Source organism: Aulonocara sp. 'chitande type north' Nkhata Bay, linkage group LG11 (assembly GCF_057382095.1).
Source record: "Aulonocara sp. 'chitande type north' Nkhata Bay isolate Kocher_YH1m ecotype deep benthic linkage group LG11, A_spYH_male_GT1.1, whole genome shotgun sequence".
Lineage (NCBI taxonomy): Eukaryota > Metazoa > Chordata > Actinopteri > Cichliformes > Cichlidae > Aulonocara > Aulonocara sp. 'chitande type north' Nkhata Bay.
The window spans coordinates 25,409,439-25,691,136 of record NC_141354.1 but is presented as its reverse complement, the minus strand read 5'-3'; the positions used below and the strand labels follow the sequence as shown (position 1 = coordinate 25,691,136).

Genomic DNA, 281,698 nt, shown 5'->3' with positions numbered 1-281,698 from the left:
AAACACACAAGCAGAGAAATCTGAGAGAAAGGCTCCTTTTAAGGTAACGCCTAGTTTGAGAAAAGATAAAATTAACCTGCTTTTATACAAATGCACATACACGCAATGAAGAAACAGCTTACACTCATGAACACGTGAAGATTTTCCAGCAAGGTTAAAGAAAAATTAACATACTTAAATGATGAAGTCTATACATTACTGACAAAGAAACCCTCTGGGTTGCAGGACAACAATTTAACTAAAAAAAAAAAAAGGAACACTGGTCTAACCAACCAGGCAAGACACAACAAATTTAGTGGTTAAAAGATTCAAATTGTGACATGTTTTCTGTTGATTGATTAATAAAAGTGATTACTGAATGAAAGAAAGTTCCTTTTTTGGGCTTTTAAACATGATCTTAAGAATTTTAACATATACCGGTGTTGTCCTGTCAACTTGGTGGGTTAGGAGTTGATTATATCGGGAGACAAAAAACAAAAAAAAGGGGGAGAGAAGGCTGACACAGGGCCTGGCCCCATTGTCTCCCCTCTGAATAACACAGCCAACACAACAACATTTTCCTGTTCGTTTGTTTTTGTTTTTTGTTTGTTTTTGTTTTGTTTTGTTTTTGTTTTTTCTATACATATTTAATTACAGGCTGCTTTGCCGGCCCTGAAAGCCGAGGCTGACTGGACTCCTGCTCTCCCCCATACGTGACACTGACCAAATGCTGCAACAGCTGGACCCACAACAACGACCTGAGAATGTCAACAGACCTGCAGGAATGTGATCTCATGCAGCCGAGACGGAGAGCACTAAACCTAAGGCCCGTTTCACTACACGGGGGAAAATTCCCAGACTGCGTCAGCTGACAGAGCTGTGACGAGACGCCCGCCAAGCCCGAATGAAAAGTAAGGCCGAGCGAAAGAATGCTGACCTTGATAACTTTGCATTCACACTGTGCAGGACAGTGATGGACCAACACGGATGATCGGGTGGCGAAAAAGGGCGTGACCGAGACAAGAGGAGTAACTGAGGACAGAAGGCACCTCAGAATGGACAAAAACACAGAAGAAGATGCAGGTTTCACCTGCGGTGAACATCGACACTGGAGAAAGGACTGCCCCAATTGGGGTCAGAACCAGGACGGACTGAATTTTGAGCAGCAGCAGCAGCAATGGTCGCAAACAAACTGAAAAGGAGGGGGGCAGGACCCCAGGGCACGCTTCAGGCCGTGGTTTACCCAGAACACCAGAACAGGAAAGTGATGAACACACATACATACACACACACACATACACACACACACACACACGGGAATGCTGATTCACTGAGAAGTGATGCACACACATACACATGCACACGCTTGTGCAATGAAGAGTGATCCACACGCACACACACACACACGCTGATGCAATGAAGAATGCTTTGCTTATGCTGATATGCAAAATGCTGCACACAAACATCCCAATGCATAATTTTTATGAGGAGCCATTGATTACCATTAAATACTTAGAATGTGTTATATGTCACCCAGAGGGCATTTATGTAGATTTTAGGAATAAGGTCTAAAAAAGTTTGGTTATGAAAACAATGTCTGTGCGTGATGTCTGTTTATGGCTCAAGGCCTTGACTGAATTCTTTGCTGTGCTTCACACAGCCCTGATGAGGAACAGTGGCACAGAGTGAAAATGATGAATTAATAGTGTAAGTTTTAGGTCGGAGTACGGCATTTTCTGTGATTGAGTTTTAATTCAAGGAGGAACAAAAGGTGTTACGGCACCTGAGGTTCTCATTCCCACACAATATTGTCCCGGCAGGAAGCAAAATGTTCCTGTGAATTTCTGGTTGATTGTTTGGTTTTGTTTAGCGCTAGCTTGATTTTATCAGTGAGCTTTGGCTTGTGTTCTTTCTCGTAAGCGAGAGAGGGATAGTTTTATGCTTGGACATGTCTGCAACGGGCCCTAGTTTGTGTTATTTTAGTAGTATTTTGTTGGTTATGTCTGTTTTCGTTTTTGTTACAGTGCACTGGAGAAAAAACATCTGAGAGGTGTGATCCACCGGTGGTGATATGTTGATATTTTGTGAGTTCATGATTTAACAATCAGCTCTTTAAACAAGGCCTGAAAAATTGAAATTTAAAGCGCTATAAAATATTATTACTGTAAACAGTTGCAAAGTGTGCTTCTCCATGATTGTAATTGGCTTGGGAGAAATTCACTTATAGGGAACACTGATCTAAAAGGATTGCACCGAGTCAATCCGGCCCAAAAAACAACAAGGAATTGTTTTCCTTTAAAATGATGACGTCATCTTGCTGGTGATGGAGGCTCGAATAGGTTGCGCGGGAGACTCCATTATCAGCAACATCTGGTATGAATGTGTATGGAGGTATGCATGTGAATGGACTGTGATGGACTGACGACTAAAAGTTTTGACTGACTTGATACTGAGACAATGACTGCACCAACTTTAGGATTAGTAAATGCCAATAAACAATTCATAAACAATTCACCCAGCCGACAAGAGAAGGGTGGATGCTTCGCTTTGTTTTGTTTTGTTTTTTCAGGAGCAGGAGGATATGAGAGACTGGAGGAGGAGACTCTAGCTTCACATAAGTATGAACTGCAGACTTAACACTGTGGTTGCTGATTTTGAGTTACCGATGTTTGCATTAAGAAAACTGTGCTATATTAGCTGTGTTTTGAGTAAGGTATCATGTTATATTATTGGGAATGCCAAATGCTACAGTGGAGAAGACTTTTGATACCACTCATGACTGGAATATGTTATTATTAACCATAGCAGGCCACTGTAAAAAGTCAATTAAATTTTATAGAGGAAAATCGCCAAAATTGAACAATACCTATGAATGACTGGCCACATTCAGAATAGAGATATGCAATAATAAACATTGGTCCACGTGATTTAGGTTCTCACTTGAAATAGTAAGTTATTAAATGTAGAATATAATTGACAGGGACATTTGATAGGATGTGGTACTGAAAAAGAACAAGAGCAAAGTAAATAAAGAAAATATTGTGTTTAGTTTGGATAAATTCAAATTAAAATGTACCATTACACTCAGAGGATCAATATGAAATAAAACATATGCAAAATTTGTAGGAAGTACATGACTGATAACTGTTCTGTCCTGAGCGTTTGTTTCTAGAGCACCCACTTGACCACACCAACAGTTTCTCGCCACCGAGGAGGGGTACTTGCAAAAAGAATAAAATAAAAATCTGAGTTTAACAAAACATTTTAAATGTAAATATCAAGCTTACCTTTCTTTTTCCATGAAATGTGCTTGTGGGCACGCCAGCCATTTTGAAAAGGTGGGCAAAACAATTGGCAAGGCCACACCCCCACACATGTGATATAATTTTAAAGGTACTGTTGCCCTCTCTAAGAAACATCAGGACTTAGAGGAGTGGCAAGTAGAGTATGCGAGCTACAAGCAAAAACTAAAATGTGTACTACAGTGTGCAAAAATGAAATACTGGGTCATCAGGGGGTCATGAGGGACATTTATAAAACTAAAAGTCCCACTAACCTTAAAGTGCACTTGAAAAGCCCACACAAGAAGGCTAACCTAGCTTACCTAGAAGACCTCATCAGGGGGAGCACACTCCCCCTCCTTGAAGAGCTCACCCACTCAACCCGCATCCCCAGAAAACAGCTAACCCCAGATAAGGCAGCGTGATGTATCCCGAGATAACAGGACTGGGACATCTAAATAAAGGTGTGAAACAATCGCCTTCAAAAGGTTATCAATTCACTTGAACCAAAATTAGGACCACTCGGTGCGGCAAGAGTTAATAGTTATTAGTCTCAACACCCAAGGATAACCAGAAGAGCATGACTGATATGATGGAACTGGGATTTTGTTACACTTAATTTTTGCAAAACACGAATAAAACTAAATTGAAACTAAGGATTTTCAGAAAATAAAAACTACACTAAACTAGCAAAGAATTGGTAAAAACTAATTACAACTGGTAAAAATTGAAAATCTGGAGTCGAAACTAAATAAAAATAACAACTAATGGAAATGGCGAAAAGTTTAAAACCCTGGTGCAGAGATTGGCAAATCTGACCAGGAAACGTTATAAAATGGATTGTCAGGATAGTCAGCGTTAAAGCCACTTTTGACAGTCCATACTAGGATGGCATTGGACATCTTCGGGGCGGAAGAGGGTTGGTGTGACCAAGGTGTGGTTTGGCTTGTTGTATGTACATTTCAAAATGTTACAGCTCTGGATGGACCAGTTACCAGGGCATGGAAGGATGACAGACTTTATTACATGAGGAGAAGGGACATTTTCGGGATCGAAGATCCTCAGGGATGACAAGGCTGGAGCAACGGTACTCGAGAGAAGAATTTCTGATACTTTCTGAGATATGATGTCACCAACCTTCTCTTTTAAGTGTCTAGCTCCGGTGAATTGACACATGGGAGTGTGTCAAAAAAGGGGGAAGTGGAAGTTGAGTTTGAACATCAAACAATGGTGATATGAAAATTTCTATGAGTTTATTTTTGTGTTTAATAAATTAGCTATGTTAAAACTTAAGCTTATAATGTGTTAGACTTAGAAAGGGTTCACTAATTTTTGATTTCTTTTACACACACATAGATTATGATTAGAATAAGTCCTGAACATAATATTTTAAACCAAATTTGAATCATTAGAAGAACAATGGATAACAATATTAGATTATCAAGGCTAGGGAGAGAGGTGTTTTGGTTTTCTGTCTCTTGCAGAGAAAGGAACAGACACCAGACGGGGACCCGGAGATGTGAGGACCCTTCACAGCAGGGACAGATGTAGGGACTGCCGAGACAGCAACTGGGGTCAAGTGTCATGACGTTTGGGCTCCTGGAGAAGATGGATCCCACAAACACAGCAATAACCATGAAGGGGTTGGCGAAAACCAGGAACACCAGACCAACGAGGTTCAAGAGGCTCTTGGCAAAAAGGGGGACACGCCGGTGACCCCAAAATACACAGATCTTTGTTTGAAATCGGGGCAGAATAATCCCCAGAACTGTGCAATGACTAAAGGGTGGTCTAACCCCGGAGGTCGAAGAAAGAAGCTGAGAATCACCCAACTGGAAGACACTGGTAGCTGCAGCAATAAAAATAAAGGTTAAAAGCTCCTTAGACAGAGGTTCTAGTCTAAGTACATTTGAAAGGTATAAGGGGGCATTAAAATGGGAGTGGAAAACTGGAGCACCAAAATAAAGCTGTGGGAGAATTGGGGAGTGATGGGAGTGTCATCTGTAACTGCTGTTATGGTTGTAAATCTAACTTTGCTTGCATCTGAACTGCGTGAACACAGAGGTCATCCCACATATGGTCCACCCGTTAAAGGGGGACAGAGGGCCTCAGGATCAAGAAAACTTGGACCTTGCGACCCTGGAGTGCATGTTGTAAGTGATCTCTTTCAGAGATCAAAAGGGGGAATTATTAGATTATTCTGTTATTATATGTTACCTTATATATGTAATCAAAGTAGTTGAATTAGAATACTGCTGTAGATCACATTATACCCTTTAATATAGAGTGTGTGAGCTGTATGTAGTTTAGTTCTCATTATACTTTTGAGTTAACAGAACATATTCACATATTAGTTCATTAGATAAATGTGCATCACTCTGTATCCTTGATCTGCTGGGAATGTGTTACACTGTTTTCTTGACATGCTTAATTGTTGAATCATGAAGAGAAGGTTGTAAGCAGGAGACTCTGTGTCTAAAGACAGGGGAGATAGATAGACCACATTCCACACCCCCACCTTACAGAAAGCAGAGAAACAACTGCCGAGGTCATAACTTAGGCGCTGTAACAGAGAAAAAATGTGATGTTTTGGCTTTTACGACTAGCTGGGGGCCACTAGAGACTATAAAAAGCTGAGCAACCCGTCACCATTTTGAGACATGTGCCTGACCCTCTGGTAGCATCTCTCCCGTCCGGACGTTGTAATGCTCTTACTGTTGAATTGTATGGAAATAAATGATTGTTGATTGAGCATTGATACACCGAGTATTGTCCTTCCTTCAGCCCAAAGATTCAAAGAATTGGGAGATTTCCTCCTTTGGCCAGCCTATTACCCCAGCAGGGTACCTGATCACGGGCAGGGCGTACGTGTTGATGGCCCAGATCTTGTTCTTACCATTCAGCTGACTCCTCAGGACTTGCCTGACCCTCTGCAGGTCAGGTGGTTGCAGCTTTTCTAGTGGCCTCTTCATGGTTCCCATTCGCCTGCGGGATCCCCAAGTACTTGTAACTGTCCTCTATGTCTGCAATGTTGCCTTCTGGTAGTTCAATCCCCTCAGTTCTGACTACCTTCCCTCTCTTTGTTACCATCCGACTACACTTCTCCAGTCCGAACGACATTCCAATGTCATTGCTGTATAGCCTGGTAGTGTGGATCAGTGAATCGATGTCTCGTTCACTCTTGGCATACAGCTTGATGTCATCCATGTACAGGAGGTGGCTGACAACTGCTCCGTTCCGTAGTCGGTATCCGTAGCCAGTCTTGTTAATGATCTCACTGAGGGGGTTCAGGCCTATGCAGAACAGCAGTGGGGACAGAGCATCTCCTTGGTAGATCCCGCACTTGATGGTGACTTGTGCTATGGGCTTGGAGTTGGCCTCTAGCGTTGTACGCCACATCCCCATTGAGTTCCTGATGAAGGCTCTTAGGGTCCCATTGATCTTGTACAATTCTAGGCATTCCAGTATCCAGCTGTGGGGCATTGAGTCATATGCCTTCTTGTAATCAATCCAGGCAGTGCACAGGTTGGTCAGTCTGGTCTTGCAGTCTCGGCTGACTGTTCTGTCTACCAGTAGCTGGTGTTATGCGCCTCTGGTATTCTTGCCAATTCCTTTCTGTGTCCCGCTCATGTATTGACCCATGTGCCTGTTCATCTTAGCCGATATGATGCCTGACAGGAGCTTCCATGTAGTACTGAGGCAGGTTATTGGTCGGTAGTTGGAGGGGACCGGTCCCTTCTTGGGGTCCTTGGGGATCAGGACCGTCCGGCCTTCGTTAACTAGCAGCTGGTTCATTTGTGCTGCCAGACGCTTGTGGAGTGCAGTCAGCTTCTTCAGCCAGTAGGCGTGAACCATGTCGGGCCCTGGTGCTGTCCAACTCTTCATACTGGAGACCCTTTCTTGGATATCTGCCACTGTGATGGTTACTGGACCCTGTTCAGGGAGGTCGCTGTGGTCTGCCCTCAGATCCTCTAGCCACTGAGCATTGCCGTTATGGGTTGCATCCTTCTCCCATATGCTCTTCCAGTATTGCTCCGTCTCCAGCCTTGGTGGTGCTGTTCTCTTATTGTTCCCTTGCCACTGAGAGTACACCTTTGCTGGTTCTGTGGAGAACAGCTGGTTTATTCTCCTGCCTTCTATCTCTCTGGTGTACCTCCTCAAGCGGCTGGCCAAGGCTGTGAGTCTTTGCTTGGCAGTTTCCAAGGCCTCAGGTATGGACAGCTTGCTGTATTTCTTAGGCACCTTATTTGTCGCACCTTTCTGCAACTCCGTTAGTTGGCTAACCTCCCTCTGTGCTACTTTGATCTTGCCCTCTAGCCTCCTTCTCCATGGAGGGTACTGCCCCTTGTGGCTGTTCAACTTGTAGCCAAGCATCTCACTGATCACTGCTGCCGTATTGTAGATCAGCTTGTTAGTGTCGGTAATCGTGGTTGTAGGTATTGCCCGTAGTGCTGCATTAACATCATCTAGCAGACCTTCTGAGGGTACTTCACGTAATCTTGGTAACCGGCTACGGGGGATCCAGGTTTCAAGCTTGGCCATGATCCTATTTTTCAGGTCAGTTCCTCTCGCACTCAACGATCCTTCTCCTATCGCACTCTCCTATCGCTATGTACCCAATCTCGGGTGGGGGTGATGATATCGCCCCCCTGACCTGGCGTCCTGACTCCTCCTTGCCGTAGCATTTGTGTTGTACCTCGTCAATCTCTAGCTGTGAGAGCAGTCCCTTCTTTCGAATGTTGGAACACTGAGCTACTAATTGTTTTGGGTATCGAAGAATCCATAGGTCCCTCATCCTATTCATGTAGCCCCTTCCGCCGGGGTTACTTGCGTAGTAGCATTCCAACAACGCCCTGTTTTCGTCTCTTGCCCACCGATGCCTTCTTGTTCCAGTAGCCCACTTTTCGTCAGGGTGCCCTGGTTCCTCAACACCTGACGCGGACCTTGTTGATCCGGGCGACGTCCGAGCCGGCATGCCTTCATATTTATCTGTCTCGCTCATGTCTGCGGTAGGCTTGCTTAGCATAGGGGGTCTAGCCTTAGGACCCTTACTGGATACAGACGCCCCAGGCAGGAATCGAACTTGCGATCCTCTGTTCCAAAGGCGTGTAGTCTAACCACTACGCTAGAGATATATATATATATATAAATATATATATAAAAATAAAATGTTCAGAAATTTATAGACCTAACTGACCATTTACAACAGGACTTCTGTATGTCTCAGGGGAGATCTGCCCTGGCCACATATGTATCGAGTCTTGCACAGAGTATAAGTGTTGAGTATTTTAGAGTAGCATAAAAACTGGGACCAAAAATGACCTCATGAAGGCCTCCTGAGAGCGATTAGTGGTTTTATTGAAGCCTTCTTACAGTAAACAAGTTGTCATGACTGAAGTGGTCCATGTGCTTTTGCTTTTATTAATTGTAAACAGTCTAAAAACAATAATTTCTCTACACAAACCTGTAACTGGCTTTAATTTCCCCGATTCATAAACCTTTCACTGCCATGTCTGTTTTAGCTCAGCGCTGGGATTAAAAAAAAAAAAATAGCACTGCACTTCTTCTCTGCATGGCATTGTGCTAACAGGACCTCACTCCTGTAACATGATACTCCCTCTCCATTTTGAGAATACCACTGGGATTACCACTGTGTATATGGACACACAGCAGCCTCAAGTGCATGTGATGAAAGAGACGAGGCACTGGAAGAGTCTCTAAACCATTTATTATGTTTCCTTACAGCTTTCCTACCCTTATTCCCATCAGCTGTGACACACAATGTGATGAACATAACTGACACTTTACTTTTGGCAGGACAACCAATGAGAGAATGGATCACGCACAACTAGAGGGAGGTAAAAGCCACAGAAAAAAACAAAAACAAAAAAAACCCCAATCATAATTACACAAGAGACGCCAGTAAAAAGACAGAGTTGATCGACATGAGCTGTCACACAGTTTTACACAGAAAAAAAGTTCATGAACTTTTACTTAAAGTGTGGACTGCCCGTCCACCTCAAGGTGTAATCGTCAGCCTTTACAGCTTGAGCACTGAGTTGCTTCTAGTTTGCACAGACTGTTCTCAGTGGACTTGACTGTTATCAGTGCAGTACAGTGTGTGTCAGCCTGTCCCTTTTCTTTGTGACAGAATACAACCCCCCGCCCCCCCAAAAAAAGGAAACTGAGGGAATGACATCATCACAAATGCTTTGAATGAAAAAAAAAAAAAAAAAAAAAAAAAAAGGGGAAAAGGACTAAGTGCTGAGAACGAGGGATGAAGAACTGGACCGTCTGGAGTTGGACTCTAATCCAGTCGCATTGCAACTGCCCGCATTTTATGCCTTAGCGTTGATGATGTCGATGAACTCTGGCTTCAGGGAGGCTCCGCCTACGAGGAAACCATCAACATCCTTCTGGGAGGCAAGTTCTTTGCAGGTAGCACCGGTGACAGAACCTGAGGAGAAGAAATGACGCTTGAGAAGAGATCGATGTGGGACTCAAAGCAAAACAGCTACCCAGCACAGCACTGACCTCCGTAGATGATCCTCACAGAGTTGGCAACGGCCTCAGAGACGTTGGTCTTCAGCCACTGCCTCAGTTTCTCATGAACTTCCTGTGCCTGAGATATTACACAGGTGACATTGTGTTGCAGGCTGTAAGCACAGCAAGTTAAATATTCAGTGATTTCTAATATTTACCTGCTGTGGGGAGGCGGTTTTCCCAGTGCCAATGGCCCACACAGGCTCGTAGGCGAGCACGACCTTGCTCCAGTCCTTTACATTGTCTGTGAAAGAGACGTGTGATAAGATTTATATTTCACAAGAGTTCGGATATCCACCACACTCTTGCTTGCACAAGCATGTACAAGAATGTCTGTTACAACATTTGAACTCATGTTGGCATAAAACCTGTGAGCTGCTTACCTGCGATGACCTTGGTCTGAGCAAAGACGACCTTCTCAGTGATGCCTCCCTCCCTCTCATCCAGCTTCTCGCCGATGCAGGCGATCACGCCAAGGCCGTTCTCCAGAGCATGAGCAGTCTTCTGACCAATCAGCTAACAACAAAGGAGACAATGATGAATATTTAACGTTTTTTAAAAATCTAAATGACTGCCATTAAAAAGAAATAATAATAAAAAAAAAAAAAGTCTATCCATGTTACCTCATCATTCTCTCCAAAGACGTGGCGCCTCTCGGAGTGTCCCAAGATCACCCAGTTCACACCGCAGTCCTTGATCATCGCAGGGCTGGAAGACGAGATTATCACACAGTGAACATAAATCAGAATTCCACAAATTCCATTGTAATGAACGTTTTCTCCCTCCCTGCCTGAGTGTGACACAGTTTGTATATACAAGAGATGGAAACAGCCACCTTGATGTCACATTCAGAAGACTCAACTTTAGCATTTTTGGCTGTAGCCATCTTGGACTTTGTGGTTCTGAAATCAGGGAGAGGCCACACGCTCCTATTGTAGTCACTTGTCAATTTCAAAGTAGGCCCGTCCTAAACTGCACCCTGTTTCATCATCCAATTCCATGTCAATGTGGCTATAATTTACAAAAGTGAGATAAGACTTAAAATTAGTGAACAAGACCAATAATTCATTAGGAAAATGTTTGAGGTCCCAAAGGAAGCATCACTTTCTCAGACTTCAGGAAGAGTCGCCCTCTGCTGCCCATTAGAAAAACTGCAATCTGTCTTGTTTGGCTTTACCAGTCTAGGCCCCACCCGCTCCTTGTAAAGAAACATTGTGATTGGTTGAATAAGTGCAGTTTTACCAAAGTATAACCATCAAGTGCTTTTAGTCGGCATTTTGACTGTATAAGTATATACACATATATATGTATACACTCATACACATAAGCAGTTTATTTTTATATGTTTTGTTTATTTCTGACGTCATGTTTGGAACTACAGGAGCACACCGTTACAACAGTGTCTGTGCCTGGTGTCCTAGTGCTGAGAGGCTTGTGTCATCAGGCAGGACTCTTTGCTCTTAGCTATTTCTCTCGTAGGTTTCTCATAAAGAGAAGCCCCCATGTACTTGTTAAATATAAAACAACTGATAGGGGCAGGATGTAAAGTTAGTTTTGATGAATGGACAAATATTAGACTTAATGAAAATATTGTCTGACAGCAACCCTGTAGGAAGTGTGGATAAGAAACTTTGATGTTAATTTGTAGGAGGTAACTCTCAGAACATTATTCTAGATTGATTTGATTGTCCTCACCTTGACACGTGCTCTACTGTTAAATGAATCAACCCAGTTAAGAGTGAAAAAGAGGTGGGGGGGGTCACTTTGGCAACACTCTGGGATTCCCCTAAAATCACCCCTGGATTAATTTATTTATATAGCAACAAAGCACAGCAACAGTTGGCTTAAAGTGCTTTAAATTTTAAGGTAGGGACACTAGAACTCCTTGTAAGATTCCTAACTGTATTTTGAGAGTGTGAAATCAGGAATTAGGAAAAATAACCTGAATTAAATACCTGATCTCCCCAGTGAAGGCACCCTTGGGAACTTTGTAGCAGTTCTGAGCGGCCACACCGAACTTGGAGTCCAGTTTGGACCTGACAAAGTCCAAGTAGATCGATGGAGCGCCGCACACCACCTCTGTTAAAGGAGGAAAAAGAAAAACACTTAGGTTACAGTTAGTTAATCCAGTTACTCTTAAAACCCAATATTAGAATATTTATGACCACCTGACATCCATCAAGCAGAGTTTGAAACCTCCTTGTGGTACCTCAGAGAGGCAGTGGCTATTAATGGGCCTTTTGTGATGAGGAAAAGGCACAGAAAAAAGCAACAGTGGTAATTAGACTATCAAAGCATCCTCAGTGATTAGTTTGACGTGTTTTTATATATGCGCGTCTACAGTTCAGCTAATCTGAGCCATGCCAAACACAAGAACACATTTTTTTTCCACACAGCACTACTGCAACTAAGAGGCTGAACTGAATCCATCTTTAAAAATCAATAATCTGAGAGCTTAATGGGCCAGTGAGCAAAATTCAAAGTGAATGACTGGGAACTAAAAAAATAAATAAAATAAAAACCACAGGAAGCACTGGTTCAATATGAGGTACAGTCTGCAGCAGTCAAGAAGAGTACAGTAAAGTTAAGACACTGACATTCACATTGTAACTATATCTTTGGGGTTATGGAGTCTATATTAAACACTGCCCGTTATTATTAGTTTGGCAAAGGTCAGTCAGGTCTCCCTGCAGTAAAGGTCTGAGTTCAGCCTCCAAAAGGTCACCTGCCATGGCTGCATTCAGCAGAGGTCAGAGACAACCCATGCACCCCAGTTCAAAGGGTCAAACAGAAGATCCAGAGTTTATCCAATATATCCAATATCCAACAGGTCGGTCTGAGGATGAAACAGGTGAACTCTGACTTTAGAGGCAAAAGCACGGGGGAAAAAAACTCGTCTTCATTTTCACTTCAGCTCTAAAAATGGGGTGGATTCATTAAAGGGAGCAAGGTCCAAGGATAGTCTGAGCAGACTTCAGTCCTGAGCACTCAGGCCTGTGAGTGCACACAGCATTGCAGTTGCATAACAAACACACAGGAGGAGATAAAAGGGCCTGTGACAGCAGACACAGGCTGTCTTCAGAGTGTCATACACTTAAATAAGGGAAATATAAGCAGAGCTCAGTGTCTTAATGAAACAGCAGCTGCTGCCTCTGTCTGGTTCATCTGCAGGAAGCAGACAGCAACAGGGCAATGTCTTCTGCTGCATTCAGGGCAAGTTGGGAAAAAACTGACTACACACTCACACGAGTGAAGAGCTGAAATAAAATGAGTGCATCCGTTTTTTTACTTGTTTTTGACTTTTGCGCTGTTTAAAGCTTAAGCTGCTGAATAACTCGGCTCAATATGCTGACGAAAGAGCAACCCCATTAACGACCAGCCTGACTTGAATGCACCCCGCACATCCACAGCAGAGGCAGATCTGCTCTGATGGTCTACGTGCCGCTGCAAACGCACACCCACCACGACATGAATGGAAAAAGCCATCCGAGCTTCCCTCGCCTGAGCTCCGGCACGTCTGCCAGCCGCTGGTCACGATTTAGCTCTGTTTAAAACGACCTCACGCTAATCCCGACTTTATTAAACACGGCCTGAAACAGACAGAACCTCCGGCGCCAACGCTGTCATAGATTTTTTTTATATTTTGAATGAAACTGACATTTTGACCGCGGAGGATCATTCAGCTGTGATACGAATACACAGAGATAGGCTTAAAATAACTGAAAATATGGAGACAAGTGGCCAAAAATACTGAACCCCATTCAAGAAGGGTGATGGTGTCAGAAGAAGCCACATACCGACATTTGAGTCCACCTTGCCTCCGTTCATGGTCTGGATGAGCTCCCCGAGGCTTTTCTTGTCGCCGTTCATCTTCCAGTTTCCACCAACGAAGAATTTTCTGGTCATGTTTGCGATTTTGGGGGGACGTTAGCCAAAGAGTGAACCGGTACTGAAAGTCCACTGGGGTCCTTCTAGTCTGGGGTAAGAGAGCGGACGTTAATGAGCAGCTCGGGGTATTTATTAGCGTGAAGGTCTAACCCCTCCTCCCCCTCAGCGCCATTGGTTCACGCTGGTACGCCCGTAAAACGCGTTTCTGCCTCATTTTGAGGAAGAGGAGAATGTCATGCTGCGTTCAAGTGCCGTGCGGGAAAAGTAGCTTTTCCCTGGATGAACCCGTTAGTGAGGACAACAGATATGAAGTGAAGCAATCGACAGCCTTGTGTTATTTTCACTCCTTCTAATTAAAGAAAAGATGTTATTTTTTCTTATTTATTTTTTCATGTTTTTCTGAGTTAGTTTCCAGAGTGTGTTCGTTTTTATTCCTTAAATAGTTTTAATGTTAGCTCTTCTTAAGTATATGTATTTAGGGCTGTGCAGGAATATCGGGAAACGATGCACCTTACCAATATGTAACACAACTACAGCTAACAAAAATATAAATAAACAGTTGCAAAAAAACATGTAGGGATTTTCTGTTTATCTACTCGTTTAAGATACTCGTTAACAACAGAGGAAGTTCATGGATGTAGTGAATGAGGACATGCACAAGGTTAGTGTGATGTAGGGTGGGTGGTCGAAATACGGTGAGATGAATGCAGATGGTACGCTTTAGCGACATCTAAAGGGAGCATCCGAAAGAGGCAGTTATTACATTTAAGTAGTCTTGTTTCGATCAAATTTCAGCATTGATATGAATAGTATTAGCCTTTATTTCACCTGAATCCTCTAAATGATCAGACCTACGGTACCTTATTTTTTCCAATCATAAGTATCTCGCTTCTGTTACTCAGTCATGACGGTCAACCATTTGATTGGCTGTGACGACACCAATCCCGCCCACCCACTCATTGACGGCTTGTTCAAAAAACGTTGTGATTGGTGAACACTCGGGCCAGTTTTAAAGTATTTGCATATCCGGCATGCACTGCGCTAAAAATGCCCTTTTTATACTTTTAAAGTATACCTTTCAAAGGGTTTCAGTTGATACATTGGCTGTACATGTATTTAAATATATTATAAATGAATATTTTTAAATATTTCCATTATTTCTGACATCGTATTTTGCACCTACAGAATCACACCGTAACAACAGTGTCTGTGCCTGGTGTTCTAGTACCGATAGGTCTCGATGTCGTATCAGGAATCTTTGCTCTTAGATATTTGTCTAGTAGGTTTCTCATAAAGAGAAGCCCTCACTCACGTGTGTAAAAGAAGCTCTATAAGTCTATTCATGGGTAAGTAGAAGAACTCGTACCTCATGTAGAGCCTATTTTACTCTCATACTTCAATTTGTGTTACACTTATAAGATACAGACGGGCTCAAGCAGCGTTGTCCAGCAAATAGTATTAATAAAATAACACACAAAAATATGCAACATAAGGTAAACATATGCGTTCTTCGGTAGCTCTGGTGGAATAAAATCTATATTGTGAGCCTCTTAGCTCTTGAACTCTTATCTGACTTCTCTCGTAAAACTACGTGATTTTTAAGACTGTTTAATGTCACTGTTTAAAATCTCCTTTGTGTACGAGTGATCTGTGCCTGTGAGTAGTAACCGCCCGCCTTTTGATTGGCCATAGTGACACAAGTCCCACCCACTTCGAGAAGACTTCGTGATTGGTGAAAGTCACTGGCGCTTTATACCACCATAACAACAGTGTCTGTGCCTGGCGTCCTAGTACCAATAGATTTCAACTCAGCGACAGGAATCTTTGCTCTTTGATATTTGTCTAGCAGGTTTCTCATAAAGAGAAGCCCTCTTACGTGTTTAAAGAAAGCTAAATTGACATCTGATCTTTCATAAAAAGCAGCTTAAAGTTGTCTGTAGAGTTATTACTGAGTCCCATAACTAGTTTCTCTTTTAATTTCATTTCGGATTACACCTATTTTTTGCTGACAGCGTTGTCCAGCAAAAAATATCGATAAAATAACACGCTTCACTGAGAACTTAAAGTGAACATGCGTATTCTTCAGTAGCCCTGCAGGAATAAAATCTATAATGTGAGCCTAACTCTTATCTGACTGCTCTCGTAAAACTACGTGATCTGTTTAATGTCACTGTTTAATGTTGTAGGCCAGTGTTAAAGAGGCTTCAAAAACCAAAAAGAATTCCTCTGAAAATGATCAGGTCCAAGGTCCTGAAGCAACTATTCTAGTTACATTTTAGTGTGAGACTAAAATTACAGTAGTAATGAAATTACAACTCTTATAAAAGGTTATAAAAATGAGACAAGACACAGAAATAGTCTCTAAACCATTTTAAATTTATTTTGTTTCCTTACAGCTTTGGAACGCTTCACGAATTTGCGTGTCATCCTTGCGCAGGGGCCATGCTAATCTTCTCTGTATCGTATCCAATTTAGCGTACGCGCTTGCCGAAGCAAGCTTTCCACTCCTGTCCCTTTTCTTTGGGACAAAATATAACCAAGTAAAAAAAAAATAAATAAAAATAATAATAAAGGAGAAGAAGGGAATGACATCTTCACACAAATATTTTGAATGAAAAAGGGGAAGAGGCAAACACAGCGCGGACCCGACGACACACCAAAATCTGACTCTGACGCGTCGGGTCCGCGCTCTGTGTTTACGTTTGTATGCAGAATCCGTAAACCTGCTCCCAGTTACTGTTTTAGCTGTATGGTGTTTGACGACATGTTGTGAGGTTTAACCTGAGATGCTGGCGTTTCAGGCATAATAACGTTAATTTACAAATCGACACGGGATTTTAATGAATCAATATCACTTTATTCAATTTAGCATGGATTGTAATCAGAAAAGCGATAATCAAAACCCACCCCTAATCAAGAACTTGCAAAGTAAAAACATGATCAATGTAAGGTAGCCCTTTTGTTATTTACATTTAAAAAGAGGATTAGTGTTACTGTGCGCTGGCTGAGTCTGTTTCTTTTCTTAGAAATAGTTTCTCCTGCCCTGGAGAAAATCCACTTGCATGGAACAGAAGAGGCTGTGGAGTGCAGGAACTACACTGCAAGTTGGTAGATATGCAGGTATTCCTGGGTCCTGCAGACTATCACCTAAAAACAATAAACAAAATGATTTTCTAAACTGTAGCAATGTAATGTACGTATAGTGTCAAATACATTTTTGTAGTCTTCATCAGCTTTAATTCACATGGAAGTGTTCCTAAAGTCATATGCTGTAATGATATTTACATTATGAAAACATGATTTTGGACATTTCAAGTTTTTCACTTCGGCAGATAAAATGAATTGAGCAAAATCAACTCAAAATATTCCCACAGGCCAGAACGTCCTCTCTTCCTCGCTGGCTCCATATCTGTCAGTGGAATGATAACCTCGTCGCTATCTGTCACCATCAACACACTCCACGAATCCCGTGGATGATTCACTTCCTTATATCCGTTTGAATCAGGTACCGAAGCAGTTACGTGCGTAATGAAGCTTCGGACGTCACTGGTCACGTGACTTTTGCCAAACGAAGCAAGCCTCGACACAGTGCTTCTGAACCAGTGTGTTGTTTTTTTCGACACACGCTCCGGAGCGTCAGCTTCAAGCGGGCCATCACTAGTGTCAGTATAGTGTTGGCATCCTAACCTTTAACTGCCCCCTTCTTCTTCTTCTTCCTCTTCTTGGTTTATGTGCACCACCACCACCACTTACTGCACTGGAGTGCCATATGGCCATATGTTTGGAACACCGTGTCTCCAAGAAGACCTTCCAAAGTAAAAGCAATCTTCAGTTCCTTAATAATTCCCTTTCCTACCGATGAATCCACATTTACTTATAAAAAGTGTTATTTTATTAATATTTTTGTTAACCAACACGGTTTGAGCGAGGTCTGTATTCCAAAGTGCAACAAGCCTGACACTGTAGCAATACATTTTGCATATTCAGGTTCACTGCAGTGCATGCATAGTCTGATTTCCTGTTCACCGATAAACTGCACTCATTTCCTTCCACACCTACATGTTTTGTACACTGTAAAATCTTTGCAAACTGTGCTATAGTTCCCATCTAACATCTAATCTGCATGTTTACCTTATCTAACACTCATGAGTGCTGATAAACTATGATTAGCCTTATTCCTTTTGTTGCATTTCACATGTACAAGTCATTGGATTATATGATAAACACCTAAGGAGATATATATGAGTATATATATGAGGTACAATTGATAATACTGTATATTATGCAACCCTAGATGTTTCACATTTATATTTGAAACCCACCCAAAGCTCATAAAATGAGTCGCTCATTATTAGCTGTGCTCTCAGGACTCCCCCAAGAAATATATATATATCTGTAGTGTTTATTGACAATGTGACTGCTGATAAAATTAGCAGTAACACTGGTTCCTTCCTTGACTTAGCTGCTGTTTTTATATCTGAGCTTCAACTTCAAAAATAAAAAAAGCATTCCTCTGAAAATGGTCAGGTACAAGGCAAGTCTGAACCAGTCTGAGACTAAAATGAATACTGTTATGAAAGGATTTAAAAATGAGACAAGACACTGAAATAGTATTTAAATCATTTATATTTATTATGTTTCCTTACAGCTTTCCACCCCTATCCCATGTCTTTGTGACAAAATATATAATCAAATAAAAAATGTTTTTAAATAATAAAGGAAAAGGAGGGAATGTCATCATCACAAATACTTTAAATGAAAAAGGGAAAGAGGACTAAGTGCTGAGAGAGAGGGATGCAGAACTGAACCGTCTGAATGGAGTTGGACTCTAATCCAATCACACTGCAGTTGTCCACATTTTATGCCTTAGCGTTGATGATGTCAATGAACTCTGGCTTCAGGGAGCCTTTGCCCACAATGAAACCATCAATGTCCTTCTGGGCGGCAAGTTCTCTGCAGGTATCACCTCTCACTGAACCTGAGAAGAAGAAGCGATGTGTGAGAAGAGATCAACGTGGGACTCAAAGCAAAACAGCTACCCAGCACAGCACTGACCTCCGTAGATGATCCTTACAGAGTTGGCTACCGCCTCAGACACGTTGTTCTTCAGCCACTCCCTCACTTTGGCATGAATCTGCTGCACCTGATATATCACACAGGAGACATTATGTTAGAAACGGTAAACACAATATGTTAAATATTCAGTGATTTGTAATATTTACGTGTTGAGGAGAGGCAGCGTTCCCAGTGCCAATGGCCCACCCAGCCTCATAGGCCAGCACGACCTTGTTCCAGTCCTTTACGTTGTCTGTTAAAGAGACATGCGATCTTTATATTATTGTAGGGTCTTGACATTACAGTATAAAGTGCCTTTAGGCAACCGTTGTTGTGATTTGGTGGCAATAAAAATACATTTTATTTTGAATTTTATTGTGAACCAAATTGATAAAACTTGCCTATAACAATTCAACATTCCAGCTCTCATGTGCACATAAAAACCCAGTGACAGTGTGAGGAGCTGCATACCTGCGATGGCTTTCATCTGAGCAAAGATGACCTGATCTGTGATGCCTTTCTCCTTCTCTTCCCGCGTCTCTCCGATGCAGACGATCACACCGAGATCGTTCTCCTGAGCGTGAGCTACCTTCTGGCCAATGAACTAACAGCACAGGAGGCAATGAAACATGTTTTGTGTGTTTTACTTGTTTTGAGGAATTCAGTTCTTTACATTTGCAGGTGAAAAACTAAATGAACAGGATAAATTTATCTGTAGTTACCTCATTACTCTCTCCAAAGATGCGGCGCCTTTTAGAGTGTCCCAGGACCACCCAGTCCATACCACAGTCCTTGATCATTGCAGGGCTGGAAGACCAGAAGCATTCCCATGAAGATAAACTGATTATTTTCTTTTTTTCATTGATAAACAGTATTATGACCCAGTCATTAGTTGTATTTGACTGTGATGGATGGTTGTCCTAACTGTGTGAGGATAGTGATTTTCACAAGGTTGAGTTTCAAGGATAAGAGATTGAGCAAAACATGATAAAGTCCCACTTGGAAGTGGATTTGAACATGTTAGCCGTCACCATCGTGGTCATATATAAATGCATACAGTGTTGAATTGTGAGTCACAAGGTATTTAAGTCCTAACCCATACCTTGGTTGGCTGTAGGTAGAGCAGGTCATCTACTAATTGAAAGGTTGGTGTTTCAATCTGCTAATACCCCTGATATTAAGCCCAAGTTTCTCTCTGATGAATCAGAATGTGTGTGAATGTTCGATAGAAAGCACTCACATAGAAAAAGTGCTGCATGAGTGGGTGAATAAAGTGCTTTTAGTGCTCAGGTAGCGTAGAAGAGCACTATATAAGAACCAGTTTATTTACCGTTATTATATTTGTGTAAATGGAGCTAAAATGTATAAAAGGAAACATCATGCTGTGATGCTCTGCTTTTCCTAAGATCCAGAATTTGGATACAGACTTTTAGCACCCATAGCTAGCACCATGATACCAAATAACTCTTAAGCAGAATAAAGTGCACTGTGTACCTGATCTCTCCAGTGAAGCCACCACTGGGAACTATGTAGCAGTTCTGAGCAGCCACGCTGAACTTGGGATCCAGTTTGGACCTTGTTAGTTCCAGATAGATGGCTGGAGCAGCACACACCACCTCTATTTAAAGAGAGAGAGAGAGAAAACACAATACTTGGGTTACAGATATGTAGTCCATTTATTTATCAGGGCACAAACACAGTAAATATTAAAACTAAATATTACAATATTTACGACCGTGAACTAGCTGGAGTTTGACACTTCCTTTTGGTTCTTCAGAGAAACAGTGGTCATTAGTAATGTGGTTGTGATGGCTCAACATAAAGCTGCATCTCTTGACATCTGATTAGGAAAAGGCAGCCGAAGAAAAACGAAACTAAACTACGTCACTCTTGACGTTGGTCTGCAATAACTGTTTGTGTGCAGTTCGTCCCACAGTGTTGCTAAACGACCAGCTGCTGTATTTCACAGGGAGAGAAAAGAGAGAGAGCTAACTTCACTCAGAGATGGAGAAAGATTTAGGAAGACGGATGAATAGGAGAGGAAGAAGGTAAGGATTGTTCAGTTGCACTTGATAAAGTGCAGAATTAAAGCTTTCATGCGATGTCGTAATTTTAATCACATAGTTGATATTCCTGCAAAACAAACTAAGCTATGCTCACTCTGTTATTCAAATGTTGCGTGAAAATGCTGGGTAGTTTGTATGCTTACATCTTGTTGAATTCAGTTGTGTAAATCCACAAAGACCTGTAGGTCAGCTGATCACTGCGTGCATACTAAGAAAATCTACTGAATCTACTTGAGTACATTTCAGAGCCTGTACCTTTTCACTTTTACTTGACTAAAAAAGTTGCTTCTGTACTTCAACTTTTATTGGAGTATTTTTTAACATGGGTATACTGCTTCAGTTAAATCATTTAAGTCTTTAAATACTGACCAGTCAGTATATACCATGCATCCCTGTGACATGGAAGTGCCTTCTCCATACCAGACCTTGACTTCTCTTCTTATCAGTTTCCCTCCATTAGTATAGGCTTGTACACAGTGAAGAGGGACTGAAGCCTGTGCATTTGCTTTGGGGTGTATTGTTGTTTTTTAATGGCTTATAACATTGGAATATAATGAAAGTGCTTTTATAAGTAAAGTGGGAATTGTTATGTTAAGCATTTGACCTATAGACCCATTTGTGTTGACCTATGTATACAGGTTAAGTTTTATTTTGGCAGTGAAACATGTTTTTATGTCATATATGTCAAGTAATTGCTTCTTACTGCAACACTGGCATAATAGCCATTATTTCTGACCCTATGGTTGACCTTGATCATAAACCTGTCAACAAGGGCATGAATAATGAATATGGATGATAATGTCTGGGAAGATTTTTTTCACGCGCTACTGTCATATCTTAGATTTCATTCAAGTCAGTTAATAGTCAAATTTAAGTGAGTTTGTGAGTGTGAGAAGTTTCAGTAAAGGCTGTGATACAGGGATCCCATTTGCAACTAAACACTGACGATGATCACAGACAGGTTTCAATCTCACATAGAAAAAAATCAGATATGTTATTTTAGATGTTACGTGATAACACCATCACAAAACTGTCAGCGGCTGGTTTCATACTGGATCAGGAGTCTTTGCTTTTAGATGTTTGTTTAGAAGTTTGCTGTTCCATCATTATCATTATAAATTGTTATTAGTTTCCACCTTTGATGTGGTATTATTGAAAAAGTTCATTTCTGGTCTTCGGCTTTTCACACGACAATATTAAAAGTGAGTGCTTTTCCTTTTCTGCTTTTACACAAACACTTTTTCATTTAAAGCAAAGCTTTTAAATTCAGGCTACACAAAATGTCTCGTGTAGATGACTTAGTGACATCGAATCACAGAACTGGTTTTAATAAACAGGGATTTTTTCTTATTTTTAGCACATAAACACAACTTGTTATAGGTATGTAGCAGCTAAAGTATGTATTTCTGGTTATTGTTTTGACTCACATTTGTCACTATGGGCAACTTCAACAAACAGTAATTGCTTCACCTTAATTACCTGGTCACGCCTCAGGTGGCATGGAAAGAGAGAGGATGAGTAGTCCTCAGGTATTTTCTGTTGATCCTATTCTCATCACTCATGCATCACTGACTGATTGGAATGAAATGTTTGGTTTCTTTCCTGTTTGTTTGAATAAAATCATCATCCATCTAAGGAAGAATCCACTTTGTTGAATGAGTCACAGTAAAAAGCCCAACTTAGCCTCTCAGCGGCTTTTCTTAAAGGAAGTTTTCCTACAAGATGCTGCAGAAAACTGTATGTACAGATTGAAAACTTCCGAATATACACTCACTGGGAAGAGCTGGCCACAATTGTGCAAGGTGAAACAGCTGACAATGGATTGATGAAATATCGACCGTTACATGTTTGTGGAGGTGTGTTGTGCCATTGACTCAAGTTGCAGCTAATGATATTTCACAAGAATGCATAGTGCGAAACGCCCATGGACTAACGCTTAATAAATCATTTCCACGTAAAGCCTTGTAGCCTTTGATATCAATTGTTTCAAATATCTGATAAATAACCATAAGTAGTTTATCTTTGTTTCCTTGTATTGTGTTAATGATAAGATAGTACACACTTTTCTTTGAAAAAATAACCCAGTTTTAAAAGGTGAGTATATTTATAGCACAAAAACTTTTAGTGAACTCTGAAGAGCAAAACGAATGAATCAGTTGTTGGTTTCAATAACTGATTCATTCATTGTTGTTTAAAAACTTGTGGTCTGCTCATGAAAGAGCAACACCTTAACAACCAGCCTGACTTCAGTGTACTTTGCGTTTCCTCAGCAGACAGCTGCTGGCTGGACTGATGAAAAATTCTCCAGAGCTTTCCTCATCTTTCCTCACATTTTTAATGAGGTTTAAAATGACCTCAAAGTACTCCTGAACTTTTGCAGATGCTCCTGGCATTAAATGTGTCTGTGATTTTTTCCCCGTTGAACTAAAGAGTAATTTTGACCATGGAGTTGTGACATGAATACAAGGAGAAAAGCTTAAATTAACTGAAAATAGTGCAACAAGTGTCTAAATGGTGAACCTTCAAATGGAGAAATAATATCAGAAGACAAATACGTTTTCTGTGATTTTCATTTAAAAATGAAATAAAGGGTTGAATGGAAAAAAAAAAGAAAAAAAAGAAAAAAAAAGAAGACACATACCAACATTGGGGTCCAGCTTTGCAGTGTTCAGGGTCTGGATGAGCTCCCCGATGCTTTTCTTGCTGCCGTTCATCTTCCAGTTTCCACAAACAAAGAATTTTCTGGTCATGTTTGCAGGTCTTTGTGGATTTTTTTCTGAGGATTAAAACACTACAAAGCCAACAGGGGTCCTTCTCTTCTAGGGTAAGAGAGCAGCTCGGGGTATTTATTAATGCGAGAGATTTAACCCCTCCTCTTTCTCAGTGCCATTGGTTCATCCTGGCATGCCCATAAATGTAGTTGTACCTTATTTAGAGGAAGAGATGAGTTGTGTTATGATGTGCTCATGTGTCGTGTGGTAAATGGTCTTTTATAGCAAATGAGAGAGCATTTTCCATTTATTTTCACTTTTATTTCTAATAAATTCAGAGTTTCATTGTGAGACGGCATACGAATGGGTACCATGAGAGGAAGTGTGGCACTCTTTGAGGAAGTCAGGAGAGGTGAGGCAAGAGTGACAGATGACTTCAAGGTGAGGGTGGGCTTACATCACTGACCTTGCTCTGAGCCCCTTCTTGTTCGCACTGTTAATGGGTTGGTTGACACATGAGGTCAGGCAGGAGTCTCTGTGGACTGGCACATGTTCAATAATTGGTCAACAACCGTCTGAAGGGACAACTCCCTCTAGGTCTTGATGCATGCTGAATCATCCAGGTAAGGAAATCCCAAAGAGCTGATTCTGTTCACCTGGATTTAGTGTTTTCATAACATAACATAACATTTGCATAACGACTAAAACCAACATGACTAATATTGGGCCGAGAGGTCATGGTTAGTCAACCTCGCTGAAAACACTACGTTTAGATGAACAGAATAAACTTTTTGGGAACTTGAGTTTAAATACCTGGGAATCTCCAGCATTTGGTTTTAGAATTGAAGAAGCTTCTCGAATGCTAGGTGAAACATCTTCAAGACACTTAAAGAAGTCCACTCGGTTTTCTTTCCAAGCTCCTTAGATTCCCACGACCTGGATGACTGAGAACCTACACACACAAATTCTTTTTTATTGTTTTCTTCATCTTTCTTGATGATAATCCTCTTTGTTTTCTTTCAGCTGCTTTTTTTAGGGGTCACCAAAGTGAATCATCTGCCTCCATCTCTCCCTGCCTCCATCATCCTCTTCTGCCTGACCAACCCTCCTTCACTACTTCCATGGATCTTCTCCGTGGTCTTATTCTTTTTCTCCTGCACAGCAGCTCAGCGTCCAGTGTCCAATAAGATTGTCATCCAGCAGCTTTTGTCTTATTAATATGTTTCAGCCACTGAAAACCATACAAACACATCTACATGACATAATGCTCTGACTTTTCTTTAAAAGTTACATAGATTATATCAGTGCTTTGTCATGAAATGAGTGAATCTGTGCATTTGGTAGAGCTGGGCGACATGACCTCAGATCACTTTGATGATTAGTTGAACATTTTAACTTGATCGTTAATGGGGTTTTTTTTTCTTGCCCTTCTTACCCTGGTTTCAGAGTATTAGGACCATGTTAAAAAAGAAACATTGAAGTGTTTTATTCATTTTGAGAATAAAGTGTTGAGAAAAGGGTGAACTGTCTCAGTCCTCGGGGGTTTCTCGGTATGTGTTTCTCTGTACATTCTTGTAAAATACCATTAGCTGCAACCTCATTTTTTTATACAACACACCTCCATTTTTACTACACAGTAATGTAACCATCAACATTGCATCCATTCACTTCCGGCAATTTCACGTTGCACCATTGCAGCCAACTCTTCTGGGATTGAGTGTGTTTTTTCTTTCTTTCTTAATAGAGCCTTCACAGGCCTCGTATTTCTCACACAGCAGTTTATGTACAGAAAGAGAAAAATGAATCCCTTGGTACTAAAAACGATTCTGAAGCAAAATGTCTCAGACTCATCTACACAAGGTATTTTGTAGAGGGTGCAGCAGGTCGTGCACTAATTGGCAGTAGTTATTTCAACGTTATAGTCAAAATGAGAAATAAAAAACATTTTTTATCACTCAGCTGTTAAAGGCTAACGAGGCATTGTTGTTACCCTGCCAGGCAGGCGGGCAGACAGCATGGACACCAAAGTTCGTGACTTCAATAACTTGAGAATGAGGTGATTTTCAAACTGAAACCAAATCTCGGATGAGTTTGACCCCTGACCTTGGTCAAATTTTCTGAAAATCTTGTGAATACAGTAAATTGAGAAAGATTTCAGCTAGGATTTTCTAATTCATATCATAAGTGCATTTACTAAAAGTACTGGAAGAATTTGAATCTCAGTCACCTAAACCTCAAGATCAAGGTAAGAGATCAGGTTTTCTGAAAATCTCTTGAACATGATAACTTGAGAGATGTGGAACTTCAAATTCATACTGTAGGTACATTTACTAAAAAACCTCAAACAAATCTGATGCCAGTGACTTTGACCTCAAAGTCCGATTTTTTGGGGAAAAAAGTCAGAAATGTTGAAAAGATCAACTTCATTAGTTCAAGGGCGTCTCTCAGTATGCATTCTTGTGTTTTCTTGTGAAATATCATCAGTTGCAACCTGATTTTTCTGATACAGCATACCTCCACTGTAATGTGCACATGTGTAATAATCGACATTGCATCTGTTCATTGCCAACTTTGCACAACTGTGGCCTTTTCTTCCCAGTTTGTTGGGGTTTTTTTGACCTCCTGAACAGACAGAAGTTCTCATACATATAAAACTATGTTTATGTGCAGGAAGAGAAAAAAAAATCCCTCGCCACCAAAACCAATTCTGAAGTCCCATGACACTGACTCATCTATACAAATATTTTGTGGAGGGTGGGGCAGCTGTGTACTAATTGGCAGTAATCTAACTTGAAACAACAACTTTAATCTTAACATTTCCAATTTTTCTCAACATATTGGATCCTGGTTGATGTTATTTGGACTCAACATCCAAAAATTAATTTAGACTTTATTCTCAAATCAACAAAAAACCCCAACTTCATTCTTTAGGTTTAGGTTAGGAAAAGCATCCGGTTTAAAACTCAAATCAAACATCTGCAGCTTGTGGAAAGAAATCTGCTGATACTAGCCATCCTTCGGTGATTATTATACTCCAAGTGTTGAAACAGATTGCTGGTATTCCCTTTGCTTATTGAAACCATTTGTATACAACTTCTTTCTGTTTGATGACAATATGAAAACACACGCGCCAGCAATGAAGCCAGTTAAATATAAAAGTAATGAACAAACTCCTGATGCTATAATATGGAACTCTTTTTAACTCTTGCCTATAATTAACAAAATTATACATGAATATTACCTACTACTCTAAGATAAGGATAAGCAGAAGTGAAGGGATGGATGGATGGATATTATATTTTATGTGAAAAGGGACCGTCTACGATATTAACATAAATGTAGCCATTCAATGCATTGTACCAGAGTTGGCTTAAGCTAATTTGCATCTGTAGTCCCTTGGCAGGTCATGAAATAATATATCTCTTATATAAAAGACAAAAGATGTTTCGGTAATTGCATGGTGGAAATGATTTTTTGTTCCATGTGTTCTTGTGACATTGTTTTGCAATGATTTCCAGTTAGTATCATGTAGTGCTGTGTGACGGTCAGGTTGCTGACCCAAATGCAGAACTCAGGATGCAGAAGTGCAACGAAAGTAGCTTTAATGTCTGTTTAACAATTTCAAGTAATTCAAGTAAGTAATTCACTAAAAAAAGGCTAAGTAGGAAGAAATACACTTTTAGGGACTGAGACATAAAGGCCAACAGTGGACACTCGGTAGTACTGCAGGATGAGTGTTGTTTGTTTCACCTGTCTTGAGCCAAGATCATCCATGGAGGAAAAATGGAGCTATAAAGAGAAAGTACGAATTTTGGGGTCTTGTGATCCCGGCAGCTTTATTTAAATCCCTGAAAGTGATTACGTCTTTCCCAGAGCTCCTGTTCAGTGGCATATCTACATGTGTCCTCTAGAGAATCCCTCAACGTATACTGCTGCCAGGATGAAACCTTTAAAAGTATGGACAGTATGGACAATAATACCACCGTGTGGGAGGTTCGTCATGAAAGCAAAGATGAGTGCAACATAGCAAGCGTAAGCAAACTACCAAGTATAAATCTTCTGTTTTCTCAACCTGTAAGTTTACAGCGTAGGCCCAGAAAAGTTCCTATACTGTTAATTTGTCACATTATTGTTGTGTCATAGTAGTAGCTGACAGAGTTTTTTTTTTTTTACGATGTCAGGTAAATCATCCCTACAGTTTAAATGAGCTGCCACTGACAGCATTGCTATGGAGAAGCAGGGATTGGTAGCAACTGGTTTGTAAGGCAGGGTTAGGAGAGGTGTGCTCACATGTTGGTGCCATACTCTACACATTTTCTGGCAGTTGTAAATAAATGTAGATTCGTGCATCCAATAGAACGGCAACTATCTGGCATTTTGGTTAAGTATAACTCGAAGATGTTGAAATGATGGCTGGATGGCAAAGGACTGCAGTACTGTTTTTGACCTCCGAGAAGGCGTGTCCCAGTAGCTTAGATGTCACGTGAAAACTATGGATAAGCTGGGCCCTGGCCACCTTCACCCTACTGGGACCGATGCAGCGTGCTTAGCCATCTCCACTATTACCAACTTGGGCCATGGAGGGAGCTAGAAGATCAAACTAGTCAACTGCAAAGGAACAGCCTCCAGACTGTTGCTTCGAGCGGTCTTTGAAGAGGTTATTTTAGGGAAGCTAACCAGTCTCTAGCACAGCTATTTTGGAAGGAGTTTCACTCTGAGGGACACAGTGAGCCATTTCAGTTTGAGGCACATAATGAGGAGTTTCACTTTGAGGCACATGAGGAGCAGATTCAGATTCACATTGTGAAGAAGTTGAGACTGTGGTACACTATGAGCAGGTTCAGAGTGAGGCACTAAATCAGCCTCACTTTATGTTAAAGGAGCAACAAAACAACTCTGATTTCATAAGTTAAAAACAAGGATCAGTGTCTGAATCGGCAAGTTGGAAAACACAAAATTCAAATTCATTTGGGCCAACTTGGCAACATGAAACACAGTCTCTGACTTCATAGCAGGCTCATCAACATGAAACACACTCTGTCTGGCTCGGAAACAAAAAATCCAGCCTTCATTTTTTCCAGGCTTATATAAATAAAACATGGATTTCAAACTGGCCTGGAACAAAAGGTTCAGTCTTACTCACTTATTTGGCTGTAATGATTGATTTATCGATGCGTATATATTTTGTTAATGCTGAAACTTGCTTTAGCAACAATGCAATAAATGGAAAATAAATGACGTGGCAGTGCGTAAAATCTGAGCAAATGGTCCTATTTGTCCTCTCATCCACTGGTGTTAACAGCACTCTAGTCCAGTGTTGGCTGAAGCCCCCTCGTGGTCCATAGTGGGACTGCAGGTGGGCCCCAGTAATAACAGAAATTCAGTTTGAAATTACTCACAATTATGTACAGCTACATATCTAAGAAAATGTATTAAGTTATATAAAAAGAGACTTAAAACTATATTAGGAGGTGGTTAGCTTGTGATATTACTCATTAAGCTCAACTAAATTTACTGCTTTTGTATTAAAGTTTGGCAGGTGGGTCACATGTTGGCCTTAACTTTTAACATGTGACTTGTTAGCATATTTATTTTGTTTATGTTTTTCCATGATAATTTTGTTCAAATTACTGTCAATATTTATGGAGCATGTAAGGAGAGAGGTGCAACAGTAAGCCATCGGTAGAACACAGTGGGGGCTGTGTCATGGTTTGGGACTCAAAATTTATGGAATTACACACACACACACACACACACACACACACACACACACACACACACACACACACACACACACACACACACACACACACACACAAATACAGTCAGATTTTGAGCCACCATAAAATACTAGTGAAAAGCATCCATCCTCTCTCTGTCGCTCCCAGGTCCCTGACGAGTTTCTGTGTTCCTCCCATGCTTGCGTGGGTTTTCTCTGGGTAATCCAGTTTCCTTCACCAACATAATTAATTAACTAATTATGTTGGTAGAGAATAAATTTTAATTAATAATGATTAAAATAATTCTGCTCAGCGTATATCGGGGGATTCTGCACAGATTCGAGTGCAGAAATCGGTTGTTTATTCATGTTTTTCTACCTGAATTTGTTCCCTCTAGGCATGCGTACAGACAAATGAGGTTCTGGTTGTCTTAGGAGCTTTAATCTACCGATTACAGCCCCAACGGATGGCTTTAAGAGATTTGTGTGAATATCTCTGGATGTATATGAAGACATATTATACTGCTGTGTATTTTACATGTATGTTTATTATTCTGACATCGGTTTTGAAAGTTACAGGATGACACCATGACAAAAGTGCCTGTACCTAGTGTGCTAGTACCGATGGGGTCCGGGTTCATGTCAGAAATCTTTGCGCTTAGATATTTTCTAGAAGGTGTCTCATAAAGAGAAACCCCCCAATAACTGTAGAAAAACAGGGGCTTTAAAGCTGATATTACAAATTTAGATTCTAGAGTACTGCTTTCAATTTGCGTTACAGGCAAAGGTAAAACAGAAAATATCACATTTTCTGGATGAATAGCCAATCTGCCAAGCCCCACCTCCTAATAACGGCTTAGTATAGAAGCGTTGTGATTGGTGGGTAGTCAAGTCCCCTTCAAACTCATTTGTATTATACTTACATAGTTTATTTTTCATGGATTTCTAATGTTATTTATGGAGTACATTTTAATGTTGTTGTTGTTGTTGTTTTTTAAATGACTCCAATGCTCCAATAAGCAGAATAAATATGAAGCTCGATCCAGCAAAATAAAATGTTCCCCCCAAAAAGAAAAAAAAAAAAACACAAAATAAGAATTGAAAGAATGAGCTCAGTAAATAGTCAAAGTAGTTTAAAATAAAGGAGTAAAGTAAAGTAAAGAAAATACAATACAACATTATATTGTTCTTTCAGTTGGCCACATCCACTTCTGCCTCCTGTATTTTTTTGTTAGTGGTACTATACAAAAAACACACACCATAGCAGGTCTCACCACCAACACGTAAACTTTCCCTTTCAATCTTGCTGCTGTTACAAATCACTCCTGACATTCATCTCTGTGTTGAAAAACTGAATGAAAGGCTCCATGGTATCATGTTTTTGTCTAAATATAATTCTCTATTACAAGATACACTCATCTGTACAAGTTATCTTTTGCATGTTATGTCCTGATTGTATTCTGTGACCGTGGTGGGGAGATAACGTATTCCTATAAATTATTCCATGCTTGTTATTACTTTTTGTCAAATGCCACGTGAACATCTCCTGCACTCGGTATAGTTGTTTGACTTAAAATCTCAGAAAGACAGCTTGTTTGTGTAGATTGATTTATTTCAGATTTCCGTAACACTTGTCTGCACTTGAGACTGTTGAAATAAACAAAAAGGGGCATTTTTAATGTTTAACTAAGTAAACTCCAATATAAATTATAAGGCTAGTTAAAATGACTTTTTGATGTTCTTGTTCAGGGAGCATCTCTAAATGTTGTTTCTTTATTTGGCCACATGGGGGCACACTTACACCACCGTGTATCATCTGTTTTCTACAGTCAGGGCTTTTACCCACAGAGATTTAAAAAATGGGGCTGATACTGACCTACCAAGTTGTCACCAAACGTAATATGTTAAAAAAAAGAAAGAAGTTAAATAAATTCTGTTTTAATAATAAAAATATAACATTAGAGTACAGAGGCAGAGTACAGAGAGGAAGTCCTGAAGCTGGCAGCATGGTGTTCAGAAAACAACCTGGCACTGAACACTAAGAAAACCAAAGAGCTCGTTGTTGACTTCAGGAGACACAGCACCGACTTGGCCCCCTCTACATCAACGGGGAGTGTGTGGAGAGGGTCCACACTTTCCGGTTCCTTGGTGTCCTTATCTCTGCTGACATCTCCTGGACAGGAAACATCTCAGCGGTCATCAAGAAGGCCCAACAGCGGCTGCACTTCCTGAGAGTCCTCAGGAAGTACAAGCTGAACTCCAACCTGCTGCTGACCTTCTACTGCTCGTCCATTGAGAGCCTGCTAACCTACTGCATCACGGTATGGTACGGCAGCTGCACCAAAGCAGATAGAGTGAGGCTTCAGAGTGTGGTCAAGACAGCACAAAAGATCATCGGCTGCCCTCTCCCCTCCCTGATGGACATTTATTCCTCCCGCTGCCTCACCAAAGCAGCAAACATTATCAAGGACAGCTCCCACCCTGGCTTCAACATGTTCAGCCTGCTTCCCTCAGGGAAGCGCTACAGGTGCATCAGCACCAAAACCCACAGACTCAAAAACAGTTTCTTCCCCAAAGCGATAACCACCCTGAACTCACACATGCACAGATTGTGTTATCTGTGCATGTGTGAGTTCAGCCCCCACTTCCCACTTCCTCTAAGGACCACCACTGTGCACTGTGCAATACCAATTCTATGTGCAATAACTCAACTGTATATACAAAACACTATTTATTACATATTACTTACGTCTTGTATATTGTACATTATACATTATATATATATATATATGTATTTCCCTATGTTAATACTGTCCATATGTACATAGCGCTGCAGAACTGTACCCCCCCCCCCCCCCCCCCCAAAGCATGTTTACACTGAGTAGGAGATGCTCTGTATCTCATTGTACAACTGTATAGTGACAATAAAGACATTCTATTCTATTCTATTCTATTATCATAAATGTTTGTGCAGTTGTTCTTTTTGTTTATATTTTGTTTATACATCCACACTATATACATTAAACTAAAACAAATTCTTGCAGTAATAAAGCTAATAACATATGGAAATCTTAAAAAACATAAACAAAAACATAATTAAATGTATATTTATCTTACTTTACTATATTTTTCGTCTGATATTTTAGCTTTATTTTCTTATTTTTCGCAAATGCCCACCTTTTTTGATAAATTAAGTATATCTTCATTTAACAAACTCAGAAAGCAAACGAAAAAAAAAAAAGTTGACATCATAAAGGGGAGGTGAAGAGAGGAGGCGTTGAGGGATCCTTTAAAAAGTTGAGGTTTGCGTCCACACAGCTCTCCGAACTGTGGCGAAAAGACGTTTCCGCCCACAAGAAAGATGGCGGCCCCCTTGCTGGAGCAACTGTCGGAGTCTTTAGGTTCCCCGGAACCAGCGATTCGACTCATTTTATCTATTTTAATCGGTGAGTTTCTACCCACGATTCACTTACAGGTTGTTGTCGCGGTCAGAGGTCATCACACCAACCTGTACGTTAGGTGTGAGCTGCTCCTGTGGTGGTGTAACTGTTAAATAGTTTCAGCTAACATAACGCTCACTCAGCTGTGACACTATCCAGTTATCTGTCGGGCTGCTGGTGTTGGTAGCGAAAACATTAGCTTTATATTTAAATTTCAGGCTGCCCCTCAAACAGTAGCTTTATTTCCAGGAAGCACACACCCTCAGAATAGTTTCCTGCACAGCCTCACCACAAACGGCTAACATGTGGCTTTCAGCTGAACTACATTCATTTTCTACCTGTTGGGACTGCCTAACGGGAAGCTAGGATTGTGCAGCAAAATGCATTCTTCTGCCCTTTTTTTGGAGGTATGTGTGGCCTGCTCGTTGTTGTATGGGATTGGGGTTTTGGGGGCACCGAGGTCGACAATAATAGCTGCAGTGTTGTTGGGAGGGAGAAGCACAGGCTGCCAAAATATGCCCCCTTACTCCCCTTTTTCCACACAAAGCTGTGCAGAGAGGAGACACACTCTGAGGAGGGAGCTGAACACTGGAACAAGTGCTCAATTTCATTTGACAAGTCTAGCTTTACATTTGTTGGTTTAGTGCTTTGGGATTAACACATAGCACTACTTTAGAGCTGTCAGAGGTGTGTGTGTGTGCGCGCGTTCACGTGTAGTTGTCCTTGTGAGGACCAGTTGCAAACCTTGGAATTGTAAGGACATTTTAGCTGGTCTTCTTTTTTCCAACCTTTTACCTGTTTTGGGTTCAAACTTAAGACTATGTTGCTGAAGCTGTGCAGGGGAACGTGTGGGTCCTCACCAAAATAAGCCCTATGTGGGTGTGTGAATGGTGTGGGGGAGGATGCTCCACACTGTCCTTGCTGAACTTTGCTCCAACACATGGACACGTCTGTTTTCCCTCGCCTGACTCCAGCCCTGCTATAGACTGAAAGAAAGGGGCTATTCAGACGAGTCTTTGTTTGGAAACTTGTCACCTAACCTGTTGCACGATCCCCGGTCCTGAAGTTGCTTCATGTGCGTTGCATAGTAGTGTAGTTCACTAGTAACAGCTGCACACTACAACGGAAGTTGCCTCATCTGTTCCATTCTTGTGCATCCTTTTGTGTGTAGGTCAAGTAACTTATAATAAACTGCTGTGTAGGACATCACAAAAGTTAAAACTTTTCCTTAATGGGGCTTTTGGTTTCTACTTGAAGCATGTAGGATTTTGCATTCAAGGGATTCAACGGCTTTTCACCCGATTCTTCAGATTGCAAAAGTTTAAAAGGATAAAGCTGGTGCTATTACTTACTTTTCTACAAATACCCCTGGAAAAAACAATGTGTTAATCTGTCTTTCAGTGCTTTCTGACTTCCTTACCCCATCTGTGGCACTCGGCCCAAAGTTCTTTTTGGTCCTCCTGGAGTCTTTGGATTAAACAGATCAGTGGTGTGCAGTTTAATTTTTAAACTCTTAAGCCACCAGACACTGGAAGCCAATGTTTCTCTCACAGAGGTGTATAAAGTACAGCTTAGTATTAAACTGCTGCTGTTATCAGATGGTAGTAAACGTGTATGGCAGCAAGATGTTGCGTGTTCGGCTTAATAAAAGTATAACCAGAATGTAGGCTTGATATAAAAGAGCAACATTGTCACTGCTACGTTAAATTCCTGAAGCTTTGAGCTGAGCTAGCCAGGTCCTAAAACATACCCTGTTTGTCCTCCATGTTTGCCTTTAATAAGCACCATAAACACAAAGTGAATGCCGTGTTGTAGGGCAGAACAGGAACAAGGTTTGCATGTTCTCCTTGTACGTGTGTGCTTTTTCCTCGGGGTACTCTGGTTTCTCATAGGTGATTCTAAATTGATCATGTTGACCATACGTGTGTTTCTGAGAATGTGTGGTTGTCTGTCTCTTTGTTAGCTTTGCGATGGGCAAGTGATTGGTTTCATGTGCATCTCACCTTTTTGGCCTTTAACACCTGGGATAGGTTCCAGCTCCCACAGCCCTAAATTAGCCTGAGCAAATAGATGGATACAAATGATGCTTTAAAAAATTTAATTTTACCCCAGAGTTCTACAGTCAGACCGCTTCTTGCAGCCAGCAGTTGCCCCTTGGTAGCCAATTTAAGGCACTTTTGCCTTGGCTTCACTCTTCAGACACTGTTTACTGGAATATTTTTTTTTAATTGCTTGAGATTACATTTTGCAATAGTTGCCACAGCACCACAGAAGGACCAGCCAAAACAAATAGATGACCTCGTTCCTAAACGAGGGGCTTCCTCTGTAGCTTAGACATGGTTCGATTATGAAAAGTCAGACACAGAGCAGAAAACCGTACTTGAGTTGCTGCAACTTCTGCAGAAAATTGGTCCCCACCACAGACACTGACACAACAAACCTCTTCTACCACCTTAACAAAAACTGTGTATCGAGTACAAATAAGAAGCAAGAAGAGCCGTCAGGTCGTCTGGTGACCTGCCCGGGATATTCCCTGTGACAGGTGGGATAGGTTCCACGTCCCAGAATTAGACTAGTAATTAGTGAAATGAATATGTGGATATCCTGACTCGGTCTGAATAAGAACTTTGAGTTTATTTGTTTTTGTGGGTTTTATTTTCTGTTATTTTTTTTGCTATGAAAGTGGATGGATGGACTTGATCTTTGCGTCTCACAGATTACAGCTGACACAGATGGTGGTTTGCTGTTATTCATTATCCTTCAAATGCAGAGAAAAAGTTAACATGCAGAAATTTTTCAGTTTGTAGCCTTTTACATTTCAGATTTATATCATATAAATATCTTTACGTTTTTGTTACCTCACCTCAAAAGGGTTCACGCTATATAAAAGAATTGGTCTTTCGCCGTGGAGGTAATCTCTCTCCTTGAGATGCCTGACTTCTCACAACGTGGCACACAAACCCACCAGTGTTAGTTATGCGCTACCTCACGTCATGTGTTTAACCTAGAAGGTCGGTGCTAGCGCCAGGAGAGATTAAAAGTAGCCCACTCGGCTGATATGAAGAACCACACTCTAATTCCCATTAACATATTTTCCTGTTTCTCCTTGTGTATTCTGCAGGGTATCCCTTTGCTGTGGTGTACCGGTCGTTCTTGTTCAACCAGACTCCCACAGTTATCCATTTATTCCACACGTTCTCTGGATTGGCTCTAGCAGCATTCAACTTTGGTGAGATGAAGTGGCATGTCTCCAAAGACCTGATTTATCTTTTATGATTTGAAGTGAATTGCTCTCATGTATGTTTATCGTAAATGCATAAAAGGATCTATACATTTGCTGTTATTAACCAAAACGTGGTATCTGTGTCTCTTACATCTAACAGTCTGTTGATTGTGCTCTTTTTAGAGATTTGTTTTTAACCTGATTTTGAATTCTGTATTGTTAACATTCCTGTTGAATCGCTGACAGTGATCTTGTTCCTTTATTTTGGTTAAGCTTTTCTGTGTTTCTTTTTTGTGTAATTGTAACAAATAGCAGTCTGAGGATGAATCGAGCCAGAATTTCTAAGGTTAAGGCTCTCAACATGTTTTCAGGATGTTCAGAGTCAAGTTGTTTTATCTGTTAAGTCAATCATTGCTTTTTTTTAAATTTTTCCAACAAGAAAAAGGGCGAAATTATTCAGTTTTCTATCATCTAACACTAGAAAAAGTTTGGCACTGTGCCTGGGACGGGACTGGCGTGGTATTAAACAATGAGCAAATTATAAAAGTAGTTGCAGAGTAATCTGAATGTGAATTGAGTAGGAATATTATAACATTAAAAAATGTTTCTAATTTCGAAATTGAATGTTTGGAGTGATGCTACCCTTTTTAATTCATTTTACCGGTATTAGAGTTGTTACATTTACTTATGATTATTTTGATGGTATTATCATTTTCTCCATTACTTGCAAATCATAATTTGCAGCTGTCAGGTTTACTCTGAAATTGAACACATTTATTATTTCACACTGAGGAAAAAATCGGAGGTGTGGACATGTTGAAGTACGCCTTAAAATTGCAGCTGTCCAAATTTATGACTAAGAACGGAGACACTTTGACTTAAAAAAGAAAAAAGGAGAAGCTGGACTTGAACAGAAAGCACTTTTTCCTCATTTTCTTTTAAATGCAGTGCGGTTTGAATGCCTCTTTTAAAACCACACTGACGCTTTTATGGATTAGTCATCAAGTTTTGTCAAGTCACAGGGAAGTAAAACATCCCCCCCCTTCAGCTATGACAGTAGATTGATTTCCTGTATGTAACCAGCTTTGTTACCCGTGTGTAGCATATGATGCAGCGAGCTGCCACTTATTATTAAAACATACCTGGCAGTTGTTTTCTTGCTCCAATCAGTAGCAATAAAAAGCTTCTCAGAGCCCAAGGTGATCCACCAATTATTGGACAAGTAAAAATGCCAAAGCATCTCAAATGCTCGACGCAGTTATTTGATGTTCTTCTTTGCCTTCATAAAATAGTAAACTGAGTTAACATTTTTTAATATTTCAATATTTTTGGAATAAAACAAAAGATATTAATTTTTTTTAGGCTATCACATAATATACTACTTTTTATTCTGCATTTCTTTCTTTTAGAAACGGTTACATTTTCTTGTTTGTGTTTTTCAAAAATAAAAAATACAAAACTGAAAATAATCATTAGTTGCAGCCATTACATTATTATTAAAAGAAAACCAGCTCGTATTCAGTCTGATAACTAATAAACAACACGTTATTTCAGGCAAACAGAAAGCTCATCAGGACAAATGTCAAACTCATAACACTCAGTGTACCTTTTGTAGACCAGTTTTTTTGGCACATCCACTTTAAAAAGCATAAAGTTTATACCTCAACTACCACAATATTTATAAATAATTAATACTAAGAAATAATCCAGGCTGTAATTTCCTGTGGCAGCAGCAAGGTCTTCTGCACCCCCTCCTGTCCACCACAGTAGGCTGTTTGTACCCCCAGTGGGGCCTGCCCCTCAGTTTGAGGTCTGTTGCTGGTAGACCAAGAAACTGAGTGGCTTGTGCTTGCTGTTGGGAGAGTGGTCTGCTGGAGTAGTAAACAAACTGCCAACATTGATTTCTTTCTCTTTTCTTTATTTTGTTGTTGCTGCACTTGGATTTTACAGCAGGTCTGTTGCTTTACCTTTCTCCTCGAGTTCGTTTCAAGTCAGATGTTGTCATGTCATCGTCTTGTTGTCCTCTCTCTGTCTCTGCCAATTCTCAACTGTAGAAGAAGAACACTGTTGTCATGTCACACTTGACTACACTCTCCATTTCCCCCCACTCACCGTGTCCGTCTCTTTTTCTTTTTCCAGGCTCTCAGCTCTATCACTCCGTAGTATGCGTCCTTGTCCAATTTCTGATGCTGAGGCTCATGGGAAGGACGGTAACAGCCATCCTGTGCAGCTTTACCTTTCAAATGGTGAGGTTTTATTGGGTTTATCTCTGCACTGCTAGTTTTCTCGCAGGTACTAAATTGTGATTCAGGCTTACTTTGTAGCACCAGCCCCCTCCTTTATCCACAGGACGCTTTTAATGCAGTTTGTTCCACAAGTTTAAAATCTGATTTCTTTATCTGCATTTTCTGGTCTACTCTTTGTCTTGTTGATGTCTAACTACTGTTTGTTCCATTTATTGAAGTAGGTCTGTAATCTTACAACACATTCACACGCTTCCTGTAAGGAAGTGGCACTTTTTACATGCTTTATGATGCCCATAGTCTGACAAACTACGAGTACGTTCATAAAAAGAAACGTGCCAACTCTATTTTCAAACTTTAAGCAGCTTCCTGTGAGTCCTTTCTTTCCTCAGGTTTTCTGTAAATCTAAAAAAATAAAACAGCTGCTCACCCTATATCTGATACCTGAATGCCATCTTCCTACAGTTATACCTACTAGCGGGGTATTATTACACAGCCACAGAGGAGTATGACATCAAGTGGACTATGCCACACTGTGTCCTCACACTTAAACTTATCGGTGAGTTGATGTAGCCCAGTAATCGTTTTCCTTTTTTCCTGCTGATGTCATTACAACCTCCTGAAAGGCTGCACGCGGGGCCTTTACATGCTTTAAGCTGTTTTTAATCAAGTGCTGCTGACAGTAACGGTGCCTTTACCATAGTCTCATAGACAAATTTGTGTTTTTCTGATTGCAGGTTTGGCGTTTGATTACTATGATGGCGGGAAGGAACCAGTGAGTTATTGCTCTGTCTTGCTTTAGCTTAGAGGATTTCTTAACATTTATCTTTGTTAGACCATGTAACAGTCATTTCTGTATTGGGTTTTTTGTGGGGGAGGGTTTAATCTCTGCATCAGCAGAGTCACGTCTCTAAGTTCGTTTTTTTTGTTTTGTTTACACAAGCAGGGCTGTTTGCGTAAAAAGTTAATTATAGAAAATATTTAGTCATGTGAAAAAGACTTTTCATTGTATGCTGTGCAGTCCTGTGGAAAAAGTTCACCCCGTGATTCAGCAGCTTGTAGAACCACCTGTGGCAAAAATAATTTGAAATGATTGTTTTCTGTGTAACTTTATCAGACTCTCACATCGCTGTGGAGGAGCTTTTTGCTGCGCTCTCTTTTTGCAACATTATTATAGTTCATTGAGGTTTGCATGCATTTGTTTATGCTTCTGTAAAGTCCCACCACAGCATTTCACCACCACCACCCTAGCGATTGAGGTCTGGACTTTGGGCCATTGCAACACCTTGATTATTTTCTTTTTCAGTGTAGATTTGCTTTGCCTGGAAACATCGTCCTTGGGCTTCAGCCAAGCTTTAGCTGTCAGACACATGGCCTCACATTTGACTCTTTTTTTTTTTTTTTTTTTTTTTTTTTTTTAAATCTGAAATACACAGACGACTTCATGGCCGACTCACGGACTTAAAAGTGCCCATGTCACGTGGCTGCAAAAAAGCCCAAATCGTTACACCTCCATTACTGTGTTTAGTAGTTGGCATGAGGCTGACGTTCTGCTTGTTTTACCTGTGCGTCTTGTGGTTTGTTCAGCTCTGACTTTGCAAGCCTAACCTGTGCCATCATGTTCTTTTTAGAGAGAAGAGGCTTTCTCCTGGCTTTCTCTTTCCAGATAAGCCATACTTGTTCAGTCTCTTCATAACCGTAGTGATACGACCTTTACGTTTAAGTTTCCCTGAGCATCTCGCAGTCTGACTTTGGGGTGAATTTAGTGAGCTGTCCACCTCTGGGAAGACTATGTTCTCCAGAATACCAGCCTACCCAAAGTCTCACTTACTGATGGTCTGTTAAATAAAGTACATTTGATTATCACCACGTGGCAGCTACTTGCCCTCTTAATTCACTTACACGTAAGGGTGTACTTAGTTAAATAATTATAGTAAAATAGGAAGTAATCAGAAATGCCTTTTGGTGCCTACAGGTTTCATACAGATGTGTAGCGAAGTAACCGAAGTAGACGGCAAACAATACGCCAGTGTTACAGTTTCCACGAGGGATATAGAGTTTATGATCAGAGGCGGAGCTGCATGCCTCTCCATGCCATTTTTATGACACTACACTACAGTGCGCTCATGTGCTTTAGGCTTAATCCAGTGGGACTTGAGGCATAATGGGTACCAAGCGCCCAGTGTCCTCAGCAACATGAGGACTAATTGCAAAACAAACAATTGTTGCAATTGTAAGAAGTTGGTATATAGTAGTAGGACTGCCTCAGGCGCTGCAAAGCATTGGGCAGTTGGAAGCAGATATTCCTGTTACACTACTAAAACGACATGAAACTAAAGGACTGAAAGCAGGTCTACCAGCAGCTCAAAGCGACATAATAAGAAATCTTTATAGTGGGGAGGATCTGCGCTGATCTTCTTCTCAGCCTTCTCTGCTTTATGTCTCACTTAGCTCAGGCTCTCTGTTAGCTCTGTACTGTGGTAGGCACTGTAGTGCTATCACTACAGTGGTTTTCTTCATGTTACTCCAGACTCATTAATGCGTCTCCCCATTTCCCTGACTTCACCTAACAGTCCATTAATAATCACGTTACAACAATAGGTGTTACTGTTTCCTCATTCCTTCGCTTAGTTTGAATTCTCTCTTTTGCTGTTGGCACATCTGTGATGGCTGTTAATTACCCACACTGCTCTCTCTTTCTAATCTGAGGATTTTTGCTTTTAACTCAGTTTTTATCTCTTATCTGCATCGATGTCATTACTCAGTACTGCAGCTGAATGCTAAGGGTCATACTCAAGTACACTGTTTACAGCCGTCAGCTGAATGTCAGTTAATGAGTATTTAGTGAAGCCCTATTTGTCTTTTATTCAATTTAATGTCTGCTAACCTGCCTTTATTCTGAGCCTTTTAATGTCCATTTTGTTTTTCCCTCTTGCTTACTTGCCACATCTTTAAATTCCAGTCCAAGCTGAGCGCAGAGCAGAAGGAGTCAGCTCTGCGGTCCGTGCCCTCGCTGCTCGAGGTGTGCGGCTTCTCCTACTTCTATGGCGGTTTCCTTGTGGGTCCCCAGTTTACACTGCGCAGCTACCAAAGACTTGTGGCGAGGGAGCTCACCGACTGCCCTGGAAAAGTTCCCAACAGGTTAAAGAAAAATGAATTGAACAATAATCCTTTATTAGATCTCTTTTAAAGGGGGGAAAGCAACTTCCCAGTATCAAAGCCCTTCAGTTAACATTATTAAAGTCTCTTTATCTCTCCTTATTTCTCTCAGTGTTGTACCAGCTATGAAGAGGTTTGCTCTTGGTTTCCTCTGCCTGGTGATATATGCGATATTTAGTCCTCATTATCCAGACAGCTACTATTTAACAGATGAGTATGAGGTGAGAACAGCAATGGCATTCCCAATAATCACGATATAAACAAAGAAAACATTTCTTTTTTTGTTTGTTTTTTTTAATGTCTTAATTGCAAAACGATTTGCTTTCCACAGGCGCAGCCATTCTGGTATCGCTGTGTGTTCATTCTCCTGTGGGGCAAAATCATTTTGTATAAATATGTCAGCTGTTGGGTTATAGCGGTAAGTAGACTCTTGATCTTGAGCAAGTACCTCATTGCAAACAACTAAAAGCTAATAAAGCTTCAATAATGTGAAACTGCAGAAGGTGTCGGCAGTATCGCCAGTTTTGCATGCATTCATACATTTCTTTAAGGCACACCTCATTTAGCGTGAAGTCCCAGTTAATCAGGTTTGTGTGCTTCATGGTGTGATCTTACATGAGCCAGTAAAGTGCACGCTTTATGTGTTACAGGAAGGTGTATGCATATTAACTGGACTGGGATACAATGGAGTAGTGGATGGTAAGCACCAGTGGAACGCGTGCGCCAATATGAAGGTGTGGCTCTTTGAGACGACGCCACTCTTTGGAGGAACCATTTCTTCTTTCAACATCAACACAAACGCCTGGGCTGCCAGGTCAGTGTGCAGTCTGAAATCTGAGACGTTCTCTAGCTGGTATGCAAAGCCATGCTATAAAAGTTAAATATTTGCTTGGATGATAATGGGAAGAGGGAGGAATAACAGCCCAATCCAATATGCATACTTGCCAGTCTGTCAGTAAATGAATAAATAAATTACCAAAGCCTCTGCCTTTCTGCTGTTTAACAATAAAAGAATCCTCACACAGGTGGGTGAAGGCATGCTGGGAGGATTTTAAAACTTTGCAATTAAAGACAATTATTGACAGTTTTGGTGCTGAAGATTCATGCGTGAAATTCTTTGAAAGCGTGTCAGTTTTACGACAACCGCCGCAGTGCGCAAAGCAATTTACTGAACATACAGTTTATTTCATGCTCTGTTTTAACAACATTAACCAACCCACGCTTACTTTCTCTTTCTACTCCACGACACTCCTTCAGATGTAGAGTGGCAGTAGAAACGGGCTCAAATGGAAATTAAAGTGGCTGGGATGTAGAAATGCAACCTATAAAGTCAATTAGGACTTAAGGGGGTATTATATTGGAACTAGTTGATGGAGCGTTTTCAGGCATTTGGTAGATGTATCACAGGCTTGACATTTGCTGGGCTCATTGTGTAACCTATAAAGGAAGTCGTATTTTTAGCCTAAAATGCACCACTTCTGAGTTACTCCTGGCGCACACATGAGAAGTTTTAATAATGAAAGGCTTCAGATGCACTGGTTAATGTGAGGCTGTGTTATGCTGATCTTTTTGAGGGGTGTGCAATTAAATTCATGAAAGATGCAAGAAGTCACAAACCTTAGGGAAACGAAGGCAAAAGGTTCAGCGTTCTCATACGCGTATAAAATATTTATACAGAAGGGTCGTCTGAACATATGTTAAGTGTTCAGATTCAGAAGTGCCACACTGCTAGGCAGAAAATGTCAGGCTTTAGGTTTTAATTTAGAACAAATAACGGGCGACCGTGGCTCAAGAGTTGGGAGTTTGCCTTGTAATCGGAAGGTTGCCGGTTCAAGCCCCAGTCTCTTCACCTACCGCCTACTGGTGTTGGCCAGAAGGGCCGATGGCGCAATATGGCAGCCTCGCTTCTGTCAGTCTGCCCCAGGGCAGCTGTGGCTACAACTGTAGCTTGCCTCCACTAGTGTGTGAATGGGTGTGTAAAGCGCTTTGGGGTCCCTAGGCGGGACTAGTAAAAGCGCTATACAAATACAGGCCATTTACCAAATAAAGAAAAAAAAAAAACCTCCAGAAAAATCCTCAAAATAAAATGCTAATTGGAGTTTCAGTCCACTACTGTGGTTTGAATATATACACATGCAGCAAGGTCATGTGCTTATGAAATGAAGCCAGTCTGACCTGAAATGATTTGAAAAAACACCGTGCATTATACTACAATCATTGGTGTCTTCATTGCGCCACACAGATCTGGGGTTTAGTCTTTGTGGTGTTGTTTGTTTTTTCTTTTTTCTTTTTTTTTTTTTTCCCCCAATTGCTACAAGTGTATATCTGTCCCATAGACCCTATATGTGAGATCTACATAGCCACTGTGACATCACCTTTTGGTTTGTGGTTCACAAGTTCAAGTCTTAAAGATAACAATTTGCCCTTTGCTATCTTTAATGTTCTGCTGCCAGAGGTGACTGTATCTGGATCACATGGTGGATTCCTGCCTTAGCCAACAGTAGCAGGTTTAGCTAGTAAACTTTATGAGTGTCTGACACAGACTAATAGTAAGCTAGTAAAATGTAATTTCAGTGACTTAACTGAAGCACAGACTTCTTGGAAAGTGTTGCGTTTCTTGGGGGGGTTGTGTGTGTTTTTAAGAACACACAGGAAAGCCTGTTACACCTGCTTGTGTCAGGACTTGTGCTTGTGTAACTACTCTTTTAAGACTGTTTCACCCTCTGTACTGGTGTCACAAAGGAAGAAGTAGCAAAAGAATTGACTGTTTGTTGTCACGAACCTTCATGTGTTTGGATTTTTGTTCATTAAGGAAGTGTTGAGTTTTCAGCTTTGGTATCATTTTTGTCACTCCCAGTTGTGACCATCGTTCCTTCAGTTAACATCATTGTTGCTAACCTAGTTAGCTTTAGTAAAGTTTCAAAGACTTTTTAGATACTTCTTAGTTCGGCAGGCTGAAGGACCAGCATATGCCATGGTAAGATGTCCGTTGTCGGTCGGTCAGTCTGTCAGTCAGTCGTTTGTCCACAGTTACTGCTCCTCTACAGCACTGGTCAGAATTTAAACAATTAACTTTTGGAAACTGGGACTGTTGTCGAGGTCTTCACCAATAAACTAAACTCTCCTATAAGCTTATTTGTGTGGCCCTCCACAACAGTCCCAGTTTCTCGTGTGGCCCCTTGGGGAAATTAATTTTCCAACCCTGATTTAAGTCTTTACCCATATTGTGGTCAAGGTTGCATTTACAATAAACTGAACTGTGAATGATTGTGAACTGGATGGGCTGCTGTATCACTGATGTTCTGATTTCTTGTTACTCTGTGCGTCTACAGTCTATAGACATTACTGGCTGTCATGCAAGTTCTTGCTTATTTCACTGAGTGGCACATCACTGCCAACCTCCCAACCATCATTTTTACCACTTCTAGCTTTCTCTGAGTGACCTTTGGAAATGTCAGTCTATTCAAAATCACAGCATGGCCCTTATTTTAACATTAGATAGGGTCCTTAGTATAAAATCAGACACCTGTGTCCCTCCAGCTAGCCAAAGCTTTGAATATTCAGTTACTATTGGATCCAAACAGTATTGTGTCCTGGTATTCACGATCACTCAGTTCGTGTTTGTGCGATTGACAGTGGGGAGGATGGATGCTGTTAAATATCTGATTATTATCAGCTTTTACACAGCACCACCTCATGTACCCCCTGGTCTGGTCCTGTTCCATTCAGCTAACACTGCAGCTTCTCACCTGTATGCAGTATAGAAGAAGAAACTCTGGTTTGAGGTTTGATTTTTAAGTTGTTATAATGTTCCAGTTTGGGTCACAGTTAGTCCTTTTATTACAGGACATAAAGTTGTTGGGTTTTAATATAACTCAGTTGCTATGCAACCACAAATTCAAGGTGAATGAGTGCTCGCCAGCGTGACAGCTGATGCATTAAGCATGTTTGGCAGCCTGGATTTCCGGTTAAAGAGATAATCTATAACTCTAACTTCTTTATAAGAGACTAAATGAAAGACGCGCACAGTTAAAGGTTTATTTAACCTGAAAATGTCACACTGACTAAATCTAAAAATCTCAGAAGGATCAAACTAAGCTCCATCAGTTTCTTTTCACACTTCTTATTCCAGGTGCCTGGGTGGTGGAGCCCATCTCAGCTGTGATAGGTGGGGATAGAACCCGGACACTATTATAAGAAATGGGTTGTCCCCTAAAGAGGTCAATCAAAGAAAACACCACTAAAAATGATGTTTTGTTATTAAAACAGGAACTTGAATTTTAAAGAAAAAAGGGAGAGCTCAACCAGCAGTCATTATTAGGTACACCTCTACTCTACTACCATGGTGTCATCCCCTTTTAGACTTTGGTATAGATTCAAGAGGGTGCTGGAAACATTTCTCAGAGATTTTTGGTCCATTTTGACATGTTAGCATCATAGTTGCTGCAGAACCAGTACCGCTCTGTGGCCCAGAGTTTGGGAACTGCCATCATAGAGGATTTTTGTGGTAAAATCCCAGTAGATCAGCAGGTGGTTTTATCCACCTGTATAGATCTATTTTAACCAGCACACCCTCAGACTCCTCTTTCGTCTAACGGGGAATGACTGGAGCAGCAGATATGTAACTCAAAGACAGAAAAAAGTAATTAAGAGAGAGAGAGAGAGTGTGTGTGTGTCTGTCATCTTTTGAAAATAAAGTGCTGTGTCATAAAATGAGTCGAAATGAATTAACTAAAGTGAGCGAAGTAGTTGGTAATGTGGTAGAAACCATGAACCTGTGTGTCCAATTTGTGGAAAGTGGATGAATATTCACAAATTATTGTTTAATTTGTGGTTGTGGATACAGCCAGCTCATTTTATTATTGTTTTTTTCCTCTTCCTTCCTCTTTACAAAGACATGTGTTCAAGCGGTTGAAGTTCCTGGGCAATAAGACTTTATCTCATGTGGCCACGCTCTTCTTTTTATCGATTTGGCACGGCCTTCACTCCGGGTACATCCTGTGCTTCTCCATGGAGTTCTTCATCATCACCGTGGAGCGACAGGTCAGTTACCCAGTCCCAGCTCTGCACCCTGTAACTCGAGCTGCACGTTTTACTCAGAAAGTAGTGATTGTGCTCTGTATAAACTAAGAGTGTTGCATTTAATGTCTATTGATTACAACTGTGGCATTAGCTCTGTTATAAACGGAGTGGTGATGCTCTTATTGAATCTACAATAGTCTGCTACTATTGATTAAATGCACATTACTAATGAGAATAATTGTGACTTAAGGTTATAGATTCATTCTTCTATCTTGATGTAACCTGTGTGTGTTTGTGTGACAGGCCCAGGCACTAGTAAGGGACAGTCCTGTGCTGACAAAGCTGGCCAACAGTGCACTCTACCCACTCATCTATGTAGTCCAGCAGTTTATCCACTGGCTCTTCATGGGGTATCCTCTAGTGGCATTCTCCATCTTCAGTTATGACAAATGGCTCAAGGTAAATCCAGAAGTCACAGTTCTCTTGGTTCCTTCTTTCACTTCTCTTTGACTTACCATTGACTTAGGGCAGCATTTCATGCATTTTAGCCGCACGCTGAACAGGAAGTTTCAACTATAACATGTTATTTTTCAAGTCAATTCTCTTTAAATACAATTTGGAATTTAACTGTGCTGAATAGGTGAAAATTCCCTGTAAAGGTGTAGATGTGAACCCAACCCTACCTTCGGTCTTTCAATCCTACTTCAGTGGATTTGTGGTGCCACATTTGTGTCCGTGGATCAGTGATTCTCAAACTCTTTTTATCAAGCCCTCAGTTAAGATAAGAATATTCTCCATTCAAACCCACAGATATTTGTGACAGAACCACAGTTTTATGAATCCTATCAATAAAAAATAATAGCATATGAGTATAATGATCATAATAGCACAAGTTAACTTTTGTTTCCTTTCCCTTAGGCACAAAAAATCATTTATTCAAATTAGTTCCACTCATTATTTTTCATATTTGTCCACACCCCACCTGCAGCGATTCTGCGTCCCACCTGTGGTGGCTGTGCTACGGGTGTTTGTATTTGGCTATGCAAAGTCAAGCTATCAAATATAGATGTGCTCACATGCTGTCCTCAAAAAAATAACAAACAAAAAACCCTCGATGGTAGAATGCTGATTTAGAGAGCATAGTTGTCCACAAAGGAAAGGGAGTGGCAAAAATGATCAAAGATCAGAAAAGCAGGATGAGCAGCTGCAGGGAGCGGTGTTCATTATCTGAAACACTGTTTCACTTCACTGTGTTTGTGCTGTTGTGGGTCCCTTAGCTTAGCTCCTGATCAGAGGACAGTAGTCTCAACAGACAGTCCATGTGTGTTTGACACTGCCCCCTGGTGACGGTACACAGCTACAACATTTAGATGCGGGTATTCAAAGTTCTGTGTAGGACTAAAGTTCAACCACATCAGTCCCTTAAAGCATGCCGTGTATGAACATGTGCAATATTATCTTAATATTAAATGCTTAATACACACTTTGAGCCACAAAGGCTGCTATTTTTTAGTGTGCAGTGATCTTTGGATTTATGATATTAACTAGTTGCTGTGTTTACAAAGTTGCTGTTTGTGACATACCGCTGTGCTGCCCCGATGGCGGAAAACCTGACCACGTCTGTGTCTGTTTAATTTTTCTGCAGCGTTTCAGCAGCAGCCAATAACAAAACCTTAAGTACTGCACTGAAAGCTCTTTTATGAACTCGACCCCGGGAAGGTCATTTGTGAGGAACACAAACACGATTTTTGTTTGTGCCATTTCACATCTTTTGTTGTGCAACATACAAAGCACCTCAGACTAGAGGAGAACCGGAGGCGGTGAAGTTTAAACTTGAAGGCTTATGGGGTGCTAAAAAACTGCAGCTATTCATGATGCAACGATTGGCACTTTTTCGGTGTGTTGTCACATTGTGTTACAGCAAAAAGTTTCAAGTTACTATTCTTGCCAGACAACCGTGTGTGTGTGGTGCTGGTGGGTGTTTGTTGTGTGTTGTTTTTTGTTTTGTTTTGTTTTTTCTCCCCCCCCCCCCCCCCCCCCCCCCAAGAGGCCTCCGTGTCAGAACTCCCGCTGCGTCGATGAAAAGAAAAGCCACTGAAAAGACTGATGGGATTGAATTTTCGTCTTTCTTTTCTGTACTGCCTTAAAGGAGATTTATAAGGAACAGTCAGCAACAAAGCACAAAAAAAGCATTTATTTAGGAAATGGAGTGGCTAAGTGGGTTACACAGATGGTCTGAGAGCTGGAAAGCAGCCAGGCAGGTTTCAGCAGAGAGAAACTGAGAGTTGCACGTGCAGGTTGTGATTTGACTGTTCCATCTTCTTTCTCTTTCCCCCCTCAGGTGTATTCTTCTGTTTATTTCTGTGGTCACCTATTCTTCCTAGTAGCATATTTAATAATGCCATACCTCCGTAAGGCGCTGGTGCCTAAAAACGAGGGGAGAGAGAAGAAGCAGGAATAAGACTTGATACTAAAACTTGGCATGGTAAGCAAACTTGAACAGCTTTGCTAAGCAAATAAAGACATTTCAGTTGTGCGTGGATTGGTTTTTAACATGTCTGTTTCCTTCAGGTCCATCCATCGTTGAGACTGAATACTCACTTAAGGGAACTGCGACTTCCAAGGAGCAGAACGGAAAATATTTTAAGGCCTTTTAGTAATATATGTCCATGTTTGAAAAGAAAAAAATAAATAAATTTCTATATATTTTTGTGTTTCAGGCGGGGAGGGTGTTTTTATAAACATTTGGAGAGATGTTTACAGGAAATTACCATTGTGCCACAGGGGTTTAATTGTGAGCCAGTCAGGAGCAATTTCCTGTTTTTTGTCTTTTCTTTTTAAAATTTCACCACGTGGGACTCGTTTGCTGTCGACACAGAACTGCACACGCTCACAAGTCATGGGTTCAGAGTCTGTTTTTGGCTCTTTTTTTTTTTTTTTTTTATAAATGCGTTCTTTATTTCACGTCCACATTGAGCAGGAAGTGTGAGCACACATGTGGCACTTTCTGATGTTGTGCTACGACATGTATAAGAAGATGGATGGTAATCATCATCATCAGGGCTTCTTCTTTCTAAATGGCTGCCAGTGGTTATACAAGCACTCTAAATCACACACTGTACACTAACACCCAACTCTAAATGGCCTTGTATTAATGAATGTTTTTACAGTACATTTGTTCTGGATTTAATTTGATTTGTTATTGGGGGCGGGGGTAAAAAATTGAATTTTATAAAGTTAACATGTTTTCTGAAAATGAACTTTTTTGTAGCTTTGGATAAGATTTAATGAAACGATTTGCATTGTTCTCCAGCCTTTCCTCAGTGATGGTTTTCTTCTCGCCACATCTCCTCTTCTCCCTCTGTTCTGTTTACGCCAATCTGTCTTTCTGTCTGCCTCGATTCAAGCCCCTCGACTCTGAAAATGCACAGTTGTGAAAGTGAACAGCCCTACAGTCACTACAGTTAATTGTTTTGCTTCTTTTGGTGTTCTGATTTTATATGAAAAGGGGGAGAAACAGGCTTTTTTTTTTTTTTTTTTTTTTTAAAGAGGGGGGTGCAATTTTCTTTTTTTTGAACTGGAAGCAAACTAATAAAATGGTGTTTTTGGGGCGGGGAGGGGACAGTCCTGGCTACTAAGCCTCCTTTATTCTAAGGGGTGGGGGGGCTGTTATGTCTGATCCATGCATTGCTGGAGAAAGGCCTCTGCCTCTGAGGCCGGTGCACACACACACGCACACCCATGGAGAGGACGAACCTCGCTGTAACGACAGCCCAGATTTTTGGTAATATTTATACATGACACAGTGATTATTAATTGATGTGAACTGCTATTCCAAGAGACTTCTTCATGCCTTACTCCTAAAAGATGTAGAAAGGAACAAAAAAAATGTATGTGGCAAAGGAGATGGGGAGGGTAATTATTATTATTTTTTTGTAATGTTAAATAAAATGCTGCTTTCAACCTCTGGCTGTAGTTCATATGTTTGTGCTTTCATGTGCCTTACAGGGGCAAAAGGGGGGTGACATGACGTCATTTTGCAGTGTGGACATGGGAGGTTTGTGTGGCAAAACTAATGATCCGAAAATAAATCTTAACAGAAAAAAAAAAACCTATGGGGCAGCTCGTGTGTTACTCATCTAACCATGATGCTACTGCTGGAGTTTATTTTTATTTGTTGGAGGGGGGGGGATAAACGTGATGAGATGGATTGCTGTGTTGAGGTCTGAGTCACTCTCAATGTGCGTTCAACAGCAAAAAACAGCCAGAGCAGCAGTCTGGTACGGAGCTGGTGGGGGCCGGAGAGAGAGAGATGGAGAGGGAGAAGGACGCAGTGTGGGCGGGTTAAGAAACGCCGAGAGGGAGGGGACGTCAGCGTAATATTCCTACCGTCTTTTTTTTGGTCCCGTTCCTCCTCCGTAGAGCCGAAAAAAGAAAAAAAAACAAGGGCATCCATCGGTGTCTTCATCCTCCTCGCATCTCATCACACAGCCTTGGAGATTAACCCTCCTGTCCGGGTCTTGGGTTGTTGAGAACATCCGCCTGTGTGCGTCTCCACCTGGAGGACTGGGTCGTTTGCAGCCTGCGGGGGGATTGCCGTGCTGTGCCGAGCGGCAGGGGCGTGAGAGGCGGATGCTGAGAGCGTAGAGGCAGGGTACCAACCAGGAGCATCACCGCACTCAGCACGGTAATGTCAGACCTGCAAGTTTCTGCTCAAGCAGACCTTCATTTCTGCGACATTCAGCCTGCTCGGGTTCCCGATGCGATGTCTGAACATGGCTATCGGCAGCCATGTACCCGGAGCTGTGTAGTAATGTGTGTCAGTGCAGGCAGGCTGTGATATAAATCGGCTGCAAATTGTCGCATAGTCGCATGTTTCTGCTCCTGAATGTGTGTGTTTGTGTGTCTAGCCTTGAACAACCTGTGACCAGATGGACTCTTCTGTGATATATTTCCGCCTCCTTCTTTTTTTTTTTTTTGGTTTAATCTGTGCTGTCCTGTAGCTTTTCGAGGACTGCAGCAGTGAAGGTGAAAACATAATAGAGGTTTCTTATATCAGGTTAGGTTAGGGGGGGGAATGCAGCTGCAGCCACATCTGAAGAATGAGTCCTTGAGGGGTTTTCAGCTCCAACAATCCACAATGAAAACCTGGGAAAACACCCACACTGCCACACACACACATGCCACCTTTTCTCCTGACACACACTCCTGAGCAGGTATGCATGTGATCCACGGGCTATCCTGGGCTCTCGAGCTGAAACCACGCCACTCTCGTGATGGTGAACAGCTTCTCGATCGTTCATGTTCCTCCTTGTGTAGCCTCTTTTTTTTTTTTTTTTTTGCTGTGTAGGTCTTACATACGTGACTCTTGCACAGTGATGTTTTTGCGCACACACAGGCAGCACCAGTTGATAGGCCTGATCTGTCTCTGTCTTGTTACTGTTCCTGTCTCCTCTCACTGCTGATCAGTTGTTGATGCATGTACTGTATTCCTCCCCCTCTCTCCTAACCCCCACCCTGTTGCCCCTCTCCCCCCTCCTTTTTTTTCCTTTGCTCCCTCAGATGGACAGAATGAATTTTCTCTCTTTCCTCCTCCTTTGCTTGACTTCGGTTGCCATTGGCAACAAAGGTCAGTTCCTCATCCTTTTGACTGTTAATTGTGAAGTATTGAGATGATGGTTTTGAGGCAGGACCGTGGCTGTTTTGGCCCGAACTGTTCCTTTATTTACAGCTTCGACGCCTCGCTCGTTCAGCAGCACGTCTGAGCCCTCATACATGTTCATGACCCGGTGTGTCTGTGTCGCCTGTGGTGTGACTCTGAGAAAATTATAAATCTGTTCCCCCGCCTATAGCAGATTTATCATTCTGGAGAAGCATGACTCTGCTTCAGCATCATTGTTCCTGTGATTATCGTGTTGAAGGAAAGGCGGATGAAACGGGCGGAGGGAGAATGTCAGAGGAGAAGAAGGTAGAGGAGTGGAAACGCAGGGAAGATGAGGAGATTGAAGGAGATGGAGTGTCAGAGAGATGGGGAGGTGGGGTGGGAGGGGGGTGTTAGGAGAGAAAGAGGAGAAGGAGCTGTGACAGGAGAGGACGTGCCGAAAAGATCCATGCTGATAAGTGGGGGGTGGGGGGGTATAGAGAGGTGGTACGTGAGATCAGGTGACACGAGGGAAAAGAGAAGAGGAAAAGTGTGAGATACTGGGCTATTTCTGTGTGTGGGTGAGGAGGGGTGGGTAAATGTTGTGGAGCGATAGAGTGACAGAGAGGGGAGGAGTGCCAGGGGACACAGAGAAGGAAGAGAGATGGAGTGAGCTGCCTCTCAATCTGTAATCCGGGATGTAATCCACAGGCCTGATGCTCAGATTAATGCTATAGCAGGGCAGGGCAGGGCAGGGCAGGGCAGGGGAGGGAGGGGGGATCAGCAGAGGGGACAGAGGGCAGGAGATAAATGACCAAAAAAGAGACACACCAGAGGACCATGGAAACAGAGGAGGAGGAGAGGATGAATGTCTTTGATTAGGGCTGGGTATTAAACCTCAGTATGTGTTTGGTGCCAGCTAAAATTGGTTTGAACCAGTTGGTGTTACAAACTGTCTGGCACGCTCACATTTGTGCTCCTTACTTCTTTTTTGCTCAGTAATTTTTCTTTTATGTCATATTAAATAATGAAAGCATGCATATATAATTTGGACATTTGTGAAAATGTAAAAATAAATAAATAAATAAAAACCTTCTATTAAAGTATATGTAGCTATCGCTGCAATTAATAATACTTTCATTGTCACATAATCTGCCTAATTTCTTGATTAATTTCTTGATATGTGGATTAATTATTAACCACTTAACTGCAAAAACACTCAAGACAAAGCAGCATAATGTCACACCCGAAGATGAAGGGGTTTGACAGAAACGGGCATATCTTTTTAAAAATAGTCTGTTTTTAGTCACGTCTTTGCATGCAGTTTCATTAAAGCACAACAAAACCTCATAAGCAAATTCAGTTTTAACAGAAAGCCCATTATAGCTGGTGAGTCCGAGCCCATTTTCAGATACAGCGACGGAGCGTGACAGGCTTAAATGAAAAATACATTACGGCGTGCTTTTTTAAAAAAGTGTAATAGCAAGTAAAATGGAAATACCTCCTCCAATGTTCTTAAGCTAGTTCGACAATAAAAAGCGTCTTGTGTTGTGAAGAATCAGAAAACTTTCACACGACACCCCGGCGCCGTCTCCTCTCTCAGACGAGACAGCAAAATTAGTTCTAGTCAGACTTTATGGAGAAAACTCACTGTGAAGACAACAAAGTGATTGCCAACAAAAGTCTGCCTGTGTCTGATTTCAGACTCTGTGTTAAGAGATTGAGGACAACAGAGGGAGGGCACTCCGGCTTTTGTTTTTGCTCTTTGCTGGAGTGTAAAATCATCATCCTTCTGGCTCATTAACTCGCCCTTTGATCACTCAGCACAGAACATTCAACACCAGGATGAATAATTAATTTGCAATTAAAGGTTAAATTCAGAGTAAACCTGAGGCATTTGATTCTGACTCTGTTTTTTTTTTTTTTTGTGAGGCGCCTGTGGCAGGTCAGTTTAGGTGATTGATATGAGAAGTATATTTCTGTGTGTGTGTGATAGGGAGAAATCTGACTGGCTTTAATTACACTATCAGACAGGAAGGTGTGCAGAGTGGTGCTTGACATGAACAAGGGCAGGTGGTCCATGATGGAGAAGAAAAAAGGGGGTTGGGGGGCGTACTGTGAGATTGTGAACGTGCTCAGACTGTCTCACATCCATCGTGTATTTTTCCCACTCGTGCACACTCTCACCATGTCCTCACCCATAATGAAGAGTTAAAAATAGATGCATTGGTTCCTTCTAATTGCTCCATTTAACCCAAAGCCTCCTCTCTGTGCCGTTTAGCCAATAAGCACAAGCCATGGATCGAGACAGAGTACCAGGGGATTGTCATGGAGAACGACAACACCGTGCTGCTCAATCCCCCTCTCTTTGCCCTCGACAAAGATGCTCCACTTCACTACGCTGGTAACACCAACTGCAATAAGAAGCATGGAAGAGCATTAAGTTGATGCGAACATTTTTGATGTGAAGCCTGCGGTAAAATAGGTCAAATCATCTGCTCGAGTAGCCGGACCGAAATCATCTCACTGGGTCAAATTGGAAATGATGTGACTTTAATTTTATGGACAGATTGATGCTGCAGCTCTGAGGCCAGTTTGAGGTTTATTTATGTCAGTTTACGTACTTGAACTTTTACTAGTAAACACGAGTGCTCATTTTTCACTTCGAGATGTCAGACTGCTGCCATTTCCAGCCATATTTCCCAACAGACGGTCCCTATATTAAAAGCAATGCATTCAGTCACAGAGTCCACTATTTTTAGACCATCATAGTGTAATTCAACCCTTCGTTGCAGGAGCAGTCAGCGGCGCTCTGCAGCCTGATGAAATGAGGTTATCGTGTTTGCACTTGCAGACCTGGAAATAACTATGTTCAGTCAAATTATAAAAGATCAACTTAAATTACTCAGGGGCTCCCTGAAATTTATTGGACCCGTGTCAAGAATGAAGAGGAAATTAGCTGTTTGCGCATGAACCTTCGACTTATGTCAGCCAGGGAAGATCCGCTTCATTTTGAGTCGCAGCTGCAATCTGTTTCATTCTATTCTGATCATGACTCCCAGCGTGAGATAAAGTGCCACTTAAAGCAATATCTAGATAGTTATCGGCACATTTCTGGTGTAAGGATGGATGATGTGACCTACAATCTGCTGAATATTACAATAAATTGTCACAGTTGGTTCAATAATGTAGCACTGTGGGACATTTCCCTTCCCACTGTGGATCACGTGTGATCTGTTTGTCCTAATTTATGCAGTATAACTTATTTAAACTTGACAGTGGGTTGATTAAATTGAATTTTTGCTGCTGAAAACATTAAAATAACTGTTTGATTGAAGGAGATGTGCACAGTTTTTAGCAGAGATTCAAAGCTGGGAAGATACATTTGAACGGTGAAGCTTTTTTTCAGAGAACAGAGACGCCACGATCGCCTTCATTTTTAGTCTAGACTGGACCAGGGGATTTGCAGCAGAGCTGTGCTGCAGGATCTCAGGTGTACTGTGGAGGAATATAGTTCACAAACACTTAGAAACGTATGATGGAGTCACAGCGTGGAGTGCTTTAAAGATAACGAGTAAAGCTTAACCAATCAATGCTCATCAATCAAAGCTAAGCCAATGCAAAGCCGCTCTGTTTAGTTATGTAACCTCGCATTAGTGTAGAGTTCCCAATTCAGACAATGCTTTTTTCTTTTTAATAAAGAATTTAATAAATAAATCATTGATTCTACTATCTGTCGCCGCCCCTCTTTCCCTCACCCAGGTGAAATTTGTGGCTTCCGGGTCCATAATGGCCCCTCGGGATCCGGTTCGGTCCAGTTTGAAGCTGTGGTCCTAGACCGCTCCACCGGTGAGGGTCTGGTTCGGTCCAAGGAGCCGCTGGACTGTGAGAGCCAGCGGGAGCACAGCTTCACCATCCAGGCCTACGACTGCGGAGAGGGACCTGATGGAGTCAACAGCAAGAAATCCCACAAGTTAGATCCCCACCCCCCCTAATTTAGACAGATTTTTAATCCTTTCAGCAATAATCAAAGTCAGTGTTTGAGGCTCTTCTAGCTATGCATTGTAAAAACTGTGCATCCAGTACTGCTTTCTGTTGTTCCAGTAATCTCCCTACTTGTTTGTCTTCCCGCTCCTGCTTTCCTCAGGGCCACCGTGCACGTTCGCGTGAACGACGTCAACGAGTTCTCCCCCGTGTTTGTTGAGCGTCGCTACGAGGCCTCTGTCCCAGAAGGGCGTCTGTTTGACCGAATCGTACGCGTGGAGGCTCTGGATGCCGACTGCTCCCCGCAGTACAGCCAGATTTGCTTCTATGACATCATCACTCCCAATGTGCCCTTTGCTATTGACAACGATGGTGAGATGAATCTCATTTTGCAAATTAGAGCCTCATAGACTAATCCATATTTCCCCTTTGATTCCAAGAAAAATACAATATGCCTGCCAGTCACCATATTATTTCCTTATTTTCTCTCTTTCTTGGGTGGCCGTGGTTTCAAATAGAATAACAAAATTCAATATTCGGATCAGTATTCAACTGCTAAACTCCGGATGTCCTCAATACATGAAGAACATACACACCAGACGCTGCTGCATAGCGACAGAGTGAAAAGATTTGCAGGCACTTATGATTCTTCTCCTCTCAGGTAGAAACCGAAAGATGTTAAAATAGACTTTGTGTGGGCGGACGATTGTTCTGTCTCTGCATCAACATCGCAACAGCTGTTCGGCTTAAAGGGGGCTTATTGTGCAAAATCCACCTATTTATTTAATTGTATTTTTGAGTATATTTGGGTTTGTATAACCCCAAAACTGTGAAGAAAGACCGCTTGCTTGCTTCTTTTCTTTCTGCAGAGATCAGGAACTGAGCCTCAAAATTTACTGCCCTGTTTGATGTCAAAAAGAGATAAGCACAGTGCTCAGCAGTCAAAAGACCTTTCCCCTTAAATTATGAATAAGCGCAACTATTATTCCCTCGCTCAAGCAACTTTTCCTAACCAACGTGTAATGTACTCCAGACACCTGAGGACTCAGTGTCCCAGTGGATTACATATGTTTTGATGACAAAATCCTCAGAGGTGATCCCATACAAGAGCGATTCAGTAATCACAGGTACTCTTTATATCAACTATTTTTGCCTAATTATCGAGTTGTTTCCACAACATCCATTCATTAGCTTAAGTGCTAATGATTTGGGAAATATTTAAATGGAAATAAACATTGAGATCATTATTTTATGCGATAGATTTAAAAAAACAACTGAGTTTGAATGTTCTCAAATCTGTCACCTGGGAGTTTGGAGGTTTTCTGTTAAACTGATTTGAAAATGTGAAGTTTGAGTTTTATAGTGGATTTCCTGTGCATGATACCATCAGGGATACATATGTTTTCAACATAAATCCACATTACACTGAATTTACAGCTATTCAACAGATGTAAGATTGTAAGATTTTCCTCCCTAGAAATGTACCCCAACATTTTTATTGTCGTTCAGCCAGCATTTAAAAGATTTATGACACAAAAAGCACACATTACACAGCTGACAAAGTAACACATTTAACAGGACGCATTAGGAGAAAGAGAGAAACCCTTATTTCAGATAGAAGACATTTTATTTTCCTTTCTGTGTTTCTATAAATATGAAGCCCTTATCTAATGCTGCTTCTCAGCAGAACATAACTTCATCTCCCTGAAACATAAAACACTTTGTTTAATAGTTTATGCAACACTGCAGTGTGATCACAATGATTTAAAGGAGCAGTTTGCAGTTTTCCAACCTTACTGAACCTTTCAAACCACTGAATTATATCAAGTATCATGAAATCATTGCTTTGTTGATCTGAGTATTGCTGAAAATGATACTGAGTCCAGTTTATTTACTCGGTGTACCATATCCTGTACTCAGACAATAACAGTGTTCAGATCAGTTATATTAATCTGTTCTAAAAGTAATGTTTACTATATAATTGCACTTTTTTTATATTTCACATGTAATTTCTGTATAATTGCATCACTAATAAAAAGAACTCATATTTAATGATTTTATAAAAATCAGAAACACTCAGTAAAAGCATAAGCTATGATGGTGGGCCCAAATCCTGATACGATCTCAAATGGAAAACGTTAGCCATTTCTTTCATTTTAGGCCCCTGTGCTAAGTGCTAAGTGCTAACATGTCATCTCAGGAGCTGTTTAAATAAACTTTCTCTGCATTTTTGTTAAAATAACATCTTAAGCAAATATACAATACAAGCAATTAACCGTCTCTATACAGATGACAATACTGTAGAGGAGAAGAAGCATTTAAATTCCCTCCGCCATCATTTGTTTGGCTGTTGTGCCACTTTGGGGCAAACTGCTGCTGTATAATGAGGGTTTGTCAGTGAGTTTTAAAATACCTTTCTCATGTTTTAATTATTGTCTTAAAAATATGATGAAACTAATAAACAGACGTGTATCCTAATGTTAATTTGAATAGTAAAACTTGATAGTTAGTAAACCAGACAGCACCAAAAACAAGCAAATTGTGGCACAGCGGGCACATGTTCTGTAAAATAAATAATAAAACCCATGGACCTTTTGGATTAATTAAAAAGAAATTTGCTGCCGTACAAAACTGATCATCGCTTAAACTGAATATTTAATAATTTGATAAATTCGACCTGTGGATATTTGATGTTGCGCTAATTATCCATAAACTCAAATAAATCACTGCTAGAACGTGAGGCTGTTTTCAAACTGCAGATTAAAAGGAGTCCTGGTTTTGACCAGAATTCACTTCAAAAACATGGAGGGTACCAGTGCTTATTGGTCTCTGTCATAGACATTAAATTGGTGTTAAATTGGAGTTTTGCTTTTCGAACTATGACATGAAACTGATGCCTAAATATGGCTGAACAAAAACAAGATTTTGTCTTCTTGAACTGGGTGTAAAACTGATTTGGTTTAGTGAAGCTTAAAGGCTCCAAGGATGTCATGTGACCACCTCCTGCACGTTTTTAAGTAAATAAAGCTGGAAACAATAACAATTTCAACCCTGTCATATGTGCTCTGAGAGCCTGAAAGTTAAAAAGTAATCAGAATATAACGGTCAAATTTCAGGTGACGTTATTAAATAAACTAAAACTCTTATACAAAAAAGAAAGAGCTGATTTTTAGGGAGTTGGGTTGGAGGCACTGATTTGTTTTCCTTGGTAGGCGGAGCAGTAAATATGGCTGATGTTACCTTTAGCTTTGATTCATAAGAACGCAGAGCACAAACCATACTCACTAACTGGAGGTTTGAATCCTGACAAAGTGCCTTTCTGTAGCTGGAAATTATAGTTATATTAGGATTATTTGACTACCCTGTGAAGGTTATTTATATGTTAACAAGCTGCTGTGTTGTTGCTGGTGTAGGCATTTTGAGTAACAGAGTCCCAAAGCTTTCTCATTCTTGGTGTTGATGCCCCATGTATTATTGCCAGCGTTATGAACTTTGGTCTCCACAGAGCAAGGCTCGTGTTTTTGGTTTGACAGCTTATTAAAAATATATTTTTTATCTTGTTGGTAGACCGTCCCGCTGCACAGAAGCATTTACACATTTATCAGTTTTTGCCAGCAGACAGAATCGACGAGGAGGCACCTTCACGCAAAACAAACCTAAGAGAGCCATTAGATGTTTTTCCTCCTCAGGCGTGGGACCTAATTATGCTCCATCACTATGTCCAAGCTGTAATGCGGAGGGATGACGTGAGAAGGCGTGCAAACTTTAGCACAGATTTGGCCAAAAAGCGAGAGCTGGGTTTGGGTTGTTGTGCTTCATTGCCATCGGTCACATCTGTTTGTTTCTTCTGTGCTCACATATAGTGTGTTTTAATACAGATTAATTCACATTAAGCTGATCTCATCCACATACTTTTCCTGTTTCTGCTGTTAGTTTGTGAAAAGACTGTGAAAAGTGACACAAATGTGGCCTATTAAGACTACATTGTTAACAAGCCATATGTTGCCACTCTGCACTGCTAAAATCTTGATTTTATAACCATGAGGTCCTCCGATAAAATCACTATACACATAAATTTAAAAAAATAAGATGAAAACAACAGCTGTCTTGTGATTTTGGTCACATTTACATGTAAAATGATCCCACAAAGAGCACGTTCTCCTTCACATCTATATCTTCTGCCCTGCGGTTGAATGCGTGTTGTGTGCCGTCTCTCGTCTCTGTTTGATTTAAAGCTCCAAACAATCTGTTTAGAACAACAATGAAAACCTTGAAAATGAATGAATATTGGAGCTTTAGGCTGAATCCTTTGACTGGTTGGTTTGGGATCAAGTGCAGCTGTTTAACAGAGTGTCACAGCAACTGAGAAGGACCCTGTTTTGGTATGACTGTGCAGAAATGTCCCAGACTTGGAGGGCTTTGCCGAGGATGAGCGGTTCCTTTCTTTAGGGGTCAGACTGATACAACAGCACAGCAACCTTTTGTTCCAGATTTGCTCAAACGCTGTGGGCTGTTTATTGTCTATTTTCTGTTTCAATTTGTCTATTCTGCTCCTGTTTCTACCTCTGTCTCTTTCATCCCTCTGTTTTTCCCTCTCACCATGTCACACCGTCTTCTTTCCTTAGCATTGTTTGTCAGCTGGCATGCTGAGTGCTGTCAGCCTATCACGGATACTCGCTGTTTATTCATCTTTATCTCTAAAAACAGGAAAACCCTTCAGTTTTTTATCCTGTTGTGTGCAATCTGTCCTCGCTTTCATATCACCGAGCATGACGCGTTTAACAGGGCAGTGGCTCTGCTGTTGGGAATGTGCCGGTTTTATCAATGGGTCTTTATTTGACCCGAGCTTCAGTTATGCAACAACCTTGTGGTTGGGTGACTAATGTTCTATTTTTTCCCCGGTTTATTTTTTGTTTCATTATTTTTCTGTGTCTCCTAGGAAACATTAAGAACACAGAGCCGTTGGATTCAAAGCGGCAGCGCGTTCACACCTTCTGGGTGACAGCCTTCGACTGTGGAAAGAACCGCGCTCAGGCTGACGCTCAGGTTGTTGTCACGGTCAAGCCGTCCTGCAAACCCGGCTGGATCGGTAATTTTTCACACGCACTTCTCTTTTTCTGATCCCAGAACAAGGCCGATGAGACTTTACACATACGTGCGCTTTAGTTGTTTAATATTTTCCTTTTTTTGTGGTGATGAGGGGGATGAAACTTTCACTTTGATTTAGAAAGTGTGTGGGCTGCCACTTGGATGAATCACCTTTGCATGTTTAGATCAAAAGAACTGTGTTTTAAAGAGGCGGTGTTGAATCTTAGTAATATCAAGGGAAGGTAACTGCATAGTTAAACTGTGACAGTATATTTTTAGATCACACATACGACTACAGCAATGTTACGTGCTTTTTCAGACAGTAGATTTCCTGTTTAAAAGGGGAAGTCCACAGAGGAGGTTCATGGATGTAGTGAAGGAGGACGTTAGGGATAGATGGGCTGTATAAATTTAACACACTTTCCCCTTTTTAGCATGCTGGAGTCAGTCGGCTTTGACATTTTTTAAAGATAAGGGTAGTTAACTCCAAAGCAGTTTTCAGACATGAACTCTGGGAAAAACTGGAGAATCAAGTTGGGATATTGTCTGAGGTTGCCTTCTCTCACATGTATCACACAGCAGGGGAATGTTTGCGTCATATTTATTCTCACTATCGTGGTTTAGCCGAGACATGACGCCCACTCCCTCGCTGGGAAATCACTCCACAAATTACCCGTGGTAATTCTCACATGGCCGCAATCAGACACCAGGCATACCTTGTGCTAGGGGAAGTCGATGGTTCGAGACATTTAATGTCTGAGTCGTCTGCGTTTGATGCTAAAGGAGTGTAGAAAAGGTCAGAAGGGCTCAGATGTTAAAGGTGAAGCGGGTATTGATACTTTTTTTTCAGGATGGACCAAGCGTGTAGAGTACACCCCTGGGTCAGGCAGCATCCCTCTGTTCCCCAGCCTGCATTTGGAGACCTGTGAAGAGACCGTGTGGAACATCCAGGCCACCGTAGAGCTCCAGACCGGCCACATCGGGAAAGGCTGTGACAGAGACAGCTACTCCGACAGATCTGTGCGACGTCTGTGTGGTGGGTTCAGGCTTATGACTGAAAACATGTTAACCTTTTGACATCAGATCCGTTATTTCTATCACCTCTCTTTTTTGTATCAGGTGCTGTCAGGGGCGAAGTCGACCTGCTCCCACCTCCATCTCCTGCCGCTAACTGGACTTCAGCGCTGCCCACTCTCCCGTCTTCCGACTCATCTCTGATCTTCTCCTTCAACGGCTCCAACCACGTCGCTGTCGTGCCCGATTCGGTTGTGTCCGCACTATCCGGCGACCACTTCACCCTCCAGCTGTGGATGCGCAGAGGTGGTGCCAACATCCAACCTGCGACCACGCAAACCAGAGGAAATCGCAAGGAGGAGGAGACTATTGTCTGCAGCACCGTCAGGAATGGTAAGCGCTGTCCCTCGCACATTAATTTAGCCTTTGGGACTGCGAGTGATGTTGTGGTTAGAAATGGTTTTGCTTCTTCACTTTTCTATCCACTCCTCAGTCATCTAAACCCTTAGAGGGCACCATTTTATCACGTGAGCTTCGGGGAAAATCATGCCCTGAAAAAAAACTGTTTAAAGCTACTATCAAGGTGCTCTTGAGAGAGGCACTTAACCTCCAGCTGCTCTGCTTGTGCAGCCAAGTGGAAAACAGAAGAAGAGTAAAATACTGTAATTGTGCCAGGAACAATATTATGGGTAATGTGAATATTTTCAGCTGTGTGACTTTGTATGGGTGCAGTTTTCAGCAAGCTTTCCTTTTTGATAAAATTCACAGGTGAGAAAAACATGGTGGAGTTTCAGATTGAATGTAAACTCACGTCGTGCGTCTGCACCAGCAGCAGAAGCTGGCTGGTCCTTTTTCTTTTCACCTCGTCCGCCTGTCCGTGTGTCCCATTCTCGTGAGCGTGATGTCTTAGCAGTGTTTGAGGGAATTTGGCACAAAGATTCACTTTGACTCAAAGATGAAATTATACATTTTTTTGTCTGTTCTTAAACAAGTTCATTAAATGTGTTTGTGTTTTACTCAAGAATTAATATGCTAATTATTCCATACAGTTAGAGCCATAATAGATTGGACAAAGACTCTATGTACATATATGACAAATAAAGCGAAGACTTTCAGCTTAAATTCAAGGGGTTTAACAAAAGTATTACATTAACTCTTTACAGCCATGTTTACACACAGTGCCCTGTTTTCAGAGGCTCTAAAATCATTGGATAATTGACCGATGAGCTTTTTCACGGCTAGGTGAGGCCTGTTCACCTGTTATTTCATAATAAATGAAGCAGACATAATATCTGAAGTTGATTCAAAGCATTTACCTTGTATTTTATGGCTTTTTACTGTATTTTTTTAAAATATGAGACCCAAAGACATATCAGTACGAGGGAGGGAGGCCATCACTGGGCTGAAAAGCCAAAATAAATCAGAGAGATTAAATAAGCCGTAGGAGTGTTTAAATCGACAATTTGACACGTTATGAAACACCACAGAAGCCAATGAAAGTGGATGATGACAGTATTTTTTTTTTCATGGTTAAGGAGAACAACCAAGCCATGAAAACTCTCAAAGAGGTATCTGTATCAGTGTCAAGGTCCACAACCAAGAGAAACCTTCATTAATGTAAATACAAGCTGCAAACCACTGGTAAAAGAACGCGAAGGCCAGGTGAGACTTTCCCAGAAAACATGTAAAAGAGCCTGAAAAGAAAATTTGGCCAGATTACACCAAGATGAACTTGTAGTAGAATGACGGTAAAACAGAAGCATCATCTGTTAAACATGGTGGAGGCGATGTTACGGCCTGGGCATCCATGGCAGCTAGTGTTTATTGATGATGTGGTCACAGATAGAAGTAGCAGGATGAATTATCAAGTGTACACGTTTAGATTCAGACTGCAAAACTAATCAGACAGCACTTCACAGTGCAAATGGATAATGAGTCAAAGCAAATAAAGAGTTTCTCAAAGCAAAGAAATGTTATGTTCATCAATGACCAATTCATTGAAGAATATCAATGAGTTGATATTTGTCATCAGAGTATGTTTTTGATTTGCTGATGTCACCTAATACTGTGCAGGAGGCAGGTTTTGGACCCAGTATGAAGGACTCGAGAGGCAAACGTGAACTCTAAATGCTTTTCAGAATCACAAAATGGGATATCACAAAAGGATGTGACAAAGGACCAGGAGGAAGACACGGACAATTTAAACACAAGGCATTTAGGTGAGGGGTAAACAGGTGGGAGACACAACAGGAACAAATCATGGATAACGAGACACGGGAAGTAAAGCTAGACACAGGGCACAGGAGACCAAGGACTAACAAAATAAAACGGGAAAATACTACACACTGAATCGCAGAGGAAAACTCGACAAAGCACAGGGAACACAGACGAGGCCGATAAAACATGACAGGACAGAAAACAACAAACTTTAAATCAGAACAGAAACCAAGAACAAAGGGATAAACACTGAGGAATTATAACTAACTCGACACAAAGGGATACAAGACAAAACACAGAGGCTGGATTAGACCAGACACAGAAACATAAGGGAGACAAGAAAACAAACTGAAACCAAGAACAGAATTAAATGCGAAACCTAAACCTGGGAACATAAATACGGAGAAACAAATCAGGAAATGATCTAAAAAAAAGACACAAAACTCAAAAGTTTGATTCTTAGACCCAGAGACTGTAACAACTGAAGGCAAAAGGCAGAAAGACCCACAAACAGCAACAACCAAATCTGGCCGAACATCTCAAGGGAGGAAATGCAGCATTTGGTGATGTCCATGGGTTCTAGACTGCAAAGGATTTTCATCCAACAACACTTAATGCAAATTCTTGCAAAATCCCTTTAATTAAAGCTGGAAGTTTGCACTTTAATCACATCTTGATTGATTTATAATCCACTGTGCAGAGGGAAAACTACAGAAACTGGGTATTTGACCAACAAATGATTGCCCCAACTGTAAATCTTCTGTGCTACCATGTTGAGGATGTGCATACAGATTCCATGTATTAGAATACAGCTTATTTGCCACCACATCCATATTATGAAGCACCGTCTACTGTCAGAATCACTGGCCGCTCCACTGGCTGGTGAATCCACACCACAGCAAACCAGTAATTCTTCCCATTTCTTCTTTATTCTCCCAAAGAAACGCTGGATGATTTTAAGAAGTTCTGACAGGCCTGCGCCAATTATCTTCTGTTTTTCTGCTCTCCTGCTCCACAGATGACTCCTTCTCCCATTACTCCCTCTCCGTCCACGGCTGCCGCCTCTCCCTCTTCTACTGGCCCGACGTCTCAGCCGCTCGCCCCGTCAAGTTCTTGTGGAAACTGGAGCAGGTAACTGAAGGGAAGTGCAACGCTCAGCTTCGATGCTGTCGGTTGCACAGTTTCTTCTGTTTCTCAAGCTCGAAATTAAGCTGAAATAGAAGAAAATTCAGTCATTACTTTTTATGTCTGTGCCATGTCAAACATCAGAACCGTCCCTCGTTGGAAATTTAGCTATTTTACAGATGAGGATATATGCAGAGCGAGTGAAATGACAACCCTATTGTTTATTTAGATAAAAGGCTTTTTCTTTCATCTCCCGGGCTTTCTCTAACGAGATCATTTAAATGTTTCATGCATGAAGAGGATCTGTGCGTCATCCGTATTTACAAAATCAATTTCTGTTCGGACTATTTTGTGCAGTCCGTTCCCAGTAAAAAGGAAATGGAACAAAATGGGACTCATTTTCTGTTCTGATCACACCGCATCTTCAGCACCGTGGTGAAACGCGCAGTCTCAGCCGAGTACATGAAGATGTTTGTGTCGCTGCACGAACCTTTTATGTATCACAACATACTTCTCGGCTCTAAATCTATATCTTTCATCATAAAGCTACCTGTGAGGTTAAAAGTCCAGCATGCATCAGAATACATGAATACAAGTAGCGAGGTCTTTCGGCACACCTGTATACCTGGATGCATGCGAGGCTGTGGTTTGGTGTACGTGGTGGAGGGTGATCGGGGTTTGTTTTGACGGAAGCCACCAGTCTCAGACAGATTGAAGTCACATGGATTAAAGGATGCTGAGCTGATACAGAGAAGATTTGTTAAATCCCCCTGTCTGGACCTCAATATCTTATTACCCTGTCTTTCTTTCCTACTCCCTCTGCCTTTGTAATTCCCCTGTCATTTGTGTGCTGTATTCCTTCAGGTTACACATCACTGATAAAGAAAGTTTATCACAGCAAATGTCTGCAGGAATTCACCCGTGGTGGAAAGTATATTTATAAATATATATAAATACTCAAGTAGTAGAATCATTTGGATTATAATTTTGACTTGCAGCTTACAAAAGGAAATGTCTTGTCAGGGGAACTTGTCACTTGATTGGACTTTCAGAAGTTCCAAAAGCAAATTTCACCTCAAAACTTTGATTTGAATTTTAACAAGTATTCAATAAGTGGCAAAACAGCCACAAAGGCAAAGAAAATTTCATTTATCTCATTTCCTACCAACGTGGCAACCTTCAAGGCTTAAAAATATAGGAAAACCAACCCAAACCCCCCCAGAAGAAACTGCACGAAACACGAGTCACACCACACACACATGTTAGCATGCCCAACTTCACCTTACAGCTTTACCTTCATAGCATGTACAGGGGTGAATTTCTTTATAACTTTTGTACTAAATCATGACTTAAAATGAGGGTTGAGGTTGCTGCAGCTGTAGCTGGTAGCAGCTAAGCTACAACAATAATAGGAGACATTTTCGTCTTCAGAGTGTGGTTTCACATACATTTTAATGCTAATACCTGAGTCAAGCTGTTTGATGAGAGGAGAAGTCATGCAAACTCTGCAGGGTTGTAGGGCTTCACAGTATTTTTCCATGGCTGTAGTGGTACTTTTATTTAAATATAGAGTCTGAGTAATCATTCCACCCAGATAATGCACTCATGCTGACTCCATGTTATCTCCCTCCAACAGGTGTGTGACAGCGAGTGGCATCATCTTTCACTCAGCGTCCAGTTCCCATCAGTGACCCTTTACGTGGATGGAGTGACCTTTGACCCCGCCCTCATCCACGACAACGGAGCCATCCCGAACCCCGCCCCGCGTCAGCGCATGTTCATCGGTGCCTGCTGGGGTGAGACTAACATGCTGCGCGTTTCATCTCAGCTCAAAGAAAAGCTTTGCTTCCTGTCTGAAAGCTGCTAGCAGCAGTTTGAATCCTCGTTTCCGTTTCTCCATCCCTGAAATGTCGTTTAAACCCAACATCAGCAGAGATAGCAGGATGCAATTTCTGGCAAGTTACGAGTCCTCGTGAGGCATCTCGAGACAGGCCTCTGAGACGTTTCACACCGCGCCGTTTCTCCCTTTCATTTCACTCAGTTATAATTCACTTGATGCATCTTGTCTTTGAGGGCTAATAATATAACTGACTTATCAATTATTCAGGGCAGCAGAACAACACGAAGGCCAGACAGCCATCAGCCACTTACACCCGAGCCGCTGGTTAAAATGGGAAGCTCTGGCTGCCAATTAGCAGTGAAAAACACACACACAGTCACTCCGTTTCCTGCGTGGCAGCAGCTGCTGCCGGATAATGAGGAGATGCTGCAATTTTTGAAGATTGTCAACAGTTTTCTTGCTGCCTGTGTTTTTTTTATTCTCCCTGTCAATCTTTGGTACCCTCAGATTTCCTCTCGCTTGCTCTTCAAGCCCCTCTCGACTGAAAAGTATTTCTTGGAGCGCCTCATTGTTTTCTGTTTTTCTCTTCCCCCTCTCTCTCCCCGCTGCGCCGCTTTCCCTGCAGAGCCTGAGGAGAAGCAGAAGGAGATACTAAACAACACCATCCCAGAGGGTAAAGACTCAGGTGACCTTCTTGTTTCACACTGTTGTCAGCGTGATGGTGTGCGGTCTGCCATTTTGCTGTGTCATTGCTGGTGTAGTTGAAGTTTCATGGGATGATGTTATGTGTGTTCACACCTTAGTGAAGTATGTTGGCAGTTACCATGGCCTGTTGTCTGGGGTGACGGTGCGTCCTGGCAGCGTGGAGCCTCACAGCGTGGTCGAGTGCCTGTACGCATGCAGGGAGGGGCTGGACTTTGGCGACCTGGAGACTTTGGGCTCTGGCATGAAGGTAACAGCTAAGGGAGCTCTAGGCTGCCAGATCACACACCTCCAGTTATTCCCGTCTGGGAAAGTCACTTAATATCCACATTTCAAACACATCTCTTCTCCAAATCTTTTTTGGCTGATGCCGTGATGGCTGAGGTTGTTTGTGGTTCATGGTTACTTTATATGCAGTGCAGCTGGGATATGACAGAGACACTGCATGGAAATAAACAACATTATCCTTGAAAGTACAAATCGTATAACAGTACAGTAAACTGTAAAAAAAAATTCCTTAAATGTGGAAGATGAATCTTAATTTTTCTATAAAAGACAAATACTGTAGTTTTTAGACCTGCATTTAAATAAAATCAAAATAACGATACAGTATAATTCAGCTCTTTTTCGGCTTCTGAAGTCCCGAAATCCTTGCAAACTTAAAGTGTCTCATATAAAAATCCCAAATGTTCACTTATTGAGGAAAACATCTGGATATCGACCATTTACAGAAAAATCACATCAGTTTATCCATCTTTACAACATTCCCTGTGTTTGGGACAGCGTGGCATTGGAGTGGTTAGCAATGTCGCCTCATCGTGAGAAGGTTTCTGGTTCAACCCTCAGTTGGAGCCTCACTGTTTGACACTTGGTTTTGTCCAACCTTCTCCCACAGTCCAAAGACATGTTAATTAGTGATTCTAAATGAATATATGTTTAGGCTGTGCTTTAAGTGCTCAGTAAGTCCAGAAAAATACTGTATAAATTCAAGCGTGTTACGTCATGTTTTATAATTCACACTTGTGTGTTTAGTTTGTTAAGCAGGTTGCATCTTCGGTGCAGAAAAAAAGGTTGCAAACGAGGTCATCCCACACTTAATGTGCACACACTTAAGTCTTTTTTTTTTTTTGCTTGGTTGAAGACACAGGTGTAGCATCTTCACAGCTCACCTGAGCAATGCTCCTAAACTTTTTTGCTGTTTAACGACAAAATGAAACAAAACAATAAGAATTGAAACCATGTATTTGCTGGTTGGATAATCCATATTGATTTTTAAGCTTTAGTAGCTCCATTCACCACCAAACATTTGTAATGCGCGAGCAGATAAATGTTCAATAACTGCCCAAAGTTATGATTTTGACCTAAAGTAGGGGTGGGCAAATAATTTCCCTAAGAGGCCACGTGAGAAACTACGAATATTATGAAGAAAAAATCCACCTTAAATGCTATGGTCTTTGCTTTTAAAGCAGAATTGGTAATTCAGTCATTTTCTCCTCTATTCTGTAGCTTTTAAGACTAAAAAGCAGCAACATGTGCTTTAAATAATTAGGAGGATGCTAGGGATAAGGTAAGATGGAGGTAGATGATGTGCTGTGGCGACACCGAAGGGAGCAGCTGAAAGATGTGGGAAAAAAAACATACTTTGCACCAGGTCCATTGATATTTGTGTAGTATGTCAACCAAAGGAACAATAGCTACTTAACTCTACAAACAAGCCACTGCTCAACCATACACATGTGCATGTTGTTTGCTTTGATGCTGAAAGCAGAGCTTGCAGACACCTAAGCAAAGAGCTGAGTGTGATTTTTGTCCTCTACAACAGCGGTCCCCAACCTTTTTTGCGCCACGGGCCGGTTTATGCTCGACAATATTTTCACGGACCGGCCTTTAAGGTGTCGCGGATAAATACAACAAAATAAAACTAGTACTGGTACCGAAAAAGAAGATTTATTCATAACACACGTGAAAAGACCCAGGAAAACCGAGTTAACGATAAAAACAATAACAAAATAACGCTGAAAACCGATAAAAACCCTCAAAACCATACATTTCACACCTGAGCCTCTACCCTCGTGGCCCGGCACCAAACGACTCACGGACCGGTACCGGTCCGAGGCCCCAGGGGTTGGGGACCGCTGATCTACAATATATTTGCACTTAGTTGCATAAGTAATTGGACAATGACACTTTTCCTTTGTAATTTTGCCTCTGCACACCACTACATTGTGTTTAAATCAAACAATCAGCATGTGATTGAAGTGCAGACTTTCACTTTTAAATCAAGTGGTTTGACAAAAGAACTGCATTCATTTAGGAATTACAGCCATTATTGTCTAAAGTCTAAAGGGATGCTGATGCAAGTGAAGGAGGCTCCAGATACTTATGGACATGACTCTCTGCGTGCCATTGTGACTTTTTTTTTCAGCATATTAATTCCAACCATGAATTTTTCTATTTCTCCTGCAACCTTTCATATTATTTACAGGAACCTGACCACTGATGTTGCAAGGATAATGGAAAGTGTAGTACCATTTCTGACCCCTGAAAATGCTTTTCTTTTGTTTTTTGTTACATTATACATTTTGACTTCATTGTAATTTTCCACTTGACATCCCTACATTGTTTTACAGTGAATATTTACTGCTGCAAAAGCACTGAGGCAGATACTTAATGCCCAAAATGATGACGAAAACAGCTCAACTGCTGGACACGAGTCGGGCTCACTCCTTTTTGTATGAAAACTGCTGAAAACAATTAATGACATTATGATGAAAAAGTGTTCTTTTATCAAATCAATGGTCGGATAATGGTCATAAATGTGCCCACTCTGTCGTTCTAGTGAGTAAAATAGACTTGTTGTTTAAGGGTTAACATGAACGGTCCATACCTGCCGGGAGCTTTGATGTAAATTAATATGAGCGTCCTTCTCTTTTGACCCTCCAGGTTCACGTGAATCCCAGCCAGTCTGTGTTAGTGCTGGAAGGAGACGACATCGAGAGCTTTAACCGTGCAGTGCAGCAGGTCACGTACAGAAACTCTCTACGCTTCGCCACCCCTGGCGTTCGTCCGCTCAAGCTTACCACCTCCCTCAGGTACAAAAACACAAAGATGAGTGTGCATGAACCTCAGTAATATTACATGTAAGACTGAGTTATAAAGACGTGCTGGTTTCACACTCCTAGGCCAGAATGTAATTTAAATGCAAGGATGCAATCAGGAACCTCTTGCAAGACAAATTTGCTATCTGACTACATTCAGATTGTCCTTTGAGTGGAAACAAAACATTCGTGCTATTTAAACAGAATTGGAGAAAAGCAGGAAACAAAGAGGGGCAGTGAAAGATGACAAAGGCAGAGAGGAATGTAAATCAGCACACTGGAAATCTCCCAACAGCAGAAATTGAGTTTGAGCAGCTGAACTTGTCAGATGAAGTGTCACTCACTGCTGCCTTCTCCTCTGACATTGAACTCATCAAACGTGGACCACGCCTCGGCGGTGATAAGGACTGACGTGTGATTAAAAAGGCGATTACGTAATGAACAAGGTGTCTCAAAACAAGCGATAACAGGGAATATCTTATCTCTCTTATCCATTCAGCCACCCAGTAACTGCTTTGGTAAACGAAATCTTTGGGGGGGGGGTTTTAATCGTTGTTCTTTATTGTAAAGCAGCCATTAAATAATTACCCAAATGGAAACGTTATCTTTACTATTTGCTGTAGATGTTGTCGTTGATATGCACAACACACCGCTGCTCAGCTCCTGCATAGTCCGCCTGAAAAATAACCCACATCGGTTCAGTGTTAATCATACTGAGTCACCTGGCTTGGAGATGAAAAGCACACAAACTCTGTTTCCGGGTCAGTGCTCCGCTGTGCTTAACAACTGTGAACCAGCTCCCAGGCTTAAGCAGCCACTTTTAGCTGATGAAAATTTAATTCAGTCAGGCAGAGCGGCACATATACTTCATGGTATATTGTGAATTTATACTCAAAATAGCGTCCTTCCTGACAAATCCCATCTGATCAAACTCTAGTGCAGATATCCCTGTTGCCGTCTTTATCGGCTGCTGTTTTAGACACTTGTTTATAAGATTATCATCGTTATCAGACCAAGAGTCACACTGGAGATTATTTTCCCCAACTAACTGCTTTTAAGTTCCCAAGGATTCAAGGTCATGCACAGATTTTTTTTCCCTCTTAGTTTCTGCTTTAGTGTGCTGGAGTTGTTTATGTTTTTTCTTTACTTGAGCATGTTTTATTGCGTGTGTGAAGATTAGACTGATTTGAGGCCAGGAGTTACCCAGATGGCTGAACAGCAGGCCCTTCTGGAGAGGCTGATAGAAGCAGCTGCTCCCTCTGATAGCGGAAATATAACACACAGACACACACACACACACACACACACACTTACGTGCAGCTTAATTCCCTTTCAAATACGATGCCGAATTTTAGTGCAGATGAATAAATATGTGTTATCAGTCTGCCATCCATCTGATTTGCTCTTCTTTTCTGGCAGGAAAATTAAATTTGTAAGAGCGGAGCCGCTGAAGTTTGACATTTGCTCTTTTTTTAGTGTCACAAACAGACAGAAGTTAACACGGCTGTGGTGGAAATAGCAAAAGGAGATAGCTGTAGATTTAGATGTTTTTGACACAATCATTGTGACTCAACACCAGGCGATCAAAATGTCAGGACAAGAGAACAAATTCAGTCGTGCAGCAGCAGAGCACACCAAGGGTTGTAGAAAGGTGGTGATCACTAACAGTAGATCTAAGAGTAGGAAAAAAGTGTGGCACAGTCTGTTTTATTTTATTCCCATGGTGCTTCACTCTTTATTGATGTCGAGGAAAGCCCAAGCCCAATGTTCACCCAAGACATCAGTTCACACCGTGCACATGGAAATGTTGCAAAGTTGAAACAGTAAAAAAAAAAAGATCTTGGTGTTATAGTGACACTTTATGCAAAGGAAAAAAAAATACTTATTTTAGTTAAATTTGTGTAATTATAAAGCTAATTCTTAGCTACAATTATCGCAGGGCGCAAAGAGCTTGTTGTTTATTTCTCTAGAGGTGTGTGAGAGAACTACTGCATGAGTGAAGTGAAAGAATACTTTGTACAATGTCTGATAAATTGTCTTAACTCCTGCTACTAGAGTCTGCATCAGTAGTGTCCCAAACCCTTGGGACCTCGACTATTTTTTGTGAATTTCACTTTTAAAAAAACATCCCCTGATCAGTAAGAAGTCCACAACTGTATGGTCAAAAGAAACAACTATGGCCTGAAAAAAAAAAAACAGGACACAGTGACATATTTAAAAATGACAGCAAAACTCAGACTTCTTACTTCTGCCCCATTAAACTGTACTGAATGGCTCAGTCGCACGGCTCAGTTGCAACTAGGAAACGTTAGTAGTTTCTTACTGCATTGAATGTTTTTGCTAGAAACCAACTGGTTGCCCATAGAGTGAACATGCAGTCTCCTTTAGTCAGAGGGAAATGGTACAGGTTGCCTTCATGGAGGCAACCTGAGTCAGAAGGTTTGCAGTCTAATTTATAAAAGCAGATGAGCAAAACTTGTTAATGACACTTTTCTTTTCAACAGAGGATTCGATTGAACTGGTTGTATTCTAATAACATTTGTCTAAAAATAAGGAGAAATTTCTGACTTTTTGTTTCAAATCTGAGGTTCCTGCTGGACTCTGAATAAAAGGCGTTACTTTGAGTTTCTGTGTATTTCAATTGCAGATATCCTATTAAAAGAGAGTTTGTCCTTCCCCCTGTCACCAAGTGCTTCCTCATTGTTGGTGTTTTCTGTGTATTACTGTAAGGCCTTTATCTTGAGGCAACTGTTATGATTTGGCAAGATATGAATATTATATTACAAAAAGATTACATTTCAGATCACATCCAGTTGAGAATTCATGGCAGACTCACTCTGTCTTATTGCTGGTTTGTTGCAATTTGGACACACCAAAGTTTCTTTGAATACAGCAACTGACTGCACGTGGTCACAGATCTGTTCCCCATCTTCAAAGAAACTATTTCAGTGCCAGCGAGAGTTCGATGTACACATTCACAATAGTTGTGGCCATGCTGCAGTCTCCAGTCACTGTTTCTCCTACAGTGACTGCAACATTAGGGAATAAACTACATCATTTTGACATGAGGTAGGCCTCAGTCGCACAGGTCTAGAGGGATGGTCGTTTACCCTCTGGCAACCATAGATCATAGGCAAAAGTCTGTATTTCCCAGCTGGTTTATGGTTGTTTCTACTTCAAAGAGGGTGATGAGCTAAAAACCTCCTTTTGAGGTCTTTGGTCACTAGCAGATAGTCCCAATCGTGTGAACAATGCCAACTTGTCTGTAAAAACTCACAAGCACCACTGAAACTTGACAGTGTGACACAATCCAAGAACAGAGCATGTTCAGCTTCAAGTAAAAGTTGTTGTGCCATTCCCCTGCGAATGGTGGTTTCGAGGGGTTGCCAACCGGCCTCTCAGCCTTTGTGACTGAGACCTTTGTAATTACTGATGTTAGTGGACTGAAAAGTCTCAGCTGCATCTCTGCATGATTTAATTGAACTAAAAAGAAGCAAAGTCATGTTACACACAAATTTGAATCACAGCCTCTTCACTGAATGTTCAACAGCCTGAAGACTTCTAAAAAAAAACGAGGCACACTTAATAACTGATGGAGGTTTAATGTCAGTAAAGGAACCTTGACTCTCCACCTGAACTATTGGCAGTCAAGGTGCCTTGTGGGTAATGTAGGCATTGTGTTATGTAGCGCTGAAAGAAATTGTGGAATAAAAAAACAAAAATATATCTGGATCTGATGCATCTGTTTAGATATTTTTTTAAAAAGTGTTGATTGTCAGTCTGACAGTGTTATCCAGGGAGTACTCCATAACCAGTGACCTGTGAGGATGATGGGCAGGAATGTGTGAATCAAATCTCACTGAAATACAAAATATCTGCCACATGGTGACACAAAATGTGAGAAGATATCATCAAACTTAAGATTCATCCTCTGTAAACCAGGCCACTACCTGCAGAGATATTTGAGTCTGGACCAAAGCAGTGGAAGTTTATTTAGCATACACCAACGACATTACCTCCCTCTTACCCTTCTGACTTCCTGACAGATGTTTCAACGAGGAGAGCTGCCTGTCCCTGAAGCAGCTCGAAGGATACTTGGTGGTTCTTCAGCCTGACGCTCCTCAGATCTCTCTGTCTGGGGTTGGGCCGCATCTGGCCCGTCCAGCTCCTGAGTTCGAAGGTCCCCGCGGCGTCCCTCTCTTCCCCGAACTCCGGATCGTCTGTTCCCTGTCTCATGCTGTCAACACAGCTGCACAAGGGATGGAAGGTGGAGGTGAGTCACCCGTCGTCTCTAGTCTGATTTAAGGAGATTTAACAGCAGATTCTGTAGTCTGCACACATTTCTGTCTGAAAAGCGTTAATTGTGTCATTATTTGAGTTTGACCTCCAACATTGTCTGCTAGCTCTGATGTCCGATGCTGTCGCTCACACTTTGGATGGCTGTGAGGTCCAACCACTGGGGGAGGAGCTAAATCCAGAGAGAGAGGAGCTTCTGGTAGACATGGATGTTGTGCGAGAGAGAGGACTAGAAATCATCAATACTACTGCTTATATTGCCATCACAGGTACAGCTGTGCATACACCTCTGTTTTTAACCAGACCTGCTTTGATTAGGTATGAAAAGTTAGGCAGACTTAGGGCCATAAAACCATAATTTATTAGATAATTTGAATTTAGTTGTTCCCATGTCTCTGTTTTAATGTTCCTCATATTAGCATTTCACAGTTCAAACTTAACCTTCTTATTGGTATAACTTGGTTTATGTCACAGGAAAGGAAAACACGTCATAGCATTGTGATTCAAATATTGCTAAGTCTTGATTGGTGCCAATCCTTATAATAAAAAACCCTCATTATAATTAATATATTAGGTTGCCATGAAGTTTAAAACAAAAGCTAACCATCTGATAAGAGAGAGCGACTAATCAGTCACTCCTTTTTAATCTCCTCCTGTTATTTCTCCTTTGTCTCTGCATTGACTTCTTGTCTTTATTTCTGTGCTGTCCTTTTTCCTTTGTTTGTGTTTTGCACCTCCACAGGTGCTGAATCTATCTCTGTGTATGAGGACGTCCTTCGCTCTGTCCGCTACCGACTGGCTAAAGGCTCAGCTCGCTTTGAGAGACGATTCCGCCTGTCCTGTTCTGAGATGAATGGCAGATACACCAGCAACGAGCTGACTCTGGAGGTGAAGATAACCATCAGCCAGTCACATTAGTCTTTGTAGCTGTCAGAGATGACAATGCCAAAGACTGATGGTCACGTAACATCTGAAATGACATAAAAAGCTTGTCTGTATCATTACATGCACACACCGTTGTAATTCAGGTTAGACCTACATTCTTACAGTTTAAATGAGCCACCACCAACAGCCATATTTGCTGTGGAGAAGCAGGGACTTGCATGATTTTGCCTGTAAGGCAGCATTAGGAGACGTGTGCTCACAATTTGGTGCCAGATGGCTGGATGGCAAAGGACAACATTACTGTTTTTTCCTTCCGGGTGGACGTGTACCAGTAGCTCTGATATCAAATGAAAACTGTGGATAAGGAGTTACTGCTGACCATTCTCCACTGACTTCTAGTATCAACGAGGCATTTTCTCCCAGAGAACTGACACTTATGGTTGTGTAGGAAAACTCCAGCAGATCAACAGTTTTTGTAATACTCGTCTGTTGGGCACCAACATCCATGACAAATTCAAAATCACTTCATCTTTCTTCCCCATTTTGATGCTCGGTTTGAACTTCAGCAGGTCGTCTTGAGCATGTTTGCGTACCCAAATGAGTTGCTGCCACGTGATTGGCTGAATATGTATTTTATTTAACAAGCAGTTTATCAGGTGTAGCTAACAACACCCGAGTGTATGTTCCAATGATAACTGCAATTGGAGATGTTGTGAGGGAGCAACGCAGTTTAACCACACAGCCAGTGAAGTCATTCTTTCTTCTTCTCTGTTTTTAATTCTCTGTAGGTGAACTTCCTCCACTCTTTGGACAGTCTGTACCACCCATCCCACCTGCTCGCTTCCCAGCAGCAGTTCCTCCATCCGTCCCACCATGCTGGAGAGTTGAGTGGACACACCCTACCTAATCCACATCGCAACTCAGGTGACATTTCTGGGGTTTTTTTTTTAATAGCACCTTTTTCAGATGTCTTAAAATCTTTCAGCATGAAAGATAAAATAATGTTGAATACCAAAACATATAAGTAATTAAAACTAAAGTAAATATAAATTGGACTTAAAAACAGCCCAGTGGGTACTTTTTCCAATATTTCTTTTAAAGGTGACTAAGATCTACAAAGATGTTACAATTTAATAAAAAACAATGGCAAAAACACTTCCTACCTTAATTAAAGTCACAGACACTAAATCACACTGGTGATAAAATACTGCAGTAGTTTTTGAAAGTCTGTCCAAACACGCAGACCTCTGAATGTAATCACCAGGATTTCATCTATATGATGAAAGAGCCTTTGGATTTGGTTACAGATATAATGTGTAACCTAATCCGGTGTCAAACATCTGGCCTGGGTGCAAATTTGGCACCGTTTCACGTATTTTGCACCAGGAGCATTTTGTTCCAAGTTGTTAAGGATTGAGCAAGTCATGAGAGTGGGTTAAAGTGCTGTTTTATCCATTCAAAGGTCTGAATCATCATGGCTTTTGTAGACGTCTTACTGACACAAAGGCTTTTATGTGATTTGCCACAGCAGGATTTCTTTCTACAATGACAGTAGACTGACTGAACGTGAAAAAAATTGAGACATCTTTGACTTTTTCTTTTTTTTTTTTAAAACACCTCGGGCTATTCGTCATCTATTTTGTAAATGAATGTTTCGTTGTAGGGTGTTATGTAATGGTTTTACTGCTCCAGCCCTCTTGAGATCAAATTAGCCTGTGTTTGAACCATAATCTAAAATGACTGTACGGCACCTGTATAGTTTTAACGTTTAGCAAACAAACTTAATTTTATGACTATGAACAAAATTAGGTTGTACATATGGAAGTGAGCATTTAAGGCAGGAGGACAGCACACATACACATGACTCAGAATTGAACTACAGTGCTCCCCATGTACCCCATCCATCGCATGTTTTAATAATTCTGAAGAACAACAGCCACACGAGGCATTGGGTGCCCAGGTAGTTGTGATCAGTTAATTGCTGTGGGACTTTGTTGTTTCAAAGGGTGATAATTGGAAAATTGTGGTGTGATTCTTTAATCTGATTGCTCTATTTTATTCCAGTGGTCCCAGGAGCAGCCACCGTCATCATAATGGTGTGCGTAGGTTTCCTGGTTGTGATGGTGATCCTGGGAGTTTTCCGAATCCGCTCAATCCATCGCCGTGGTGAAGGAGCCAGAGGCGGGGCTAAGGAGGGCAGCAGTCAATGGGACGACTCTGCGCTCACCATCATCGTAAACCCAATGGAGGTAATAAAGATGTTTGATTTTCATTCTTTGTCTTATGTTGCCAAAAGTGTTTGCTCGTCTGCCTTCACACGCGTGAACTTTTCAGAGTATTCCCTCCAAAAAAAACAATAATTATTGATGTGATCACACTTCTTCATCCACTTCTTTTTTCCCCCAGTCCTACGAGTCTCGTATGGGCATCTCTGCCGACACGGAGGGCGAGGGGGAGGAGGATGAGGAGGTAGCAGAGTCGCCTGACGACGCGAGCGATGACCAGCGAATCATCATCAAGAAGGAGGGCAGAGACGGCAACGCCCGTCGCTACTGAGCCACATGTATCTCTGCACCCGTTCTCATGGAAACCACAACCCAGCTCACCAGTCACACACTCCAACACTTTTAATATCAACGAACGACTAGTATAAGGAATGTAAGCTTACAAACACGACGCACAATGCAGTCACCGTAATACTCCTGACACCCAACGCCATATGTGACCTACAGCCGACAACAGGCTGCCTCCACCTAAATGTTCAGTGGCACAATGTATACAGCTAATGTAATTTAACCACCTGATTAAACCCCACCAAATTTGTATGTGGTGCACCAGTGCTAAATCACAAAATGGTCATGTGTCTGTATAGTGTAATACTGGTTGAATAAGACTGTTTTGTTTAAAAAAAAGAAAAAAGAAAAAGTAATAATAAGATTGTATTCTATCTTTTGTCTTCGAACACAGAATGAAATCTTTACAAAATGGAAACAGGGACAATTTGTTGCAACATGTAGGCCTCGAGTAGATCTGTAGACACAAGCCTCGATCCTGACACATCTGTTCATTAGACTAACCCGAGAAGTCTGCACAAGCTCTTTTCTCGCTCTTTGCATCCTCTCCTGACGCATTCCTCGGCCAAGTCCAAACACAGAGTAAAGACAGTGGGGTCAGACATCACGGGGTCACGTATTCATGATAAGCTTGCAGGTGTTTTGCTTTTGTTTCTGTGAGAACACTTTATGTTTTATTAGGAACTTATTTAGCGTCCACTTCATCCTTAACCCAAGCTGGCACTTCTGCAGCGCTCCAAGAAGGCAGACTGAGAGCCGCTCGGTGTGGTTTCTACTTCAAAATCGAGTCTTCGTAAAGTTTCAGCTCGTGACACAAAATGACAAAACATCACCTCGTACAATAAAGCTGGTGTAACCTGACCTCTGAGCCCCCCCTCCCACACACACACAGTGACCGCTGCAATGCCTCTAAATGACTCTGACTGCACTGTTTGACTCACTGCACACTGCTCTTACAGTAACTGCAAGACGCCACATGCACACACAAACAGAAACACGCAGACACACTCCATAACGCTACCCGTGCTGTTTCCAGAATGTCCGCTCAGCTTGGGCAGTTTTGATTGTATTGATTGTAATGAATTTTCTGTACATACGATGATGACTATTATGATATTATTGTTATTACTATTATTATTGCAGCCACTCTTCTCTTTATCTGCACATTTGGAGAGAAAGCTGATCATCATTTACTTTTCCCCATTTGAGTAATCACCCTTAACAGCATCGAAAAACAGTATAATAATAATAATAATAATAGTAGTAGTGATAAGGATGATAATCCCTGGCTTGATGAGTGTCTATTAATTTGTGTGTAATATTGTTGTAATTTAAGAACTTGTCGATATCACAGAAAAAGGAGGGCACATTGTTGTGATACCAAGAAGCGTCTCACTCATTTCATCTCGCGCACTTCTTGCCGATTATTTTTCACATTTCAAAATATTTCTTTATTATTTCTTTTTGAATTTGATTTCCACCACATCCGGTATTTTCGGTTTAATGAATGTACAACCGTGTGCTACTCCTCACCTTTCCCTACCCCACCGCCTTTTCCCTTCACCTCTCCCTCACTGTCCCTCTGTGTCTCTTGCTGTCCGTCTGTGTAGCCTATCAATGTGCAGTGCTAACGCTGTCAGTAAATAAAAGCCTGTTGTTTTTGAGTGTGATGTTAAGAAGGAATAAACATTGCATTGATTAAGAAATTATATTATTACTATGTTACTATTCAAACATTACCTGTAATTATTGATACAATGACAACATGGAATATCCTGACTAATTGTTATTGAGAACTGTCGGAAAACATTGCGAAATTCATAATAAAAACACTATATGACGTCTCCATGAGAGGGTTTTCTTGGAAATAACAATATTGTAAGTATGACTTTGCACATGAAATTTAACCCTGAAGATTGAATCTTATATTACAGATTATGATATGATTATAAAATCTATTGTAGAACATCAGCATAACTTCGTGCTGAAAATTGGGGGGATCAAGATCTCTGTCTAAATAAATAAATAAATAAATCTGGGTAAATTCCCATATGATTAAACATGCAACTATTTTGCTGGTATTAACCGAATTGAGTAAAGAAAATCAACAGCCTATTTATGCAAGATAATTTATAATTTTATTGGGGGTTTTTTTTGGTTGGGTCTGATTATCGGGGGGGGGGGTCATAACCCCCCTAACCCAACCGCCCCCAACATGTCTGGCTGGATAACCACAAGGTTGTGTGATGAGCCCTTTCCTCTACTCCCTCTTCACCCATGACTGCAGACCTGCCGATGGTTCTAACACCATCATTAAGTTTGCAGATGACACCACGGTGATTGGCCTCAAATGACAACGATGAGGCCGCCTACAGTGAGGAGGTGGATCGTCTGGCTGAGTGGTACAACACAAACAACCTGCTGCTTAACACTGAGAAGACCAAGGAGCTCATCGTGGACTACAGGAGGAATGCTGACCCACATCCACCCATCCACATTAAGGGGACGGCTGTGGAGCGTGTGAGCAGCTTCAAGTTCCTGGGAGTCCACATCTCCGAGGATCTCACCTGGACGACCAACTGCTCCAAGCTGGTTAAGAAGGCTCACCAGCGCCTCTTCTTCTTGAGGACTCTGAGGAAGAACCACCTGTCCTCAGACATCCTAGTGAACTTCTATCACTGCACCATCGAGAGCATCCTGACCAACTGTATAACAGTCTGGTACGGGAACTGCTCTGCCTCGGACCGGAAGGCGTTGCAGAGGGTCGTGAAAACTGCCCAGCGCATCGCCGGAGCACCACTTCCTGCCATAAAAGACATCTACAGGAAGCAGTGTCTGAAAAGGGCTGGGAAAATCATCAAAGACCCCAGTCACCCATCACATGGACTCTTCACCCTCCTGCCCTCTGGGAGGCGCTACAGGAGCCTCCGGACTAAGACCACCAGGTACCGGAACAGCTTCTTCCCCACAGCTGTCAGACTCCTGAACTCTGCCTCCTGACATCTGACTCACATTAAACACATGGACTGGACATACACACACCCACAACCACCTACACACACCCACAACCACCTACACACAACTGTACCCTCAAACACACAATAATATGGACTGAACCACCACTCACAACCACTAGCACTTTATATAGCCTCTGTAGAAATTATCCACATATCTCACTTATCTTAACTGCACTACTGTATAGCTCTGTGTAAATAATCATTCTGTTCAATACGATAATTTTTAATTCTACAGCTGTTTATAACCTGCATAGTTCACATTTCTGTATAACTATATATCTCATATTTCTGTATAGTTTTTCATATTTATATCCTGTACATAGTTTATACTCACTACAGCCTGTACATTCTTATAGTTATAGCATATTCATAACATACCTCGATACCATGTACATTATAACATACCATAATAGACCCATTTCTGTAATATACTTACATATCTATATTATTGCTAATATATATTTGTAATATATCTGTATCGTGGCTAAAGCACTTCTGGATGGATGCAAACTGCATTTCGTTGCCTTGTACCTGTGACATGTGCAATGACAATAAAGTTGAATTCTATTCTATTCTAACCCCCCTGGAAATTACGCCCCTGGCAGAGAAACACTGGGGAACTAGAACTAATATTACTAATAATAAAGACAAGACTACAAATCTGACAGTCAACACCAGAAAAACCATTAAGTCATAACAAGGACCAAACAGTCAATACTAGAATATCTTATGAAGTATCCAGATGTTTGAAGAAGAAAGCAAAAGCTATAACCATAAAACAAACAAACAACAACAAAAGTAGCTCACGCAATAATTTACCGATTACAAAAAAGAATCAAAATGAAACAGGAAGGTCAGTAGAAAGTTTCATCAGTGGAATAACAAAAGATTTTAGTGCTGGAAAAATATAGAAAATCATTCATGCAGCAATTCTAGACAACAGCTAACAAATAAATAGACATACTTTAAAAAGGTAACTCGAGTAGAGAACTACTCAGAGAAATAACAATTTTGGAAGTTTAGTTAAAGGTTTACATGAAAAATTCAAATACATGATAAAATAGTCAAAAATTCTAAAAATCTGAGCACGTTTTGGATATTTCAAAACATTGGTTATGGTTAAAAGAAAGAACACCCTCTTTCAGTTCTAAGGCGTTATATCAGAACATAAAAAATAATGTAGTCCTTAGCAGTTCTTAAAACGAGGTAAAAACAAACTCAGATGAATAAAAACCCGCCACGTGTCATTATTTAACAAAAACTAAACAGTTGAGGCTTGTAGGCATTCATTTATGCACAGCTCTCTTAAGGTCTCAGCACAGTATTTCAATCAGGTTGAGCTCTGGACTTTGACTGGACCATTGCAACACAGTGACTCTTTGCTTTTTTAAGCCACAGTGTTGTAGATTCCCTGCTGTTCTTTGGACAATTGTCCTGTTACGTGACTCAGTTTATAAAAAGCTCTAGCTGTCAAGAACATGACCTCACATTGGATTCTCTTTTATATCTAAAAGAGTTCATGGTCAGCTCAAAGACTTAAAGGTGCCCCGGTCCTGTGCCGGCAAAACAAGCCCCAATCATCACCGCTTCACTGCTGTGTTTGGTAGTTGATATGCGGTGTTTGTGCTGATAATGCTGTATTTGTTCTCCACTTTGGTGTTGTCTCTCCAAAGCACAATGTTCCAAAAGCTTTGTGGTTTGTTCAGATGTGGCTTTGCAAACAATAGCCATGCTGCCATATTCTTTTTAGAGAAAATAAATGTTCTCCTGGCAACCCTTCTGAACAAACCATACTTGTTCTGTCTTTTTCTAACTATACTGTCATGAACTTTAACATTCAACATGCTAAAAGAGGCCTGCAGAGTCTGAGGTGTAGATTTTGGGCACTTTGCAGTTTATCTGAGCATTTTCTGAGTTTTCCACTTGTAAATAATCATTCGATGGGCAACAACAACTGCTTCTCTAAGATCACTGCTAAAATCTTTCCTTCTTGACACCGTGTTAACGCACACAGACCAGCACACTGCCATAACTTTTATAGAGGTCCTTTTGGGCCTTTTGTTTGATTAATTGATCATCAGCAGACATCAAACTGAATAATTGGCTGCTCCTGGCTGCTACTTACCCTCTTAATTACCATGTACTCAGTGGGTGTGCTTATTTTTTCACACATTGCTTCTTCTTTTTAGCTTAACATGTGTTAAATAAAAAAATAAAAGAATTCAGGAACTGTAATAAGCATGATAAGCCAAGGATTATCATAATTATTCTGAACCCAAATGAAAATTTTTTCACTTTGAAACATGTGGAAGACCTGAACTTGGCTGTTTGTGTTAGTACCATGTGGTAAACCTGCCACAGCGTGATGTGAGGATTATTTTCCTTATTAGCTTGGCACAAGCATCAGTTACATATCAACCTTTGTTACAGTACGGCAGCAGATTTCTGTCCTCTGTGGCTGCTTCTACTTAAATAAATGACAGTAAAATGAAAGAGAAAGCATTCCGATCCTTTTTTAAGCAAAATGATCAGTTCAGCAACACTAAATTTACATTAAATGTCCTATAATTCAAAATTATCTGATCATGTAAAACTAACATGTACTTAAAGTGTGACACACAATCTATAGCTCAAAGATTTATATAACTAGGCATTACATTGTGTGTTTTTCTATATAGGTATGCTTTTACACTATTGGCGACGTGTTTGGGATCAGTGCTGAAAAATGAACATATTGCAATTCATGTTTTCCAGATGGCCCCTATGCCTTTCTATGTTCATAATTCCATAAATTTGGACAAGATCCCCAACACCACTGGCTAAAATGCAGCCCTAATGCAGCCTTTTGCTGGATTTTTTCCCTAATTTGTAAGGACATTAATTTCAGATACTCTTCATCTACTGAACTATACTTTTTTTATTTGTTTTTTAAGGACACACTGCACACCATGCTGAGATATACCAGGTTTCGACTCCCAGTGCATTTTCACAGTAATGCATACACAAATCCAGAGTATTTGTGCTAGCATTTAGCAAAATAAGCATTTCTCAACTGATTAGAAGATTTTCTTTAAAAAGTATTATATGTAGTCGCAAATGCTGTTAAAAGCACTTTTTTGATTCTGTAAAAATACAGATTTATAGAATAGAATAGAATAGAATTCAACTTTATTGTCATTACACATGCACAGGTACAGGGCAACGAAATGCAGTTTGCATCCATCCAGAAGTGCTTAGTGATATAGATATATTACAATATATATTAGCAATAATATAGATATGTAAGTATATTACAGAAATGGGTCTATTATGTTATAATGTACACGGTATGAAGTATGTTGTGAATATTCTATAACTATAAGTATGTACAGGCTGTAGTGAGTACAAGCTATGTACAGGATATGGACAGGATATAAATATGAAAAACTATACAGAATATGAAATAAATAACTTTATGTCTGTCAAATTGTGTTATCTTTGGCATTATTCAGATTCAAGTAAAGAAATAAGAATAAATGATGTGGTTTTATGATAAACTGCTAGTAACAAACTCTATAAAGATAAAACACCTTTAGGTTTTTTGGCTAAATTGTCTTTTATATGCAGACACAACCTTGTTAGGTGTCGTTTTTATGCTTACATTATTCATATGTCAGTGTTTAGTGGCTAAAACGTAGAAACGTTCCTCTGAAAGGGTTTGGTATAAGAACAGGGCTGAAAATGACCTTTTTTTTAAAGAGAAAAAGTGAAAATCTCTAAAAGCGTGGAGAACTATTTCTCAAAACTACTATCAAAGACAGAAATCAGGTTCTTTGGAAGTAAAATATAAAGAAATGATGGTTGGCTGAAGACTTCTGCACAGCACTGCGCGTTACTTTCGTGTTTTTTTTTGTTTTTTTTTAACAAATACATGTTTCATCCGGGAAGCGGACTTTGTTCTCAGGCATGTTACATTTTAACGTTAGGCTCTTTACGCCTTTTTTCCCAGGCGCTGACGCTTCCTTACGCATGCGTAAAACCAGTTGAAGAATACGTAACTGGCGTAACGTTCACGAGCCAGGCTAGCGGTGAAGGGTTTTGTGGGTCATGGGGGAGGAAGGTAAATAAAAGCGGGGAGCTAATAGCACTCAGCGACTGGTTTCGGACGGTTACTGGAAAATTTATTCGGACGGAGGTGTGAGAGCGGGACAAGAGGGGACATACCGCCGGAGTGAGGGACTGTCGCTCGGATACAGCAGCAGCTGTCGGCGGTGAGGTGAACAGTATGCTTCCCTTCTATTCATGCTTCTTCGCTGGGTGCACACTACGGGAGTGATCTCTGCACTGGCCCTACTGCAGCTAGCCAGCTAGCCACAGCTGATATTTTTTGAGTTCCGGACGGTCGTGAGCGTCCTCCGTTTCCCTTTAGGTTTCATGAACCGCACGCTGGTTACATAAATAACACAGAGTATCGCTTATCGAGCTAATGTTGCTGTTTGTAGCTGAAGCTGCAGTTAGCTCCGATCAGCTCTATTTTATTACACAGTGCTCCCAGAAAGGTAACAATGCAGGCAGGTGTGTTTAGTTGATATCTATAACTAGTGGACTATGTGTGACAAAGGCAACCTTCGCCTATTCCTATCGTCTCCGTGGATTTGTAGTCAATAAACAGGTGTCATAATGGCCCGTCTTTGGTAATGTGTGTATTAATATCTCTGTCTGATCCTCTTACTTTGACCCTAATCATAATACAGCAGCCATTTGAAGCGGTGGGACTAAAGTAGCCTTTAAATCTTCAGCCTAGACAGCAAGAACAACAGTCCACCTGTAAGGTGTTGTGTAATAGTCACTGAAGAGTTTTTAGGTAGACGCTCACATGCGAGATTAGGAAGGGAATTCATTTTTATGTTCCTCCTCTCCAGGGAGGTCAGCATGTGTAATTGATAGGGGTCATTGAAGTACAGCAGCAGAGTTTCATACATCTGGGACTACATTTCAGAGTGAAACAGTGTCACGGTATTGTTTATTATTTTGCTTTTAAATGTTTAGGTGAGTAATCATCAGATGGAGCAGGATCAGTTGAAATGTTTGCAGTTTATATAGCTGTTATTTTAGACCTGATATGGAGTGTTGTGCAAACATGCTGCTCTTCATTTCGTTATATTTTGCTTCACAGAGGAGCCAAACATTCTTGTAATATATCAAAGTGGTCTTGAACACTTCTCAAGTTCTCAAGGCTTTCTGAAGGTATTTTTATTTAGATATCGGTTGTTTTGTTTCTTTTCTCATTCATTTTTAGCTCAGTAATTGTACCTGACCAATTTTTTATTTTAGTCTCTTAACACTGACCCACTATCCATCATTCAAGCATATAAAAGGCACTTAACACAAGCAATGTACCAGTCTTGTGTCAACTATAGTACAAGCAGCTGGAAGAATCAGGAAAAAATCCATGAAGAACCTGGTGTCAGTGGAAAAGGCTGTGGTATGCCAAATTATGCAAGAACTTGATTGAAAATCAGTGGCAGCAAATCTTAGAATGATGAATCCAAATTGAAATTTTTGATTCAAACTGTCGTCAGTGTGGTACAACGGTGAGTATGAACCTTTTCCTCCCTTTCAGGCAGTGGTGCTGGGATCTTGTTAGAATTGATGGAATTTTAAACACAGAATATCCATCAGATTTTGCCATTTGGAAAGCATCTGATTGACAGCAGCTTAATTCACTGCCTGGATAGCAAAACACTTATCAGTCATGGATTGTCCTCCCCAGAGCATCTACCTCAAAATGATTGAAGCAGTTTGGGATCGTCTTGACAGAGAACAGAACAAAAGGCAGCCAACGTCCAAAGAGGAGAACTTATCCTGAAGACTACTTAATAAAATTATAAGAAAGCTTGCATAACAAAGTTTCAAATATTAACTTTAAAGCTCATTAGAGTAGTACAAATCTTGTTGGTGGGTGTTTGTTTTTGTTTTTTTCTCAGCTTATATTCTATAGTTCAATGCATGTTTGCACATTTCAATAAATCATGTATAAATAAACATGTATTTTCAATTTTCCTAACAAAATATAAAGAAATGAGGGGTGGCTCAAGAGCTTTTAACAGTAATGCATACACAAATCCAGAGTATTTGTGGTAGCATTTATCAAAATAAGCATTTCTCAACTGATTAGAAGATTTGCTTAAATAAAATAGTATTACATGTAGTCAGTGTGTTAGTATAGTGATGCTGATGTTCTTTATCTTCGTAAACGCTCTTAAAAGCTAAAATCTCCTGAACGTACCAGATGAGTTAAGTGAAACATGCTGTGGATGCCTGTGCCTGCTGAGCCATCATATTCTCATTATTAATGGTTCACTAAGAGCCAGAAGATGAAATGAAAAACAGCAGATGGAGCTTGAATTTGTGCGCGTTTCATGAGGCTATTTGAGCAGCCTGAAGATTTCGCTCGGCCTGTCAGCTGTTAAAGGGGTCAGGAAATTGAATAATTATTTTTAGATGTGATGGAAGGGACACAAAACAATGTGAAGGACTAACTGAACTTAAAATTACTCTCTGGTGCCGAATAACAATAATAATAATAATAATAATAAAAAAAATCTTTCAGGGTTGAATATGTCGAGTGTTAAAAATTAAAACATTTTATATTTTGGGGGATGGTTTTTCAGTTATTGGTGCATAACTGTTTAGTTTCTCTAATATTTAAGTGTCTAATTAGAAATTGGACCTCATACTGGATGCTTTAGGATCTGCGTCTTTTAATTGTTCCATTGAGGTGCTTCACTCTACATAGTCCATTGCATGACTATCACAGTAAAACTAAATATGAAAAAAGAAAATAAATGGTAATAGATAAAATGATAATTGGATGGCATGGTGGTGCAGTGGTCAGTGGTGCCATCTTTAAGCAAAGTGGCCTTGAATCCACCTGCTGACTGGAACCTTTCTGTGTGGAGTTTGCATGTTCTTCATGGTAAATGGTAAATGGCCTGCATTTGTATAGCGCTTTACTTAGTCCCTAAGGACTCCAAAGCGCTTTACACTACATTCAGTCATTTACCCATACACACACACTGGTGATGGCAAGCTACATTGTAGCCACAGCCGCCCTGGGGCGCACTGACAGAGGCGACACATCGGTGCTGTGGTTAGCCGCTGTTGCCTCACAGCAACGAGGTCCTGGATCCAGGTCTCCTGGAAGCACCCCATTCCAAAGACGCACATGTTGGCTTAACTGGTGATTTTAAATTGGCGTGAAGGGTTATCTGTTTCTGTGTTAGCTCTGTGAGAGAGGAAGAATGTGGATGGCTGGATGGCTTACCCAATGCAGGGTTATAGAGTAAGAGTAGAGCCTTTTCCAGCTGATGCCGAGCGGGACACAAAAAAGCCTGCACATTAGGGAAAAAGAAAGACTAGCTACAAAAGTATTTTACACTCATACAATTAGAGCAGGGCAATATGACCAAAAATATTTATCACGATATACATTTGAAAATTTGTGATAACGATATAACTGACGATATAATTGACACTAGACAAAATACTTTACAACTCCGCAACTTTATTAGTGCAAAAAACCCCATCAATGTATTTTCACTTAAACAAGCAGCTGTTTTTTTTATGTGCATTAAAGTTATATAAAAATGTAACAGTGCAAATGCAAATTCCTTGCTGACAGTTTAACCAAAAGGCATTTCCAGTGGAAATTAGCTGACATATCCTCAACATAACCATGTATAATATCCACAAAACTTAAGAAGAGGTTATACACACACAATACGGTAATATTATGTTGAAGCACAGTACGTATCACTCCGCGAGGCTCCTGCCTACGATAGCCGTACTAAAACATTTGACTGATTTTCGAGCGCCGTGCACATAAAATCGTTTTGAGGTCAGTAAACACAACCAGAATTCATACATAAGGCACACGGGATTATAAGGGGCACTGTCGATTTTCAGAAAAATCAAAGGATTGATTTTAAGTGTGCCGTATTTTCCAAAAAACACGGTAATAACGACGGCCTGCTAGCATGCTCTACAAAAAAATTGTGCTTTGTTGTGTATCTAACGGACGAAAGCCAAACCAGTTCCACACCACTGAAGTTGCAGCATTTTTACAAACCAATTCTGGTTCATCCGTTTCATTCAACGATCCACTTTCGCCCCTCTCATTCTGTGTCGCCGCCATGTGCATATGTAAACATAGGCACTGCGCATGCGCGTTTTACCCATATTCTATTGCGACATTTCATTTTCCTATCGTTGCCCAAAATTACACCGGTATTACCGTGAACGGTATGATATAGCCCAGCCCTACATACAATAAATAAAACCAACTAAAAATAAATGTATAGAAAATGTATTTTGTTTTAGGGTTTCTCACTGAGGAGCATTTAGTGTAGATGTTTAGTGGGACTGGAATTTCTTAATGTTTGTAAGACAAGTATTTGTATTATATCTGTTCTGATCTGTCACCAACAAAAGGAACAAAAACAGTGAAACTAATAAAACCTAAACTGAAAACTTTACATGGGGAAAAAAAAAAAAGTAAACAGTCAAAACTAAAGTAAAACAAGCCAACCCATTTGGGGAAACTTAGTGAAGCTAAGCTGAAGACAAAATAAAACTGTAATAAGTCTCTTCTCATAGCAATACTTTTCTTGAACACAGACTGAATATGAGTGGTTCATTTATGGCTCTTCTTCTCAGTTTGCAGGTGGTCTTATTGGGTTTGCCTCATCCTTGTGTTGCCATGGCGATGCGTGAGTTGGTGGAGGCAGAATGCGGGGGAGCCAATCCCCTCATGAAGCTGACCAGTCACATGACCAAGGAAGGGGGGCCATGGCAGAACGCCACAGCACCTCCAGTGAGTATTTTGTAAGACATCAGGCCCTGAGCTCTGTAGTCTACACGATATGCTTAGAAGTTTGGGGTCACTTAGAAATGTCCCTGTTATTTTTCAGTCTCTTTATTGATTTTTAGCAAACTTTGGCTTTGAGTTTCAACATTAAATTAATAAACACTCATTTTTATCTGTGAGGAAGAGCCTGATATTCTTTTTTTATTTTTTTTATTTAAGGCAACAATAGACTATACTTAAGCTTTCCTTTTGTAACTTTATAAAATAAAATGTAACAAATAATTACATTCAAGAGTTTCAATTTGCTCAGTGGTATGCATTAGGGAAATAATACCTGACAACAAAATTTATTTGCATTTGTTTCATTTTATCTCAGAGTTTTTCGGATGTTTCATTCATACCCAAGCTAGTTTTTTCTTTTTCTGTGTGGAGATGACAAAAAATGGGGATACTGTTATCAAATAATACTAATCAACTTCCTGACAAAACTTTGTTACTTTAAAAGTAATAAAGCTTTCCAGCAATTCCTTCTGCTTCTTTTTACATAACATCTCTGCTACCAAACAAACAAATGAGAGAGAACCTGCCTCATCTCGTGGGAGCTTTTCAGTCCTGACAGGAGATTCTGGTTAAGTAACAAACATAATTAAAAGTAGTTGGTGTAGCAGGTGTGAAAATACCATTAAAAGCTGTAGCTTTGCTCTTGGGTTCGTCCATGTTCTGTTACTCCTGCTAATGAGGGGCCCTTGTTTGCATGACGCACAGCAAAGTAATTACAGAACAACATAAAACTGAATTCAAGTAAGTAAAATTTTACTAATATTGGATCTTTCAAGATAAAAATCACAAAGTACCTCACAAAAAAAATGCTAGAACATCAAAACAAAAGACGAAAATATGAGTACTCAGGTATTTGTCCATGTGGAGCTCTGAAAGTCAAAACCAGAATCTTAATAATAACAATAACAATTTCCGATTGCGCGTGCAACTCTCCATCTGCGTGGACATGAGAGCAGATGTCCTTAAAAGTGCTCAAAATGGACTGAAGCTAGAGCAAGGCCCCAAAACAGAACCCTGTGGCACACCGTAGACAAGAGACAAGGAAAAGAACCTGAACTAAGAAGCAGCCACAGAAAAGGAACCTTTATGCAGATACTGACAGGTATTATGATCTGCTCCAGAGGAGAGCCCAGATTCTTATCCTATTGAGAAAATTGAGGTGGTCGCCATTGTCAAAGACAGAAGGCAAGTTCTTCATCAGCAAAACAGAACATTACCCTGCACCCACTTTGCATCGAGATGCTTATAGAAATGCTCCTTCTTATGAGTAACTGATCGAGCTTTTTGAGTCAGGATCTGAACAATATTTCCTGGATCCATGCTTTTAACTTAAAATGCAGAAACTGTATCAAAGCATACAGTAAATGTGTAAGAGTGCCTCTGCTACAAGAATACAAGATTTAACACAATCTGTTGTAGGGCTGTAAATTTAAGAGTATATCTTTCCTTTTAATTAGAAAATCTAACACTGTTCTCTGTCGCCCTTGTTATATAGCAGTTTAAGAGCTAATTGGCCTTTAAAAAATATTAATGTTAAGTTCCAGAATTTAATGTGCAGTTGGCATCAGGCTACAGCAAAAGCACTAGTGTTGCTTTTGCAATAACTTTTCTTTATATATTTTCAAGCTCCCTGTGACCTTTATCTCTGGAGCTGCTTGATTTAACATTTTTGTGCAAAACATTTTGCTAATAGATACCATACTTCATTATTATTTTTTGCAGATTCATCCCACTCCCATTGAAATTGCAACTGAGGAAGATGTAAGTGCTTTTCTTTCAATTTTAATGATTTGCTCTAAGACTGTACAGTATATACTTCAAGTTTATACCCTAAAGCCAAAATATTTAGGTTTCCTCAGCATGTACTCTAATCATTAAGAGTTACCATTAGATTTTATATAAAATGAATGTTTTTGTTCTAGCTCGTTAATGAGTTCCTTCAGGAACCTCCACGCCCTCCACAGACCTTTGACATGGGTCAGCTGCTGGAGGAAATGCAGCAGATTGACCAGCAGAGCTACAGACAAGCTCCACAGAGAGGTGCTCTTCATCATTATTTGATGAAGTTTAAAAGATTTTCTAAACCTTTTTTCCAGTAAATTTGAACTTCTTTGTATTTCCTTGTCATAGCTCCTGATGTGGCAGCGCTGGCCCTCTCTGGTGACTGGGTGGAGGAGTTCCTCCAAGGCTCTGATTCTGCCTCCGCCCCGGGGCTCATCGCGCTCGGCGATGCCGCAGATGCTGATTGGACGAAAGAATTTATTGCCGAGGCAGCAGGTATGTTTTGTTTTCATTGCTTTTCTTGGCCTTCTGCATTTTTTGCATAATGAGCAAATCATCTTTCTGCCGTTATCATCACTCTGTCTCATATCATCACGTTTTTTTGCTCAAATCAGAGTGAATATCTTTAGGGCAAAGTCTTCATAGTGTAGCTGTTCTGACTCATGAACTCTGGACAGTGTCAGCAGAATTGCATCCAAGCTTCTTCCAAGGTTGTCCTTTCACACATGTAGCACAAAGCAAGAGATGATCTACTTTAAAATTTACTCACTGCTAAAAATAACCTGTTTGTTGAGAGTGCTGAGAGTCCACCGAATGATTACCTGCACTGTTCTCACGCGCGTTCAGGCACAGGGTGTTTAAAAGGGAGCTGACAGTTATAAACCATTTAATGTCCGATCCAGCAGAATCAGACGTTTGAGTTCTCACATGCAGCTCTGTTAGGCGTCTACAAAGGTTTTTGGTTTTTTTGGGGGGGTTTTTAGGCGCACTGCATGGGTGAAAACAGCTTATGTCATTATTACATGTTTGCTGTGTTTTTAATTTTTCAATTTCTCTCATTTTTAGATCCTGGCCGCTGGGCAGAAGAGTATCTGGAGCAGTCTGAGGAGAAGTTGTGGCTGGGGGATCTTGGAGACAAAGCAAATGAATGGTGAGCAGGGGATAGAGCCGGGGGGTGGAAGGGGGTTACAAGCACTGCATTACATGTAGAAAATGTAGGGTAGACATGTGAGGGAGAATCAAGGAGGACAAGAGTGCTGTTGGCAGAACTTAAAGCACTTGAAAAACTGTGATAATTTTCTCTTCTTGGTGAGTGAATTTTCTGTTTAATTGTTAAACATTTAACCTGATATTCTCTTGTCTGACAGTGTTGAGTTAATCCATTAAATCTCTGGTAGAAGTCAGTGAAGCAGATGAACATGAAGTGAAAGCTGATTTAAAGAGTCCTTGTATAATCATCGTTGTGCACTGGGCTCTAAATACGAGAGTGTAAAATGCAGTTTATATTTGAAGTGATTTGTTCCAACCTACAGTACTGTGCAAAAGTCTTGAGCCAGCCATCATCATTGCTTTATATTTTATATTCTATGAAATATTGGAAATGGGTGTCATTGAAACATCTGTAAATATACATTGAAATACAGAATATAAGTTGAAAATCGTGTGTACAATTCTAATATGCTTGAAAAGCAGTATTTGCTATGACTAACTTCATTCTTCACCTTATTGGTACAAAAATAAAACTATTTTATGTCGAAATGAGTGAAAAAACAGCAAATGATCAAAGAAAGGCTTTGAAAGACCTTCAAAAACCCTGAGAACTATTGTTCTAGACCACTTTAAAACATCATGGGAAAGTCTTGCTCAAGACCTTCTAGTTTTATAGCATTAAATTTATGTTTTCTTTTGTTTGTTTTTTTTATTGTTAATCTGACAGGACTAAGGAGTATCAAGCAGAAGACGAGCTGAGGCAGACAGCCAATGAGCTTGTCTCAAAGGTTGATGACCCAAAGTTACAAAACACAGAGGTGAGCAGTGTGTCATTGTGACACCGTAATACACATCATTTCCTTTTACATGTCTATCACCATGTTCTTTCACTTTTTTCTTTAACTCTTTTGTAGAGTAGGTCCTTGAGACTGTAGCATGTGGTGCACAGATGATTTTTGTGGTTTTTAATGGCTTTTGTCTCAGTGTGGGAAGAAAGTTGCTGGTTTGGGAAGAAACTAGCATTACTGGTGTAAAACTGATGAATTAGTAATAGTAAATGCCTTTTTTTTTTTTTTGTTGTTGTAATTTGTTTTTTGTTGTTGTGTAGTTCCTGCGATTCATTAGGCAAATTGGCGAGGGCACTGTGACAGTGGAGAGCAAGACAGACAAACAGCTCACAGATAAAGCTCAGGCCGAGAATGCTCAGAACTGGGCCTCCAACCTCAACCAGGTACGAGTCGCAGCCCACTGAGGAAAGGATGGTTACAACTGTGAACGCTGTATGTTGGGGTAGAACACTGGTTCACTGTTGCCCAGTATAGGCTAAGCCTTGTGACTCATCACCCCAGTATCTGTTGCAGTGTAAAATTTTCCACAAATGTAACCAGAAGCAGCCACCAGTCTGCTTGTAATATGAGTCTCCAGGCTGCAGTGTTGCAGATGGAATTTGTTTTTGCAGAGAAAGGGCTCTCATAACTGTCAGCTTCTCCTCTTGAGCATTTAGATTTTAATGTGCACGACCAAGATTTGGGGTTTTCCCATCTTGACGTGATTTTCCTTTCGTTCTGGATTTCACAGAAGGTGCAACTTCATTGCTTTGTATTCGATCAGTTCAGGCAGTAAAAGGCTGATGCCAGATCGAGTTTCTCTCTAAATGTATTTCTCTACAAGACGACAGATACAAAAGTATGGAGGCGTAATCCTTTCACTTGACTGAATTAATGAGAGATTTTATAATCCCAAAGGAGCCTTATTGATTTGAAAGCTTGATTTCTTGAGCTATAATACTGCTGCAGACTGTTTGTCTGCTGGATATTTCATGTTTCTCTTAGATCAGTTGAACCAATATGGCTTCAGGATGTAAGACGATGCATCTCAAATGCATTCAGACTGGCTAAGTGGTGACTCAAGAGACAAAGATTCCAGTACCTCCCAATGTTTCCAGCATAAACCAAGAGGAAACTGTATTAACAAAGCATGGGGCATTACTGCTTATGAAATCAAGGTTTCAAATTAATAGAGGCTCTTTTGGGATTTTAAGGTCCGTCACAACAATGTTTAACTGCTAACTTAGCTATCATGGGGGAAAGGTGAGGTATACTCTGAACAGTTGGTTTTTAAGCTGTATCTTTGATCCAGAAAAACAAGACAAAATAATTAGTCAAGTAAATGCATAACATTTCTGACTGCATTCAAAAATACACACAACCCCCCCCCAAAAACATAGATCAGAGTTAAATATCTTTAACCCACAAGTGACTAAAATGACCAAATAGGTTCTTTAAAAAAAAAAAAAAAAAAAAAAAAAATATATATATATATATATATATATATATATATATATATATATGTTTGTGTTTATGTCAGAAATTCTGAACTGCTGTGATGTTGTTTTATTCAGTCATTCTGTATCCTGAAAAGGTTAGGTTTAGTCTCAAGACTAAGTCTTGCCATTTTAGGTTTGTGATCCATAGTTTGCTGCAGAACATTACAAGTGTGTAATGTAGAGATTAGAAGGGAAAACTACAACAAAATCAACACATATAATATTTAAAATGCACATATATTCAGTTATATGTTATTCCTGCTATATTAATGGGCTAATTCCTGAAACAAAAGTTCTAGAAGAAGTCTATTTAAAAATTCTTAGTCTAAAGCATTATACAGCACAAAGAAATATACCACTGAGGGCATAAATGAATCATGTAATTGGAAAGTTAAAAATACTCTGCAAAGCAGCAAATTACTCAATTTTAGAGATTTACATAATTTCCTTAGGGATTTTTAAATTATTCTGATTAAAAGAGTATAAATAAGAAGGTTTGGGTTATTTTATTTTATTTTTTGTACCTCCTAAATTGGATCTAGAGATTGATTTGTTAGTAACTATTTTTTTTTAAATTTTATTATTATTTTTTTTTTATTTACTAATTTTTACTAATCTAGTCAGAATTTGGAGAAATTGGGTGTTTATACTTCTGCCTTGAATCTATGATGTTTTTACTTTTTACTGTGAAGCTCTATGCTGTAACCATGTATCTCCATAAATGCATCATCAACACAGTCTCGTTTACTGGCGCCGTTTGGGCTTAAGCTTCTCTGGCTACTTCTTCTGTTGCCATTTTTTTCAAATCGACTGTAAGAGAGGGGATCTTGGTTGCAAAAAACAAACCAAAAACAATTACCTCAAGAAGGTTCCTGTGACAAAGTCTGACTGTGAAACTGCTTGTTTGACAGGTGGTTAGCCAGTGAGTGTGCAGGTTCATACCAATGATAATCCTCTATTTTAAAAGATAGCATCACTATCATCATCATTTGTTTAAATTCAGTATGACCCAAAATAAGTGACTGGGCCCATGAACTCATCAGGAGAGTGTTTACACAGGTCAAGACAGGAAGATTGGGGTTTTTTTTAGTAGTTTTGCAACTACTGCTATCGCCATCTGGTGGCCTCCAGATAGAATGCAGGTGTAAGACGCTTGAACGTTGACTTTGTGATCTGTGTTCCCCCAGCTAGTGTTTGGGTAAGGAAATTGCAGAGCATTGCAGGAACACCAGGGATAGATGCACATGCTGGCAGCAGGAGCTGCACCGTAGGCTCTAAATAGATTCAACGCAGAAGTATAAATTAAGCTATAATCTGTACTTTAATTTAATCTTTTGTAAGTCCAAAATTTGACCTGATATCTCAGTTTGCTTTTTTCTGCTTTACATCTGTTTCGTGTTCTTTTCCTGGCCTAAATGGCTTCCACATTATGTTGTGCATGTGTAGCTGTCAGCCATATTCATGCTACATTATGATTACATCTATGCCATCGCCCTCTAACTCTGAATTGTGCTTTTCCTATTTTTTTTTTTTATTTTGTTATTTTTATTTTTTTAACCTGCCTTTGGATTCTTGGCTTACCATTACCTTCATTAACACCTGTTATTCATCTGCTCCTCTTGATACTTCAAATTACTCCTTTTTTGCCCACCCCTCCAAAAAATTTGTAAAAATCCTCCATACCAACTCCTCCTCTTCCTCGAAACATTGTCCCGTTCCCTACTGCCACCCCTCCCTCCGTAGTTCCTGATGAAGACGGGGGGAGGGAGTCTTCCCCTGGAACCCCCAGAGATGAATCAGAAGATTGACAAAGTAAAAGCTAAACAAGCAGAGCAGTGGGCCAGAGTCGTCAGGCAGGTACGACCTCTGTGGTCACGGCAGCTATCCATGTTTTATTTTAAGCTGCAGTTGTAGTTACTTATTTGTATGTTTTGCTACCAGTGTTAACAATTTCGATCTTACCCATCCATTCAGATAGTCTCAGATTTCCTGCATCTAGTTGCTGTTTAGTGCTTTTACTGTCTCAGGAGAAAACTGGGAGTTAATTAGGAAGGAGATAAAGGAAGCAGTACGAGAAAAATGGTTTCTTCTGTGTTCTTCCACCTTTCATTTCTTTACTCCTTCACATTCACTCCCCTCTATATTTTTCCTCTCTGAATGCCCCGGTTCTCCCCTTCTAATAACAGTTTTCTCAGCCAGCGCATACAGATTCCTATCAACCACTGCCATTGCTCTTCATTGTTATTCAGGTGTCAGAGGAGTCAGCTGAAGCCTGGGTAGATGAGTTCGCTACATCAGGACCTGATTTTCAACAAGCGAAAGCCGCAGTGGAGGTGAGGCAAGAGTCTGTGACAATAAAAACCTTCAACCCAAAGCCAAGTATAATAAGTAGTATTGTAGAGGTTAAAGCACTGAGTGTCATCGGAGTTGAGGTTTGAAAATGAAAAGTTTCCTGAATGATTGGCATGACGGTGCCCTTGATTTTTTTTTTTTTTTTAAAACACCCACAAACTTAATCCTGTTTAAGGAACGAAAAAAATATAGGGCCATCCTATAAGGCATCATCGATGCAGCAGCGTCTTCCAGTTGAAAAAGGTCAAAGTTATCTCCAATACGCTGTGAAGTAATGATGCGTGTCTGTCATTTTGTCAGAGTGATGTGGATTTCTGGGAGAAGCTGCAGCAGGAGTGGGAGGAGATGGCGAAGAGAGATGCAGAGAGTCATCCCTGGCTGTCTGACTTCGATCAGCTACTCAGCACTTCTTACGACAAGGTATCCGTCAGCCTGCTCAGAGCAGGCGTCTGCTGCTATCTGTTTTGTGTTGCAAGATTTCAGCATTTTTGCGCATACAGCTGTCATGCACAATGTCTAATGTGCTCCTGTGTTTCATATACCCTATTAAGTACTAATTAAAATCATATACACACACAAGTTCTCTGAGCAGTTTCAATGTTTTCCTTGTTTTCATTTGCAGGGCTATCAGTTTGAAGAGGAGAACCCCTACTTATCACACCCGGACCCTTTGTCAGAGGGATTGAAGAGGATGGAGGCAGGGGACATCCCTGGTGCCGTCCGGTTCTTTGAAAGTGCTGTGCAGAAGGAACCAGACAACCAGCTGGTAAGACTCTGAAAGGCTGTGTTCTCATTTGCATTACACTTTTTTTTTTTTTTTTAAATTCTTAGAACATCCTGTTATTACTTAATATAACATTGTGGGCCAAAAGGTCTCCCTACTTCTAATTTTAGCCATGTTTTTCTCCTGCTTCCAACAGAAGGCCCTTGAAATAATACCATGTGTCTTTTTTTCCCCCATTAAATTGCAGGCTTGGCAATATCTGGGAACCTGTCAGGCAGAGAATGAGCAAGAATTTGCCGCCATCAGCGCCCTCCGCAGGTCAGTAGTCAAAGTTGACTAAAACATGTAGTAAAACATGTAGTTGTTGTTATTATTATTATTATTATTATTATTATTATTATTATTACTCTAGATCTGGGTGTTGTCTCTTGTCTATAGTTTTTGTATCTGTAAGCATATAAAACACATTTTGCATATAAAAAAAGCACCTCCATATTTTAACACTTGTCGTTGCAAATAAGAGTTTCTTTGCCAAATGAATAGTCGTGTTTTTTCTGTCTGACTACTTCTTTTTATTACCACCATTCTTCCCATAGGTGTATAGAGCTGAAGAACGACAACCTGACTGCCCTCATGGCGCTGGCTGTCAGTTTCACCAATGAGTCACTGCACAGGCAGGCCTGTGAGACTCTTCGTGACTGGCTAAAGCACAATCCAAAATACCACTCTGTTTGGGAGCAGAGTGAGCGCGAACGCTCCAAAGACAGCTCCAAAGAAAGGGAGAAGGACAGAGAGAGGTTCGGGTCATTGCTGCCAGAGTGAGCATCACGCACGTTTAGGAGAATACAAAGATACCTCTTTCTCTTTGCCCTTTCCTTATTGCTTTTCCCTTGTGCAGGTCTTTGTTTACCGACGTCCAGTCCATGTACCTGCAAGCAGCCAATGTTGACCCTACCCAGGTGGACCCTCAGCTTCAGTGTGGTCTCGGCGTCCTCTTCAACCTCAGTGGAGAGTATGACAAGGCGGTGGACTGTTTCAGCGCTGCTCTCTCCGTCACTCCACAGGTTGGTGAAGAAGCCTTTGTAGAAATTCCAATGGCTTCATGTCATGTGCTCAGTTTCTGAGCTCTTTCTTTGTTTTTCTGTCCCCATAAGGACTATCTGCTGTGGAATAAGCTGGGTGCCACGCTAGCCAACGGAAGCCGCTCAGAAGAGGCTGTGGCCGCCTACAGGAGAGCACTGGAACTGCAGCCTGGCTTCATACGCAGTCGCTATAACTTGGGAATCAGCTGTGTAAACTTAGGGGCACATAGGTGAGACAACAGTGCTGTTTTGATGTGTATTTTGCTAGAGAGTCTTGGCATGTAAAGAAGTAAAATCTTTAGATTAAATGCATAATCCTCCTGAAGCTGGTTTTTATGATAGGGGAGTGTCAAGGTTCACAACCTTACCACTGATGACCTGAGTGTGGCTCTCTTAACAGAACAGTTTTCTGATAGATGTGGAATTAGTCCAGCAGTTTACATTTAGATAAACTTTTAAAAAACATGTTATGTGAAATCAGCATTTGATATACCCTTTTCAAATTGTCTTAAACACACTGACATTCTGCTGCTTACATACACATCAAATGCGTTCTGTGCCTTTTCAAATTCTGTCAGATTGCTACTTTTGAACTTTAGCAATTTTATGCTGCTTCCCAGATGTTTTTACCTTCCACTAGGGTGCTGTCTATAGTTAAATCTGCCTCCTAGTGGAAGGTATTTTATAGCCCCTTTTCCATTAGTACCTACTCCGATCAACTCAGCACGGTTCACCATGCTATTCAGGGTTTTCCATGAGGCCATAGAAACTGGTACCAGGTACTTTATTAGTACCTGCTCAGCCAGGGTTTCAAGCGATTGAAGCAGGTACTAGAAGTCACGCTGCATGCCACCGATTGGCTCGTCAGTAGCATCACTCAATGAGTCATAAGTGCATCTCGTTCACGAAAATTAAAACTGCCATTTTTGAAACCAGCAACGAGGGAAATGGCTACAAAAAACCGCGGTGTTCCCCGAGTTTGACAAAAAGCCACAGACCGAGCAGTAGGTATATTCTTGGCTCAATGTCCACCTTTGTTGTAGCGTTCGTGTTGCATATTAATTACGTTGCAGGATGCCCAGACGCATTGCTATGGCAACAAGCGCGCGCACTGGGTTGTAATGGAAAACCAGTCGATCCGAGTCGTAGCGATCTGTGGCAAGTAGATCAGAGTAGCTACTAATGCAAAAAGGGCTTATGTGATACAGCTAGACCACACACAAAAGATGCTACACTAGACCAGACGTGCAAGAAATCTAATAAATCTCACAAAGGTTTGTGCTGATGATGATTGACATTCACTTTATAAGGTATACCTTCAGCGAGGTGCTGGAAACATTCCTCAGACATTTTCGTCTGTTTCGAAATGATTCCCTGACATCCCAGAGGTGCTGTATTGGATTGTGATCTCTGATCTCTCGTCAGCAGGTCATCTTCGCCATGTCTAAAAAGCTAAATGTTGCTGCCATTTGGCTGATTAGATATTTGCCTTATACAGCGCTTAACCAGGTGTACTTAATAAAGTGGCCACTAGAGTGTACACCAGTGAGAAATGGACCTTAATTTGCAAAAGTGAACTTAGTTTACACAAGTTTTTTTATTACTGTTGCCTGTTCAGGTTGATATCAGCACATTGCAGATTGAACATAAATCCATCCTGTTCACTTTTTTAACTCCACAGAGAGGCAGTGGAGCATTTCCTTGAAGCTTTATCTCTCCAGCGCCAGGCTATAGAGGATGGAGCGAGAGCTCCAAGGGGTCCCGGAGGAGCTGCGGCCACTATGATGTCCGACAATATCTGGTCCACCCTGCGCATGGCTCTCAGCATGATGGGAGAGAGCTCTCTGTACGCCGCGGCCGACAGGCGAGACTTGGACACCTTGATGGCTCATTTCTGCCAGAGAGAGGTGGATGGTGGGACTGAATGAAAACCTGCCAGGAGAGGGCTCATTGAGTGTGAATGTTTTTTGCTGGGAGGTAAATGTATGAGTGACTGAATGAAGCTGATTGAATGGAGGAATGAAGGGGACATGGTACAGCTAACGGTTAAAAGAAGATGATCGAGGAACACACTGTGAAGTGATCAAAGTGCTCATCATCATCATCATCATGTGTACATGTGTGTTTAAAAGTGTTGCAGTATCAGGCTTCACCTGTAGAGAAGCAGGCAGCAGTAATCCAGTCACGAACTGTTTCACACGTTCAGCAGTCACTGGATTTCCTCCTTTGTTGATCAAGAGAACCAGACTGAATGATTTTAACTTGAAAATCTTTCTCAGAGAAGAAGAGAAACAAGAATAAACATGGTTTAATCACTAATCTGTTCACCATCCAGCAATGTTAGTTTGTGTTAAGACACTCAGTCCTCTCCCTGTCTTTATTCACAGTTTGGTGGCCTCTGAGTTTATTATTACTGTGTTGATGTTGTTCCTACAGCATCTCGTTAACTTTGCTTCAGGACCACCATTGCAACCGGACAATCACATTGTTGTATTCGCTTCACAACTTGGGAACAAGATGTACACAAGAGTCTGGTAGGGACAACGCTGTGGTTCATGAATGGGTGAAACATAAGACTTTCACCCAGGAGACTGAGGCTTGTAGTCCTTGTTCATTTGAGACTTAGTTGACTGCTTTTCATTTTGAAAAGTATTTACTTCAGTCACTTTGGTTAGGTGTATAAAATGATCATATTAGAACTTAGTGAAGGCAAGCATCTTTTTTTTCCTCCCCCCTCAGGTGCAAAGCTAAGCTAGTGTTTTGTACACTACAAACCCTGTTTTATCAATTCACATGCCTCTTCATACAAAGGACTGGATGAGCCAGGGATCTAACCAGGCCTTCCAATTCGCAGACGACCCGCTCTACCTCCAGAGCTGCAACCATCCCTGATTGCAACGGTGTGATTGATCAGTGATGGTCCTGATGGAGGAACAACACAGCAATTATCAGATGTGTGTACTCTCTGCGGTTATGTATAATCAAGGTACAAGACCTCTGACATTAAAGAGTGCTGCTTATGATCCAAGGTGCTCAGCAGGCGGAAGGATTACAGATTATGCCATTGTAAAGTAGAAATACAAGTCATAAGTGCTACAGCTCTTTTTGTTATACTTTATTTAATTTTTTAGTAATCATTATCATGCCAGGATAATGAACTGATAACCAGCGGGACTGTTACTCAAATGATAAGGTGTGTGTGTGTCTCTGTGTGTGTGTGTGTGTGGGTCGGGTGAGAGACATTATGTCAATGAGAGTGGCTTTTCTGGGTTCCTGTGCTCTTTTTCATATTGCTCCTGTAAAACTACTTGCTTCATTGTAAAATAATGCTCTATGCCATACTGTGTATTGTAACATAATTGATGCACTATAATTGTTTTCAGGCTACTTATATCCTGACAGCAATGTTTAATATAATATTCAGCAATAAAAGCTTTGATTCCAGACATCTGTTATTATCCTTTTATTTCAATTTGGACCCCCTCTTGTTGGTATATGGGTTGTTTCATGGTCCTATCGACTAATTTGCAATTTAAATGTTTAGACTAAATTAGATTTTCATATTATAGAGCAAGATGGTTTTATCAAAATGTCAGCTCTAAGAAGTGGGAAGACTTGCCAAATCAGCAGGGCATTGCATTTAAAGTTTCCTCAGAGTTAATAATAAGGATTTTAATTTGTTTAACATGTTTTTTTGTTTTTTGTGAGTAATGCAAAATTATTAAAACTTGTGAAATACAAAATGCTGTGGCTTGGGAGGTAGTGCAGGTCATCTGGTCTACAAGTTTAAGGATCTTCATGCAAGATACTGATCCCTGAGTGGGCCTGATGCACACTGGAGTGTGTGCTAATGTTAGTTTAAAAGTGCTTATGCATAGAAACAGTTTGCATGAATTGGTGAATGAGCCTTGTAATAAAGTGCTTTGAGTGCTCAGCACTTAATAAAGAACAGTTAATTTACCAAAAAGTGATTTTATTTATTTATTTATTTATTTATTTATTTATTTTTTGGGGGGTAATTCTATAATTTTTGTAGTGGTTTGGTTTTTTGGGTTTTTTTTAGTGCATACACTTAACAACCACTTGATTAGGTACACTTGCAGACTCTAATATGACCAGTGATATAGTACAGCCTGAAATCTTCAGAGCTCATACCAATGACGTTGGCTCATTCATTTAGGTTTTTGTTGAGGTTGTCAGGAAAAGTAACCTGATTTCATGATTACTTGCATTATATTTAATTCAGTTCCTATGTTTGTTTGTTTGTTTTAATCCACTTCCCTAACATACAGGTACTCAAAGTAAAAAATCTAAATTTAAATGCTTTAAAAAATTTATGCTAAATCTATCTGGAAATCTGAAGGGTTATATCAAGCATTGTTTTTACCTTTGACTATCATTATTATATATGCGCAGATTTTATTCATTTTCACTAAATGCGAACTCGCTATTCATGTTCAATGTTTTATTTATTCTTGGCACACTCCGGCCTCCATACTTACTTTAACAAGTCATATTCAAAAGAAAACTCGTAACTCGTGTTTCCGGAGCTTTCCCAACAAATTCATTTTCTCTCACAAGTGAAAAACAAAACGTTTCCTTAAGTTATCAGCAGCCCACCCCGCCCTCTTTTAAACTTCGCATTCCTCTAGGCCAATCAGAGTCGAGAAGGCGAAGTGCAAGAGAAAGTTGATTGGTTCATTTAAAAATAACATAAGCGCAACCACGCCATTTAAATGTTTTAAAAGTCGTGTGTTCCTCCTGTTGATCTGAAGTGTGGAATAGGAGAAAGGCGGATAAACTATACGCTTGGTCCACTGTATTTGTCGTTTTTTCAGGTGAGTAGTGAAATAAATGACACGTCCGAATGATGTAGACCGAGTTTGTGTTTTTTTTTCTTTTGCTATACTTTAAACGGTTAACGGTGCAGTCACGTGAAACTGCAACATTTAGCTAACATACGTAGATGTGAATATGGTTTCCAGCTCTGTAAATGTCATACAAATTGTCCATAGTGACAGATATAGTAGTAAAGTCGTGTTTAAGATGAGCTACGATTTTTTTGTATTTAAAAACTAACGTTAACTTTAAGTCACGAGCACTAATCCATCAGCTAATAAGCTAAAATACAATGTTTAACAACAGGTTATTTATGCCTTGTCAAGCATTAGTTTTTACCGTTGTGTGATTGTAAGAATGAAGAATACACCAAAAAACGAGCCTTTCAATGTATTGATGAATGAGAATAATACATAGTTTTATTGTATTTCATCTAAATATGTGTACATCTGTGCTTTGTATTTTTGCTGTGTTTTTATGTTATGAATAAATAAATGAATAGAACTCTGTTTACCTGAATGGCAGGTAACATTAAAAAAAGGATCATGGGATCAAGTGAGAGTAAGATGACTGCATCTGCAGCCATAAAACCAGAGCCAGCCTTCAAAAAGACTCACATCAGTCACCTCATCGATCCTCGCTCCCCCTCAGCTGGCATAGAACGAACACCTATTCAGGTGGGTTACCTGGTGGATCCATTCATATATTTAAAAAAAAAAACACAAAGTCTGAAAAAAATGTACTGTCTGAACTCCAGAAAATGTGCAGTCATTCTTTTTTATTAATGAAGGCATGAACATTTTTACTTTGATCTTGAGGCCCTCTGATCCAAACTCTCTTCTGTACTCACATTTCAAAGACTTTGAAAAGCTTCTTGTTTGATCAGTGTGATATGTCCAAACTATAGAAGGTGTGAGGGGAACAAATGAGACTTTTCACATGCGCTTATACTCCATCTTTCCCAGATGGTGTGGATGAGTGTAGAAAGTTCACCCAAAATCCACATTTTGAAGTTTTCTCCAGTAAAGTATCAGAAAACAGATCCAAGATATCATTGCTTGTCGTTGATCCTTTGTGTAATAAACACAAAGCTGGTGCAGTTTAGCTGCTAAACTTGCATGTCACAACATGCAAGTTTAAAAAATTACCCTCTGATGGGGAATAGGTGGGAGGCACTGATAATTATTGACCCTGCTTTATTCTCTATACTACTTTTGTAAACTGTGGGGCAATCAAACATAAAATAATTGAATATTTTTGCAAGGTTGGGCAGCTTGTGTCCAAAACGTCCGCTGAGATGAAAAGCGAGTGCCCTGTGGTGTTCGGTGATCCACGTTCACCTACCATTGGCATTACCCGCACCCCTGTGAGAGAAGTTATGAGAGGTAAGTAATATATAAACGTAATAACTTTCAGCTTGACTTTTCTCACTTTATTGAAAAAAAAAAAAACCAAATCTAAAAAAATGACTTCCTTTCATTCATCTTTCCAGCAACAGTCGGGTCCTTTGCTCGTCGCCTGGGTATGATTTTCCACAGTGAGGTTGAAGGGAAACTCCCCGAAGGCCGTCAGAAAGGCTTCAGTGGCGCATCAAAGAAAGAGGAGGACTTTATAAGTGAAGAGCTGGCATCGACTGAGCCCCTCCTGAGCCCACAGCCGTCCAGCAACCTTAATGAGCATGCTAACTTACTGGTGCCACCTGTCCAGCCCCCTCTCCAGAGCGTAGAGAAATTGAGTCCTTTTGTGCTTCCTGAAGAGCCTCAGGTGGAGGTGGAGATAGAAACTGAAGCAGATATTAGCCTGGAGGAGGCTGAGGAAGCAAGAGAGTCTCCTCTTCACAAGAGACTGAGCATGAGCCTGATAACCTGCCACGAGGGCGCTCCCTCCCCCCGAGCCTTTGCAGAGGTCCATCATGAAAATATTTCATCCCCAGAACCTGGCACAGAGGTGGAGCCACTTGGGGATGGTGTGGATCACGCTTACGCCCTTCCTTCTGCTACCATTGAAGCAGACTCTCCTGTTGAACCTGCCCCCTCCAACACTGATGCTGATGATTCCCTTGCACAGCCAGAGAAGGAAGAAACTAAAGAGCTCGCTAAAGAAGCTAATTTGCTTCCATCCGGTCCACCATGTGTTCGTGGTCCTGAGCAGCCACAGGCTTGCACCGGCATCCGCTGCCCCACCTTTGACTCAAAGAGCCCCAGCCAGACTGTTTTCAAACCACAGTGGCTGGGAAATGGCTTTCGTCCGTCTGGGCTCAGAGCAAGAGGAGTGCAGGGGCTCGGTGGAAAAGGAGGCTCGTCTCCTCTTGCCGTCCGTGTGGCCGTTAAGAACGTAGCCAACGAAAACAAAGGACAGTCTGGAAAACTGAAGCCGAAAGGTGTGTAGGAAGTTTGTCACCTTTTGATTGTTTATGGTGAGACTGTTCTGCTTTTCCTTTTTTAAACTTTCTTTTTCTTCAGGTACTGAAGGCCGCTCTCCGCTGCAGATCCTCAAGAAGACCAACTCGCCCAGAGACCAGCGCGCTCAGGTATTTGTAGCTGTAATTTACCCACATATGGGCTCATGAAAGCAACATCTGTGTTTTTACTTGTCCAAAAACACAGGAAATTCACGTTTTGATTTCTTCCCAGATGAAGCTGAAGACGTCCACTCCCGACAAGCAGAGGGCTGGACAGATGGACCGCCGAGTGCTGGCTGTGTGTCTGGATAAGGAGAACCGATGAGGCACTGCACGCACTGTTTTTTAAAATGTGCTTTTATGTGTATAGCTTCCACAAACTATTTGTTGTCCTGTATATATTTAACTGCTTGTTGTTGTGTAAATAAAATTTGCAAACCTACTAGAGCTTTAAATTTTTACTGATTAACTCTTATCTGTTATTTGGAGAGTTTTCTTGTTCGTTTTTGTGCGCATTTAATCTTCGTCAACACCTAAATTATATTCAGAAATAACACTTGAAATTTAATATTTCTCCAGTTTGCAAAGATTGCATAGCTCCCATGTCATTGAACTGACAAAGCGTCCTTAGGCAATGGTGAACACTTCGTTGCCCTCGCCTATCAGTGTGAGTGTAAAGTGTCTTTTCTATACCCAAGGCATGCTTTTGAGTGAAGAAAAAGCACTATGTAGCTACCAGTTCATTCAGCAGGTTACCTTGATGTCTGCTGAGTTGCTGTCATGTGATTGGCTGTTTGACATTTGCACTAGCGAGCACTATAGCAGGTGTACCTAATAAAATCTTAGGAAAAACAGACATTTTAGCATTAATTAGATGTAGCCCTTTTTTTTTTTTTTAAAGTTTTTACATTTATTCATTTTTACTTTTTTGTCACAAGGAAACAACAGAAGAGAGAAGGGTGTGGAAAGAGTAACAGGAAATAAATAAACAGCACAGTAGTAAACAGTCTTTCTATACTCTAAATGTTTGACTTGCAGGCAGATCATGTGGCCAGCCGATGATCTGTTCTTGGAGGAGCAGCTCCTATTTATGGTCTTTTTACATGCAATATTCAAAAGGGAGGAATATCGTCATATTTAATCGTGCCACTAGGTATCAGTCCCAAAAGTGTCACTGGGATCCTTGAAAATATCACAACCAAATATGTCCTCTAAAGTGTTTAGTGTCAACATTATTAAAGTCCATTGGCATGCTCGTAGTTTTGTACATGAACTGCTGTGACTGCACACTTCTACACAGTTTGTCCAGGGGTATATTTGTATGATGTGTACCTTCAATCGCTCCATCATCTTCTGGTGAAATTCCCTTTTGAATCTCTGTATTATAATTAATGTATTATAACTTGATAGAGAACTTGTGTTTTGGAGATATTCACATGTACATGAGTATGGGCGGAGTTAAATCTGGATGATAAGATCATCTGTGAGTAATGCCATTATATGGTTCTCCTTAGCTATTAGTTCCTATGAGTCAAGGCCTCTGTGAATATTCCATAAAGGGGTGAGCTGAGGCAACAACCCTGCATCTGTCTGACAGGTGATCTTTATTCTAGCATTTTTACCTGAGGCTATATCATCCTCATTTTTTTATGATTAATTTTAATTGATAATATGGGGATAAAAGAGGTTGGTCAAGGTGAAGGTTTTACAGTGTGGATGGGAGTGAGGCTGATTGAAGCAGTTTGCACTTTCACCTCACAGTAAGAGGGTCCCTGGTTTGAGCTCCAACTGGTGCATGTCTATGTGGGGGTTGCTTGCTCTTCCTGCGTCTGTGTGTGCTTCCTCTGGGTTCTCCTGGCTTCCTCCCACAGTCCAAAGACATATATGTTAGGTTAGTTGGTGTTTTTAAATTAGCTGGATGCAATATGTGAGATAGATGAAGAGCAGATTTTTAAAGATCTGCTCATTTATAAAATCAATCAGGGTTTGTTTAGCATGCAGCTGTGTGTAAAAAGCCTGCAAGGCTTCACATCTGAGCTTGTTAAATGCACAAAGAGCCTGTTTATCCTTAAGAGAAACTACATTCTTATGCTTTTGTCTAGACAACTCAAGTCACGCTACAAATAAATGCTCACATTTTCTCTACAGTGAAATCAAAGAAAACAGAAGCGTGGCTGACATTTCACATGCTTCACTCGTATCTAGAAGGATTTGAATGCCAGAAATAAACATTTAGACTTGTGTAATGCAGATCTTTATTAGATAGTGCTGCTTCACTTTGTACAGTGTGTATCCACTCTGGAAAAGAGCCCGTTTAAATTAGAGTTAGATTGTTTTTTTCATTTTTATATACACAACCTGTCCTTCAAGTTTAAAGGTTTGCATGCAGAGGAAAAGTAAGCACTTATATACACATTCAGATGTACTACTCATAAGCACGGCAGCCATTACCATCCATGTACCACTCATACAAAGAGTCCTGTCCTGAGACAAATGGGTCATCTTTTTATGTAAGTGCTTAGCGAAGCATGAAAATCATTTTATTATCCCATCTGTCAGTTCAGCAGTTTACCCAAAGGACTTTTCAGGTCTAGCTACCGAGGTGTTAGGCCGAGTGATGAGACCCGAAATCCTGGTAAATATTGTCCATCGATCACATACAAAAACACACGCTAATGCAGACATCTGCAAGCTAGAACTCCATTTTAACTAAAGTTAAGAAAATGAACAGGAAGTAAATGTAAGCATCTAGAGAATCTACCAAAACTAACAACAAACAACAGTCTGAAACAATAAAGCTCATATTATTTATATGATTTAACTTATGCTATGATAGAAATCACAGCATGTTAGTAAGTTACCCAACACAACATATGCTTCATCTGGACGTATTCAATTCTATCTCATCCTGTGTGCTACCGTTTCCATTTGGCAACTGTTCTCAAATTGCTGTAATTAATGTGCATCCATGTGAACCACAGTAGAATTAACTACTGATGGGAATGACATTTGCTCAGACCCCCGAACCCAGAATTCCCCCATAATGTGAGAAGAAAGTTTGGAGCGCAACGTGATGGAGAGGAGAGAAAATCTTCACATTACAACCCCGCTCCACCGTTAGATAGGACTTGGCACAATTTGACATACCCTCTTCTCACCCCATGTGACTCCTCATCCCCTCCCACAGACCTCAATTTCTTTATATTTTCTTCACTTCACTAAGTGCTCTCTTTGCAATGAACAGCCTCAGTTCCAGATCTTGAGGAAGCTGTCCCAGGATCCCGTGCAGCACGCCATGCCATCCGTGGATACTCCGATGCAGCTCACTCTGTTGTCGTGACCAGCCAGCACACCTGTACAGCAGCAAGCAGGGAAATAAATGAGTCAAAGGGTCAAACATTTTGAAATAAACTTCCAATTCAGATTTATCTCCCAGTTTTTTCTTTTAGTTCACTTATGTGCAAAACTAAACTTTACAAGGAAATGTAACTAAAAGAATATTGTGTGCTTTTAAAACTAATAATAGACGGAAAATGTAGTTTTAGTCTTTCTTGTTTGGTCAGATTTGTCCAGCAGCATTAAGAGGAGTTGGTTCAAATATTTATTGTCCCTGGGGTGTATATGGGACTGTGTGTCAGGTGTTTGTGTTGCATTATATTACTGTATTGAAACCACAATGACAGAAAGAAGAGAGCAAACTCACTCTGGAAACTAAGTGAAAGGAATATAGCAGAAAAAAGATGGAGAAAAAAAAGTCGAGTAACTCGGTTCCTCACCGACTCTCTCGGCTTTGAGCGAGTCCCAGATGTTGACGTTGAAGTCGTCGTAGCCAGCCAGTATCAGGCGTCCAGACAGGGAGGGGGCCAGAGAGGTCACCCCACACATGATGCTGCTGTCCTGGTAGGTGATGAGCTCCTGGTCAGCTCGCATGTCGTACATCTTGCAGGTGGCGTCATCTGATCCTGTTATCACTGCATTACCGTTGGGGAAGAACTGGAGGAAATAGAAGTGGTTAGAAAGCGTGCCTCCTTGGACAGGACGCGCTGAGAGCTTTGCACACAATAGAAAAGGAAATCTTTTTTTCCCCCTTTGTTCTCACCCCAATGGCGTTGATGTCACTCTCGTGACCTCCAAAGGTCTGTCTGCAGGTGCCCTCCCTGATGTCCCACAGCTTAGCTGTGAAGTCACAAGCCCCTGAGATGAAAAACTTGAAGTCTGGGGACACGCCGAGGGACATGCAGTCTCCCTGGTGTCCGGCAAACACAGTCTTCTGGGTCCCCGTCTCAATGTCCCATAGCACGCTAGAAAGGCAAGTTTAATTCAATTTAAAGTGCAAAAGAATCAATTCAAGCTTTCTTTTGTTCAGTAAATCGAACTATATTCTTACCAAGTGCAGTCGCCTGAGCTGGTGATGATCTCAGTGTCGCTGAGGAAACGACAGCAGGACAGGTAACCTGTACAGCCACAGAAATACCACATGGGGCACTGCAGGACTCATCACAAAGGAGCGTTTAATTTCTGTTTCTTGTCACCTTCCTACCTGTGTGCGCTGCCAGCTCTCTCATGACCTTGACATTCCCATCCTTGCCTTTCAGGTTGTAGATGGAGCACATGTTGTCCAGACCGCCACACGCCACAAGGTTTCCAGAAGGTGCGTAGGCACAGGTCATCACCCACGATGACTTGAGGGGGATGGCATTCACCTAGGTTTACACAGAGGACAGGAGAGCTTGTTTTCAGCCTCTGAATTTACTGTTGTGTATTTAGTTGTCTCACGATGGAAATTTAGATCCTGTAACTTTTAAAGGTATGTGCTTAAGTCTTAATGTTTGAGCGAGAGATGCTCAAGGCACAGTGAGAAGTACCTTGTGTATTTTGGTGTGTTTGAGAGTGAATACACCCTGCAAGGTTTACAACCACGTTTACTTTGGGTTTAGGTATAGCTGGAAACAAAAATTCCTATTACCGGAATTGTAATAGACCTGCCCTTTGGCCTCTCCTACCTTGTTGGTCGTGATGGTGTCCCACACTATGAGTTTTCCATCCTGCGAGGCACTGACACACAGCCTGGGGGAGAAATGTGGATTAAAATCAGCAAAGAAACCCAAAACATGTGAAGCAGAGGCTGTAACATTAAGAATATGCTCCCCCCTATCAATTTACTCAGTTTAAAGCAAATCTAATTTACCATCTCCCTTCTGCATATCTGGACTTTTCTCACTTTCCTCACAATTATTTAGAAAATTATTAGAAAACTATCAGATCTTGGCTGCAACACAAACAAAAAAGCAGGTGTTCTTTCAATTTGTGCAGCATGTTGGGTAATTACTTTGAATCAGTGGACCAGTGCATTGCATAGATCTTGGCAAGATGACCCCTTAGTGTTTTCCTGGTCTTCATCTGGACACGCCCCATCACTGTGATCCCAGCTACTGCCTCCTGCAGTGTGGTATCCTGCACCGCCTTGCGAGCTGCCTGCAGAGCACACACACACAAAGTGCCGTCAGGAATAATATGTGAACACACGTCAGACAGAACAGTATGTGTATTATGCTGGATCTACCACAGATGATATATTGTGGCCAACTTACGGTAATCTGGTCTTTGAGACTATCTGCCTCCTTTCGAAGTTGCTCCATTTCACCCATGGCGATCAATCAATAGTGGGCTGTAGAGAAGATGTCAGAAGAGGCCGTAGTCCTGGGAATAAGAAGGAGAGTTCCGGTGAAGCAGCATGAACAAAACTCAGTCACCAAGAAATCATAAAATCTTTGCCAAGTCACCCGCGCTATCCTTCCATCCCAGAATTTTACCTGCATTTACCTGTTAACCTCCCTACTGCAGGTCTCCAGGTAAGTGCTGCTTTGCAAGTCAAACCACCCCCATCAGCTTTGCAAACTTTTTCTAACTTCGCAGGAACATACAGAGAAACCCACAAGACACACCTACACTCAGACACGCACGCACAGGCAGACCGTATGAATATTCACCCGGTTAAAGTTTGCTCTTCAGACGATGTGAGAGCAAAGATCCTCACCCTCAATGTACACACAAACCAGTATGTCCTGTAATGATGCGTATCAGCTCTCACTCGCTGCCTCTCAGCTTCACGGCAAATTCACAACACTTGTAGAGGAATTTGTGCCATTTAACACTCCAGCTGAGCTCTCATCTGCTGCTGATGGCTATTAAATTTGCTAATGTGATGATTAAATGAGCAATGTTTAGCGGTACAACCAATCGCCTAATGGTCAGACTCATAAAGTGTGACAAATGTAATCAACGCACAACTGAAGAGGCAGCCAGAAAGTCAAAAAGTGGCACAGAGAAGTTCAGATGGAAAAGCACGGCGTTAATTTCTCAGGTGAAGCACCACAATATAAGCAAACTTTAAAAAGAAAACACACCCTTTTCAGTTTCTTGTACAAATATTAAAAGTTACTTCTTTTTCTTTCTAAAGCAATCAGTTTTCATGATGCCATTTCCTTTATCTTACCTTAAAAAGTGACAGGAGGGAATACTTGCGCTGATTTTACCGTTTGCGTCCCTGCAGCAATCTCTCGCTTTCTCTCCCCTCTACTATTTGAATGAGTGTCCCTGTCAAAACACGTGACCAAGTGGATTTGCCTCTAATTTGTTTGAAGTGAAAAGGAGAGGAAGGGAAAGGAGGGAGTGACTCTGTAAAAGAAAGAGATTTGATTTAATTGTTTGCCACTGGGCTTTATGTGTAAAGCTAAAGTAAATGGATGATGGCCTGATGCGGCGCTCCAAAAACACACACCAGCCGCAGCAGCTACACTTTGGGTGTAGCTTTCTTAAACTGCTTACTGATACGTCGTCCCTGAAGTTTCTGAACCAAGGGGGATTTTAAAGCCTTTGCTCCAGATGTGGAAATTGCTCCAGCAATGAGCGTTTTAATGACGCTTGAGTGTTTTAGTCGTGCTATTACCCTTTTGCCATTGTGTTCCTGGGACCCTGCCATTGTTCCGTGTGATTAACTGACTGCTAGGGTGGTGGGATGGTGGAGTGCATTAACACAAACAGAGGGAGAAGTGGAGGCAGAGGGAGGGGAGGCAGGGGGTTGAAATAAGGGGGGGGGGGTGAAGGGTAAGAGGTGAGGCAGGAGAGTGAGTTTTAAATCCTACTGGCTGAGATTTTAAGGGATGCCTTTTGAATCAAATCTGCTCTCATCCGATTACTGACTGCTCTTTGCATCTGGATAAGAGATGGAGAAAGGGATGGGGCGGCAGATAGGGGCATGAGAATGAGGTAGGGGGCAGATGGAGGAGGTGGGCAGAGGGAGAGCTGGTGAAAGGTGGGGCAGGGCCCATCAGTATGGCCAGTGATTCGACTTTGAATCAGAGAGCTCCTCAAACAGTTTCCCTCTTATATTCTTAAAGGGGATGTTAAGAAGTTGTTAAATGGCAGTGAATTATTAGTTTATGTGAAATAACATTTATGTCACTATTAAGATGTTTTTCATTGGCTTTAATTAAACCGTAACACTCAGTTCGCATCACAGTGAAAATGTCTTCCTGACTTCAGCCAAAGCACCTCTCCCTTCTCCACCAACAGTGTATATGACTTCTTGTAAAAGGCACACTGTAACAGATCATTTTTTTCACGTTGCATAAATGCCATCGACCACTTCTCCAACTCTTAAAACTTCAAACAGCCGATGCTTTGATTCTTAAGTTTACACGGAAAATAATAACTGGAATAACTTTACGCAGCTCTGTCATGTAGATTATGTCCGATTGCATTAAGAGTCAGACCACGAAAGGAGTTTGTTTTTTATTCAGATTATCAGAGCATACAATTAAATCACTATTGTATGCTGATCCCATGCAAATCCCTCATCTGCATGTGCTGTAAGCAAAAGATCAAACGCAGCTAAAGACATCGGGTGTGTATCAGTATAAATGTGACATCTCCATACTCGATATTTAATCAGACTGTTTTAATAATCAGCAGGTTTCCAGCTTGAGAAGAACTCTTACACTTCTTTTCTGAAGTGTAGGAATCACAACACTCAAAACAACCACATTTAAAAACGTCACAAATATGGACACATTTTAAAAAGATATCAGCCGGAAATGTGTTCAGGTCCGTTTTGTATGACCCTTGATGCCCATGAAGCATGACACCGCAGCATATCCACAAAACTGAAAACATCAATGTCTGCTGAAAGGAACACATGACCATCCACTTACCAATCGGAGACTGCTATCGAGGTGTTCTGGTAGATCTTCAATCCCTCTTCCTGCAGCGGCCTCTCTCAGGTTGCTGTCATAAGTTCAGCCTGTCTGTTCCTACTCTTTCCTCCACTCATTCGCTTTTGGTATCGCGGACAGTGCGGTATTCCTCACTTGCCTCACTGCTCCTATGAGGAACAAATGAGGATTGGAGGGATGAAGGGAGATCAGCAATGAGGGGATAAACCCTGGGATGGAAGAGTAAGGGGGAGGGGGGGTGATGGTGAAATAGACAGAAAGGGAGAAGAAACAGTGGGTGAAACCAAACAAGGTGCAGAGCATGTCTGTAGGGTCACAAGACATGAGCCGGGGTGAATCCAAGTCAAAAGACTAAGAGATGGAAATCGTGGAGGGGAGGGAGAAGAGGATAAATAGAGGACCTGGGAACATGGCTTTTTATGGTGCTGAGATAGTTTTCAAAAGATCTATGACTGACAGGAGGGTTTGTGTTTTGTAAACCTGAGGTGAAGCTAATATTAGAAAGTGTATGGGCAGAGGGGGAGATTGGCAGTGTAAGGATCAGACTGGCTACAATGATAAAGCAAGAATAACTGCAGGATTAAGGGGAATGGATGATTCTTACACACAAGCAGACCAACAACCATGGGCATTTCCTGACAGTGTGTATGTAACAGAGTCATAAATAACATTGTTATAATTACACAAAATGTGTTCTAAACCCCCAAACTTCTCCTTTTATACCTGACTTTTAGGACCTCCAAGCCTGTAGTTGTGTTCATTATCAGTTAGAGCCCCTCCTCATTCTTTTCTTCTTCTTTGGTGCAATACTATAAATACAGTGTACCCCTTTTGCCTCTCCCCTTTTTCTACAATTCCCCTGTGGGAGAGGTGGGTGTCATTTCTTTCCAGCACCTTAAAGCACACATAATTCATATTTAACTACCCTGATGTTTATGATTGCGATTTTAATTCAGTTATTGTCATTATTGAGCCTGTTTTTGTAAGATGTTATAAGTGTGTAGTATGTGTGTGTCATAAATGTGTTTTAGGCGCCATAAATGATAGCATGAATATGTATTCCTTGCTAGCTTGGGAGCTGTGGTGGGTTGAGCTAATCCTCTTCCCCACTGTCTGTATTTGGTCGTAGGAGCTGGAGTGGGCAAATTATTTACTTGGAGGTCTTTCTTTCTTTTACCTTTTTTATCAGGTATGTCAGATTTCATGTTGTTTTTGTTTTATCTTATGTCAAATATGTTACGTGTAAATGCATATTTTATGTTTAATGTAAAAATAAATGCCACCGCCCTTTTTCTACAATTCCCCTGTGGGAGAGGAGCTGGAGTGGGCAAATTATTTACTTGGAGGTCTTTCTTTCTTTTACCTTTTTTATCAGACACAACGCAGAATCACACCGGTTACATGTAGAGCGTGCGCCACTATAGCTGTCTCCTATGTTCTTTGTCATCTAAAGGTAGAGATAAAGAGCCACAATATCCCTTCGGTTTGCTCGAGTTCTGCCCACACATCTAAATTTAGAGGTTTCTGTTGTCACTCGTCTGTTGATGTGCCACTCCACAGCTTTTGCACATTATCTAACAGAGTAAATCACCTGTGTTAGTTACGAAACAACGCAGCTTGCACTCACGATCATGACATTGCATTGTTAGGCAGAGAGCCGGATCGACGAGAACAGACTGCGTTTGACCCAAAAGGCCTGGGAGAAAGTCACCGAATCAGGTGCTGAATCCCAACTGCATTATTAAAGGGAGCTCCCATTCCTTTCTCCCACTGAGGTTTTCACATGGATCAGGAGAGTCACTTTATTGAGAGTTACTTTCTGTAGCTGAAGTATGTTCATGAAAAATGTATGGCAGCGCTATTGTACTGCAGTGTCTGTAACTTCTCCTTGAAATTTGTGTCAAATACCGAGTGTCCTCTGAACAAGAAGAACACATTCAAATCCTAAACTAGTCCTAAAACAAATTTGCTTAGGGGTGTTTACAAGTACACAGTGACAACATGCAAAACATCCCAGTCTAAGACCTTGTTTAATGCTCTTTCTCTAAAACACACTTCACTTAGTTGCAAAGAATAATTAGAAAATATAACATAAAATCCTGCCCATGAACAAATTAAATCCTACTTGTTCCAATATAGAACAAGTAGCCCAGATATCACATTGCTACTTTCCAGGCAAACCCTTGTTGACACGGATTCGGACAGTTGAACGCCATCAGACAATACGAATCCCTTGTTTGCACATTTGTGAACATATCTGTGTTTGGAGCAGAAAAGCCTTTGCTGTGTGCTTCCTGGCTTCATTCTGTGATTCAGCGCGGCTAAATTGAGCCCTGCAGTTTAAAAGCGTTGACCTTTGCTCGCTGGATTGTGGTAACGGCAGTGGTGCTGACCCTTGATTTGGAGAAATGGAGTCAGGGAAGCACATGCTGTGCAACGGCGAGTGTAACAGAGAGAAAAAACAAAGAGCAAAACAAGGGATTTGTTAGCAGAGGCACAGAAACAGGGCGGGATAAAGACAGAAAGAGTGTCCGATTATGGGTTACTATTTAAAGACTAACAATGCCGCGCTCTACTACAAGGAAAACTCTCAAAGTGGTTTGTAAAGTCTTATAATCTTCTATGATTTTATTACATTTACTACTGATGTTAAACCGACTGAACTGAAAGCAGAAAAGGTGAGCATCCCTCCCCGAGTGAGATGAAAATTTCACTGCACTCGGTCCCTGCACAGCACAATAAAAACAAGAAGAGGAGATTTGTTTTGTTTACTTTGCACACGCTGAAAGAGATCTCTGAACATTTGATCTGTGGGAGGAGTGAGTGGATTAAATGACAAATGTGTCAGACACAAACATGTTGTTAGACTGCTGATGTTTTTATAACTCATTATGGTCTAGACGACCCTTACTGAAGTTCAAACCCAGTATCAAAATGGAGCAGAAAGCTGATTTAAATGACTTTGAGCACGGCATAGTTGTTGGTGCTACAAAGTAGATCATCAGTCACTTCTGCTGGCTAAGAACAGAAAACCGAGACTACAATTCACATAGGATCACCAAAATTAGACAACGGGAAATTAAAAAAGCATTGCTTGGTTTGATGAGTCCCAATTTCTGCTGTGGTGTTTGAGTGGTGGGGTCAAAATTTGACACAACACGAAAGCATTGTTTCATTCTGCCTTGTAACAGCTGCTCAGGCTGCTGGTGGTGTAACAGTGTGTGTGTGTGTGTGTGTGTGTGTGGGGGGGGGGGGGGGGACTTTATTACCAGGTGTGGATCACTGAAACACCACAGCCAACTTGTGAACTGTTCCTGACCATATCCTTCCCTTTATAATGTGCCATTTTGCTCAAATCCTCACAAACTGGTTTCTTGACAATGAGTTCACTTGTACTCAAATAGCCTCCACAATCACCAGATCTCAGTCCCATAGAGCACCTTTGGGATGTGGTGGAACAGGAGATTTGCATCATGGATTTGCAGCTAACAAATCTGTAGCAATCGTGTGATGCTATTATGTGAATATGGTGAAAAATATCTGAGGAATGTTTTCAGCATCTTGTTGAATCTGTGCCGTGAAGCATTAAGATGGCTCTAAAGGTGAAAGAGGATCCAACCCGATACTAGCAAGATGAACTTGAAAATGAAATAGCAAGTGAGTGGGTGTATATTCACCTTGCATATGTTCCCAAGCAATATCTGTGCACTCTCAGCAGGCGGTTTGTGCTTAGACAAAAACATCTGTCAATCAGGTGTGGGTATAATTTGACTGATATTTCAAGGTTTTACTGTTTACATTAAAATGACGAGCATTCGTTTTTCTGACAAGTTTCTTTCAGTATTCGTGTGTAAACTGGCAGTGTTTTGATGCAGAGATTAGCAGACGAGGTCGTCTCACAGCAACAAGGTTCTGGGTTCAACTCAAAGTTGATTTTCTGAGCCGTCTGCAGGGGAGTCGAGGAGAAAAAATCTCCTTCCACTTTCCAAGCAAACTCAAATGACTGCGAAGACTTTTCACCTTAGACTGTGTCTGATGCGGTGCAACTACCCTGAAGGGTTCAACAGTAACAGTAAGCTGCTGTAAACAGAGTACAGTTTCTTGTTCTAACTGTATGTAAGCAGTTGGTGTGTTGAAATGTTGCATCTCTGCTGCTGTTCTTTTAACTTTTGATACAGGCTACCCCTATAAACAGGAATGTAAAATAAAAACTGGAATCTTATTATTTCTGTTTACTCTACTCTTCAAAATTACGTAAGGCACCAAGGCCAGACATCATCATCAGGCAACCAATAGGAGGTTAGGGTCATAATCACAAATAGTAGGAAATGTGAGTGAGATGAGTATCCTGTCTGCTACTCACTACACACAGCACTTAATTATAATAACACCAGTTTTATAACTATGCGGCTGAGCCTTACATAATTTCTGCTGCTCATGTAAAAACATAGAAATTTGATGTGTACATTTCTCGTTTGTATACGCAGGTATCATTAGACGGCTGTGATCTTTAATGTGCCTTTAAAAAGCATTAAAATGCATTATGCATAAAATGCTTTTTAGTGACTAACTACTACTTAAGTGAAGATTAATGCGGAGGTGTTTTGGGCGCTACGTGGTCTCAATGTGAGAGGGAGGGAAGAGGTTAAACCCAAGGCTGCATTAAAAAGGGCCCACCGACCCAATTCCAGCAGCAGGGGATTATAACACAGGGGGGAGTAAGAGTGTTAATATGGGCCATGAATGGTACTTAAGTCGGCACCTAATGCACAAGATGAAAGCAGAGGAGGGGGGCTGAGTGGAGGCTCTGGTTGTAATGGGGAGGATAAGATGGGAGAAGGTGGTCGAGTGTCACTGCGCTGGATGTGAATGATTAAATCATCTCTCCCGGATTACTATTCCATATTCTAAATGGGAGATGTTTTTAAGCTTCATAAACAAATGCACTCATTTATGAGGGATTAACAGTAATCTCTCTATTTCTATCTTTTTTTCCCCTCCCTCCACACCTCTCGCTGTCTGTCTCTGGTCCTTTTCTCCCTCTTTTACTGCCTCAAACGATAGTTTCTGGACAGGGTCACTGTGTTCACAGGTTCCTGCTGCTGTGTGGTTCCTATCTTATCATCCTATCTTTGTCTAACAGACTAAATAAACTTTAACCTTCTTTTTGTTTATTTTTAATTGTTTTTATCAGCAGGGTGTTAAAGAGGGTGTGCAGTAATCACCTAATAGATTACACAGACCTGTTTTCACATCATCTAATGCGCTCTCTGTTCAGCACTTGCATGCATTTGGCATACAATACCCACGATACACCTGTACAGAGTCACATTTACGACTTTTTTTATTCTCTTTGGTTTTTAGGGCAGTGATTGACATTAGAGGGACGACAGGACATTATTTCTCTCATATACCCTCATCATATACAGTATAAATACAGTATATACACAGATGCAAACTGTACACCACCAGGCAGCAACATGAAGAGGGTGAACGTGTGGGTAAATGATGGAGTGTGGGCTCATTCTGGCCCTCACAGCTCATCCTTGCCCCCCGTCACCCTGCCTCTCTCTCGCTTCTTCTCCTTTGTCACTTGGCTCCGAGCGTTACGGCTAGTGGTGGCACCTCCCTCCTTCTCCTCGTCCGTTTTCACCACACTGTGTCCATCTGCAGCCCACACGGCCTCTGCCTCCTCTCGCTCCTGAGGGAGAGATCCAAAATGCAGCTCAAATATTGACTTCCTGCAGTCACAGTGACATAAAACTAAAGTTTGGGAGGAACATTCATCTTTGTTGGAATAATTTTAACTTCTCTTCTTGCACTTTCAGGACAATTTTTCTGTAAAAGAGATTCTCCTCTGTTAGAGTGAGCTTCATTTGCTCAACACGAGCCCACAGGGCAAACAATGACCAATGCGGGATAAACTAAGTTAATGAAACTTTGTTTGCATAACCAAAACTTTAATGAAAATGTAGCCAAGCAGATAATGTAAGGCTGGAGCTGAAAACCCCCTGTTCATCTAAGCAAAGTGTGTTTCTACATGTAAATTTAGATTTTCTTTTATCTACGTGATGCTAAAAGTTATGTAAACTGAGTCGTTTCGATAGTCTCTTTGACTCGACAGCAGCTCTTCAGCGCAGCTCCTTACATCTCTGTTATTATCACTGATGAGGATGCACTCCCTCGCTGCAGAAAATCACAGCTTATTAAAAGAACTAAACATGTTTTGGTTTATAAATTGTCAGGGGCATGAAAAATGATTGCATTTATGATAAACCTAAAAGACAATGTCATGGCATCACCACAGACCAGGCACAGTAAATAGGAAAACATGCAAACAGCCACAAGATTTGCATTGTGCCCCAGCTGCTCATGTTATCCAACACCGGTATCATGACATCATCAACCACACGCCTGCAGGTGACCGGCCAGACCTGAGGAGGAGGAGAAGGAGGTCATGGCAGCTCTGTGCTGTCATAAAGCTCACCCTGTCCCTGTAGAGCTTCTCCTTTGTGAACCAGAGGGCCAGGGCGCACCGCCGGCCTCTGGTCACCGCGGTAACACCGTGAGGATTTACCGGACCCGAGGAGAAGCCCACCAGTCGACCACAGCTGGGTTTCACTCGAGCCTGAAGGCACAGAAGACAAGTTTACCAGCTCCAACAAATATATTAATTAAAGACTTAAAATAGTAATAAAAAGATTAGAATGACTTACCGTTACGGTCTTGGCATCTCTGTTAGTGAAGAACAACTCTCCGCCATCAAAGTTGTCATTCAGGTAGAGGATGGCGCTGTGAGACAGAGAGATGTTTGTCATTCAGTTGTAAAAGTAACCTGCTGTGTAAGAATTAGGCTGAAATCTGAGCATAAATGCACACACAGTCATTTGATTATTATAGTTTGTTATTACACTGTTATGTAGTCCTGCTAATTCCACTTTACATTTTAATCCCATTTATTTATTTTTAAATTTCACACCTATGTGGACCGTTTTAATTTCTCACTAAAACTTCTCATTTCTTCATCCATTTATTGGCCACTTAATATTTCTTCATTGTTTACTATACGATGAAGAAACAGGCAGGTGAAGATGTTGCGTCTAGGTGAGATTCTGTGCCATGGAGAAATGTCAGTTTAATCAATCATGCAAAAATAATATAACATTTAGATAAGAAAATTGTCCAAAAAAATAAAATAAATTCATTACCCCTGAAATAAAAAGAAATGTAACTTTACTTTGCAGCACTGCAGATTTCCTGCCACAAGGAAGGTCAAATCCAGGGTTAAAGTTTTAAAATGTGAAATAGAAACAATTAATCTGTAACAGGCTGGTTCTTCTGAAGGTTTCTTCCTGTTAAAAGGGAGTTTTTCCTTCCTACTGTCACCAAGTGCTTGCTCCTAGGGGGTCATCTTGTTGGGGTTTCTCTGTTTTGTTGTAGGATCTTTAACTTTCAATATAAAGCATCTTGAGGTGACGGTTGTTGTGATTTGCCACTGACTAAAATTCAATTCAATAATGTCACAAAATGTTAAAACTGACAGTTACATTTCATAACAGGAGCACTCAGACAGCCCACCTCCATCCACCTCATAACCATCTCATAAAATCTGAAAATGATATCTTGAAAACTGTGGACACTAAAGTGCTAACAAACAAACAGACAGACAAACAGAACTTGCAACAATTACATATTTCCTTCCTTTGGTCAAAGCAGAAACATTGAAACACTACCACCTACAACCATTTGGGCCTTTTTTTTTGCCAAAAATTCAGCTCAAAATGTAACTAAGCCATTTCAGTCTCCAATTATTAACGTTTTTTTCCTTAGACTGACCTGTTGGCATATAATAAAAACTAAAAACACCAACTTTAAGTGTCACGTTCAGTTTTCAGTTGCATTTATTTATGGAGTAATTGTGTTGTAGAGCAGTGTTTTCTCTGCTCTCCCTCCACCTCCATCGGTTCACGTAGCTCTAAGGTGTCATTATTTCCCCATAACAACAGAACAAAACTATTTATCAGTGACGACAGGTGCTCTGGTTGTTTTGATATTTGCCACAATTGTTCCCCTGAAACACTGTTTAAGACTTGCAGTGCAAACGAATGCTTTTTAGGTAATTCCCTATAAAATCAGCAACATCTAAGAAATGTTCCCACCTGTCCTCTTCAGACACAGCAAGATATTTTTCTGTAATCAGTTTTTGAGCACCAGTATCTCGGGATACATCATTGTTTAAACAGCAAAATTAGTTGCAGATACAAGCATGCTATGTTTTAGCTTTCCTTTGATTATTTGCTAAGGAGAGCTTCAAAAAGTTGACTTCATTTTCTAATACTAATATTGTAACACTCCCAAATGTAGCTTATGGCTGTGAAATGGAGAAACAACGTCGATGTTCACATCTTCTATATAATGGTTTGAAAATGTCACATTCCTCAAGCAGCTAAAGGTGTTTCTCAGAAAACTATTCTGAGCAGACACAAGTCTCTGGATCACAGAGTTCTTTGTTCAGTTTGTGACAGCTTTGTTCTGGCAACGATGACATGTACCATTCTCTCACTGTTATAAGCTGATGATATCTAAGTGACATTTTACCAGTAAAGGCGTATTAAAACATTCTGTTCGTGGATATTTGCTGGAATAAAATGGCTTGAGAACATCTTCTAAAATTATTTATGGAGCAAGTGTGAGCCCAAATTTATTATTAATCCACAAAGAGATGTTTTTTCAGTACCTGAGGTCTCTGTGTGTGAAAGCTGGTGGTTCCTTCCAACACTGCTTGGTTTCCGGCTCGAGGAGACAGTTGTCAACGTGGACGGGGTGAGAGAGGTCCAGCCTGCCCTTCTGATCCTCTGATTTAAAAAGAAAAAACAGAACAAGAACAAAATAACACATTTAACTTTAAGTAATGAAGTAAGAATAGAGTGGATGATTTGGGTACACATTAGAGAACCTGTTCCAATTATCCTAGTATTGAGTACTGTTGGTTTTACCTGTGACAGCAGTGCGACAGACCAGGTGTGTGAAAGTGATGAAAAGTCCTGAGGGGCTCCTGAAGTAGGAGTGCAGCACGGTTCGCACTCTCTCACCCAGCTCATGTAACAGCTTGGCATCTGATTGGTTCACCAGGCCTTCCTGAGCCAACTGAGGAAGAAACAGCAGTGAGGGTCACGAGATGCTGCTGAGAGCATCTCATAGACCTGCTTCAGTTACATCATTTCCACCCACCTTCACCGCCCTGAGGACAGTCAGACCTTCAAACGTCTCATGAGGAGTGTGTGGAGACCGCCGTCCTCGATAACCATCTCCAAGAGATCCTGCCACCTATGAGAGACCATGTAAATGTGTAAGTTAGGGGTTTTCACATGCATGCGTTAAAAAAACTGATTGAACTTACTGATGCTAACTGCAGTATTCTGTCACACTCCTTCTCCGTCATGACTCCATCCAGGACGACTCGATTGGTGCCATTCAGCATCTCGTCATCCATTGTGATAGTCACGCCCACCCGAGGCACCGGACCTCCTGCAGAGAGGACAAATAAGAAAGTATAAGACAGTAAGTGGGTCACCAGAAGATGGTGATACGACTGTGTTTTTGGTGATATGAAGTCGCAGAAGCTGCCAAATGGAAAATCTTTGCTTCTATAACAACAGCGTGTAATGGGGCGACCAGATCCCAACAAACTGAATGTATTCTTTTTGATTTTACTTTTATTTCAGGCACTGGTCTGTTTGGTCTTCAGGTTTCAGTAGATCCATAGAAACTGTGTCACTTCACGCCTCGTTTTCCTCTGTGTGAAACTGATAAATTATTCAAGCAAATAAGACAAAACTCTGTTTCTCGGTATAAACTGCCGCTTCAATTTCTTTGTAATAGTTTCCACAATATTGAACAAAACCCACAAAGCTTGTGACTTTTTGGTGACTTTCCCTGATGGCCATAGCAGCAGACAGGTTAATCTCCACTTGACTATAAGTGACTCCTTCCCTGTTTTATATTTTAGAAAAGTCTAAGCAGTGTAATATAAAGAGTAGAATGTCTTCTAGTGTGTCATCTTTAACAGAGATGCCAGGAAACAGTGACACACTACATTTAAATGATCCTCTATTTTCACATACATAAGATGTGTGAGCTGTTATAATCTGTTTATCCTTACTCACAACCCTACAAAGCCTGTAGGTACGTGTGGATGTTATTCATTATTTCACTTGTTAATGGATAGATGGATGTTAATGGTTACATGCCAGATAAACAGGCATGTCTGTCATGGATACACTCGTGTTTCCTTGTTTTAAGCTAGCTGAAGTGTAATTAAGGTGACGAGGAGCTCCTCCCATGATGCCCTAGGTAGAAAAGGCTGAAGACACATAGCATAGGGAAAATACAGTCTCTCACCTGCAAAAAACCCACTGTCATCCACTTCCTCTTGCTGCTCGCCCACTTTCATTTTCTCATTTATTTTCTCTTTTTCAGCTCTAACAGTAAAACACAAAAGATACAGATGGAGTTTTCTGTTTCATTAGTTTCCACTAGTGACAGATTCACCTTTGATTTCTTTTTTACCTCCAGATCTCCCTCAATGATTCAGGTACAACTTCTTCTGGAGTCCAAAGATCCTGCACAGAGGGTGATGAAGAATCTCAGCAAAGAAATGCTTTATAGCTGGCTCTCTTGTCACTGCACTGCACATTTGGCATCAGTACTTACTGGATCTGTGAAAGTGAAGTCGAGGTTCTCCATACCAAAATACAACAGCTTCTTCTCCTGCAAGGAGTGGTTGATGTATCTGACAATCTCCTGTGTGACAAAAAACACACAAATCTGTGCTTAAACATGACTTTAAAGATGAATTTGAAACTTAATGCTTGAAATAACTGAACAAGAGAAGAGAAAAAATGTATTTCTCATTTAAATTACTTGGATTACTTTATTGGATTTATGACTTTTTACGTTTTTACACCACTGTGGTCATTTCAATATAATGAACCTTGAGTGGTTTGAATGGTACCTGAGCAGGCTGTGTGCTCTGTGACTCTGTGTCTCCCCCTAGTGTCTCATGGTAGAGCTGCAGGTTGTCTAAGGAGTCCTTGTCAGAGGGGTAAAACAGCAGGAGAGAGCGAAGCATCTGCAACGCCCCGCTTATGTCACCACCTGCCGGGAATCGAGGATGCAAAGTAATGCAAAGTAGTGCATCAGTCTTAAGATGAATAATAAAATCACGTGTGTGACCTTCACATTGACCTAAAAAATCAGACCTTTAAACTGTGCGATGTGCAGATGCTCAAGCTGTGTTGGCAGGAAGTCCTCCTGAGCAGAAATCCTTCCAGGTCGTGTGGCCACTTGAGTCACGCATGACTGTCGGCATGAGAGCAGGGAGAGGGACAGGGCTGGACAGAAAACAAAAACTGGTGACATTTGGCTCTTTCTGGTCTCTTTCTGTCTGGCTCAAAACTTCTGCCTGCTTCTTACCTGCTGCCTTTTCAAACACGCCGTCAACGCTGTCAACTCCCCTGTCCTCAGGCAGCCGTTGGGAAGCGACTTCACACTGCACCCTGCACTCCTCTGTCTGCCGCAGGGTTTCATTCACACAAGCTTTCCATTTCTCTGCTGCTTGCTTCCATTCAGAGTTAGCCTCGAGCTGCAGTGCAGCATCATACAGGACCTGAAGTCAGTGACACAGAGACAGAGATTAACACAGAGAAATAACACAGTCACCATTTGCTTGCTAATTAAAAAAAACAAAACCTAATGAGTTGTGTATTGTTTTGTATCATAGTGTTTAAGAAATATAACACTTTTAAATATAACTATTTTAAAATTGCTGTGCAAAAGTATTCTCAGTGCTCCTCTAAGTAATCCTTACAGCAGCATTAACAAACATTTACCTGAGGAGAAAAAGATTAACCGTTTATAAAACACACACTTATCAATAACGATGAGATGCTATTGAATTATAGGTGGTTTACACACTGATTATTACAATCCTTATTGTTAAGTGTTACCCAAAGCTAAAGGCTAGCGTTTGATGATGAAGTACATTTTTACTTTTGAGATATGTGCATGTCATTACAGGCAGCATTTATGCCTAATCGTGATATAACACGTGTGGCTGGATAGTGAAAATGAGAGGCAGAGGCAGACACCTCACATCTGGATTGCACGGCTAGAAAACAGACAAGTGAAGGTGAGAGTGAGACAGAGAAATTCAGTCCCTCAGGCCACGTCTGACTCTCCACAGTGACGTCTCTAAAACCATTCTGTTTGAACGCACTTCATTAGCAGTTGAGTTGTGAACTTACATCAGAGTGAGGACTATTAGAGGACTAGCTATGGCTTAGTTAGGATCAATCAGTTAAAGAAAAGTCTGATATGTTTGTTCAAAGCCTTTAAACCTGTCTGCATATCGGCTATCATTAACTACGTAGTTAGCAAGGGCAAAAACTCTTCCACTGCTTAACTAGTGAATCAAAGCTTTTATGCTTTTTAGAAACTAAAACTGAGAACTATTGGTTCATTCCAGAGGACTTAAAGTGCTTCAAAAAGATAAGTAGTTTGGTCTTTCGTGCTATCTGCTTATAGTTGGACAATAGCAACACTAGCAGCTGTGAAAGAAGGTGGAAGGTAAGGCAATATGTTTGACTAGTGCTGACAAATACTGTAAACCTAACCATTAAGCCTCTTTAGATAAGTGTTCTTTATCTTCGCCTACAGATTTTATGACAATGAAGCAGCTTTTTAGAATTTCTGTTGAATTAAGATAATTTTTTAAGGTAATCACAACATTTTTGCTTTAAATTGCAACATTTAGAGTGGATGTAAGACAGCCTTCAGTTTTTTTAAATGTCTTTTTAAGACATAGAAATGTCATGTGTCTCTCCTCTGTGCTTATGAAGGTATGAGGGCTCCAAAATGCTGAAGAATCAGCTGATTCTGAATGGGTCAGACAGTACATTTATTCAGATTTGACTGATTTTTCTAAGCAGTGCAACCCAGTTTCTTCCCACTTACACTGTATGCCCCATTACTCTTCCCTCCTCACCCAGTGTTTCTCATTGTGACTCTCTCTGTCCTGAAAATCTTCCTCGGTCACGCCTTCCATCCGTCTGTACTTCTCGATGTTGTTTCTCATCTCCAGGTGAGAGGGGTTGGCCACGAAGTAGGTGTGAGCTGCGGATGCCGCCCTCTGCAACTTTTCCAGCTGATGTGGAGGAAAATGAGAGACTGAATGAAGTTTGTTACAGACCAATAAGGGTGTTGCTGTGATTATTTATGCAGCTGTGAGCTGAACTATAATTATGGCTGCAGACAATACTGACAGGTGCTTTCCTCTAAATGACAATTTGGAGCACAGTACTGGTAGAAGTAATGACAATTTAGGAGCTTTATTATGCAGCAGCTCCTTACGGCTGTGTAAAGAATGGCTTACCTTGTAGTAGGTGACTTGCAGAAAGTTATAAGGGTTGCGAGTGCCAAACTCGTATTCTATATCAGCAGAAACAGGAAGCTGTCCAACATGTGTGACAGAGCGTCCAATGCAGAACCTCAAACACTCAGCTTTTTGCTGCACCCAGTCCAGGGCCCAGAGGTCCCACATAGTCCCGTGTTCAGAGTCTAACAACACACACACCATTGAAAAAATGATAAGGTCCCAGCCTGTGGCATATATTTTATAAATTTTGAGTTCTAGAACTGCAATCAATCCACAACAAAACACAAAAAAGCTTATCTCACACATTCTTTGAGCTCTTGAGGTCACATTGTTCTTTAGCTACGCATTTAGACACCGAGAAGTGAGAGTGAAGCTGCCAGTAACTTCATAAAATCTAGTTTCCAACTAGTAATTAACACAGACTCAAAGCTATCTGTCTGGCTACATGATAGGTCCAATCTTTTTCTTCTTTTAGCCGTTCCCTTTAGGGCTGACCACAATGAATCCCCTGCCTCCATCTCACTCTTTCCCTATTATCCACCATCTGCATGACCTCCTTCACCACAATGAACCTCTGCTGTGGCCTTCCTCTTTTTTTCTTACCTTGCAATATATATAGCCACTATGTCGCCTGTGCGTATGTCCAAACCATCTCAACCATGCCTCTCTAACTCGTCTCCACCCACTCCACCCTGCCTGCATTCCCTTCTTCACCTCTCCCTTGTGTACTGTTTGTCGCTTTGGATACCCCAGATATTTAAACTCATCTACCTTTACTACCTCTACTCCTCTTCTCTTCAGAGCATAGGTACACATCACTATTTCGTCTGCATGAATCCATGAATGCTCTACTTTACATATTCACTGAGTAGGTCAGTCATTTCTGGCCTTTCCTTAAAGTTGGCAGGTTTGAAAACATTCAGCAGGTTGTATGGAAGAAGGTACTAGTGACTGCTCCCTTATTTCTCACAGCAGATGCCCCTCCTGACATAGCCCTTCAGGTTCATCCCTGAGGGTGTGTTTGTGATCTAGCAAGTGTAATTATGTCAGTTGTGAGAAGCTAAAAGAATAATTGAATTTCACAAAATCTGTTCTAATATGTTGCATGATGCACTGATGACATTAATACCAGGGTATAAAATAAAAAGACTGGCTGACAGCTGATTCAGACACAGACACTTAGTCTGTGTTTTTTTGTTCCATTGAAGCAAATTAGCTTTAACTCTACACAGTTTTGAAACATCCAAGTCGCCCAAAACTGTGTCACAGATTATCTTTATTGGCCAATTTTTTTGCTGATATGCCAATATTAGTCAGCAGGGACAAAACTGGTCTACACCAGTGTTATATAGCTAATTTATTAATGCAGTTTAATGTAATTAACATGTTACTGACTGTTAATGAGCTTCTACAGCACCATTCAGGCGCATTGTTCAGACAGATCATCATATTACCAGTAATTGATCTGATATAATTTATATTACCGCCCAGCTTACCCAGTTTCTTCAGAGCCTCTGTCCCTGCTGCCATACAGTCGTCATAACACTGCCTGCGGACCCCGAACAGTGATTCCCTGGTCACGATGGATTTCTCCAGCAGCTCTGCAGCTTTGCCCCACTCCCCACTAAAATATGCGCGGACCCCGCTGTAATACAGAAAATCATACGGCTGCAGAAGTGACATAACATTGGGGCTGCCTCCTGCCCAAGCCGTTGAGGTAAAACTAAACAGTGCGAGAATAACACAATTAAACGCCACGTATACAGCCAAACGTCCCGATTGAAGCGCCATGGTCCGACAGGCAATCCCAGCAGAGGAGGCGAAGGTGGGAGCAGAGGAGGGACTCCAAGGGGAGAGCTACCCACAAAGTTTCCTCCCTGTTAAGAAAGTGGGGGCTTTTTTTGAATTTTGATGTACTTTTTAATGAATTTAATACATGTAATACAACACTGCGCGTTTATTAACGACTCCCGTTGGGTTTGCTTGAGTTTGTCAAATTGGATTTGCGGTATTGATGAGTTTTGACTTGATTGAACTTGTTATGTCTGAAGCTACAGTATTTGTACCTCACCCGAGAGGAACCCGAAGTACGCAACCGACGTTACCGTAAATACAGATGTAAAACAACTTTGGTAGTTTGAAGTGAAACTAATAGTTGTTGGTTGTATTTTGAAGAAAGTAATCATTTCTTATAATTAATAAAGCACTAACGCACATTCACATTTTCATAAGGCGACTCGGCAGTGGAAATACCAAGTATAAAATAGTCGTTTTTGCATTACAAAAATGAGAACGCGTACCTATATCCTGTGGATTACGGTAATGAGCAGCAGCCACTCTGTGTGCGGGACTTCTTTACGGCCTTCCCTCAACACAAGGCAGCGTCTCATGATTCATTCAGGCAAACACAGGCAGCACAACACGGGCCAGACAACAGACGCGCTTCCGAGCCAGGGTATCAAGAGGCTGGGTGTCCAAACTCAGAGCAGGTGTCCCACTGCAAGGTGGAACTAGCGAGCTTCGTCATGGCGGACGTTGGTGAGCTTTTGATGTCGGTTTTGTCCACAATTCGGGTCCCGAAACCCGGGGACCGCGTCCACAAAGACGAATGCGCCTTGTCATTTTCCTCACCGGTGAGCCATTTTTCCTTTTGTAAATCAAAACTTCAGCCGATGGACAGTGTTGCTGTGTTGTATTCCCTTCCTCTTTCGTGATTCACACTAACGTAACGTTTTGCCAGTGCTGTCTCACTTTAATGCTCTGTTTTTCTACGTTTTCCCCATTTCAACTAACTAGCAGGTTAGCCTCAAGCTAAGCTAATAATGCAATGTAATGGAAACTTAGCGGCTATAGCTTGTTAGCTAGCTGTGTGGGTTTAATAACTGAGTAAGCTGTCAAACTAAGTCAGTCACAACTGTTACAGGACCATTGATTATGTAAATTTAACTTTGCTCAGTGTGTCACACTTAACAGACACTATTTTTCTGTGGACTTTAAAATAAACGAGCATTGCTTAACACCAAAGGCTAGCAAATTGACAGGAGTGCTAGTTACTTTCACTGTAGCAACTGATGCTGTGACATGCTTAACTTATAGATCGCATCCAACTTTAATTTGCAAGTCTACTACAAGTGGTGCGAGATAAACAGAGAGGACAGTAAGCATTAAACACTGTCTGTGCTTCCTTTACAGGAGAGTGAAGGAGGCCTGTATGTGTGCATGAATAGTTTCCTGGGTTTGGGGAGTCAGTATGTTGACAGGCATCATGCTCGTACTGGTCAGAAGGCTTATTTGCACATCACCCGGACTCGTAAGGCCAAGGTGGGACACTTTATGGTTAAAATACGGTGATCTAAATTACATTTGTCTCTATCAGCACCATCCTTTTACATGTCCACTCACCTACTCTCAATGCCAACAGAAGGAAGATGATGGTAACTCTGGCTCTGGACACCCACCTAAGAAAAAGCCCACCAGACTGGCTATAGGTGAGTGCATAAGCATGCATGTATTTAAAGAAAAAAGGCTAACTGTATGGGTTTTTTTTCCCTAGAGACATGCTTCCACCCTTGTTGTTTTTGTTCTTTTCAGGTATTGAAGGAGGGTTTGATGTAGAGCAGGAGCAATATGAGGAGGACGTAAAAGTGGTGATTTTGCCAGACAGGCAGGAGGTGACATCCGAGGACCTGGCCACCATGCCTGATGTCGTAAGAGAGCGGGTGAGAGGTCTTGTTTGTTTTCTAGTCTGTTCAGGTTTTCCCCAGGTTGTCTGTATGTCAGTAAACGGTAAGATAAGATGTGCTTTATTAATTTCAAATGTTGGAAATCTCCTTACTATATGCTCAGTTATCAAACAAGATACCTGATGCAAAATAATTATAATGCCACATCCTGTTTCACAGTGTGGCATGAAATAGGAAACCCATCCCTTTTCTTTGTTATTTATGTTCACATGTATTTTTTCCTCATCAAATTATAGTTAAAATGAAAGGAAATCCACTGATTTGTTTTTGAAAGTTGAATAAATCCATAATCTTTTAAAAGTCTTGCTATAATTTTGTTAAATAATACTGCACCAAGATTTTGACCAAAATAATCATTATGATTTTTATCATAATCACACAGCCTTACATTATCTTAGCAAACAAGTGAACCTTTTCAACAGTCCTTTAATACTAGAACTTGGGTGACATGCATATAGGTGTAGATTATGATTTATGGTTGATAAACGAGGCATTTTCTCTTGTTTCCCAATTGAGTTGGATGTGAGCACTCAACTGTGACACAGTCAGATTTAATGATAAGCAGTTTTTGAACACGTCAGCCCCTTAGTGCAAAGTGTGAGATCTCTGGATGCTCCTATGTGTAAATAGTGCAAATAATTGTCCAGAGAATTCACAGTGACAGTGGGCATGATGTGTCCTGCCCTCCACATGCTCTGCCTAGGCAGCTGTCTCGCCTAAACCTCACAAGAGTATTTCCAGTAGTGAGAACACGACCAGAGTGGATTATCTCAAGTTGCCTGCCTCACTTCAGACAATGTCCAGACCTGACTGCCAACATTTTCCAGAGTTCATGCTTTTTCTATTGTCAGTTATCAAGTATTTGAAGTTTTATCAAATCACTTAGATTGTAGGTGGTAAGATGTGTATTCTTTGAGTAATGTTTGGTTTATTGTTTTGAGCTGTATTTGTTACCATGGTGGAATAATTCCTGGTGTTGTTTCATGATACTTGCCTGTTTGTTTGTGTGCAGAGGATGCATAGTGCTGCTATATCATCTCTTTATCATCATCTAACCTTTTGCCTCCTTCCAGTCTGTTTGGGAATTTTCTTTTTCTTTAAAGAAAAATTTCTGTGCTTAAGAGCAAGTGGACTTCAAATTAGATTTTCTTGAAATTTGTCCCCCTGCTGTCCACCTAGGTGTCCCTGTCTATGGCGGGTATCATGGCAGCTGACTCGGTGTCTCATACCTTACAAGTTCAGCAGTGGGATGGAGAGGTGAGACAGGAGTCGAAGCATGCCGCTGACCTTAAACAGCTAGACAATGGAGTCAAAATCCCTCCCAGGTGAGGCCAAAGTTCTATTATTTAATAAACTTGCCGTGCAGCAGCTCACATATTCTCTTCAAATTTGATAAAAGATGTGCTGGCTGTTAGGGCTGGGCGATATGGCCTAAAATCCATATTGTGGTATAATTTGAATCCTGTGCGGTAATTATATATTGCGATATTCTTTTCATCTGTATATATTGATATGTCCAAATGACTGAACAGTATAGAATGTCATTTTAAGAACATTTATTGTGCAAAAGTTTTTTTTGTTTTCTTATTAATTACAAAAATTTTCAAATAATTTTTAAGATATAACCGATCCTTTTCCAAACAATGTAACACAAAAATCTTAAATGACAAATAAAAATGAAGGTAAATGTGAAAAAATCTTTGAATAAAAAAATACAAGTAAAATATCAGTAAAACACTAAATTCTAAAATTATAGTTGTTTAAGATAAAGTGCAAATGTGCCTTTGGAAAAGATCAGTCTGTTGGTGTGTAGGGCCGTCTTTTGTCTTTCCACTTGACTGACTGGGCGTTTGTGGAGAGCGCAGTTTTTGGCTTTCCTCATATTCCAAAATGTTCTTCGCTGTTACTGTACCCAGCATAATTTGCAGATGATATTTTTCTGCTTAACATCCGGCTGCTTAAACCCAAACACGGTCCATATGACCGACGTCACACCAGTCCCCTTTATGATCACCTCCTCCTCCTCCTCCCCACCTTTAAGCTCCATGCTTGCAGCCGCTGCGATGCTTTTGACCAAAACAGGCGCAGCTTGATGACATTATCAACATGCGCTATCGCAGTAGAGCGGTATAGTCAAAATTGCTACCGTTGGCCAAATTCATAGCATTTTTACCGCCCTCCCCTACTGGCTGTCTATATGTACAAATCTTATGGAGTTGCCACAGGTGTATCTATTTTAGTCGAGATACTGCCTTTCTACATTTAGAATCCACTGATTCAATATTGATCCTGTTCCCGTTTCAGTAATACATCGTAAAAGAGAGAATGTTGTCATTTAAGCTCTATAAAGGCCTGTTATCTTTATATCAGAAAGTGTGTTTATTGGAGGCTTTCTCTTCTGTCTGTCGTAGTGGCTGGCGGTGTGAGGTGTGTGACCTCCAGGAGAACATTTGGATGAACCTAACGGATGGCAAAGTTCTGTGTGGCCGCAGGTACTTTGATGGCTCAGGAGGCAACAACCATGCTCTGCTCCACTACCAGGAGACCGGTTACCCACTTGCTGTCAAACTCGGTACCATCACTCCTGATGGCGCTGGTAAGCGAAAAAACAATTTGATAGTAATTGGTTTCTGTTAATTAAATTTTTTTTACAGAGCTTATGCATGTGTCTGAAGCTCTGTCCCTGTGCTGTTTTGTTTTTCCAGATGTGTATTCCTATGATGAGGACGACATGGTGCTCGATTCCAAGTTACCAGAGCACCTGGCTCACTTTGGTATTGACATGATGACCATGGAGAAAGTAAGTTTTATTTTTCTGCTGATTTTATTTTGGATTTGTTCACTTATCGACCAATGCAAGTTGAGAGCTGTCATATTTCTTCCTGGTTTTTAATGTTATGCATTAGATCAAGGTCGTGTAGATAGAAGTATTGATCAGTCTGCTGCTTTATGATTGGAGTGTTGTAAATTTAGACAGGGATATGGGACTTTTTTTTTTTCCCCCTTTCTGTTTGCAGACATCCAAATAATGGTGGTGTCTACTTTTGTCTGTTAGATAGCCATTGATTGTATGGTGTTGCAAAAATTAAGGTCTAAAAAAGTCGCACTGCTACTGAGCTGAAGATACTTAAAAAAGATACTTCTCTTATTGAATATCTCACCCCCTTCTCATCTGGTTTTCATTTATTACTGCTTTTGTTTTTCGTTAACTACATATTATGTTGTTCTTAATATAATAGTGCTTTAATATAATTATTACTGCTTATCATATCGATCTGCTTCCTTTTTTTCTGCAACACCTGTTTCCTCTTTGAATCCCTGCTGTCTTTTATTTCTTGGCCACCTGCTTCCCCTCTTATGCAGAGTGCAGTCTACACAGCTGTCTTGTCTAAGATGTCTGTACCTCTCACTGTGTACTCTGTTATTTCTTTTCTTGCTGATGTTTTTCTGTGCACACCTAATGATGCTGCACAGCCGAGGAGGTGAAAGAGTTGTGGGATAGTAAAGCAGAAGACAGAATACAGCAGTTAGTTGTATATTATAGTGTCTTGTCTGCCTGCCTGGTGTCATTAATGAGTCATACTGCCTAATCTCGTTTATCAGTTTTCTTAATATAAAAACTTTTCTTTAAGCTTTTATATTAAGCTTCTTGCAAAGCATTTTGCTTTCTTACGCAGCATATCTTCCCTTTACTTGTAAGATAAGATACTTTGTTTATCTTAAGTTGAGAAGTTATGGCAGCACAAATATTAAAGATATAACATGCTTAAAGTGGAATAAGATAAACTGGCTCAATGAGGCAAAAAATAAACATGCAAGCAATCAAAATTAAATTTTGGGGAGCATCAATGAATAAATATCTAAATAAAAGCTTGGATTACACAATTTGTTTCTTATGAGGAAATCATCTTAGGTTAAAGTTCTGCATCATAAACCAAACAATATTGAACTGTGTCATTGTTCTGTTGCAATACCCAATTTCAGCCAGACTTGGCTTGTTGGTCAGATTGCCTCATATCTGGCTAGAATACTTCGGTAACAGAGAAGGTCATGGTTGACTTGATGATTGTGAGGGGCCCGGGTTGTATGGCTGCTAAACAAATACAAGTCATCAACCCTTTACTGAGCTTGACAGTTGGAACGAGATGTTTGTGCTGTTTGGTTTTCTCAGTATGTGGTGCTGTGTATTACAGTCAAGCATGTCCTCTTTGGTCTGATCTATCCAAAGGAAATTGTTTCAGAACTCTTGTGACTAGTTCAGATGCAACTTTGCAAACCTAAGCCACGATGCTGTGTTTTTTAAGCGAGATTTTTTTTTCTCCTGGAAACCTTTAAAAACAAGCCATAGATTTTCTAATCATGAAATCAATGAAATTTAATGAAATTTAATGTTTAACACACTGAGGCCTGTACAATCTGAGATGCAGCATTTGAGTTTTTGGGGCCTCTGAGCATTATGTGGCCTGACCTTCAGGTGACTGCCTACAAATTGTAAAATCTTCTGATTTTATAGAGCTGGTCAATGAGAATCTGTTACTGTTACCGATCTGTTACTGATAATCAGTTAATCGATTAAACCCTCTTAATTACTATGGAAGCAGTAAGGGTATGCTTAGTTTTTAATTGGACTGCATAGAGTCTTGTATTTAAAATTTTTAATTTGAGTGAAAATTAGCAACAGCTCTAAACTCTGTGTAGCACATCAGTTTCTTGCTTCGCATTAGAACTAACTTAAATTGCATTGTCCCTTTTAAATAAATAATGAAATGAAATTCATAGTCATTTGGATGGCCTCTGTGTTAACTGATGGAGCAGTCGGTGTAGTGATTCAAACTGAATTCATACAGCAACAGCAGGTGCTGCTGGCCTTGGCAAGTAATATGAATGTATTCTTCAGCTAACAGTTCAGTATTTAGGCCACAGAAGCGTTTCTCCACATGGTGTAAACCGATGTTTCATTCACAAACAGTGCAGTCCCTACACTTTTCTAAACCACTCAGATTAACTGAGCTCTGCCTGAAAAGTCCGGAAGCCAGATACAGTCCAGTCCAGGTAGTGTGATTGCAGCCACCATACTTACTGCATTGACTTTTCTGCTTTCAGACTGAGAGGACAATGACAGAGCTGGAGATTGCTGTGAATCAGCGTGTGGGAGAGTGGGAGGTGATCCAGGAGTCGGGGACCACCCTGCGCCCCCTGTTTGGCCCCGGCCTGACTGGCATGAAGAACCTGGGAAACAGCTGCTACCTCAATTCTGTCATGCAAGTGCTCTTCACCATCCCAGACTTCCAGAGCAAGTCAGTAACCTCCTTTTTTTTTTTTTTTTTTTTTTTTCTTTCTTTGAAACAGTCACCATCCAGCTGTGTCCAGCATGTTATTTCTTATAGCAAACTGAAATAAAAATATTGCTTTTTAGTCAATATTCACCTAAAAGGTGAAAATTTGTCTGATACTTTGCATTAACATTTAAGATGAATCCAAAGAATTTCCTTCAAGCTTTTCTGTCCGTGCCTCGCAGGTACGTGTCTAATATCGACAAGATAATTGATGAAGCACCGAGCGACCCAACCCAGGACTTCAAAACCCAAGTGTGAGTTTCCTCATTTTAAACTACAAGCTTTTGTGTAATTATTAAATGTCCTCATTTGTACTGCAGGAGAGGGAAAGCGACTCTTTTTAAAATGTTAGACATGTTTTCGTGCTACCTTAGTTTTCATGCACATGTATTTACATACACACATATGGCTTTCTGATATTGGTGTCACACACAGTAGAATCAAATAAGCCATCTGCATAAATATACACAGGCACATTTACAGTGTGCCAGCTGTCAGCCACGAACCCAATTATTGTGTGCTTTTCTGGCAGCTGCATTTTCAAGTGTGATAATTGTCTTTTAATGTGTAAATACTGCCTTTCTCTTTTGAAAGGCGCTATTTTTAGACAGACTTTCATCGACACCTGTTTGCTGTTATTTCGATAGCACAGCAGAAAATCAACTAAAGAGCCTCGCTTCAGAAAAAAAGAAAAATCCATTATTGTGAAAACAGAAGGTCGACACAGCTCATGTAACTTGACTCTTTATCAACAGTTTGATATAATAAGATTAAGTCTACTTGCTACCTAATTTTCTTGTTTTCATTAAACTCATATCTACTTTATTGTAAACAATCTCTGCTTTTCAGTAGCTGCGCAGCGACCTTTCAACACAGATAATAATATCAGCTCCATGATTAGATTTTCCAGATTGTTATTTGAAATAAAAATGTAAAAAATACATCTTGGTCTATATTTAAATCCACCTTCTGCATGAGGCTCTGGCATCCCGTTGGATGTGCATCTTGTCAGCTTTGTTTGTTTATTACAGAGCCAAGCTTGGTTATGGTCTGCTGTCAGGAGACTATTCCAAACCAGTACCAGACCCAGGAGAGGAAAATGGTGCAGCTGAACCCAGGGTAAGCAGAAGGAATCAGTCATACTGGATCCAAAAAACTAGGTTTAAAAAAATATCCGTCCCTTATGCTGGGATTATCGCTCAGAAGTGAGTGAGACTATAGTACAACCAATGATGACTCCCACAACTGAGAAATCCTTCTTCTCCGGCTTTGCTTTCAGGGAGACCAAATCGGAATAGCACCGCAAATGTTCAAAGCACTTGTCGGGCGGGGCCACCCGGAGTTCTCCACCAATCGACAACAGGATGCTCAGGAGTTTTTATTGCACTTCATAAACATGGTGGAGGTAAAGTATCACTCTCATTGTATTTTCTTATTTGTTTGTTTGTTTTTTGGCCTTTTTCAACATTATTGGATAGACACAATGAAGAGAGGACAGGAAAGTGGGGGCAAAGAGAAGGGGGAAGACATGTGGCGAGGGGCCGCGGGTCGAACTCGAATACAGGCCGGCCGCCCTCAGCCGTGTGGCATGTGGTCGCCCGCTCAAAGCACTGAGCTAAAGTCTTTTACGTTTACATTTTTTCCTTATTATTTTGTTTTAAATGTCCATTTTCTTCATCCTACAGAGAAACTGCCGCTCTGGGTCCAACCCGTCTGAAGCCTTCAGGTTTCTGGTGGAGGAGCGGATTGTGTGTCAGCAGACACAGAAGGCCAAATACACACAGCGGGTGGATTACATCGTCCAGCTGCCCGTGCCCATGGACCAGGCTACCAACACAGGTGAGCAGCGGATGAGGACATTCTCTGCAACGTTAACATTTAGTTCTTTCCAGGTATTTAGACTTGAGCATTTCATTAAAGAGAAACCCGTTGTTATTATTATTATTATTATTTTATTTTTTAAATAACAGAAGAGCTTCAGGAGGCTGAGCGCCGCCGTGAGGAGGGGGACTCGTCAGCTCCGACAGTGCGTGCACAAATCCCCTTCACAGCGTGCATGGCGGCTCTCAGCGAACCAGAGATCCTCACGGACTTCTGGAGCTCGGCTGTTCAAGCAAAAACTACTGCTACCAAGTATGAAGAGAGACGCCCTCATAATGGAAGTAGTGAACTGGAACAGATTTTAAAAGATCTTTAGTAATGACAGCCTTTCTCTCATTTATCAGAACGACCCGCTTTGCCTCTTTCCCCGACCACCTGGTTATCCAGATTAAGAAATTCACTTTTGGTCTTGACTGGGTGCCTAAAAAACTGGGTGAGCAAAGATATGGTTACATTTTTGTTTTGAAAACATGTTGTTTTTTTTGTTTTGTTTTGTTTTCTTCTTTATAAATTTCTGTGTACAAAAATGCACGCCAGAGGGGTTTACTATGAATCAAGTTTGTTGTATCCAGGCTGTCTTTGAGTTAATTGGCTTAACAAAGCATAAAACTCAAGTAAGGGATTAGGGGTATGAACGCTTTGTGAAAGTAGGTGTTTGAAAAGTATTTTACCTTTTTTATTTTTTATTTTTTTAGCCGAACTGAGTGTCACCTGCTTCAGTCAGACCTTATTAGAAAAAGAGGTGATGGAGATCCTACAAAAATAGGCTGTTTATTTAAAAAAAACAAAAAAAACATTAAATGTAATAAGCCTACGCTGGTGCTGCAAAATAAAATAAGAGAGCAATGCTACATTGTTGAGATTTCAAAGGCCGTCCATACATCTGTTCATCCCTCCTATGTGAAGTCATGTTATGGTAGTGGCAGGCTAACCAGGGTATTCCAGATGTCCTTCTTCCCAGCAACACTTTCCAGTTCTTCTTTAGTGATCTGGAAGTGTTCGTAGGCCATATGATATATACTGCTTCCAGTTAGCTCTTGGTCTACTACGGGGTCTCCTCCCAGCTCGACGTGAAACTAACTCAGCTGGTTCCTTTAAACACGAAGGAGATCCTTCTGGATGTCTGAGCTCCTAACCCTGCAGACAAAACTCATCATTTGATCTTTACACAAAACCCATAACTCATAACAGTAGTACGAGACAGTGCCTACATTACTACTGACCCCTCATCACTTGTGAATGGGAACACTGTCGCCACTCTGAGGATGAGGGAGTGCAGTGTTTTTTTTTGTTTTGTTTTTTTTGTTTTGTTTTGTTTTTTTGTTTTGTTTTTTTGTTTTTCTTTTGTTTTTTGTTTTGTTTTGGTTTTTTTGTTTTTTGTGGGGGAGTGGTTGTCTGTTTGTTATTGTTTTCAAATACTTGCTGCTTCCATGCTTCTGTGTAAAACAATATTTAAAAATTGTAGATGTGTAACATTTAAAATTTTGCAAAAAAATGCTTAAATTATTTTGATTACTGAAACTGAGATTTCTCACTAGGGAACAACCACCACAACATTGCAAACTGCAATAAAATCAAAATATATTGTTTAAAAAAAAAAAACAACCCACACATTATTAGCCATTGACAGGAAGTTGACATTTTGAAATGTACTTGATGATGAGTGACTTCAGGTGGTTTGTAATGGTGTGACTTTTCTCTGATGCAGACGTGAGCATCGATGTTCCTGATACTCTGGACCTGAGCGGGCTACGTGCAACTGGCCAGCAGCCAGGGGAGGAGCTTCTGCCAGAGGTGGCCCCGCCCCCACTCATGACACCAGATGTGGAGGTTAAAGGTATCCTGGGTTCCCATGGCAACGAGGAGGACGACTCGCTCTACTCCCCACTGCTGTGTCAGTCTGTCATTTCTGCTCTTTCCCTCCTCCCTCTCACTCATTCGCCCACCTTTGTTTCCTTCTGTTCTTTTTTTTTTTTCTGCCTTTTCTGTTCTCACGCGTCCTTCAGTTGCCTTTTTAAAAAACATTTTTTGGTTCAAAACAAGGTTTTGGTTCGGTTTCTTTCTGAGCATCAGTTTAAGTTTACATTAATATAAGTTACAACATTTCATTTTCGAAATTTTTTTTTTTTTTTTTCCTTTTGTAAATCTTGTGCTGTTGTACCAAAAACGACATCCAAGTAATTCAGCTGTTTTCAACTCTCTCTTAGCTCCAGTCCTCGATGACTCCACTGTGTCCCAGTTATGTGAAATGGGATTCCCACTAGAGGCCTGCAGGAAAGCGGTGTATTACACGGGGAACACTGGAATTGATGCTGCCATGAACTGGACCATGAGCCACATGGATGATCCAGGTGTGTAGACCAACAGTGATTTGCCAAAAATCAAACCATCTCACCATGACTGTTGCTTTTCACATCTTCTTTTACTTCTGATTGGCTGCAGACTTTTCTGCCCCCTTGGTGTTGCCTGGCTGCAGCTCTGGACCTGGAACCACACCCACAGAGAGCCTGTCTGAGGAGCACCTGGCGACCATCGTCTCTATGGGCTTCAGCCGAGACCAGGCAACCAAAGCACTTCGAGCAACGGTCAGATTTTTTTTTCTCTCTTAAAGGGCTTGAGCCTTAAAAGAGGGGATTTTCTTAATAACATCTGAGGCACACAGTTTCTGCTGTCTCCTTTTTAATCAATGAGAAGAAAGTTAGATTACAGAGAGAGGGAGGATGAACTCAGGGCTGCAACAAGTGCAGTAGTAAGTAACATCTGTAGTATATAAAAACACCAGACCAAAGCTGCCTACATGCAGCATGAAAGCTGTAGCTTGACATTACATGATCTATCTGTCTTGGGGTGGGACATAGGGTATTGTTTGAAGTTCACTGACACACCTTGATTGTGAGCACTTGGTTGGATCGATCTTCCTCCCTCTTCAGGGACTCCTGAAAGATTCTTGTAAATGGTGACGTAGTTCTGACATTACCTCATATAGCTTAGCCTACCTAAAGGTGTTTGGCACACATTTGAGCTTCGGGAGATGGTTGATGACTCGGAGTGCAGCCAAACACAGCAGCTACTTCTCCCCAGAGCAAATACTAACAGCGTGTTAAGAAATCTTTCTGTGCTGCTGCTGTCCTCTAATGGTCTTTCATCAGCTGTCTTTGCTCTCTAACAGTTAGACTCTTGGAAGTATTTGTGATCAACAGAGACTCAGCTTTAAGCTTAGAAAGTATTTGACTCTTGACTGGTGTTTGTCACACAGAGTAACGTCCTGGACCGGGCAGTAGACTGGATCTTCTCTCACCTGGATGACCTGGAGTCCATGGATGTGTCTGAAGGAGGGCGCTCAGCTGCAGAGAGCGAGGGTGGCAGGGATCCTCCACCTGGACCCCGCGTCAGAGACGGACCAGGAAGTAAGTCCATAGGAGGAGACGGAAAGAGGAGAAATAATCTTTATAATCAGATTGTCTGCTCACGTTAGTTTAGACTATGTTAATAAAGTGCTTTAATGTGTTACAGTCAATCTATTTTTCTCTTGTTTGTCCAGAATATGAGTTGTTTGCATTCATCAGTCACATGGGGACGAGCACCATGTGTGGCCATTACGTTGCCCACATCAAGAAGGACCAGCAGTAAGTATTTTAGACACATTGAGGTTCGAGACGGTGGTTCCTAACATTTCTCATGAGTCTCTTTCTGCTGCGTATTCAGAACTTTTGCTCAAACACGATCAGTTCCTTAAAATGTAATTTCATACTTTTTCAGATTAGCTCAGCCAGTCTTTCATGTTCTTATTGGCTTTTACAAGACTTCTTGTTGTTTAAGGAATATTTCACAGTTTTGGTTGGAAATTTAAAATCACCTGTCATAACAATAAAAATACCGCAACAAAATAACTGTGATTTACTGCATTCATGTCCCCACTTGCACAAAGAAATTCCTGAAGAACTTTTTATTAAATGTGCTTCCTGGTCCCTGAATTTAATTTATTTTCTAGTGCAGGCTAAACATCTGTAAAGAATTGCATTGAAATGATAAAGTAGCTTCAGCAGGGGGCACCATACTCCACATCTACTCTGACAAAACTCATTTCATGGCTGCTGATGTGCACGGTCTGATGTGTTAATCTGTCAAAGAAGTGAAGGTTTGAAGGATTTATATCCATCTGTCACCAACATAACTAAAGGAAAAATGTTTGTTTCATGTCTGAATAATGAAAATGGATCAATTTCTACTGACTACCTGCTTTAATGTGTTATTATGACATCTGTACCTGAGTTGTTCATTTGGAGGCAGCAGGTGCTGTTAAACAGGCCTTTGTAAACTGCATTTTCTCTTTGTGTCTCACAGATGGGTGATCTTCAATGATCAGAAGGTGTGCGCTTCAGAGAAGCCTCCCAAAGACCTGGGATATCTCTACTTCTACCGCAGGGTGGCTGAATGAAGCAGAGCAGCGTTACACTTTAGGTGAACGAGAAGATACGTGAACGCTAACAAACACCCATGACAAAATTCATAGTTGCACTCCACCAAGCTCTTGCAAAAGTCCTGGCACGCTTCACAACTGACAAAAGTGTAAATAAGTCTCTCAGATTGCGTATTACACACTCAATTAATTGGTGCAGATGTACAGATGAGATGTTGGGCTGATATTTTTCTTGAAATCCTCTGATTACAAACCACAGGTCTGTTCAGAGAGCAGGTTTGGTTTGTTTCCTGGGCCTTGATGATCGGTCAGCCATCTGTTCAAGTTTAACTCGCAAATGATTTCAGAAAACCTGCTTCAGGGAACAAGTCCCAAACATTAGCGACTTTGAGTCCCTTCACTTGTTTTGTTAACCCCGACTATTGATTTCCACTGCCATCAGTAGTCACTGCCGCCTCCGGTCCCCTCTTCTTTCATTGGATGATTGCAGCTTGGTGTCATCACTCCTCTACCTGTTAGTGAGGACAAAAGAGTTAAACACCCACAATAAGAGAAAATGTCAGTGAATAAAAAAAGAATAAAAACAAATGTGTGTTACAAAAAGGAAAAGCACCAAATCAGCTTGTTTTCCTTCAGTTTGGTGAGGGTGATATCTGGGTGATTCTTGTTTTATTTTGTTTTTATTTTTGAACAGAAATGCTTTGTTACTTCTGCTGTGGCAAATAAATAATTGTCTTTCTGTCAAATAAAGTGTGGTCTGTCCTTTTGCATTATGCAGCTTCTCTTTTTTATTTTCACATCCTGATTACAGACAAAAGTATGATGAACTGCCGTTTTCTGGTGACAAATGTGCAGTTTAAGCATTTATAACTTGGGTTTAGAGTGACTTAAACTGCACCCACCACTACCAAAGAATGGGTTTCTCTTCAGATGCTCTCAAACCTCTTTAGTATTTTTGTCTTTGTGCTCATGTTGTTGAAGTGAAGCACAGAGAGGATTCATTAACTGCTAAAAGACACAGAACGTGCTCAGAATTAAGGTAAGTGCTCAACCTTTTATTTAATTAACCCCAATTAAATCTCATTTTCAACCCTGGTGCATATAGATGGTTTAATATTTGAGGGTAAAAGACTTAAGTTGTAAATCTATGTTTTTGTCAGTTATGGGGAGTAAACACAAAATATCTTCAAATGATCCAAACTAGTTTCATGTATAGCTCTAGATGAGTTTTGGCATTCTTTGATGTAAATGCGATTTTATTTTATGAGAATTTGACTCTCACTTTACTCAATTTTAACCTTCTTTTTAAAAGCTGCTCCTTTCTGCTGAACATACGAAGTTGAAGCAGTTTTATAGGAAACAGTTTAAATATTGTTTCAGACAAACTAAAAGCCACAAAGAGGTTTTTTTTATTTTTTTTTTACAAGATTAATATTTTTAATAAGTGACACAGGATGGAAGTAGATCAGAGGGTGTGGTGGTTTCTTGGTAGAAACTCTGTGGCCATGTATGAAGTGACATGTTCATGTTTAATTTGTTTCCTAGTTTAATCTCAACGGTAAAACATTTTTTAAACCCTCAGAATGAAGATGCCGGTGTGGTTTGTGTTTGGTGAGTAAAGATACTTCTGGAAAAATACTGTGAAGGCCTGAACAGACTGAAAGTGACGTCTCAGCAGTGAGAAGGGCATGAAGGAAAAGTGAAGCTACAGAATGAGTCACAATGGGAAAGAAGAGGGCAGTGGTCACTTCGGTGGCCATCACCTTTTAAATTGTTCCCGTTTTGGAAGTTGCCTTGTTGTTGCCTTTCTGGTGTTTCTCATGTCGTTTTGATTTGGACCAAAGCTGGTGAAATGGCTTCAAAATGGTTTTTGCTTTCAAACGGGACAGATTAAAGTTTAACTGACTTCGTTATACTGGGATTGTCAAGTGTTCCCTTAATTTTTTGAGCAGTTTTGATGTAACTAAGCAGAGTGTTTGTTGACTCCATTTGTCTTCTTTTCAGTGCTGGGTGCACTCTCTGCTGCAGGTGAAGTTTTTGTTGCAAAAGTCGGGGGGAAAGTCACATTGAAGTGTGGGGTCAGCAGCTACACACGCTCTCTGCAGTGGCATCATATAAATGACCTTCTTTTTACTGTTTATCCGTCAGGCTTCACTCGCAAAGGTACTTGAGTATCTCAGAACACTTAACAGTAAAGTATTTGATGGTAACATTATATTAGAACATATTTTTATATTCTGTGTTAGGCAGTGCTGAACTTGTGCAGAGGTCAGTCGTGAGACGGACGAATCTGGAAATCTCCAGTGTGAGAGAAACAGATGCTGGACGGTTCACATGTTTGGCAGATGGGACACGTCATGAACATACACTTTCTGTGTTCTCAGGTAAACAGTTGTGCGATTTACTCTTGTAGGTCAGTTATAATGGAAAATAATATACATCAATTTAAAATCCACTTTTTACAAGTGCGCACACACACCAGCAATTTTACCATGATTTTTATCATGGCAATTCAAAGTAGCAGAGAGCAAAATCCAGATTACAGTACTGAAAGTTCAAGTCTTGAAACCATAGAGTCCTACATTTCCCATATCCCAACATCCATCACAAACATTTAACTTCCTGTTAAACGTTTGTACTCCATATGAACTCCCTGAACAGAGGTAGACTCGAGGTGGGCAGGGATGGGCATGGCAAGTGTTTAAGTTAACTTAGCTTAAAAAGTTTATGGGCTATTTTTGTGTGGTCGTCATGCCTGTGTGAGAAAATATTAACGGTGAGTAAACAAAAAATTGTACAATCTGGCCTACAGTGATTTGCAGTGCAGAAAGATATTATGAGCCTTCGTTGTCACAATATCATACAATTGATTGTCCCAAAAATCAGAACAGAACTGGAGGAAAAGGCTTTTAAAAATGCTGCCCCTGTTTCCTGGAATAATCTGCAGAAGGAACTGAAGTTATCAGAATTGGTTACCTTGGGAGACTTTAAGTCTATCTTAAAGGAATGAGAGAATAACTCTTTTACTCAGTGTGATTATATTTAATGCCACTCTTAATTTGATCTGTTGTTGTATATTTTTCACATGTTTGTACAGGATATTGTATTTGTTTTAAATGTCATACACTTATGTGGTAGGTGTATTTTGACTTTTGTTGCCACAATGCCAGGCCTCTCTTGAAAATGAGATTTTTAATCTCAATGAGATTTTTTTACCTGGATAAATAAAGGACTAATAATAATAAGAAGAAGAAGAAAGTTTACCATGTGCCCACTTAGTTGTAGTAAACCATCGTCTTTTTCTGATGTTATGAGGTTTTTCATGTGTCTAATGAATTTGGATCAAGTCCCTTGTTCATCATGGCCTCCTCTCTCTCTTTATGCTTCTCACTGTGTCCTCACCTCCTGCTGACAGTGTCGGTCTCTGTGACTCCCTCTGCTGATCTCCTGCTGGGCAGCGAGGCAACGCTCCAGTGTGATGTGAAAGGTCTCATTGAAGGTTGTGAAGTGAAGTGGAGGAGCCCAAATGTAGATTCACCCGAGTGGTCACCAACAGCTCAACTCAAACCTGTAACAAGCTCACATAATGGGATCTGGCAGTGTATCATCACCTGTGGCAGCAATCAGCTTAGTGAGCATCTGACCATCACAGTCCAAGGTAATACACAGATACTGGAAATGAAGACTCCTGTATTCCACTGTGATCAAAAGAAAAACAAACGTGTGTTTTCCTTTCCAGAGCCGCCTCCTACAACATCAACAACAACAGCTTCACTGTGCAGCTCGAAGGATAGCCCAAAGACCACCTTTGCCATTGTGTGCTCAGTTTTGCTTTCCTACTTCCTGCTGTGATTAATAAATAATTGTTTTTATGTCAAACTGTGTTCTTATGTGTTCATTATGAATTTCCTAAGTTTTTTTCTTATTCTACATAACTATATTTAAAGAGGCAAAATCTACTCAAAATTAAGGGCACAACCTACATTTTAATAGAGGTAATATTTAATTTAATGTGACTATCCTGAAAACACTTTGGACTGTTTTAGAACAGAAATAAATTACTGGCCGAGCCACCAGTTTCAGAACAGACTGAATATTTAACGTCTTTCATGAATTGATCCATGTAAGGAGTCTTAAGCTAGAAGTTTTTAAACAAGAAGAAACATCTGTCAGACAATCTGAGGATGAGATCAGGCACAGTTAATGCATCACTAATATAAGTATTTCCATCACAAGTACACAAGGAAAAAATAAGAACTTCTTAATTATTGTGTTTGTCATAATTCTGACTTCAGTTTTGTTAAAGCTATTCTACTCCTCAAGTGAAGCTGGATAAGTATAAACATCTACCTTACCTGGGAGACTGGCTCAGCTAGTATACTATGAACCTCGAAATTGTGGCCCTTTATATACACAGTGGCACGCACACACTATGGAGGGTATGGCCCAGTATGGTTCTCCTTAGGTCTAGTTTTAAATAAAATAGTTCCAGTTCATTTCTCTGGAAAATGTTCCCTAAACTTGATTGATTTATTTCTGGTGCACAATCTGCTGCCTGACTGCAGATAATTTATAAAGTAATAAATAGACACCGTTGAGACAACAGCCTAAACGTGAAGCAAGAAAGTGTTTCTGCACAACTGCATACATTCATTTACTTTGCACTTTGAAGAACATGCCTCTGCATCTCAGGAGCTTTATGTGGTGAGGTGAGGGGCAGGAAGTTGATTTACTTAATGCATAACAGAATACATAAGTCATGCATGGGAAACTAACATTTATTATTGTATCTGTATTTTGGATTAAACAGGCTCTGGGGTTTTAGTTTATAAAACATTGTTTAGGGTCATTGTATGAATGTATAAAAACATTTATTAAAAAAATCCAGTAAATTTTCATTTCAACTGATTTCAATAAACTTAATATTTTACAGTGTACTTATGTAACAAATCTACATGGAAACTTTACATCAAATAAAATACTTTAGGGAGAAATAATACTGATCAGTCTGAAAGCTCACTCTCTAGAAGCCACAAACAGTCACTGCACAGGACACCATCAGCGTTTATGCAGGAAATTTGGTAGCATCATTATATTCACATCAAACACTCTGATCTATGGTCTTCCCAGATGATAAGAAATAAACGATGCAATAAATAACCCTAGGATATCATTTGTAAACTAAACTTCTGTTAAAAGGATTTATTTATTAAAGTTTTTATAAGGAAATTGTGGAATTTATGACTGAAGTTATGCAGTTTAATCAATGAGTGTGATGATTAATTTCCAGACTAGGCTAAATTTACACATATGTTAGATTAATTTTAAAACTTCGGCTCAACCATCCAAAGTAATGAACAATGGACAAAAGAGGTGAAGAAGAGAGTAAGGGCAGGGTGGAGCAGCTGAAGGCAAGAGTGAGGGATAATTTGTGACAGAAAGACAGCAGCAAGAGTGTAAGGGAAGGAAAGGCAGAGCCTAAGTTGTTAAGATTTTCATTGGGAGGGACCAGAATGGAGAAGATTCTGGTCCATTCTGAGGGGCAGCTCAGATCCAGTGGTTTCAAGACACAGTTGTTGGGACAGGGGAGGATGCTGAGGGTGAGACGGGAGTAAATCATGTGCTGCGGGCTGTACGACAAAATGAACAATCCAATCTCAGCAGCTCCTCTTCGGCCATCATAATCTTGAATCTTTACTGTATACAGATGTTTCAGTGCATCACTCTATTACAAGGAGACTGGATTGTTCCATTTCCGTTTATACATCATATTCTATTTAACTGTCAATCAGAGCAGTGTGGTTGGAACTGATAATGGTTAACCACCACAATTACATTCACCGCTGCCTATTGCGGTTAGCATTGTGCATCACGAGTGCGTCACTGTGGAAAATGTGCTTTAGTGAATTTTTAGTGTTTGCAGTTTTATAGAAAGTAAAACACAATAAACCACTGATGATAAATCAGCTTGAGCAAATGTGATGGAGAAATGGTTACTGAGAAAAATGAATTTTGAAAATTGAATTGGAACTTGAATCTTATAGTTATACAAAACTTATAGTTTTGTGGCTTATCACTGAAACAAGTGTCATAATAAAGTGAGTCTATGAGTAACTTGTGGATGGAGATGTGTGAGGGTGGTGGTGTAGGCTTCATTCTGGCTTCATTCACCACATGAACCACCAGCATTGCTGTTTTCCCTTGACTTTCCATGCAAGTGCACACAAGCTGACACAAATTTGATTTATTTATTTATTTTATATAAATGTTACATTTTTGTGTGCGAAAGACTTCATGAATATATGATATAAAAATCATTTAGCATGGAAAAGTCTTAAAAGATTATCTTGCATAACATTATTTTGTGTTCAATTTAAGTAAACTTGGACTGTGGGATGAAACCAAAACAGCTGAGGAAACACACACAAGCATACTGAAATTTCAAATTCTGCACGGAAAGGTATTTTTAAAAAAAATACAATTATGTAAAACACCACAGTCTGTCTGTTCCTTGGAGGATGCAGTCCTGTAAAATATAATGTTTAAGCTAGCTGTGTAACTGTAACAAGTGAGGCACATATAAATTTCGCTCATAATTAATAAATCATCAAGTCAGCTTTCTGTCTGATGCATTTATTTAATAGTTCACTACTTTCTTCAGTAAAGAGTCTGTGTGTTGGTAAAGCAGCTGGTGGCAAATCCATTTCAACATTGTTCTTCTGTAGATTTGAAATCAGAAGACAAAAATGGAGGAGAAGATAAAAGGTTTCACTGAAAGTAACACATATGACAGACTCAGACACAGTAAATATAGAAAGAAGTTGACATTCAAAATCTAAAAATGCAGCACACAGTAATTCAAAGTCAAGTGGCTAACACTCAAATACAGTTTTTCAGAGAAGACAGATTTTCTTTTCTCAAAACTACAGTTACAACACCCCTGACTCTTGTGGCAAAACGTCACAAACATCAAAATCGTTGGATCTGCCCTTGATCTGCGTTTTACCATGAACACCACAGACGGCTCTGTAAACTGCACAACAACACTGGAAACCAACCAGTTTAACATGCACTAAACTGAATAACCTAGTACAATATCCTTATGGAGCATTTAAATGACACAAAATCATGTTCTAATCTTATATCAACGCAGGTTTCCCCTTGACAGAGTTACGAGTTTTTCAGAAAAAATAAGATACTTTGTTTGTTGGGGGGTTTTGCAGTTTTTTTCCTTTCTTTTTACAATCTCCAGCGGGTCTTGTCACCCAGATGACCAGATTAAACAGGAAAAGATTATGTGAAGATGATAATAAACCCAAAGCAGGAGAACACTTTAACTTTAAATACACGAAAAAGACAGTCAGGGAGAATGGAAACATAAATGTACCAAGACATAGCTGAACTCAATCTAGAGAACAAGTCACAGGGAAGTCAAACTAAAGACAAGGCACAAGAGACAAAGAACTCACAAAATAAAACATGAAGTAACTAAACAAACAAAAAAGAATCAGCAAAACAGAGAAACACAGAAGTTTTTTACTAAAGTCAAGTAAAACAAAGACTCAAATACCAAATTATAAGGCTACATATTTCAAAATTATAACTCTAAAACAGAACTCAGAATGCTAGAATAATCTTAAAATAAAATAAGGAAACCCAGTCAAATAGTAATCAAAACTCAACAATACTGATCTGAACAACAGTCTGTGTAGAAAAAATACAGCACAATAAGTCAAACAGTGGTTCATGGCTTTAGCTTTACATTGTTATGCATCACTACATCAGATAAGAAATGCAATTTTTTTTAATTTTAAATTTTAAATTTTTTAAAATTCCTTCATAAATCATCATTAAGATGCTTCCTGTGAAGAGTAACTTCTAGTAACTGAGTTTCAGGTGGTCGACAACCAAAGAAACGTTAGCTGAGAACACACTTCTTATATACATCAAGTAAAACTCCCTGTCAGTTGTCTCCTTTACAGCAATATTTGTAAATGTTTTTGTTTGCATATTTTATCCACATCTTTCACACAGTTTGTATCCTATTTTCTCTGTCCCTTAGTATTTGCGACATCACCCAACCTGGCTGCCGATGTTCAGCTACGTCTGCTGCAGTGTTGTCGAATCTGCATCTTATACGCATGAAACAAACCAGAATCAAATCCAGAAAAGGGCCGAGAAGCAACAAAGTAAAAAGTTTATCAGCGATAACTTTAAAGCAGGGGTTATCCAAAAATACTCCAAGAGAACAGATGACACCGGGAAGGATCATCAGAAAATAATTAAAGAAGAACAAAAGGAAAATTCGTACAATTCTTTGTTTTTCATCAGTGGTCACTAAGGTGTCAGCAGCCAAGGCGTGAAAGGTCCATACTAAAAACAGGATGAACAGGAGAGCTGGAAGGAGGGCAAAAATATAGAGGATAAGAAACTTCTTGAAGACTACAGTAGGAACTACAGTTGCAATACAAAGGATCCAAATCAAGAGAGAAACCAGCATGGACCCCTTAGTTTGTCTGCTGCACTTCAACTTTGGGCAGGTGATAACAAAACACCTGCAACACAAGAGAGATATCACAATAGTATGTTATTCTGTATGAGGATAGAGAATACAATGTCAGGGAAGAACACACAGAGACAGACATTCACCTTTCAATAGCAATGTATGTCTTGAAATACCAACTAGCCGTCAAACCAGCTATGCAAATAATGTCATCTTGTTCAATTACAGATCCTCGCTTCAACTGCCAGGTGAACATTATGCTGATGTGGACGAGATTGGCAATGAGCAGGTTAGTGAAATAGATCACATGCTCCTTTCGTACCTGCAGGAGAAATTCGTTAAAGTCAAATTACTGCAGTAATAAACACAAATTGCAGAATTACACATAGAAATGTTTACATCAGATGATGCATGAACAAGGAGGTTGATTTGATTTTGCTTTCTCTGCTGTTATTGTATTAAGCATCAAGCAAGTATTTACAAAAAATAATTTAGACTTATAAAAACATTTTTTAAAAGATGAAAAACTGAGTGTTACAAAAGTGTACAATGTAATTAATAATCAATGCAGAACTGAGTGTTTTAACAAGTGTGAGAAAGAAAAAGAAAGTAGTAAGTGTGACTGTTTACGTACCAAGCAACACAACCAACAGATGACCAGTAAGGTCAAAGGAAGGCAGAACATGAAGTTAGTCCATATGATAAAATCGGAAAAATTCATCGCTTGCTGACTTTCTGTGTGGAACTGCTGTGAAAGATCCTTCATTCCTTTTCAGGAAAGAACCTGTTGTGTGGAATAGCAGGTTGTGCAACAGTGAGACTGTGGAATATTAACCAAATGATATTCATAAGAAATTAAAAGAGAATAAGCCAAATCTGTTTAACTAAAAACAAAAAAGAAAACAGATGAATTTGTCATGGATTCCAGAGTTCTGGACCCAAGTTCGAAAACACTGGATAAAACCAAGAAAAACACTGCAAGAATAGCCCAAATCCAAACCTGACCAGCTCAGACACACAGGAAATTATAAAAGAAACTGAGACAAAAGACTGAGTTGAAGACAGAACAACATACAAGCAGAAACGCAACCTGGGGAAATGGACATGGCCGGGGGGGAAACAGGACACAGGTACAGACAACACAGACAAAGACCCAGGTGGGGAAATAAAAGTAAACACAAGACACTAACTACTAACTACCAACTACCAAAATAAAACAGGAAGTGAGAATCTTAATCAAATGTGAAAATGTAGACACATAAATGAACTTAACACAGGGGAGTCGACACAAGCGCATCAGGCAGGAGATACTGAGGAAACAAATTAAACTCCAAAGCAAAAACTTGATTTCTCCAGCCAAGACAAAATTTTCCTTCACAAGTTGTTTATGGAGACAAACCTACATGAATAATTCTGTATTTTTTAAAAATGAAAAAATAACGCCAGAGTGATTCTACTCCAACCAGATCACACTCGATTGATCCATAAATATTTAATCAACAGCACATTAAATTAAACCCTCTTGTGTAATTATAGCTATAATTGTATAGTTTAGATGTTTAGTAGCAAAAAACATCTCTGTAGTAAAAAAAAAAAGGGAATGAGTATGAGATCAAGTTATACGTCACTAGTAACCGCATTTCCATCGAGTTTCCATTTGAGCAGCTTTTGTGCTGTTAATGTAGAAACTGTGCAAGCACAAAGGATAACGACAGAAAAAGCTTCTAGATCTTAAGATTTTGACTTGGCCTCTCCAACTACTCAACTTCTCAACTAAAGATAATATGAATAAGTGTAAACATCAACCTTACTGGCTTCAGGACGACTTCCTGCTCAGCTTGTTTAGTGATTCAGTGATGTGACGCTGAAGTTTAGCTTCAGAGTGAAGCAGAACAGAGCACAGAAATGTGGTTTATATACTTCACCCCACCCACTGATGGGTATACACACACACACACACACACACACACACACACACACACACACACACACACACTGCTCCTTTGGGTGTTGGAGCTGTGTTTCTTTCAGCTTGTTTTGTGTTTTGAAGCTCTTCATATTTTTTGAATGTGAATTCTGCTGTCAGTGGATTGGTTAGATGCTGATGAAGCCACCTGTTTGATGTGGACATATGTAAGTGTAAATGAAGTCAGATAAGAAAAAAGAATATTGTGAGCATTTCCTGAGCTTTTTTTAATTGCACTTTTCAATGATGTGTATCTGAGACAGGTAAACGCAACATCTGAGGGAAATACATCTAAGCTGTAATCTTTTCATGTTCAGTTTTACAGTCTTACACTTCTGGCCTTTTTTGTTCTGTTTGTAATGTTGTTTGATGTTTTCTTGATTCAGTGATTGAAAATCAACTGTATTTATAATATTTAAAAAGTCATGAGAAACAAGTGATAGGAACCACACTCAAAAACATTTGTGGCTGGAACATGAGTCATAGTGTTAGCTGTGATGTCTGCCAGCTTGTAGGTGTTAAAAACATTTATTACGTAAGCTGGTGACATTTTGCAGTGCTGGGGTTGTTACATATACCAGTCTTTCTAATCTGGCTTTTTCACTTCTGTTGAAGTCTTTTTAATTTCTTGTCTTAAATATTTTTTTGTTTTTTAGTGTTGCTTTAACAGCCCTTTGTGTTCCATCAAAATGACAAAAGTTTAGCATTTGGAGCAAAGCTCAGGTCATCACCCCGAATATAAATATAAATGATAGTACTTCCAGATTTTTTGAACTTATTTGTGAAAGTGTTTACAGGTATAAATAGAGCAGGAATACAATCAGTGCCTGTTGAAATAAAAGTATATCTTTCAAAGTTTTTATTTGGACATATTCTATTTTTTGCGGTTTTAGTACCTGGCAATTTTTAAACAGAGATGTTGGAGATCTTGTCAAGATTGATGGAATTATTAACACACAAAAGTGCCATTAGGTTTTCAAATAACAGTTTTATTTTTCAGCATTACAATCATCCCAAACAAATCATCTTTTGGCTTTATGTGACATATTCAATATTCAAATTTAAAAACAAAATAAAATATAAAATAAGTGTAGGGAAAACTTTTTTATTTTTCTTGTTTCAGAGAAGAGTGTTTTTTTCTTGTCCTAAAATTAGCACTTGCAGTATTACACGTATATGCAAGACAAACATTACATTACCCATTTCACACAATAAATAGCAAAACCTTTCAGCAAAGTGAGACAAACTGTGTACAGATGGCAGAAGAGGTGAATATTTTTTTTATTACTGCAGTGTGAAGCTATTCAGCCAAACTGATAAAAACACTTAAAACTAACTCCTGCTGAGGTCTTCTTACTTTCACTTTCACTTTAATGCTCCTCATGCTTTCATACTATTGTACATAGGTTTAATTGTTGTATATTTTCCCTGAAGTGTCCTTTTTTCTTTTTCTTATTTCTTCTGTTATACAAAGTTCAGAGAGAAAGGAAATGAGTCTCTCACATTTCACTTTACACATTTTTATAAATAGGTTTTAGAATCTAATAGATGGAGGGAATTTTAAAATAATAAAAATAAATGTGTTACAAAAAGAAAATAGAGCAAAAAGTCAGCTTGTTTTTTGTGTTTTCTGAAGATTTTTATCTTGAAAACAAAAAAAGAAATACTTTGTTACTTCTGTTGTGATAAATAAAAAAATGTCTTTCTGTAAACCAGTGTTTTGTGTTTTTCTTGACATGTTTTTCTCCATCTTATTTTACTGTCCTGGTTATAAAAATAATTGTGATAAATTGGCATCACTTTTCTGTGAGAATAATCTGAGCGCACGTCTCCAGTTGAGCGTTTTGTAAATAAGCTTTAACGTGACTGTTCAGAACTTCATTCAGTTTTTTTAAAGAGCTGCACTGTTTTGAAAATGCAATGCTTCGATTGCAGAAAGTGCAGGCGTGAGTAGCAAACCCACAAAGATCTGGGGTTTGCATCAACCTGCAAATTTCCAGAGTGCAGCTCTCTCTTCAGAGGCCTTCTGGGTTCTGCACTTCTGCATCCTTGAGATCTTTGTTTTTGTTGAAGTGAAGCACGAGAGGATGAAGAAAGATTTTTACTGAACTAAAAGACACAAAATCTGCTCAAAATTAAGGTAAGAGCTCAAGCTTCATTTTCAAATTTAGTTTCATTTGTTTCTTTTTGTTTTATCTTGTAAAATGGATTTAATGTGGCTATCCTTTCTTTTCAAGCTTACTGGCAGAGGCACCAGTTTAAGAGCAAATACAGATGAGTAGTGTTTCAGAACGAGCTGCATAAAAGAGTCCAAGTTAAAACCATTTAAACAAATAATAAGAAAAAAATGTGTCAAACTCTGTTTCCAAGGCTTGATGTGTAGAATAACATTAATTTATGATGTTAAAGACATAAATTCACTCATTTTGAGATGTGAATGTATTTATTGAAATTAAATACAACAATATTAATGACAGAACTAAGAATCAATAATTTAGTTTTTGGTCTCAGTGTGTTGTTTGGAGTAATTGATTAACTTAGTTTTAAGCAAAAAAAAAAAAAAAACTTAAATGTTAAGTGTTCAATATGACACAAATTAATAAAAAAAATAAGTTATTTTCACTTCTTTGTTACAGGAATCATTGTGATCACATTGTGACAATTGATCCATGAGAGTAGTCTAACTGAGTGTGTGCAGTTGAGCCTGTTTTAAGACAGAACTTTCTTCAGCTTTTTGTAAGAACTGCACTGAGTAGAAAATGCCAGGCCTAGATTGCAGGAAAGTGCAGACCTGAGTAGCAAACCCACAAAGATCTGGGGTTTGCAGTGGTTTTCCGCCTTCTACACTTTTGCATCCTTTAGATCTTATTTTCTTTTTTCTTTTTTTTTTCTTTTTTTTTTTCTTTTTTTTCTTCTCATCATTTAGATGAGATCTTATTTTCAGTGAAGTGAAGCACAGAGGAAGAAAAACGATTTTAGCTTCAAAAACTGAACTAAAAGACACAGAATCTGTTCAAAATTAAGGTAAGAGCTCAACCTACATTTTAAAATTTGGTTTTATATTTCAAAATAAATACAAAGGATTTAACATGACCATCCTAGAAACTTTCTGTTTGCTCCGTAATGGAGTTCAAAGTTAGTGCAGAGGGACCAGTTTAAGAGCCAATACAGATGAAAATGTTTTAAGTGTTTCAGAAATTGTTGTTTGTACGGAGTCGAAGTTAAAACTGATTTAATTTGTCAATTTGGACTCACAGATTTAAGTTTGAAACTCCAATGAAAGCACCTTTTTGGTGGCAGCAAATTCTTAATAAGTGTTAATATTCATTTTGACGCTATTTAATTGGACGTATAATGATCTCAGTTGAGCTGTTTTTTTAGGAGAATTTATTTAAGTCGGTCCAGAGGAAATACATTTTTATTTTTCTTCTTAAAAACGTCTCATTTCTGATGAGCAGTCAGGTAAAGTTACAGCAGCTTTACAGGAAACACCTTCACATGAGCTGTTGGTGAGATTAAATTAAAGAGCCACAAGAAATGTTTGACTGTTTTTCACTTTTTAAGTCCAACGCTGAGTTTTATTGTTTTTAACATACGACACAGAGAGAGGACGGAAACAGAGCGAGGGCTTGGTGGTTTCTCTGTAAAGTGTTCATGTGAAGAAGAATCTCTCTGTGGCTGTGTGTGAAATGAAAGTGTTCACGTTTAATTAGTTTTCTTGTTATGATTTCGTGTTAACAGTAATGTTCATTTGTGTTTTATTTTAAACCCTCAGGTCGACTTTCAGAATGAAGGTGATTGTGTTGTTTGTGTTTGGTGAGTGAATATACTTGTGAAGACAATATTGTGAATAATACTTTAAAATACTGCACATACATGTTGTAGATGGTGTGACCTCATGTTTAATCTAATTAAAAAATAATTTATAATCTGATCTCAGGTTCTTTAATGTCACTACAAGTTTATGACGACATACAGAGAATATTACTGGTTTTGTCTCCATGTAAAGACATTTGTTATATCCTCCTTTAAATACTCATTAATACAAGATGAGTATTTATTTAATTTATTTGCCTTCTTCTCAGTGCTGGGTGCACTCTCTGCAGCAGGGGAAGTTTTCTTTGCAAATGTTGGGGATAAAGTCACATTGAACTGTGGAGTCAACAGCTACAGAAACTCTCTGAAGTGGTATAATAGATATGACTTTCTTCATAGTGTTGATCAGAGAGGCTTCCCTCGCAAAGGTACTTGATTATCTTGAAATAGTTAACATCAGTATATGACGATTACATTATATAAGAACATATTTTTATTTTCTGTGTTAGGCAATGTTGAACTTGTGCAGAGGTCAGTTGTGAGACAGACGAATCTGGAAATCTCCAGTGTGAGAGAAACAGATGCTGGAGAGTTCGAATGTTCGGCAGATGGGACACCTCGATACCATTCACTTGTTGTGTTCTCAGGTAAACAGCAGACCCTGGAAAATATACATTTACAAATAAATGTTCACATTTAATGGAGCAGTGATGGGTTTAATAAAAACATCACTGCTGTGAAATGAGGGGAATTTTTTCAATGTGACTAATGGTTCTGTAACTATAATGTATGAGCTTTAACATAAAAGTGTCCTTATTTTCTGTTGTATTTGTTTTCAGTAAACTGCTGCTTAGAGAAAAACCTATGGTGTGTTTCTATGTGGCAGTCTTCTCTGTATAACCAACAAACTTTACAGTCTGGCCTTCAATTGTTTGAAATGCAAAAATAAGAATCAGTTTCTGATGTAATGAATAGTCCAAGCCTGATCCTATCTTCACCAACTACTTCCTGTGATTCTGTCACTGTTAAATTTTTGGTGGTTTTATATCCATAACATTCTGACAAGTGTGTGAAATGGTTATTTGTCTATTAACATGCAGTGTAATATGCCGTTTTGTTTTTTCTTAACTCTTTCTCTCATGTTATAAAGCTGTGCCATGTGTCTAATGACTCCCCTTTCTCTTTCTGATTCTCACTGTATCCTCACCTCCGTCCTTCTCAGTTTCGGTCTCTGTGACTCCCTCTGCTGTTCTCAAACTGTGTGATGAGGCAACGCTCCACTGTGAGGTGAAACATCTGCTAAAAGGTTGTGAAGTGAAGTGGAAGAGCCCAAATGCTGATTCACCTGAATGGCCATCAACAGTTCAACTCAAATCTGTAACAAGCTCACATAATGGGACCTGGGAGTGTATCATCACCTGTGATGGCAAACAACTGAGTAAGAGTATTACCATAAAGGGTAATACACGGGTGCATGGAATGAAGGCCCATGTGTACATATGTGGTCAAAAGAAACATAAAGATTTGTGTTTTTGTTCTTCAGAGCCTCCAACTTCAACAACTCCACCATCCACCCGAAAGAACATCACATTATTTGTAACGAGTGTTCAGAAGACAACATGTACAACATGTACAACATGTACAACATGTGCGTCCAGCTTTTGAAAATGTCTGCAAATTTGATCCTTTGATCCTTTGCTGAATGTGTAACTCATTCTTGTCATTCTCACGTTCTCTTTCTCTGTGTTGCATTCAGGTACTGCCGACGATTGCCCACTGGGACTCTCCTGTTGGATGTGGATTGCAATAGGGGTGTGCTGCCAGTTTGGGATGTTCCTGATAGTTTGTGTCACAGTCTTGTGTAAGTGCATGAGTGGAAGGATGGTATGTGAGGAAAGGCGTTCATCAAGTATTTATGTATAGTGCTGATAGCTGTGGTTACAGATTATGTTGGTCTAACCTCTTCGCCGAATGTGTAACTGATCAGATTCATAGTTTCACTACACCAAGCTCTTACAAAGTCCTGGACATTTCACAACTGGCAAAAGTCTAACTGAGTGTCTCGGATTATCTATTACACTCTTCAGTAAATCAGTAGATGTACAGATGAAGTATTTGTTTTGTTTCCTGGGCTTTGCTGAGTAAAACCGAGAACCACCTGAAATCTCTCAGACATCTGTTCAGGCTTTTCTCCCAAATTACACTTTATTGCCAAAAGTATTTATTCGTCTGCCTCCAAACGCACATGAACTTGAGTGACACCCCATTTTTAATCCACAGGATTTAATATAATGTAGGCCCAACTTTTTCAGTTATAACAGCTATAATTCTTCTAGGAAGGCTTTCCACAAAGTTTTGGAGTGTGTTTATGGGAATTCTTGACTGTTCTTCCAGAAGCACAGTTGTGAGATCAAACACTGAGATGAGAAGGCCTGGTTTGCAGTCTCTGCTCTAATTCATCCTAAAGATGTTCTGTTCAAAAGTTCTTCCTCACCACAGTCACTCATCCATGTCTTTATAGACCTTGCTTTGTGCTGTCTTGTAGAGGAACAGGAAGAGGCCATCCTCAAACTGTTCACACAAAGTTGGCAGCATGGAGTTCTCCAAAATGTCTTGGTATGCTGAAGCAGTAACAATTCCTCTTACTGGAGCGACCAAGCTCTACTCCAGAACAACAATCCCACACAATAATCCCCTCTACACCAAACTTTACAGTAAGTCCAATGCAGTCAGACAAGTACCGTTCCCCTGGCAACCTTTAAGCCAGACTCATCCACTGGATTGCCAGATGGAGAAGTATGATTTGTCACTCCACAAATCATCTATCCACTGCTCAAGAGTCCAGTGGTGGCATGCTTTAAACCACTGCATGTGATGTTTTGCATTGTCTTTGTTGATGTGAGGCTTGGATGCAGCTGCTTGGTTGTGTAAAACTCATCCCATGAAGCTCCCTGTGCACTGTTCTTGAGCTAATCGTAAGACCTGAAGTTTGGAGGTCTGTTGCGATTGACTCTGCAGAAAGTTGGAGACTCTGCACACTATGAAGCTCGGCATCCACTGACCCTACCCTGTGATTTTACACAACCTATCACTTTATAGCTGCATTGCTGTCATTCCCGATCGCTTCCACTTTGTTATAATGCCACTAACAGCTGATTGTGGAATATTTAGTAACAACAACATTTCACAACTGGATTTGTTGCAAGATGGCATCCTATCATGGCACCACACTGGAATTCAATGAGCTCCTGAAAGCGACTCGTTGTTTAACAAAAGTTTGTAGAAGAGGTCTGAATGCCTACGTGGCTTATTTTATACGCCTGTGGCCAGAGAAGTGACTAGAACACCTTGTTCTACTGATGTCAGCGCTCTAATGGCAGCCAAACATTAGAGCGACTTTGTTGTAGCTTCACTCTTTGTGCTAACTCTGACTGTGGGTTTCCACTGCCATCAGTAGTCACCTTCAGTCCCCTCCTTGACCTGTTAGAGTGAGGAGATAACAACTAATGTGGTTTACAGAAAGAAAACAAAGCACCAAAACAACTTGTTTTCCTTTGGTTTGGAGATCGTGATTTTTCAATGATTCATGTTTTTTTTTTAATTTTACTTAAAAAAAAAAAAACTTTGTTACTTCTGTTGTGATAAATAAATGTCTTTCTGTCAAGCTGTGTGCTCTTTCAATTTTTGTTTCTGATATTTTTTTTCTAGTTTTTGCTCTATATGTTGTCAAAAACAGTGGATAATCTTCATGTTAATTGGTCAGCTAAATAGCTTTTAGGGTTGAGCACATAAGCCCCACTCTCCTACCATTCTAATCTTGTATTTGTGAGGGGCAGCCAATCAGAAGAAAGTTTTCTCAAGGTGGGTAAAGCTATCTATTAGATAAATATTAACTAAATATTAGATAGTATTACACAAATAAGGCTCACCTGTCAATCTAAGTGGTCAGTTGGTGTGTTTTGGAGACGTTTTAATGGATTGTGTGACTAATATTCTGATATCTAATAACCATCCCAGAGGTTCGTGCTTCAGTTCAGGTGAGTGAAATTCAAGTGTTTTATTAGTTGTCAAAGGAGCTTGCAAAGAAAAGCGTCTGGACTTCTTTAAGTAAGTTCTTTAATAACTAATTAAGTAATTAGTTATTACTTTGAGCATATAGAGCTCAAACACATATCAGTAAGTATGTGTCTTATGTGCGTCATACTGTACAGTTTTTTGGATGCAGCTTTTTAACCAAGTAAGCAGAGAACCAACTGACCACCCTGAAGGTGGTCTAAAAATGATGATGTTTGCCTTTGTTAACACCTGGGGGAGGCTAATGAGGCTTCAGAAGATGGATTTCACAACCATTAATGACATCTGTAACTGAGTTTGTCAGGGTGCATGGCAAGAACGGGACCCAAATGCAGGACCTATCAGTCCGAGACAGTGCGTTTATTTATAGTGGCAATTAGTGAGCAATGTGCAACAGTTTCAATAACGTGGTTCCCGAGTCCTGCTCCATGCTTGTGTTCCTGTGACAGACAAACAACTGCAACACTTGATTTCACAGTCGCTCCACTCTCCTAAACCTGGTAAGACAAGAGGGGAAGATCAGTGACGAAATGCTGAACACAATATTTGAACACAAACACAACACAAAAGAATAAAACTGAGTTTAACTCTTTAAATCAGCTCATTTACCTTCATTTTCTTTTATATTGAAAACTATTACTTTCTTACTTCTGCTGTGATGAATAAATATTGGTCTTTTTTCAAACTCTTATGTTCTTAGTCGTATAAAGCGCTTTGAGTGCTCAGACAGAGTAGAAAAGTGCTATATAAGAACCAGTCCATTTACCATTTTTTCTATTTTTCCTGTTATGACTTACAGACATGAGTAGCAAACCCACAAAGATCTGGGGTTTGCTACTCACATCTCAATTAAGGAAAATTAGTGAAACTGTGTATAAACAAATTTCCATGATGGAGTCAGTTCAGTAGAGACAAATTTCTATTTTTCTTCTTAAAGACTTCTCATTTCTGATGAGCAGTCAGATAAAGTTACATAAAACTCTGTGTTCTTTCTGTTCTTCCTATTATGACTTCCCTGTTTAGTTCCAAGTTATTTTCACTTCTCTGTTACAGGAATCATTGTGATCACATTGTGATCACATTGTGACATTGTGATCCATGAGCGTAATCCTACTGAGTGTGTGCAGCTGAGCCTTTTTTAAGTCACTGTGCAGAACTTTCTTCAGCTTTTTGTAAGAACTGCACTGAGTAGAAAATGCCAGGCCTAGATTGCAGGAAAGTGCAGACCTGAGTAGCAAACCTACAAAGATCTGGGGTTTGCAGTGGCCTACAACTTTGCAGAGTGCAGCTCTGTCTTCAGATGTCTTCCACCTTCTACACTTTTGCATCCTTTAGATCTTATTTTCAGTGAAGTGAAGCACAGAGGAAGAAAAAATATTTTAGCTTCAATAACTGAACTAAAAGACACAGAATCGGTTCAAAATTAAGGTAAGAGCTCAACCTACATTTTAAAATTTGGTTTTATATTTCAAAATAAATACAAAGGATTTAACATGACCATCCTAGAAACTTTCTGTTTGCTCCGTAATGGAGTTCAAAGTTAGTGCAGAGGGACCAGTTTAAGAGCCAATACAGATGAAAATGTTTTAAGTGTTTCAGAAATTGTTGTTTGTACGGAGTCGAAGTTAAAACTGATTTAATTTGTCAATTTGGACTCACAGATTTAAGTTTGAAACTCCAATGAAAGCACCTTTTTGGTGGCAGCAAATTCTTAATAAGTGTTAATATTCATTTTAACGCTATTTAATTGGACACATAATGATCTCAGTTGAGCTGTTTTTTTAGGAGAATTTATTTAAGTCGGTCCAGAGGAAATAAATTTTTATTTTTCTAATTAAAACTTCTCATTTCTGATGAGCAGTCAGATAAAGTTACAGCAGCTTTACAGGAAACACCTTCACATGAGCTGTTGGTGAAATTAAATTAAAGAGCCACAAGAAATGTTTGACTTTCTCAGTGACACTCTTTTTCACTTTTTAAGTCCAACACTGAGTTTTATTGTTTTTAACACAGAGAGAGGACGGAAACAGAGCGAGGGCTTGGTGGTTTCTCTGTAAAGTGTTCATGTGAAGAAGAATCTCTCTGTGGCTGTGTGTGAAATGAAAGTGTTCACATTTAATTGGTGTTCTTTTTATGATGTCGTGTTAACAGTAATGTTCATTTGTGTTTTATTTTAAACCCTCAGGTCGACTTTCAGAATGAAGGTGATTGTGTTGTTTGTGTTTGGTGAGTGAATATACTTGTGAAGACAATATTGTGAATAATCCTTTAAAATACTGCACACACATGTTGTGTCATGAATCGCTGTGTGGCAGGCAGGCAAGCAGGAGTGGTGGACCCAAAATGCAGAACTCAGACACAGAAGTGAAACTGAAAGCGCAGCTTTATTGCTGGGAAAAACCTCGTTCAAACTAAACTCACCAAAAGACAAACAAAAGTCTGAACAGAGGAACCAAGGACTGAAACACTGGAAAAGAAAACTGGAGCAGGAGACTAAACACTAGGCACATAGAAGCAGAACACACAGCTAGTTGAGGGTACAACACAACACTGACACAGAGAAACACAGGGCTTAAATACACAGACGGTAGTAATCAAGGGATGAGAGACAGGAGGGGAACACACCTGGGAGAAATCACAGCTGACGAGACAGGGGAAATGTAAACTGAGCACACTCACATAAGACACAGACCTTCACAATAAAACAGGAAACTCAGACACAGGGAACCAGACAAGATGCTGAACTGAACAGACAGATTCACAAACAGACGGGGTGACACCATAGACAGACAGAGATACAGACGCAGACTCAGAGGCAGACCGAAGAGAACTCAAACAATAATAATCATCATAATAATAAACTAGAAAATGATAATAATAAACTTAAAGCACTGGGTCACCGACCCAGGACCATGACATGTTGTAGATGGTGTGTGATCTCATGTTTGATCTAATTGAAAAATCATGTATAAATATGGTTGTAGTGGTGTTTTACTCAGGTTCTCTAACATAAAGAGAGAATATGACTTGTTTTGTCTCCATGCAGAGACATTTCTTGTATCCTCCTTTAAATACACATTAGTAAAAGCAGAGTATTTATTCACTGTGATTGTCTTCTTTTCAGTGCTGGGTGCACTCTCTGCTGCAGGTGAAGATTTCTTTGCAAAAGTCGGGGGGAAGGTCACATTGAACTGTGGGGTCAGCAGCTACAGACACACTCTGCAGTGGCATCATGGAACTGACGTTGTGTTTAATGTTGATCAGAGAGGCTTCACTCGCAAAGGTACTTGAGAATCTCAGAATACTTAACAGTTAACATCAGTATATGATGACTAATTATATTAGAGCCTATTTCTATTTTCTGTGTTAGGACTTGTTGAACTTGCACGGAGGTCAGTCGTGAGACAGAACAATCTGGAAATCTCCAGTGTGAGAGAAACAGATACCGGAGAGTTCAAATGTTTGGCAGATGGGACACGTCATGAACATTCACTTTCTCTGTTCTCAGGTAAAAAGCAGACCCTGGAAAATTGCAAATTTTTTTACAAATAAATGTTCACATTTAATGGATCAGTGATGGGTTTAACATATTAGGCCTGTTATGTTTTTGTTTTAAGGATCCTTCCACGTTACACTGATAATCAGATTAATAAAAACATCACTGCTGTGATGCTTTAACAAACTCTGTGCTACAGACATCCTTCCTGCTAAAACTTTGTCCTCTCTGATTCCAAACTGCGACATCAAACAAATAATACAAAGTAATCAAGGCCTGCTCTTTTTTCTTACCAGCTGTATAACTACTTATTACAATTGCTCTACAGTTAAATGTTTATTTATGATATTTTCATATCACCAAAAATGTTCCCATGTGTGAAAGAGTTACCACTTTCCCTTTAATACTTAGTGTAAGATGCTCTCACTGTTTTTCCTCTCATGTTATAAAGCTTTGTCACGTGTGTAATGAGTTTGGATGAAGCACTTTGTTTGTCTCCCTTTCTCTTTGTGATTCTCACTGTATCTGTTGTTGTCCATCTGTTCTCCTTCTCAGTTTTGGTCTCCGTCAAACCCTCTGCTGTTCTCAAGCTGAACGATGAGGCAACGCTCCAGTGTGAGGTTATAGGTCAGCACCATGGTTGTGAAGTAGAGTGGAGGCGTCTAAATACATATTTACCCTCAAATACATCAACAGTTCAACTCAAACCTGTAAAAACCTCACATAATGGTCCCTGGCTGTGTTTCGTCACCTGTGGCAGGAATACGTTTATTGAGCGTCTGGCCATCAAAGTACAAGGTAATACACAGTTACTAAGAATGAAGACCCATGTTTACATATGTGGTCAACGAAGCATAAAGATGTGTGTTTTTGTTCTTCAGAGCCTCCAACTACAACAACTCCACCATCCACCCCGAAGAACGTCACATTTGTAACGAGTGTTTAGAAGACAACATGTGGCTGGCAAAATCCCATCACCACCTCCTCGCGGTGCCAGCTGGAAACAACGACCCTCGGGAAGTTGGCTAACGGTGAGGGTCCTCGACGTCAGGTGGAGTGACGCGCCGGTCGATGAAATCCACAGTCACATCCCATGCAATGACGTCTCAAAAAGCTAGGGCGTCCCCCGTCACAGCCGTTAAAAATATGGAGAATGGCAAAGCGACCGGACCAGACGACATACCAGCCGAAGTCTGGAAGCTGCTCGGGCGCCAAGGCGCCTTAGTCCTCGCCAGCCTGTTCAATAGCATCATCAGAGACGGGACCGTCCCAGCAGCCTGGTCAACCAGCATAACGGTGCCCATCTGGAAAGGGAAAGGCGATGTGGCTGAATGCTCCAACTACCGCCCGATCCGACTCCTAAGCCTAACTCCTAGGTTTTCGAACGGATCATCGACGCCAGGATGCGAGAAATCGTCAACTTAACGCCCAACCAATGTGGCTTCATCAGGGGGCGTGGCACGACGGACGCCATCCATGCTGCCCGCCTGCTTTTGGAGAAGCACCGAGAGAAGTCCAAGACCATCCACATGGCCTTCCTCGACTTGGAAAAGGCGTTTGACCGTGTCCCACACGACCTCATCTGGCACTCCCTGCGATCACATGGAGTTCCTGAAGCCTACGTCAACTGGACAAAGCTCCTCTACCGACAAGTCACCAGCGTGGTCAGAAGCCCAGTGGGAACATCGCCGCCCTTTAACATCAATGTGGGCGTCCACCAAGGCTCGGCACTCTCCCCGCTGCTCTTCATCCTTTGCATGGACACTGCGACGGCGGATCTCCAGTCACCCCATCCCTGGACACTTCTCTACGCCGACGATGTCTTCCTGGCCGATGAATCGCGAATAGAACTGCAATACCAAACGCAGCAGTGGAAGACTCGCCTAGCTGACTTCGGCCTGAGGCTCAACACCAACAAGACCGAATACTTAGAGGCTGGCCCCCAGACCGACAGCACGATCAGCGTCGATGGAGAAGATCTGGCGAAAGTACCTCATTTCAAATACCTCGGATCGATGATCAGCAATGACGGCGATATCCTACTAGATGTACGAGCCAGGATCAACGCAGCGTGGATGAAATGGTGTTACGGGAAGTCTGTTAAGAGAGCCTCCGTGCAAAAAGAATAGGAATTCTAGTAGGGACCAGCAACAAACCACCACGCACACACTGCAATGGGTTACACAAAATTTATTTGTTCTTCCTCTAGGCAAACTACCGGCTGAAGACAACCCCGGCCAGGGATCCAAAGCCCAAAGACCACCGCGGTCCGAGTTCTTCGCCTAGTTACAAACAGGGGAGAGAGGGTCACTGCACGAACACGCAACCAACCGTATCAATCCTGCAGCTCCCTAAAACAGGTTTGCCACCCACCTTTTCAGGCTTTAACTTTGTTCGAGGCTGGGTCTCCACATTACCTCCCGGCAGTTAAACTTCCCCGAGCTGGTCCAGTTCTTCTTATCGGGGCGCAGGAGGTCTCCAGTCTAGTGCTCGTTTTCCTCTTTTCCAACACGTCCCTTTTTTTCCAGCACGTCCTCTCTTTTCCAGCACGTCCTCTCTTTTCCAGCACGTCCTCTCACAGCTCCATAGGAATACGTCCTCCTTTCCACGTCCTCCGTTTCGTTAAAAGCAAAAACCAGGCCAGGCTAAAAAAAGAATCCTTTCTATTAAAAATGCGCACACTTTGTCCTGGATCTCCGGGGCTCTCCTGCTTCACCGAGGTCCTACTAAAAACAACAACAACACTTCCTGCTTCCTCTCCCCTTTATAAAGAGGAACTCCAATCAGCCGCTCCCTGTATTCAACTCCGCCTCACTGGCAGCTGGGCTAGAGTAAAATCTCCCCTCCCACACAGGTGCAACAACCGTAAATAAACACAAAAACATGCAATTAATCCAAAACAAACTCAAAAACAAAACCAACAAAACTTAGGGGGGGGGGGGGGGGGGGGGGGTTTCTCTCCGTCCTTTCCCACCATGCTATACTCCGTAACAATGGCGCCAAGTCACCGGCGTCCTGTGTGACCGAAGAATGCCCAATCGCCTCGAGTCAAAGATCTACAAGAGTGTAGTGCGCCCCGTCGCCCTCTATGGATCCGAGTGCTGGCCAGCCACCGCAAAGCACGAACAAGCCCTTCACACGATGGAAATGCGGATGCTGCGATGGTGCCTAGGCCTGACACGATGGGACCACGTCATGAACACCGACGTTAGAAAGAGGATGGGAATCGCGCCAATCACAGATAAGATGCAAGAAGCGAGGCTGCGGTGGTACGGACATGTGGTACGGAGCGATGAGAACTCAGTGGTGAGAACAGCACTGCGGCTCAGCCCCCAAGGACGTCGACCTAGAGGCAGACCAAAGCGGAGATGGATGGACCGAATCAAGGACGACGTGAAGAAGATCGAAGCCGATCTGACCGATGCCCTTGACCGACCCAAGTGGAGACGACTTTGCAGAAAAGCGGACCCTGCAACCGAGTGGGAAAAACGCTAGGAGGAAGAAGAAGAAGTTTAGAAGACAACATGTACAACATGTGTGTCCAGCTTTTGAAAAATGTCTGAAAATTGGATCAAAGTGATCCTTTGTTGAATGTGTAACTCATTCTTGTCATTCTCACTTTGTCCAATGATCTGTGTTGCATTCAGGTGTTGCCAACGATTGCCCACTGGGACTCTCCTGTTGGATGTGGATTGCAATGGGGGTGTGCTGTCAGTTTGTTCTCCTGATAGTTTGTGTCATTGTCTTGTGTAAGTGTATGAGAAGAAGGAGGGTATGTGAGGAAAGGCGTTCATCAAATATTTATGTGTAGAGTTGATCGTTGATGATGAAACAAAAAATGGCTTAAGTCTAAATGACTGTCTCAGTTTGAGTATTACACTCTTCAGAAAATTGGTGCAGATGTACAGATAAAATATTTGGTTTATTTCCTGGACCTCGCTGAGTAAAACTAAGAACTGAAATCTACCTGAAGTCAGACATCTGGTCAGGCTTTACTTGCAAATGACTCACTAGTCTACCTTCATACACATATAAACTTGAGTGGCATCTCATTCTTAATCCTTAGGGTTTAATATGATGTAGGACCAACTGTGGCATCTTAAACTCTTATGGGAAGGCTTTCCATAGGTTTGGGAGTGTTTATAGGAGTTGACCATTCTTCCAGAAGCACATTTGTGAGGTCAGACACTGATGTTGGACCTTGCTCGCAGTCTCCACTCTAATTCATCTCAAAGGTGTTCTGTCAGGTTGAGGCCGGGACTCTGTGCAGGCCAGTCACGTTGTTCCAACAGGAACAGGAAGAGACCATCGCCAAACTGTTCCCACAAAGTTGGAAGAATGAAATTGTCCAAAACGTCTTGGTATGCTGAAGCATTAAGAGTTCATTTTACTGGAAATAAGCCGTTAAACCCCAACTCCTGAACAACAGCCCCTCACAATAATCCTCCACCAAACTTTACATTTGGCACAACGCAGGCGGACAAGTAGCATTCCCCTGGCAACCGTCAATTGGATAGTCCAGATGGAGAATCTTGATTCGTCACTCCAGAGAACATGTCTCCACTGCTCCAGTCGTCGTGTGCTTTATGCTGATCTGAAGGTCACATGAAGGTTGGAGGTCTGTGGTAATTGACTCTGCTCTGTGATTTTATGTGGGCTTCCACTTCATGGGTGTGGTGCTGTCATTCCACTTTGGTACCATAACACTAACAGTTGACTGTGGAATATTTAGTCATGTGGAAATTTAGAGATAGAAGTGACCAAAACATCTGAATTTAACGATTTGGATGCTTGAGTGAATATTTTTAGTATAATAACAAGTCCCAAACATTAGAGTAACTTTCCTGAATCTTCTCACTCTTTGTTAACTCTGACTGTTGATTTCCGCTGCCATCATTTGTCACTGGTTTCTCTTCTTTTATTGGATGATTACAGCTTGGTTCACTTCAGCCTTGGTGATTAATGATTCTGTCTATGTCTTGTTTTTTATTTCAAAAAGAAAAGCTTTGTTACTTGATAAATAAATGTTTTTCTGTCAGGCTGTGTGCTTTTTTAGCTTTTTGTTTCAGATTTTTTTCCCACTTTTTCTTCTATATGATGTCAAAGGGAGTGGATAACGTTGATCATGTTGTTAATTTCTCAGGTATATATCTTTAGTCTTGAGCACATAAGCCCCGCCCTCCTGCCTTTCTAATCTTGTATTTGTGAGGGGCAGCCAATCAGAAAGTACTGTGGCCCCGAGAGGCCAAACGGACTGCAACATAAGAAAACATCAGCAATAAGAAAAATGCTGCAAAAGCACACAAAACACAACAGAAATAGGAAAAACGAAAATGGAAATGGAATGTCTGGCCCATTGTTATGGGCCATTCGATCCCTATACAAGCGTTGCAAGAGCTTGGTTCGCATTGCCGGCAATAAGTCGGACTCGTTCCCGGTGGGTGATGGGATTCTGTTCATCATTTTTATGGACAGGATTTCTAGGTGCAGCCAAGTGGCAGAGGGCTTTTACTTCGATGGCCTCAGAATCTCATCTCTGCTTTTCGCGGATGATGTGGTTCTGTTGGCTTCATCGGGTGAGGGCCTCCAGCTCGCACTGGAACGGTTCACAGCTGAGTGTGAAGCAGTGGGAATGAGGATCAGCACCTCCAAATCTGAGTCCATGGTTCTCAGCTGGAAAAGGGTGGAGTGCCCACTCCAGGTTGGGGATGAGTTCCTGCCCCAAGTGGAGGAGTTCAAGTATCTTGGGGTCTTGTTCGCGAGTGATGGGAGAAGGGAGCCGGAGATCGACAGACGGATTGGTGCTGCAGCCACAGTGATGCGGACGCTGCACCGGTCCGTTGTGGTGAAGAGGGAGCTGAGTGTAAAAGCAAAGCTCTCAATTTACCGGTCAATCTATGTCCTTACCCTCACCCATGGCCATGAGCTGTGGGTAGTGACCGAAAGAACGAGATCGCGGATACAAGCGGCGGAAATGGGTTTCCTCCGAAGGGTGGCTGGCCTCTCCCTTACAGATAGGGTGAGAAGTTCAGCCATCCGGGAGGGGCTCAGAGTAGAGCTGCTGCTCCTCCACATCAAAAGGAGCCAGCTGAGGTGGTTCGGGCATCTGACAAGGATGCCTCCTGGGCGCCTCCTGGGCGCCTCCTGGGTGAGGTGTTTCAGGCATGTCCCACCGGGAGGAGGCCCCGGGGCAGACCCAGGACACGCTGGAGCAGGGGTGCCCAATCCCGGTCCTCGAGAGCTACCGTCCTGCAGCTTTTAGATACATCCTTGTTCCCACACACCTGAATCAAATGAATGGCTTGTTATCAGGTCTTTGCCAAACATGATGGCATGCTGAAGAGATCAAACCATTTGATTCAGCTGTGTTGGAGTAGGGATGCATCTAAAAGCTGCAGGATAGTAGCTCTCGAGGACCGGGATTGGGCACCCCTGCGCTGGAGAGATTATATCTCTCGGCTGGCCTGGGAACGCTTTGGTGTTCCCCCGGATAAGCTGGAGGAGGTGGCTGGGGAGAGGGAGGTCTGGGCTTCTCTGCTTAGGCTGCTTCCCCCGTGACCCGGCCCCGGATAAAGCGGAAGAAGATGGATGGATGGAAAATGGAAATAGGAAAAAAGAAAACAAAAATAGAAAAAACGAAAACAGAAATATGAAAAAACTGATTTCCCAAGCACAAGGGAAGTGTTTCTGGGGAGACAATAACCCTACGGACCAGTTGCAGGAACCAAAATATGCTATGTAAGTGTGTTTTAGTCTCATGATTCATATAATACTGATGACAGATTTTTAGGCTAATAGTTAGGCTAACACACTTACCTCTCATCTTTTCTTTCCTCACAAAACTGATAGATAGACATGCATTTCTTTTAAGTGTCTCCCAGCGCACTTCTTAGCATATTTTGGTTCCTGCAACTGGTCTGTAGGGTTATTTTCTCCCCAGAGACACTTCCCTTGTGCTTTTGGAAATTAGTTTTTTCCTATTTCTGTTTTTGTTTTTTCTAATTTCTGTTTTCTTTTTTCCTATTTCAGTTGTGTTTTGTGTGTTTTTGCAGTGTTTTTCTTATTGCTGGTGGGGGTTTTTTTTAAGTTGCAATCCATTTGGCCTCTCATGGCCACTGTAGAAAAGGATTTTCTTACGGAGGGTAGGGCTTCAGATGAAAATAAGATAAATAATGTTCACTTGTCAATTAAAGTGGTCAGCTAATGACTTTTGTGGACGTTTTAATGGATTGTGTAACTAATATTCTGATAAATATTAGGTTTGTGCTTCAGTTCAGGTGAATGAAATTTGTTTATTATTTGGAACTCGGGATGTGTGCAACTAATCATCGATGTTGTCACTAATCAGTCCCAGATTTACTTGTCATTTAATTTAATTGTTAAAATGTATTATTAATTGTCCAAAATGTTGGCAACAGTCTGCAATCAAATGACGCATTGTTGAGAAATGCCAAAAATTTGTGAATGAAGGCCTGATCTTTTTGTTAACTGCAGGAAATGAGCTTTCTATGAAAGGTGGATGGGCCCTCTCTTAGCGACAGGGTGAGGAGTTCAGTGATTATGGATGGGTTCAGAGTAGAGCCTCTACTCCTTCACATCGAAAGGAGACCGCTAAGGCTTTCGCCTCCCGCGTGAGGTGTTTGGTGTTGTGCCAAAAGGGATCGTCTGCCCAAAACTGATTTATTTCCATTTGTTTTTTATGTGTAATGGCATTACTTATTTTAGTAAACAGACTTTAGTAAACAGGATTTACAAAGGATAAACTCAGAAAATTACCTGTTTTTCATTTATCTTTATGGTTGCTGTAACTTTATACCACAGCAGCAGCTTCTCAGCTCGCAGCCGAACACATCACCAAAAACAACCCATGTTCAGGACCCAGTTCCCTATAATGTGCAGGGGAGGCGTGACCAGCTGATGTGGCCCAGGTGTGACAGCCACACTACCAACCATGCCCCGCCACAATAAAACACATTACAATGACATTTTATCAACACAAAATGCACCAGTTTATTGAATATGAATAACGTCATCAATTTACCTCAATTGTTAGAACGTCTATGTACAACCAATGTCCACTATTAAATTAAGTAAATGCAACATGTTCTTTGTTTCAGTGCTAAACATTTACCTGGATTTTCATTCTTAAGGGATATTTCATAGATTTAATCAAATTTTGGATAGAACTTTATTCAAACAATAGCAAAAGAAAAATAAAAGCATTTTATCCTACAGAAAACAAAATAGATGACTTGCTTACAAACTTACAAACTGCTTATTATATATGTGCTTGCTGCTCTCTGGTCATTGTTTGAGTTATTTATTAGTTCAGGGCATGATTACGAACCACAGGTCTGGTCAGAGAGCAGGTTCGGTTTGTTTTCCTGCGCCTTGCTGAGTAAAACTGAGAACCACCTGAGATCAATCAGACATCTGTTCAAGTTTAACTCACAAATTATTTCAGAAAACCAACAAGACCCACGGCTGCTTCGGGTCCTCTCTGCCTTTATTGGACGATTGGAGTTTGGTGTCATCACTTTAGTCTGACGACACCTCCTCTAGTGTGAGGAAATAAGACAAAGAAAGAATTTAGCATCCACAATAAGAGAAAATGTCATTAAATAAAAGAAATTGCAACTAATGACTGTCGGGGGAAAAACAGAAAAAACACCAAATCAGCTCGTTTACCTTCCGTTTCTTTTATTTTGAAAACAAATACTTTCTTATTTCTGCTGTGATGAATAAATATTAGTCTTTTTTCAAACTCTGTGTTCTTTCTTTTCTTTCTATTATGACTTCCTTGTTTATTTCCAAGTTATTTTCACTTCTCTTTTGCAGAAATCATTGTGACAATTGATCCATGAGAGTAGTCTAACTGAGTGTGTGCAGTTGAGCCTGTTTTAAGACACTCTGCAGAACTTTCTTCAGCTTTTTGTAAGAACTGCACTGAGTAGAAAATGCCAGGCCTAGATTGCAGGAAAATGCAGACATGAGTAGCAAACCCACAAAGATCTGGGGTTTGCAGTGGCTAACAACTTTGCAGCTCTGTCTTCAGATGTCTTCCGCTTTCTACGCTTTTTGCATTCTTGAGCTCTTGTTTTCAGTGAAGTGAAGCACGGAGAGGATGAAGAAAGATTTTTGCCGTCACTAAATGAACTAAAAGACACAGAATCTGCTCAAAATTAAGGTAAGAGCTCAACTTACATTTTAAAATTGGGTTTTATGTTTCAGAAGGATTTCTTATTTTTAACATACGACACAGAGAGAGGATGGAAATCGAGCGAGGGCTTGGTGGTTTCTCTGTAAACTGTTTATCTCTCTGTGGCTGTGTATAAAATGAAAGTGTTCACTTTTAATTAGTTTTCTTTTTATGATGTCGTGTTAACAGTAATGTTCATTTGTGTTTTATTTTAAATCCTCAGGTCGACTTTCAGAATGAAGGTGATTGTGTTGTTTGTGTTTGGTGAGTGAATATACTTGTGAAGACAATATTGTGAATAATCCTTTAAAATACTGCACATACATGTTGTAGATGGTGTGTGACGTCATGTTTAATCTACTTGAAAAGTCATACTTGAAAAGTATGGTTGTTGTGGTGTTTTACTGATCCCAGGTGGTTTAATGTCACTCTACAAGTTTACAACAAAATGAAGAAAATATGACTTGTTTGTCTCCATGTAGAGACGTTTCTTATATCCTCCTTTAAATAAGCATTGTTAAAAGACAAGTATTTATTTACTGTGATTGTCTTCTTCTCAGTGCTGGGTGCACTCTCTGCAGCAGGTGAAGATTTCTTTGCAAAAGTCGGGGGTAAAGTCACATTGAAGTGTGGGGTCAGCAGCTACATACGCTCTCTGCGGTGGTATCATGGAAATGACCTTCTTCATAGTGTTGATCAGAGAGGCTTCCCTCTCAAAGGTCTTTGATTATCTCAGAACACTTAACAGTAAAGTATTTGATGGTAACATTATAATAGAACATATTTTTATTTTCTGTGTTAGGCAGTGCTGAACTTGTGCAGAGGTCAGTCGTGAGACAGACGAATCTGGAAATCTCCAGTGTGAGAGAAACAGATGCTGGACGGTTCACATGTTCGGCAGATTGGACACGTCATAACCATTCACTTTCTGTGTTCTCAGGTAAACAGCAGACCCTGAAAAATACACATTTACAAATAAATGTTCAAATATAACCGAACAGTGCAGCGTTTAACATATTAGGACAAATATGGTTTTGTTTTCATTTTCCCTGCACATTACATTGATAATCAGATTAATAAAAACATCACTGCTGAAAAATGAGGGGAAATTATTTTATGTGGCTGATGGTTCTTTTACTATAACAGGTAAAGGATATACAGCAAATATACAAAATGAATTTCTTGCACAGCATGTCTTGTATATGTTTTGAAATTTGGAGACTACATTTCCCAAAATCCAACTTAATCCCCTCCTAGTCAACCTGGTGGTGGGCAGGACCACCACAGTGTCAAGTGTGGCCACCCTGCCATTACTGGAGTCCATCAGGAGAAGGGGAAGCATCGGAGGGGCCACGGACATATGCTGGGCTCTAGAATTACATCCATAGCTATTAAATATTACATAAGACACAACTATTAATTAATAATTCTATTTTTTTATACTATTAACTATATAAACAGAATTTTCTTTAAAAAACTACTTTAGCTTTATTCCTTCGTTTTTTATTTCTTTTTGTCAGATAATTGAATAAAAAGCTTACTTTGTGTTTCTATATGACAGTCATGCCGTGTAAGCAAATTATAACAGTGACCAAAAAAACCAAACCAAACCAAACAGTCCAGGACTGCTCGTTTCTCTCACCAGCTGGGTCACTACTTATTACCATCCCTCTACAGTTAAATGTTTATTTGTGTTTCATTTCACCAAAAATGTTCCATGTGTGAAAGAGTTACCACTTTTACTTTAATTCTTAGTGTAATATGCTCTCATTGTATTTCATCTCATGTTATAAAGCTTTGTCATGTGTAATGAATTTGGATGAAGCTCCTTGTTGGTCTCCCTTTCTCTTTGTGATTCTCACTGTATCTGTGGTTATCTGTCTGTTTCCTTCTCAGTTTTGGTCTCCGTCAAACCCTCTGATGTTCTCGAGCTAAACGATGAGGCAACGCTCAGGTGTGAGGTGAAAGGTCAGCACCATGGTTGTGAAGTGAAGTGGAGAAGTCCAAATACATATTCACTCACAAATACATCAACAGTTCAACTCAAACCTGTAAAAACCTCACATAACGGGCCCTGGCTGTGTATCGTCACCTGTGGCAGGAATACATTTAGTGAGCGTCTGGCCATCACAGTACAAGGTAATACACAGTTACTAGGAATGAAGACCCATGTCCACATATGTAGTCAATAGAAACATAAAGATGTGTGTTTTTGTTCTTCAGAGCCTCCAACTACAACAACTCCACCATCCACCCCGAAGAACGTCACATTTGTAACGAGTGTTCAGGGTACAACATGTACAACATGTGCGTCCAGCTTTTGAAAATGTCTGCAAATTGGATCAAAGTGATCCTTTGCTGAATGTGTAACTCATTCTTGTCTTTCTCACTTTCTCCAATGATCTGTGTTGCATTCAGGTGTTGCCAACGATTGCCCACTGGGACTCTCCTGTTGGATGTGGTTTGCGATTGGGCTGTGCTGCCAGTTTGGGATGCTCCTGATAGTTTGTGTCATTGTCTTGTGTAAGTGTATGAGAAGAAGGAGGGCATGTGAGGAAAGGCGTTCATCAAATATTTATGTGTAGAGTTGATAGCTTATGTTAAAAGAAACCAAAAGAAAATGGGTTAAACGCCTCCTGCACCACTGTGTTTACAGATTATGGTGAACTTCTTCTTAAAGTTCTTCATTGATTGTGTAAGTGATCAGAGTCCTGATTTCACTCCACCAAGTTCTTACAAAAGTTCTGGCACACTTCACAACTCGCAAAATTCTAAATGACTGTCTCAGATTGAGTATTACACTCTTCAGTAAATTGGTGCAGATGTACAGATGAGGTGTCGGTTTGTTTTCTGGGCCTTCCTGGGTGAAACTAAGAACCAACTAAGATCTCTCAGACATCAGTTCTGGCTTTACACACAGATTACACTTTATTGCCAAAAGTATTCACTCGTCTACCTTGACACGCATATGAACTTGAGTGACATCCCATTTTTAATCCATAGGGATTAATATGATGTACGACCAACTGTGGCAGCTGAAACTCTTACAGGAAGGCTTTCCAAAGGTTTAGGAGTGCTTATATGTGTTTTTGGTGCTTCTGTACACCTGGACACCTGTCTAGAAGCACATTTGTGAGGTCAGACACTGATGTTGCACTAGAAGGCCTGGCTCACAGTTTCTGCTCTAATTCATCCCAAAGTTGTTCTGTCGGGTGGAGGTCGGGACTCGGTGCAGGCCAGTCCCGTTGTTCCAACAGGAAGGGGCCATCCCCAAAGAAGAATGAAATTGTCCAAAATGTCTTGGTATGCTGAGCATTAAGAGTTCCTTTTACTGGAACTAACCAGCTGAGCCCAACTAATGGAAAACAATCCCGCACAATAATCCCCCTCCACCAAACTTTACACTTAGCACAACGCAATCAGACAAGTAGCGTTCCCCTGGCAACCGTCCATTGCATTGTCCAGATGGAGAATCTTGATTCGTCACTTCAGAGAACATGTCTCCACTGCTCTAGAGTCCAGTCGTAGTGTGCTTTATGCTGATCTGAAGATCACATGAAGGTTGGAGGTCTGTAGTGATTGACTCTGCTCCGTGATTTTATGTGTCCTACATCTTCATGGGTGTGCTGCTGTTATACCACTTTGGTGTCATACCACTAAGAGCTGACCGTGGAATATTTAGCGAGGAAACTTCAGAAATGGAAGTGACCAGAACACCTGATTTACTGATTTGGATGCTTGAGTGAATATTGTTAGTATAATGCCAAGTCCCAAACATTAGAGCAACTTCCCCAAGTCTCTTCACTCTTTCTTAACCCTGACTGTTGATTTCCGCTGCCATCATTTATCACTGCTTCCTCTTCTTTTATTGGACAATTACAGCTTGACATTGTGATAATTTGATGATTCTTGTTTTGTCTTGTTTTTTATTGCATAAAGAAAAGCTTTGTTACTTCTGCTGTGATAAATAAATGTTTTTCTGTCAAGTTATGTGCTTTTTAAATTTTTGTTTCTGATATTTTTTTTCTACTTCTTCTTCTACATGATGTCAAAGGACGTGGATAATGTTAATGTTGTTAATTTTTCAGGTATATAGCTTTAGCTTTGAGGACATAAGCCTGCCTCCTGCCTTTCTTATCTTGTATTTGTGAGGGGCAACCAATCAGATAAGGGTTTTCTCACAGAGGGTAGGGCTGAATATTAGATGAAAAATTATATGAAAGCTAAATAAGCCTCACTTGTCAATCTAAGTGGTCAGCTGGTGCCTTTTGGGGAAGTTTTAATGGATTGTGTGACTAATATTCTGATAACTAATAACCAGCCCTGAGATCTGTGCTTCATCTCAGGTGAGTGAAATCAAGTCTTTTATTTGTTTATTACTTGGAACTTGGGATGTGTGGGACTAATCATCGTCATTGTCACTAGTCGTAAATGTGAGACTTTTTAAAATTTAAAAATGATGCCCATTGCCAGTAACTTACTTTGTCCTAAATGTTGGCAACACTCTGCCACTAGATGGCGCATTGTTGAGAAATGCCAAAAATCTGTGAATCAAGCCCAGGAAATAAGCTTTCTCCAAAAGGTGGATGGGCTCTCCCTTGGCGATAGGATGAGGAGTTCAGTGATTATGGTTCAGATTAGAGCCACTGCTCCTCCACATCGAAAGGAGACCGCTAAGGCTGTTGCCCCCTGGGTGTTCAGTGTTGTGCCAAAAAGTGATCCTCTGTCCAAAACTGATTTGTTTTCACATGTTTCTTATGTGTAATGTCTTTACTTATATTGGTAAATACACTTTATAATAATAATAGATTGCATTTATATAGCGCTTTTCGAGACCCTCAAAGCGCTTTACATTACATTTCCACTATCCATTCACTGTCACGTTCACACACTGGTGGAGGCAGCTACAGTTGTAGCCACAGCTGTCTTGGGGCAGACTGACAGAAGCAAGGCAGCCATATCGCACCATCGACCCCTCTGGCCATCACCAGTAGGCGGTAGATGAAGTGTCTTGCCCAAGGACACAACGACCAAGACAGACAGAGCTGGGGATCGAACCGGCAACCTTCCAGTTACAAGATGAGCTTCCCAACCCTCTGAACCACGATCGCCCCAAAAGTTAGTGAACAGGATTTACAAACATTATACGTAAAATTGAATAATTACCTGGTTTTCAAGTATCTTTATGACTCCATGTTATTGTTTCTATGTCCTTTTTGGCAACTTAAAATATGTTTACAGAACTATTGTTATATTTGTTGCAATTCCTGCTGTCCACTTGGCCAGATTACTTTTTTTTAAAAAAGACATTTTTAATGTACGCAAGATTTTTTACCTTATATATAAGCCACTGCAAAAAAACTGATTGCAGCTTTTACCTTGTGATAGGAATGTCATTTGTGGCTCAAGATGACTTGATATAATTAATCAGGGACACAGTTGACATATCTTTCACATATTATAGGCCAACAAGTTATTTAAAGCAGATATAATACAAACAATTACTTTTTGGCAAACAATCACTCAGGCCTACCGATAGAAGACCTGGCCCCTACTTGAAGGTAACAACTCTAACATTTAAATGTCTTAAACCATTTAAAGATGAAACTACATTTGTATTAAGACAGAATCTGAATTGATGCAGTAACAAATCAAGTTTACAATAGCAGGATTTAGTCAAAATCATAATTTTTTAACGTAAAAAATGTATTCTGATGTGGAGACAAGTGTCATGCCAGCTTTAATAACTTGTACATTTGGATTATTTTAGGTGGCTCACTACTGCCCTCTATGTGCCATTTCATGTGAGTTCTTAAGTCCTTAAAACTCTGCAATGGAGCTAGTGACAGCCAGTGTTGGTCAAGTTACTTGAAAAAAGTAATCAGTAACTAATTACTGATTACTTCCCCAAAAAAGTAATCCTGTTACTTTACTGATTACTTATTTTCAAAAGTAATTAATTACTTAGTTACTTTTTAAAAACACGATTTACAACCTGAAGAGGTGATAAAGCCATAGATCTGTCAGCCCAATTCTACTTTTTCTACATAATCCATCATACAAAATGTAATCAAATGGAAAAGTCCCTTTTTAAAACTTGTTTTATTAGTTTTAATCTTTTAACTTTATGCATCAAGCAAAAATTTTATTATATGCAACATTCTCTGACTGGAAGAAATTTGTTTAATATTTAAACCTATTTTCTGCACATTCCAGCACATAATTATTATTTTTTTGTGTGTGTTTACACTCACTCTTTCAAATAGATGCAAGTAAAACACAGCAGAAAATAAATAAAGTCAAAGACTAGCGGTCCTGTTGCTCTATTTTCACCTGTAAAGCAGGAGTAGGGTAGGCGGAGATTTACTCTGGTGCAGGTGTGTCGCGGCGGTCAGTGGAAGAATCTCTGTGCGTTTCCCATTAAGTCCTAGCGCACTCGGTGCTTGCTTGGAAGTTTAGGGGTTGTTTTTCCGCTGTAAAAAGAAGTTTTCTTCCCACGCACAACGGACACTAATGTTTTTGTCACTTTTTATGGAATCAAACTTAAAGTAAGGTCAGTGCTTCCACGCTTTAAACGCTGCACGCTCATACTCTCTCCCACACTCCATATATTATCCACTGTTGATCTGCACACAGCTGTTGTCACGATAGTCGCACTTGCTTGCGTCACTGTCATGAGACATTCTCGCAAAAAAATCACGGTTTTAGTAACGCAGTAACGCAGCGTTCCTACGGGAAAGTAACGGTAATCTAATTACCGTTTTGGCAATAGTAATCCCTTACTTTACTCGTTACTTGAAAAAAGTAATCGGATTACAGTAACGCATTACAAGTAACGCGTTACTGCCCATCTCTGGTGACAGCAACATTATCGCAAATATCAGACACAATGTCTGCTTTTATGGGAAACAGACCACGTTTGAAAGTGCAGGATTTATATTAAAATAAGTTCTTACACAATGAAAATAACAAGCACCTGTTCCCTGGTCAAAAAGAGGAATGTGGAAACTGAGTGGAGCCATGTGATCAAATCTGTGCTCAAAGAAGTCAAAGGAGAGACCAAATCAGTATAGTGATTACAAAGACATGAAGTCTTAAACATTTCTTCTGTTAAAAACATCCTTGGAGGATGGAGATGATCTGCTGTAAAGACCCCTGAAGGGAGCAGCTGACAGAAAAAGAAGGGATTGGCTATTTTTCCATGTTCATATTTGTTATTGACAAATCACCCCTGGTTTAAGTGACATTTCATAGTTTTAAACAAATTTTTGGAAGCAACTTTAGTGAAATAATAGCAAAAATCCATCCATCCGCTTATCCTTTTTCAGGGTCGCTGGAGCCTATCACAGCTGTCATAGGGCAAGAGGCGGGGTTCACCCTGGACAGGTCGCCAGTCTGTCGCAGGGCTAACACACAGGGACAGACAACCATTTGCACTCACATTCACACCTAGTGGCAATTTGGATTATCCAATTAACCTATCCCCACAAGCTGCATGTCTTTGGGAGGAAGCCGGAGCACCCGGAGGGAACCCACGCAAACACGGGGAGAACATGCAAACTCCACACAGAAAGACCCCGGCCTGATGGTGGAACTGAACTCAGGACCTTCTTGCTGTGTGGCAACAGCGCTAACCACCTTGCCACCGTGTTGCCAATAGCAAAAATAAAAACATTTATTCCAGAAGAAAACAAAATAGATGACTTCCTTACACTCTAAAAAATGATTCATGGGGTTAGTAAGTAAAGCTTAAAATTAATAGCTTTTTCTGCATAAAAAATTAAGTTTGTTGCATGTACACATTGTAATCAGTTGATAACTTAATTTAATGAGTTGGTCGAAATGAAAATAAAGAAAACAGTCTTAGCTCAGTAATATATCGATTTTGAACAGACATTTCTGTGTTAACTTAACATGAAAGTGTATTCAGTTAATACAACTTAAAAATCTCGTAAGCGTCCTTTAAAAGCTGAGTACAAGGCTGACTTGCCCGGACATGTTGTGCTCTCAGACCACTGATCGAAAGAAACGGAGGCAAAGAGAGAAAGCAGAGAAGCGGCATTTTGTACGGAACATTATCAAACGTTAAAGCTTTGTGGTGAGTACAATTTTTTGCCTTCACAGCAGCTAATAACTCTAACTTTAACTCTATCAACACGCACTGCAAGAAATCCTTTTTACACAACACTAAACTCTTCCTCGGCGAGTGGTGGTGATAAGCTAGTAACGTTACACTTCTGGCTAACTTGTGAAGTAATTCGACCGTAACATTAGTCTTTGTTAAGTTTTGTTTTACGGTGGCAGCCAAATGGTGTTAATTGACACTGAGCTTCTGTAGCAGTAGTTTTAACTCTGCAAAGACAGGGTAATACATGTTTTTCTTCTTTCTACTTTGAAATCGTTGCAGCGTTGATGAAGGTTTGACCAGCAAAAGGCTGGGCCATTTTACATTCATGACTAAACAAATGTAGGTTACTGAGTATACATTCGGTTTAACATCGATGCATTTTGATGTTTAAGTCCTAGAGTTATTTTTATGTGAGATTGAAGTTTGTTAATTGAGCCCTAGCTGAAGAACAGCCTGTGTCAAAGTTCAGTCAAAAAACGCGGGCGAGGAAGCGAACGCCATGTTGTAGAAACGCCACAGGAAAGATCTTAAGTAACATTCATAAACTAGTTGTTTTAATGACATTACATTGAGTGTGCATTAGCACATAAAATATAATTTTGCTCTTTTGGGTGTTAACTGCAGATACATAAGCGCAGTTGTATCACTTAAGAAAAAATATCTTTGATTTGGAAACATAACATAACATTCTCCATTCGCAGGCAGGAAGTTGTCAATCAAGCACCAAAAATCAATGACCTGAAAGAAAGATGGCCTGCTCTTTTTGATGCAGTTCAGGTAAATATTTTTCCATAAGATAATTTGCAGTATGTATTCTTTTAAAGTAAATTGTATACATTAACATGTTGTGCCTATTTGTGCCTTTTTTTTATACAGATAAACCAAGAATTCAGAAGGATCACCACTGTTAACCTGGAGACAACATTCATGGCAAAGCTGGACCAGTACTCTCAGAAAATAATGTCCTTGCTTTCCTCAAGAGGAGGGGCTGCAAAAATGCGCATTCGGCGCATCCAGAACATGCTGCTAGAGGTATGAATGAATGAAATGTAGTTTATTTCAAATAGGATAATCCACTTTTTTTTTTCCAATAGGTGATATTGAGTCTTAAAAGGTAGCTGTTTACAACTCAACTATGTCAAATTATTGTTTAGAGCTTGAGGCACAAATATCAATTAAAACTATAAATACTTAATAATAAAACAAATTATAGGTGATGTGGATCATGATTGGCAGAGTAATTTGCAAGATTTTGCAGTTTTTCTATTTGTTACCTGGATTTTTCAAGTTCATGAATTGATCATTTCAGAGAAATGGCTCTTTGAAATGATCAATTCATTATTTTGATTATCACTGGAAATCTATAATTGGTACAGTTCAGGCCATATAAAGTCAATCCTTTTTTTTTTTTTTTTTTGGATGTAATTATCAAAAACCCATCCTCCTCGAAGAGCAGTTCGACATTCTTTTTCTTATTCACAGGACGATTCTGTGGAGAGAAGGCGAGAGGTCGCTATCCGTGGCTTAGTGGTGTATCTCAGGGAAAAGGAGGAGGATCTCTTCAAAGAGCAGGTAAATCAGACATGACTATACTTTGTATTAGAGGTACGATCTAATCTATTATTAATTGATTTCTAAATTAATCGGCAACTATTTTGATAATTGATTGATCGGTTTAAGTAATTATTTTAGAAAAAGAAGTCCAAATTCTCTGGTTTCAGCTTCATAAATGTGAATCGTTTCTGGTTTCTTTACTCCTCTATGACAGCAAACTGAATATGTTTGACATTTGAGGTCATCATATTGGGCTCTGAGAAACATTGACATTTTTCACCATTTTCTGACATTTTCTGGACCAAACAACTAATCAGATAATCGTCAAAGGAGCTTGCAAAGAGAACCTTCACAGACATAATCAGATAATCGAGAAAATTGTTAGTTGCAGCCCTATTTTGTGTTACTCTCATGTATAAGTATGATTACTTAAAACATTTATATTGATTCTGATCTACCAGGATGGTGGCGGGGATATTACCAATGAAGTGATGAAGATTGTAACCAGAGGTGCCACAACGTCTGATCCAGCCAGCGCAAGGATCATACTTGAAGGAACAGAAGTCCTAGCAGACCTGGATGTACCCAGAGCCTGTGCCTTGCTAATGGGGCTGATATATGCACTCAACCTCAGCTACCCAAAAGAACTGAAAAACACTTTTGAAAAACACTTTTGAAGTGTTTCAAAAGATATTCCTCGAGCTGGATGATCTGAAAGCCAGTCCTAAGGTAATGTCACTAAAAAGTAAACTGTTGTACTAAAAAATGTGAAGAGTGAGGCTATCCTCAAATTAAACGGGAAATGTTCCACTGTTGTTTGCAATGTGTTGTGTTACATACTTTACAGTAGGCAGTAGGTGTAAAGTTGAGCGTTGAGCATTAAGTACACCTAGTTAAAAATAATGCACTTTAAAAGGATAGCTCGGGTCTTTTGAAGTGAGGCTGTATATGAGGTACATATGTATTGTGAGTGTATTACACACAGTAGATGGCAGTCAGTAAGCTCCACCTACGGAGAAGCAGACGGGGCCACCGGCACGCAAGATGAGCCTCCATCCTAATAAAACTGATGTCAGTTTAAATGTACATTATATCAAGAATATGTTTACTGCTTTATTTTGCTATCAGACAGCCTTTTCTGTGAGGAAAGAGAAGTTCTACTGCTTGTTGTTTCAATCGCTCTGGCCCACCAGCGTCCATGGACAAAAACAGCAATTTTACCTGACAGCACACAGGAGTTGCTGGTCTCCTGCTGCCTTGATCAGTAAGTGTAATTGTGTTATTTGGTGACTTTGGTGTTAGTTCGGGTTAGTTCAGATTTACCAAAGTCACACAAACAAACTGAGCCTATCGTGCGTGTTGGTGGCAGGAATGTGCTGACTGCTGTCTACTGTGTGTAATATACTCACAATGTACTTCATACTTAAAAAAACCTAAACTATCACTTTAACACAAACAAACTTGAATCAGAGCATGACTGTCAAAATGTTCAGTCTTTTTGAGACAGATTTACAGGGGTGTTTTATGTCATTTATTTTATGGAGGCAACAATTTTGTCTGCTATTGAAATGTCAATGAGTCTGGAATGGTGGACTGGTGTTCTAATAAACAGTTTGATCATAAAACTGGAATTTCAATGTGTAATTTATTGTATAATTGTAAGTTATAAGTTATTGTAAGTTACTAGTACTCAAAAAAATTAAGGTAACAATTTGCATGGATATTTCTGAGTAGAATAAAAGTAAAAAAATAAGTTTTAATAACTAAATGGAGTAATTTTTTAAACAATTAAAATTAAGTTGGTTCAACTTAATTAAGCTTGTAGAGGACAAAGCAAATCATGTTGTTTGTACGTAAGGAATAGAGTTTGCCTAACTAGAGAACTCTTGTGGCATTTACGCTATAGTGGCTAAGCTGAAGTAACTTAAAAAGATCCATGCAAATTGTTACCTTAATTTTTTTACGTTAAGCCAGCAGATCTTTTTTTAGAGTGTACAAACGTCCAAACTGCTTATTATATATGTGCTTGCTGCTCTCTGCCCAGTGATTAAGTTATTTATTAGTTCAGGGCAAATATCAGGAATGAATTGCATTAAAATAAAATTAGGTAACCTTTGAGCTTCTTCAGCAGGGGGCACCATACTCCACATCTGCTCTGACAACTCATTTCATGGCTGCTGATGTGCACAGTCTGACGTGTTAATCTGTCAAAGAAGTGAAGGTTTGAAGGATTTATATCCATCTATCACCAACATACCTGGAGGAAAAATGTTTGTGTCGTGTCTGAATAAAAGAAAATGGACCAGTTTCTACTGATGAGTCCTGCTTTAACTTTTATTATGACATCTGTACCTGAGCTGTACATTTGGAGGCAGCAGGTGCTGTTAAACAGGCCTTTGTGTGTTTTATCTTTGTGTCTCACAGATGGGTGACCTTCAACAATCAGGTGAAGGTGTGCACCACAGAGACCTATGATAGCTCTACCTCTACTGCAGGCTGAATGAGGTCATATTTGTCTTTAAATCCTCTGATTACAAACCTCAGGTCTGTTCAGAGAGCAGGTTCAGTTTGTTTCCTGCGCCTTGCTGAGTAAAACTGAGAACCACCTGAGATTTTGTCAGACATCTGTTCAAGTTTAACTCACAAATTATGTCTGAAAACCAACAAGACCCACGGCTGCTTCGGGTCCTCTCTGCTTTCATTGGACAATTGGAGTTTGGTGTCATCACTTCAGTCTGACGCCTCCTCCTCCTCTGCCTGTTAGTGTGAGGAAATAAGACAAAGAAAGACTTTAACATCCACAATAAGAGAAAATGTCATTTAATGAAAAAGAATTACAACTAATGTCTGTCAAAAAAGAAAAAAGAAAAAACACCAAATCAGCTCGTTTACCTTCCGTTTCTTTTATTTTGAAAACAAATACTTTGTTACTTCTGCTGTGATGAATAAATATTGGTCTTTTTTTAATACTCTGTGTTCTTTCTATTCTTCCTATTATGACTTCTCTGTTTATTTCAAGTTATTTTCACGTCTCTGTTACAGGAATCATTGTGGATCGATGAGTATAATCTGACTGAATGTGTTCAGCTGAGCTTTTTTTAAGTCACTGTGCAGAACTTTCTTCAGCTTTTTGTAAGAACTGCACTGAGTAGAAAATGCCAGGCCTAGATTGCAGGAAAGCGCAGACATCAGTAGAAAACCCACAAAGATCTGAGGTTTGCAGTGGCCTACAACTTTCCAGAGTGCAGCTCTCTCTTCAGATGTCTTCCGCCTTCTACACTTTTGCATCCTTGAGCTCTTGTTTTCAGTGAAGTGAAGCACGGAGAGGATGAAGAAGGACTTTTGCCTTCAATAACTGAACTAAAAGACACAAAATCTGCTCAAAATTAAGGTAAGAGCTCAACTCACATTTTAAAGTTTGGTTTTATGTTTCAGAATAAATACAAAGGAGTTAACTCGACTATCCCGGAAACTTTCTGTTTGCTCCGTAATGGAGTTCAAAGTTACTGCAGAGGCACCAGTTTAAGAGCAAATACAGATGAAATGTTTTAAGTGTTTCAGAAATTGTTGTTTGTACGGAGTCGAAGTTAAAAGCTTTTAAACAAAACCGAAGAAAAATCAGTTGAATCTTGTTTCAAAGCTTTGATGTGTATGATCACATTAATTTAATAAGCTTAAAGATGCTTTAAGCTGTGAGTTTAGTTCTGTGGTTCAGTCACTGAGATTGAAGTTTTTTAAATGATAAGTTTGAAACTGAGCTTTAACGTTTTTCTTTTTGGCGTCATCGAAGCACCTTATGTAGAGGCAGCAAATTCTTGTGATGCAAATTCCTTTTGATGCAATTTAATTGAAAGTATAATGATCTCAGTTAAGCTGTTTTTTAGGAGAATTTATTAATAAGTCACTTCAGTGGAAACAAATTTATATTTTTCTTCTTAAAAACTTCTCATTTCTGATGAGCAGTCAGATAAAGTTACAGCAGATTTACAGGAAACACCTTCACATGAGCTGTTGGTGAGATTAAATTAAAGAGCCACAGGAAATGTTTGACTTTCTCAGTGAGACTCTTTTTCACTTTTTAAGTCCAACACTGAGTTTGATCATTTTTAACATACGACACAGAGAGAGGACGGAAACAGAGCGAGGGCTTGGTGGTTTCTCTGTAAAGTGTTCATGTGAAGAAGAATCTCTCTGTGGCTGTGTGTGAAATGAAAGTGTTCACTTTTAATTAGTTTTCTTGTTATGATGTCGTGTTAACAGTAATGTTCATTTGTGTTTTATTTTAAACCCTCAGGTCGACTTTCAGAATGAAGGTGATTGTGTTGTTTGTGTTTGGTGAGTGAATATACTTGTGAAGACAATATTGTAAATAATACTTTAAAATACTGCACACACATGTTGTAGATGGTGTGTGACCTCATGTTTAATCAAACTGAAAAATCTTCTATAAATATGGTTGAAGTGGTGTTTTAATCATCTCAGGTTCTTTAATGTCACTGCACAAGTTTACGATGACATAAAGAGAATTTGACTGGTTTTGTCTCCATGTAGAGACGTTTCATATATCCTCCTTTAAATAAGCATTGTTAAAAGACAAGTATTTATTTACTGTGATCATCTTCTTTTCAGTGCTGGGTGCACTCTCTGCAGCAGGTGAAGATTTCATTGCAAAAGTCGGGGGTAAAGTCACATTGAAGTGTGGGGTCAGCAGCTACATACGCTCTCTGCAGTGGCATCATGGAAATGACTTTCTTCATAGTGTTGATCAGAGAGGCTTCCCTCGCAAAGGTCTTTGATTATCTTGAAATACTTGATAGTTAACATCAGTATATGATGATTACATTATATAAGAACATATTTTTATTTTCTGTGTTAGGCACTGCTGAACTTGCACAGAGGTCACTCGTGAGACAGACGAATCTGGAAATCTCCAGTGTGAGAGAAACAGATGCTGGACAGTTCAAATGTTCGGCAGATGGGACACGTCATGAACATTCACTTTCTGTGTTCTCAGGTAAACAGCAGACCCTGAAAAATATACATTTACAAATAAATGTTCATATTTATTGGAACAGTGATGGGTTTAACATATTAGGACAGTTATGGTTTTGTTTTCTGGATCCTTTCATGTTACACTGATAATCAGGTTAATAAAAATGACACTGCTGTGAAATGAGGGGAAATTTGTTTAATGTGACTGATGGTTCTGTTACTATAACAGGTAAAAGGATATACAACAAAAATATACAACGTATTTCTTACACACTATGTTTTGCACTCACATTAGACAATTCAAAGCAGCAGAGACCAAAATCCAGATTATACTATTGAAAAATCAAGCTCAGAGTACTACATTTCCCTTAATTCAACTTAATCCTCTCCCAGTCAGCCTTCAGCATCTTTAACAAACTCTGTTGTACAGACAGCTTTCCTTGTTTGATGTCTCTAATCCCAACGTGGGACACCACTGAAACTTCCTGAACAGGAGATGAGCCACGGGGTGGGCAGGACCACCACAGTCTTAAGTTTTTGGGGGTTTTTTAGTGAACGGCTGCATAAACAAAAAAGCTGATGCTGTGTTTCTATATGACAGTGATGCCTGTGTAAGCAAATTACGACAGTTAGTGACAAAAAAAATACAATTTGGTCTACACTAATTTGTAGTAAAGGAAAAGGACACAAACATCAGCTTGTGATGTAATAAACAGTCCAGGCCTGATCTTTTCTGTCACTAGCTGGGTCACTACTTATTACAATCTCTCTACAGTTAAATGGTTATCTATGATATTTTCATATCACCAAAAATGTTCCAATGTGTGAAAGCGTAACCACTTTTCCTTTAATACTTAGTGTAATATGCTCTCATTGTTTTCCTCTCATGTTATGAAGCTTTGTCATGTGTGTAGCGAGTTTGGATGAAGCACTTTGTTCAGCATGGTCTCCCTTTGTCTTTGTGATTCTCACTGTATCTGTTGTTGTCCGTCTGTTCTCCTTCTCAGTTTCCGTCTCCGTTCATCCCTCTGCTGTTCTCAAGCTGAACGATGAGGCAACGCTCCAGTGTGAGGTGAAAGGTCAGCCCCAAGGATGTGAAGTGAAGTGGCAGAGTCCAAATACAGATTCTCCCACAGATTCATCAACAGTTCAACTGAAACCTGTAACAAGCTCACATAACGGGGCCTGGCAGTGTATCGTCACCTGTGGCAGCAATAAGTTTAGTCAGAGTCTGACCATCACAGTCAAAGGTAATACACAGGCACTAGGAATGAAGACCTGTGTGTGCATATGTGGTCAAAGAAACATAAAGATGTGTGTTTTTGTTCTTCAGAGCCTCCAACTACAACAACTACAACAACTCCACCAACCACCCGTAAGAACGTCACATTGTTTGTAACGAGTGTTCAGAAGACAACATGTACAACATGTACAACATGTGCGTCCAGCTTTTGCAAATGTCTGCAAATTTGATCAAAGTGATCCTTTGTTGAATGTGTAACTCATTCTTGTCATTCTCACTTTCTCCAATGATCTGTGTTGCATTCAGGTACTGCCAACGATTGCCCACTGGGACTCTCCTGTTGGATGTGGATTGCAATCGGAGTCTGCTGTCAGTTTGGGATCTTCCTGATAGTTTGTGTCACTGTCTTGTGTAAGTGCATGAGAAGAAGGAGGGCATGTGAGGAAAGGCGTTCATCAAATATTTATGTGTAGAGTTGATTGTTGACGATGAAACAAAAAATGGGTTAAGTCTAAATGACTGTCTCAGATTGAGTATTACACTCTTCAGTAAATTGGTGCAGATGTACAGATGAAATGTTCGGTTTGTTTCCTGGATCTCGCTGAGTAAAACTGAGAAGCACCTAAAATCTGTGAAACATCTGTTCACACTTTACTTGCAAATGACACTTTATTGCCAAAAGCGTTCACTCGTCTAACTTCATACACATATGAACTTGAGCGGCATCTCATTCTCAATCCTTGAGGTTTAATATGATGTAGGTCCAACCGTGGCAGCTTAAACTCTTATGGGAAGGCTTTCCAAAGATTTAGGAGTGTTTATAGGAATTTTTTGACCGTTCTTCCAGAAGCACATTTGTGAGGTCAGACACTGATGTTGGACTAGAAGTCCTGGCTCAGAGTCTCTGCTCTAATTCATCCCAAAGGCGTTCTGGCAGGTTGAAGTCGCGACTCTGTGCAGGCCAGTCACGTTGTTCCAACAGGAACAGGAAGAGACCATCCCCAAACTGTTCCCACAAAGTTGGAAGAATGAAATTGTCCAAAATGTCTTGGTATGCTGAAGCATTAAGAGTTCCTTTTACTAGAACTAACCAACTGAGCCCAACCCCTGAACAACAACCTCACACAATAATCCCCCCTCCACCAAACTTTACACTTAGCACAAAGCAATCAGACAAGTAGCGTTCCCCTGGCAACCGTCCATTGCATTGTCCAGATGGAGAATCTTGATTCGTCACTCCAGAGAACATGTCTCCACTGCTCTAGAGTCCAGTCGTAGTGTGCTTTATGCTGATCTGAAGGTCACATGAAGGTTGGAGGTCTGTAGTGATTGACTCTGTGATTTTATGTGTCCTACATCTTCATGGCTGAGGTTCTGTTATTCCACTTTGGTATAATGCCACTAACAGCTGACCGTGGAATTTTTAGTAATGTGGAAATTTAGAAACGAAGTGACCAAAACATCTGAATTTAATGATTTGGATGCTTGAGTGAATATTTTGAGTATAATATTAAGTCCCAAACAAGAGCAACATTTCTGAGCCTCCTCACATCCTGTCTGTTTATTTCCACTGCCATAATTTGTCACTGCTTCCTCTTCTTTTATTGGACAATTACAGCTTGGTGTCACCACTTCAGCATTCAGCCTCCTCCTGCACCTGCTAGTCTGAGGAAATAGCAAAATATCCAAACAAACAAAAAAACAACAACAGAATAACAACAAAAGTGTGTTACAACAAAAAAGCACCAAAACAACTTGTTTTTCTTTGGTTTGGTGAGATTTGAAGATTCTTGTTTTGTCTTGTTTTTTATTTCAGAAAGAAACGCTTTGTTACTTCTGCTGTGATAAATAAATGTTTTTCTGTCAGGCTGTGTGCTTTTTCAATTTTTGTTTCTGATATTTTTTTTTCTACTTTTTCCTATATGATGTCAAAAAGAGTGGATAATGTTAATGGTGTTTTTAATTTCTCAGCTATATTTCTTTATCTTTGAGCTCATAAGCACTACCCTTTTGCCTTTCTTCTCTTGTATTTGTCAGCGGCAGCCAATCAGAAGGTTTTCTCACGAAGAGTAGGGCTGAATATTAGATGAAAATCAGATAAATAAGGCTCACCTGTCAATCGATATGACCAGCTGGTGCCTTTTGGGGAAGTTTTAATGGACTGTGTGACTAATATTCTCATAACTAATAACCAGCCCAGAAGTCTGTGCTTCAGTTCAGGTGAGTGAAATTCGAGTGTTTTATTAGTTTATTACTTGGAACTCGATGTTGTCACTAGTCAGTCCCAGATTTACTTCCTGTTCAATTTAGTAGTTAAAATTGATAATTAATTGTCCAAAATGTTGGCAACACTCTGCCACCAGATGAAGCATTGTTGAGAAATGCCAAAAATTTGTGAATCAAATGTGTTAACCAGTGGCAGTTTTTGTTATGGGTGACATGGGCTGCTGTTGCCCAGGGCAGCATTGTGGTGGGGTCACATCATGGGCATTGGCAAAAAAAGTTGCTCACACACATGCTGCCCTGACATCATGCCAGCACATTTTGGGAGTATCATAGGCACCGATTGGTTTTCCATAGCCCATTTGCAGGGAGTAGGGGTGCCCTGCTGCTGCTTGCTGCACAGGGAGGAGAGGGGCGCAACCACTATACCTGCAGAGGGTCAGGCAAGTCCTCCTCAGGAGCACTGACATCAAGACAAGGAAGCTCCTGACAATGCATGGAGGGTTTCACCCCAAGTCTAGCACCCTGAGGCTGTACGCTAAACAGAAGGAAGGAGGCTGGGGACTAGTAAGTGTCTGCACCACAATCCAGGATGAGGCAACGAACATCCATGAATACATCAGGAGGATGGCCCCAAAGAAGAGGAGGAACCATCATGGAAGGACCGGCCCTGCACGGTATGTACCACCAGCAGATAGTGGAGGTGCCTGATATCCAGAAATCCTACCAGTGGCTGGACAAAGCTGGACTGAAGGACAGGACAGAGGCACTAATCATGGCATCACAGGAACAAGCTCTGAGTACAAAATCCATAGAGGCTGGGGTCTATCACACCAGGCAAGACCCCAGGTGCAGGCTGTGTAAAGATGTCCCTGAGACAATCCAGCACATAACAGCAGCGTGCAAGATGCTAGAAGGAAGTGCATACATGGAACGCCATAACCAAGAGGACGGCATAGTATAGAGAAACATCTGTGCCGAATACAGCCAGGAAGTCTCAAGGTCAAAATGGGAGATGCCCCCAGAGGTGGTGGAGAATGAGTGTTTATTTCAGTGCTAAAATTTTAACTGGATTTTCATTCTTTACATCCTGTATTAATTTTTATTCTGGTGTAGAGACAAATATCATTAATAACTTGTATATTTTGAGCATTTTAGGTGGCTGACTACTGCCCTCTGTGTGCCAATTTATGTGAGTTCCTAACTCCTTGAATATTTGCAGTGGAGCTAGTGACAGCAACGTTATTGCAACTATCAGACACAATATCTGCTTTTATGGGAAACACAGCAAGTTTAAAAGTACAGGATTTACATTAAAATCATTTTTTAGATTATGTAAAATAACAAGCAATTGTTCACTGGTGAAAAAGACAAATGTGGAAACTTGGTGGAGCAATTTGATAAAATCTACAAATCGTCTTTGGAGGTCATAGGAGAAACAATATCACTATAGTGATTACAAAGACATGAGGTTGTGAACATTTATTTGGTTAAAAAAATCCTTGGAGATGGAGATGATCTGCTGTAAAGACCCTGAAAGGAGCACCTGACAGAAAAACAGGGGATTAGCCATTTTTCCATGTTCATATTTGTTATTAACAAATCAGCCCTGGTTGAAGGGACATTGCATAGTTTTACTCAAAATTTAAAAGCAACTTTAGTGAAATCATTGCAAAAGAAAACAAAAACATTTTCTCCTACAGGAAAAAAAATAGATGACTTCCTTACAGACGTCCAAACTGCTTATTATATATGTGCTTGCTCAAATATTAGGAAAGAATTGCATTAAAATAAAATGTGGTAACTTTTGAGCTTCTTCAGCAGGGGGCACCATACTCCACATCTGCTCTGACAACTCATTTCATGGCTGCTGATGTGCACAGTCTGATGTGTTAATCTGTCAGAGAAGTGAAGGTTTGAAGGATTTATATCCATCTATCACCAACATACCTGGAGGAAAAATGTTTGTGTCGTGTCTGAATAAAAGAAAATGGACCAGTTTCTACTGATGAGTCCTGCTTTAACTTTTATTATGACATCTGTACCTGAGCTGTACATTTGGAGGCAGCAGGTGCTGTTAAACAGGCCTTTGTGTGTTTTATCTTTGTGTCTCACAGATGGGTGACCTTCAACAATCAGGTGAAGGTGTGCACCACAGAGACCTATGATAGCTCTACCTCTACTGCAGGCTGAATGAGGTCATATTTGTCTTTAAATCCTCTGATTACAAACCTCAGGTCTGTTCAGAGAGCAGGTTCAGTTTGTTTCCTGCGCCTTGCTGAGTAAAACTGAGAACCACCTGAGATTTTGTCAGACATCTGTTCAAGTTTAACTCACAAATATTTTCAGAAAACCAACAAGACCCACGGCTGCTTCGGGTCCTCTCTGCTTTTATTGGACGATTGGAGTTTGGTGTCATCACTTCAGTCTGACGCCACCTCCTCCTCTGCCTGTTAGTGTGAGGAAATAAGACAAAGAAAGACTTTAACATCCACAATGAGAGAAAATGTCATTTAATGAAAAAGAATTACAACTAATGTCTGTCAAAAAAGAAAAAAAAAACAGCAAATCAGCTCGTTTACCTTCAGTTCCTTTTATTTTGAAAACAAATACTTTGTTACTTCTGCTGTGATGAATAAATATTGGTCTTTTTTTAATACTCTGTGTTCTTTCTATTCTTCCTATTATGACTTCTCTGTTTATTTCAAGTTATTTTCACTTCTCTGTTACAGGAATCATTGTGGATCCATGAGTATAATCTGACTGAATGTGTTCAGCTGAGCTTTTTTTAAGTCACTGTGCAGAACTTTCTTTAGCTTTTTGTAAGAACTGCACTGAGTAGAAAATGCCAGGCCTAGATTGCAGGAAAGTAGACATGAGTAGCAAACCCACAAAGGTTTGCAGTGGCCTACAACTTTCCAGAGTGCAGCTCTCTCTTCAGATGTCTTCCGCCTTCTACACTTTTGCATCCTTGAGCTCTTGTTTTCAGTGAAGTGAAGCACGGAGAGGATGAAGAAGGATTTTTGCCTTCAATAACTGAACTAAAAGACACAAAATCTGTTCAAAATTAAGGTAAGATCTAAACCTAAATTTTAAAATTGGGTTTTATGTTTCAGAATAAATACAAAGGAGTTAACTCGACTATCCCGGAAACTTTCTGTTTGCTCCGTAATGGAGTTCAAAGTTACTGCAGAGACACCAGTTTAAGAGCAAATACAGATGAAATGTTTTAAGTGTTTCAGAAATTGTTGTTTGTACGGAGTCGAAGTTAAAAGCTCTTAAACAAAACCGAAGAAAAATGTGCTGAAGTTTGTTTCAAAGCTTTGATGTGTATGATCACATTAATTTAATAAGCTTAAAGATGCTTTAAGGTGTGAGTTTAGTTCTGTGGTTCAGTCACTGAGATTGAAGTTTTTTAAATGATAAGTTTGAAACTGAGCTTTAACATTTTTCTTTTTGCCATCAGCGAAGCACCTTATGTAGAGGCAGCAAATTCTTAATAAGTGTTAAAATTCATTTTGAGGCTAGTTAATTGGACACATAATGATCTCAGTCGAGCTTTTTTTTAGGAGAATTAATATACATCAGTTCAGTGGAGACAAATTTATATTTTTCTTCTTAAAACGTCTCATTTCTGATGAGCAGTCAGATAAAATTACAGCAGCTTTACAGGAAACACCTTCACATGAGCTGTTGGTGAGATTAAATTAAAGAGCCACAAGAAATGTTTGACTTTCTCAGTGAGACTCTTTTTCACTTTTTAAGTCCAACACTGAGTTTGATCATTTTTAATATACGACACAGAGAGAGGACGGAAACAGAGCGAGGGCTTGGTGGTTTCTCTGTAAAGTGTTCATGTGAAGAAGAATCTCTCTGTGGCTGTGTGTGAAATGATCACGTTTAATTAGTTTTCTTGTTATGATGTCGTGTTAACACAAATGTTCATTTGTGTTTTATTTTAAACCCTCAGGTCGACTTTCAGAATGAAGGTGATTGTGTTGTTTGTGTTTGGTGAGTGAATATACTTGTGAAGACAATATTGTAAATAATCCTTTAAAATACTGCACACACATGTTGTAGATGGTGTGTGACCTCATGTTTAATCAAACTGAAAAATCTTCTATAAATATGGTTGAAGTGGTGTTTTAATCATCTCAGGTGGTTTAATGTCACTGCACAAGTTTACAATGACATAAAGAGAATATGACTGGTTTTGTCTCCATGTAGAGACGTTTCATATATCCTCCTTTAAATAAGCATTGTTAAAAGACAAGTATTTATTTACTGTGATCATCTTCTTTTCAGTGCTGGGTGCACTCTCTGCAGCAGGTGAAGATTTCATTGCAAAAGTCGGGGGTAAAGTCACATTGAAGTGTGGGGTCAGCAGCTACATACGCTCTCTGCAGTGGCATCATGGAACTGACCTTCTTCATAGTGTTGATCAGAGAGGCTTCCCTCGCAAAGGTCTTTGATTATCTTGAAATACTTAACATCCGTATATGATGATAACATTATAATACAAGTTATTTTTATTTTCTGTGTTAGGCACTGCTGATCTTGTGCAGAGGTCAGTTGTGAGACAGACAAATCTGGAAATCTCCAACGTGAGAGAAACAGATGCAGGACGGTTCACATGTTCGGCAGATTTGACACCTCACGAACATTCACTTGTTGTGGTCTCAGGTAAACAGCAGACTCTGGAAAAAAATACATTCACAAATAAATGTTCACATTTATTGGAACAGTGATGGGTTTAACATATTAGGACTGTTATGGTTTTGTTTTTTAGGATCCCTGCACGTTGCACTGATAATCAGATTAATAAAAACATCACTGCTGTGAAATGAGGGGATTTTTTTTTTTATGTGACTAATGGTTCTTTTACTATAAAAGGTTAAAGGATATACAACAAATATATACAGTGGATTTCATGTTTTGCACGCTGATGACGTTTGAAGACGTGCATTGGACAATTCAAAACAGCAAAGACCAAAATCCAGATTGTACTACTGAAAATTCAAGCTTTAATACCACAGTACTACATTTCACATAATTAAGCTTAGTCTTCTCCCAGTCAACCTTCAGCATCTTCAACAAACTCTGTGCTACAGACAGCCTTTCTGCTAAAACTTTGTCCTCTCTGATTCCAAACTGCGACATCATCAGAAATTCCCTGAACAGGAGCGGAGCTTCAGGGTGGGCAGGACCACCACAGTCTTAAGTGTGGCCACCCATAATTATTAATTAATAATTCTATTTTAGTTATATTATTAACTATATAAACATAATTTTAAATTTACTTTAGCTGTATTCCTTATTTTTTATTTCTTTTTTTCATATACTTCAATAAAAAAGCTTACTCTGTGTTTCTATATGATAGTCATCCTATGTAAGAAAATTATGACAGTGATCATAAAACGATTTAATTTGGTCTATGCTAATTTGTAGTAAAGGAAAAAGACAAAATCATCAGTTTGTAATGTAATAAACAGTCCAAACCTGGTCTTGTCTCTGACCACCTGGGTCACTACTTATTACGATCCTTCTACAGTTAAATGTTTATTTATGATATTTTCATATCACCAAAAATGTTCCAATGTGTGAAAGAGTTACCACATTTCCTTTAATACTTAGTGTAATATGCTCTCATTCTTTTCCTCTCATGTTATAAAGCTTTGTCATCTGTGTAGCGAGTTTGGATGAAGCACTTTGTTCAGCATGGTCTCCTTTTTCTTTGTGATTCTCACTGTATCTGTTGTTGTCCGTCTGTTGTCCTTCTCAGTTTCCATCTCCGTTAATCCCTCTGCTGTTCTCAAGCCGAACGATGAGGCAACGCTCCAGTGTGAGGTGAAAGGTCAGCTCAAAGAATGTGAAGTGAAGTGGCAGAGTCCAAATGCAGATTCTCCCACAGATTCATCAACAGTTCAACTGAAACCTGTAACAAGCTCACATAACGGGGCCTGGCAGTGTATCGTCACCTGTGGCAGCAATAAGCTTAGTGAGCGTCTGACCATCACAGTACAAGGTAATACACAGGCACTAGGAATGAAGACCTTTGTGTGCATATGTGGTCAAAGAAACATAAAGATGTGTGTTTTTGTTCTTCAGAGCCTCCAACTACAACAAAGTCGCCACCCAAACCGAATGGCAAGAGTGAGAAACCCTGCGACATATGTGTGTACAGTTTATCACGACTTCTGCTCACAGAGATCCTTCACTGAATGTGTATCTGACACTTTTAATGCTTCAATAATCTGTTTGGCTTTCAGGCCTTAACGATGATGCTTCACCGAGGCTGTTGGGGCTCGCCTGGTGGGTGTGGGTTGCCATTGGTGTTGGCTGCCTGGTTGCGATTCTCCTGATGGTTTGTGTCATAGTCTTGTGTGTGAGAGTCAAAAGAAGGAAGGTGAGTGAGGAGATCCATTCATCACATCTTTATGTGGTGCTGTGATGACTGAAGATGAAACAAAGAAGAATGGCTCTCTGTAGCAAACAAAAAATGCATTTTTTTTCTTCTCTTGTTTTTTATAGAAGAGATTTCTGAAGATGAAGGGCCAACAACGACCCAGGCATAAGAAATACTGCCAGTGTGACCAGTAAATGTTCTTATTTTACTCCAGTCTCATAAAAAAAATCCCCTTTTACCCCCACTTCAGCAATCTCTCTTCACTTTACAGATGCTTTCTAATAGACTCTATTCACTTTATACGAATGACTGTTTGACCTTCATTTTCACAGTGGCTTTTACCGAGTGCTCCATTATTATGTTGTAATTAGTGTGAAAACTTCTCCTCTTTGCTCTCTTTATCACAGCCCAACAGCTGCAGCAAAACCGAAGCAAGGACGCCGGAGAGAGAAGCCATCAGCCCTCCCTCTGCACCCCGCCTAATGGAGTGACATGAAAGGCAGATTGAAAGGAGGGGAGATGCAGGAGAATAAAGAGTGAAAGAGAGGAGGGGCAAGGAGGAATAGATGGAGATAAGGAGTGAGTGATGGAGAACCCCAGTGCAGACACGGCGTGAATGTAAATTAGGCTTTTAATGCAAATAAAAATTCAATGTAATGATGTAGGAACTTTTTGTGTAGGCGTTCTTTCTGCAAGTATAATTCCCGTCTGAACACTGTTTGTCCTAAACATTTCACCCCTCCACCCCACCTCCACCCCTCTCCATCCACCCACCGGATGTCCTTGGACTCTCCTCCCAAATCCTGTCACCTGACTCCCCACGCTCACCTGCATGTCTCCAGTCAGTGAGCCGTGACATCCTCGGCTGTTTTCTTTGTCAGATTGTCAATCTTCCTCCAAGCGTTGTTGCTTCTTTTTTTATTGTGTTTTTTTGTGTGTTGGCTTTTTTGTTTTTTTGGCCTGCCTGCCTTTTAAGCACAATTGTAACTAAAGATCTGCACTCGTTTTGCCTCAACATTTATACGTCATTTTAAATGTAACGCATTTATCGAGCTGATTAAAGAGAATGTCTTTCTTGTGTTTTTCTGCTCATATGTAAGATATTTCTTTTCTTCTTGTATTGCTTTAAAATCAAATGTTTATTTTTTCCATTCAATAAACTTTTACTTGACAGCAACATTTGCTCATTTATTTCTATCTGCATGTCACAATCACAGGGTCACATAACACCGTCAGACTGCAAATTCGCTGCAAATCCTCAGTGTTAAGTAACAAAATAATTTAAATACTATAGTTTAAAACTTTTACACCCTTGTTCTTTTGCACTTCTCTGCTTTAGACCATGCCTACACTGGTTTCAAAGCTCACAAATTCCCTAAAACTGGTGCAATACCATGCAGCTGTTGACACCAGAGCAGCACTTCATGATATGGAATAAACAGTAAACACCTGTTTACCTCAATAACACGACCACCCGTGGCATACATACATACCTGCCCATAAATATGCACAAGTGAAGTATTTTCAATCTTTTATATGAGTTAAGAAAAGCCCTGTTTTGTGCACTAAGTTGAGCTTATCAAACCTCTAAAAGTGTCCTCCAGGTTTGTCCCTCAACTTGTAATCTAGTCTGTAAAATGTATTAAGTGCATAACAGAGGGGGTGAGATCATAGTGAACGCTGACTTCCTGTGTGTGTGTGTGTGTGTGTGTGTGTGTGTTTGAAAAGGCACCTGCAGTGCACACAGCCTACCAAGTGTCAAAGCTGAACTCATAGCTGTACTGAGAAGATCCCATGTAAGTACTCTGTAATACTTTGTATGTATACTTTAGTGTTTTACGTGATAGTAGCAGGTTTTAAAAGCTTTTCTTCAAGGGAGATGATACTTTAATCAGGATAACAACATATCAAGGGCTCGAATCATAACTACATGCTGACAAATGTCAGAGACGCTGCGAAAGATCCACTCTGATAGACGCAAAGGGGCACGTAGGGTCAAGATTCAAATGTGGTCCCAACAGAGGCTGCTTTTAAAAGTTTTTTGACTGATTTGTCTTGAATTTGATCTGCTCGTGTTTGTGTTTGTTGCCTGAAAAACTGGCACAATTATTTTCATATATATTTATATCATTAGAAGAAAGTGACGATCCACAGTTCGTAGCCAGCGTTCAGTGTGTCTGACTGTCAACACATGAATTGAATTAAATTCGTCAACACTGAAAGATTTATGGTTGTTTTATCATCAGACTTAAGCAATTCTCAAATGAGCCGGACCTGATCTGTAGATTTTACCCTCTATGGGACGTCTTTCAGCCTTCATTAGTCTCTCTGATGTGCTTAAACCTAATGACAACCCTGAGGAGGATTTCAAAATGTCACATCAGAAATGCCTAAAATAGAATTTTCTGCTCTGCAGTCTCTTTAAACGTAAAGATCAAAATTTATGCAATAACAGCAGCGCCAGCAACACATTGTTGATTTTGCAATAAGATGCTAAATTTGTCCTGATCTTACGCAATCAGGACATAAACTAATTTTAATTTTTTTGAAAAAATGTAAAGAAAGTTACAATATTCTTAACAGTTTAAAATCAGGCAGGTTTGCTTGAATGTTAAGTTTAGTGTGTGTGTTGTTCCTCTAAAATATGATAGTGCTAGCTTTGCTGAGGGCCTTGTGCCATGCAGAACGCTTAATTTTGTAGGTAAATAGCAACGTTAATCAAAAAGCTTCAAATACCTTCAAATATTTTTAACACATTTGGTAAAGTGTTTCTTTTACGGCATTTATAAATTACTAAAACACACTGTAGCAAAGTATTTCTCTTTTTAAGTATATAACATTAAAAATGTTTTCACAAGTTAAAACTTCTGCCTTAAAACAGCCTTAAAAAGTCGAAAAAAATCTCACAGCTTATCTTATTTTTATATTTTTGGCACTGATAGTGTCGACAGTAATGTACTGCTTTTATTTAGTTCAGGTAAATAAGACCTGTAGCGTTCCCACTTACAGCTGAGTGTGGATCGCACCTCATCTGCTGAGTTTTCGTTAACAAACAAGTAACTCTGAGAAGCTTCCAGCGTGCGTACTATCTTTAGAAATACAATGTCAGAAGATGCCAAAAAATTTACTTATAGCAGGGTTAGTTCAAATGCTACGTGTGGTGGGCAACAAATGATTGTAATATAATGAAAAATTTGCTTGTTTAACGCAAATCTCCTTGTAAACTGTAACACTGAGCATAGTTCAGCTGTTATACTGAGGAAATTAACTTTAGATCACACTAAGTGGTAAAATCTCATATTTGCTTTAAACTCTAAACTCAGAGGCATTACACAGGTATCCAAACTAGGTTACCTTCAGAAAATAAAAGTTTTGACCTCTCGTTAAAGACAGGTGGCGCGTACGGTGGTTACATCAATGACGGCCTTGTTTTATTGAATGGTCCCAAAGAGTCGTGAAGCAGTGAGCCTGCGTGGCTTTGGGGTCCTACTGGTTTTGTTTTAGGAGGACCCTGAAACTGAAAATGCTTCCTATGAAAACTGCCAATATAAAATAAATTAAAAAATAAATAAATGAATGAATGAAATGAAATTTACCAAGTGCTGTACTCTCACTCGAATATAAAATATAATAAGTGTAGGATTAAACTGGCTCAAATTTTTTGATTAATATTACAAAAATGGGCAATAATTTAGTGTTAGAGATATCTCACTTGAGATTATAGTGCTTCTTTTCTCATCTCTGAGCATTATATCAGGATAACAGTCTAGATTTCACTAATCCGTGGCTCATAGTGTTTTAAATTTTACTCATGATAAGTACCATTAAAATTAGATCTAGCAAACATGGCAAAGTGGCTGCAGACGCACAAAGATCTGGTGTAAAATACTAAAAAATAAATTTACCTGGCTCTTTCTGCGCGAGCGCTTTAATAGATCGCCTCCTTTCAGCTTCTCCATGTTTTATCTACTGCCAGAGCTTAAAAGGAGTCATATAACTCACAATTTTAAAAATGATATTACAAAATGGTAACAAATTAAAGGAAAATCCTGAAAACCCCCGACCCTGCCAGCGAAGCAATGCGATGCAGTGGCCCCTTTTTACTTTGAGGGGCTTGTCCCTCGAGAGCAAAGCGTCACTAGAAATCAAGCAACCAAAAAGTTGATTTGCACTTTATCCTTTCATGGAGCACTTCTATCCTGAAGGGAGCGGTCTGTTCCAGGATGGAAATGCCCCCGTCCAGAGGGCGCGAGGGGTCACTGAACGGTTTGAATATAAAACAATGTGCTACGGCCTCCCGAGACACGAGATTTTAACCCAGTATGAATGATTTTAGGCTGATGTACTGAACTGCTCTCCCCATCAAATGAGAGAATATCTTGGAAAAGAGTTGCGAGCATCCCCCCCAGCAGAGTCTCAAAGATTTAACGCAAATATTGTAGAAAAGTGCACCCAAGCTGTTCAGGCGGCACGTTGCGGCCCAACTTCTAACTAAGACACTTGCTGGTTTTCACATATCTGTATGATGTTACTTCTGCTGCGTGTGCACATTTTATGTTCCAGTTTGCTCTAAAACTAAATGTTTTGTGACAGAAATTAAATTTGGTAACATACATGTCGGATAAACTCCATCAGTGGCCAACCAGCACAGCGCTGCAGCACAGTCTGAAACAGAAGCGCTACCTTGAGCTTAAAGTGTTGACTGTTTGTTTTGTTTTTTTACACCAAAATGTTAACGTACAGCTGAATGCTGCACCTCACAGGTGTCAGCAGGCACTTCTTACTTGCTGAACTGTCTTCTTGCCTTTCTCGTTTCGAGGGTAGTCTGTTTTCAGTTTGCTCAGTAGGATTGAGGTTGGTTGGCTGATTTGGCCTGTGAATGTCGATCACATGTCCCCGGGTTCTTGGTTGTTTCAGCTTCATGCTCCGGATGCTGTTCCTACAATTCAAAGGACTGAATTGTTTATCTCTGTTTATCCAGGAACACCCATAAAGCTGTTCAGAGCAGTTCAAAGCCATTTATTGTTTATTACTGACTAACTAAAGTGCTGCTGATTTACTCTTTTTGTTGCATCGTGAAGAGTCATTAAATGTACTTGTTTCTTCTTCTTGGACTTTAGCAGTGAGCAAAAAGTCTCCTAGAGGCACACACTGTATGTATTTTGATGTTCTCTGTAGGCGATTACTGAGATGTGTTTCCCTTACCCTGTTATGAAAATATAACCTGTCTACACTGGAGGTGTTCTCATATGAGACATTAGGATTCCCTTTTCATGGGACTGCATTAGTCAGTTCTCTTTTTCACTGTATTACCCAAATGTGCACACTCATAGACACAAACATGCAGTCATACAAAGTGAAACTGCAATTTCTGAACCAGGGTGTGTCCCTCCTTCTGCTATTTCCATTTGTCTTGTCATTCCATCGCTACAAACCATCAGGAGCCAAATTCAGGTCAGCAAATCAAATTTTTTACTTCTTGATATCAGCAGGTTAGAAATGTCACTGTTAAAGGACATTGTTGCGATACATGTATTTATTGTTTGTGTAACCTCCATAAACAGCATATTACTGTAAAATTACGCTTATGTGAAAAAAGGAAGTGGACCGTTTTCCCATTCTGAACTTTTATGTATCAGGACATAATAAAATATCATCTGATCCTCAGCAGGGATCTGCAGGCAACACGGCAACCACATCCTGTCCTACTGTCAGGCCAGTAGAGTTAAAGAAATGTGCATACCATAACAGCAGCTGTATGGCCGCATACCTGTGAGGTTGTTGTAAGGTAGTGTTGCATCTGTTAGTATCAGAGTAACAGTCTACTTCCAAAACTTCTCTGCAGTAAACTATAAAACACAAATATGTGATGCTATAAGGTCGCTTATAGCATCACATATTTGTGATGCTATAAGCGATCACAAATATGTGATGTCGTGCGACACTGGGTCGCACGACCCTTAAAGATTAAAACAACAACAACATGTGATTAAACTCTTTCATTGTTTAGTTAACAAAAACTAGTTGAAAAAGCAGAAACTGTGTGAAATAAAAGATTCGGGAGCTTGCAGAACAACCTTTAACAATAATCATTTTCTGTATGACTTTATCAGTGTCTCACATCATGTTGGCCCACTTTTCTTTGCATTTTTACTTTAGTTCATTGAGGTTTGTAGGCATTCATTTGTGCATAACTCTCTTCAGGTCCCAACACATCATTTCAGTCCGGTTGAGAGCTGGATTTTTCCTGGGCCATTGCAACATCTCGATTTTTGACTTTTGATTTGCTGCTGCGCTTGCGATCGTTGTTCTGTTGCATGACTTAGCCGTCAGACAGATTGCTTCACATTTCTAAAAGTGTTTCGTATAAAGTTAACTGTCAGCTCAGGACAGTGACAGCAGAACAAACATAAATCATTACTCCTGACTGTGCTTGACAGTTGAGGTGTTTGTGCTGATAAGCTGTGGTTCATTTTTCTGAGCGTTATGGCCAAACTTCTCTATTTTAGCTCGATCTGTCTAAAAGCAGTCGTGTGGTTTGTTCAGATGCAAAGCCATGCTGCCATGTTCTTTTTAGACAGTGTTTCTTCTGGCAACTCTTCCGAACAGGATGTACTTGTTCAGTCTTTTTCTGAATGTATTGTCATGAACTTTTACATCTAATAAACTGAGGCCTGTAGAGTCTGAGATGTAGCTCTTGGGTTTTCGGCACGTTCTCTGAGCATTGCTCAGTCTGACCTTGGTGTGAATTTGCTGGGACGTCCACTGAAGATTAGCAGCTGTCTTAAATGTTTTCCACTGATGAACAATCTTTCTCGGTGTAGAATAATAAACTTCACAATGTTAGGAAATGGCCTTAAAGCATTTATAGCATTTACATATAGCAGTTAGTTAGATTACCAGACCGTTGATATCTTTCTTGTTGTTAACACAAACCTGACTGCTCCAGACCTGTAACCTGTTAAAACAGTTAACATGATTAATTAATGAAGTGCATTTGATTATCAGCACCAGGCTGCTACTTACCACTTAAGTCCTATAATGAAGGAATTAAGTGGTGGCTCCCACATAGCAAGCAGGTCTGGCCCGGATCTGGTACCAAGCCGTCACTGCTGGCTGACTTCTGGCATGGTAAGTGGTATGTCATCCATATATGGGTCAGGCTTGGCGTAGATGGCACTGACTATGTGATGGCATGCCACATCTGGCTCGATTATGTTTTTGGTTATGTGGCCCAGGATCATAGAAAAGAGATCTGGCCCGACTGGTGTCATGGCAGGGTGTATGTCAACCAGATGTGGGCCAGGTCTGCCAATCATGACATAATTTATGTTCCTATTTTCCTATTTTAGTTAGAAGACCCAAATGCCATGTTGCAATACTATACTGCTATGGTAGCCAACGTTTCAAATGCAGGTTTGACAGGTTTGTGAGTGTACACTTTATCCAAAACCTACTGACGGTTTACTCATGTTTATCACAGGGTGGCTGTAGCTCAGGAGGTAGATCAGAAGGTTAGTGGTTCGATCCCTGTTTCCTCCAGTCTGCATATCAAGAGTGTGAATGTGTATGAATGTAGTTAGGAAGCACTCAGTTAAGAGAAAGTGTGTGATTGGGTGAATGTGTCATGTTGTATAGAGCACTTTGAGTAATCTGGGAGAGTAGAGGAGCGCTATATAAGAATCAGTCCATTCACTGTCTGAACAGAGTTTCCTCATGTTACTTTTGCACTATTATGTTCCGGCACATGTTGTTATTACACGGCTTGATTAAGGTACACATTAGGCTGACATCTGCGGCCAGAGCTGAAACTGTTCTGGGGCAGCACAGGCCGTCATTCTTTGCGGTATGTGAGCCATGTGTAAGCACATTGTGTGGTCCAGATCCGAGCCATACCAATTTTGCTATGTCGGCTGTAGCTCAGGAGATAAAGCAGGTCATCTACTTTTTGGAAGTTGGATCCCTTTTGATTCCCTCCCTGCTCCAATTTGTATGCCAGTAAGTTAACAGGCTTGTAGAAGTAGAAACAAGCGCTTGTCTGTGAATGGGTGAATGGGGCAAAATGTATAAGCGCTTTGAGTCCTTGAGTAGAAAAGCGCTATATAAGAAACGGATGTGTTTAATTATTCATAAACTTCTTCTTAACTTTTAACGTTTACTAAATAAATAATGACACAATATGTCATGTCACATGTTGCTGTTCATTGGAGGTTGTATTTAAATAATGTTAAGTACTGCTAAGAATCAGATCTCTCTTATTATGTGTGATACATTAAAACTTTAGAGATCAAAGAGGGTGTTTTTATCTTTTCCACATGACTGTAGCAGCATCTCCTCGCTCGGGCACCCCGAGTTTAGTTTCTTGGTTTTGTCATACTATGACAAGATATCGGCTCTGTAGAAGTTCCCCTTTTTCTTCCACAACATGGTTAGGGGAATGCTTTGGTATTTAACTTCAGAGCATCTACCCCGAAAGTGAGCACAACTGAACCCTACAGGAGTCTCGTTGATGGTGGTAAAGCCTCAACACGTAATAGCTTAAAATAACCACCATAACATTTCTGAATTAATACTCTGAACACCAAAGAAAAAGGAATTATATATAACGTACTTTTTACAGTTTACAGTAGCTTCCTGTTAATATTTTTTTGTACAAAGGAATTGGCACAAACTACAGCGCAAAACTCTGTAAACTGTCCTTGATTTCAGCTCCAGTTTGTTAGATTGAAGTATTCGGAGAGGGGTTTTTTTTGCAAACGTACGTGCATACGTAATGACCCTGACACAAGTGCCAATGTAGCCACCATCATTACAAATTTGTTAAATGCCAAACAGCAGCAGATTGTTGCAAAAAACACCAAAAAACACCAAAACAAAACAGTTGCAATAGTAAGCAGGATGATGTGTGAGCTTTCAGAGCAGGGAGAGGCAGCACACAGCAGCCAGCTGTAACCCCACTGCAGGTGCACTCCTTTTTTAAAAACTGAATTTCCTGATTATTTTTGAAATGATCGTGTGCTGGGTGATTTCCCTGCAGTAAACTCCCCTCGTGTTTCACTTCCACGCAGGTTTTAGTGTCAGAGCAGCTTTTCATGACTGGAATCGCTGTTAAAGCAACCTGCAGAGGGTGATCGGTCAGTGACCGGTCGCAGGCTAAAATCCTGTGTTTTCTTGTTTGTTAAAGTTGTCCTCTCATAGGTGGCGTCTCAGCTGCTCCTCTTCGTCTTGCTGTGTGTTGTTGGCTTTTAAAACTAAAGAAGTGAAAGTGTTGTTAGTAGGCAAAGGGTAACATGCAGTGAATCAGGAAATGAAGCATTATGGTTAAATTATGGCCGGCTTTTTAAATGCTCTTCAGCTCTGTTTGTGTAACAAATGTTTTCTGGTTTTCCTGTTTCAGTAGGTTCATATTAATAGAAACTCTTTCACTGTGCACCTGTACTGGCTGTCTAATACAGCTCTAATGTAAGAGATTGTCTTCATTCTTAAAAGACGTCCTAAAGTTGTGACAAATAACGCAGGTACCATTAAGTCTTTCCCTTTTTGTGTTTCTTTGTCAGTGTTTTCTAACATTTAATGATTGCAGCAGACATGAAGGGGGGGGGGGGATTTCGTGCTAAAAAGAGTGTCACTTAATTTGACTACCCACATGGAAAAGAAATAGAAAGTGCTTAGAGCGAAATGTTTATGTTTCATGTTCAGGAGATTGACTCTTTGACGTTTTCCTTATACAGTCGTAAGATATTTAGAGTGAACTGAGTAAACATTGTTTTGTGAGGTAGAAATTAGTAGATAATAATATGAGAGATGACCCACTCAGTCACAGTGAATTATCTCTTTATTTCTCCACATTTTGTAACAAGACTTTGTACAGAACGACATCAGCTGAGTAAGTTAAGCCTCTTTTACCTTATAGAACCGGGAAACTGTGTCTTCTACCAAGTATGTGTGTGTTTTGCTTGTAGTTTGCTACTAAATAACTGTTTGCGAAAAATCAGCAGCAGCCCAGCGAGTGGAAAACTTAACGACAAATGCATCTTTACATTTCTCACTTCCGAATTAATGATGTTTACATTCACATCTTCCAAAAGTCACACTGGCTTCATATTGCCTGTGTTTTATTGTGCGTATTTGCGCATCAGATGTTTTATTAAATTTGTCACAGATACTTTTTAAACATCAGTCTGCAAACTTTGGACTCGTACCGCAGGTCATGATCATCATTATCAAAGGCAATATAAACACTTTTTCTATTTCTATTTCTTTTAGTTTACCTTTAACTTTGAAGATGATTTTTGCCCATTAAAAAATCTGCCTCTCCTGTTGCCTCTGAAGCGGCATTAGGAAGCAGGCTCCTCAAAATCAACGCCGCAAGGCTGAGCCTGCAGCGAACAAAAAAACTGCACAAATGCACATGTGAGGCATATTTTTAAAATGATTTGATTATTTAATCTAATGGCAGCTTAGTGTGTTTTTTAGCTATTGGGCAGATGTAGCAAAGGAACATCACTGAACTCTTCCTGACACTTTGAATGTGGCCGTCTGTACAATGAGTGGCAACATGTGAGTAGTGGAATAGTGTTTTTGTGCCTAACGTTTATGCAATTAAAATGCATTTAGTTCTTATTTGAATGCATGTTGATGGAAAAAAAATTGCAAAACATTTCCATAATTTCCGGATATAAACTGTAGGATGTACAGAAAAACATTACTGACTGAAAACTGAATTTTGTTTGTGTCATTGTTTTGAGAAATGCTCTAAAACTGACATCAAATGTTTTTTGTTTCCATTTTGTTTATTCATTTATTACAATAAGCGAATAATCATATTATCTCGATTACTTACAGGAATGCAGTAACGTGCTTCAGCTACGCTCAGCGCATATGCTGCACACACGTCTGTAGGCGCTGTGGAAATATACAGCAGTGTTTCCACTGCAAACAAACGTCATCATTAACCTCATCATCTTAATCACAGATTTATAGTAGCAGTCGTGTGCAGTCCATATGAATTAGAAAATCTACATGAACTGTGGCAAAATCTACATTTTCCTTTTGATAAAAACGATCATCCAGCGGCCCACAAACCAAAAATAACTTACAGATACTGATGATGGAGGTTTTAGCGATGAGTGGGAGAGACAGTAAACTTTTCTGTCTTTGCGACTGTTTCACAAGTTTGAGGTTTCAAAGAAGCTTGAATGAAGTTCCCCTCATGATGAAACACACTAAATGTTTTCAGGCACTGAGGGAGAATGTCACTTGTTTCTGATTCTTAACATCTTTTCCACTGACATTTTGTTTATTTATGAAACACAAAAACAGCCACAGACTCTTAAACTTCCAGCACACACCCAGCACCTTCAGCACATCCTCCCGTCTTTGGCTAAATCGCACGCCATAAGTCTAACCTGTAATTTTATCAAATACAATAAAACCAGCGCAAGTCAGAGACAGGAAATAGAGATCGATTGCCGAGGGAAACCCTCTGTAGGAGAGATTGGAGGCTGAGGAAGCATGAGAGGCATATGAAAAAAGTGAATCACCCATCTTTCTTGCTTGTGGCCCACACTTTGTCTTTTTCTTTTTCAGTAATGACACAGTGTGGTGCACACCCCCTCGTTAGGTGTGTGTGACTAATGAGGGAGTCCTCACTTTCAAGGTGTTTTCCATCAAAATCACAGCTCATAAACAAATATGCATCCACCGAGGAAAGAAAGGGGTGTCGCGCTGATCGCGGGCTTTGCAGCCGCTTTTATATCCGAGTAATCTGAAAGGAGCTCCATTTAAAAGCTCATTTCATTTAGGCCTGTAAGCAAACGTTTGGCTGAGGCAGCACAGACGTGAAGGTTTTGCTTTACGAGTGAACAAAAGCTTGTTTCATTTCGAGCTCAGAAGGAACAGAAGCAGGTGTGAGCCCTTCATGAAGGCAGTACAGAGGCAGGCAGAGAAACCTCAGAGAGACACATGAGACGTGTGTGAGATGTTTGTTTTGTCCTTGTTGTGGTTCCTGTATCTAAACCACCTCAGCAGCATGTTTCTGCAGCACCAGTCTGATCCCTGTAGCCTTCATTAGCTGTGATGGAAGAGATCATCTGATTTCTTGAATGAAAAATAAGCGATTAGCTTCTATTTCAGCAGAATAAACAGCCAAACGATAACCCTTTACAGAGTCAGTGCATCTGTGTCAAACATGCTGCTGAGCCTCTCAGGCCTGCCTTCAAAGTGTAGTACTTCACTGGTATTGTGCCCAAATTTTAAGCAGTTTTGATTCAATTTAATGTAATCTTCCAGTCACAGGATCTCTCATGTTTTCTGAGGACATCAAAGATGCTCAAATTTTTGTAATTAGTTTGCAGTTTAATGTTTTATCTAGCACATCAGCACAGCTGCCATAGCTGTAAGGCAATACTGTACTCACCCATACAGCTCGTGTGTACAACTTCTGAGAAGCTGAGAAGCTGACAACAGTGAGAAAACACAGAAATCTACAGATGTTGTTGAGTCGAGCGCAGATGTGACTCGGCTGCATTTTAGGAGTGCAAATAAGAACAAGCAGATGATCAGCTCCCTCACAGGTGGACAGTTACTATTATTAAGTAATAAAGCAATGAGTAATCAGAGTGCCGTACAGAGAGAAAAGTGAAATGTGCAGAGAATCTGAAATCTTAAGCTCAAAATTATGATACCGATCCCCAACAAGAGTCATCTGTGGGACTCTTTATATCACTTTTCAGGTCAAGAAGGGAGATTGAGGGAAAGGTGTTGTTATATTTCTCCCGGACTGCCCGAACTCTGCAAGCTATACGTATAAATGAATTTTAGTGGCATGGCAGATTGACTGATGACGACCGATTGCCTTCATGTCAAAGAAAAGAAGAATATCGCCTCTACCATGAATTTGATCACACTCTGGTAAAATGAACTGGATTGATGCTGCGTGCCTTTTTTTAAATGAACAAAGTAGTTTGCTGATAATTACATTTAGCACAGTTACATTTACAGACTAATGTTGGCCGTCATAGACCTCAGTCTGGTCAACCTTTTATTCACGTGTTTGTCTGTTAACCAAGGGTCCCAGATATTTTAGCAACTAAAGTGACCCCTTTATACTTTATACAACAAAACCTAATTTACATGGCTCTATTTGTGTTTATTCTAATGTAATCAGCAACGGTTTTAAATCATTTTGATGTTACCCAACTCAAACGCTTTAGCTATATTTCATCGTCATCGGGCACCGAGTATGTGCTCGACTTTTGCAGATTTGGTTCTCTGAGTCTGTTAGCTACGCTCACTGTAAAACATTGTAATGCAGCGATTCCAAGTAAAAACATTTAAATAAAACAAACCAGAAACATTTCCATCATCATACATGACCCCACACAACTTTCCATTATCCCTGACACACCATTGTTCCAATTCCTGTAATCTATGAAAAAATATGAGTGAAGTAGACCGATGAATTCATGGTAGGAAATGTTTTCATGATTAAAGATTAAAGACAAATATTTCTACACCGCTAACGTCATAAACGAGTCCACGCGGTCATTTGAAGTTAAAACTCACAAACCCAGCATTGTTCTGATGAAGTTCGATCAGTTTTTCTGTTTAATACAAATTTGCTGGTAAGACATAAAGAAACGGGAATTATGTAAGACGGAAACATTCAATAAAAAACTATTGATCGCTTTCACCCGCGCTGACCGTTTGGCGGGTCTTTTCTTGTCAAACGCACAAAGGGAAGATTTTCTTTACTCGACAAATCTTTACATTTCAGTACAGTTTGTTTTATTAAAATCAGTTCATCGAATCTTAGATTGAAAGGAAATTTCAATTTACTGCTAGTTACCGCCAAATAACATGACACAGTGGTTTTTATTTTGATGAACGTTTTCCTCGATGCTGTAGCTTCGGCGGAGCTCCGTAACAAGCACAAACAGATTATATACATCGAAAAATGAGTAACATTTAAGCTACTCAGCAACAACTGAAGAAGACATATTGTGAACATTTATTCTGGCGGGTATGTTTGTACGATTGTGATTTCAGCACCTTTACACGCGCGGCTGGTTGGACTTATAAATTTCACAAAGTAATTGTGTTTGTTGACTTTATTCTACTTTAACATCCATTCATCTTGTTCTGAACTTTAAAACTTAGGCCGTGATTATTGGTTGATTGATGATTCGCTCGCCGTGTTCAGACAGCAATATTTGTTTGCTTTCTGGAAGAAATCTAAACATGTCAAAGATGGGGAAAAAATGAACGATAAGGGCAATTTTAAAGTGCGAAGAGGTTCTGAAAAGCACTGGTCATGGAAGTGAGAGCGAGACCTTACAGAAGAGACGCTGCACTGCACCGTCGTCGATAGACTTGAAGATTTTAAGTCCATGAAGTCTGTTATTCCGTCATATATAAATTAATCTCATATATGCCGCTCTCCCAGGAAAAAAAACATCCCTAAACTTTTTGCTTTTCTCATCCCGTTCTGCACTTTATCCGACTTTCTCTCCAGGAAATGTCGCATTTTTAATTTGCATCAGTCAACTGTTTTTGTGAAGATTGGTTCAGCAGTTCATGCTTGAATTCTGATACACTAATTATGTATCTAAATTGGTACAATTATAAGACCAGTGGAAAATTACAATAAATTAGTTTGTAAGCGGCTCATGTGCCGCTTAGAACGTGCTAAGGATAGATAATGAGTCCGGAGAGACCCTTCACAGAGTTTATGACATAAACAGCATCTCATACTTAATGAGCTAAGACATTTTACCCCATTAAGATTTGTTCTCTATTTGTTATTATAGCCACTGGACAGATTAAAAGTAAAAACAGAAACTCAAAAAAAATTTAATTTTACTGATTAAATGACGACATGATTACACTGCCAAAGCGATGCGTTTCAGTGTTTTGTGTATATGAATCTTAGATATTTTGTTTACTCTAAACAGTACCCAACGGTAAACAGTTTAAGGGGGTAGAAAACTTTCGAAAACTGATCTTGAGTAGAGTTTAACAACCAATCAAAGGTCATTTTTCTGACTTTGGGTCTGATCAGCATCTGTGTGTGTGTCTTCCAGGCCAATCAGTGCTGAGGGAGGTGCAACGGCATTTAAAAAGAGGGCTCGTTTGATAAATATACAACACTTCCGACTGACTCCGGATCACTGAGCACAGAGGGACACTCTGCACTGAGCAGCCGCTGTAAGTATTGTGTAATTTTTCAGATTTTAACCTAATACACACATAATTCAGAACCACGGCACACGTTGTAAAGTTAATTTATACTAGAATTATCAGTATCACATTTTTTTAAATAATAAGTTTGAAATATAAACATGTAAAGCCTCAACAGGCCCAGTGGAGCCAGAATATCACGCTGAGTTTTATGCAATTAGAGCTCCAAGGTAAGTTTTATAAATCGACAGCGCAGTGACGATCCTCTCCAGATATGAAAAAACTGAAAGAAAAAACTAAATAATAAACTTTTTGGAGGATTTTAAAAACACACACATTAAACGTTGCCTGAAAATGTAATTTCAGATCGTATTATTAAAAATGTTAAAATGCTAATCCATTTCTTGTATTTCTTTTTTCTTACATTTAACTAAAACATATAATCGTTTAAGCGCTGAGCAACTGACCCGTACAAAACAGATGACCGCTGAGCAAAAGATGTATGTGTAATTTTCAAATTATACATTTACAATAAAATAGGATATAAACATTTACACCGGTGGATTATTTTAGCTTGAACTAAATATGTTGACGTAGCATTAGCGATAGTTATTTTTTAAGTTACTCACAAATTCACGCTTTATGACACACAACTATTCCTGATTTTTCTGAAAAACAAACAATCTAACACTTTAATTTTTTCTTAAGCTTCATAAATAAAATATGTTTGAGGTGATGGTGAAAAAAATAAAGGAAACTTTTTGTCAAATTAATTTAAAGTCTGGCCAAAAAAAAAGAATAAATAAGACAAATGAAGATTAAAAAAAATGAGATGAATGAAATTAAATGAAATGCTGCTGTTAATCTGGTTTCTCTGTTCATTCAGCTCCCCTCCTTCATCTCTCTGCTGTGTCTGACCCTCATCCTCCCCTCCCCCCCATCTCTGTATTTGTTGTTGTAGCTCCCTCCTGACTGCAGATACGATCATGTTGGTTTCTGGGTTATACTTCCACAGGTGCGATGACTTTGAACGTCAGTTTGTCATCAGTTTCACTCCATCACCGATCTTCCCTCATTATTGTTTCTTACAAACTCTGATACAATTCATATTAAACACTATGCAGTTTCAGTCGAGTGAAATAGATTATATTGGAGCATAAATTCTCTGAGACATTCTCCCTCAACACAAAAACACCTCAGATTTTAATATTTCCTGTTGATTTTCTTCTTCTGGTAGCTGGCTCATCTATGAGCGCTAACAATTAGCTTTTTTAATTCAAGATTTTAAGAGTGAGACCCCTAGAGAGATGATTGCACTCTAAAGCTGTTACGAGAATTTTTATTTTTTATTTTTTCATGTGAATAATGAGGCTATTAGTAGGACAAAGGAGGACTTGGTGACTTTTATATTTATCCCAACACATTTATGCACATTTAGCCCATAAGGACATTGTGCATCATACGTGGAGCTGATTTTCCCTCCAATGGTGAAACTAGTGAAAACCTGTAATATTATTAAAGGTATTTGGGGGCACTTTACTGCACAGAGACATGTAGAGCCGGCGCCCGGGCTGGCCCAAACTAGAGACTCCGCAAACCTTTAATTTTACCGTAAGTTTAAATATCTATTAGCAGTTAAACCTTAAACAATAACTCAAAATAACTGGACACGAGCAGTTATTGTGTGTCTCCACATATTATATACAATAACGCATTAAATTTAGATTTAAAACAAATTCAAATTCAAATTCAAATTTTATTTGTCACGTACACAGTCATACACATTCGGTCGCCGATAAAAAAAACCTGTATTTAGGCGTAAAGTTCTGTTTTACTTCACTATTGAAGAATATTTTGATGAACAATTCTCTGATCTTCGTCTGTTTCACGAATAAAGAGCCCACAGCTTTATCCACGTCTCATAGAGAATCGTGTCATCACAGCATTGCCATTTTTCTTCAATCAAAATAATTTATTATTTTTGATCGATTTATGTTTTGATCTAAAGTGTTTAATCCAAAAAGGAAAAATCTGATGCAGAACTCAAGTCTTATCATTTAAAAGTCAAATAGTTCCTAAGATCTCTGGAAATTGTGGAGTGTTGCACAAATAAATCTGATTCGCTCAATCTGCTCATTCAAAATAAAAAGTCTTTAATGAACATCGGCTTATACATTAAAGAAATATTCATAATCTTACTTTAAAGCTGCTTCCCCTTCAAGAGTGTGTTTGTTGGGAGGGCACATAAATGCCCTCTTTTAACATTTTTTCAATATTAATTTATTTATCTTTTTACACAAACATACATTTAGAGTTTCTGTGTACAACCATAACACAGCGTACAGGCAAAGAGAAGAAAAACAGAGATAAGGGGTGAAACACAGAAAAAAAAAGGAGAGAAACATCTACCTTAAACCACAGTCTAGGTGTGCTGCCGGTGCTGTGGTCTTTTTAAGCGTGGAGAGATCCGTCTTTCGTGGAACACAGGAGGAAGAGAGGGGGTGTGAGAGGCAGAAGAAGGGAGGACTGGGATAAGAATCTGCACCCTTCACTAAATCAAGTCCCACCACAAGCCAGCTTACGCTCTGAGCCTCTTCCCTCCAACATTTGTCTGCTTCTTTTCATCCAAAGCCCACCACAGGCCGCCTACTCTCAGCTCTCTGAACTACTTGTCTTTTATCTTCTCAAATCTCTCAAAATCTGAGACCACCACAAACCCCCCTTTGCTTCCTGTTGAATGATTTCACTTTGCAGCAGACTTCAATATACACAGGACGCTACAACTAAACTAAAGACTCATTTTTACTGAAATGCTTATTTTTCAACATCTACTTTTCTTCTTGTTTGTCACTAAATGATTAAATACAGTACGACATATTTACGATGTATTGCGGACCTGTTCAACAGCTCTGAAAGACCTTCAAGTTTCATTTACAGGTTACATAGAGAGTTATTTATTTATTGATTCGTATGCAGTGAAATACAACATCACTACTAAACACCCTCAAATCAATCGGTCAATGCATTTTTTTAAAGGATTGTATTGAGTTCAGGCAGCAAATCTCAGACAATTGAACAGTAAATTGGATTTGCCATATAAACTGAAGAAGCAGGCTGATGTGGAATTTAATTCCATGGAGATTTTCTTTATGGTTTTCTTCTGTGTTGTATCTGTTTCAAAGAACTACATACATTTGTGATCATATAATATATAACAATTATACCTCGGGCTTTCTGATGTAAAGAAAGTAATACATTTCTTGAATGTTGTTCTGCTCTTTTAAGAAAGTAGCAAATAATCAGGCTTGAAGTCTTAATCAAAAAAGTTAACATTTGAAAGAAGCTATAAAAATAAAGCTTATAGTTACTATAAAAATCTATAAACTGTATTTTTATTATATTTTCCAGACATATAACAAGGATGAAGAACTTCATTCAGTCCCTTCTCCTTCTTATCGCTGTGATTGTGTCAACTACCGGTAAGACGCCCTGACTGTAGACTTATTTATTTTCATTTGGAAACTGGACTGTTTGATATTCCGTATTAACACATAACATCCTTCTCATCCTTGTAGGTGCTCAGAAAGAGATTTATGCTAAGGAGGGACAGGATATTACCTTGGAGCTAACATCCTATCCAGCAAACTCTTATGTGTACTGGTATTTTGAAAAACAGGATGGTCATCAACTTGCCTGGCTTAACTCCTTAGGCGGAAAGGGATTCAGTAATGGTAAACCATATATTTATGTATATATTATTTATTTATTGTTACTGAGCAGGGAAATACAGGTAAATAAAAAATATTTTTAACAATAACTTTCTGCCTTGTAGATGAGAAGTGGAAAAACAGGTTGTCCTTAACTGGTGCCTCGCTGGTCATAAAGGCTTTGCAGGAAGACCTCTTTGGGACTTTTGTCTGTAAAATCAGCGCAGCCGGTCAGCAGGACTCGATCACTGTATTTAAAGTCATTCAAGTCAATGGTAAGAGCAAAAATAAGGTCACATGATTAGTGTGTAAGTTTAATTAATGGTTATTAAAGTTTAAACCACTGTATTTACATATCTGCATCATATTCAACAGTCTTACACAAGTTGTTCAAATATAGCGCATGTTTTTAATTTGTGTCCTGAGATGTTTGATGTAAGAGCAGTTTAACTTATTAACTTCTTAACATGGCCTTTATGAATTCATTGGACATGACAATCTGTTTTTTTAAACTACGTATGTGAAAAAAGTTTATTTTAAAATGTAAAACATATCACTTCTATTCTGTTTCCTTTATTCTGCTTGTTTTCTGTGCTAGTGATTGAGAAATTAGCCTCTCCTCTGTTGTCTGGCGATTATCTGAGTCTGACCTGCAGTCTGGGAAGTGTTCCTCAAAACACAGCTGAGATTTACTGGCTCAGTCCCCAGGGAAACAGAGAAGGAAACAAAGGAATATTCTACTCTCAAGCCAGAAGTGAACACAACGGCCAGTGGGACTGCGTAGTGAAAAAAAATGCCAATGAAAAGAAGTTCCCAGTTTCTGTTACAGTTGTGGGTGAGTTTCTGTGTGTTTGCATTTGTTTCGCAGTTGTGTATCCTCATCTTTAAGATCAGGTTTCTAACAGTTTCTCCTCCTTTTTAGACCTCGCCCCTGTGCCTTCACATCAGTATACATCCACAGACTCGCCTCTCACCATCCCTTGTTCTTTAATTTCTCATGTTAGCTGGGAACAAGTGAAAAAAAAGGAGATTGAGGAAGTTCAGTGGCACTTTGCTCCTAAACTCTCCTCAGGCACCCTTTCTGACAATCCAGAGCAGCTCTTCTCCCTCGATCTGGAAAAACTTACCTGGAAGAAGGGTAAAGACAAAGGACTGTCTCCTGTATATAACATTAAAAACGGAAATCTGTCTTTGACCAAATCAAAGGCAACAGTAGAAGAAAGAGGGCGCTACACGTGCTCAATGAAATTTAAAGATGGCAGGACTCTGGAGACCACAGTAGACGTAGTGGTGTTGGAAAGTAAGTCACATTTTTTTGACAAGACCAGCTCTGTGTTGCACTCACCTCCGTTATATTTAGGGTTATTTTTTCTTTGTGACCGCTCTTGCTGCCTTCCTGCTCGGCCAGTATTTTCATTTCTCTGCTACTGAATTTATTTGCAAGTGTCCACAGTGTGACATGTTTCTAATTCACAAGCTCCTCTTGTTTTAATTGGCTGTATTAAGCATCCCCTCTGCCAGAACAGCGTGCTAACACAGTGAATCTTAATTGGACCGTGTGTTATGAGAATTTATGAAGTAAACTATGATTTCTCAGTTGCGGCTGAATGTTTTTTAAAGTAGAACCAGAAACAAATACAGATCTGATGTATTTACTCACAGGAAATTGCTCCTATAACACAATTTCTCTGGACTGTTCTCAAGCAAACCCACAACTCACATTATATTCAAATGATAAAAGCTATATTTAAATATTGATGTGAGATGTTGAATTTCTACAGCATTCACATGTGGAGGTTTGAAGCCAAACCTTTTGTTTTTTACAAGCTTTTATTTGGGAAAGAAATCAAAATGTCTTGTTTAGACATCATCGCTGCTTTCGTGGCCAAAGTTTTAGTCTGATTTCAGGAAAATGCCGTTACAGACAACTTCTTTGAAGCAATTTATTTTATAAAATGCATGTTTTTCATTTTATTTCTTTGTTCTTTCTCTTCTTCTTCGTCTCCAGTCATCGCCCACCCAAAAGCAGAGCTAATCTACGGTCAGCAGGTCAATCTGTCCTGCAGCACTGGTGACCAGCTGCCCAATGATATGAAGTTAAATTGGACTTCACCTAAAACGTCATCTTACATCTCTTACCCCACCCATATTACTGTCCCGGAAGTGGGCAAAGAAGATAACGGAAAGTGGGGGTGTGAGCTGTGGCAGGGCGGCAACAAGCTGACGTCAGATGAGATACTGCTTAAGATCGGTGAGCACGGGAAGTGAGACGAGCAGGAAGTGTGACATGGGCCTGACCTTGTGACCACAAAATTTTAAGACAGAAACTTCTTTTACATGATGTGTTCTTTCTATACTGTATACTGTTTGATGACTGTCTGTCTCTGTTGTGTACAGAACCCAGACTGAGTGTGTGGATGCTGGTGATCATTTGCAGCGCAGCAGTCATCCTTCTCCTCCTCCTCGTGCTCGCTTTCATCCACTACCGACGCAGAAAAGTACAGTTCAGCCATTCATATTCCTTTCTTTTCAATCACACTGAGTTATTAGTTCAGCTTTAAGAGTTACCCCTCTGTGTCTGCCTCTTTGTCACTCACATTAGCAGAAAACGAGACTCCTCAGGCATCAACTCTGCCAGTGCAAAAAGTACGTACTAACCATTTCCTGAACTGGTAAAATGGCTCCAAAGCCACATTTATAAGCATGCACACTTATTAGCACTAAAATCTGAATGACACTTTGAGCCATGAGATATTTTTTGAAGTACGAACATTACTTAAATAAGCATTTATGATTTGGCTTTTGTAGTTCTGCGTCAGTTTCCATAACTCAAACAGAAACCTGGGACTTTTTCTTTTTCAGCCCCAAACCAAAAGGATTTTACAGAACATGAAAGCTCACAGACCGGATCTTTAAGAAGAAACGGGAACACGCTGAATTTCTGATCTGATATGTTCTGATTTACCTGATTACCTGGATTTACATCTCTCATTTTGCCATACTGGAAAGTACAAAAGAGTTTTGTTGGATTGAGGATCAAACATATCAGGCAATCTGGACTGATTTTATGTATTTTGTGTATGATTATTACCGTCTGTGACTTTAAATCATTTACACTTTGAGTCTATCTGTAGACTAAATTTCCTGTACCCTTATGTATATTTTTGAGGAGGTCTGTAATGCTTTCAGATGTGTAGGTGCTTCTGTAAATTTACATGTGCAGCATATTATTTGTGTAAAGTTTATTGCTAAAAATGGAAAGATGAAAACTGTAATGTGTAAAAACATTAGCAGATGTTTTCAATAAAGCATCAAAATCTTTCTGAGTGATGTTCCTGTAGAGGTCCTCTTGGGCTAATTTAGCGGGATGGCATCCATCTGACAGATTCATCGATACTGGAAGGAGCAGGGAACGTCGTACCAGTTTGTGATTCTGGGTGTCCACCACCGCACAGTCCTCTCCAGCTTCCCCAGCGGACGCGTTGTTATCCGGCTCAGACTTCAGTGTGTTCCAAAATCTTTACAACGCAGATGGAAGAAGATTAACATTACTTTCATTAATATTCTGCTGAAGTGGCATTTCACCTGCTAAGTTTGTGCACTGTTTTAACAGTTGTCTTGGAAGATGCATTACTTTTAAGTAATTCTTTATTCTTCAAGAGCCATCACCAGCTAAAGGACCTGTTTATTTACCGGATGGTTCCTTGTGCTTGTGCACATTTCTAGTTGTGACTATAGTTAGTTTGAAGGATGGAGGAACTGATGCAAAACATGCCTACACCTACATACTAGTTGATGAATTGCTGTGAAGTTTTGCAAAAAACAAAAAAAAAAAAAAAAGATCAAATTGACTTGTCCTCCAGCGCAACCATCAGGTTTTCAGGGAACTGCCGTAAAGGTTATTTAATAAATGTTTGTGCTTTGTACTTTTCATCATGTCTAATATGGTGATGTTCTCATGAAAACAGTGGTAGTTTTCTTCTTCGAACAGTTTTCTCATGGAAAAATGTCATGACGTAATGAGACATGCAATTATATTAAAACATCTATAAATCTAAACACCGTCTGTTGGAGGGAATTCATTTCAGATACACCATAGGCTAGTCCAGAGACTTTAGCAACCTCTTCAGCATTATTAGTAATATGACACCTATAAAAATAAAAACACCCCACATTACTTAAACCAGTAATTATGTACTTGGTGCCAAGAAACCTTTGCTGTGTACAAAAGCCAGATTAACAGGCTGAAAATGCTCTTTAAGGACTTGGCGAGCTCTGTGAACCCATCTGGGTTGATTTTAATCGAAGCTGATCCTCAACTCTGCCTCGATCACCGTTTTCTCAAAAGAAGTACATTTATTGTTAAGTCTTTAGTGAACATGCATGAACCAAAACTCTGTGTAGGTGTCAAACTGTATGTTTCCTTTACAGCATATGAAACCTAAATAAAAGATGATGGCAACGTTACAGAAACACCCAGGCCTTCATTTTAAGTCTCTAAAGCATTCAGTGTGTAGGCAGGCAGGTGCTGCAGCTCCATGCAACAATGTTTGTCGTTAAACCAACGATAGGTTACTCGATGATTATTCAGACTAGCGTGTTCATTTATACATGTTTGCTTTAGGATTGTAAAGAAATGTCGTGTTTGTCATTTGTCATAATAATATAAATATTTGTTTAAAATTGTTTAACTAAGTAAATATGATTAAAGAGCAAAATGGTCAGAATTAGCATCAGCATTTTCATTTTGTTTTATAAACTGAAAATTAATAATTCATATTTTCAGCAATCGTTTTATCTTCATTTTTTGCGCAATCTGCACTACCAAACAGACTCTAATGTGATCCGTACATCTATCTAGAAGTGGCCAAAGGAGTCATTTAACTGACATAAACAACAATCACACAATTTTTTTTTTTTACTGTTTCCCAACTGCTTCTCTACCAACCATAGACTGTATATAAAAAATGGACACAGCCAGCATGGTGTCACCCACTGGTTTGCAAAGTCCTGCCATGAAACCTTGAGTTTAGCAATGACGATGAGCGACCCAAGGAGCACTGCAGCTCTTAAGGCAGCAGCGTATCAATCAGTAACTAGGCCTGAGCTAAACCACACTCTGGTTTGACACAGGCCTAATCCTCATTTTGACTACAATCTGATGTTATATTACAAAATGCATAATTTTGTGTTAAAATAACTATCAATTGAAACAATAAGGCATCAGGAAAGTGTTCATGAGTGATTTCTTTATTGACTTCCATACAGTCTGACTTCTTTCTGCATCTATATGAGGTGCCCCCTGCTGGCCATTTGAGAGAATGCAAGTTCCTGCATCCATGAGACAAAGCCTGTGTGGTCTTCACAGTAGGTGCAGACATCGCACTCGAGTTACAGTGAGGAAAAACTCATAAGTGAAACCCCAAAACTTTTTAGGGTTTTTTACACGAAAGCTATAGCAGCTGAATTAACCTGTTTTAACAAAGCATCAGATGGACATTTTTAAACTAATAGCTTTTACATATTTTTAAATGTCCACAAGCTTCAACATCACACAATCCACAGTGAGAACTATTTGTCTCTCTAACTGATGATCATTTGTAAACTGTATCTGTTAACAACCATCAGAAATGCTTTTTACTTTATTTTTTTACTTTATTTTTTTTGTTAGATCACCCACTTTTTGTATGATGATACCATCCTGAGAAGACCATTGAAATTTGAATCAATCAATTCATACTTACGAAACTTGAAGCATTGAGTTGTCCACCCATTTCCAGTCTCCTCTGTTCTCAATGTCACTCAGCCCAAGCCAGTAGAATGGGTTAAATGTCCCAATCGTCCTGGCTTCTTTTTCAAGAGCGTCCTAAAAATAGGTACAGTCAAATTCTTTAGCACTTGTGAATTCCAAAGAAATAGATTTGAAACTTTTAAAGTACAAAGAAACTCTCACATACTCTTCTTTGGTGGTCAGGATGGCGAGATGTCCGCCTATATCCTTACATTTGAGCGTACTGTTAAGCCAACCGTCGGTATCGTTGCTGAGGAAAAAGCAGTGATCCCCTATGTGAACCCACCCGTCAGGACACTCTGTGCAGTTGATCGCTGTAGGGTGACACGGGGACAGACAAATATACAAGTTAAACATTTATAGAAAGGTGCAGAACAAGAAACAAGCACTGAATTATCATTCATCTGCTGAACATTTGGTACCTGGAGCTGAACAGTTGTGTGCCAGGTCGGAGTATTGGTTACACATGTGTCTGAAGCGGTCCTTCAAAGACTCTAGTTTCAGCTTTAGAAAGGTCAGCTCTCCCTCTGTGTTGTTTGCGTCCTGAGCAGATTCAGCACTAGCAAACAGGCCGAGCACAACGCAGAGGATGGCGAGGCCTTTAATGCCCAAGGTGGCTGATGACAGACAGCAGACTCAGCATTAGCACACATGCAAACAGATCCGGACATACGAATATCTGGAGCTGCATCGGGGCTTCTTACCTTTCTTTTGGATAAGATGCATGTCAGCTGTCAGCTTGCAGGATATCGCAGTCTTTGGTGTCCTCTCTGTGCCCTTTTGATCTTTTATATAGCAGTTTGTGTGTCAAAGAGAAGGGGAAAGTACAGCTTGCACAAATCTTCCAGACAGATTGGACTCTTCATGGCTATCAAACCATGTAAACTCAGATGGTGCAATCTCTTGTAGCCAAACTAGTAATAACCTGCCATGTTGGATTGCACAAACAAACATTTGATGATGGGGAGCTGGCATGTAGGTTCAGTATTATTTACCAAAAACATGAGCAAAGTTCTCTTTCTGTCCCCAACTTTTTTAAAACTGGCAAAAATGGAGGACTGACTATGACTCAGCATTTACCAGCACTGCAAGTGTGTGTGTGTGTGCTGGTAAACATGTGCGTGTGTCCTTAAGGTTATTTGTATTCTCTCCATAAGCAGAACAGCTGTAACAATATCACCTCTTCACCACACACACACCAGATGCCCACTCTGTTCTTCCAGCACACTGTCAACATTTTTTCTGGTACATGTCCAAGTTATTTTTTTCCTGGCACCTTATTCCCACAGACATTGTCAGCTCTTGTGCTTCATGAGGTTTTGTTATTCAAACCAAACTAATTAAAACAGAGAGGAGGGGTGTTTCATGTTTGTGTCTTATTCAGTGACTGCTGTGCTGAAATTTGTGGTTGCACATGACCAGAAATTCTTCTCTTCTGACTTCCTGTACTTTTCTCGCTGAGCCACAGCTTGGCTCTTCTTTTTTAAAACACGCTGTTCCCGCCTGCTTTCCCATCACAACCTTGTCACAGCTCCAGTTCTAGTTCTTGTTGCTTTAATTAATGTCAGGAGGAGTTCAAGTACACACTGTATTTTTTCGGATCCTGTTAAAGAACACGTTCCCCCATTCTGACTCATCCGTAACGAATTTCCAGAATCGGTGGCTCAATCCAAACAGAGCCGAGGAAACTTCTGGGATTGCGCAAGATGGGGCTTGATGGCACAAGATGTCCCACCAATGAGAAGCACACGGTGCCAAAAATGTGAGGAAAGAGCCTCCCTGTTTGGCTTAACAAATTCTCCTTTTTTACAAAACAGATGACACAGAAAAGCTTGAGTTATCTCGTGGAGGGCAAAGAGTAGTGTTGTGCAGTTCTCTGAGCAAATATATTTAACACTGCAACGTTCTTTGATTCAGGGGGACGTGCCTCAATAATTCAACCAGCAGGGACAAATTTAATTTTAAGGAGAAATATTGTTTCTCCAGACAAAAGATACCAAAACCTTTAGGGACCTGAAGAGGTAGCATATAGAAGGACAAAGTGGGGAAGAGGGTTGAGAAGGAAACTACAGACATGGAGCAGAGAGAAAACTACAGCAGCCTGCACGAGTTCACAGAGGAGCCCAGACCGGGAGCGAACAGGCTCGTCCCACAATACAGCGACGGTAATTTGTGTGAACAAACAGATGCGTGAGAGCCAGAGGTGGACTTGAGTACATTTACTTAATTGCTAAACTCAGCTATGATTTACATGGTACTAGACTACTATTTTGTACCCATGTTTTATACTGGATGCAGAATAAAATATGGATACAAAGTACTTACCGCCTGTATTTCACTTGACTTTATTAATGCTACTTTTTTATATATTATAGCAGAGTTTTTGTTACAAATGAATTCATATAAGTTGCTCATTACAGCTGCTGTGTGGTAAAGTTATTGTGTAGCTAGTGCTACCTTATTTTAGATTTTGCTGTTTTAACCTCCTGAGGCCCGAGCTATGTGTGATTAGCTGCTCCTGATAGTCTAGTCTAATAATGAAGCTTTACCCCAGATTATAAACTTGTTACTTTGCTACAAAGTTTTCTTATGCCTTGTTTTTTTAAATAGTATTTTCTCACAAGGGGATAGTGCCTTTATTTTTATTTTATTTTTTTCTTATTTTGCAGCATAAGACAATAAATTTAACATTGCTTAACAAAGCATGAAAAAACTGAGCACATTGAAATTTAAGGTGCAGAACAGCCATAAATGTGATGTCCTCACATGAGGTCGAAGGATCTCAGGAGGTTAAGACTATTTAAACACGTATCCATTGAATGTAGTAGTAAAAACAATGAAATATTAAGAAACACAGTTGGAATCAGTTTTTTTTAGGTGAGCTTACTTTCACAGCTATCATGAGCAGAAGTCCATGTGATGTTGGAAAGAACTTGAACTATCTTTAATTTAGTGCTGCAGTTTTAACGTATCTAAATTTCACTTGAATGCTCGTGTCTATGCTTTCCTGGCAGCTCAGGGACTCCATGCTTCAAACAGCAGGATCCAGGGTTCAAAGCTTGGTGCTGCCTTTCTGTGTGGATTGTGCATCTTCAGCTCATGTTGCTAGGTTATTCCTTCTTATCTTAGTTCAAATTACTCTCATCAAATTCATTTAAACTTTAATTTCCTCTTTATATTAAACAGAGTTGGTCTACAATCTTACTTTGCAGATGAATGTTTTTTACAAACACATCGTCTCATAAAGGAAGTGGCTGCAGATTATGCTTTAAGTCCAACTGTCTTATAGAATCACAGCCAAAAATGTTGGCAGTGGTACAAATTTCTTGTTGCTGCTTCAGCTTTATTTAAACTGTTGTGTGTGTGTGTGTGTGTGTGTGTGTGTGTGTGTGTGTGTGTGTGTGTGTGTGTGTGTGTGTGTGTGTGTGTGTGTGTGTGTGTGTGTGTGTGTGTTTATGATCTAGCAAAGAAACAATCAAACACATTTCATACATTTCATGGGGAATGTTGATCTGTCTTCTTTGTATCTTCTGCAGTGTGTTTAATATCAGCTGCCAGGACAAATCCAGAAGCTCTTTGTAATTAACATATTTGCTTCTGATCATAATAATACAGGAATGCTGAGAGCCACCACCATAAAAACTGGGGCGTCAAAGCACCCTGCCAAAACTTGTGGCCATGACTGTAATCTCTAAGGATAAAATTGATGCACAACTTTCAGTATCTGAAACTCTGTATTTTAGTGTTAGTGTACATATGTGACAGCATGAGGCAGAGAGTATCCACTGGCTTGCTATCTTTGGGGATTTGAAAATATAATGAAGCTAAACTCTGGTCAAACGGTTCTGCCCCACAATTTCCTTTAAAGTCTGCTCTCGCTGCTACACCAGAGGAATTAAAGTGGTGAATTGACAGCTTGCATGCTGTGGACTGTTTTGTGTCTAATCAGGCTCCCAGGGACTGAAGCAAGGCGTCAAGTGTTTGAGGAGTAAGACTTCTCTCCTGATACTTATTGGCTTTTTGGCCTCCATCTGTGGCAACATCGTACTCGCTCTGCTCTGTAAGTATAAATACTGTCTCAGAACCTCGTGCCCCCTCCTGTGTGTGCTGTACTTTGGGTCCAGTGCAAAAGACTTTGGTACTTAAAATAAAAAGCTTAGTAACTAAAAGTCCATATTTATCAGTTTTTCTTCATAAAGAGTGTAGGAAAGAGGGAAAAAAATCAATATTTGCTACAAGCAACTACCATCAGTTCCCCTGCATATGTACACAGCTTCGAAGTATTTAGGATGTATATGTTGGAGCTCATCCCTCAGTTCATCAGAGGATTTATTTTCAGTATCTTCTGTCTCTTCATGAAATCCCAGACTGACTCCACCATGTTGGGATCAGGCCTCTTTAGGGGGGAAACTCATTGCTCTTGCTGTCATTAAAGATAGTCATTTATGACTCTGGCTCTATGTTTGGAGTCATTTTTGTGCTGCAGTCTGAATTTAGTACCAACCTGATGTCTCCCTCAGGTATTGGTTGATAGAAAATGAAACATTTGAAGTGCCTAAAACTTTTGCACTGTGCTCTACATCTGCCTGTCTATGTCTGTGTCTTTGGGTCTCTATCCCATGCTGATTATTCTCTCTTTATTTCAGCTCAGTGGGCTTTTGGACACCTAGAATTGGCAATAAAAAAGATAAAGCACTTTCTCCAGTCCAGTGAGGGTCATGTAATAGAAAAAGCACAAAAGTCCATAATTGTGAAATATTTCTCCTGCAGGGCCAAGAGTCTCTGGCAGCTCAGCCTGATAATGTGCTTGTGAAGACACTCTTTCATTTAAAACAAACACCACTGGGGCCGTACGTGCTTGATCTATTGCCACGCATGCACATACACACTCGTTCAGACGCACACTCCCAAGCTATCGAGTACAATTTTCAGATCTGAAAATGATGACTGGGATGTCTTGCAGCAAGAGGAGGAAAAAAAATGAAATACTTCCTATGACAACAGGATCTCTAACATATTTTAAGACTTTTGAAAGAGAGAGTGCTTTAATTCCATTTCATGACTCTGTAGAGCAAGTCTGCCTAAGTAAAACAAATTAAATGTAATGTAATGGTATATACAGTAGCTGCAGATTAAATCACAACTGCCGTATGAAAAGTTAACACATTTCATTTCACAAACATCTGCAGCATATGCATTTGTAGAAAGGTTTTTTGTGACGTCATGCAAGCCACATTTTACCACAGCAGCACCTGCACCTGTGTTTTGAGAGGGCTTTCCAGGAAAGGATCACATGTCATTAGTGGTAAAAGGTCCAACTCGTTTTTCTAGCACATATTAACTCTGATGTGATTTACTAACCACAGTTCAGCTTACAGTAAATCAAGATAAACATGCTGAAAATAACTTTGAATCAGTTCAGCTGTTGCAAGCACCTTGGCTTTCACTTCCCTGACACATGACCAGTTGCGACACTTCTTCAGGGTAACATGTTGATTGGGCCTGAAGGATGTCACCACTTCTTATGGTACTTCTTAATGACAGTGAGGTAACTATAGTAACCATTATCTCTATTTATGTCATTAGATGAATATATTTTTTAAACGTTTCAGTACTCAAATGGGAAGTGGCAACATAAAAGAGAACAGACACACAAATGGAAAAATATGTGGCAATGAAACCAGATTGCAAATGATAATTTCTTCTGGCCGCAAGGGATCTCATGTAAACACGATCATTCCAGCCAGGGCAGCAATGAAACCATACAGAGTCACAGACTGTAAAGAGAAGGCTTATATGCTTCAAGAGGGAGCGGTTTATTGGCAAATGAGAAACCACAACAGTATAAAAACTGCATTTGTTTATATTCAGTCTTATATTCAGTCCAACACGAGAATACTGGATGGATTTATCCGGTGATCGACCCCGAGATATTGGCTGTGTTGATTGAAATGTCTTCACTGTCTCATATAATTTTGCACATGCATCCGTGTTCTTTTCATCAATATCATCGCTGAGTCAACAATTAGATTTTCCTCATAATGTTCCTATCAACCTGCTAATTTCCAAACATTAGTGTGCGAGCACTCTGATAGCTGTTAGCAAAGCATGCCAGCGGATGCTCCACCAAACGATCACATTTGCTGTGGATTGCTTTGCTGATCGGTCCATCACTTTTTTCCAGACTGATCTTCCCAAGTATCACATGAATTGCCATAAAATTTGGTACATACACTCATCAGAAATTTAGGTACACCTTGCCACTGCTGGGTCGGATACCCTTTTGTCTTCACGGCTGCCCTAATTCTGGATGTGCTGGAAACATTCATCAGAGATTTTGACCCATATTGACATGATAGCCTCACATCAACATTGATGTGCAACATCTCAGCAGTGCTCTGTGTGGAGCACTACAGAGGCCATTTGAGTCCAGGAAAATCATTGTTATGTTTAAGAAACCAGCTTGTGATGATTTGAGCTTTGTGACATGGCGCTGCTGAAAGCGGGATAAGGCGCCATGATCTTTTGACTTAACAACCAAAGTCAAAAGGTCACTGCAGTAACTTAAATCATGCACATATTTCTTCCCCATTCTGATTTTCAGTTTAAACTTCAGCAAGTTTTCTTGACCATGTCACATTGCCTAAATGCAGTGAGTGAGTTGCTGCCACATGATTGGCTGATCCGATGTTTAAATTAGCATTTAGCTGAACACGTATACCTATTGTGGCCTATCTATCTATCTATCTATCTATCTATCTATCTATCTATCTATCTATCTATCTATCTCTCTCTCTCTCTCAGTGATTAGTAGGCCGGTGCCAACAGCCCCACTGGAGTCTTCCTCCTCTTCAGCTCTGGGTTTGAAATCGATGCAGAGGCGTTACATCCAGCTGTGTGAAGACTACACTGCCCTGGGACAGGGCTGTTCAAAGACAGGTGGCAGGAAGTCGTTCAAACAAATGAACACAGTCTTCATTTCCTGCTGTCTTTGATTTCCCTTTCCCCTCATCCCTTTATCTTGCTCTTTCTCATTAACAGTTAAGCAGTGCAGGGAGTGTCCTGAAGGTTGGCTTCACATCGGGAATCAGTGTTACTATTTCAGCAATGACAGGCTGGACTGGGTGAGGAGCAGAGACAGCTGTGAAGAAATGGGCAGCCATCTCACCATACTGCACACCATAGAACAGCATGTATGCAAATTAATGTGTTTTGTGTGCGTGTGCTTGTGTGTGTGAGTGTGTTGAACCCTGCTGACCAGCACAGGTGTTGCTCATTCCCCTAATTGTGTGGGTTACAGCATGCTGTTGGCGAAGGAGTGGATGTGGGTGGAAGGAGCGATGACACTCATATATCTTTGCGAGGCAAGGTTATTTTATCTGCTGAAGTTAAGAGGACCACTGGATTTTTCGGTGATAACATTAATGATGCCTTCCTTCTATTCAAGTGTCACAGTTAACATGGTCAGTGTGGCAGTTAGCTGAGTCATGCACAATACCAGGATGCTGCAATAGGAGCAAAAAAATAAAACTCAGCCCACATTCAACATAATTTGTTAAAAAACAGTAACTAAGCCACACACAAATAATGCAGTCAATTGTTTAAACTCCACAGTGTGAGTAATATTTATGTGATTTCATGATTTCATTTGTGTGATTTCATGTGATCACCATCTTGGTCTTTTGGAACCAGATAAGACCACATTAGCCAACTAGCTGAGTGACTAAGTTACAAAAAAAGAAAAGAAGAGAGCAAAATCTCCTCTTGTCCAGTTATTGTGAAAGGGGAATTGGTTAAATAGGCCAAAAACCTTTTTATATCAGGTCTTTAAAATGCTCATTTCATTGCTGATGTTCACTGATTTGACTTTTTTAGGGCGTCAGCCTCAAGTGGCGACTGGCTGAGTGGAGCCCCAGAAGTTAACGCCTAGTTACAATGCTAATTTAAGAAAATAAACATACACAGGTGATCCGAACAGACCATGTTCGACTATCGTTTTGGCTTTGTTGCACCACATCACAGTGTAAACTGAGTTAATTTGTCAAGAAAGACTCTGGGACATGTCACAAAAAAGAAAGGCATGGATGTAAATAATAAGATTTATGATGGCTAAAGTCCATTTATCACCTTCAGGTTCCATTTCCTGGCATTCTTGCATCATGACTGATGGTTTGCCGGACACAACAGAGACACTGTTAGTCTTATATGCTGTTAGATTTGCTGTTGTGCTTCTAGCTATGTGGGTTTGGTTTACTGCATTAACTGGAGATCATTCTCCAATAGTGCAATATTAAGAGAATGTATTTTGAGCTTTCGACCTTGCGGGTGTACGTTTTGCAACATAAATTTTACATCAACAGTTTTCAAGGAGCACAGCTTCTAAGTTACGGTTAAGGTTGAGTTTAGATTTTAGGTGTAAGAAAGGACTCTGAGTCATGTATGTGTGTTCATTTTCTCCAGGATGCTCTGGAAAAGGAAGCTAAGAGAATTGGTGGATTTTATTACCACTACTGGATCGGCCTGTCTGACATAGAGACTGAAGGAGAGTGGAAATGGGTGGACAACACGACACTCGAACACAAGTAACAAAATTTAATGCATGCATTTATTTTCTTTTTTAAACTTTTATTTTCGATTATGACACCAATCAATCTGTCCAGGAACAACCTATATAAATTCAAATGGCAAACTCTGCCCACACTTATATCAAAGCCTCAGGTATATCAAACATTTCATCATCAATAAATCAGGTTGCTGGCCAAGGTGAACTTGTTTTTATCATTTGTCAGACATGTTTGGTGAGCTATAAATAACAACTAATCTATCACACTTTCTGCTCTCTCCCTCTGTCACAGATACTGGGATCAAGCGAGCTCAGAGCCAGATAACCACCACACAGGAGGGGAACACGGAGAGGACTGTGCCACCTTAGACAGCCACTCCAAGACATGGTTTGATGTTCCTTGTGATCACATTTATAAACGAATCTGCCAGATGGATGCCATTCAGCTCAACTGAATCCCTACACCACTAAAAATGATGCAGACCTGCGAAGGCTGGATATGCAAGACGTGAAAATGAATGGGGGCATGTTTGGGATTACTGAAAATAGATGTCGGCACTAAAATAAGCACAGTTTTGCTTTTTTGTTTTTGGGGTTTTTTTGTAAGCTCACGGTTGCTGAAAAGCTGCACATTATGTTGAGAAAGCTTGTTGGAGATTAAGCTGTTCACTGAAAGATATCATTTGCTTAGTGGTGCACTGATTGTACACAAGGACGTGAATATTTTTAAAAAAATGTGAGACCATGACATCAGGTGGCAATTTTTGACTTTACAATGAACTCGTGTAGTTTCAGAGTTGCACAGTCTGCTGGGAAATGAGCATGAATGTTGTCACTGTGTCACATTTTTTTAATCTGTCTGCTGTTGAGGGCTGCAAAATGGTTTAGAAACAGCACTGTAGGGTTTGTTGGGTGCCAAGCAGCGGATGTCCTATTTTGACCTTATCTTAGAAATCCACCTTACCTTATCACACAAAACCCATGACAGCCCGTAAAACCCTGTGAAAAAAAAAAAAAAGTTAGGGAGGTGATTTGATTCTGTTGATCGAGTTTTGTGCGTACACAGAAGTTGCGTTTTTTTAAAACTGAGGATTTCAATTGAATTTCAGTCGAAAATGGCTGCAAAACAGGAAATGAGATAATATCTCGGCAATTCTTTGTGTAAACATGGTCAAGTGTTTCGACTTACATCTGAAACATCTGGTGTGTGTGTGTGTGTGTGTGTGTGTGTGTGTGTGTGTGTGTGTGTGTGTGTGTGTGTGTGTGTGTGTGTGTGTGTGTGTGTGTTGCTCTGCTGAACTGGCCCTTCATATCTGCTGTCAGCTAAAGTATAATTTCTTAGTATTTTCCCTTTAAGATGAACCATGTTGCTTGTCTGGAGTATTCTATATTTGTATGTATGTACACTTGTAAATCAATAAACTATGTTTTATCATCTACCTTTTTGCTTTCTGTCTATTCCATGCTGCTTGCAGACAAATGAACAAATAAAAAAGATATAACAGTTTACAAACCTTTTTTTTATTGTTTAAAGCTAAATTACTGACCTCTTGTTAAATGTTATGGCCTTCGTGTAGATATGAGTTTGCGGACCTCTTACAGACTTTACATTCTTTGTTTATTTTTGATACATTTGTCGACTATTACACAAGAATTGGAGTATTATGAGTTGCAAGAATGTCATATACAAGGCCCCTAGTAAAGCACCTTTTAATAAACAGACAATATAACTTTTAAATAGATACAAGCCCTAACAACATATACTGGAAAACTTGTGCAATTTAAAAAGGCACGAGTAAGTAAATCCTAAATGGTGGATTCTGTTCATCTGGACGTAGCGTTTTCAATTGGAGAAACGTTTCGTCACGCTACGTCCAGATGAACAGAATCAACCTTTTGGGGCCATGAATACTTAAATACAGTTATATCTACTGATCAGTTATGTAATTTAAAAGCACGTGGTGAAGGGTATGGGGAACATTTTGTTGTTTCCAATGATTATGGACAGGTTCACAGGTGAGGTCAGGCAGTCTCTATGGTGGATGCTCCTTGCAGACGACATTGTGGCTTGTACTTAGAGTAGGTAGGAGGTAAAGTGATGGAGGCATAGTCTGAAGAGAAGAGGAATGTAAGTCAGCAGAAGCAAGACAGAATACGTGTGTGTGAGGGATCATAAAAGGAGTAGAGATAGTAAAGATTTAAATACCTGTGGCCAACCATTCAAAGCAACAGAGGGTACATAAGAGAGCTGAGATGGTTTGGTTTATTTGCAGAGGAGGGAGTGTGGATATATCACTGAGAAAATGTTGAATATCAAGCATCCAGGCAGGAGGATTCAGAATCAGAATACTGTATTAATTCCTAAGGAAATATCTTAAAGGAAAGAACCAAACCAGAGTGTAGGTTCAGATGTTGTTTAAGGAGGACATGCAGTATAGCTGTATAGCTGTATATCTCAGATTTCTGTAAAGTTATTTATTTCATATTCTGTATAGTTTTTCATATTTATATCCTGTTCATAGCCTGTACATAGCTTGTACTCACTACAGCCTGTACATACTTATAGTTATAGAATATTCACAACATACTTCATACCGTGTACATTATAACATACCATAATAGACCCATTTCTGTAATATTACTCACATATCTATATTATTGCTAATATATATTGTAATATATCTATATCACTAAAGCACTTCTGGATGGATGCAAACTGCATTTCGTTGCCCTGTACCTGTGCATGTGCAATGACAATAAAGTTGAATTCTATTCTATTCTATTCTAATAGAGGAGGATGCTAGGAGCTAGCAGATGATCCACTGTAGCGATCCCTAAAGGGAGCAGCCAAAATAAGAAGATAAAGATATCATGCTTGTCTTGAGTTTCCCTCTGAAATACATACATAGACTTTGGGAGATGTAGAGTAATATTAAAGAGAAAATAAATATTAGTAAAGGTTATTGAAGATAATAAACAGTTGAGGCCTTTTTTTCATATTTATGTTCCTAAGTTGAAAGCATGCTAACTGTTTTATTTGGCTTTGTGTTTAGCAGGAATAAGCATTTCATCACTGACTGCTGTTCATGAGAACATTGACACTCGGTACAGTCCGCTAACATTTGCGTGGAGTATACCCAGTCGCCGCTAAGTGGTGCTCTCCTCTCTAATCCGCTGTAACAAATCGTGATTGACAGCTGGCTTTGTCCCGCCTGCTTTGAGCGGCTGTCCAATCACGGATTACGTCACTTTGTTGTAGCGGAACTGAGCGCTCGAAAGGGAAACTGTCTGCCAGAAACCAACACAACAAGGTAAATTTTAACACGCTAATCCGCGTTTTACCATTTTTGTTTTAATATTTCAATGCATATGTAGTTTATTGGCTATCTGAATACGATGGTGGCATGTTTGAAGTCAATATAAAGCCTTAAAATGGACTGAGGCCTGAAGTCAGCGGTTAGATGAAGCCTGTCGGCGGCTAATTAGCCGCTAGCAGCCGAGCTAGCATGACACATTGAGCTTGAATAATAGGTAATGTTTACGTAAACAGTGAGCTTAAAGTCGGGCAGCTACCCAAAACTACAGTTATAATGTGTATCTTTAGCACTTTGTCTGACAGCTGATTTGATGTTTCGCCCCGGGTAAGCATATAAGCTTAATATCAGTGCACCCTAAATTTAACTACTTACTTCAGGACAACACATGACCCTTTAAGTCTCTGTAAGCGCCACTTTATGTTTTGGTTGATTTTTGTTTGAATAAATAGATCATCATCATCATCATCATTATCATTATTATTATTATTGTTGTTGTTGTTGTTATTGTTATTTAATATTAACAAGTTTAAAATTGAGATCTTGAATCAGTACAGAATGACAGAGACGTTTCTGTTTACTGCTTTAGACTTGAAAGACGAATATTAATTTAATTTTAACAAAGAATGTAACAAAATTAACATGGTGATAGAAGTAAAACTTCAAGCAAGGAAACAATAATTTTTTAAAGACCCAATTTCTGGGCAAAGTCTGCCATTTTAAAGCAGTCAGGTTGACTGCTTGCTCTGTAGATGCAGCTTTTGTGCTGCTGAACAATTAAATTACAAATAATTATAGATAATGCTTGGAAATATACGCACGGATAGGTTTCAAGGTGGCTTCCAAGTGGTGAAGGAACTTTGCTTGAAGTAGTTTCATATTTAAATGCAAACTTTATGCACACAAGTTGATTCAAACAGTATTGTATTAATGACCTGAAAAGTTGCAGATTTATTTGTGACTTTGACCGAAAACTGTCAGCAAAGAAGGCTCTTATTTATGAATGTCAATTAGTGCTAAAATGTATTTGTGCTCCTTTTTCATGCAGAACAGTCAATTTAAATATATCCATAAAACAAATATGACAAAAATGGTTTAGTTCCCAGAGGTATTTATAACACTTTAAATATAATTTGTGGGGTACACTGCTCGTTTGACTAAACAAGCTATTTGAAGGTGTCACCCTTATCTCTGGTAGAGTGTGAATGACAGTTTCTCAAGGGTACACTGATAAACATGAAGTGAATATTAGTAAGCGCTAGTATTAGCCTTATTAAGGGAATATCAGTGTATTGGCAAGCACAAACTCACTTCCAACATTGTGTAAAATGTGACTAAAAACAGAATGGAATGATTTTAAAATCTCACAAACCCAGATTTTATTCACATGGAGACACTGTTTTATGAAAAATATCCGTTCATTTTTAATTTCATGTCAGAAACATGTTTCCATAAATTTGGTTTGGGAGCAATTAAAGGTTAAAAAAGTAAGCAGTATGAAGAAGAAACAGATGGAGGAACATTTTGTAACTAATTGGATTAATTGGCAAAAAGTCAGTAACATGATCTGTTGCCAAAAAACAAAAACTGCATCTACAAATTGGAGAATAGTTTCGGAGTAATGTACCTCGATAATAAAGTTGTTAAGACTTTGAGTATCTCATCATCTGCAGTCCACAACAATATTAAATGATTCAAAGTGCCCAAGGGACAATGTCGACAATCACTATTGGATGCCATTGCAATTTAGCCCCTCAAGCAACACTGCATTAAAAACAGACAGGATTATGTTATTCTGAAAATCACTGCATGGGTTCAGGAACACTTGTTGATATTACTGTCTTTTAACACACTTCAACATCACATCCACAAATGCAGATTAAAGCTCTATTATGCAAATAATAATCCATATGTGAACATGATCCAGAAACCTCATCTTCTCTGGGTCACAGCTCATTGAAAAGGGACTGAGGCAAATAGAAAACTGTTCTGAGGTCATATGAATTGAAATTCTTTTTGCAAAACGTGGACACTGTATCCTCTTGACTAAAGAGGAGAGGGATTATCTGGCTTTTTTTTTTTCTTCAAAAAAGTCCTTCCATAAATCAGTAAGACAATGTGAAACTGCATACCGCTGCTATGAAAACAGCGTGACTTCCTGGTCCGGGTGCTGAACTGGACTGCCTGCAATCCAGCTCTTTTGCTGACTGAAAACATTTGGAACACTATGAAAAAGAAGAACTTTTTTGAGACGTGTTGCTACTATCAAATTCAAAATGAGATAATAATGATAATTACCACCAATATGGGCCCATAATTCCACAGTTGGTTAATCTTTAATTTTCATATTCCGAACAAATGAAGCCAATTGACAGACTAATAGTTATGGCCTTACTTCTAAATAGTCTACTAGTGTTTTAACTCTCACAGATTTGATACGTAGATGATACTTAAAATGCTACAAAACTGTTTTTAACTGTTTTTAAAAAACAGTTAAAAACTCTTCTGTTCAAACAAGCCTTTTGTTGATCTACATATTTTATTTTATTTTATTTTTTTTACATTATTTACATTTGATCTTTTACATTGTATATAATGTCTATTGATTTTATTGTTTATTTTAATATTTTAATATTTGTGTACAGCACTTTGTGATTGCCTGTCTGCGAAAAGCGCTTAATAAATAAAGTTTACTTACTTACTTACTAAAATTATAACACAAGTAATCTCAGGGGATTTCAGAATAGTAACTACCATATTTTTCGGACCATAAGACGCACTGGATTATAAGGTGCACTGTCGATGAACGGGTCTGCTTCCATACATAGGCGCACCGGATTATAAGGCGCATTAAGCGAAACAAGCGTTAGCATTCCAGCTTTACTGTTTATGTTATGCTAGCATAGCTGTGCCGCTAGCGATCATGTAGCACATCATTATATACCATCTAGCCCAACTTCAGTAACGCTACAAACGTCACTGCTGTTTAGTTTTCTGTCTTCACTTATGTTGGAAGTGATAGCAGAGCTGTACATTTTAATTTTTTCAGAAATCTCTCTGTCAGAACATGGTATATCTTGTTTAGGTGGAAACTAGCGAGCTAACTTCCTGATAATTTCTAACTCCGTTAAATGTAATAAATTCTGTTTTCATGGATGCCTGGATGTTAAACTTAACTGTTACACCCGGTAAAGCAACAACACTGATCATTTTATTACAGAGGAAAGAATTTAGACAGTTTATAACTCTCGGTGATGCTGCAGTGTTCGTCTGACTTTGGGACCTGATGCGGACGGAGTTTTGTACCCAGATTACTCTGCGAGGCTACTGACTATGGTAGCCATAATGCTCCAACAATCCATCAAGCTGTGCGGCTTCGTAGCTTAAGTCATTCTAAAACATTTTTTGACAGATTTTTGAGCACTGTGTACCACATAAAATCGGTTCGAGGTCCGTAAGCACAACCAGAATTCATACATAAGGCACACTGTCAATTTTTGAGAAAGTTAAAGGATTTTAAGTGCGCCTTATAGTGCGGAAAATACGGTAGTTTAAAGTAAAGCATAACAATTTTCATTTGAGCAAGCACAGTAGGGGGTCTTATTAGCAGGAAGAAACCTCAGAGAGAACCAGACTGGTTCAGTGAGGGCTGCCATCTGTCTCTACTGGTTGGGGAAAGGGTAGAAAGAAAACATTAGCATTGAGAAACAGCAAACATGCTAATCAGGTTGGTGGGTCATTCAACGATAAATTCAGTGAGTGTCTCCCACCTGAGCCTCTCCGAATAAACAGATTCTTTTTTATTAATGACCATTCAATATTCTAAGAACATATGCTAAATTTACCTTCACACTATGAAAAAGTCTTTTTTTCAAGCCCTCAGTGGGTGAAAATTTGCACTGACATAAAGCATGTAGTTTGAGTAGCATCTAAAAATGAATCTGGTACCAAAATGTAGGTATATAGCTTTCATAGCTTGTTTTCACCAGCCAGATAGCTTACACAGTGGTATAACCCTTGAGAGTTTATCCAAAATGCACTTCCTGAAGTTTCTTTCTGGGTACCAGTGTTTGTTTCTGTTATTCTATGTGATAGACATTACATTGATACAGTTTAGTTATTTGAACAGTGATATATCCCATGATGATCCTCAAAGTTGGTTACAGAAGAAACTGTGCTAAACAAAAAATTGATTTTAGCCTTAGATGGTGACACTTGGAGTGGGTGTAAAGTTAATTTGGTTGCAGTTCTTCACTCGATGTTAAATTTGTTTTTCAGCCCAGAAAATTTCATGCTACAGCTCCTCCTGTACTTAAGAGATTATGAGGGCTCAAAAATGCTGTTAAAATGACACAAATCAATGTGTTTATATGCAGTGACCCTGGTCTAGACAGCAGTCAAACATAAAACATATGCAGCTCCCAAAGTTGCCTGCAGAAAGGTAAAGAGGACACAAACCCCACCTAACCAAAACAAGCAACTTTATTGTCACATCGTGATAATTTCTGTCCTCTGTCCATATGGTCTTAGTTAATCTAGAACCAAACATCTCATCAGTTATTTTCCTTTAAGTAGCTTTAAAATGATTTAAGCTTCTGTTCTTTGTTTTAGGTTTTTAGTATTTGCACAGGCTGTAACCTCTGTGTTTTTATGGCTCAGTTTGCCTCAGCATTTAATAAGAAGCTGACTATGTGAAGTGTCAAAACAAAAACTCAAGCCTTAGCAGTGGTTTGCAGTGACCTTCAGCATGTGTCTTGGTTGCGATGCAAAGTCTATAGCACAGGGAGCTGTTTAGTGAGTTCGGGGTATTAGAAAACAGTGGAAGCTTGCAGCTCCAAAATTCAATTTTGTATTTCTTCTGCTTGCAGTATAGACTTTTTATTATTTAATAAACTGTCTTAGTCACTTTGATTTTCTAGCTGTCCAAATATAGAGCTCCTCTCAGCAATAACAATAGCTAAAGAACTGAATGTTTTGAGTAGGACTTGTAATGCCTGAATATGGTAGGACAGGGACATTGTATTAACATTAATACACAATTAAAGTAAATGAATAGGCAAAATTAAGGATACGTTGTTAAAAAGAATAATACAGGCATTACCTAAGGTCTTTGTTAAAACCACGTATCTTAATTTGCAGCTGTCTGTCCATTTAAATTTATTCATGAATGACAGTGGGGTTTTTTCTGTTTTATTCATGTTTATTATATCACAGTATCTTGTGTCTGGACAGCTGCATCTCTCATATTGAGCAGATCAACAAATTCCTCATGCCACCTCTCACTGATATGCAGCCAGTTTTGGCCATCTTTTAAATTCAGTTGAGGTATACAGATGGATCCAGTTCAGCCTCACACTTCGAGCTTGATTTGACTTTTAGAAAGCCCTGAAAGTACGAGAGGCGGTGTTTCTTTAGCACGGTGTAGGTTAACTTGTTTGATTAAATCGCATGTCCACTCACCTTTTCAGCTCATCTGGGAATGTGCACTTTGGACCTCCTCAATGATGATGCGATGGGGCGACATACAGAAAATGTGCATCTAAATGTGTCCAATTTATGGGGATAAGATACTATATTGGTGCCATCAGCAGAAGCAGGCAGAGTAGTATTAGCACCACAATGGGTATCCAGACACTGTTGCATAAATTTTAGGAAGTGGCCTAAGGTAATGATGCCAGTATGATGCAACTGCAATAATTTAATCATGCATCTGTAATACCAACTTCCCTTGTGTCCCAGGATGTGTCTGCTGGGATTAAGATCTTAAAATATCCCATCAGTTGCTCAGTTGAGGCTCATTTGAATCAGGAGGAAGTGGGATCAAACTGGCATACATTTAGATTTTTATAACTAGAGAATGTAAAGAAAACATTAAATATGACGGGTTAGATCGGGGTATGGTCCTGGATGTTTATTAGGTTGTTTGTTTTCTTTCCAGATTTTAAGTGTCTGCTTGAGGCGCAGATAGATTCATGTCAGTACTTAGGTAATTATTCTGGTGCTGCCTTCAGCCCAAAGTGCATTTGCATCGTATTTCTATTGAGGGAGTGGGCTGATGAATATACATGCCCTGCTTCACATTCGTTTCACTTGTTGCCTGCTTTGGTACTGCCCAGTTAAGCTGCTCTTTCAGTGTCTGAGGAGCTCTCCAGGCAGTTTGAGGGTTAAGTGCTTTGGTCAAGAGCCCTTGGCTGTTGGACATTAAATTAGAGTGAGTATTGTTCATTTATATAGATATATTTTCAACAAGTGACGAGTGGCTGCAAGGTTTGACAAGGGCATGGCATTGCACGCAGATGCTGTGGGGTCTGAGGCTTCATTAATAGACCATTGTAGTTCTTGTTCTTGTGTTTTTCAAAGATTTTGATATGATGTCCCCAGAGGGCTTTAATAAAGTGGCAGAGCTAAGGCAATAAGAGAGGATATCTCTTTGATTCTTATCGTGATTGCTCTGCAGCTCATCCTTGTCTCTGTAGTATCCTTGTCTCGTCTAACCTGCTAACTGTGTTTCTGGTACCTGTGTCCTCCCGGCATCAGATGGAGGTGGAGCAGCTCCTGTCTCTGTCAGGCTCAGCACTGGCCCAGGCTGTCAGCTCTCTGCTGGAGACCCCAGGCCTCTATGTTTTCTCTGACATCTTGGAGCTGCCTAATGTCAGAGAGGTAAATGCTCTTTCCTCACGCTTTATCCACACACTCTGCCCTTTGGGATATTGTCAGTCCTGGCATGAATGAAAATCATTATTAGTTAAGTCTTGTGTTTAAATGCACCATCAATAAATTCTTCCAAAACTAACTAAAGATACCAACAACACCACAGAGAACAACCACACTGATAATTTTATTGGAGCTGAAAGAATTTGCACCATTTTTAACTCAGTGGTGCCTCAGTGCTTGTTTGCTTTTTGGACCTGAAGGAGCTTTTGGATCCTGAAGTGATAATGATGTCATACTTAACAAGTCAATTTCCTGAAGATATATAAACTGAAGATGAACTAGAGCCAAGCTGGTCCCACAAGATTATGCAGTAAGTCACTATAACCTTTAAGCTTAATCACTTAACCAGAAAATGATTAAGCACAGTCTTATTTACAGTTTTGGCCAGGTAAATGGCAGACCTTCCTGTCTTAATGCTGCCCCCTGGTGGTGAGAGTTTAAGTTAAAAACTGCAGAGGGAAATTACAAAAATGTCCTTTAATGAATACAAGAAGAAGCTGATCAGCCAAACCAGTGGCTGCACAGCTTGTGTGTAGTATGATTGCAAGTGTTTACAAACTGAATCACATTTGCCATCCGTGCAAGTGGAAAAACACCACAGTTATGTTCCAGTGACTGAAATCAGAACTCACCCTCCGATCAACACAACAACACATAATAAGCATCGAGCTCCTGAAGGCACCATAAAGTGCAGGATAACACGTTACATACACACAGCTAATACCCTGCTTTTGAAGCGAAATGCTGCTTTTAAAGGAGAGTGTGATTTAGCAGAAACATTCATCCATTACTTAAGTTAAGCCGTGAAAAGGATGGAGAAAAAGCCAGACCAGCGGGAATATTTGCTAAGGATTTGAGACACCCTTTTTTAGGAGCTAAACAGATAAATTGCATTTGTCCTTATTTAATAAAGAACCATACCAAGGTGAAAAAAAATGAAGACAAGCAGTCCTAAAGAAATATAGCAGAGGACATTTTAACTAACAGATTGCAATAAAAAGACAAGAGAAAAAAGCTAAAGTTGAGATTTCTGAACAGTTCAGACAAAGTGATAAATACCACAGGAAATTAAAAATGTCGGTTTGGAGTCAGTTTAGACAGAAGAGCAACAATACAACAGCCTACACAAATATTTACCTCTGTGTTTTTTCCCCTCACTGTTTTTTAACTGTGCATCTATTTACACAATAATCTATTCCAAACATCCTGTGTGAGTTTATTCAGTTCTATTGTGATTTTCCTCTGGCAGGACAAAGACAAGTGTTCTCTTTTCATCAGACAATATTTGTATTTTTAACAGCAGTGAATATTTTCCTTTCCTCTTAGCTACTTTCCAGACATGCACAACACTCAAATCGACGTAGGCAATTACAGAAGTCAGACGAAGGGCCACTGCGGTCATTCCTTTCCCCCCTATAATTTCTGTTAAATTTAATAGATGGCCTCCAGTTATTTATAAGGACAGGGAAAATGGTTTGAAATGGAATAGGATTTCTGCAATAGAGCAGCTGGACATTAGCAAAGAAGAATTTCACCTGCCCTCTTTCTTTTTTTTTTTTAAAAGTTATATTAAAATATTTTTTTTAAACCATGGGGAAGCTGTGCATCAGGAGGTAGCGCAGGTTGTCTGCTAAATGCTAGTGGTTCGATCCCTGTCTCCTTTAACCTGCCTGTCAAAGTATCCTTGGGCAAGAAACTGACTGCAGAGTTGCCCTCATCCATCAGAGTGTAAGTGTGTGAACGATGAAAGCACTTGTATGAATGTGTGTGTTTCAGGTGGATGAGGCTTGGAGTAGCAAAGAGTGATCAGATTTAGTAGAAAAGCACTATGTTAGTACCCGACTGTTTAACATGCATGTTTTAGCCAGGTTTTTATTAATTAAAATATAATTGACACGTTTGTTTATTAAATGGCCACATAAGGTATAAGGTAACTGTACCAGGCGATCTTCCTTATCATGCTGTGTGTAGTCACCCAAATAGACCACAGTCTGTCAGACTCGGCCCCCACCGGTCCAGCACCATCACACTCAGCACCGGGTCTCCACAAGGATGTGTTTTGAGTCCCCTCCTGTTTACGCTCTACACATCCGACTGCTCCCCTACCCATCTCTCAAACACCATCATAAAGTTCGCGGATGACACCACAGTGGTTGGACTCATCTCAAGGGGGGATGAGTCGGACTACAGAGATGAGGTCAACAGACTGACTGAGTGGTGTTCAGTTAACAACCTCCAACTGAACACCACGAAAACTAAAGAACTTATCTTGGACTTCAGGAAGGGCAGAGCAGACCCGGCCCCACTTTACATTCACGGGAGCTGTGTGGAGAGGGTACACTCCATGAGGTTTCTGGGCGTGCAGATATCTGATGACCTCTCCTGGACTGCAAATACTACAGCGGTGGTTAAAAAGGCCCAGCAGCGTCTCCACTTTCTGAGAGTGCTCAGGAGGAACAACCTGGAGGAGAGGCTGCTGGTGACATTTTACAGAGCCACCATAGAGAGCATCCTAACGTACGGCATAACAACATGGTATGCAGGGTGCTCAGCTGCAGACAGGAAAGTACTGCAGAGGGTCATCAACACAGCCCAGAAGATCACTGGCTGCTCTCTGCCCAGCCTGGAGGTCACTGCAAACTCTCGGTACCTCAGCAGAGCTGGCAATATCATCAAGGACCACTCTCACCCCAGCAACCAACTGTTTGAACTATTACCGTCAGGCCGACGGTACAGGTCACATAAAACCAGGACAAACAGATTCAGGGATAGCTTCTTTCCCAGAGCTATCACCGTAGTAAATAAGCACAAAAACAATTGAACCTATTCCATACCGTCACTGTCATTATATTATGCTGCTATTCATACTGTCATTATATTAATGCTGCTATCCTGTATATATTGTACATACTATTGTTTGAGTACTTACGATTGTTTTTTTTGTACTTTTTATATTTTACATTTATATTTATTATTGAAACTTGCACCAAGGGAGTGGCACTCCAATTTCGTTGTACTCTGTACAATGACAATAAAGGCTATTCTATTCTAAGGCCAACTCTGAGCCAAGAAAAAACCCTGGTGAGGAAATGGATGGATGTGATTACTATTTAAATGTTAAGGACCAGGAAATATTAGACGGGGGTCATTCTGTGTCAGTTCATCATATGCCTCCCACCTGACCATCTCAGATTTGCCAGGGCAAAGATAGTCTCTTAATAGGAATTATGCTAAATTTCAGGTCCCTGCTGTCAGACGTTTTTCTGGCATCTTTTTTTGAGGGGATATTTTAAAGTTCATTTATCTAGAAAATTACTTGAGCTAGATTTTTCAGAGGAAATATCTGGTACCATGACGATATTAATATGGACTGTCGGGGGTGTAGCTTAAATTAACATAGAATGATGGCAGCTTGAAGTGTCATAAATACTTGGATGTCTAATCTCTGACAGCAGATTTGAAGGCTTGTAGAAACTACAAATTCTGGAAGGGGAGAGTAGAGGGCTGATAATTTGTTTATAGCTTCTCATACACAAGGCATATAATATTCTTTAAAAGATCGGGTGAATGGTTTCACTGATGTTCAAGCTTCAGTATAGGTGGAGAGGGAAAAAAAACACATTTTCATCCAACTTCAGTGTGACATTCCCCAGGTATGCCTCCATGTACCAAAATCCAAATTACCTTTTTTAGAAAGAGAAGGTTTCTGTTAATAATATATCAAAATTTGTGATGGTTTTCTGTCTCATTTTCTCAGTATGAGGTGTTTTCTTTTTTTTTTTTTGACACTCTTAAATTTATGTACGGGAGCCAAAGATTGTTTCAGAAGCCGAGCAACATGTTTTAATTTAATTTATGCACCTTCAGGGCCCAGCAGGAAGTTTTTTTTTCTAGCCAAGAAGAGAGGATGTGTGCTCAGTACCATAAGCACATGATTACAGGCAGGAGTTCCTGGTACACTGGATGCAGATATGTAATTAAGGAGGATGACATAAAAAGGCTGAGACTTCCATGAAGGAATTCAACTTTTAGTTACATTCTGCTATTGAAGATAACTTGTTTCATTAACGTTGATGATGCAAGCTATACAGGTAGCAGAATTCATGCATGTGAATGCATGTGGTGTTATATTATATTTCTTCAAATGAATTAAATGCTGTTGGTGTAGTATTTATAATTTCTTTGAAAAAAAATGTCATTAGCTGAATTACTGAGACTTTATGATCAAGTGATTGAAAATTATATCTTGGAAATACTTAAATAAGAATGTTAAAATGCACTTTTGAAGCCCGAGTATCTCTGTAGCCAATAATCTGATAAGGACAATCTCTCAAATTTTATCTCGGCTATTAAAAATGAAAGGCAGCGGGTGAAATTTAGGCCCTTTGTCTTAGATCCAGTAAATTTTAGAAATATTTGAATTTATTATAATCCTCAACTGCCATACATAAAGATGAGTATTTCAAAATTCATACTGGGACAAATTTTGATATGTTATTAGCAGAAATGTCCTCTTTCAAAAAAGGTAATTTAGATTTGGTATATCGGGTCATACCTGGGAAATATCACAGTGAAGTTGAATGAAAATGTGGTTTTGTTTTCCATATTCAAGCTTGAATATCAGTGAAACTATTCAGCTGATCTGGACTGATTTAAAGAATATTTTGTGTCTTGTATATGAGAAGCTATAAAGAAAATATAAGCCCCTACTTATCCCTACGTGAACTTGCAGTTTCTTCAGGACTCCAAATTGAAAGCGATTAGGCATCCAAATATTTATGATGCTTCAAACATCCATCATTCTTTGTTAACCTGAGCTTCACTCCTGAGAGTCAGAGAGTCAGCACCAGATATTTACTCTGAAATATTTGAAGGACACAGCTCAAGTAATTTTCTAGAATTTTAAAGTTGCCGCTCAAAAATTATGCTATAAAACATCTAAAACCTTTCATAACTTAAAGTATTTTTTCTGCAAAAATTAATGTCACTAGGGAGCTGAAATCCAGCATAATTCCTGCTAAATAGTGCATCTTTACCTGGAATCTTTTCAGGCAAAACTGTGAAACTGTCATGTGGGAACTTCTTTTTTTTATTATAAACTGAGATGGAATGACCCACAGATCGCCAGAGATGGATTTTGGAGCCTGGTATGAATGCAGAATAGTCCTAACACATTTGAATATACCCGTCAGGTCTTTTTTTGTGTTTCTTTCTTTTTTACTGACTCACAGAAACACCTCTGCTCTGTCCATGGATAAAATGCCGTTGAATAGCTCTTACGTAGAGAGTCTCATTACTTACAATATTCTGCCACATCATTTTCTCTTTCATCTTCTCTCCAAACCACAGCTGGAGAATGGTCCTCATGCACCGGTGTACCAGCTCCTGAACCTCTTTGCCTATGGAACCTACTGCGACTACAAAGGTATTGCAGCGGCAGCACAATGTAAATAAGTAATAGGGTGGCCCTGCAACTCTTTTATTATGAGCCGTATTTCTTTGCTTCAAGGCAGGCACCTTGACACAGAGGCTTTAAACACCCTCACCTGAAATGCTGCAGGCAGGTGGTTCATGGATAAAAATTGCTGGAGCCTATTTAGACTGATGATTGTCTGTGTCACAAACAGACTGTAAACAAATCTTTTCCAACTTAAATTGCTTTCTGCGTAACACACCAGGAAGCTTCAAGTAGAAGTGGAATCCTAATTATGACTAATTATGTACTGAAGATCAACCAATAGCCTGGAAAAAAAGATTGTAGCCTACTTTATTGTTCTTTCCCTTTTGAGACTTGCCGCCAGGGAGCACATTTACTTTCATAGAGCTGTGTAGTGGATCCCTTAGAGGAGCTGTCAGAGCTGCCGTCTCAGGGGGCGTGAGTCCTGTCACCAGGGTAGCGAGTCAGCAGGAGGCACAGTTGCAGGAAATGGACTTCCTCCCGACTCTGTTCTCTGACTGCTTAAACAGCTCCACACTCACCTTCACCTTGCTGTGTTACATTACACCTCATAGTAATAAGTTTTGCTTCTATTATGTGTGGCTGTTTGACCCTCTGTAAAGTAACACTTACACACTGTTCTGGTAAATGTTTCCCATTGTGTTTCTATTTGTTTTTTTGTGTATTATTATTCTCGTCTGCTGCTGCAGAGAGAGCAGCCTCACTTCCCGAGCTGACCCCGGCACAGAGAAACAAACTCCGTCATCTGTCAATCATCAGCTTGGCTTCCAACCTCAAGGTACAGGTCCATTATTCTCTCGTCCAGGTTTTACATAAAAGTGCAGATGAGCTGTGGTGTTGTATTGATTTTTGTTTTCTTTGTCTCAATCTTAGAAAATAAATTTGCTGCAGGCGTCATAAAGCAAGCCCTGATATAAATGATATGTGGGCAATTCTGCTTTTAGATGGCTTTGCTATTTTCCTCGGGCTCATAATCAGATTTTTTTTTTCTCTTTTTCTTTTTAACACTCGTGTGAGGTTGGCTGTGATCCTAAGCTTGTGGCTGTAAATATATCAGCTAAATTTGGAGGAAAACAACAGACGAGCCTCTTAATTTCTCAAGAAAAGTTACCAGCACAACTTGTACCCTTCGTGTCATTTGAAATTTCAGTGCCAGCACTCCATGTCCACGATAAAGTATTCATCTTATGTGGTTTGTTACAGCATCTCTCCACTGTCCTGCACCTCTCCTTGTGCCCTTTTCTTTTTTCTGCTCCTGATAAATAATAGATTCATTATTCTCACCAGTGCTGTCTTTTTTTTTTCTTCCTCCTCTAACTTAATATCTGTGTCCGTTAACATCGCTCTTTTCACTCCTGCCCCCTTGTTTTTCTCCTTAATGTGTCACCGCTCTCCCTACATGTGGGTTTGAACTCACTAATTGCCCAGTGAAGGATTGTAAAGATTTAAGCTCCTTTCATCTTCCTCTGGCAGTGACATTTACACAAATGAGCGTTTTCACTGTAACATTTTTTTTTAGTCATTTTCCATCAGAGCACTGAAGTGGAATCAAATTAGCTGCCTGCTTACCTACACTTTCCTCTTCTCTTTATTTTCCCCTCAGTGCCTGCCGTACTCGCTGCTCCTGCAACAGCTCGATTTGAAGAACGTGCGGGAACTCGAGGACCTGCTGATTGAAGCTGTTTACTGCGACATCATCCAGGGGAAACTGGATCAGAGGAACCAGCAGGTGGAGGTAGACTGCAGCGTGGGTCGCGACCTCGGCCCTAATGAGCTGCCAAACATAATCAACACGCTGCAGGAGTGGTCAGTATCACCTCTAAGTGTCTGTGGACACACTTTAGATTTATGTCTCAATTATCTGTTTTTCTTACTCCGTGCTTTTGTTCTCTCTCAGGTGTGCAGGTTGTGAGGCAGTTCTGTGTGGTATTGAGGAGCAAGTCTCGAGGGCAAACCAATACAGAGAGAGCCAGTTAAAGGTCAAAGTCCAAGTGGAAACAGAAGTAAGTCCTTCCTCCCTTCAGTCTTCAGTTCTGTCTCTTTTCCGCTTGGCTACTATCTCCCCTTTTTTCCCTACCAGCCATTTGTGGTATTCTAGTTTCACCCTGACTGCATATTTCGTTATTTGCAACCTCATTTCTGTAATCAGTCTGTAATCAGTGGGAATGCGATTAACAATTTCATAACAGCCATTTAAAGTGATTTCTTTTCTAATGCACTTTGTGTCAGTAAAAACCTGCAGTCCCTTAAATGTCCAGCTGATGTTAAACTAAACATTTTTATTCTCTGTTAGCGCAGCTCTGTGAATTGCTTGGTGGGGTTAAAAAATAGAAAAGATAATGAATGCATTTTTATTTTACATTTTTTCGAGATTTGCATTAAATTGACTGACATGAAGCCACGGTGCAAGTTTGTTTACTTTTCTCATGTTCCCTTCATCAACACTCAGGCAGCCTGCTAGATGCTGTCAGTCACACAGGCACTGACACACCCCTCTATTATTAGTATTCATGCCAGATTTAGACAGTAAATTCACTGATGATGTGTGATTGCTCCAACTAGCTCGAGCTTGACAAATCAAGTGGGCATCTTCCAAGGTTAAAGCTGTCTTAGTACAAAACTCCCTCTCCGTGCAAGAGAGCAGCTCAGCAAGGTTAAAGTCCTGTCTGTGGAAAAGGGGCCGAAGCCTCACGTAAACTTTTCACTGCAAATTTGCATGGAAAAGTGAGAGGGGACTTTCAAAGGCATTCATGGGCAGTGTGAACAGGAACAGATGCAGCTACGCAAACATGTTTTTGTATTCATGTAGGTACCTCACTGTTGTTTTAATGTAGACTTACAGATATTTGCAGACTCATTGGGGGTAACTAGAATAGTTTTACATGTTCACTAAACAAACTGTACATGTGTCATATGTAAATGGACCAATAATAACATAGTACTCCTTTACTCCATCTGAGCACTCAAATCCCTTTTACATTAAAACTACATTCAAGCAGCAGAGGCTTTGAGAGCTTTCTAATCATAAAACACATCATCTGACTGTATGTGGCAGTCTGGGCTTTAGTGTCTTGTCCAAGGACACTTCAACAGGTGAAATGGAAGAGCCCGGGATTGAATTTTTGACCTTCTGTTGACCCGCTGGGTGACATTTGCCACTCCCCTTTCACATCTGTCCATACTCTGAAACCTGGCCAGTCTCCCCAATTAGGAATTACTTACTTACCAAATCAACATTTCTTCGCTTTCGTCGTGCCAGCGAGCCGCTCTCTTGGCACAGACGTACCCTTTTACAAGCGTTCGTTTGCTCACAAAGAGTTAAGCTGCATCAAGCCCTCAAAGTGTTCTTAAAGTGAAAGTGTTCTCAGTGTACTTTAACTATAAGATGACCTTTGAAAGTGTTGACTTTAGTATGGATGAGACAACACCACTGTTTCTGCCACTGCTGCATATTTAGATGTGGCTGCTTTATATGAGGCTGTTCTTATATCTATAGAAAACAGTTCATGCAACGATAGGAAAATTAGTTTGATAAAAGCTTTACATACAAAATATAAACAATGTTCACAAGTGTTCGATGTGTTGCCCCTCTGGACTCACAGCATGCGTCAATACGATAAATAAATCACGATAATTCTTTCTCATACACCCTGTATGTATCGGTGGCAGTGGGAATAATCTCTATTCCCGTTGACACCATCAGGGTTATGAGGGGCGCTGGAGCCTATCCCAGCTGTCACGGGGCAAGAGGCGAGGAACGACCTGGACAGGTCACCACAGGATGTCTGTCACAGGGTCAACACATAGAGACAGACAACCATGGATAACGTGCCAAAAATGAATGAATGTGTATTCTCTTTCCATGCTTGGTCTCTTTTTTTTTTTCTCTTGAAAAGGTCTTAAAACATCCTAAATTTAACTTGCTTCTACCTGCAGTTCACATGAGTGGACTCGGACTGCTTAAGTTAACAGCGTTTTCATAAGATTAACTAAACGCATTCCTCTGAGAGATTAACATGTAAATATGGACAATATCGCAGCTTATACATTGCCGTTAACTTTTCTGAATTGTGGTTTTGTTACATCATTGTCGTTATAAAATCAGGATTTAGCAGTGCAGCAGCTCGGATAATGGCTTGTCAGTTAAGGCTGCATAACATCAGTATAATGGGACGTGTTTGTGTCACTATTTCATGCTTGTCCTGTTGTCTGACAAGAGAAAAATAGAGGTATGTAAATGAGAACTGCTTTATTGGGAACTCGGCTCTTTTAAAATACAGTTTATGGAAGCAGAGAGAGTAACAGAAGAAGTAAACAACACTGCAGTGTTAGCCACATTTGCCGTGCACTGTGCTGACAATTATTACATGCGGTTAAACTGCTCGAGATGTAACATTTTATATTTAAGTGCAGAAGAAGAAACATAATAAAATAGCACAACAAAGAAAAGAAGAAACAAGAAAACAAATTGCAACCTTATAGAAAACAAATCATCCAATAAATCACTCCACTAAAAGAAGAGATGAAGAAAACTGATTGAATTACTGAAAGCATAAGTAATCTGGTTTGAGGTGACAAAGCAAAGCATGTTTGAAGAAGTGAAAAGATGGCAAGGAGTGGATATTTAAAGGTAACTTATTACAATCAGTGGAACATAAAAGCTTTTATAAGTTTCCTTTGATACAAAATCTACTTTAAAGCTTCTAAATGCAGGCTGTTCCCTCCAGAAGTCATCCACGGGCTCTTCATTACCTTAGAAGACACAGATAACCTCTCCCCGAATTTAAAGTGATTGATTTATCAGCTGAATCGCTCTGAATCCCATTGTTTACAGCTGGTTGCTAGTGGATGTTACAGGTTCTGGTTCAGGATAAATGAGCATCTTGTGTTGCGGTCATTTCGGCAGTCATCTCTACAAGTCTCTGAATTTGGTTCTCTCCACCTGTCCCACTTGAAGAGTCGGGAGAACTGGAGCCTGTCATAGGTTGTCGTAGGAGAGGGGTTTGGTACCTCCTGGTCAGGCCTAAGAACTCACTGTCCATTGCCTCTCACCGTCACATCCATTTGTATATCTTCTTGTCCTTAGCGGGCGACCAGCGGCGGTGGTCTGCCGCGCAACCAGTACGCTCCTGTAGGTGCCGCAGGTTCTCTTGCTTGACCAACGATTATCTTCCACGCTTTTCGATCTAAGGCGATGGTTCTTGCCTGCTCGAGGTCAAGTCGAAGGGCCTTCAAATCATCCTGGATTTGTTTCATCCATGTCTTCTTTGGTGCATTTCGATGCACCCTCCAATCGGTGGGGCGGGTCAACCAGAGTAGGCCATGGGGGTAGCGGCTCAGGTCCATTCGACAAATGTGGCCAAACCAAAGGAGTCGGCGGCGCTGGATTAGGTCGCCGATCGTTGGTTGGCTACCGCAGCTGGTGAGGATGGTGTCATTCGAATGACGGTCGCGAAGGGAAACGCCGAGAATGCATCTAAGGCAACGCATTTGGAAAACTTTGAGCTTGCTCAGGTCGTGTTTGAGCATTGTCCACGTCTCTGCGCCGTAAAGTAGAATGGGCAGGGTTCAGTAAAGGCGGATCTTTGTCGCCAATGAGATGTTGTTCTTCTTCCAGACGCACCAGCGCAGGGAAGCGAATGCTGCCGCCGCCTGCCCGATTCTGGAGCATATCTCCGCTGATGATGCCACTTTCTTCTCCTCGACGAGGGACCCCAGATATTGAAATTGTTGGACTTGTTTGATCTGCACACCATCAAGGTGGACGATCGTTGGTGAGCCGTCGGTGGTCAGGACTTTGGTCTTCTCAGCGTTAACCTTGAGGCCGTACAGTTTGGAGTGCCGGGCGATGTCATAGAGGATGTGAGTTGCCTCGGTGTCGTCTTCGGCAAAAATGGCGCTATCGTCAGCGAACATTAGATAGGTGATAAATCGGTCAGTCGAGGCTTGGACTCCGCGGCAGCCCTCGAATGCTTCCGTTTGTATATGGCCCTTTAGACTAATGTGGGACCGAGGCAGTTGTTCATTCTTATCTACAGTGATGTAGATAAGTAACAGGAAGAAAAAAATCCTCAACTACAAAAGAGACTTTTCAGCTACACGTTTTCTGAGGAAGAAAAACCTGTTATTAAGCATTTGTTTTTTGTGCGTCAACTGTGATGTCACCACAGTCCTGTGATCGTTGACACTTCTTGGTTCAGGTGCACCTGACACACTGCAGTTGTCACTTGCATGTTCTCAGCATCAGTGCTGTTATGGGAATAGAAGAAGTTAAAGTAGGAAGCAAGCTTTCAAGCTGTTGCAGCATCTCCTACTCTGTAATCAGACCATCTCTGAGCTCCTGTACTGTTATATCATTGAAATGGCGCTAAAGAAAGAAACGGTCATACACTCTGGTGTCCAACACGGCCAGTACACCAGCCTACAAAATTCAGCACGCGACCATAAAAGGATAATTAGAGTGGAGTTTGGTTTTTGTAACTTTTTACATGCACAAAAAAAACAAGATCTGCTCCCTGACGTGTGTTTGTCCGCTTGTGTAGATCCTTTTCTTCATTCTGGGTGTGCAGCCGACAAAGACATGTAGCAGTGACGCTGTACGTAGGTAGAATGCTGATTGGTTGAAAGTTTGGCTTGAACAGGACAGCAGAGTTCAGCGCAATGGGGAAAGAAGATGGGAAAAATATCAAAGACCAAACAATCAGCACGAGACACACAGACAGCAGCCGCAGTGGACCGTCTTAATCATTTTTAACTCAGTTTCACTTCACTACAAAGAAGTTCTTTGTCTGTTATGGCTGCTGTCTTCTCCACAGCAGGCTGAAGGACCAACAGCAGCCCAGACACAAGAGTTTTACGTTACCAGTTGTTCTAAATATTTTTGACATGGCCTCCTGGTGTCACTAAAACAAGAGGACACCCACGCTCGTCCCTTTAATTTTCAGTTTTTACCCTCTCTCTTCACTTCTCCACCAGGTCTCAAATCTACAGAAGACGTTAAAGGCCAGCGCCGCGTCTCCATCGTCAGGCCCCGCTCCAGCTGGAGCCGCCTCCAATCAGGACGCAGACCAACCCGCCGAGCCACGAGACCCCGCTTCCTCTCAGGAACCGAGACAACCAGGCAAAAAGAGCTCAAAGGTGAAAGGGTGAGTGGCGTCCCGCTGTGTTTGTAGTGGTTGCACGTAGCGGGCAGCAGAGTATTTTGAGTGAGCTGCTTTCATATTTATTTATTTTATTATACAAAAGCACCCACCAGGAGTTTGCATAGAAATTGCATTTATTGTTTTCATGGCTAAATATTTTACAGATTGAGCGCATTTTATTCAAATTGGTTGGTACGCTTTTAAATGAAGTTTCTGTTGTTGAGGTTCTTCCCTCCCCCATCCAAATAAGAAATTCATTTTTACAAGTCACAAAATTGGAACAGAAAGCTTCATATGGAGGTTTTTTCCATTACGTTTGTTTTATCGCTGCACCTCCTTTTGTTCTTTGAAGCACTTTGTAACTGTGATTTTTGAAAGGTGCTTCATAAATACGTATATCCCTACTTATAAGCATGAAACTATAAAGACTACTTCAAACACTAAATTAAAGCCATTAGTCCGGGTTTCTTGTAGAGAGCAAAACGTTAATTCAGCCGAGAACCACCGTGTTTCCATTTTTCTAATAAACAGTAAAAAGCCAGCTGCTGCTGTAAGTGGCTTGTCTGTGCAGAGCGTGTGTCTGCATGAAGTAGCTTTATTATCAGATGCACATTAGTGTTTTGCAGCGGTACCATAACCCCGCTATCAGGAACTCTCTTTCTGTTCTGCTTCCATCCGGCCTAATTACCAGTGGCTAATTTCACATCTGTCCTGGATTGTAAAATGTCAGTGGATATACAAACGCCCCGCGTGTTTCCTTCCTGAAAGAACCATTTCCCCCCTCCAGTGACCGGCCGAGATGCTTTGCTTGGCTGCTGTTTATGTTGTTCTTGTCAAACAGAGAGCAGTGATTATTTTCTGGCTGCCTGTCACATTTTGACGAAGCATAGAGCCCTGTAATTTCCATCACTCAGCACCACACATCATTCAAATGAAGATCCACTCAGTGTTTTAAAATCCAAATTAATGATAGCTTAACCTCAATCCTCAAATGAAAACAAGTTTTGACACCATTTCTTTATGAAGCTATTTAAAGGATGGGACTGATACTGCAGCTGTTATTATTAGAAATCTGCTCTTTGCCGAAATATGCAGAAGAAGAAAATCCACTGTGATCAGTGCCACTGCGAAAAAAACAAAACTGTAAATACTGGTGTTGGGAATTTTAGCATAAAGACACTTTTGCACCCAGGTTGCATCAGTAATTTGTTGCTTCAGTAGAGCAAGCAGAAAGTAAACATGTAAGTCATCAAATTATTTAAATAAAAAAAAGAAACACCAGCTGAGTTTTGTATTTGTTTTCTGTCCAGGCTGCGAGGCAGCGGCAAGATCTGGTCCAAGTCCAACTGAGGACGAAGGGACAGCGGCACTGATGGACACTCACTAATCAACGGGCACACACGGTGTTGACAAAAACAAACATTTAAATAAATAAATAAAATGTGATCACAGTTCATTTACCACAGAACAACCAGGGAGCTTCACGGGAACTTTTTCTTCTAACCAAATCTCACCCTGACGGATTGAGAACCACACACGGAGCTGATGGATAAAGCAGGCGTGACATCCTCTCCTGCAGTCGTTAACGGGCGGACTGTTTGTGTAAATACACGGAGACAGAGCAGTCTGCAGCAGGAGTCAGTTGCCTTTGACCAGAAACAGGATCAGTGTATTTGACGCCTGTTTGTTTGTGTATGCGTGTGTGTGTGTGTGCATGCGCGAGTGTGTGTGTGTTTGTGTGTGTGTGTGTGTGTGTGTGTGTGTGTGTGTGTGCGCATTTTTTTTGGTCTAAATTGTTCTCTTGGTTTAGTTTAATTCTATGTTGCTTTGTATTATTTGTCTCGCTCGCTCGCTTCTGAGGTGAGACGTGTAAAAAAGGAAAAAAAATCTGAATATAAATTGTTGGAAAATAAAACGAAGCCCTGTACTTGTCTCGACTGTCTCATTAATGTCACTGTCACTTCTTTTATTAAATGCGCTTCAGAGTCTAACTCCGGAGGGTGCGCTGCTAAATGTTAACTCGCAGAAGGGGGCTACCCGTTAGGAGGTCAAGCCATTAATTAGGGCATGTCCCCAAAGAGACTAATGTATTATAGAGCTGAGGCTTCCCCTGTGCACTACCAGCATGGCTACACAGACACACACACACACACAGAAACTCTAAGAGCATCCATATTTCATATGAGAATGTTTTGCCCAGAGCTTCTATTTCAATGTCAAAATTGCCTGTTGAAATTGCCTGCCACCCTTTCTTGTACCTCCATCACGCAGTCAAAATTGCCTTCATCTTCACCGTTCTGTCCTTCTCTCACTCTTTTGATTCTGTTTCCTCTAAATTCTCCGCTCATCGTCCCGTGTGACAGTAATGGTTGCAATTAGCTGACCATCAGCAATGGAGAAAGGGCAGCAGACGGAAATTGTGAGGCCCTTTTCATTTAACCTCCCGTTTTTCTCCGTTCCCTCCTTCCTGCCACTTTTCTCCTCACCTTTATAAATAGTGGTGTTAATTTCAGTCAGTGCGATTCAGTTTCATCGGTTCAATTTTTTTACTAGATTGGATCTGTGAAATCTAACAGCTGCACACCTTTGGAGGTGTTTGCGAGTGAGAGATGAGTTGACGGTGTCAGCTGCGTGCTTTATTATAGGTGTGATCATGTGACCAAGAGACCGCATGCACGAGTTCACACCTGTTATTTTTTAAACTTATGCATTAATGTTTGTTGTTTACCCATCATGGTTCCTAAATTGCCGCAACACCTGCCGGTACGTCTCATAACTAGACCACCATTAAAACTTCCACGCGGAACCGAGCCAATCAATTACTTTGATTGATCAGTAAAATGCCCAGAGGAGATGGAAACGCTGTGCGGCAATGCTGCCGCAGAATCTCAATACACTCCAGTGGCATTTCTCTACTCGTGCCCGCCTTGATTTTATTGACATTTGTTTGAGAAACTACACAGAGGAAATTCTTGCTTAGCACCCCGTTAATCTTTGTAAAGCGCAAGAAATCCGTATGAGGTGAGGAGATAAGGAAGAAGTTTCAGACAAAAGCAAGCGCCTTATTCTTCACCTCCTTTCATCTGCTCCTCAATGGTGTAAAAACAGCCAACCGTGGCTGGCATATTCAAGACTTTTCAATGCCAAGCTTGTGGTTTCAAATCAATGCAAGGCAGTGGACTAAATGTTCACTTCAGGGAGAAAAAGATTAGGATACAGGGGTAGCTATTAAAATGCACGGTGTAAGCTTTATCCTTCCCATAAAGCATTGCCGATCGCACCGCTCCAGGGGGAATTTATTCAACATGCACAGAAATAAACAGATAGGCAGAGCTAAAACGCCAGTATTGAGTCTTTATTGAACTTCCATGGTACAGAAAGACCACATTTCTACAGGAATGCTACTAAAAATCACAAGACTGGATATCTGGAGGATTGCACGAGCTACGCATGATGCCACCAGCACTATGTGTGTAGTGGGAATCTGTGTGTGTTTGTGTAACTGGTAGGGGGAGGGGAGGAGGGGGTCATGCCTCAAAGCTGCTTAGAAAAGTTGCCAGACACAAAGTGACATTTGGCTTTGAAAGGGTCTAAAAGACATCACTCACTGATAGGTAAAATAGACATTTTATAAATAATAGATTCAAAGCAACTCTCACAGGTGTATACATGCAGATTCACAGGAGATACAGAAACGATGCTCCTTGATGTTCTACTTTCCTTTGGTACACCCAAGACAGCTAAAAAAATGATGATAATAATGTGAGAGGGAACAATGGTGGTTTTGTTTTCCAGATTGAGATACTTGGCTGTCGGGTGAAGAGAAGAGGGGGGGAAAAAAGAAGAAAAACATCTTGTTGTGCTAACATCAGTCCTTTGATCACATGTGCAGTTCACTGATACATCAATCTGTCTTTGTAGTGTACCATCCAAACCTTTGGGAAACATCGATTTTCAGCAGGAACGGTTCCTCGCTTCCATTCATGTCCTGAATATTTGAAGTACCTGTGCAGCGTCCGGCAGAAAAAAAGGTTCGCCGAGAAAAGGTGAACGTCGGCCAGATAATTAAGAGAACAAATCATGAGGAAAAACTGAAACAAAAACAGGCTCCTCTGCATAGTGCAGAGGGATATAGCCACACTATTTGCATTTTGGGCGCTCAAAGCGGGGAATAAACAGCAGTTTTTGGAGCGTGACATGTTAAACACATTGGCTGCTGGCTACAGCCGTGCCAAACAGCTTTGTGAAATGCCCCGTTCAGTGTGTGGAGGTGCTCAGAATGGCTTTTTAACCATCTACAAGCCTGTTAATCTGAGCCAAATTTGAGTGTCATGTTATGTAAAAAGAAGACTCTGCCGGGATTGCCATTAATACTAAACAGCTTCACATGTGGGGCTGGATCGGTGAGAACGGTTGTGGAAGCACAGGTAGGGCATTTCGGGGATAATGGGATGCTTCATGGTTGTTTAAACTGCTTGTTTGTGAATTAGTCGTGGCGGGTCGAAGCTTAGCAGAGCTCGGGGCCAAATAAAGGCTGGAAAACGGAGAACATGTCACAGTGACGCAGATCCACATTAACAGAAATTTACACCAAGCCAGAAGGAAGGAAGGACGGACGGACGGAGGAAAGGAGGGAGATGAGTTCAGATGTTCCTTTTTTTTGTTTTTTGTTTTTTTAGACCTCAGGGAAGCAGGAGTGTTTTGTGATGGCTGGATACCTGGGATCCCTGAATTCATTTCACAGTTTAGAGAAAATAAAAACGGTGCTGCGGGCGCACCCTCCGGTCTTGTTGATGCTCCTCCTCAGGCCCCGTAGAAATGTTTACCATATGGAAAAACAGTCACCTCAGAGGTTCACAACAGGGATCCTGACACAGCAAGAGACACAGAGGAGAAGAGTGAGAGGGATAGAAGGAAAGGAAGAAGCTGGGGAGGCCCGGCGATGGAAGGAAAAGGCAGAAGAAGAGAGGAGAAGTGGAGCACAAAAGCCTGAAGCTGGAAAAGTTGTGTACATGCAAAAGGAACGCTGCGTCGCAGGGGGACGGAGAGGGTGGCGGGGGGGGGAGGAAGAAACGGAAGAGCAGCGAGGAAGGAGGAGAGGAAGGTGGAGGTGAAGCTGATGGGAGGGGAGGAAGTGAGAGGGGGAGCACTGGAGTGTAGCTCTATAATTATCCTGATTGAGATTAACTTTAAATACTCTCGAATATAAGCATCATTTCATGGATGGTGGTTGGGCGCCTTTTTTGATAGGCCCAGGATGACTCATCCGGTGAGGGAGTTTAAAACACTGATACATCTTAGAGCAGCGCCAACACTTCAGGCCTGAATACTCCACAGAGAATAGCACCACCGTCCAATTACACTCCAGGTACGTCCTTACAGTGCATGCGAAAAGGTAATACGGGTGCTTCACACACAGACACGGAAGAAAACTTCAATCCAGGGGTTGCACGGAGACTCGCACACGCACATGCGGCTTAGAGACTGACACAAACACGCACGCACGCGCACACACTCGGGCCGTGTAGAGCTGGTGAGGCGACTCATTACCTCTCCCTGTCGGTGAAGGAGGAGGAGGTGCTGTGCAGCGTCTGCCGGCTGTCCTCCGAAGCAAGGGAGCGAGGGAGAGCGAGGGAGAGGGGGGGTGCTACGCCACGGGAAAGCGGGGGCGGATGCTGGGAACAGCTGCGATCGTAACTGGGAGAGAAAGGATAGTCAGATAGATAGATGGAGGAAGAGGAGGGGAGTAGGGGGACAAGATTTGCAAAGGATGAAGAGTTAAAGAGGCAAGCAGTCGGCATGGAGTGGGACACAAGTGCAAGGACGAAGAGAGATAAGACAAACGAGAAGAGAAACGGGGCATAAACAGATGCAATAAAGTTAGTTTGAGTTTGAGACAGATATTACAGTAAGAGAGGGCGAGACGGATACGAGGAAACGACAGAGAGATTGAAATGAAGAGAGGCGCGGAGAGGAACGATAAGGAGAGCGATCAGAATGAAAGACACAGAGGGAGAAACAAAGTCAGAGAACATCAGGAACAGCCGATCCATTTAGCATCAGCGAACACATTATCCTGCCACTGTGAGAGAGAATTAGTGCACTCATCGGACTCATTAAAACACTGTCGGAGAGGGGAGAGAGGGGGGGGGAGGGAGGCAGAGCGAGAAATGGGGAAGGAGACTTCACTGTGAGATGTGGGGAGGGAGTCAGAAGGTTGGAGGTGGGAAGGATGCAACAAGGCGAAGAAACGGACGGAGCAGTGGCGCGTGACTGAGGTGTCGTGCCATTACTCCTGTAAGGAGAGGGGAGTTCTGGTGAAGACGCAGTTGAGAGGCGCAGGTTCGGGCTCTTTGGAACACTTAGATGCACAACAAAGCTGTTCTCACCGCCATAAAAGCCCTCGTGCACCCTCATCGTCCCTCAGTAACACCTGTTCTTTCCTGGCTGACTCCTCTCACTGTACGCGCACACACAAACACACACCGTCACACACTTGATGACATTAGCCACACTGACGATTTTAGGGCTGGGAAAATCACTGAGCACATATGCCGCTCTTCTATAATCATAATGAACTGGACTGTGGCCAATTTCCACTATAGGCTATCATTTCGGTCCATCTGTACCCCCTTCCCGTTCCTTTCTCCCTCTAACACATGGTGTTATTTACACATTTATGACACTGAAGTACGAGCCAGTCTATAGAGAGGAGCTGCTGCCATGTCTCCAGACTGACTCCCTGCAGTTCTCGCTATTCTAATACCACTTGGGATTCACTAAGCAGTGTAGGGTTTTTTTGTTTTTTTGCCAGCGCCAGGTGAAGTAAGTTATCGAAACAAGAGCGAAGGCCAGTCTCAGGAACAGAGAGAAAGGGGGGCTTATCATGTATCAGCTCACGGCAAGCTGGAGGATTATCTGTGGATCTGCAGCCGGACTGGCGGTGCTGGTGGGGGAGATAAGAGAAGTACCGGCTGTGCAGAGACAGGCAGCTTTAGAGCAAGGCACTGACGATAACTGGAACAAAGCGAGGAACCTAAAAGAAGTGTGTGTGTGTGGGGGGGGGAGAGAACAGGTATTCAACGAAAGGAAGAGAAAAAAAATCCAGTGGGAGCCGAAGGGGAAGGAGAAACGAGGAGGGGAGGGGTAGATGGGGTATGAGGGGTAGATAATGTACGAGTGTGGGAGCAAAATTGAGATTAAGAGAGAGCGTGAAAAGGGGATATGGGGGAGAACAAATCATACCGATGCAGGCAATGAAAAAAAAGTGATACAACAGAAATTCAGGTAAGATGTGCAGATGAGATTACAGTAAGGAAGAGGAGGAGGAGTGCGAGAAGGGGGGGAGGGAGTGTGAGAGTGGGAAGAGAGGGGTCCCAGCGGTCAAATAAATGAGCCGTTATTGGTTTGATCAGCAAGGCGAAGAAGTGCTTCACTACATCGCGGAGAGATAATGGCCATGTGTGTACGGATCACCTCCTACCTGCCTCCCCGGCCTGAAAACATAACACATGCGCACACACACCGCCCACTCTGCGTCTATACGCTCGGGGACGCCACGTGAACACCCAAAACTATAAGACAAGAGATCACTGGTTATAGTTAATGCTTAATCACTGCAACTTTAATGGCTCTAAATGATACATCTGTGCCAATCGTGACTTTTGGGAACACAAGTGCTGTTAATAAAGTCATTAGTGAGCAATTACTCAGCTCTCATTTAGGCCCGTAACATAATCGGCGACAGGCGCACAGACAAGACGGGCAGGCCAGCGTGTGCGGGCAAACACATCTGCAGCCATTAAAGTCTCCTCTTCAAGAAAAACCCCACTCATCTAAACCCCATGCATCTGTCCCATTACACACATGTGTGGGGGAAAATGGTGTCTCTTGCTTACTCGCTTTATTTAAAAAAAACAACAACAAAAGTCTAAATACTACTACATAAAAAAGCAAATTCAGCACTCTCCTAAACTGTCTATAAAACATGAGGCATCTGGGTTTTTATGATGGATTTGACTTATAGGTCTCAAAATTAAAGACAATTAGGTGGTTATTAAAGCTTGTTTATGCCAATGAAAAACACCCATATGTCAAAATTTTGACTTACTCAAAAGTTTGAGTTAAAAATCCAAAGTTAAGTCAAAATGAACTCTGCCTGGCAAAAAAAGAGAAAGAAAGAAAAGGGGAAAAAACTCAGTGATGGAAACAAGTTCCATAGATGGTGCCATAAACCTGCATTTTTAATTTATTTCCAGCAGAGGGAGACTCATCTGGGTCCAAGAGGAAGCCTGGCTGTACAGGAGTCTAAGATAAAGTGGTAATGATGCTCACCTCAGAGCTGAAAAATGAAACCAGTCCATAAACTGCAGTTCCTCTAGTGGCCACTTGAGGCTGGCTACAAAAGTGAGTCAGTCGCCACTGACTTCTATGTTTAAATGGCCAACATACACCATTAAAAGGAATATTTGCAGCCTAGTATTAAATACAGTTTTGGCATCTATGGATTATTTAACCTTTATAACAACTGTACAGCAATGACATGTTTTATAAGTCAATTGTTTTGATGTTTTTAAGGCTTAAAAGCTGTGGCAACACAGGTAGCTTCAGTCAATAGCTGCCTTTAAGCTTGAGTCACACAAGCCTAGATACCAGTGTGTTAGCACAGGCCCTGAAAGAAAAAATGTGTATTATGCAGTAGCTGGAGGTTGCTAGCAGTCGCTAGCATAAAACTGGTTGAAATAGAGATACACAGTGCTACACCAAAAACTTCTTGTAGTTGCTTTGGTTGTTAGCAAGTTACTGTGGTACCCTCAGTCTGCACGGAAAACAGCAGGTTGCCTGTAAATGATGCAAACCAGAAATAATGATATTCTGCCTTTAGAGAAGAAGTTGTTTGCTTAAAATGTGTTGGGTGGAGCAGTAAGGCATAACTTTTACAATGAAGGCGAATGTTTTCTGTTTGTGAACTCCATCACATTTTTTCGCAATTACTGCTCAGAGAGTAAATGTAGAGACCGCAGACAAGCGGGCGTTATTCATGTCAACTGTGGGTGACTGTGGTAACATGCTAGCAGGCAAAGTAATCACAAGGAAGTTTCTGGTGGAGCACCGTCAGGAACTTCCAGCGACGGTGCAAGTCTGTGCTTCAGTTTTAATGAGTGAAATTCACAGCAGTATTTTAATCAGTCTGTTAATTAAGACTAATTAGCAGATGTCTGTGTCTTTGTGTTGCTCACATACAGTTTATGGATGCTACTTGCTCAGCTTGCTAACCCGAGTTCGTTAGCCTTAGCCAATTACTCCGTCCACTTGCCCAAATACAGCAAATACAGGCTCCACAAACCAATATGGTCAGCAGCCAAAATGCTAAATTTGAAGCTTCCACCAAACAATGGGTGACATCATGGCTTCATAGGTATGTCCACTTCCTATGTAAAGTCTATCCTAACGAGTTTGTTTTTGGTCTTATTAATTTAAGAGAAGATTATGAATTTTACTTAGCAAATCATGCTGCCATTCGGAGTAAAATAATCAATAAAGCAGGCTGTGATTCAGCCCATGGCTAGCATGTGATTAACACAGTGTTACCTATTAGCACGCATACTTGCTTACTGGTTAAAAAAAACAAGAGAGCGACATCCGAAAACACTCATCTCAAGGACTCAGCACAAGTGAAGACTTTGTGAACCCACCGGTGACATCACAGTTTATGGCCTTGTTTTCTTTTACATATGCTTTACTCTGTTAACACTTATGACCTGTCCTGACAAGTTTCTGAGTCAGGTATAACCTACAGTGAAGATTAAGCCAAGATTACGATTTTGCCTTTCTGCACCCTCTCCTCACTGTCTTTGGATAACAACCAGGTCATCAAATCGAGATTAGTCCACTTACAATTATTAAAATATTAATGAAGTGCAATTATCTAGTAATTAATGAGATAAAAGTCTGAAGACAGAAAAAAAATTTTTTTCTGTAGCAGAATATTTTGTTTTTAATCATCTCATTATGCCTCAGGTTTTTCTTTCAACTCCTTGGTGGGGTTACAAATCCCCATGTTGGGACTGTTCTAATCAAACATTCAGCTGGCCTCAACACATCCCTGCTTTAATGGAAAGAACCATGATTTTAAAATAAAGAACAAAAACAAGATGATAATTAGCAGCTCATACACCTCTCTCAACATTAAAGTGTCCAAGATGCTGCTACATTCATATGCTTCCACTGAAGTGTGCAATTTCAGTTTTTGGAAAATACCCAGTTTCTATTTCTTACCATTGTAAAAAAAAAAAAAGGCCCTGAGGTATTTTAACCAGAAGAATCCAGTAACACCACCCTGCTGCGTGTCAGGCTTACACAAGGAAAGTCGCCTCATCCTTACTCAGCAATGCCCACCTCATATTTATGTGGTCATGGACACAAACACACACACGACACGGTGGAGGAGAGAATTTTGGTTCCTACCAGAGTTTGGCTGTAATGATGACTGCTGTCAGGATGAGCAGCGAGGAGATGGTCACGGTGACATAGAACTGTGGGTCCACTGTAACACACACATTTACACACACACTCACGAAGTTATTCATCTCAGATTGTTTAGCTGTAGCCAGAACAAAAGAAGAAAACAGTGTAGCCAGCTGAAACATCAAATTGGACGTGCAAGACTCTAGCCTCCAACTATCACACCCATCCGATGACGTCTCCTCTGTGTTTTGCAGTTATGACAGCGGCTAATTCTTCCCTGTGAGTGATGAGAACTTTATTAGGCAATCCCCGCCGCAGACACAGCCGGGTGCACACAGCTGGGTGTCAGCCTTCACCCTCATGACAGCTAATTCCCTAGAGGACTCCTGGCATGTGAGTGTGTTCGCTCACTGCAACTCATGGACACCTTTATTTAGAAATCCTTCATCTCTTGATGCCCACCTTCCTCAGGCTCTGTCTCCTCTGCCTCAGTCCCACCATCCTCCACTCCCTTCTTGGGCTCCAGTGGTGGCTGCATGCTTTCGTCAGGGTAAAGCCAGTTCTCAGGCGTGGCGGTGCTGGCCTCTTGCTGGTTCCCATGCAGGTACAGGTGATCGGTTTCCTGGCTGGAGAGGAAGTGGTAGGTCTCGTCCTCCAGCTGCTGCGTGGGACCCCAGACCACCGCCCACAGAGGGGTGGGCGTGACTTGGGCGGTGACGGACAGCTGGACCGACAAGGCGTCCACCTGCTCCTCGGCCTCTCTGTCGTCACGGTTACAGGTGGAGGGCTGTGTCACCAAAGCAACCAGGAGGAGAGAGATGAGGCCAGTCAGTCGTGCGACAGGAGAGATGGAGCTGGAAGGAAAGGTGAAGGAGAAAGGATGAGAGAGGGTGGAGTGACAGGACAGTTATCTGAGAAAATGCATTGTCCGCGGCCGCCCTGCACGACCTCAACAGCTTAGACATTGATTCTCAAGCCGGCCATCACTCAGAATGACATTTTATGCATCTGCGTCCCACACATCTCTCCACCTCAGAAACTATCCATCTTACCATCTCTCCATCGCTTCACTCTGTTCACTGAGACTCCTCTTCTCCGATCATCTCTCTCTGTAAGATAAAACAGAGGGGCAAGAGAGGAATAAAAGCCAGAAAGGGGGGAGGGTCCTGCTTTTTGTCGCCTCCTTTCTTCTTCTTCTTCTTGTGTTTTGCCACATAAAATCCATGTAAACACAGACAGCAGCAAGAGTGCTGGCGAAAAGCCAACTCTGTCACATTTTGAAAGAAGCACACACGCGGACTCCCCGGGGCATCACAATCTAAAGCTCAACTGTCCGCCACATGTTCACACACATCTGCATGGTAAAAAAAAAAAACATCCAGAAGTACACACCGGTCGTCTGCTCTGCCCTGTCACACACATCCACAGCGCACACACACCTGAGCACGGCACATTAATCATCATTAGAGTCGTCATGCATGGAGCGAGTACTCTATAAGTCACTTTGAGCAGAGAGAGATAACTTCCTATCAACAACTACTGCATAAATGCCACAGAAATGTCACTCAGAGACACACGAACACACGCGCTCCGACACATATCAGTTATCATGCCTACCTCTGGCTGTGGAGAGAGGGAATGAGAGAGGGAGACAGAGAGAAAGGGGGAGATACAGGGAGAGAGAGAGAGAGAGTGAGGGAGGGAGGGGAAAAAAAAGCATCGGTTGCCTTAGCGACTGAGACATGCAGAGTCTGGTGGAGTAAGAGAGGGGAGAGAGAGCGACGTGGGGAGGGCAAGAGACTGTAGGAAAGAGATTTAAATGCTAATTATGTGTTTTTTTTTAAATGGGTTCAATTAAACGGACACAGAGGAAAAAGAAATGAATTTGACGAGCCAAACAGAAATGATACCGAGGACGACATTAATAAGCTCATTTTGGAGGCGGAGGTTAAAAAAAAAAAGAAGAAACCTCTCCAATTGTGTTTACAAAGACAGCAAGGACACCCCAGAGAGAAAAAAAGAGACAGAAATACAGACAGTAAAGAGGAAGAGGCGCGAGAGAAAGGAATGACGGGAATAAAATTTAATTTACATTCATTTACGCTGGCAGAGGAGGCTAAAGAACTGGTGTTTCCAGAGGAGACGGGGTCAGACGGAAATACAAAAAGAGCAAAAAAGAGATGCAAATTTGTTGGTGAGAGTCACAGTGTGACAGCTTTATTGTATGTGAAAATAATATTTACACAGAAAACAATCTGCTTATCGCGCTCACACGCACACTCGCTCACTTTCTCCTTCCAACACTGATACTCGGTCTGTCACACTTCACACCCCTGCACCCTCCCTCGCTGTCACTTCGCTCCCACCCTCTCATTTCCTCTTCATGGCTGCAGGCCGTGGTGTTCTCGGCACGAGAAAGCGGCGCTCACTGGAGAGCGCAGCGGAGCCACGAGCCGGACCCTGCGTCCTCCTCCGCGGCGGCGGACCGGCTGTCTTTTCCTTCATCGCCACCTTCGTCGTTATCCTCGTAATCTAAATTAGACGAGGGGGGTCATAACGATTTTTCACGACAAGCATCACCTAAAATTAACACGACCGTATTCATTTCGGCAATTCCACGGTTGCTCATTAAACGTGTGAGGCAGCAAATGAAGATGTGAATGTGTGTGAAATTGCAGCGTGTGTGTGTGTACCATCAGTCTCCTCATCATCTTCAGTGTCTCCCTCTGACTCCAGTAAACAGGAATCCATTAGACTGTCTATCCTTGCCGTGACATCACCCCTGTAACATTTACACCCGCAATTAAATAAAGCAGGCACTTTGAACTCGTTATAGTTCACAGAAGAGCCCGATTTCATCTCAAGTGGACCAAACAGTAAAACTACTGCATAGCAACCTATAGATCACACTCTGGCAACACTCGCATTTAGAAAACAGATGAAAAACAGCCTGAGATGTCTGAGGAAAAAGGTGCTGCTGTAGAAATACGTCTCAATTTTGCATGTTCACTCAATCTATTCTCATTAGATGTGCATTATAATTTACACAGCTGATCTACAAAGGCACAAAACACTTCATATGTGGAGTAAATCACAACTGAACAACCACAGTATGTTCTGATTAATGAGTCCTCAAACTCGGTGTGTCGTGGAAATACTTTCAACTTTTCACAGATTTTTACTCCCGGTACAGTCAAGCTGGTACCACTGCACCGAGATTTCGTGAAAAAATTGGAAGTATTCATGACTTTTCTTTGCAAACCCGTCCAGTGGACCAGTTTGAGCCCTGTGGCAGGCTGGTTCTAGCCCCTTATATTCGCCTTAGATTTAACACCCCCTGAACCAAAAGCATGATATCAAGATAAATGTGTGTGTCAAAATCAATTAAACCCATTAGCACATTAAATCCAATTATAGCTTTAGAATTAAAAGTGCAGCTGACCTCAGAACAAACAATGAATATTCAAATAAGGAAGATAATTGAGCAGCTTGGATCTATAATCTTTTTAAGCCAGTGGTGTTGACAAGTATCGCTCCCACCTTTGCCTCCCGGAACTCGGGAGCTGCTCCCAAACGATGAGGTCTTGACCTCCGGTGACCCATCGGTGGTCTCCGCTCCCAGTGGTCCATGCTGCAAAGCAGATGATTCTGGGAGCGTCAGGCCAGGTCAGAGAGGCCAGGTACCGACACTGAGGCAGAGAGAACACTAGAGAGAGGAGAGAGACATGATGGGACCGGAAGTCAACGGAGGAACATAAAGTGTGTAAAACTGCGTTTTTACATTCTCGGTAAATTAAAATTGGTTTGCTCGTTTTCCAGCAATACAGCACTGGTCCCCAGTCTAGAACCAGTTCCGCATATTTCGCCTCCCCTAAAAAATAGCTGGCAGAAACACACCATCACCAATCTGCTGGCCTCAAAGCTGGAATTGCTGCGGGATGCAGCCCCCAGACTCTGTCCACAATGATCTCCTTCCCACGGTAATTATCCCAGCTTCTGTTAGCAACACTGCATAATTATTGGTTTTCAAAGGTGCCAAAAAATGGTCTGGTTCTCTGAAGATACCAAAGCAGTGCGGGCTTTGCAACAGCACCTGCAATGGTAAAAAAAGAGAGATGTGGGACTCACAATTTAGCCTGCTCTCTCCATTCGCCAGATCGTAGCAGGATCCAATTAGGAGGCCTCCCGTCTGGTGAATACAATCTGTTACTCCGGTGATACTGCTGTGATTGGTCAGTCTGGTCATCGTTCCTGTGATAATTGGAGAGATGTTAGGTGGAAGGATTATGCAGATTTCACTAAATCTGCCTTCCTTTTTGGATCTTCCTCTCTGACACACACACAGCCTACCGGTCCTCCAGTGCAGGATTTTGAGCCAGGCTCGACCATAAGCCAGGAACACTCTGTCTCCCCGCGGGCTGAGGGTTAGACGCCCGCACGCCTCCCCTCCGCAGCCTGTCACCTGGCTGTTCCAGTGGTGCAGCAGCCTCAGGGGGTCTCTATCCGAACCCCGGTTCTCCCACACAGACAACCCTCCCTCAGCCGAGCCGCTGAACACCAGTGGACCCTGAGACTGCGGAGGGCACAAGAGACACAGTTGTCATGGTGATTTAAGTCTTTACCCTGTGTGTGTGTCTGTGTACACGTGTCTTAGAGTGAGTGTATGCATGTTAGTGCAAATGCAAGAGAAGTGTGTGAACAGTTTTAAAATGTCTCTGTGCTTCTGCTGCTGGTTATAAATGGATTTTGCGTTTTGCATGATAAACAACACAGAGGATGACAATGATGTGCTACGCTTTAATGCTTCAGGCATATTATGATGATTGCAAATTGAAAAAAAAATGTGCATATCCAGCTCTGGGTTTCAATATTCATAAAAAAGCCTTTTTTCGCTCAAAATATATACAGTATGCTCTAAAATTGGACGAGCTCCACAGCTTACATCTTAACAAATATCTTTGATTTCCATTTGAAAGCAATAAACAAGGAAAGCTTGCGTGAGGATGATGTGAAGAAATATAGCCGTTTGATTTCCGGGGAAGAGGCTTTTTCACAAATTACTAATCAAGAGTTTGAAAAACTACGTTAGACAGCCACAGAAGGGAAACAAAAAAACTCTTCAAGTTAAAAATAGGCTGAAAATGAAAACAGCTTGAGCATCCTCCGTGTGAAGAGAGCGTGATGGTCAGCAGGTGAGTGACCCACCCACCTGGATGGAGGTGACGGCTTCCTGGTGAGCATTGACTGACTGGCAGTTTTGGAAAGTGTCCCAGCTCCAGGCTTGAACTTTCCCCCCGTCTGCGGGGTGACAGAGTGTGAGGTTAATACGCGCTGACAGGCGACTGGCAGTCATTATTGTGGGTTACGGTTGACCCACCTGAGCCTGGCTGCCTAAACTGTGTGCCTCCATCACTGTGATTCAGCTCGATAACTCTGAGCTGCTCTCCCTAACTCACTGGCAGATGATGCCACATTGTCAGACTCTGCATGCATATTAGTCCCATAAACAACAACAACAACAACAAAAAACGGGCACATACATGCACAAAAATAGGTATGTCACCAACACATACTGTCCTCAGGAAAACACACCTGATCCAGTGATGATGTAGCCATCCTCCTCCGGCACAAAGCAGAGCGCGGTCACAGCGTTGAATGTGTAGATAGACTTAACACACTGCCCTGAAGGAAACAGTAAAAATCGAATTTAACTGACAGGGCGCAGGCCATCAGTCACACAGGCAAACATTGATTACGATGCACACATTTCCCACACACAACCCTCAGGCTCCATCTACCTATATATGTATGTCACTCTATGTCGCTGTGTGTGTGTGTGTGTGTGTGTGTGTGTTTGTGTGGTTAAGCCTACCAATACTCAGGGCCCAGATCTTCACATAGCAGTCCACTGAGCCACTCAAGATAAACCTCTCTTTGTCGGACAAAGACAGGGACCAGGCTGTCGAGGGGGTACGCGCAGACCAAACAAAGAGCAGAATGGGGACAGAGGAGGGGAGACGGAAAGAGAAAAGAGATTACGCTGGCAAAAAGCTGTAAATAAGTGATGATGCGCAAAATAAAAAAGAGGAGACCGCAAGACAAAGACTGAAAATGACTAAAAAGGAACCATGTAATTAGTAAGAGAGACTATGGTTCGACTGAGCTGCGTCATCAGTTCACTTCTAGACTTGGTATTTTAAGTTGGGGAAGCAGGTGGGGAGGGGATGTAGGAGGAGAGCCGGAGATGTGTTGGAGTGCAAATGATGGAAGGCTGCCTGCTTCAGACAGACAGTGAACTCTCTAAAGTGTCCACTGTGGTTACCTCTCTCTGGGCTGATCTGATGAACTGCTCCTATAATTACCAAACCGCAGGACAGAGGCATTACTCAGCTCTGCTCGGCCCACATGTTAGGATGTGTGTGTGCGTGTGTGTTTCCTCACCCAGCCTCTTGCAATACTCAGGGGGAGGTGCTGCCAGACAGGTGACCCCGCCGGTGTGACCTCCTAAGTTCTTGTGCTCTGTTGCAGTGGGAACGTGCCACACCTTCACTGTCGTATCTCGACTTAAGAGTGAGAATGACGGACGGGAAGAAAAAGGGAGGGCTCAGGAGGAAAGAAAGAGAGAGGGGGGAGAAAACAAGCAAAGTTAAAAGGCGTTCCACATAAACCGCAAGAGATTTGCGCCGAGTGATCAGGCGGAGGAAGAAAACCAAATATATGTCAGACAGCGAGGGAGAGAGCAAGAGCCTATTAAGTGATAAATTAGGTGAAATGTTCACTTTGCATATCCATTATGCAAATCGAGTCTTCTTTTCCTGCTTTACCTCCCAGAAACCACCAGGTTGTCAACAGCAACCACGCAGGTGACTATGTCACTGTGACCCTGCAACAGCCTCAAGCGAAACTTCGCCTTCTCCCACGACGCTTTGAGGGATGTAAATTCAGCTTCTGTAAAAGAAATGATTTGTGCAATTAGCAGTGTTGACTCATCAGCACCCTGGCTCGTTAATCTACACACACTTCTTCAATATGGATTAGTCTGCCACTGCAAAGCGTGGGGCTAAATTAGCTCCAAGGATGCAAAACGTGGGCCCTGTCTTCAGGGAAGCATATGCAGCCAGTTGGTTTTAAAACTGGCAGCCTCGTGAGCTTGTTAGGACTCCTTCGGGGCAAAGAAGAATAATCTGATTTTAGATGTTAATCACAAATTAGGGCACCGCTTTGTGCTTTTAACTGCCAGTGACAAATCGTAACGGCAATCTCTCCAGCCACTTTTCTTAATTATCCCACCTTCCTGCCGTAGTAGCCGCTCCTCGTCAGAGCCCGCGCAGTCGCCTGACACGTCCCGACAGTTATCTGACACCTTGGCCGCCGCTGTCCTTTCCCGCTCTCTGCCCATCTCCGCCTTCCTCTGCCTGGCAGCCGGGGCTGGCGCTGCTTGAGCTCTGGACTCCTCTTCTCCCTTAAGGATCTTGGAGGCTGGAGGCGTCTGTGATGGAAGGGCCTCAGGGACATCCTCCCTGTGCCAGTGCAGAAAGCAGGTGCTGAATATATAATCGAGATGCAAACTGCACACAGTCACAGCTTGGTGACAGTGAGGATACCTGCGGAGGATCTCCAAGTGTCATACAAACTAAAATAATACTCCTGTAAGAGTAGTAGTCTGTAGTCTGCCTGCCAGGAGAAAATCAGCGTACTTCATTCAGTTTTATGTTAATGTCCACACACATGCGGATTTCCCTCCTTAGGGGCTCCAATAAGGACAACGACATCCCTGAATGATGTTTACACATGACGAGCAGGAGAAAGTTCCAAATTTCCTAAAGCATGACAGTATTTGACCTGCAATGTGTTTGGATAGACATACAAAACAGATCAAAGGCTTCAAAGTGAATGTTGTTGCTTTTGAAGAATTATGTTTCTCTTCATCTGCCCCCCCACCCGTGGCTGGTACCTCGCCCTCACTTCCTTACACTTGTCTTTTCATCTTCTCCTTTTTTCCGTCTCCCACAATCCCAAGAGTTTGCTGCGGGCCAGAAAGCTGCAGCTGAAGCTCAGCCAATCTGGAACGAAGCTCCGCCTTCCTGGAGATCTGAGAAGGGAAGAGGCACGAGATTGGTTGTAAACCAAGCTGCTAAATCCACAAGTTGTTTATATGCACAACCAACATACCCGGCCTGTCTCGATTTATTAGACTGCAGCCCGCAACATACAGCATACTCCTGTTAGATTGTGAGCTTTGAAATATGCATGAATGAGTGAATCAAGCGTGTCAATTTTAGATTAGGTGGCTGGTTCCTCGGTTAAAGGAGCACCCCCCTAGTTTTTATTTCTCAATTTATTTGTCAGCATTTTACTCTGCCTGTGAAAATCAGTGTTTGTATCTTTCGTGGCTCTCGGCGGAGCTTCGAAATTATCGTGGTTTTTACCAGCAGGAGATTGCGGAATACAGATTTTTAAAACACGGGTTCAGGCATTTGAAAATCTCCAAGGCGCAGTGCATCTAACACGCTTTTGCATTGTGGGAAATGTATTCTTAAAACAGAACAATAAAGTGTTGCTGTGTAATCGTAATATTTGATCATCAGCTGTGGAAGAGCCACTTTAATCTAGGTAAGACTAGTTAAGACTGCCGTCTACTTTTCTAATTAAAAAAGGAACCAGCAAATAGATCTGTCAGATCAATTATTTAAAGAAAAGGCACAACGTTTCACTCTAAAACAGGGGTATCAAACATGCAGCCTCTGCAGGCCACAACTGGACCACCTATTGGCATGCACGTATATATAAATACCTAGAATGGACAGGAGGGCAGGCTAGAGGTAGCAGAGCTGAAGATTTTCATTAGGAGTGGATTAGATCAGAATGACAGCTCAAATAAGTATCAAGGCAGAGATGGTTTGGAGTTGTGCAGGGGAGGGATAGTGGAGATACTGGACAAAGGATGCTGAACGTGGAGCTGTGTGTAGTGAAGGAGGACATGCAGAGGGCTGATGTGAGAAGAGGATACTAAGGATAGGTGGGAGGAAGATGATCGACTGTGGCAACTCCTAAAGGGAACAGCCAAAAGAAGAAGAAGAAGAAGATTGTATTTTGTTGGATAAAAATTGTTTTGAAAGAGGTTAATGATTCAGACCTCTAAGATCATGACATGAGCCATTCTTCTCATTTTTACAGGCTTCTTATAAACAAAGACATTCCCTGTGGCAAGTAGGTTTTGGAATGAAGATCCATGATCACAAAGTTACAGGTTTCTTTGTAATAACAGAACGTGGAAAAACTGCACTTATTTTTCTAAAACATCTCAGGTTGCACTTCATCTGTTTTGTGAATGGGAGGCTTGTTAAATGCATTCAGAAAGTCGATCTTCACATTGTATAAGAAAAAAGGAGAATTTAAAAGTCTGCTATTATTACATGATTACTATGAAGTGTTTTCACCGGTAGGACCCACCTGAGATCAAACTCGGTTCCTAGTGGCCTATGAACTTAAATGAGTTTGACACCGCTGCTCTAAAATGTAGCGAAGTAGAGAAATAAATGGTAATGCTGAAGGAAAGCACATCAAAATTAAGTTTCTTCTCCCACACGGCAAAGTAACACTTCATTTTTCACCTTTATTGGATTATTGTGATCTGCTCTTTATGAAAGAATCCCACTACGTTGGATACTCTAAACCATTGTGCCTTACCTTTTATTACTAGCTGTGAAAACTGCACATAACACTGTTCTCTAAAGTGATAAGAAGCCAGCTGTATATGTCCAAAGACTAAAGCAGGCTGTTATAAATGAATCTCTCCTTGGCCTGGTTCCTTCCTCTGATTGGTTTAAATACACATGTGTTTAAACCACGAATGTTTGCTTGCAGAGTCGAAATAAAGTCAGACGCACCTGCTCCTCTTCCTGGTTTCTCCTATGGAACAAGCTGAGATGTTTGAACTGGTTAGTATGGGGATTTTAAAGCTATTTTTTAAAAGACTGCAGAGGCAGCAGGTGCATTTACTCCTAAATTTGCACTATAATTGATTTGAAATTGTACCCGTTTTGATCTTTTCCTGCACATAAAGTCGATATCATCTTCCCTGTATTGGTTTTTTAATCTAAACTTTCATCACATTAAGTAAAGGACACAATAAAGCCACTTTCAGCTGCTTCCTTATCCACGAGGGGTCGCCACAGCAGGTGGCTTTGCAGATGTTTTTTTTATGCTGGCTGCTTTTGCTGACGTAACCCCCAGGGGATTGGTTTCTCCTCCTGGGATCAAACTGAGGATCTTTCACTTGTTAGGCGAGTGTGTAAACCACTACATTGTGAAGCAAAGGATGCAATACTAAAAACTCTGAATATAACTGCATTTTAACAACACTGCAAGGAAAATGTTGCTACTCTTTTATGTTTTTCAGTCGCTTCATCACATTTCAATAGAGAGACGATCTGTTTTTATAAATAAGAACTGATTTAATTTGCACAATATGTTTGTTATTGTCACCGTTTCATATTACCTTTATGTTTTGATTCGTTTTTTTATGACGTAAAGTGTAAATGCTCCCGACTGACTTCCTCATAATCAGCTGATTTTTTAGACTTTATCATTTGGGTTTGCTCAATGATACCGTCAAATATGTCAGTGGTTGTTCCTGCTGCATTTCGTTGCCTCAATCCCTGTTAATCTTGTGTCATTTTTCTTTTTGCATAAGATGGCGTGTCCCTTTCACTCACTTTATGAAACTTTAGAGGGAAGCAAGGTCATTATGCTAACAGTGAAACTAAAAAAAGAACTAAACTGATACAAGCTAAATCACTCTTTGAAACAAAATTGAATTAAAAACAAAATGTCAAAAAACTCCGGCGGGAAGCATCCAGTTGCTGTGATACTTGTAGTGTCCTAATCTGCTGGCTCATCTCAGATCATCCTCTGTGATCCAGGTCCTACTTCATTTTCAGAATAGATATATTCAGGATCCTCTTTGTGATATGTTTCCAAACTGAGGGTTTTACTGCATATACATAATTCTGGCAACACAATATTATAACCAGTATTTTACATAAGTGGGGCTCATTTATTTTAGTTTAACATCCATTTCTGTTTCTTAAATGGACAGGTATGCATAAACTTCTATTATGTAAGGTAACAAAAACTTTTTACCCTAACTACAGCTGGAAATATGCATAGTTACACCATAAAGGTCAGGTTTAAGCCAAGAAATTATACAGAATCTGATTATACAGAACATGTCAGTACCAATGTTGCTTCTTCATTTCACAGCCAAACGCTGCATTCGTAAGTGCTGAAATGTGACTGTATTAGAAAATGCCTTTGGCACAGAGGGAATCACGGCGAGATGATGGAGATGAACCTGGTATCTAAACGCAGGTAAATATTACAGCTTTCACGTGCTTTGACTGGCCATCTATCTCAAATGTTGATATGACCCTTGAAGGTTTACCCAGCATGCAATGTTTGACGTTTTCTCCAGTGAATGATGAGAAAACAAATCAAACATGAAGGATGCCATTGCTTGTTTGTGTTACTCCATGTCACAGAGATTAAACTGGTGTCATGCAATTGAAACTATGATGTACAAAGTTTGTCTTTAGACTTTGACACCTGCAGTTTTATATATGTTATTATATATACAGTTATAGATAGAGAGAGAAAAAAAGCTCCAAATTTCAGCCCACCTGAGGCCCTGCAACTCATAAAATGCTTATATAGTAAGAAGATAACAACTTTCATGGATTCATTAAATAGACTAAAGTTACTGCACAAATCAAATGAGCTGGCTCTGAGGGGTCAGGTGGGAAGCACTGGTTGTTTTTCATTGAATGAAGGTTCTCAAACTGACGGAACCAGCTAAACTTAAGGTTTAAAGCTCCGTCCAGATCCTTTACACGTGCTTTTAAACGTGCCTTCATCTAAGAATATATAATTAAAAGAAAAACGATCCTATTTCAGATGATGTGCAGGCTATTTTCGACAACTATGAATGCAGGTGTGTCTTGAAATTGAAATTTTGGCTTGCATTGTTTATGCACAAAATGTTTGGGAAAAACGCTGCCAAATGCCTTTCAGCTGGAAATGTGTGTCACGCCATGCATGCATGCATTTACAGTCCTGCTGCCAGAACCAGGGGCAGCTCAGTACACGGAAATCACTGCTGTGGGGCTCGGCCACTCTCTTATTGCATTCACATTCTGGTCTTTAACACGCAGAAGCTCTCCTGAAGTTTCTGATTATTATATTTTCCAGATGCATTCGGCTCAACCTGTGATCTTCTGCTGTTCCTGGGGCGAAAACTGTCAAATTATTCATTGCACGGTTATTATTAATGCATGTTAATCATGGCTTTACGATGCCAACACTGTTAGTTTTAAGAAGCCTTACTTCACACCTTTTTGCAGCTGACTTGTACTGTGTGGCAAACCTCTAATGCTTACATTGACTGTGTGGTCTATTGAATAGACAGCTTTGTTGTAGTGACTGTCAGCAGGTCAATATCTATCTGATGTTTTTAATTTAGGCTAAATGTGTGTCTGTGCTGCTCTTGCAGGTATAACCTCGTGCTTCACCTGAGGGAAATTTATTCAGGATTTACACACAGGCCACACGGAGATGTAATGAAGAGGGAAAGGCGAATGAAGTGTTTCTGTACCTTGAATCTTTCCTCTGGGGTGAGATTGATTTTTATTTCCAGATTTTCAATCTGTCTCAACTTCTTCTGCAGCTTCCTCACCTCCCCCATTGGCGTTGTCTAACCCGGTTAGCTACACTTTAAAACTGGCTTTCAAGTTGGAAGAGAGCGTCAAACAAACAGCATTTCCTTTAAATAAAGAGTCTGAAGCGGTTTAAATAAATAAAGATGCATCGAGAGGCTTAGCAGGGCGGCTCAGAGACGTGTCGCCGGATGTTGACGATGTGTTAGAGGTGTATTACTGTCCTTACAGCGCCATCATGTGGTCCGTTCAGAAAGAGGTGCTAAATCCCGTTAATAAATAATAAAAGTACACCATGTCCTTACTTAAAAACACTGTAATGCGTATGTACGGTTTCGCATACACGAAATGATATAACTGTGTGAGGCTCTTCTTCAAAATCCAGGCCCTGAAGGTCACCATGACAACCGGAGGACAGAGCTGTAAAACTGTGCTGCATTCAAATGTACTCCCCATAGCTTGTATTTCTGAGCGTCCGACGAGTGAAAGACACTCGTTGAAAAATAAATGAATAAATAAAAAATTTAAGGAAACACAAAGTCGGTTAAACTTCATTATTCAGAGATAACAATGTGTCCAGTTAGGAAGCACTAACCACTGTGGATCATTTAACCTGCTTTGGTGCAAAGAAAGTGACAACATGAATAGTGGAGAGGCAACAACAAACAGCACTCCCCCACAAAAGTGTATGCATTTTATCCAAATGCTTTATTAATCCCAGTGGAAAATTGTATTGTTACAGGTGGTCACTTTAAATATAAATATGAAAGATTAAAAAAGTTAACTCTCTATAAAAAATAAGTAAAAATAAGTGCAATATTAATTTTAATATTCCAAAGTTAAAATGATACTATGCAGAGTATAGACAGGATATTGCAAGTGAAAATAGTCCATTTATGATAAGGAAAGTTGTAAAGATGGCCAGAGGTAGGAATGATGTCCTGTAGAATTCTGTAGTGCATGTAGCTGAATGAGTATTTCCTGAACACGCTCCAGCACAAGATGAAGACAGCGTGACGGATTGTGCAATATTGACAATAGCTTAGACAGTATCCTCCTTTCTGACACCTCTGTCGGAGAATCAGGCTCCACACACACAACATTATTGGCCTTGCGAATCAGTTTATTCACTCTGTTGTTATCCACTTCCCACATTCTGCTGCTCCAGCACACTACAGCACAGCACAGCACGGCTCACGACAGACTCATTTTGCATGTGGTGTCCATAGATCATTGCATTCAGTTTGTGTACTATTTTTCTTTCTTTTTTTTCTAATTTGCTTTTTCCTAGTGTGCTTGTCATTAATGCATGAGACACTATCTGCAGGCCATTCAGGTTGCAGAGGTACTCCACCTCCTCCTCCTCGACTCAAGAGTGGTAGAAGTCGTAGATCCCTAGAAGGGCATTAACCCACCAGGTCTGGTACCTGCTCCTTTACTTGAAGTGGAACAGGAGGAGCACTGACAGAGCCCTACAGTGCATATTTCACCTGTGCTCACAGACCAGCACCATGCATCTTCATCGGCATTTGCCAGAGAACTGGCAGATCTGTCTGTTTCACCTGGGCAATTAATTTGTTTCTTATATACAAATTAATTGTGTGTGTGTATATATATATATATATATATATGTATGTATGTATGTATGTATATATAGATAGATAGATAGATAGATAGATAGATAGATAGATAGATAGATAGATAGATAGATAGATAGATAGATAGATAGATAGATAGATAGATAGATAGATAGATGTTACCAGATATTCACTTTTTTAAAATCATTAAATTTTGAAGATTTGTATGGATTTATCCAAAAGCTATGAAAGTTCTTGAAACATTGTCAGAATCTTTACTGTTCTCGTATTATTACAGTGAGCTGCAATGTCTTAATGAGCACAATGATAACAGGTGGAATTGGTTGGCCTGCAGAAGCTGGCAAATTATAGTCTTCCTGGTTCTTTTTTGCCTCCAAATCCCACAGACCTAAAACAGAAATAGGGGCCAGTGGGGCAAATTAGTAATCCAGAGGCCCAGTAGCCCATAACCATTATGGGCCACTGGGCCTGTCCAAGTTGGACCAAGTAAGATGGTATGTCTAGTCCAATTTGGACCCCTGCTGCATGGACCTCTGCAGTATCCACTGAGAGCTGGAGGAGGTCAAGTGCAGATGATTCATTAAAATATTTGCAACATAAAATGGCTAAAGTAAGAGATTAAGTTAAGGGGGAAACATTAAGTGAACAAATGGGTATTTAGAAAAAGACAACAAGTTAGTTTGGAAGTTAACTTTTAAAGCCATAACGCTGGGACTTTAATGAAAAATAATTTGAACTAAAAATTAAAGGCTGTTTCTAAAAACAGTTTTATTTATTTCTATTTTACAGAGCAACAGCTGACACATACTCATTAAAAGTTCTAATATTCACCAAAGTCTAACAGTACAGTCGTCGCCATAGGTTTTGAGAATGACACAAATACTGGTTTTCACAAAGTTTGCTGCTTCAGTTTTTATAATAGCAATTTCCATATACTCTAGAATGTTATGAAGAGTGATCAGATGAACTG

The 281,698-nt window shown here is 40.5% G+C and overlaps 19 protein-coding genes, 1 long non-coding RNA gene, 4 other non-coding genes and 1 pseudogene across 50 annotated transcripts; 16 read left to right on the top strand and 9 right to left on the bottom strand.

Moving 5' to 3' along the window:
- Positions 1-8,971: 8,971 nt before the first annotated feature.
- On the bottom strand, positions 8,972-13,832 carry LOC147319088 (triosephosphate isomerase B). Its single transcript, XM_086311416.1, has 7 exons — positions 13,601-13,832; positions 11,759-11,882; positions 10,427-10,511; positions 10,187-10,319; positions 9,962-10,047; positions 9,795-9,882; positions 8,972-9,717 (listed from the first exon to the last, which is right to left on the bottom strand). The coding sequence occupies exons 1-7, from the start codon at positions 13,707-13,709 to the stop codon at positions 9,599-9,601; spliced, it is 744 nt and encodes a 247-aa protein (XP_086167542.1). The 5' UTR covers positions 13,710-13,832; the 3' UTR covers positions 8,972-9,598.
- LOC147319089 (U7 small nuclear RNA) lies at positions 11,250-11,305 on the top strand. The gene has a single exon (XR_015131628.1). It is a non-coding gene; the product is annotated as a U7 small nuclear RNA (small nuclear RNA).
- Positions 13,833-14,941: 1,109 nt separating the features above from the next.
- On the top strand, positions 14,942-14,997 carry LOC147319087 (U7 small nuclear RNA). Its single transcript, XR_015131627.1, has one exon. It is a non-coding gene; the product is annotated as a U7 small nuclear RNA (small nuclear RNA).
- A 510-nt stretch (positions 14,998-15,507) lies between these two features.
- On the top strand, positions 15,508-15,563 carry LOC147319086 (U7 small nuclear RNA). The gene has a single exon (XR_015131626.1). It is a non-coding gene; the product is annotated as a U7 small nuclear RNA (small nuclear RNA).
- Positions 15,564-16,083: 520 nt separating this feature from the next.
- On the bottom strand, positions 16,084-16,189 carry LOC147319085 (U6 spliceosomal RNA). Its single transcript, XR_015131634.1, has one exon. It is a non-coding gene; the product is annotated as a U6 spliceosomal RNA (small nuclear RNA).
- Positions 16,190-18,299: 2,110 nt separating this feature from the next.
- On the bottom strand, positions 18,300-23,619 carry LOC147319084 (triosephosphate isomerase B-like). Its single transcript, XM_086311415.1, has 7 exons — positions 23,454-23,619; positions 20,241-20,364; positions 19,469-19,553; positions 19,218-19,350; positions 18,914-18,999; positions 18,747-18,834; positions 18,300-18,669 (listed from the first exon to the last, which is right to left on the bottom strand). The coding sequence occupies exons 1-7, from the start codon at positions 23,560-23,562 to the stop codon at positions 18,551-18,553; spliced, it is 744 nt and encodes a 247-aa protein (XP_086167541.1). The 5' UTR covers positions 23,563-23,619; the 3' UTR covers positions 18,300-18,550.
- Positions 23,620-32,536: 8,917 nt separating this feature from the next.
- Positions 32,537-50,297, top strand: lpcat3 (lysophosphatidylcholine acyltransferase 3). Of its 2 annotated transcripts, none has more exons than XM_086311414.1 (13): positions 32,537-32,688; positions 35,804-35,911; positions 38,045-38,151; positions 38,614-38,707; positions 38,886-38,923; positions 41,111-41,289; positions 41,420-41,528; positions 41,639-41,725; positions 41,958-42,121; positions 46,203-46,350; positions 46,633-46,788; positions 48,671-48,814; positions 48,901-50,297. In XM_086311414.1, the coding sequence occupies exons 1-12, from the start codon at positions 32,604-32,606 to the stop codon at positions 48,788-48,790; spliced, it is 1,395 nt and encodes a 464-aa protein (XP_086167540.1). In that variant the 5' UTR covers positions 32,537-32,603; the 3' UTR covers positions 48,791-48,814; positions 48,901-50,297. The 2 variants fall into 2 exon arrangements, with proteins under 2 accessions (XP_086167540.1, XP_086167539.1); XM_086311413.1 differs by having other exon boundaries at positions 38,042-38,151.
- Positions 50,298-50,638: 341 nt separating this feature from the next.
- On the top strand, positions 50,639-80,636 carry clstn3 (calsyntenin 3). Of its 3 annotated transcripts, none has more exons than XM_086311410.1 (19): positions 50,639-51,016; positions 51,892-51,958; positions 54,252-54,374; positions 55,733-55,943; positions 56,118-56,326; positions 60,894-61,043; positions 61,893-62,078; positions 62,162-62,449; positions 65,292-65,404; positions 67,035-67,194; positions 67,864-67,911; positions 68,042-68,190; positions 70,884-71,032; positions 75,085-75,311; positions 75,442-75,603; positions 76,077-76,222; positions 77,008-77,143; positions 78,284-78,468; positions 78,626-80,636. In XM_086311410.1, the coding sequence occupies exons 2-19, from the start codon at positions 51,892-51,894 to the stop codon at positions 78,773-78,775; spliced, it is 2,859 nt and encodes a 952-aa protein (XP_086167536.1). In that variant the 5' UTR covers positions 50,639-51,016; the 3' UTR covers positions 78,776-80,636. The 3 variants fall into 3 exon arrangements, with proteins under 3 accessions (XP_086167536.1, XP_086167535.1, XP_086167537.1); XM_086311409.1 differs by having other exon boundaries at positions 67,864-67,923; XM_086311411.1 differs by lacking the exon at positions 51,892-51,958 and having other exon boundaries at positions 67,864-67,923.
- A 5,211-nt stretch (positions 80,637-85,847) lies between these two features.
- pex5 (peroxisomal biogenesis factor 5) lies at positions 85,848-103,636 on the top strand. 9 transcript variants are annotated; one of them, XM_086311403.1, is made up of 17 exons: positions 85,848-86,059; positions 90,514-90,663; positions 92,440-92,478; positions 92,640-92,757; positions 92,848-92,994; positions 93,565-93,649; positions 94,436-94,526; positions 94,817-94,939; positions 97,778-97,891; positions 98,284-98,367; positions 98,687-98,806; positions 99,009-99,152; positions 99,358-99,428; positions 99,707-99,928; positions 100,009-100,174; positions 100,265-100,422; positions 101,874-103,636. In XM_086311403.1, the coding sequence occupies exons 2-17, from the start codon at positions 90,550-90,552 to the stop codon at positions 102,118-102,120; spliced, it is 2,043 nt and encodes a 680-aa protein (XP_086167529.1). In that variant the 5' UTR covers positions 85,848-86,059; positions 90,514-90,549; the 3' UTR covers positions 102,121-103,636. The 9 variants fall into 9 exon arrangements, with proteins under 9 accessions (XP_086167529.1, XP_086167527.1, XP_086167532.1 ...); XM_086311401.1 differs by having other exon boundaries at positions 90,507-90,663; XM_086311406.1 differs by having other exon boundaries at positions 85,848-86,064.
- A 1,120-nt stretch (positions 103,637-104,756) lies between these two features.
- Positions 104,757-107,874, top strand: cdca3 (cell division cycle associated 3). Its single transcript, XM_086311394.1, has 6 exons — positions 104,757-105,030; positions 105,557-105,708; positions 106,296-106,416; positions 106,524-107,411; positions 107,494-107,561; positions 107,665-107,874. Exons 2-6 carry the CDS (start codon positions 105,577-105,579, stop codon positions 107,755-107,757), a joined length of 1,302 nt encoding a protein of 433 aa, XP_086167520.1. The 5' UTR covers positions 104,757-105,030; positions 105,557-105,576; the 3' UTR covers positions 107,758-107,874.
- Positions 107,875-108,475: 601 nt separating this feature from the next.
- Positions 108,476-115,832, bottom strand: gnb3a (guanine nucleotide binding protein (G protein), beta polypeptide 3a). 4 transcript variants are annotated; one of them, XM_086311395.1, is made up of 10 exons: positions 115,646-115,832; positions 113,929-114,110; positions 113,024-113,132; positions 112,762-112,907; positions 112,436-112,499; positions 111,973-112,135; positions 111,820-111,886; positions 111,532-111,733; positions 111,209-111,425; positions 108,476-110,785 (listed from the first exon to the last, which is right to left on the bottom strand). In XM_086311395.1, the coding sequence occupies exons 3-10, from the start codon at positions 113,078-113,080 to the stop codon at positions 110,679-110,681; spliced, it is 1,023 nt and encodes a 340-aa protein (XP_086167521.1). In that variant the 5' UTR covers positions 113,081-113,132; positions 113,929-114,110; positions 115,646-115,832; the 3' UTR covers positions 108,476-110,678. The 4 variants fall into 4 exon arrangements, with proteins under 4 accessions (XP_086167521.1, XP_086167525.1, XP_086167524.1 ...); XM_086311399.1 differs by having other exon boundaries at positions 113,929-114,029; XM_086311398.1 differs by lacking the exon at positions 113,929-114,110.
- Positions 115,833-120,856: 5,024 nt separating this feature from the next.
- On the bottom strand, positions 120,857-130,977 carry p3h3 (prolyl 3-hydroxylase 3). Its single transcript, XM_086311392.1, has 16 exons — positions 130,598-130,977; positions 129,099-129,283; positions 128,712-128,870; positions 127,142-127,334; positions 126,928-127,059; positions 126,681-126,823; positions 126,380-126,469; positions 126,236-126,288; positions 126,068-126,147; positions 125,067-125,194; positions 124,898-124,993; positions 124,663-124,813; positions 124,404-124,521; positions 122,383-122,458; positions 122,154-122,294; positions 120,857-121,367 (listed from the first exon to the last, which is right to left on the bottom strand). The coding sequence occupies exons 1-16, from the start codon at positions 130,890-130,892 to the stop codon at positions 121,200-121,202; spliced, it is 2,208 nt and encodes a 735-aa protein (XP_086167518.1). The 5' UTR covers positions 130,893-130,977; the 3' UTR covers positions 120,857-121,199.
- Positions 130,978-131,433: 456 nt separating this feature from the next.
- Positions 131,434-145,231, top strand: usp5 (ubiquitin specific peptidase 5 (isopeptidase T)). 3 transcript variants are annotated; one of them, XM_086311389.1, is made up of 20 exons: positions 131,434-131,734; positions 132,294-132,422; positions 132,526-132,589; positions 132,693-132,820; positions 134,024-134,169; positions 135,256-135,440; positions 135,550-135,644; positions 137,948-138,141; positions 138,363-138,434; positions 139,212-139,299; positions 139,460-139,585; positions 139,866-140,019; positions 140,151-140,313; positions 140,406-140,494; positions 141,770-141,955; positions 142,269-142,412; positions 142,504-142,646; positions 143,318-143,468; positions 143,603-143,687; positions 144,406-145,231. In XM_086311389.1, exons 1-20 carry the CDS (start codon positions 131,627-131,629, stop codon positions 144,497-144,499), a joined length of 2,544 nt encoding a protein of 847 aa, XP_086167515.1. In that variant the 5' UTR covers positions 131,434-131,626; the 3' UTR covers positions 144,500-145,231. The 3 variants fall into 3 exon arrangements, with proteins under 3 accessions (XP_086167515.1, XP_086167516.1, XP_086167517.1); XM_086311390.1 differs by having other exon boundaries at positions 131,435-131,734; positions 132,523-132,589; positions 141,770-141,898; XM_086311391.1 differs by having other exon boundaries at positions 131,435-131,734; positions 132,523-132,589.
- Positions 145,232-145,328: 97 nt separating this feature from the next.
- On the top strand, positions 145,329-148,354 carry cd4-1 (CD4-1 molecule). The gene is made up of 6 exons (XM_086311393.1): positions 145,329-145,520; positions 146,064-146,092; positions 146,486-146,644; positions 146,728-146,865; positions 147,897-148,139; positions 148,221-148,354. The coding sequence occupies exons 2-6, from the start codon at positions 146,065-146,067 to the stop codon at positions 148,331-148,333; spliced, it is 681 nt and encodes a 226-aa protein (XP_086167519.1). The 5' UTR covers positions 145,329-145,520; position 146,064; the 3' UTR covers positions 148,334-148,354.
- Positions 148,355-150,821: 2,467 nt separating this feature from the next.
- On the bottom strand, positions 150,822-154,860 carry LOC147319075 (uncharacterized). The gene is made up of 4 exons (XR_015131411.1): positions 154,796-154,860; positions 153,619-153,768; positions 153,131-153,306; positions 150,822-153,036 (listed from the first exon to the last, which is right to left on the bottom strand). It is a non-coding gene; the product is annotated as an uncharacterized LOC147319075 (long non-coding RNA).
- Positions 154,861-156,950: 2,090 nt separating this feature from the next.
- On the top strand, positions 156,951-162,422 carry LOC147319074 (uncharacterized). 5 transcript variants are annotated; one of them, XM_086311385.1, is made up of 8 exons: positions 156,951-157,090; positions 157,877-157,974; positions 158,726-158,766; positions 159,036-159,194; positions 159,276-159,413; positions 159,989-160,204; positions 160,310-160,414; positions 160,523-162,422. In XM_086311385.1, the coding sequence occupies exons 3-8, from the start codon at positions 158,739-158,741 to the stop codon at positions 160,687-160,689; spliced, it is 813 nt and encodes a 270-aa protein (XP_086167511.1). In that variant the 5' UTR covers positions 156,951-157,090; positions 157,877-157,974; positions 158,726-158,738; the 3' UTR covers positions 160,690-162,422. The 5 variants fall into 5 exon arrangements, with proteins under 5 accessions (XP_086167511.1, XP_086167513.1, XP_086167512.1 ...); XM_086311387.1 differs by lacking the exon at positions 157,877-157,974 and having other exon boundaries at positions 157,075-157,090; XM_086311386.1 differs by lacking the exon at positions 156,951-157,090 and having other exon boundaries at positions 157,574-157,974.
- Positions 162,423-164,042: 1,620 nt separating this feature from the next.
- Positions 164,043-179,489, top strand: LOC147319073 (titin-like). Its single transcript, XM_086309795.1, has 13 exons — positions 164,043-164,268; positions 165,026-165,066; positions 165,965-166,123; positions 166,211-166,348; positions 166,892-167,134; positions 167,218-167,274; positions 167,472-167,712; positions 175,759-175,799; positions 176,096-176,254; positions 176,338-176,475; positions 177,432-177,674; positions 177,759-177,842; positions 177,954-179,489. The coding sequence occupies exons 2-13, from the start codon at positions 165,039-165,041 to the stop codon at positions 178,118-178,120; spliced, it is 1,698 nt and encodes a 565-aa protein (XP_086165921.1). The 5' UTR covers positions 164,043-164,268; positions 165,026-165,038; the 3' UTR covers positions 178,121-179,489.
- An 8,680-nt stretch (positions 179,490-188,169) lies between these two features.
- Positions 188,170-193,272, top strand: LOC147319072 (uncharacterized). Its single transcript, XM_086311381.1, has 7 exons — positions 188,170-188,608; positions 189,512-189,552; positions 189,847-190,005; positions 190,094-190,231; positions 191,217-191,459; positions 191,543-191,647; positions 191,759-193,272. Exons 2-7 carry the CDS (start codon positions 189,525-189,527, stop codon positions 191,923-191,925), a joined length of 840 nt encoding a protein of 279 aa, XP_086167507.1. The 5' UTR covers positions 188,170-188,608; positions 189,512-189,524; the 3' UTR covers positions 191,926-193,272.
- Positions 193,273-196,428: 3,156 nt separating this feature from the next.
- On the top strand, positions 196,429-201,229 carry LOC147319071 (cell adhesion molecule 3-like). Its single transcript, XM_086311380.1, has 9 exons — positions 196,429-196,747; positions 197,646-197,686; positions 197,981-198,139; positions 198,221-198,358; positions 199,458-199,700; positions 199,784-199,849; positions 199,945-200,081; positions 200,207-200,271; positions 200,489-201,229. The coding sequence occupies exons 2-9, from the start codon at positions 197,659-197,661 to the stop codon at positions 200,562-200,564; spliced, it is 912 nt and encodes a 303-aa protein (XP_086167506.1). The 5' UTR covers positions 196,429-196,747; positions 197,646-197,658; the 3' UTR covers positions 200,565-201,229.
- A 620-nt stretch (positions 201,230-201,849) lies between these two features.
- Positions 201,850-222,815, top strand: LOC147319070 (cell adhesion molecule CEACAM5-like). Of its 3 annotated transcripts, none has more exons than XM_086311379.1 (11): positions 201,850-201,877; positions 215,165-215,288; positions 218,670-218,740; positions 218,837-218,992; positions 219,094-219,243; positions 219,567-219,803; positions 219,891-220,268; positions 220,977-221,219; positions 221,366-221,466; positions 221,574-221,614; positions 221,831-222,815. In XM_086311379.1, exons 3-11 carry the CDS (start codon positions 218,683-218,685, stop codon positions 221,859-221,861), a joined length of 1,395 nt encoding a protein of 464 aa, XP_086167505.1. In that variant the 5' UTR covers positions 201,850-201,877; positions 215,165-215,288; positions 218,670-218,682; the 3' UTR covers positions 221,862-222,815. The 3 variants fall into 3 exon arrangements, with proteins under 3 accessions (XP_086167505.1, XP_086167503.1, XP_086167504.1); XM_086311377.1 differs by having other exon boundaries at positions 221,571-221,614; XM_086311378.1 differs by lacking the exon at positions 201,850-201,877 and adding an exon at positions 205,505-205,535 and having other exon boundaries at positions 221,571-221,614.
- LOC147319069 (CD209 antigen-like protein C) lies at positions 222,323-225,622 on the bottom strand (annotated as a pseudogene). Its single transcript, XR_015131520.1, has 5 exons — positions 225,464-225,622; positions 225,182-225,376; positions 224,922-225,073; positions 224,713-224,834; positions 222,323-222,486 (listed from the first exon to the last, which is right to left on the bottom strand). The product of XR_015131520.1 is annotated as a CD209 antigen-like protein C (transcript).
- A 941-nt stretch (positions 225,623-226,563) lies between these two features.
- Positions 226,564-234,761, top strand: cldc1 (C-type lectin domain containing 1). Its single transcript, XM_086311376.1, has 6 exons — positions 226,564-226,924; positions 228,709-228,819; positions 231,564-231,698; positions 231,801-231,952; positions 233,220-233,341; positions 233,615-234,761. The coding sequence occupies exons 1-6, from the start codon at positions 226,834-226,836 to the stop codon at positions 233,775-233,777; spliced, it is 774 nt and encodes a 257-aa protein (XP_086167502.1). The 5' UTR covers positions 226,564-226,833; the 3' UTR covers positions 233,778-234,761.
- Positions 234,762-236,475: 1,714 nt separating this feature from the next.
- cops7a (COP9 constitutive photomorphogenic homolog subunit 7A) lies at positions 236,476-257,877 on the top strand. 2 transcript variants are annotated; one of them, XM_086311374.1, is made up of 8 exons: positions 236,476-236,633; positions 243,174-243,296; positions 248,700-248,775; positions 249,498-249,586; positions 250,412-250,614; positions 250,706-250,811; positions 255,784-255,945; positions 257,261-257,877. In XM_086311374.1, the coding sequence occupies exons 2-8, from the start codon at positions 243,174-243,176 to the stop codon at positions 257,321-257,323; spliced, it is 822 nt and encodes a 273-aa protein (XP_086167500.1). In that variant the 5' UTR covers positions 236,476-236,633; the 3' UTR covers positions 257,324-257,877. The 2 variants fall into 2 exon arrangements, with proteins under 2 accessions (XP_086167500.1, XP_086167501.1); XM_086311375.1 differs by having other exon boundaries at positions 255,784-255,953.
- Positions 257,878-259,284: 1,407 nt separating this feature from the next.
- Positions 259,285-268,094, bottom strand: pianp (PILR alpha associated neural protein). 2 transcript variants are annotated; one of them, XM_086311373.1, is made up of 6 exons: positions 268,035-268,094; positions 267,470-267,526; positions 266,880-267,271; positions 266,418-266,496; positions 261,501-261,647; positions 259,285-260,818 (listed from the first exon to the last, which is right to left on the bottom strand). In XM_086311373.1, exons 2-6 carry the CDS (start codon positions 267,478-267,480, stop codon positions 260,797-260,799), a joined length of 651 nt encoding a protein of 216 aa, XP_086167499.1. In that variant the 5' UTR covers positions 267,481-267,526; positions 268,035-268,094; the 3' UTR covers positions 259,285-260,796. The 2 variants fall into 2 exon arrangements, with proteins under 2 accessions (XP_086167499.1, XP_086167498.1); XM_086311372.1 differs by lacking the exon at positions 268,035-268,094 and having other exon boundaries at positions 267,470-267,608.
- A 715-nt stretch (positions 268,095-268,809) lies between these two features.
- LOC147319065 (F-box and WD repeat domain containing protein 10B) lies at positions 268,810-279,533 on the bottom strand. 2 transcript variants are annotated; one of them, XM_086311369.1, is made up of 13 exons: positions 279,070-279,533; positions 274,391-274,509; positions 273,708-273,937; positions 273,242-273,365; positions 272,859-272,980; positions 272,290-272,376; positions 272,010-272,099; positions 271,627-271,715; positions 270,768-270,990; positions 270,546-270,668; positions 269,958-270,123; positions 269,111-269,199; positions 268,810-268,949 (listed from the first exon to the last, which is right to left on the bottom strand). In XM_086311369.1, the coding sequence occupies exons 1-13, from the start codon at positions 279,157-279,159 to the stop codon at positions 268,843-268,845; spliced, it is 1,659 nt and encodes a 552-aa protein (XP_086167495.1). In that variant the 5' UTR covers positions 279,160-279,533; the 3' UTR covers positions 268,810-268,842. The 2 variants fall into 2 exon arrangements, with proteins under 2 accessions (XP_086167495.1, XP_086167497.1); XM_086311371.1 differs by lacking the exons at positions 274,391-274,509; positions 279,070-279,533 and adding an exon at positions 274,022-274,369.
- Between the last annotated feature and the right edge of the window lie 2,165 nt (positions 279,534-281,698).

Coding starts and splice junctions, on each gene's coding strand:
- LOC147319088 (XM_086311416.1), bottom strand. CDS start 13,709: ATGACCAGAAAATTCTTCGTTGGTGGAAACTGGAAGATGAACGGCGAC. Junction 10,048..10,186: donor TCAGACCAAGGTCATCGCAG/GTAAGCAGCTCA, acceptor TCTCTTTCACAG/ACAATGTAAAGGACTGGAGC. Junction 9,718..9,794: donor TGTGAGGATCATCTACGGAG/GTCAGTGCTGTG, acceptor TCTTCTCCTCAG/GTTCTGTCACCGGTGCTACC.
- LOC147319084 (XM_086311415.1), bottom strand. CDS start 23,562: ATGACCAGAAAATTCTTTGTTTGTGGAAACTGGAAGATGAACGGCAGC. Junction 19,000..19,217: donor TCAGATGAAAGCCATCGCAG/GTATGCAGCTCC, acceptor TCTCTTTAACAG/ACAACGTAAAGGACTGGAAC. Junction 18,670..18,746: donor TGTAAGGATCATCTACGGAG/GTCAGTGCTGTG, acceptor TCTTCTTCTCAG/GTTCAGTGAGAGGTGATACC.
- lpcat3 (XM_086311413.1), top strand. CDS start 32,604: ATGGCGGCCCCCTTGCTGGAGCAACTGTCGGAGTCTTTAGGTTCCCCG. Junction 32,689..35,803: donor CATTTTATCTATTTTAATCG/GTGAGTTTCTAC, acceptor TGTATTCTGCAG/GGTATCCCTTTGCTGTGGTG. Junction 46,351..46,632: donor TCATCACCGTGGAGCGACAG/GTCAGTTACCCA, acceptor TTTGTGTGACAG/GCCCAGGCACTAGTAAGGGA.
- clstn3 (XM_086311409.1), top strand. CDS start 51,892: ATGGACAGAATGAATTTTCTCTCTTTCCTCCTCCTTTGCTTGACTTCG. Junction 61,044..61,892: donor CTGCAAACCCGGCTGGATCG/GTAATTTTTCAC, acceptor CTTTTTTTTCAG/GATGGACCAAGCGTGTAGAG. Junction 67,195..67,863: donor GTTCATCGGTGCCTGCTGGG/GTGAGACTAACA, acceptor CTTTCCCTGCAG/AGCCTGAGGAGAAGCAGAAG.
- pex5 (XM_086311400.1), top strand. Junction 93,650..94,435: donor GGAGACAAAGCAAATGAATG/GTGAGCAGGGGA, acceptor TTAATCTGACAG/GACTAAGGAGTATCAAGCAG. Junction 100,423..101,873: donor GTAAACTTAGGGGCACATAG/GTGAGACAACAG, acceptor TTAACTCCACAG/AGAGGCAGTGGAGCATTTCC.
- cdca3 (XM_086311394.1), top strand. CDS start 105,577: ATGGGATCAAGTGAGAGTAAGATGACTGCATCTGCAGCCATAAAACCA. Junction 105,709..106,295: donor TAGAACGAACACCTATTCAG/GTGGGTTACCTG, acceptor TATTTTTGCAAG/GTTGGGCAGCTTGTGTCCAA. Junction 107,412..107,493: donor TGGAAAACTGAAGCCGAAAG/GTGTGTAGGAAG, acceptor CTTTTTCTTCAG/GTACTGAAGGCCGCTCTCCG.
- gnb3a (XM_086311395.1), bottom strand. CDS start 113,080: ATGGGTGAAATGGAGCAACTTCGAAAGGAGGCAGATAGTCTCAAAGAC. Junction 112,500..112,761: donor CACTGGTCCACTGATTCAAA/GTAATTACCCAA, acceptor TTTCTCCCCCAG/GCTGTGTGTCAGTGCCTCGC. Junction 111,887..111,972: donor AGAGCTGGCAGCGCACACAG/GTAGGAAGGTGA, acceptor GTGGCTGTACAG/GTTACCTGTCCTGCTGTCGT.
- p3h3 (XM_086311392.1), bottom strand. CDS start 130,892: ATGGCGCTTCAATCGGGACGTTTGGCTGTATACGTGGCGTTTAATTGT. Junction 126,289..126,379: donor ACTTCACTTTCACAGATCCA/GTAAGTACTGAT, acceptor CCCTCTGTGCAG/GATCTTTGGACTCCAGAAGA. Junction 124,994..125,066: donor GAATACTGCAGTTAGCATCA/GTAAGTTCAATC, acceptor GGTCTCTCATAG/GTGGCAGGATCTCTTGGAGA.
- usp5 (XM_086311391.1), top strand. CDS start 131,627: ATGGCGGACGTTGGTGAGCTTTTGATGTCGGTTTTGTCCACAATTCGG. Junction 135,441..135,549: donor CATCACTCCTGATGGCGCTG/GTAAGCGAAAAA, acceptor TTGTTTTTCCAG/ATGTGTATTCCTATGATGAG. Junction 138,142..138,362: donor ATCCCAGACTTCCAGAGCAA/GTCAGTAACCTC, acceptor CGTGCCTCGCAG/GTACGTGTCTAATATCGACA.
- cd4-1 (XM_086311393.1), top strand. CDS start 146,065: ATGAAGATGCCGGTGTGGTTTGTGTTTG. Junction 146,866..147,896: donor TACACTTTCTGTGTTCTCAG/GTAAACAGTTGT, acceptor TCCTGCTGACAG/TGTCGGTCTCTGTGACTCCC. Junction 148,140..148,220: donor TCTGACCATCACAGTCCAAG/GTAATACACAGA, acceptor TTTCCTTTCCAG/AGCCGCCTCCTACAACATCA.
- LOC147319074 (XM_086311383.1), top strand. CDS start 158,915: ATGACGACATACAGAGAATATTACTGGTTTTGTCTCCATGTAAAGACA. Junction 159,195..159,275: donor GAGAGGCTTCCCTCGCAAAG/GTACTTGATTAT, acceptor TTTCTGTGTTAG/GCAATGTTGAACTTGTGCAG. Junction 159,414..159,988: donor TTCACTTGTTGTGTTCTCAG/GTAAACAGCAGA, acceptor CGTCCTTCTCAG/TTTCGGTCTCTGTGACTCCC.
- LOC147319073 (XM_086309795.1), top strand. CDS start 165,039: ATGAAGGTGATTGTGTTGTTTGTGTTTG. Junction 166,349..166,891: donor TTCACTTTCTCTGTTCTCAG/GTAAAAAGCAGA, acceptor TCTCCTTCTCAG/TTTTGGTCTCCGTCAAACCC. Junction 167,275..167,471: donor GAACGTCACATTTGTAACGA/GTGTTTAGAAGA, acceptor CCCCCGTCACAG/CCGTTAAAAATATGGAGAAT.
- LOC147319072 (XM_086311381.1), top strand. CDS start 189,525: ATGAAGGTGATTGTGTTGTTTGTGTTTG. Junction 189,553..189,846: donor GATTGTGTTGTTTGTGTTTG/GTGAGTGAATAT, acceptor TCTTCTTTTCAG/TGCTGGGTGCACTCTCTGCA. Junction 191,648..191,758: donor ATGTACAACATGTACAACAT/GTGCGTCCAGCT, acceptor TGTTGCATTCAG/GTACTGCCAACGATTGCCCA.
- LOC147319071 (XM_086311380.1), top strand. CDS start 197,659: ATGAAGGTGATTGTGTTGTTTGTGTTTG. Junction 199,850..199,944: donor TGAGAAACCCTGCGACATAT/GTGTGTACAGTT, acceptor TTTGGCTTTCAG/GCCTTAACGATGATGCTTCA. Junction 200,082..200,206: donor TGAGAGTCAAAAGAAGGAAG/GTGAGTGAGGAG, acceptor TGTTTTTTATAG/AAGAGATTTCTGAAGATGAA.
- LOC147319070 (XM_086311377.1), top strand. CDS start 218,683: ATGAAGAACTTCATTCAGTCCCTTCTCCTTCTTATCGCTGTGATTGTG. Junction 218,741..218,836: donor TGTGATTGTGTCAACTACCG/GTAAGACGCCCT, acceptor TCATCCTTGTAG/GTGCTCAGAAAGAGATTTAT. Junction 221,467..221,570: donor TCCACTACCGACGCAGAAAA/GTACAGTTCAGC, acceptor CACTCACATTAG/CAGAAAACGAGACTCCTCAG.
- cldc1 (XM_086311376.1), top strand. CDS start 226,834: ATGGAGCAGAGAGAAAACTACAGCAGCCTGCACGAGTTCACAGAGGAG. Junction 228,820..231,563: donor CATCGTACTCGCTCTGCTCT/GTAAGTATAAAT, acceptor TCTCTCTCTCAG/TGATTAGTAGGCCGGTGCCA. Junction 233,342..233,614: donor AACACGACACTCGAACACAA/GTAACAAAATTT, acceptor CCTCTGTCACAG/ATACTGGGATCAAGCGAGCT.
- cops7a (XM_086311374.1), top strand. CDS start 243,174: ATGGAGGTGGAGCAGCTCCTGTCTCTGTCAGGCTCAGCACTGGCCCAG. Junction 243,297..248,699: donor AGCTGCCTAATGTCAGAGAG/GTAAATGCTCTT, acceptor TCCAAACCACAG/CTGGAGAATGGTCCTCATGC. Junction 255,946..257,260: donor CAGGCAAAAAGAGCTCAAAG/GTGAAAGGGTGA, acceptor TTTTCTGTCCAG/GCTGCGAGGCAGCGGCAAGA.
- pianp (XM_086311373.1), bottom strand. Junction 266,497..266,879: donor GGAGACAGAGCCTGAGGAAG/GTGGGCATCAAG, acceptor TGTGTGTTACAG/TGGACCCACAGTTCTATGTC. Junction 260,819..261,500: donor TCCTTCACCGACAGGGAGAG/GTAATGAGTCGC, acceptor TTGCTGTGTCAG/GATCCCTGTTGTGAACCTCT.
- LOC147319065 (XM_086311369.1), bottom strand. CDS start 279,159: ATGGGGGAGGTGAGGAAGCTGCAGAAGAAGTTGAGACAGATTGAAAAT. Junction 269,200..269,957: donor CCGAGTTCCGGGAGGCAAAG/GTGGGAGCGATA, acceptor TAAATGTTACAG/GGGTGATGTCACGGCAAGGA. Junction 268,950..269,110: donor AGATGATGAGGAGACTGATG/GTACACACACAC, acceptor CGTCTAATTTAG/ATTACGAGGATAACGACGAA.